At 34.3% G+C, this 278708-nt stretch overlaps 9 protein-coding genes across 10 annotated transcripts; 5 read left to right on the top strand and 4 right to left on the bottom strand.

Moving 5' to 3' along the window:
• The first annotated feature begins 4493 nt into the window (after positions 1-4493).
• Positions 4494-16961, top strand: LOC111511309 (polygalacturonase). Its single transcript, XM_023167325.2, has 4 exons — positions 4494-4826; positions 9735-9937; positions 14291-14624; positions 16667-16961. Exons 1-4 carry the CDS (start codon positions 4523-4525, stop codon positions 16918-16920), a joined length of 1095 nt encoding a protein of 364 aa, XP_023023093.2. The 5' UTR covers positions 4494-4522; the 3' UTR covers positions 16921-16961.
• A 14848-nt stretch (positions 16962-31809) lies between these two features.
• On the bottom strand, positions 31810-174172 carry sbm (L-type amino acid transporter sobremesa). Of its 2 annotated transcripts, none has more exons than XM_074182483.1 (10): positions 174017-174172; positions 110603-110872; positions 106641-106742; positions 61535-61777; positions 60346-60471; positions 52031-52175; positions 45352-45676; positions 39999-40148; positions 39757-39925; positions 31810-32774 (listed from the first exon to the last, which is right to left on the bottom strand). In XM_074182483.1, exons 1-10 carry the CDS (start codon positions 174057-174059, stop codon positions 32710-32712), a joined length of 1638 nt encoding a protein of 545 aa, XP_074038584.1. In that variant the 5' UTR covers positions 174060-174172; the 3' UTR covers positions 31810-32709. The 2 variants fall into 2 exon arrangements, with proteins under 2 accessions (XP_074038584.1, XP_074038586.1); XM_074182485.1 differs by lacking the exon at positions 174017-174172 and adding an exon at positions 118244-118688.
• Positions 124354-143681, top strand: LOC141485579 (uncharacterized). The gene is made up of 3 exons (XM_074182486.1): positions 124354-124541; positions 124601-124692; positions 142332-143681. Exon 3 carries the CDS (start codon positions 142519-142521, stop codon positions 143134-143136), a length of 618 nt encoding a protein of 205 aa, XP_074038587.1. The 5' UTR covers positions 124354-124541; positions 124601-124692; positions 142332-142518; the 3' UTR covers positions 143137-143681.
• Positions 174173-184736: 10564 nt separating the features above from the next.
• LOC111517527 (WD repeat-containing protein wds) lies at positions 184737-192890 on the bottom strand. The gene is made up of 6 exons (XM_023173708.2): positions 192484-192890; positions 192336-192432; positions 192166-192282; positions 188506-188782; positions 186473-186792; positions 184737-185001 (listed from the first exon to the last, which is right to left on the bottom strand). The coding sequence occupies exons 1-6, from the start codon at positions 192601-192603 to the stop codon at positions 184901-184903; spliced, it is 1032 nt and encodes a 343-aa protein (XP_023029476.1). The 5' UTR covers positions 192604-192890; the 3' UTR covers positions 184737-184900.
• Positions 192891-196050: 3160 nt separating this feature from the next.
• Positions 196051-201389, top strand: LOC111517526 (WD repeat-containing protein 5). The gene is made up of 6 exons (XM_023173707.2): positions 196051-196361; positions 196414-196510; positions 198071-198187; positions 198243-198519; positions 199952-200271; positions 201148-201389. The coding sequence occupies exons 1-6, from the start codon at positions 196359-196361 to the stop codon at positions 201246-201248; spliced, it is 915 nt and encodes a 304-aa protein (XP_023029475.2). The 5' UTR covers positions 196051-196358; the 3' UTR covers positions 201249-201389.
• Positions 201390-204983: 3594 nt separating this feature from the next.
• Positions 204984-237639, bottom strand: Gapvd1 (GTPase activating protein and VPS9 domains 1). Its single transcript, XM_023173706.2, has 17 exons — positions 237476-237639; positions 236699-236983; positions 230648-230886; positions 228280-228447; positions 228021-228222; positions 223809-224144; positions 223397-223574; positions 220073-220462; positions 212285-213136; positions 211114-211439; positions 210797-210971; positions 210479-210684; positions 210169-210422; positions 209905-210116; positions 208106-208220; positions 207783-208053; positions 204984-205253 (listed from the first exon to the last, which is right to left on the bottom strand). Exons 2-17 carry the CDS (start codon positions 236969-236971, stop codon positions 205113-205115), a joined length of 4338 nt encoding a protein of 1445 aa, XP_023029474.2. The 5' UTR covers positions 236972-236983; positions 237476-237639; the 3' UTR covers positions 204984-205112.
• A 2928-nt stretch (positions 237640-240567) lies between these two features.
• LOC111517524 (cytochrome b5) lies at positions 240568-269458 on the top strand. The gene is made up of 3 exons (XM_023173705.2): positions 240568-240819; positions 265027-265232; positions 269219-269458. The coding sequence occupies exons 1-3, from the start codon at positions 240709-240711 to the stop codon at positions 269295-269297; spliced, it is 396 nt and encodes a 131-aa protein (XP_023029473.2). The 5' UTR covers positions 240568-240708; the 3' UTR covers positions 269298-269458.
• On the bottom strand, positions 251777-254194 carry LOC141485572 (uncharacterized). Its single transcript, XM_074182442.1, has 2 exons — positions 254115-254194; positions 251777-253888 (listed from the first exon to the last, which is right to left on the bottom strand). Exon 2 carries the CDS (start codon positions 253886-253888, stop codon positions 252014-252016), a length of 1875 nt encoding a protein of 624 aa, XP_074038543.1. The 5' UTR covers positions 254115-254194; the 3' UTR covers positions 251777-252013.
• Positions 269459-273203: 3745 nt separating the features above from the next.
• LOC111517522 (cytochrome b5) lies at positions 273204-277687 on the top strand. The gene is made up of 3 exons (XM_023173702.2): positions 273204-273698; positions 276935-277131; positions 277516-277687. Exons 1-3 carry the CDS (start codon positions 273588-273590, stop codon positions 277592-277594), a joined length of 387 nt encoding a protein of 128 aa, XP_023029470.1. The 5' UTR covers positions 273204-273587; the 3' UTR covers positions 277595-277687.
• Positions 277688-278708: the final 1021 nt, after the last annotated feature.

Genomic DNA, 278708 nt, shown 5'->3' on the forward strand with positions numbered 1-278708 from the left:
TGATATAAATCAAAAGGGAACATTTGTGGACAAAACACTCAAAACACTCCAATCTGCAACAGCACATTGATCAATTTTCTTGTATCAAATAATATACTACTGAAATTTCAGCATGGATTTAGAAGAAATAAATCTACTATCACTGCCCAAAATGGAACTTACGTCTTTTGTTTATGATACGTTGAATAGAAAGGAAACCCCACTTGCGCTCTACTTTGACCTAAGTCGGGCATTTGATACAGTAGACCATGGGCTACTGCTTGATAAATAAGAATATCAGGGTGTGAGAGGAATAGGCAATGACTAGCTGAGATCATATTTGCATGGGAGAAGCCAGTGTATTGTGATAAATAATTGTATATCTGATATACAATATGTTACGCAGGGAGTACCTCAGGGTTTCGTACTTGGACCACTCTTATTCATAGTATTCATGAACGACCTAACTTACTTAGGAAAACAATCAGATTTAGAAATTGTGTTTGCAGATGACACAAATTTCTGCTTAAAAAACCAAACAGCTCAAGAATGTTGTGCGAGAGCAAACATAAGCGCCCAAGCATTTTACGATTACTGTCAAAACAATGGATTATCTGTTAATAATAATGAAAAATTATTTATGACATAACTTGGGAAGGACACATTAATAAACTGGTATCTAAATTGAGCTCTGTTTGTTTCTTATTAAAGCAGTTAAGAAATACAGTTAGCTACGATATTTTAAAAATGGTATATTTCGCCCATGTACAGAGTGCTTATCTTTTGGGGATCATCAAGGTATGCAAAGGATGCATTCATTATACAAAAAAAATACTAAGAAGTATGATGGGAGTTTCGCCTCTGACATCATGTAAAGAATTGGTCTGGAATCTTAACCCTGCCTTGTCTGTATATATTCAAACTTATCATAGATTTTGAACAACAAAATATCCCTAAGAATACAAATAATCACCACCATAAAACAAGAAATAAGAACAAAATATATCAACCATTCTCAAGAATGACTCTTGGACAAAAATCACATAGATATCAACAAATAAAATGTTATAATTAATATTTGGAATTATGCTCTGGCCAAAATAACTTGAATAAATTTAAAAGTGAAGTGCATGAATTTCTTGTTGATCAGGCATTTTATTCCCTGGAAGAATATTTTTCAATATGATAATTTTAATGTGAATCTTATATATTTAATGAATGAATTATTTTTAACCTTTGTTTTATTATATAATTACTTTGATATTGAGATTTTAAACCAGTATGTAAATCCATATTTGACTAGTCTGACAAGCATTTTATGTGTTCAACTGCAATCTGTAGATTGCTTTAATGATGAATAAAGATACTACTACTACTACTACATACGAATACCGACTATAGTCCCATTATGTGCCAATACAATATTATCCCTATGAAGGATTGAAGAACTGTCCACGGATCTCAACATGATTTTCAAGCTGATCAAAGGATTAGTTCACTATCCAGAACTTCATTTCAAAATCGAGTTCAATGTTCAGGGTAAAACGCTAAGGCGTACAAAATTCACCACTTATAATCATCAACAAATTTGGCAACAATATTCAATATTTTGAAACTTCTTTAGACTAAGTCAAAGGCAGGATGAATAAAATCTTCATTGATAAGTTGTGATCATTTCTGTATTCTTTAATACATTTAATAATAATTATGTTATCTTTTGATTGTACAATGTACTTTTTCCAAAGTCCAATTATGAAATGGGTACTCTATTGGATTTGTTAATCTGTTTGTAACCCCAATATTGGTAGATAAATAAATAAACTCTTCAAGAAATAATCACCAATTAATGTTTTTATTCATTTTTTTCCCGTCATGGTACCACACCCTTGATTGTTTTTTAAATTTCTGTATGTTCGCATTCATTATGGAGTGGTGCTTGTTGGTTGAGTTTGAGTAGCTTGAGCTAGACTTCGCCAATGAGTACCAAAATCTTCTGTAATTTTTTTCTCATTTCTCTTTGTGATTTTTTGTATTTTCAATAAATCCGATTTATTATTATTATTATTGTTTCTCTCAAAAATGTTTCTTTGCCTAGTTATCAAGAGTAAATTGCGCTATATCATTACCTCTGTTGCGAAAAATATTTCATTTGGGATGCGTATTTCATTTTCGATTACTCTTTAGTATATTTTGTCATCTCAGTAAAAATTTTACGGAAAATGAATATACAGTATTCCTACCGACGAATTAAATTTGACAGTAATTTTTAATTGAAAATTCATCGAATTCAGTTCACTGGAACGAAATCTAAAATAGGTACAACATTTTTCTTTGACTATTTCAGATTCAATCAACCGACGAAAGGCTTTGAGAATTTGTACATGACGTCTTTCTAATCCTAATGAAATAAACAATCACTTTATTACTTCGGTCAGTCAAATTGCGACTGAACCTCCGGATACTCTTCTTAACTTCTACAAAACAACGCAATTTCAAGAAAATTTAACTTTTAAATTCCATCAAATCAATATGGATGATATTAACATGATAGTCAACTCTATAAAAACGAATTCTACAGGGTCAGATAAGATATCTATCAAAATGATCAAAATATGTGTCCCTTACTTAACTCCAGTTCTAACATATTTAGTCAACAAATGCCTTGAAACCAGTATCTTCCCGGAACTATGGAAACAATCTATCATTTTTACTATAAACATAACATATAAACCTTTGACACCAAATGATTTGAGGCCCATAAATATAGTACCGGCAATATCAAAAATTGTAGAAAAGGCAGCCTATAGTCAGATATACTCTTATGTCTCTGATAATAATATCCTACCTGAACACCAAGTTTTCGGAAAAATCAAAGTACATCTAGTGCTCCGTTGAAAATGACCGAAGATATTTTTTCAGCTACCGATAATGAAAAGGTCACTCTTTTCTTGTCTCTCGATTACAGTAAGGCTTTCGACACCATGAATCACGATCTGATGTGCGCCAAACTTGGTTTTTTTGGTTTCAGTAAGGAGGCATCTGACTTTATTAGTTCATTTAAAAAAAATAGAAAGCAACGTGCTGTGATAAAGGGTAGTCAGTCTGATAATATGAGTGTTTGTCATGGAGCCTCGCAAGGTTCAATTCTCGCCCCGCTACTCTTTATTATCTACACATCTGACTTCTCCAAGGTCCTTAAGTTATTCAACATTCATACATATGCAGACGACACTAACTTGTACTACTCCGATAAAGTAAATCAGCTTATTGATCACGAAACATCGCTCAATAATGATATAAAAAATCTTGTTCAGATTTCGCAGCAACACTGTCTAAACCTTAATCCTAGTAAATCATCTTTAATCATTTTTGGAAAACCCAAAGATCGTGGAAGGGCGGGCCATAGATAATATCGATTTGTATATTGATGGACATTCTGTGGAACTGACTGACAAAATAAAATGTTTAGGACTTCATATAGACTACAACCTCAGATTTGTTCATCAAATCAATACTCTCATTCAAAGGTCGTAAGGTACTCTGAAATATCTGTATTCAAACAGACACTATCTTAGTAGGTCTCTCAAAATTATCCTTTCAGACGTACTGATTCTATCTATGTTTAATTATTGCGATGTCGTCTATGGTCCTTGTATCGATTCCATAACTTCTGCAAGAACTCAGAAAGTACAGAACGCCAGCATTAGAATATTCAGCTTGAATTACAGAGATCATGTGACCCCTTCCATCAATCAACTTGATTGGTTAAAAATGCAAAACAGAAGTGAATTTTATTTCGCTTGTTTCATTACAAACTGATAAATACACAAGAACCCACTTATTTGGTAAATAAACTCCTTCCCAGACATCAGATACACTCAAGAAACTTTAGATTTAACAATAATTTTGATATTCCGAATCATAACAGCACTATTTATGAACGATTTTTCACGTATCATGCTGAAACAACGTATAATTCATTCAGTGAATCTTTGAAAAATTCTTCACTACTGCTATTCAAAAGTAAACTTAAAACTGAATTGCTCAGCCAACAGTGATACAAACATAAACATTTGAATTTAATCTTACTATTGTCCTGAAGTTGCCATTTATTTTTTGTAATGTTTCTTTTTTTTTTTTTCAAACGTGGTTGAGTGGAAGAATAGAGGTTTGCTAAACTCCGCCACGTAAAATAAAGACCATTTATTATTAATATTATTATTATTTTATTTAAAAAATAGAATGATTTTATTAAACACAATGGCAATTTTATCAAGTTGCCCCGCAAAAGTTCAATTTTTTCCACTTTTGGAATCTGGAATAACAGGTATTTTTCCAGATGCAAATTGATAAAAAAATATGGATTGTTATCGATGCGACATTGTTTTTATTTTAATGGAATATTTATCTCCTAACCTGGCATAAGTTTTGAAGTGTTTTATTTTCGATTGTGAATGTGGAAAACACTCCAAAATACTTTTACGTCAATGAATTTCTCTATATAAAGACGAAACGAAGATATTTTCATCACAGTGAAACAAATATGTCTCGTTTGAGCTTACTAGTTGTGTTATCCGCAGCATTTGTAGCAATCACAGCAACTCCTGCTGTGGATCTTGGTGGAGGCTGCACGATCACCAGTTTTAACCAAGTTGACTCCGTAGTGAAGAGTTGCAGTAATATCGTAATTTCAGGTCTCACTGTTCCCGCTGGAAAAACTTTGGAACTCAACCTCAAAGACAACGCCAAACTGACATTCCAGGGTACAACCAAATTCGAACACCATGTATGGAAAGGCCCCCTTGTCATCATCAGTGGTAACAAAATCACTGTAACAGGAGCTTCAGGTTAGTTCAAAACTGAATATTATATCTCTCTCAAAAATTATTTTTCATTCACATTGGTTTATAGTAACAATATTAGAAAAATCTTATTTTCTCTGAAAAAATATCTGTTTTTAAGTCTTTCAAAGAGCGAAGTGAAACATTAATGCCTAGTATGATCATATACGGTCCTTTTTCATTCTTAAAACCAGAAAAATTATCATCGAAAAAATTTACCAGAAGTAACATCTCCAAAAGAGGCATTTTTAATCGTATATTACGTACCAAGTAGGATAAGAAACCTATTACCCACTAGCGAAAAATTGTTAGCACGAGACTTTAGCCGAGTGCGATAATTCGCGAGTTGACGTAATTGGACTTATCCTCGAGGTGCGTACTATACTTTTTCTACGAATGACCGTAGAACGAAATGGTACAATATATTTGTTTGAGATTATGGCTTTGGATAATAAACACTATTAGTCAGTTAGTCAGAACACAATTAAATAATCTTAAAATTGGTGACAATATTTCTTACAAATTACTTTATTAGGGTTCATTTTTGTTATAATTTTTGTACATTTATAGTTATATTATTACAATTATTCAATGATATTCCGTCGTCGATGTGGGAGGAAGACGGTCTTATTTCGTTTTGTTGAGAATTTGAAACAGTGGGAATACAAATGTTTTCAATACTTTTTATGATTACATTTACATTACTCTACCTAACTTTCGGCCACGGTCCGAATTTTCCATTCACCAAGGCGCTTTAATACCTCCATCAACTAGGATAGTTGTAGATGATCTTCCGAAGCAATGTCCAGTATATGTTTCTAGATTTTCCAAATGTGAAAATTTGGCAATAATTTTTGGTTTATTAAGTCAAACAACCTAGCGAGTGCATTTCCCATTTTGATAATTGAAAAAAAATTGGTAGTTGTCAACATTTTTTGGTCTCAGGTTCATGTACTTTTCACAAATATTATAGAAATTGACAGAAATAATGAATGACCCTTCGGTTTTAGTTTTTGTGTCCGGTACGTTGATGTATAGTTCTTGGCCCATATCTTTAATATGATCTATTTGCATATCTTTCAGTTCTTTTTTTCGGCATGCTCCAGAAATAGCAATAATTATTGCTACCTAGAAATAAATTTGAGTTATCATTTCATTTTACCCACTACCTATACCCACTACTATATTATTAAGATATAATTATATCATTCATGTTAAAAATTCTTCCAGCAGTGGGATTTGACTTCAGGTTATAGGAAAAATATGTACATTATATACATGCGAATTATGTATTGGAAATTGAGAACTTAGTTTTTAAAAAGAAAATCGATTTCACATAAGACTCAAAAACCGTTTATTCTCTTCGAGAGCAGTACAAAGAATGAATCTTTATTAAGACAATTATTACAAGATTTGAAATATAATGAGTTTGCAAAGTCTCGGGCTCCTGTAGATAAGGCACATTTCTTGATATCTGTTTCCACGTAACTTGCGTAACCGCTGAGCTACTCTGACGATTATCGATGAGTTCTCTGATAGTTATATCAGTAATAAACATAATCGATTTTCACTTTGTGAGTAAATAAATAAATTTGAAGAGTTTTTAATAATATAATAATGTCAAATACAAATGTGAACAGGTATTCTTTGATCTGTAAAATAATGTCAAATCCTTTTGCTTGGCTGTTAATAGTTCTTAGAATTAACAGAAGTAGGCCTTGCTTCAGAGGCGTCTGGCAAATGAAATATGATTTGCTGTTGGCTGGTGAAGCTGAATAGTTCAGTGTTAACCTTTATACTGTGTCTTAGTATTTCAAAAATTTCATAAAAAATTAAATAGAAGGAAAAAGCGGAGTTGTATTACCTTCGAAAACGAATATTTGCCAATTGGAGCTTCCTTAACGAATTTATTTATTTGTTCACTGGTGAGCGTCGACGATTTTTTCGGTTTGTAACCATCAGAGTTGCGTTCTAGAGAGGCACGTGATTTGGAATATTTGCTCATGTCCACATTTTTCTTGATATTCAGGGTACTCAGCATTGAGTAAATTGTCCATAATGACGATGGTTTCAAAGTTTTTGCTAAATATTCGAAATAAACGAGAAGAAAGTTTTCGGAAAACGAAGTTGTTTTTCTTCTCTCTCCAACTCATAAAATTTTCGAAATGATATTCGTAAATTAATCTTGATTTTTCTGGCAGCAAATAACTTATCGCAATATTTGCTTGCATAGTAATATCTGGTGGGGTAGCACAAATTTCTTGATCGTTATCACTCAATTTCAATTGAGTGATAACGAGAAACTGAATGACAGCTCATAATTTAAAAAAATGGTTCTCTCTCTCTCTCTCTATTTTGGATGGTCGTTGCTTCATATCTTCAGGCGCATATGACTAATGCCTAAAACGAATGGTTGTCGATACACGGATATAACTAGATTCATTACCAACCCACAAACTGTTGAACAATAAATTTACTGAAAATATGATTTTTATTTCGATTCTACAGAGAATTTTGAGAGAAAATTCACTGATTTTGGCTTTTGGACAATTGAAGGTATTCATGAGATCATATTTATCAAAATAAATGTTACATATCTCATAATTTTTTAAAAATTTTTACGGAATACACATGTATTATAAATGAGCCATTACCTACCTGCTGTCAAACGGGTTATGATTAGTTAAAAATGGAGGGAATAGAGAAAAATATTTTTTTCAGGTTTTCAGAACGCCAAAAGGCTATTTTCCGAAACATTTAGCGTTTTAAAAAAACTGGAAACGAATATTTTTTTGAATGCAAAATTCAATAATCATTTGCTGACTAAGTGAACTTTTCAAAGGTTTATATAACACATTAACTTTTCAGAGTAGACTTTTCAGTTTTCTGATCATTTCTATGTTATTGAATTCATTCTTTGAATATTATAAAGACAGAATGAAATGAAATATCATCCGATATATGTCTGTTAGGTGTTTTAAATTACAGTACCTACTTGTTTGAAAAACAAGTCATGTACCGGATTTCTAACGGAAAATACTGTTGTGGTCAAGTAGAGGTAGTTTCCTGAAAATTGTCCAAGAAAAATATAAGCCATGAACATTGTAGGTTCCGCCGATTGATTCAGTTTGTCATATTTCCCAAAAATCGTTTCGTCAGAATGCTACCACACCGCTGTGTACAATTCATTTGCATCTTGGTCCAATTTTTTCATTATTAATTTTGCCAGATTGGTCTAGAAAATTTTGCAAAGATTCATCCATTTCACTTGACTTCATTGCAATTGTCAACTTCACCAAACTCACCAGCAACTGTTTTCTCGAACACAGTCTGTGTGTGCTATGTATTCGGGCAATGCATGTTTCCATAGCGCTTGTCATTTTCCCAGTAACGATTGGTCCTTTCCAATCGTAGACTATCTCAACCTTGGTTTTAATTCGACATCCTAATTCTTGGGAGCCATCGAATAACCAGGGTTAGTTTGCGTGTTTTCAATGGATTCCTCGCTTCTTTAAAATACCGTCTTCGTCCATTTCATCTTCCGTTTTACGAGCTGTCATTAAAACAATTTACATTCGGTACAAATGAAAGAAACTAATACCTATCTTTGAACAGCACTTGAGTCAACAAAGATCGATTTATGTAGTCATCTCTAAACGTTTGGCAGTCCATATTATACGATTTATCATTTCTTGGATATTCATTTGGCATTTTGGAGCTGACAAACATGTGTCAGACGTTTGGCACACATTTGGCACCCGTTTGGCAGTGTCACACATCTGGTGATTAGACGATTTGCAAGTTACGTTACAGATTGTTTGAAAGTTGTTGACTAAAGTTGTTTCATGGTGAATTTCACTAGTTCGGACTTTCATTTTTTATTATGATTCGTAATCTATGAAAGAACAAATGAAGTTAGAATGAATACCTACCTGAAATATCAGTCATATTTTAAGCAATCAAATGTGAAATGAAAATACAATAAAACGAATAAAAGGATACAAATAAAAAATGAAAAGAAATTAAGAAGGAAATAAAAAAATGGACAAGAATTCAAATAGACATTAAAACAATTGAGAAAAACTTCAAACTAAGTAACACGACGTTTGGATTGTTAGTATCAACAATCGTGTTCGGGTGATGACTGGACTATCGCTTCGAGAGATGACTATAGGTCATTCGAGCGCTTTCACTTATACTCTTCCCTCTGTCCGCTTCAACGGTATAGCGAGGGTTGATCGTTTTTCTGCTTGAATACCGGTTACCATATGTTGCGTATCTCTTCGCTAGCTTGGTTGAACAACATATATGCAGCTTCTTTAAACTTTCTCTCAAACCAACGTTTCTCCCTGTGGATGATCTCAGCTTTGGGCCACTTGATGTTATGTTGATGTGCTTTTCCTTATATGTTCTTCCTCATATTCACTGAATGGAGTTCATGAATTGCCAAAACACATTCTCGCAGATTGAAATACGTTCATTTAATCCAATCAAACAAAATCATCTGAGTTTGTGACAGTAGACTGTATCGGATTTTTGCCTTGAAATTTATTCTATTTAACGTGTCTGTGCATTGCTTGAGGTAACAACAAAGCATTATTTCTCATTACAATATTTATAAAACAATTAATTGACGGTTAGTGAATTACCAATTTCAACTCATTAATATAGTTGAAAAGTATCACTTCATATTTCTAGATGGGGCATAACAGCTCTTGACTTCTTATTTTATCTTTTCATTCGATATCTTTGAAAAATATTATCATTAACAATTGATTAACGGAAAAACAGATTTAAAACAGATTTTTTTAAACAGATTGTTTCCAAAACCGTAATATTTTTGAAATATTCATGTGGCAGCTTTCACAGGCACCTGATTGTGAACACTATTTCATTTGAACACTCTTTTTATAGGATCGAAACTTGATGGACAGGGTCCTGCATATTGGGATGGCAAAGGTGAAAAAACCACAAAACCAAAGTTCTTCAAAATTAAAGCTAAAGGAGGCTCTGTATTCAAGAATCTGCAGCTGCTTAACTGTCCAGTTCAATGTGTTTCCATTGACTCCTGTAGTGACTTGACATTGTCTAATTTCAATATCGATAATTCTGCTGGAGTAAGTACCTTGATAGGTGTAATGCCTAAAAAGTCGTTGTCGATCGATTCGGTGCTGTCTAATAACTATCTGATGCAATAAATGATATGACAAAATGCTTTCTGAGAAGTTTCAAATAATAAATTTGAAACTTTACAAAATAATAAAATACACAAGAGAGAACGAAAAACGATTTAATCATTAAATCTTTCACGGATGAAAACGCAAAGAGAAAATATTAAATAACGAGAATTCTACCTCATAGATTATCTACTAATGGTAGTTGTACTAATTGTAGTAGATGATTGTTTCATATTAAACTAGAATATTTCAAGTGAAGTGAATCATCCAAAACAAACGTTTTTCCCATACACCAGAACTGCTCTTCTCGACGCGCGTTCCACCAACCAAGTTGGTGTTGAATAAGATTTTATAACTTTGAAGCTGGTTCATAGGTAACAGTTTTGAAGTAAGGAATAAGTATATTTCACCTTCGAAGATACCAACTTGGTTGGTGAAACACGCGTCGAGAACAGTTTGCAGTTCTGGTGTTTGGGAACAATGCTTGTTTTGCATTTAATCTATGCCAAACATTCCAGTATCACTTTTCAATAAAAATTATATTTGATTATTGTTATGAGCCTTTTGAAACATCAGTAAACGGAAAAAAACTTTATTATCTTTCAGTATCTTCTAAAAGTTTTTGTACCTTCTAGTTGTACCTCTATTCTTGTTATTTGCCGTCATGACAACCACCCTAATACAGGGTAATGAATATACATATAACACGTTTCCCCCTTTTTTTTTAACAAATTTGAAACTAATGACAATAAAAATAATAATCACGAAACAAAACGCAGATTTCAATATCAACAAATCAATCATCATCTCAATATGTATGTTTTTTACGATTTCTCTTCTTATTTGAGCTCAACAGTACAAATTCATTTCCAAATGATTCTTCACATTCTTCAAATGTAATGTTATCATCAATTATATCTTTCACTTGATCTTTCCTCCAAGTTGTATCATTCTGAACCATTACATTATCTCCTGATTTCAATGCAGGTAAATCTTTAGCAGTCTTATCATAGTAATGTTTTTGTTGAGCATATTTGTTTTCTAATTCATTTTGATATTAATTGATATCTATAATGGAAGGCTTAAAAATTTCTTCTGATGTAGAAATTTTTGTTTTCAAAATTCTGTGTAGAAATATTTGGGCAGGGGAATAATTATTTTGAGGTAAAGGAGTGTTGTGATATTCTAGTATGGAGAACGATAAATTATATTATTTTCGTCATTCGGTTTTTTCAACATGTCCTTAACGATACCAACATATCTCTCTGCAAGACCGTTCGAATGATGGTTGTAAGGACTGCTGAAAATTCATTCAAGGGAACATTCTTCAGCGAATCTTTTTAACTTCAACAAGTTAAATGGAACGTTATCTGAATGAAATATATCAGATAAGCCATATCTAGAAAAAAGTTCCTTGCAAAAGTTGATGACATCGTCAGCTGATTTAGACTTCGTTTTTGTTACTTCCGACCAATTGGAATAGAAATCCACTTTGAGAAGATAATTTTTACCATTAAATTCAAAGAAATTGAAGAAATATATTGCCAGATTCGAGTTGGTAAAGTATGACTCACCAGTGTTTCTTTTTGGTTTGCTTTTTTTATATTTTTGACAGGTTTCACAATTTTGAACTACATTTTCTACATCTTTTGTTAATCCTGGCCAGTAAAATACCTGACGTGCTCTTAGTTTCATGAATAAGCTTCAACATTTCTTTTCTCAAAGATAACGGAACTATGATTTTGGTTTCGAGAAACAATAAGTTGTTGGATAAGTAGATATTTTCTTTGAATTTCCAGTAGACTTTTAAGTCTGAGGGAACATTTTTTATATTTTCGGGCCAACCTGATTCGCAAAATTGTTTGACTTTTGACAAAGTGTTATCATTATTCGTTTCTTTTTGAAAAATGAAAAATGATCTTTTTTTCTGGAGACATAGGATTATTATTGTAATGCGTATGTATGATATATTCCATCTCTGGGTCATCCTCGACTTCTGTTGTGATGAATGAACGAGAAAGAATATCAGCTACAGCCATATTTTTTCCTGGTATATAAACTATTTTATTCTTGTATTTCAATAGTTTTAGAAGCATTCTTTGTAATCGAGCAGATACTTAATCTAAATTCTTCGAAAATATGGGAATTAACGGTTCATGATCGCTCGCAACTTTCACTTCAAATCCATAAACAAAAAATGGAATTTTTCGAAAGCAAAATTTAGTCAGAAGTTCCCTCTCAATCTGTGCCCATTTCTTTTCAGAATTTGTAAGGCAAATGGAGACGAAAGCTACAGGATGACCTGATTGTATTAAATAACACCCTAAACCTTCACTTGACGCATCATATTGTATTACAATAGGTAAATTGGGGTCAAAAATTTTCAAAGTGGGTAATTCTGATATAATCTTTTTCAATGTATGCAACTCAAAATCATGTTCGGGTGTCCAAAAAAATTGTCGATTCTTTTTAGTTAAATTTCTCAAAAAAAAATCACGAGTCCCAAAATTCTCAAAACTGCCTTTCTGTTTTCAGGAATTTTGATGGCCAATACTGCTTTAATATTATCTTTATTAGGTGTTACACCTTTTGCGGAAATAATTTGTCATATTTAATGTATATTGTAACTTCTTGAAATTAAATTTGACATTATTTTTCATCGATCTATTCAAAGCTCCTTTGAATGTATCATCATGAGAGTTTTCATCAAAACCTGATATGATTGTATCGTCAAAATATATTTCTAGCCCGAGTATATTGCCAAATATTACGATAACTTTATTTTGAAATATTTCTGGAATAGTACAAATCCCAAAAGGAACTCTATTGAATCTGTGTTTTCCAGAAGGTGTACTAAATGTGCATAGTTCTAGTTGCCAAAATCCGTCTTTCATGTCTATAACAGGAAAAAAACTTTTTCCAGTAAGACTACTAACAAGATCGTTACTTGTGGGGATAATGAAATGTTCTCTTTGAATATATTTGTTGAGTGGTTTTGGATCAATATAAAGCCTGAGGGATGCATCTGGTTTTTCTACGATCATCAAACTATTTACCCATTTGGTAGGATAATCAACTTCACTAATAATATTTTGACTTTGCTGATTTTCAAGAGTATTTTCCAATTTTGAATGTAAAGAAAATGGAATTTTACGTTGGTACTGAATTACCGGCCCAGCATCACTGGTTAAATTAATAGAATATAATCCACAAATCTTACCTATTTCTTCAAAAAATTGTTAATATATTTCATGAATTTTGGTTTTTGACTGAGGCAGAACATTCATTTCATTTAAATTAAATTCAAATCCAGACAATCTTAAAGAACCAAAAGTGGCTCTAAACTGAAGTCAACTACAATGAATTTGATATACTGAACTATGTCTCTGAACTGGCATGTAATGGCACCTGAAGGTTTGAAACGAAAATTACCATAAGATATTGAAGTTGTAAAGCAGGGCTTCATATTTGGATTGGGAATTATTTGTTTGAAATGCATAATAGGTAAAATGCAACTGTCACTACCAGAATCAAGCTTAAATTTCGATTTGCAATTTTCAATCGTGACTATTCCATACCATGAATTATTACTTCCTACACGACAATCATTCAAAAAGAATTCGACAGCAGACTCATCTTGCTCTTCGTCCTGAATGTAGCCCACTGTTTTTTCTTTCTGTAGACTTCATCTGCCAACATTTTCCTTCGACCTTGCCAATTGACCTTTTTCATCTTTCATGTAGTAACACGTTTTTGCAAAATGTCCTTTTCCTTGACAAATTGCACAGGTTTTATTATAAGCAGGACATTTGTTTGGGATATGTTCATAAAGACACTTCTTACACCCGAATTTTAGAATTTTCTTCACAGTGTTAACTTCTTCTTCAGGTTTTTGTGTTTTTAGAGAACTTCACTGAGTTTGATAGATTTACAATACTCTATAATCTTCACTACACTTATACCCTAATCCCTTATTAGCCTGGATTGAATCTATTTGTCTTATATTCCAATTTGATTTGATTTGATCTCCACATACTTTATTCGAAAAATATATCACATGTTTCGCTAGCAAAGTAGCTTTTTCAAGTGATTTATACTTCAAGTTGTTCTTACATTAATATTTATATAGTACAGGTAACCATAATTGTGACTACCTCCAAAAAATTACCTAAACCTCTGTCTAAGGTACCTGTTAAAATTGTTGTTGCTGTTGAAATTACTATGGATCTTGATCATTTGCTTCGTTTTCATCAATGAATCTGTTCAATAATTAAAAACTCATTTTTTTTTCAGAAAAAATTGGGACACAACACTGATGGATTCGACATTTCCTCGTCTAAAAACATCATCATCGACAACGCCCATGTCACGAACCAAGACGACTGTATCGCAGTAAATAAAGGCTCTAATATGATTTTCAGAAATATTCATTGCTCAGGGGGACACGGACTGAGCATTTCAGTGGGTCAGAGTAAAACAGGTTCATTCGAAGATAACACCATCAAAAACGTTACTTTCATCGATAGCTACGTAACAGATTCCGACAATGGAATTCACGTTAAAACGCATTCTGATGCTGGAAAAGGTTCTCTCACAGATATTACCTACCAGAATATTGAAATGTCAGGTAAGATAAATCCCAAACTATTCCCAACTATCTGTAACGATATACAGAGTGGAAAAACAAACAAAAATCCTGATTTCTCCCAGTTATCTTTTGTAAAAATGGTTGCATATTTCAATCAACTTTATAAGTTCCGATACAATGGATATCGATAAATCAAATTATAAATTGGCGACGAATTTACATGGAAAAAATAACTTTCATTGTTGTAATGCCATTTTTGTGAGACATTGTCATTCTTGATTAGCACAAATTCACGGTTTTTCATTACTCTCTACAAAAGATAAGTAATGGAAATGAATATGGCGATACTTTGAATGAAATATGTTTGAAATGAAGCATTGTCAAAACATGTCTGTTCTGTTGAGTTTTATTAAGCAACAGTGGTGCGATTTACACAGTCAAAATTAACTTATGTAGTTGAAATTTGCATAAGAGTTATCAATTTCATTTAGAGAAACTTTATCGATATTTTTGAAAAGTATCTCACTTTCGAAATATTTTTGGAAAAAATTAAATTCAACAGATGATGCAAATCACGAGAGCACCATTATTGGATCGAAGCAGAAATTCTGGACGAAGTTTTTTAATTATCAACCACGAGAGGATATTAGCTACATGTTATTTACAGATTGTTATGGTGGTGACAAATTCATATACATATACATGTTTAACTTTTTCGTCAATTTATATGTTCAATTAATTTGTTTTCACTCATTTTGAATTGTAATGTTATTCACTGGCGAAAAAATTCACAACTCATTAAATTATAGGCCCTGAAGAAGCTTCCCAATAGAAACGAAAGCTTGGCAAAATAGAGCAGAGACCCTGTCAATCCATATACAATATATATATATATATATATATATATATATATATATATATATATATATATATATATATATATATATACAATATATATATATATATATATATGTATATATATATATATATATATATATATATATATATATATATATATATATATATATATATATTTCAATAATAAATTCTACAAAAAGGATTTGAAGCTTTATATCTTCTATAAATTATCTGCGAGCGCTTTCGACAGTTGGTAGTACTGTCATCTTCTAGGCACCCTTCAAACTTTGAAGGGTGCCTGTGTGTTAGTGAAAATTATCCAATACGAAACGACAATTCTTCAGTTCACGCGGACTATTTCGCATCAGGTTCATTTCTATGTATTGGTTTTTTGCCTTCGAGAGGGCCGATAACTTTAAGTGTGCACAATACCATTTACTTCGGCTATACATACTGAGAAAGTAAATTCGAGTATGGTCTGATTTATATTTTGATATAATTGTCGAATTATTTTCTAGATTATGCCAAAGTTCTGTATTGTGGGCACTCGATTAGTGCACATGTAACGCATTGTTTTTTAATTTTCGACAACATCGACCCAATACTTGGTGAGAATCAATAACACTATTCATGATAATAATTTTAACAATATTGTCTCGTTTCACTACATAGTAGCTTCCCCAGTTTTCTCCAGCGATACAAATTCAACGTGAATCGCTACTTTCGCACAAGCACCGCTCTTATAGCGCCTTAAGGATTTTCCTGTGGTGCTTGTGTTTTGTCTTAAAAAAAATGTTGGAAAGTCCAAATGAGGAAACCTCTAGTGTAGTGTATTGGAAGTGAAATCTATACTGTGAAAATTTATGATGATTATCATGTTTTTTATTCACCAGATAGTAGACAACTATGAAATATGTGTGTCCATCGCGTACAAGAGACAAGGGGGATTGTGCTCGTGATTTCAAAGATAGATTTTTCCAAGGTTCAACTCGGGAAAATTTGAATTGAATGCAACACATTTTTGTTGCCGGTATGATGTAAGACACTTTTTCAGCTCTGGTTTCATATTTCAATAAATAGTTTTCGTTATTTGGTGCGTAGATTCACCACAAACTGCTACTCCTCATACTAGTCTAACTGCTCTGTCGTTGTCAAGTCAAAGCTGAATTTCAAATGAAGCTAATGGTCACAATGCATATCATTCGAATGGTGATTTTTTACAGGCATCCGTAAATTTGGAATAAACATCGAACAGGATTACGAAAACGGTAAACCAACAGGAAAACCTAAAAATAACATTCCCATCACCAAGTTCACTGCCAAAGGCATTCGTGGACACATGACTGGATCTAACTCAATGGCCGTGAAAATTTTGTGTGCTCAAGGAGGATGTTCAAACTGGGTATGGTCCGGAGTATCATTATCCGATGCTGCGAAAAAAAGTTCTTGTACTGCATCACCTGTGAAAGCCTGTTAGAAATTGTACAATTTTATCATAAATATACCATCTGAAAAGAATATGTTTTCTTTCAACAATGACAAAATTTGACCAAAAGTATTAACAAAAATTTTAATTTCTTTTCCGTTTCAAAAAAACCTCTCCACCATCACACAAATAGTACAGTGTTCATTCGACACTGATGAGTTACACGAGTTAAAGTATTTTTAAATTTGAAATGGAACATATATTTGGTAATCGAAATAAGCTACGATGATTCACAATATGCCCAGAAAAAAATACGTTTGGTATTTTAATAACTGATTACTAATAACCAACTAATTACTAGAAACAAAGTGTATTCTACTGGATCAAAGTGAATATTTGGGTATCACAAAACGTGAGATTAGTCAACAATAATCTAAAATTAATGTTACCTATCTATGGTTATATCATACAGTTATAGTTATAGGCTCATTTCTCAGCTCAAAAGAAATGATATGGTGTATCCCAAAGATCCATCTTTGTTCCTGTTTTGTTTCTTTATTTTTAATCATTCTCTAGCCAATTTGAAATTTAATAGCAAAATCAAATTACTTGCTGGTGATACTACTATTATATATTTCTCAGACAGTTACGAAAAAATTTAAACATGATATGAAGAATGATTTGGATGGAATTCTCATTTGCTTATTGAATATGAATTGAGACTTAATTTCAATAAATGCTCATATATGAATATTTTCCCGAGACCAATCAATACTTCAAATAATTCATCTGTTTGATTACATATACGGAAACAATAAAATTTTTAGGTTTATACATTGATGAGAAATTGTCATGGAATAAACATATTGAAAAAACTAGAAAGGACATATCTCTTCGTGTCGTACTTTTTTAACAAGTTTAGAAACTTTATACCTTCGAAATTTAAATTGGATATATATATATATATATATATATATATATATATATATATATATATATATATATATATATATATATATATATATATATATATATATATGTATATATATATATATATATATATATATATATATATATATATATATATATATATATATATATATATAGGTTAGCTTCCCAAATTTCTGCTACCGTAGTTGTCGGTTGATTGGTCAAACCACCAACACTGACATAAAAACTTGGCAAGTTGACTTGGGTGTCACACCAACAGGTGGTTCCACTTATGTTTCGCTTGCGTTTACACAGCTATTTTTATCAAGTACTTTCTTGGTTTTTCTCATTTTGTCTTCTTTAGTCAGGGAAGCTATAGATTACGCTGTAGACGACCCCTCCCGATATAGAAGGCCCCGACACTCTGTCGTATGAGGCCCCTATGTCCTCCGTTAACAGATGAATAATATCTTCATCTATCTCACCCCAGCCAGGTAGGGGTATAACGCGAAGGGCGGTATGGATGTCTAAGGACTTCCATGCCACCATCAAACATCAGTTGTGACCCATTTGTCTCTCTGACAAACTTCAGTTAAAAGGGGAAGGGGGCCAGGCTCCAACCTGAATAAAGTCAAGATGGTTAACGTCATTTTGTCTTCAATCGAGGACCGCCTGCCCGGTACTGACGATGCCCAATAGGCTGAAACAGCTGTATACCGGTGGTTCTTAAATTGAAATCAATATGGGAATGATCAAAAAGTACTAATCTATTCATCTATTCATATATATATATATATATATATATATATATATATATATATATATATATATATATATATATATATATATATATATATATATATATATATATATATATATATATAATTGATAGTGTAACGACCGTATGTATGTATAGAATAGTAGTTTTTCGGGGATTCGGTCTGATTAGAATAAATATTTACTGCCCGAGCTTTCGCTAATGTTTATTAGCTAATAAACATTAGCGAAAGCTCGGGCAGCTAAAAAGAGTAAATATTTATTCTAATCAGACCGAATCCCCGAAAAACTACTATTCTATATATATATATATATATATATATATATATATATATATATATATATATACATATATATCAAAGTTTTACATACAGAAAAAAATATTTCCAAACGCCTTTTTCTTGAAATGGTTGAAATTAATAAGTCGTCTGATTGTATGAATAAGTAAACTGACATTGGTAATCTCAGCAGCATATACAGTAACTTACTGAAACTACATCAGAAACATAATAATAATAAAAATTATATCAATTAATAACTATTTCTTTAGAGCTAAAAATTATAAAATCATCATACCCATTGAGAAATGACATTTATGTGAACGTATGACACTTGTCAAACCCACAAAAAAAATCCTATACATGTTTAACTTTTTCGTCAATTTATATGTTCAATCAATTGTTTTTCACTCATTTTTACTGTAAGTATGAATTGTAATGTTATTCACTGGCGAAAAAATTCACAACTCATTAAATTAAAGGCCCTGAAGAAGCTTCCCAATAGAAACGAAAGCTTGGCAAAATAGAGCAGAGACCCTGTCAATCCATTTTATTGTATATATATATATATATATATATATATATATATATATATATATATATATATATTTCAATATTAAATTCTACAAAAAGGATTTGTAGACTGATTAGTTCGAACTCTGTGTCTCAATTTATAGGGATGGATGTTTCCCTTTACCTGCGTTGCTGCCACTACCTGTGTTTGCTCGACTACCAGAGTTCGAACTAATCAGTTTAGTTGAAAAAACCAGACATCACCAGAAGATGGCAAATGAGACTTTGACGAAACGTTGTGAAAATAATCCTTATGGGGAGAAAATACACAGAACACGGAGCGAAACCCGAGAAAACAGCTCATCATACTTTATCCGTGAGAATCTTCGAGTTATCTTCGGTTATCTCCTGTTGGTGACACCGTGCATATGTGAAGTTTTTCATTTTTGGTAACCAGTTGTTATCCATCCTTGCAATTGGCTGCACCGCGCTGATGAGGCCAATAGCCAGAAACATGTGTCCGCGGTTTGCCTCCATTTTTTGAGTGTTCTGTCGACAAATTTTCCCTTTTTTGATTTATATATATATATATATAAATATATATATATATATATATATATATATATATATATATATATATATATATATATATATATATATATATATATATATATATATATATATTTCAATCTCATTTACTCGCATTTGACTATCTTATTTTTGTTTGGGGAACAGCAAGTATATCTATAATCAAACCTCTGGAAACCTTACAAAACAAAATAATTAGAAGCATTTATATTTCATCATATTTGGAACATTGAACTCAAAATTAGCTGCTTTATTCAGTCTGTTGAAAATTATACAAAGAAATCAAAATTTCATTTGAATTGGACATATTCACAACCATGCCACAAGACAAACCAGATTACCGTCTCAAGTATCAATTGAAAAAAATCAGGGGAATTTCATGATTTGCATTTTATTTATAAATAGATAAATGAATAATTCTTTATTTTCCTTTTTGACAAAGATAAAATTTGTATAGGAATCGTCAAAAAAGAGATCGGAGACTAGAAATTCCTCAAGAACTCTTTTGAAGATATTCATGGTTCTGGATTGTTTTATAATATGTAGCAGCAAATTATAGGCACGTGGTATTATCTGATCGGGTGAATCAAAAGCTAATTTGATTTTTGCAAATGGTACAAAAACATTGTTTTTCAGTCTTGTATCCTACTTATTTTCTCGAAAACAGACAAACACAATTTACATTGCACACTCCATATCTCAGCATGGAATAAACCTGAGAATAGTACAGTCTCAGCAGCTGATCAACATTTAAAACCTGTCCAATATTTCGGAACTGATATATACGAAGTAGAGTTAACTGTTTTGATGGCGGGTTGGCTGTCCTTGTTCATCTTTTACTGCCTGAACCACTGTGCATGCTGTTTTCGGCGAGCGCATTGGCTTGGGATGTGGGGGTTGAGCAAACCGGCCATCGGATGCCTGCTTCCGCCCCGCTGGATACGGAAATGACAGAATCACTTGTGGTTCTGTTATTCCCTAACTGACTGGCATCCCAACGATGGCTTAATCCTAAGGTGTGTGTATCCATGCCGAGAGGATGGATGACACTGAGCTTATCAGCTGCCTCTACGGAACCCAGCGTTGCCACATTTATTTTGGCGAATCTACTTTTATTTTTGCTTGAATCTACTAAAATCTACTAAATATTTTTTCAAAAATACCAAAAATCTACTTTTCAAAAAAAGCTTAAAATAAGAACGGATTTGGAGGTTGGGGATTAATGAAATGGTTAATTGGTTTAATTATTTATTTATTTATTGACTAAACCTAAACATATAAATTTCAAAACGAGCACAACAAAGAAAACGGAACTGACTCTCATCTTATTTTTTAAACAAACATTTTGTTCTTAAAACCAGAAATAAAAGAATTAAATTTCGTCATCTTTATACTTCAGATTTTTATATAAAGTTTTATCGTCCATTAACTTTATCATTCTTACATCGGGTTGAAAATTTGGGCAAGACCCAACATCTCTCAGACCCTCTTTGGCATGAATTAACGCAGAAACGTTTTTGTTATGAAATTTGTTTCGATCGTCGGTTTTGATTCGATTGAATTCGGAGAAAATCCTTTCACATTTTACATTCGACACAGGCAAAGAAAGCATTTGTTTTGCGAATTTGGAAATATTTTCGTATTTAAGTTTATTATTGTTGTCCTTTAAACAGCTTATTTTATGCCAAAATTCTTCAACATTGAAGGAATTATTTATATTGCTGCTACCGCTAGAAAGCAAGTTAGATACATCTAAATCTAGTTTCATTTCCCTGTATTCATTATCAATGTCTTGAATAACTTCTTCTGGTACTATATTCGGAAACTTTGAAAGAAGATTTATGAGACTAGAAAACTCTTGGTATACAACTACCTGAGGATCTAAAAATTGTAGTTCTTTAAACAATTCTTTATCTAAGGGCAATCTAGATTTTAATTGATTACTCAAATTAATAAAAAAAAGCTGACATCGTTTAAAAAAGTCATGAGCAATTGTTTGATTTCCCTGTATTTTATACAGATTTTTTGCAACATTCACTCCTAAGTACATCTCGTTAAGAGGTAAGTAGTGCATTGAGGCATCAGGATCCAAATCAGAGAGATTAGTAGCCTTAACATAAGTACTTTTCATAAAGCAACTTAAAATTGACCTAAAGAAACTCGACATGTCTTAAAAAAATGTGTGAGTAACTGGATAGTCTCCTTGAAAAATGATGTTAAATTTATTAACTATAGGTAAAACAAAATCAAGAAAATAGAAATAGAGTAAAATTAAATTATCATTAAATGAATTATATAAAAACTCACAAGAAACATTTTGCTGTTTGTCTGTCAAGTATTGCCCTTGGAAAAACAGTTTCAAGGGTATCCATTGCTCTAGAATTCTATTTACACAATTGTGTAAAGATAGCCACCTTATGTCATAGTGTCTTAAAATTTTATGTTTTTCTGAAGCAGTAAATTCTTGAAATTCTTGAAATTCTCTTTGGCGCTTGCTACTCTGGGAAAAGTAATTATAGACATCTTTAACAAGCTGTTCTAATGATCGTGGAAGAACTTTACAAGCATGGCTTACAGCTAATGCTACCGAATGGCAAACGCATTTAACAAATATGCAGTTGGGATTTATTTCACGTATTTTAGCAACAATGCCATTGTTATCTCCAAACATGACATTTGTGGTGTCAGCTGCAAAACCCAATAGTTGATTTTTCATGTTAAGTCCTTTTTCTTCTAAGGCACTGTTAAGTGCATTAAAAAGGTCTAGGGCAGACTCTCCAGTCCTTGTATATCTACTGTACACAAAAATCTGGTCTTCACACAGGCATTTCTCTCTGAATAAAACTTAATTGCGATGGCAAGAACCTTTTTTGTACTTACGTCGGTACTCTCATCAATGATTACTGAAAAAGTTGAAAGTCCCGACTTCAAATCTTGTATTAATTTTTCTTCAAAGTGTCCTCCTAAAACATTATAGGCTATTGCAGATGATTTTGTTCTTTTACAGGAAAATTTTCTTGCAATCTCTGAGTCAGGAAAAGCATCTTTGATGACATCGCTTAGATGATCCATCACATGAAATGGTACATTATGCTCCACAAGCACAGACACTATTTTAATTTCTGCTTTTTTCATTCCATCCGAAACTGAGCTAGTTTTCAATAATTTATCAATCTAAAAAATAAAACATTATTCTTGCTACTACATATTTTAATTAGACATAAATAAAAACAGACAAACCTTAGAGCTTCCAGTAAATCCAATCATATTCTTCTTATGTTTCGCGGAAGAATTATGTTCTTTTAGAGAAGCCATCCTGGATAAAATTCTAACATTGCATGCTTTGCAATAGGCACTACATCCATCCTGTGCTTTACACAGCCAAGTAGAAAATAATGGGTTCTGTTCCCATTCTGTCCGATAGGATTGCTCATAAGCTCGCTTCATAATTTTCACTTTCACGAAAAAAGCAATTTTACACAGTTGTCACTTGTCGGGGAAATACAACGGTGAAACTATAAAGCATGAGGGGGAATCACCGACAAAAACGCAGGCGAAGCATCCAAATGAATAAAAATATCAAATTAGTTACACGTCTACCAACATAGAAATTAAAGTAAATGCTGGATTCAATTATTTTTTATAGTAATTATATTGTTAATGGCATTTTCACATTATTGAAAGTTATGTATTAAAATCTACCAAAATCTACTGAAGAAAATGTGCCTACTAAAATTTTCTGAAAAAGGGTGCAAATCTACCAAAAAAGTAGAAATCTACTAGATGTGGCAACGCTGACGGAACCTTCGAGATACCGGGCGCCCTCTCGTCGTAGCATCGCCTTGTCAGGGTAATGTGGCGCTCTGCCGTGATTGACCTTCTTTCCCTAGCTACTCGTGGGACTTTCACAGACAGAGTAAGCGTCAGAAAATTCTTTCTGACGCTGAGTCTATAGAGGAGATGGATGTCAAGCTTAGGACTCCAATTGACCATCCTGTAAACTTAGATCAGGAGCGAGTCTACAGAGGAGATGGATGTCGTGTTTACGACTCCAACTGACCTCCCTATAAATTTGATTCAGGAGCGAGTCTACAGTGGAGATGGATGTCGAGTTTACGATTCCAACGGACCTCCCTGTAAATTTAGTTCAGGAGCGAGTCTACAGAGGAGATGGATGTCGTGTTTACGACTACAACTGACCTCCCTATAAATTTGATTCAGGAGCGAGTCTACAGTGGAGATGGATGCCGAGTTTACGATTCCAACGGACCTCCCTATAAATTTAGTTCAGGAGCAAGTCTACAGAGGAGATGGATGTCGAGTTTACGATTCCAACGGACCTCCCTGTAAATTTAGTTCGGGGGCGAGTCCACAGAGGAGATGGATGTCGAGTTTACGATTCCAACTGACCTTCCTGTAAATTTAGTTCAGGAGCGAGTCTACAGAGGAGATGGATGTCGAGTGTACGACTCCAACGGACCTCCCTGTGAATTTAGTTCAGGAACGAGTCTACAGAGGAGATGGATGTCGAGTTTACGACTCCAACGGACCTCCATGTGAATTTAGTTCAGGAGCGAGTCTACAGAGGAAATGGATGTCGAGTTTACGACTCCATGCAACTAACCTCCCTGTAACGGAACGGTAATAGGAACAGTAGGGACTGTATACCGTTATGATACTTAACAAAATGTTAAATTAAATCCCTCAAAGACGACTTACCTTGAGTGGATTGCGGCTGTCTCATCAGAGTCCTGAGATTGGTACCAGTTCTTGTGGTCGAAGCTAATCCGTGTATCAAGAAGCACGATATTATGCGGTGTGATAAACATAAATATTATCAGCAAAAAAAAAAACGAATATTCACAGTTGAACTGGGCAGTCGAGAATGGCGGACAATCAACCACATAGAAAAACAATACAACTACAATATTCGTCCCTTTTCATCGCTCCAACACACCACAGAGGGCGCAATCATAATGAAGTCGTTTTGAGGGTACAGGGTGAGGCAAAATTAAGAAAATAAAAATGAATATGTTAGCCGTTCCGCAACATTTACTGGCCCGCAAAATGCATAAGGCATTTTCTAATATATAACTGAATAAAATTAATAATAAATATTCAAAACATCAAATAAAACAAAAATGCTGAAAAGAAAAGTGAAAAGTCGTGTACTATTCAAGTGGAAGTGGACACAACTTGACCAGGGGGCGCTTCAAGGTACCATGCGTTGTTTTAATTGTTGCTACCCTCGCGACTTGATCATCACCAAAATGCAATTTGGAGATACGACCGAGCGACCACTTGCATGGGGGAAGGTTATCAGTTTTGATAAGTACAAGAGTACCGATGCGAGGGGAAGTACCGCCATTCAACCACCTACCTCTTTGCTGCAAAGTGTGCAAATATTCTTTATGCCACCTATGCCAGAAATCCCGATGTAGGCGTTGTAATAGTTGCCATCTCGTTAAACGATTTAGGGGTACATCAGAATAATCAGGTAGCGGTAGACTGGAGACAGGTTCCATAGTTAAAAAATGGCCGGGAGTGAGAGTGTTGAGATCATCAACATCGGCGCTCATGGGCGTTAAGGGTCGCGAATTCAAGATGGATTCAATTAATGTTAACACGGTATAAAATTCTTCGTAGGTGAGGATTTGTTGGCCGATAACACGAGCCAAATGTGATTTAACGCTCTTTACTCCGGCTTCGCATAACCCATTGAAATGAGGTGCACTTGCCGGAGTAGGATGAAAAACAATATTCTCGTGAGAAGCTGAAGATTCGAGCAAACGGAGTAATTGACGCTGGGCACCTAAGAAATTGGTGCCACAGTCGCTATAAATATGGGATACACGTCCACGACGTGCAATAAACCTTTGCAAAGCTGCTAAAAAACTGTCAGTAGAGAGATCGCTGGCAAGTTCAAGATGAACCGCCTTGGTAGCGAAACAAACAAAAATGCATAAATATGCTTTTATTGTTTTCACACCACGATGGCGACTGAGAGTTATCGAAAAGGGTCCCCCATAATCGACACCTGAGTGAGAAAATGGTTTAACTTGAGAAACTCGAGAAATAGGCAAATTCCCCATGAGGGGTTGAAAAGTCTTAGGATTCTGTTTCCAGCATGGAATACATTGAGAGAGAACTGAATTGATAGCTCTTTTTGGAGATAAAATCCAAAATTGTTGCGACAGAAGGAAATGAGTCGTGCGAAAACCTGCATGAAAAAACTTCTCATGAAAATATTTGATCAAAAGTATAGTCAAACGACTTGAACGTGGAAGCAACATAGGATATTTGGCAGAATGGGAGAGGGAGGCATGTTTCAGACGACCTCCAACACGTAAAATTCCCTCAGAATCCAAAAAAACTTGAAGTTTTCTCAAAGGTTTAGAAAAACGTTTACTTTCGATTTCTACAGAAAAATGGATACTTTGGACATGTCGAACAAGTCTAACAAGAGCGTTGTGGCGCTCGCATGGCACAATTGAGCCTAAGAATTTTTGAGAAGGTTTTTTCGAATTGTTGATGAAACGTAGCAAGTAAACTAGAACATTTTGTAGTGATCTGAAACAAGAATGCGTTTCTAATAAAATATCAATGACATGGTCATTACTAGAGGTTAAAAATACTGGAATTGATTTTTCCTCCTCCACCGGGGGTGCAGGGGGCAGAGAAGGCGAATTAGGCCATTCATCTTGTTTTTTAAGGAAAGGCGGACCGGTGAACCACATAGAATGTGATATCATCTGACGGGGTAACAAACCTCTGGAAGCAGCATCCGCCGGATTATTGGTGGTATCTACGTAATACCAATGTTCAGGAGCGACTTTCTCCCTGATGAATGTCACACGATTTGATACAAATGTCTTCCAACGGTGTGGATGACCCTTAATCCAATATAACACTATTTGGGAGTCGGACCAACAGTAAACACGTTTCAGATTTAATTGGGGTGTAATAAGATAAATGATTGATGAAATTAGCTTCGTTAATAAAACGGCTGCACATAACTCCAAACGCGGAATAGTAATTTTCTTAGTTGGTGCAACTTTGGACTTTCCACATACGAAGCTAACATGATTCAGTCCATTGGCATCAAAAGAACGCAGATAAATAACACAAGCATATCCTTTCTCAGATGCATCGCTAAATCCGTGAATTTCATAAGCGATTGCTTGGGAGTTTGTGAACATCCGCGGAATTTTGAGACTGGATAAAACGGGTAGATCAGTTTGATACTGATTCCAGATACGAATAATTTCATTATTGGGAATATCATCCCAACCAATACCGGACAACCATAGTTGTTGAATGAGATGTTTGCAAAAAAATGTAACTGGAGAAATGAATCCTAAGGGATCATATATGCGAGCTAATTCGGATAAAATTGTTCGTTTAGTACAAGGACGATTTGGAATTGCAGAGACAATAAAAGAAAAACAATCAGCAGAAGGATTCCAACGCAATCCCAAAATTTTCAGACAAGAATCGATATCTTCAGAAAACGTGTGCGGTTCGTTGGACAAATAAGAGGGAGGCAAATCAGAGAGCAAAGAAAGGTCATTGCTAGACCACTTTCGAAGTTCGAAGCCTCCTCTTCGTAATAAGGTAATAATTTCAGTTTTGAGTTGGTGAGCCTTTTCAAAGGTAGGAATAGACATCACGAAGTCGTCAATATAGCAGGTGGAACTGAGTGCGAGTGAAGCGAGCGGAAAAGTACCACCTTCATCTTTAACTAATTGTTCAAGTGTTCTGAGCGCAAGAAAGGGCGAGCAGTTCATACCGTAAGTTACAGTACGAAGACGATAATCTTGTAGCGGTAATTTGGGATCAAATCTCCAAATGATTCTTTGAAAATCTCGATGAGAAGGATTAACAAGAATCATTCTATACATTTTTGTCACATCCATACACAATACGTAAGGATGAATGCGGAAATTGACGATAATATTGAAAAGATTTTGTTGCAATTTTCGACCAGTGTATAAATTATCATTGAGCGATATTTGATTCGAAGACTTTGCTGAAGCATTGAATACCACTCGCAATTTTGTAGTCGTGCTATCGGGTTTCAAAACACAATGGTGTGGAATGTAATAACATGTGGATGGAATGTCCATACTAGAGATCAGCTCCATATGATTAAGGTCTAAATATTCTTTCATAAACGCAGAATATTGCTGGTATAACTCCGAGTTTTTGATTAAGCGGCGTTCTAATGATAAAAACCTAGTGACAGCAAGGTCACGAATACCTTGGTATTGGACCGTTTCATTCTTCAAGGGCAATGCAACTATATATCGACCGGTTTCATCTCGAGTTACGTTGTCGACAAAACTTTTTTCGCAAGCAATATCATCAGAGGTATTGTGTGGGGTATCAGGAACAGACTCTACTTTCCAAAAAGATTTGAGAATTTTTTCTACATTGTTAGGCGCATAAGCCTCACAAAAAAAAGAAGAAGTTATGGCAGGCGGGTGGTTATTGGTCTTTCCTATTAAAATATAACCTAAAACTGTATTCAGAGCATATGGTTCATCACACTTCCCAGATATTTTTCCATTCAATATGATCTGAGAGAAGACGTCTGCCCCGAGAAGAATATCAATATTCCCTGGACAATAAAATTTAGGATCAGCAAGTTGCAAATTCAAAATATGATTCCATGATTTGTATTCAATGCGGAAATTGGGAAGATTGTCACATATTTTATCAAGAATAATAGCATCAGTGTGGAATATCGGTTCATTTTTAAATGAGGGCTTGAACGAAAGAGAAACTTGTCCTTCAGAAGTCGAGGATTTCATCGAACCCAACGCTTTGATTTCAATAGAAAAGGCTTTTTTTGGCAATCCCAATTGCATTACAACTCGTTTCGTGATAAACGAACTCATACTTCCACTATCAATTAAACAGCGAAAGGTTTGATAGTTTCCTGAATTGTCGGAAATATCAATAAGAGCGGTTGCCAATAAAACATTATGAGATTTGGCAGTAACATTCGAAGCAGCGAGAATACTAGTAGCGGTAAGATGAGGAGAATTATCTTGATTGGCATTCATAATTTCCACAGAAGTAGTTGTGGATGAAGTAGCACCACTTCCCCCCACAGCAGGATTTTTATCGAAATGTAGAAGAGTATGATGACTACGCGAAGAACATTTTTTACAACAAGCAGTCGATCGGCATTTATTCAAATCATGTGATCTACTCAAACAATTGAAGCATAGATGTTTGTTTTTACAAAAGTTATAACGCTCAGAAGGTAGTTTATTCGCGAAAGCTGGGCATGTATAAAGTGAATGACTCTCCTGACAGAATAAACAATTTGATGCAGGAGATTTATTCGCAAATAAAGACGTTATTCGAGCTGGAGAATTGTATGTTCTAGTATTGGATATGCCAATAGCTTTTTTCGATTGAGTACGAGAAATTTTCAAAGTATCAAGAGTAACACAGCGGTCATTCAAAAATTCAACTAAAACTGAAAATGTTGGAACTTCGGATGAACAATGTTTCATTTCAAACATGGTGACTGTATTATCGTCTAAACGTTTCAAAAGCATCATAACCAACATAAAATCCCATTCATCTGTGGGAAAATTCATAGATTTGAGAGAAGCTATATTTTCTTCGAATGTATCTAATAATTTTCGGATTGAAGAAGAACAATCACCATTCACTCTTGAAGTTCCATCAATCTCATACCAAAGATCTTGGGCGCACAATCTCCGATTCGAATAACGTTTATTCAATGCATTGTATGCAATTTCATAATTTTCATCTGTTACTTTCAATGTCCTTACAATTCCTGAGGCCGGACCTTGCAAAGCAGAAATCAAATAATCGAATTTGTCCACATTCGATAAGGTATCATTATTGTGAATAACTGAGTTGAAATGATCGATAAAGGATGGAAAATTCTTATATTCACCGTAAAATTTTTTAAGTTCTATTTTTGGAAGCTTAACTTTAGAATAATTCGTACTCGTTTGAAGAAATGAAACAGGTGCCTGTGTGGTATTAATCACGTCATCAATGAATTCCATATAAACAGCCTTTACAGCGTAAAACTCTGCAAGAAACGCTTCTTTTACCGCGTCCTCTGGAGCGGCATCTTCATCTGGAAGTGTAAGCAATGTACTGATAATACAATTATGCTGTTTTGTGAACTCGTCTTTTATCGAGTCCAACTCTTCGCATCTAACTTTAAATAAAGTTCGAATAGACTTATCAGTTTTAACCCTATCTGCAAGGGCTCTCAATACTGTAATTTTGTATCCTGCATCAACAAAACTCAAACGCACCGCCCATGAACGATTAACAAATAAACCATCAACCCGAAATAATAAATGCCATACGTTGCAAGGGAGCCAAGCCTCCGACCGTTTTAAAAACCACAGGCTCCACGAGACCGATCCAACCAGCGACATACGTCCCGATTTGTAATTTCAGTTGCAGAAATTATTGCGTCAGAGGAGGCTAGTCTCCAGTTGGTCTCAGTTAGTGTATGACTGCGTTTGTTTTATATTTTATTATTCAGACGGGATGCCGTGACGGTCCGGGACTGAAAAATATTTCGGTAAATCGTTTTAGTGTTTCTTGATAATATTTGTTATTTGTGTATAAAACAGGTAGTTTTATATTATAGCAGTGCTTTTTTGTAATATTTTTAATGTGTTTTTAAAGTGTTTTCTTTCAATTTCAAGATGTTTTCAGGTTTTCACTTTTCAGTAATTTTTTTTTTCATTTATTATGGATAAGTTGGACGAAATGAAAAAATCTGACGATATAGTCGATTGGTTGCTGACAAATAATTTTAGGTCTTCATCTTATGATGATAAAGTTTACATTATTAAAACTCTGGTAAGGCCTCAACCAAATTTGATTTCAATTAAATCAGTAGATAATCGACAAAGTCGAGGATTTAATATTAGTTGGTACGATAAATGCGATTGGTTAACCGGCTTCAGAAAAAACTTTTTGTTTGCCCTGTGTTTTATTTTCCGTACAAATGGAATACCAAACGTGGTCTAAAATAGGATACTCCGAATTAAAAAATTCACCTCGTATTATGGGGCAAATATGATTCACAATCTGGCACTTTTCTAGGCGATAGTGTTTTTTCGGGCACCTCAAAAACCATCCAAAATGAGCTTACTATAGACAGTGTGGCATACATTATTGAGGAAAATATAAACGAGGAGATTGAAAGTGTTTCTTTTTTTGCATGGGAAATTGATGAAACTACCGATATCACCTGTACATCACAACTTTCAATCGTTTTTAGATATGTCAAAGATGGTAATGTGGTAGAACGTTTTATGGGTTTTCATGATGTTTCATCCGGGCAAACAGCTGACGATTTGTTCAATTTTTTAATTCGTACGTGTACACCTATAATTTTCGGCAAAAATTAATTGCGCAAACCTAAAACAAACTAAAATAAAGTCCATAGCTCCACATGCACTTTTTACGCATTGTCATGCCCATGCCCTAACTTTAGTATTAAGCAAAGCGTGTAACAACATAAAAAATTTCGCGCCTCCGGCGGACTTTTCAGTGTGTATATAGTCTATATGACTTTAGCCCCTGTTCTCCAATGCACGAGCCGTCACTGGATGTAAGGTCTGTTGATGTGTTTCAGGAAGGCGTCTAGTTCAGTATTCCCATGGCAGTTGATTCAATTTCCATGTGGACACAGTAGTTGAGAGAAAACTAGATCAAAATTAAATGACATCGATATAGTTTTGTAATGTTTCTCAATAATCTTCAATAATATGGATGTTATGAAATTTTATAGTTTTTTTAATTCATTTTTCGGCTTTGTATGAAATAAAAACAGCTATCAGCTTCAAATTTTTATTTCAATTAATCTGAGGTATAGATGGAACATTTGGTTTGATAACAATTAAATTCATGTCGAAAAAGTCTAACAAAAATCGAAATCTTTGAAAAAACATAAGCTACACAGAGCATTGAAAACCACAAAAAATCTGATATGTTTGTTCAAAATGCAGACAGAGTGTCAATAAATCATGTTTCAAAACAATTTCAATGTTCAACAGTTATTCAAAATGAACCTGATGAAGCACCTTAAACACTTCAACAATATTTGATCCAGTATATTTCTGGCTACCCCTGCCTTTCCTGAGAGTCACATTAGCGAAATCTAAAACTTTATAGATCCATAGTTTCAGAATTTTTGAATAAATGCATGCTTTTGACATAGTATGATGATTAAATTCAAATTCAAAATCTTATATCAATAAAAATTATTTTAATTCGATGAGATCCAGAAGCGTCTGCCTGGGTGGGTTTATATTTCAAAACTCACATTCAGTCTACATAATAAAAAAATATAAACGTGATTTGAAAATGATAATCAAAATTTACAATGATCTGGGTGAGGAATGGCAACAGCATCATATTTACCACAAACATTTCAAAAGTTTTTCTAATAAATTATATATCATGGTTACTATTATAACAGAGATACGTCGACCACATAGAGAGTTCAACCTTTTTAGATTTTATTGTCGTTATATAATAAATATAATTTGGAATGGTTCAGGCCATCATTCACAATTTCTTGAATTCAATAATAAACATATTTTCTGCGAACTGTCAATGATGGCTTCAAATATCTAAATTTTTTATCGAGATATGAAATCTGTAACCATGATACAACGGATACTAATACTAATCAATTGAGCATTCCAGCTGAATATGTTCTTCCTTAGTATCTTCATTCAAGCATCGTTGATGTAGGAGCTACCTCAAGCAACATCTGAAGAAATACTGTTACGCCCTCTGTGAAAAATAAAAAAGTAGTTAATATACACATTGGAACAACGAAAAAAAATCCACGCACTAAACCGTTATTTTAACACCTCAACACGTGTTTCGATCACCAAGTGATCATCTTCAAGAGGAAAATCAACCTCTTGAAGATGATCACTTGGTGATTGAAACACGTGTCGAAGAGTTAAAATAACGGTTTGGTGTGGAGAAAAAACTTCAGTAATATTCATTACTACACCAAAGGTTCCAAACAATGCATCACAAGTAAAAAACATTGTTGACAGCAACATGAATTTCTAAGTTTTTATGTCATGAAAGTAAAAAAAGTTCTAATCAAGATAGGTCTCAATAGCCACTAAATACTATCACATATTTGAAAAAATAAATCAATATTCCAAAATTGACAGAAGGTTTTCAGACGAAAAAAATTGTAATTTGCCGTAGTTAATCTTTTTTTTCTAGTGTTTTATTCAGTTGACTTGATTTTTTTTATCAGTTGATCTTTATTTCTACTTATGAATACACTGACCGTTACTTGATGAAATGTAAAACAACACAATCCATGTTTAATTATTATTATAGAATGTTCACAATAAATATTATTTCAGACGCGTTTCCCTACACGGTTGCTTCATCAGTTACTGGTACATGACTCTATTCTACAATGTTTTTTATAAAACAGTATAAATTGGAAAATTGGAACTGGTTGAAAACTATTACTTCTTTTCTATTCAAGATTTCGAAGCTTTATTAAGTCTTCGTCCACAAAAGAGAAGTGAGGTTGTATAAAAGAAGCCGTAAAAATATTTGAATTTTACAACAAGACATTACTGACGTTCAATGAAAAAAAAACTTATAGAATTGTCAACAATATAGATGGATTGTTATCACTATATTTAAGCACCATCGGTGTTGTTACATAGATTTTCCGGAAAGTGTATAATATTTAATGAAAATAGTGTAGTTTCCTGTGATTCCTTTCACTAATGCAAATTGGGTGAAAGGAAAGAACAGTCCATGCGTAGACCACAATTAGTTATTTTTGTATGACGTGCGTAAAATATGTGTTTTTTCAATGGCACATGAGAGTGTTAAATTTTAGCATTTTTAGGTCGAGGTCAAAAATTATCTCGAATGTGTTATGAAAACACGAATTCTATACGAATTCTATATGAAAGGCAAACAACATTTTTTTGCACAACTGTGAATGTGAATTTATATTGTGTGAAATATACAGTGCATTCCATTTAAAACGAGCCACCCAGAATAACTTTTGAAACGATGATTTGCAGGAAAAATAAAAAACAGGTCAACATGAAAAATTGATTTTTTATTAATTCTTAAATAGAAATCTGATGACCGGACAATGAGAAGAAAACACATTCTCTATAGTAAATGTTCAAAAACGTTTCCACCAACTTCCATTGCCGCCCCGAGAATTTTGGGGGTTATTTCTCTGCCATGCCTCATGATATTCTCTCTCAAATCTTCTAATGTTGATTCTATCTCATACACTTCAGACTTCAAATGACTCCATAGAAAGAAATCTACAGGAGTGAGACACGGAGACTTCAGATTTCAAATGACTCCATGGAAAGAAAACTACAGGAGTGAGATACGGAGACCTTGGTGGCAATTCTGTAAGACTTCTGCCAATCCAGCGACTAGGAAAACGATCATCCAAAAATTGTCGCACTGGAGCTGCATGTTGAGGAGGTGCACCATCCTGCTGAAAAACTATTTCGTTTTCGAATAAATTGATATCCTCCCCAATTGCCCTATTTATGCACGGTATTATTCGATTCCCCAACATATCCATATATTTATCCCTAGTCAAATTATCATCGATAAAAAAGGTCCTATGATGAGGTCACCTAAAATTGTGTCGTACATTTTTTCCTGGATGATTATCATTGAACATATGGGCAGCAGCTCTAGCACTATTTCCATTCTGTTAGTATACACTCACTATTTCAATCCGTTCTCGAAGCGTATAAACCATTGTAATTGGCGCGGTGGTAGTGCGCCCGACTCACGATCTGAAGGTCGTGGGATCAATTCCTGCCTTGACCAGATATTTTTCTCTAGAGAATTTATCTGGTTGAAGCTGGGATGATTCTGCAACCGTGTTAGGAATCACACGTTAAAAGGCAAGACCTCGTTAGTCCTTAGCTCGCACAAGTTTCTCACCTCTGAGAGTTGTCGTTCGTATGGGGGCGACAGCTGATTAACGGAAAAAAACAGATTTTAAACAGATTTTGAACAGATTGCTTCTCAAGAATCCACAAAAACAAAAACACCAATTGTAACTTCACCTGGTAGGTGAAGTTATTGTAGAATGAGATAAATACAAAACGAAGAGAATATCGAATTCAAACTCAAATAGGCAAAATAAGACTTTTTTGAAGTATACTTCACATAAACACCTATGAAACCTAGGTAACAGAAAGTACAGAAGTTCGTTCAGGGTGGCTAGTTTTCAACTCAAATAAGTTTTAGTTTCCAAACTATGGTCTTCAAACTATAATGTATTCTACTTTGTTAGAATCTATTCATTTGGAACATATGATAATGCAAAACAATTGATCCATTAAAAAATGGTGACATGCTCTGGGGGTGCGATAGGGAAAGTTAGATCAAATGTGAATTTGTCAAAATGTGTCCCCCTATACAGAGTGTAACTAAATAAGTGTAAAACATTTAAGGAGGTGATTTCTCATCGAAAAAATATATGATCTTTCATATAAAGAAAATTCATTGGAGCATCCCTTGTAAAGATACAGTCCCTTAAAGGGGGTACATAAAATTTGTATAACAATTTTTTTCACAAACACTAAAAAAGTTACAATATTGAAATTGACCTGACGTTTTGTACTACCAAAAAGACACTTAGCCAAAAATTGATTTGGTTTACCCCATTGTTGTAAGGGGTGGAAAACGCAACCCCTAAAATTTATTTTCAATGTAACTTTTTGCCTTATTATTTGTTTACCATTTAAAAATTTATTTCCGATAGCCTGTTTAATTTTAAACAAAAAATATCTCCTGGGTTTTCTGCCCAAAATAAACCAGTTCACAGCAAAAAATTATTTAGGAACAACTACAGAGATACATCGTCATAAATGCGAAAATACGAAACTAATCTACTTATCTAGTAGGTCGCTATTAGCGATAGTGACAATTAAATTGGTATGACGCTGTCACTTTGTGAATTTTCGAAATTGAATTAATACTAATTGTGTGTTGTTCTGTTCTTAATTTGTTACTTTAATAATTCACTTGTTATTAAAATGGCATACACAAATGAGGAAATGGCTGGTAAGCATTACGTTTACGGTCTGTCGCAGGGGACTGGGTTAGAAGCTTCTAGAAGATATGCTAAAATGTATCCTCAACGGCAGCATCCTTCATATAGAATATTTGCTCGACTTCATCAACGATTACAAGAATATAATTCATTCAAAAGAACGTAGGATTGTGGTCACCATTGAGAAGTACGAACACCACAGCTTGGGGAAGCAGTACTTAATTTGATTGAAGAACAACCCACTACCAGCACTAGAAAGATTGCTTTCCAGCTAAATGTTGATCATATGACGGTATTTCGAATTTTAAAAGAACAACTCTTATACCCTTACCATCTGCAACGAATACAGGCACTGTAACCGCGAGACTTTCCGAACCGTCTTGAATTTTGCAATTGGATGCTGGAAATGATTAAAAAAAATTGTGACTTTCTGAAGACGATAGAATTCACAGACAAATGTAGTTTTTCTCAGGACAAGATTATTAATTTTCATAATTACCAAATATGGGCTGATGAAAACCCTCACGCTATTGTCGAAACTAACCATCAAGAACAGTTTTCTCTCAACGTGTGGCTCGGAGTTATTGGGGATGATTTAATTGGGCCTCATTTTCTACCTCTTCGATTAAATGGTGAGGCATACGTTCAATTTTTAAGAGAAGTGCATCCAGTACCGCTCGAGGAAGTTCTTTTGGGCGTCAGAAGGGATATATTTTTTATGAATGATGGGGCTCCCGCCCATTTTAGTCAACTAGCAGCATTTAACTGAAACATATGCAAATCAGTGGATAGGTCAAGAAGGACCACAGAACTGGCCCGCTCGATCCCCGGATCTCAATCATCTCGATTTCTCTATTTGGGGCCATTTACAGCATTTGGTTTATCGTACTCCTGTTCGCGATGTAGAGGACTTAAGAAACCGCACCATCGATGCGTGCAAGGTATCAGAGACTCCAGAAATATTTGAGCGAATACGTGGCTCAATGCGCCGACGTCTAGACGCTTGCGTAATGTCTGAAGGTAGACATATTGAACATTTACTATGATTTCTACATGTTGTTTGTTTTGTTTATTACCCTTTAATCGTTTAATGCAGGTACTAACTACAAAATAACAATAAATCCAGTTCGCATTTATAACGATGCATCTCCGTAGTTACTCGTAAAATAATTTTTTGCTGCGAACTGGTTTATTTTGGGAAAAATACCCAAGAGACATTTTTTGTTTAGAATGAAACGGGCCATCGGAAATAAATTTTCAAATGGTAAATAAATAATAAGACAAAAAGTTACATTGGAAATAAATTTTAGGGGTTGCGTTTTCCACCCCTTACAACCATGGGGTAAACCAAATAAATTACTGGCTAAGTGTCTGTTTGGTAGTACAAAACGTCAGGTTAATTTCAATATTGTAACTTTTTCAGTGCTTGTGAAAAAAATTGTTATACAAATTTTATGTACCCCTTTTAACGGGCTGTATCTCAACAAGGGATGCTCCAATGAAGTTTCTTTATATGAAAGATCATATCTTTTTTTCGATAAGGAATCACTTCCTTAAATGTTTCACACTTATTCAGTTACACCCTGTTTACAATGGTTGACGTGTATTTTTATTTTTCCTGCAAATCATTGTTTATTTAGGTTATTTAGGGTGGGTAGTTTTAAATGGAATGCACTGTATTGAAAATGAATACTTCCAATACATTTTGACGTGGTTTTTGGTCCCGATAAGTTCACTTTTAAACGACTGTTGTCTATTATTTCATTTTTCCAGCCTGAAAAAATAAGTCCAAAAGTAACTAAATGAGTTTTCTCTCTTTCATAAATTCTATCCGTAATATTATCAATACTTGCAATACAATTTCACAGCATCCAGTGGTGTCGTTATTGTAGAAACGGTTTATTGGCACGCCGTGTGTTTAACTATTTGACTGTGTTTGCTTGTAGTTGCTTCTATTTCAAGTTATTTACAAAAAGATGGATGTTGATTATAATAGTGGTAGTGATACCGTGATATCCCATTAGATAATATGTTACCGGCCAAATCCAAGTTAGAATATGAGAAAACACATACAGGGTGTTCCATCCCAGACGAGACACCCCGTATATTTCTTGTCCCATAGTGAGTGGAAAAATTTTCCGAAACACGTCGAATGATTTTGTTTGGGGGATATCTTTTGACGTATATTTTAGGCTTGAACGAGCAAGCCGCTAATAGGAGGCTCTTCAACCTTTCAAACTTGAATAGGGGAGAGGGGTTGAGTGATACTTTATTTGAAAGTTCTTGGAAGCCTCTTTACAACGGTGTATGGAAAACGAAAAAAGAAAAATTTCTAAGTCTTTTCAACATAAACTTCGTGTCATGTAACAATAAATCATAAGGATTTTATTACTTGCACTTTTAGTAGTTGTAGGATCATTAACATTCACTTATTGTCATATTTGTATGGAGTTTAAGAAAATTTAATGAAGCAATCAGTCATAAAGAGTCCCCTATTAGGGGGTTGCTCGTTCAAGCTTAAAATATACGTCAAAAGATGTCCCCCAAACAAAATCATTCGACGTGTTTCGTGAAATTCTTCCACTTATTATGAGATGAGAAATATACGGGGTGGCTCGTCTGAGATAGAACACCCAGTATATAACCAATTTCGTGAATGTGAAAATGGTTTCTGAAAATGTGCTTCTATGCTATTTTGAAGAAAAATCAAAAATTATAAAACCTCTTACGTTATGGAGTGTCTATTCAATGTTGAAAAGTACATTGAATGTTAAGGAAGTTTTCAAAATTGGTCCCGCTCATTACGAACAAAAGCGTCGGATACCGAGGAAAGAGATCTAAAGTTTCATCAAGGGATAATATCAATAAATTGATTCAAGATACTGATAACGAAACGAATTTACTTTATCAGGTACATATAATTATAATTTTGTAGGATTAGTAGTAATTTCAATTATTTTTAAGTTGTAGGTTGTTCTAATTTTGTGTATCATCGGGACTTGTCGCCATGAAGAATTATCACATGTAACTATTGATGCTATTGAATATGCTGGAACTATATTGATTGTTAAAATAACTGATAGGAAGCCCTATTGCGCAAGAACGTTTACTGTTTCAAATTCTGATTATATTGAGACAACCGCAAGTATAAACACTACGGCTGCCTCATACAAAAAGTACCAGATTATTTTTGAAATATTCCAGAGAAAAATGAGAGAAATTCTCAGCTTGATTGCAAAAATGCTTGGAAAAGTCATGTATAAGAGCTACTTACACAGGTCACTGTCTACTATGCAAGTTAATCATTAAATTGACCTATTTCATCAGCTACGTACCCATTTCTAAATAACTCAATTTTCTAAGAGCACCATTCAATAATCGTATCTAAGAAAAATTTCTTCCCCTTTATTTTCCAAACATTTCCTTAATTCAAATGAATATTGAAGACTTTATTTTATCTCTTCACATTTCTTTCAACAGATACCTACATTTTTATACCTGGTTGGTAATTATTTCCAAGTTCTATCTGTTGTATTTTTTTAAAGAATAATTAATTTGATTTATAAATTTTGAAATTGACATTCACACAGCAACAACCTCAATGGTGGAGCTTTCTAAATAGCTTTCAAAGTCTGAAGACAAATAATACTGAAATTGAATTGTGAAATAAAATGATATACTCACCCATGAATGGTATTCGCAGCTTGTAGTGGACGAAGGGAAAGTAAAATACCATCCCACCCAGTATGAACAAGGATGCATACAGGTACTCGATTGTTGGTTTATCTACTATAGGGCCTATCACCAGGTACAGAGAAATCACTAATACCAAATACGGAATGATAATTGGCACCTGAAAAACAATTTTGAATTGAACAGTCTTGTAATCAGTAATATAGCAGAATGAAACAAATGGTATATTGTACCTTGTAGGGCCTGGGGTAGTTGGGCTTGGTGTGACGCATCACTATGAGGGCTACCATAGCTCCACCATAGAAAATCCAAGCAGTGAAACTGAAGAAGTCTATCAGCGAATCTATGGTACCATAGAGAACCATGGCACCAGCAATTAGTGACTGCAAAAGAAGTGATCAAATGTTAATATTCAACAGGTAGATATTGATAATAGAGAAAATGGATTCTCCTTCTGTAGGTACAGGAGTATTTTAAGCTCTGCGGCCTCTATGTGGGCGATTTTCTTGGTCAAGTACCCTGATTATAGTCTATTTCAAAAGAGTGTAGAGTAATAAAATCTCATTAAGTATTCAAAAGCGCTACAGGGTGATCCGTCAATAAATTCTGTCACTTCCCTAGTCCCCATTGCAAAATTATGTCGTTTCATAAAGAGCAGGTAGGTATCACCCTGTTTTAAGGGATTTGTCCATTGTTATCGACGGATAAATACTGAGCCAGAGGCGCGCTAGTGGGATAATTGCCAAAAGAATATGCATTCATAAAAATTATATTAAAGGAAATAAAAATTTAATACAGCAGAACAGTGTTATTAAAAAAATATAAAATGTAACAATAAAATATATACGAACCGAAATCGGGAAATACAAACACACACGAACGAACTTTACGTATTGAAACACTTGTGGGGACTTTAAATCAATTTATTCACAAAAACGACAAGAACTTTACTGGATACGTTATTACAATTTGACACTTGAACAATACTAAAACTGTGAACTTCCCTTAATGTTTAACAACACTCTATTTATACCCTAATTGAATGTTCTAGAGATTACTAGGTACAATTTTCGAGAACCTTCCGAGAAAATAATTATTCAGACTACCCTTAATTCTAAACCCTAACCTAAGCCAAAGTGTCACTGTCACTGATACACTGGTCTCTGTCCAGATTGCTTATCCCGCTACAGTATATTTACAATTCAATTAAATTATTCTACATCAGTATAGTCTTCATCCGAAGAACTGTCATCATCCCCTGGTGTTATAATTATAGGGTCAACCACCTGATCGACCAAGTTGTCCAGTTCCCACATTTTATCTTCCTCTTTTAAAACATGCTGGATTGCTTTTTGCCAGTTTTCTGATGTGATTTCCATAATGGCTTGATCAAACAATACCTTGACATCTTTCATTTTAAATGTGGTATTGTGCCTTGCAACATATCCTTTAACTTGTGCCCATATAAGTTCTATAGGATTTAATTCGCAATGATATGGCGGTAGGCGCAGCACAGTTACTTTATACTTTTCTGCTAGATCTTCTACGGCATATTTCATGAAGCGAGATTTATGTTGTTTTACTATGGCTAGTAGTTCCTTCTTTACTGAATTCGTCTCAAACTGAATACCTTTATTTGACAGCCAGTTAATAATTTCTTGCTTTCTCCAAGCTGAAGTTGGTACCTTCTCTAAGCGCCTTGAATGGTAGCTTGCATTATCCATAACCACGACCGAATCAGCTGAAAGAAATTTTAACATTTCCCCGAAGTAGTCTTCGAAGACATCCGAATTCATGTCCTCATGATAATCTCCCGTCCGGCACGACTCAAAGCTTAACAAACCTTCTTTTAAAAATCCGTCTTCGCTTCCAATGTGAGCAATTATAAGCCTCTTCCCTTTTCCCGAAGGCACTTTAATACCCGTCGAAAGGCCTTCTATGAAAGCTTGGCGAGAACTTGTTATATTTTTATCTTGCCACATTTTTTTGACTATATAACCTTCGTTTATCCACGTGTCATCAAGATAAAAAATTTTCTTTTGCTCTCTGCGGTACTGCTTTATAGTTGTCAAATATTTTCGTCTCCAGCAAACAATTTCATCACTTTCCAGTAATAGTGCCTTTCGATTGTGCTTTTCCCAGGCAAAATTCATACTTTTTAAAGTTTTCCATAAAAGTTTTCTGGATATCAAAGGAATATCGTTATCTTGGCTTATCTCGATAAATATTTTTTCAAGAGTGGGTATTTCCTTTTTAAAATAAAACGAATGAACTTTTCTTCGAATGTCACATTTGGTGTCTTCATCTAAGATTTTTATTGGTCTTCCTGATTTTCTCTTGCATGGACTTACCTGGCCTGATATCTTTCTTTCTCGCAATAATTTAAAAATCGTGGACTGTCCAATTCCAGTCATTCGAGCACATCGCTCAACACTTTCTTGCACAGACAAACTAGGGTGATCGTGTTTTATGCAATCATATACATTTAAAATTATAACTTTTTCGCAAACAGATAGCGGAGAATTTTTTACACTTCTTTTCTTTGGAGTAAATGTCCCCATTTTATAACTTTTTCACTATTTCTATATCACAATATCACTGTACGTTTAATTGGTGTAGTAACAATTACTATTATAACTCGAATGTTTAAGACACCATTACAATATATTTAAACCCTTTTTCTTAATTACCTGGGTTTAATAGGTATTGCATGATTGGTGGGCAGGGTCAAAAAGGGATTATTATAATGACATGGCACCTCGGAACTAAGTGTTAACCCTTTTTTGAGAAATCATGCTCAAGTATATGAACCCAAATTGCATATTAAATAAGTTTACAAGAACCACTAAAATTAATCTTAATCTTTTTTTAAGAAATTTTACTTACCTAAATACATGTAGGTACTTAGTTTTAGACCAAATTACTTCCCAAAAATGGCCTTTTATTATTATCTATGTCTGTAATTTTTAATTTACTTTAATTATTAAGTTTAATAATCCTAAGATTTGCCTACGCCCATGGACGACAACGAAATTCAGGCAAATTTTATGACACTTCATGATTTATTACTCTACACTCTTTTGAAATAGACTATAGAGACGATTCAGTTTCACGGTTATATACCATGTGAGAGAAAATATAATTTATATCGCGTTTATAGGCTTCAGCAGAATCATTTTATTTTGTATTCACTCCGGGCCGGAAAGACATATGCCTTCCAGCTGTAAGGGAAGTGGAACGGTGAATTTAGAATGGAGACTTTCATGAAGGGGTAACTTTTTTCAGTTCTTCACTTGGAGTTCGTGAAGCTTCTTCCAGATACATTCATAACTCCTAAAAAGTGGATTGAACTCGGAATGGCAGGCATACTTGTAGAAACAATTTTATTATTTTTTGACCACATCTTCTGGAGTGAATGGCTGACTTTTCATATTCGAAATTGTTTGAATGCACATGTCTTTAAAATGACAGAGATGTATAGTTATCAAAGCTCAAAGTATGGACATCTCAAGTCAAAGTTTATACCACAAGAAGCCTTCTTTACTGGGACTACCTGTAAGTGACCTTTTCCCCCTCAAAAATAGTATAAATCTCTCCGGTATCAGACCGTGTGGGTTGATTTCGTCTATTAACTGCAAATTCTTTCATCATCTTTCTCATATCTTCCTCTCTTGCGATCGACAATGCAAATTTTGCCACTGATGAAGATTATAAATTAGTGACTTTATGTCTCTGTAACCAAATACCTAATCATTCGGACCATAGACAAGTTATGGTTTTTCATTCAATCTGGGTTCAAACAAAATTTTTTGGACCCACAAATGTCCTTCTAGCAGGATTAAATCCGATCAGCGGTTACCGAATTATCCACAAAACGTGGATCCTCTCAATATAACCAAAAAAGGGTCACTCAGATTTTGGTCTATACAGCTTCAGTAGAGAATGTTTGTCCAGCCACTAGTCAAGTCAGAGCTGCTTGGTTCTTGAGTTGAAACCAGAGCCAAAATCATAAAATTTCTGATCATACAACAGACAGCGCTGTTTCGATCCGCCATATGTCTCATTAATGGGACTGAGCTGAATAACGAATGCATTTCTGGACTTAACACTCCTTGAAGAACAAGCTTGAGTAAGAAAAATTGAATCTTTCCTTACAAAGACGCCATCTATGGGATCGACGGAAGATTTAATCCATGAATACAAAAGATAAACAAGGTTCTCAAAGGCGGACCGTGACAAAACCAAGGTAAGAGCAATTCAGAAGAAATTCGTGATTCGGAGCACCAACTCTGCTGTTTGGGATTGGATCAAGCATGCTTTATTTTGGACTCAATTTTCAACTAGTTGTTTAGCTAGGGAAATACAGGGTACAAATTTCTTCCGACAGGACTACTGATTTCTCCTCTGGACAAAAACATATCTAAACATTTCCGATTGCGGAATAGTTCCAACTGAGATGTACTTCAACCAAATAAAGTGCCTCTCTAATGAAGCGTCTAGGAGCATACATGCTAAAAGTTAGTTAGCTCGTTTCCAAAAAAAACTTAAAATCTTTTCGGACTGAATAATAATTTTCTGAAAGTGGTTCGTAAGAAACCGCCTGTTGAAGCCTCTTTAAAATGGCTAGATTTGCTGATTACAATTATTGTCACATCTGAGTAATCGATTTGCTATCGTCAGGATATATTTTGTAAAAAAAGATCAGAACCTCAGGACACGAATCAATTTCGATAGAATAGAAGCCTCAGCCGCTTGAACCACAAATAGATTAGTATTATCCACAAAAAAACTTATGAATCAAGGCGATGAGAAGCTTAAAATTCAAGCTACAGATGACAAGTAACCTAATTGATGAAATTCAGATATTTGGGCCTTTCTACTCACTTCTAAGGCTATCCATACAATCACATGGATATTGATATAGGTGAGACCGTATATCTCTTGATTTGCACATTTGTAGAATCAATAATCCAGACGTCAGGGCAGGTAGGTAGATTGTAAACTCTCAGAATATTACTATATAATATCATCAGAATGGTACAGGTAGCAAAAAATATCCTTTGGGAGGGACGATTATTCCCACTATGAAATGGACGAGCTGTACAAATATAAGAATACAGTGATATGATGCATGTAGTACAAGAAGATGAATCGAGAAAGTAGACCATATTATTATTCACCAAGAGGATCACGATGGAGGGAAATCTGGACGAGATACGTATTATTTGAAAACCAGTATCAAGAAAGAATGAAACGATAAGCGGAGTCTGGTCAGATGCACCCACAGAAAGAAAGAGGGTATGAAATCAGACACGAAAAATTGACTTTAGTTACGGATGGCCAAACCCATTATAAAACAAGCACCTATGTTCTGGTGCCAAAGTCAAAAGGAGAACACCATTACCAAATTAAGCAAGGTGTAGTTTTTTGGGAACAACGGGAGCAATACGACCAACAACAACAGGTCATTGGTCAACTGTCTTCATATCTTATGATTATGGAACAAACAAACAAAAATAGACAAGTCCCAAAAAAAAGTAAACTATAATGGCCAAATTTAGTGTTTTTAGCTATTGATATACTCACATGGAATATTAAACCAGGCGACGGCGTGTATCTCCTGATATGCACGTACGACAAGATGTCCAAAAGATGTCCCTCCCGACTGGCTGCGAAGCAGAGTCGTCCAGCGGCAAACAACGTTCCATTGGCTGAGCCGAAAGTTGAAATGGTGACTGAAAGCGGCATCAACCAGGCCATGACTCCCAACACTCGATTTCCGAAAGTAACTGCCACCGCTTCGCTGGTCATCATTTCCATGGGTGACATCACAGTTAGATAGGACACGTTTATGAGAGCATAGCAAACGGTCACAAGAGGAATTCCTATTATTATGCTACGTGGCAGGTTTCTGAAATTGGTAACAAAAAATATTGAATATGTTAGAAAAACTGTTTAAAAATTTGTTTTTCCGTCAACCAGCTGCTGCCCACATTTTTTTGTTACAAGATGGAGTAGTAGAAAGCCAAAAACATTCTTTCCGAAAAATTAGTCACTCCTAAAAATATAACCCTTTCAATTTAAACAAGATTCCTCTTGGCTAGGATTTAATCAAATAGGTCAATGAATGTCATTACCATGTCATCGATGACATGATGAGTAGATCAAACTTATGCCAAGACATAAAAAATCGTAGTTCATGAATTAATTGTGTTTTTTCTTATAATGTTATCCAGATTGGTACTGAAGAGCCCTAAGGCAAGTGTCTTACGGCGAAACATCGATGTCTACCAGTAAGGATGACAGTGTTCCATGTAAGCGCAAATATTTCCATTCATTTAGTGTAGAACCCCTGTGAACGATATCTGAATTTATTCTAAAACGAATGTTTGGAATACAAACTGAGTAGAGAGTACTGTCTTCTGTATTATTCACTGTTCATATAAAAGTATTTATAATAATAATAATAAATGGTTTTTATTTTACGTGGCGGAGTTTAGGAAAGCACTATTCTTCCACTCAACCACGTTTGGAAGAAAAAAGAAACATTACAAAAAATAAATGGCAACTTCATGACAATAGTAAGATTAATTTCAAATGATTATGTTTGGATCACTGTTGGCTGAGTAATTCAGTTTTGAGTTTACTTTTGAATAGCGGTAGTGATGAATTTTTCAAAGATTCACTGAATGAATTATACATTGTTACAGCATGATACGTGAAGGATCGTTCATAGATAGTGCTGTTATGATTCGGAATGTCAAAATTATTGTTGAATCTAAGGTTTCTTAAGTGTATCTGATGTCTGGGAAGGTGTTTATTTACCAAATAAGTGGGTTGTTGTGTATTTATCAGTTTGTGAATGAAAGAAGCGAAATGAAATTCTCTTCTGTTTTGCATTTTCAACCAATTAAGTTGATTGATGGAAGGGGTCACATGATCTCTGTAATTCAAGCTGAATATTAGTCTAATGCGGGCGTTCTGTACTTTCTGAATTGTTGCAGAAGTTATGGAATCGATACAAGGGCCATAGACGACATCGCAATAATTAAACAGTACGTCTGAAAGGGTAATTTTGAGAGACCTACTAAGAGAGTGTCTGTTTAAATACATATGTTTCAGAGTACCGTACGACCTTTGAATGAGATTATTGACTTGATGAACAAATCTGAGGTTGTAGTCTATATGAAGTCCTTAACATTTTATTTCGTCAGTCAATTCCACAGAATGTCTATCAATATACAAATCGATATTATCTATGGCCCTTCCACGATCTTTGGCTTTTCCAAAAATTATTGAAGATGATTTACTAGGATTAAGGTTTAGACAGTGTTGCTGCGAAATCTGAACAAGATTTTTTATATCATTATTGAGCGATGTTTCGTGATCAATAAGCTGATTTACTTTATCGGAGTAGTACAAGTTAGTGTCGTCTGCATATGTATGAATGTTGAATAACTTAAGGACCTTGGAGAAGTCAGATGTGTAGATAATAAAGAGTAGCGGGGCGAGAATTGAACCTTGCGAGGCTCCATGACATACACTCATATTATCAGACTGACTACCCTTTATCACAGCACGTTGCTTTCTATTTTTTTTAAATGAACTAATAAAGTCAGATGCCTCCTTACTGAAACCAAAAAAACCAAGTTTAGCGCACATCAGATCGTGATTCACGGTGTCGAAAGCCTTACTGTAATCGAGAGACAAGAAAAGAGTGACCTTTTCATTATCGGTGGCTGAAAAAATATCGTCGGTCATTTTCAACAGAGCACTAGATGTACTGTGATTTTTCCGAAAACCAGATTGGTGTTCAGGTAGGATGTTATTATCAGAGACATAAGAGTATATCTGACTATAGGCTGCTTTTTCTACAATTTTTGATATTGCCGGTACTATATTTATGGGCCTCAAATCATTTGGTGCCAAAGGTTTGGAAATTTTGTTTATAGGAAAAATAATAGATTGTTTCCATAGTTCCGGGTAGATACTGGTTTCAAGGCATTTGTTGACTAAATATGTTAGAACTGGAGTTAAGTAAGGGACACATATTTTGATCATTTTGATAGATATTTTATCTGATCCGGTAGCATTCGTTTTTTATGGAGTTGACTAGCATGTTAATATCATCCATATTGATTTGATGGAATTTAAAAGTTAAATTTTCTTGAAATTGCGTTATTTTCAAGAAGTTAAGAAGAGTATCCGGAGGTTCAGTCGCAATTTGAGTGACCGAAGTAATAAAGTGATTGTTTATTTCATTAGGATTAGGAAGATGTTCAGGAATATATTTCCTGTCTTTACGATTGACAATGTCAAATGAGGGTAATGTGTCCCATAGATGTTTAGCGTTTTGTTGATTCTTAATGAAATTCAAGTAGGCTTTTTTTTCTTTCCGTATAGCAGCTGTCACCATGTTTCTCAAACCCTTATAGGTGTTCCAATTATCACTCGTTTTGTACCGTTTATATCTCGCGAAAGCTGAATCTTTTGTCTTAATCATGATCTTCAAAACGTCAGTCAATCAGGGAGCTCTGAGTTTGCTTATTCTCGTCGTTATTATGGGGGCATGAACAGCGAATACGCAAAGTAAATAATCGTTGAAAGTTTTTAAAATTTCAACAACATTTTCTAAAATATATAGATCATGCCATGGCATTTCCATGAGATCATTCAGAAAGTTATCATAGTTGAAATATTTATAATTTCTGAAAGTACGATAAGTATGTTTCATTTTCATTGATTGATAAATTAACTCACAGAATACTAAACTATGATCGGAAATTATATCTGCATTTATTGTCCGCATGCTTGAAATATTTTTCGTATTGGATACAGCAATAATATCAATCAGGGACGCACTTGAATTTGTTACCTACTCTAGTGGGTTCATCATTTACTATTGTGAAACCGTAAGCTTCCAAAAAATCTATAAATTTGCGAGTGTTATTATAAGAGTTATTTAAAATATTCAAATTAATATCTCCTACAAGAATCAGTTCGTCTACAGTAGGTAGTATTTGAGGGATTGTATTGTCAAGCGAAGTAATGAATTCATTCACATTAGTGTGAGGGGGTCTATACATTGTAATTTGTTTCAATGTTTATATGAAAGTAACTGTTTCCTTCCAGTTTTTGTCTGAAAACTACTTCTTTGCATGATCTACACATGTATAGAGTTACTTATTTTAAAATTGATTACTTCCTTCCTTTCTTTGGAGTAGTAGAAAGCCAAGAACTTTCTTTCCCAAACAATAGTCACTCCTAAAAGTATAACCCTTTCAATTTAAACAAGAAGCCGAAACTTGTGCGATTCAAAGATTACCTTGGTTCGAGCCACCGTTCATAAGCCGTCGATTTAACGATCCAGCAAATACAGCAGTATTATACAAGCTTTCGAAGCAGATTACATGATTTATAATTCGAACATAGAGGAAGCCGAAACATGAACATGAGCTATCAAATGATTTTGGTCACTTGAAATCAGAACACATACCAAACCAGCACAATCAAAAATATATTCAGTGCTGAAGCATTTATTTTTTAATTTTAAGTACATACTTACATTCAGTCTCCATCTGTCATTCAGTGACAATCACCCCCATCTTGAATGAACTTCAACAGACTAACAGAGAAGAAAATGTTCTACTTTATACTGTAACAAATATGTCAAAGGCAGAGGTATTCACATAAAAACACAAGTAAATCAAGACTCCCTAAATATTCCAAAAAAAGTTCACAAAATACCATTCTTCAACTGACCCGGAACATTCACATCTTCCGTTAAACCAATAAACCATGTGCTAAAATGGACCACAAAATATACTCTGATAACATTAAACCATTACGACATCAAACCATAGCGACAAAGCCTTTGAAATCAAAGGAAATATAAAGGAGTAGACGCGAAGACATGGTGGTGTTAACACACCGGCAGTTTTCGTTTCATAGTTGGCAGATTGAGACCTTAGCTAGGAACACTTTTTTTCCGGATGAGAAAAATTTGTTATTTTCCTTTTTGGATTGTTGACCAGCATTTTTTTCAAATGAATTTTTTGCTGCCATGAGTGGCAGGCATTTTCAGGAGTACAAAGACAGGTTTTTCCTCTCTTTGATAGTTACTTTCGACTGTTTTTCAGCCAATCATGAAAAATAACCATGGAACCTGATCGTGAGAACTATCATTCACAATAGACTTCGAAGTTTTGGAGTTGAGATACTTGTCTTATTGCCCCATCAGTACCGTTCTGGATAACAATACAAGATAAAGCACTCAATTCATTCATAACATTACAACTGTATGTCACGGAACAGTTGATTTACTAATGTTACTGTGACAATACGTGAAGACATTCATACTCTTATTTAATCAAATCCCAGCCATAGGAATCTTCTTTGAATTGAAAAGGGATATAATTTAATGAGAGATTTGTTTGTGGAAAGGAAGGTTTTTGGCTTTCTACTTCGCCTACTCTATATAAAATATGTGCGAACCTTACGAAAAAATGCAGAAAGCAATCAAGTTCAAAATATTTTTTTACAATTATGTGTAGATCATGCATAGTAGTTACCTTCAGATAGAAACTGGAAAAAAAGCTGTCCCGAAACAACTGCTCACAGTGAATTATACGAAAATCACTTTTTCCTTTTCAGTTGGTACTCCAAACATTCTTTATGGAATGAGTCAGATATTATTCGTACGAATGTAGCATGTTGAATTGAAAAGGGTATATTTTTAGAATAGTTTACTTTTTGATAAGGAATTTTTTTGACTTTTAGGTTTCTTCTTCCTCAAAAACTAATCTCTCCTAAGAGAAGAGGAAATGTTTTTGGTTTTCTTGGTTTCTCCCCCAAAAACTAATATCACCAAAAAATATACCCCTTTATATTCAAATTCTATTGAATAATTTAGGACCGATTATTCCATATAAAAGTGATTCAATTAGCAATTTTTGAAAGGTTTTTTCGAGACTTCTGCAACAACAAAACAGAACCGGAACCTGGCTGATTTGAGTCAATCTCATATGAGGATGCTCCATGTCCAATTTTTTTGATAAATGCCAAAATGTTTAGTTTATATTTTTACATATTTGTATTAACCGTTAATATAATTTATCGCCATCATGATTTATAACTCCACGAGTGACTTCAGGTCACAACTTTCTACCAGGAAATACGAGTTTGTCCACATACGAAGGTGGTCTGCAAAGTTTCCGACCTACCAAAGATACAAGACATTTTTCGGATTTTTTTTAATTTTCAACATAGTCTCCTATGCGATGCTGCAATCCGTCCAAATTATACTCGGCGTTTTCTCTGCAAAAAAATTGTTCGCGAAAGTGATTGCTTCTTCATTTCTGTTTAAAACATATGTTTAAAATCTGTTTTTCCGTTAACCCGTTGTCGCACCTCTACGAACGACAATCTTCAGAAGTCGAAACTTGTGCGAGCTAAGGACTAACGAGGTCTTATCTTTTAACGTGCGATTCCTAACACGGGTTGGACTATAGCAGGTGAAAATCGATCGTTCAGATAAGGAAGCAAAAAAAATCGCTTGGGGCTAGATCTGGTGAGTGAGGCAGATGGTCAAGCAGATTGAAACGTAATTTGTGACTTTCTACATGGTTCGACGGTGCGTTATCTTGGTGAAACAGGATCTTCTTTTTCTGCAAATGTGGGTGTTTTTTCGTAAGTTCTGCCTTCAGCTGGTCGAGTGATGATGCGTAGTATACTCCTGTATGTTTTTTTAAAGATAATTCATTATAATTACTCCATGACTATCCCAAAAAACAGTCGCCATCACTTTCAAAGCTGAAAAAACAGTTTTTTGGAGCCGGTTACTCCTTTGCAGTGCACTGTTTGGACTACTTTGATTTCGGGCGTATAATGGTATATCCAAGTTTCATCTACAGTAATTAATCAGCGCCAAAACTGGGATTTAGTGCACCTAAACTGCGCCAACAGAGGGTTGGAACCAACTCATCTTTGATTTGCATATGCGTATTGCCTTTCAAAAACGAATATTTAATGACAGCTCCATACACGATTTTATCCATTTTCATAAAAACACTCTCATCAACTCACTCAAATGACTGTTACATAACTGCGCGTCCAAAATGGCTGAAACTATGGTGAGTAACTATCAACAGATTAACAAAAAAATTTACCAGCTTTTATTTCCGAGTGTTGCTATCTTCATGTTGAGGTCGGAAACTTTTCAAACAACCCTCGTACAGTGGAAAACAATTCAAACGAAAACAATTACCTTGATGGGTTTTTTATTTCTTCTGTAACGTAATTTAAGTTGTTCCAGCCGTCGTAAGCCCATAGTCCAGTATAGAATGCTGTTGCTATATTCCCCAGAGAATACTGCGTATTCTTGAATGGTTCCATCAAATGTTGGGTATTTCCTGGAATATTATACATTATTATTTTCATTTTACGAGGCACTGAAAATGCAAGAGAGCTGTGTGATTGTTGGAAAAATATTAAGTATTGGTATAAAAGTTACTCCTATTCAGCGAATACTGTCATCGATTACGAATAATATTAATAATATGTATTCATCATTTGGCATAACACAGTGAGTAATATAATGGATAAAATAAAGTATGAATAAATCAGGCCAGACCCACGAAGTGAAGAATTTCACTTGTTTGTGAGCGAGAGAAATAATACAAAAAAAAAACAAAATACAAATAAAAATAAAATACAAGTAACAATACAAATATAAGTATACATATTAGCAATATAAGTGTGTATAATAGTGAAATATATATATATATATATATATATATATTTCACCAAGTGTTGCCTCATCAGATCGGCAACACTTGGACAACACGAACGGAGTTCCTTGATTTCGAAGAGGAGATGCAAAATATTTGTTAGAGAAAAACGAAAATATTTTTTGTACCTGCTCTGTACCACCACTCATCTAAGAGGATCATGATTTGGCGCCCAACGTGGTACAAAAAATAATGTAGAGTAGTGATGAACATTGCTGAATTAATCCATAAAAAACATTCAAAGGGTATATATGAGTATGTATGGATACAGAACAGTAATAGGTCTGAAGTAAAAATCGAAAGTATTGCTTTTTGCATAATTATTTGCGTAGTGCCTGCATAAAAGCTGTAGTTGAAATTAACGGACAATTCAAACCATTTGAATTGAAAAATAGTAGAAATACACGAATGGACCACAAACAAATATGATTGGTCCTTAGAATGTTTCACACTAGGATTTTATTCAACTTGAGTTGAGTAAGAGTTTGAAACTATATGCGGAAAATATGTTTTCATTCAGAGCCAGAATGTCAAAAACAAACCCTATTAGCAATTGAACCTTTTCCTATTTAGATAGATTGCTGATATCGATTCCAGTATATCAATAGAAAGGGAAAGCCATTGCAATACTAATGGTGAAATATGAAGCATTTTTTTTGTCGTTTCAATATAGGCGATAATAAAAATATATAAGAGCTTGAAATCTTTTCCAGAAATCTGGTACAATTTTTTTGGCTCTGGAAGGAAAACATTTCGTCAGATATTTCTATTGGGTGAGGAATTATCATAGACTACTGAAGCACTCAGGTTTAATATTTTCTCAGTGTCAAATTTTTTCTGAATCTCAGTAGCGACTTTTTCAATTGTTATATAATCTTAGCAAGGACCTACTCTTGAGATGGAAGGGAACAATTGGTCATTCAGATACTAACCAATTTGCAAACAAAAAACGATTCTATTGGAACATAACTTGCGAACCTCATTTCTCCAATTCTAATAAACTTCATTTTCTTGGAATTGATTCAATATTACCCGAAACCGGTAACAAAATATACATATATATATGTTTATACTTTATACGTACATTGCATATTAGACTAAAATTAATTTGTATATATTTTGCCGCAAAAATCGAGGAGCTACCTCGACAAATGGCCTTGTAAAATCTGTACATAGTAAAGAATGTCTAATGAAAAATGCAAAGGTGTCTCAGTCTAGTATTTTTTTGTGAAATCGACATCTTCGTGAATGGTGATATTAACTTTACTGAAATTTTTACATTTTATTTTTTCTCTCAAAATATATATTTTCTAAACCACCTGAAATGTTAAACATAAAAGGGAAATATGTCTAATGAATGTTCTATAATTTAAACCATTTCGTTTAGAGCTAACAGCTATTGCAAAATTCCAATGATTTCTTTGTTTTGTTTGTCGAAGAACTTCATCAGTAGTCCAAAACGAGAATTTCATAGGCTCCCAAATGTGTCAGTTATTAGTGAAATAAAACACGAATTGCTATCAATTGAACATATTCGATCATGTAAATATATATGTTGTTCTTTCCTGGCTCTATTTGAATGAGTCAGTTTACAGCGAAATCATTATAATTATACAAAATACTAAGAAGATAATGTAAAACCCAATGTGGTTATCTCTTCCTATAGTGTTTGTGTATTTGTGGGTATTACATCAATCTATCTAACTCGAAATTTAGATGTATATATGGTACGATTTTCGAGAAATTCCTATGAACAAGCTTTCCTATCCTAAGACTTTCTTGAAACGAAGTAAAATAAATCGGAATAGAATTTGTATAGATTAGTTCACGCAGGTTCCCATACCACAAAATACTGACTGGTGCTCTATGATCTAATGATAACAAAACATTACTGTTGCTGTAAAATAAATGAATCGGAATATGAAGGAAGAACAAACCATATTTTTACAAACAACCGACGTGTTTCTTTCATGCATAATATCATGTAAATATTTTATTATTAAACCCACTTAGCAATTCCTCACATGTCCCATTTTACATATTTCAATGAGTTGACGTGGAAGAACCCAATTTGTGTAAAAATATTTAATCGGTCGAAAAATTGTATGTACCTTTTCTGTATATTCGTATACAAATATGGTCCCTCAATAACTAAAACCTTCAAGAATTCAATTGAATCGTGGTTAACTGAAAACATCAAAGAATTAGAGAATTTGATAGATAGAGCCTGGTTGGTTTTTAGGAATATCAATTAAGTGATCATGACTACCATACGCAGTTACGAAATCATATCAATTCAATTTTTAAGTTGGAACAGAACACAAACAATGAGTAATTCCAACAGACCCTAACAAACAATATATCATTACTATGCAGAGATGAAAATCTTCTGAAATATTTTCTGAAATTGTTCTGAAATTGTTCAACAACTATAGAATACAAATTTACCGCTATTATTGACGTAAGACTGATTACCCATTTGAGAAGCATAAAAACCAATGCTACAGAAGTAGATGGTGAATTTCACTAATTTGGACTTCCTTTGTCTAAAGGAAAAAATAAAGAACAAAGAAATACAATGAAAGTAAAATAAAAAGTTAAGAGATTCCAAGCCACGTTAGTTCACGACGTTTCGATTGTTAGTGTCTACAGTCGTCTTCGGGTGGTGACTGGACTGATTCCTCCGAGAGATGACTATGTATGGTTCGAGTACTTTCACTTTCACTTATTCCCGCTTTCCATTTTTTCCGCTTCACTGGTTCAGTGGGAGTTGACGGGAGTTGGCCATTTTTCGCTTGATGATGGGTTTACATATGTTGCGTATCTCTACGCTAGCTTGGCTGAATACATTGTTGGACAGCATGTATGCGGCTTCCTTGAATTTTCTCCTAAACCAATGTTCCTCTCTGTGTATGATCTCAGCTTGGGACCACTCGATGTTGTGTTGATGGGTCCAAACATGGTCTGCTATTCCTGATTTGCTGGTTTCCCCGCGCTGAGTGTGTTTCTTGTGCTCGGCCATGTGAACATTCAATGGTCTCTTAGTTTCACCAATATAGTATTTTCCGCACTCACAGGGTATCCGGTAAATGCAATTCTTGGAATCGCAGTCCGCGTTTGGTGGCCTGGTTTTCTTGAGGCTGCTACGGATACTGTTACCGGATCTGAAACAGGTCCTGATGTTGTACTTGGAACCAATTCTTCTTACCATCAACGATAATCCTCTGATGTAAGGAAGTGCAAGCATTGGTTGTAACGGCATCTCTTCCTTGCGAGGCTCCTGCTGTCTTTTAGCCAAAGTCTTTTCTACCATCGCTTTGGAGTAGCCATTCCGTTGAAGATCATTTTTGATGATGTCTAGTTCCTTCTCGAGACCTTCCTTCGTATTACAGAGCCATTTGACAAGCTGAGTCCAATGGACAGGCTGTAAACTTTGTATAAACGATAAAGAACGCTTTGTTTGAAGTTTTAAACCAAGGAAATTGAAAATATTTTAATTCAGCTTCAAATATTTTTCTTTTTTCCTATAGAAAAACGCCTTATTGCACAACAAGTGGATGTCCAACACAGTTCAAGCTGGATAAAAATTCTAGATCTGTTTTGGATTTTGTACATAAAAATAGATAATGATGTAAAAAATAGGGTAGATAGGAAACAGAAAAATCAAAAACATAATTATAGAGGGGGAAGAAATAGTTAGTGAAATGGAAAGAATAATTAATGGAAGGAATAGTTAATGAAACCCTGACTGTAAGGGATTATAGGAATCAAAATAAACCTAGCTAGATTAAGAATATTATAAAAAAGAAAATTGGTTCAAAAACATATTTTTTTCATATACCTACTTTAGATAAAACTTGGCGCAAGCATGTGAATCAAATTATTGATTACAATTTCTCTATATAAAGTAGTGTTCAGACAGACTTTTGTGAAAGTGAAAGAATGAAGTGCAACTGATATATTTGAAAATGCTGAAGGTAGAGAAGACATAAAGACGATTTAGTTCTAAGGCGGAGTGAAGGCAATGTAAATGAAAATGTTTATATAGTAAGTAGTATAGCAATTATTGGGTATACAAGTATACAATAATTGTGTATAGAAGAATTGAATTTTTCCAAAGGGAGAAAGAGTTCAGTATATTCACCGAAGTTCTGGAAAAATGTGACAACACCGCATGTATTAACACAGTAGAATGCAGTTAACTAAACTGTTGTATTAATAAGTAGGGGAGTGTATGTTGAGTAAAGACGTTTGAATTCGCAATGAACCACTCAATGAATGTTAGTTTTTTTACTCAACTTCCCATTTCCAGACACCACAATAATGTTATTGATTTTCACCAAGAAACGGGTCAGTGTATTCAGAATTATCCAGTGATTGATCTTATTCATTTTAGTTGAATTGTAGTCCTAGCTCTAGTTAAGTTTTATCGTTGTAAACCATGCCCTTAAGAAAATAACGCAGGCCACCACTGGTAACCATGAACTAATTGTGACGTAGCTGAGAGCGCGCCCAGTCCGACCGTCGTTTCGCGAATGTTCGATGTTCGCTGCCGTTCTAGATATGGCGAGAATAATGCTACCGGATTCCATGGAATTCCGATGAATTTTCTACCGCCTTCGATTGCCAAATATAAAAGCGATTCATTCGTCTATCGGGACAGTCAAGTTACGCGGACAGTGCGGTGCAAAGCGATGTTATAGAGCGATAGACATTTGAATAATAGTTGAGTTTCAGATGAAGTGTTTTGTTATACTAATAGTGAAAAAAAAGCTTGATTATTCAAGTCCCCCACGAATATCTCCTCTTAAATTTCAAATCTGGCAACAAAAAGTTCGAATCTCTATTCGAAACTTGTTTTTGCAACGAACCGTCGTTTATTTCTTCGTTTATCATTTATATTCGTAGATTTTTCTGGATTCTAGTTCTTGTTGGTTATTTGCAGTGGAAGTTAAGAGGAAGGCAGGAAGTGAATTTCATTTAGCTAATGAATGCAATAAAATTTGAAAATAATTATCAGAATAATCCTCAGAGAAATTGCTAACGATCATATTTGTGATGCACTTTTTGGAACCTTTGGTGTAGTAATGAATATTACTGGAGTTTTTCTCCAACACCAAAGAGGAAGATCAAACTGATCTTCCTCTTGAAGATGATCACTTGGTGATATTTTAAACAACATATTTAAACAACTTGTCGAGGTGTTAAAATAATGGTTTGGTGTTGGGAAAAAATATTCTACGATCATATTGTAGTGCAACATCCTATATTCAATGAAAGTATATTTCAATTGTGGTGAAAATTATCATCAAGTTACATAATTTATGTTTTTATATCAGTGATGTTATTAAATATTCTAAGAATATCGACATAAAAAAAAGTTTATTCTCTGAATCACCATGATAATATGTGTCACATATTGATCATGTCAACCAAGTTTATTTTCTTAGAAACAGTAATGATCATTTAAAACACGACAGTGATGAAAAGATTACGTTCTCATAATTTCCACTGCAGTTATCAGTCCTGCATACAGTAAAAAAAATAAATATGTATAATAATTTTAAATAATTCAGAGTCGATGTTAGATTGTGATTGTTATACAATTTAGTGGTGGATTATTTTCAGTTTGATAGCATTCGTAAAATTAAGCATGTGGCAACCTTTTTAGAATCAGTAGTAACATATTTATTTGATCTTCTTTTATTCAAGTGTAGGACTTCATTCATAAAATCACATATCCACGATCTTGTAGTGTTTTCTAAAAACAATTCAGATGCCGACTAAATCTAAATTATTATAATTTAAAACCAAAAAACCTTCTGATTTATAATTTGCCAGTTCTGATTCATAATGTTTACTGTCGGAGATTTATTTCACCATAAATCAGAAATGGAGTGGTATTTCGTGTGAGCTGATTTTTTGTACTTTGAAGCGGTAGCTTCAGTTATCGAGACTGTGATTAAGCTACAATGCAGCTGATTAAAGTAACCTAAAGTAATCTCTGAGCTACAATGCAGCTGATTAAAGTAACCTTTTCATTTCTGGGTTTAATATCTTATCACCACAAATGTTTTCTCATGATAATTTCATCGTGAATTTTTATAAATTAAATTTCATTAAAATGAACGCGAGTGACGATTTTAAAAAGAATAAAGAGGTTTTCGATAAAGAGTTCGAAGCGATTAATGGGATATACGATCCGGTATGTACCTATGTAATTACGATGATTCTTCTGCAAGTTCTGGTTTAAATATTACATCATAAAATGGTGAAATGGAGTATGATGTGTTTGCTGAATAGTTCTCGAATCGGCGTCGTAGAACTTGAAAAATCTGTCGTACCTGTACCTGTACCTTTTTCAGCGAATTATTATGAATATACGATTACCAAATAAAGGTGCAATTTTTTTTTCGCAAGTTTGACGAAATTCAAGTGAAAGATCATGTTTTCATGGGCCCGAAACCATTGTTGAGTCAAAACAAATTTTTTGATATACTATGTACCTACCTTTTTTCGGCGAACACCACAATGCGTACTTGCTAGCTTAAAGTAGGGCCCTTTTAGAGCTATATATCAAGGGCTCTATTTCTGATACCCTAATGTCAGGCTACTACTATCAATGACACATACTGTACTTCGATGACCTTGTTATCCAACACCAGACAGCTCTGTTTCGCACCGCCAAGGTTTCATCAGTGGTGCTAGGCTGAACCACTGAACTGTCCTGCATACTTCTCTGAACTATCTATAACTCCATCGATTGTCAAACTATAAGCTTTGCTAAAATAACCTAGATGTGGGATTTTAAACTATATATAAATATGAGAACGCTTGAGAGAGCGTCTTAAAGCGAAACACGTGTTGCAGTTTTGTACACTGCCCAGTGGATTTTCATCAAGTATCGGCTGATTTCATGGCACGTATTTAAAAAAAAATATGATTTCTAAGTAGTCCTGGTATCTGTCTTAAAATAATGTAGTGTGGTAATTTGTGTTTCGGGGGATGTTATGAGATGTAGTAAAATTACGATTTCAATGTTTTCATTACAAGTCAAACAAAAGGAATGAGATCAGGTATAGTAGTAGTTCCAACCAATGCGAATGCTAGTGGGGTGTGGTAGCTGTGGATTTAGAACTGTACACGCGTAAAAAGCTTTTCTACTTCTATCCATCAAGGGTAAGTAAATCATCCCATTCTGCCCTCTACCTCTGTCAGTTCTGCCTTTACTACAAAAGGCAAAAACAGTGAAAAATGAATGAAAATATCACTTTTTCAATTTGAATTTATTTATTCATTTATTCCTTTTTCAGATAGCACAGGTGTTTGAGATCCCAATTTCACCTTTTATCACAAAATCTGTTAGTCTTAATCTCTGCTTCGACTTATCGTTGGCAAGTACTTCTACAGCAGTTACAATTTTTACTCTCAAACCTCTTGGTGAAGAGAGAACAGAACTAATGATTGGAGCTGAGGGGCTTGCCAAACAATTCGAAACATTATCGATGGCTTCGCTTGTAGTGTGGTACAACATTTGGCATAAACTTAACTAATAAGATAATTCAGAGGATTTGCAAAAACAGAAGAATTTCTTGAAAAAATCAAGACGTAATGAAGATTTCAGTAGATGTTGGACCAATAGCAGTTGAATGGTGAATTTCTGTCATCTATGCACCAATCTGTTTTCTTGGTTCAATGTTAATGATGATGGCGACTCAGCTACATATGCCCTACATTCTAACGTTGGAATAAAGCTAAGCTGATTTTTTGTGTCACCAAAACTAAGACTCACCTTCAAACATCTTATAGGCACCTCCGAGTACCACGATGAGTACTGCTACAAGTTTGGCAGCTGTAAAGACATTCTGTACGCTGGTTGCAAGACTGACGCTGTAGCAGTTGATATATAGAATCACGACTGAAAATGAAATGAAAAATATACAGTGTTCAAGAAGAATAATACAGGTTACATACTAGCCATTGTGAGGTTGAATGGAGATAGCTGAAATGGTACTGCACCGATATATCTTAGCGTTTCCCTATCCAAATTACTTCCTTTTAGAAGTAATACTAATACAGAATTCAGAAATCATTCTCACTTTTCATGACTGATAAGAGTATAAGTATCATATGTCTGATTTGATCTCATTGTAAAACGGACAAATACGAGATGTATTATTTATAGATGAAAATGAAATTGGTCTGCTGAAGAGAGATACATACGAGTACTTATTGAGAAAATAATCCTCTCCAAACGTTCCTAGACTGTATGATTTCGTGAATACATTTCTGATGTTGTTAGAGTGTTAATACGTGGGGTGCTTCTCCCCTATTTGGTACTTTGGTCACGAGATGGAACTGTTACTAGTTAACAAATCTTCCTCGCGGAGGAAAGTTTCGTATGTGCAGTCGAGCAAGGTTGAAGTCAGTCGAGTGCTAGCCAAACTGCTGTTGGGATCAGACCGCTCCTGCACCGATGAGGGGTAATTTCCCGAAATCGGTCTGTAAGTATATCCTCAGCGAGAAAACTTGCTTAAATATCTGTAGGATATAATTCAATGTCTATACTGGTATTAGCCATGTAATTAGTTGTTTTCTGGCAAGCGAATGTCAGATTATAAAGTGTGGGAACTTTGGTAGAGGTGAATGTTTCAAAGTATCATTTCGTAATATTTCATTTTTACAGAAGAAATACTACCGGTTTTTTTAGATAAGTACTTTTGATTCTGATGAAAGTCAGAACAATGCCTATTTGTTTTCATAAAAATTTGTTTGGATCTGAGGCTTGTATGTCACGCTCTAAAAGAGTGAATATCAATAATTGCTCAGTGCATTAACTGGAACTAGAAATCGTACGTTAAAAGGTAATTCTTTGGTAATTCTAATCTAGTTTCCGACTCTTGAAACTGAGGTTGTGTATATGCTGTAAATTACATTCATTTGACAAATTTACGACCCCAGGAGGGGCAGAAGATTCTTACCTATTGCTAGTAGGGCCACCATTTTGACAACAATTTCCGGAGGTTCACATTCTGTAACAAACGCTTCGACGGCATATTTCCCGAAACTTAGGCAGATGATAGCCATCTGTGATGGTTTCAGCACCAGAGTACTAGCCCAGGAAAACAAAAATGCCGGTGGAGCTCCAAAAGCGTCCATGAAGTAAGCGTATTCCGCTCCTGAAGAGGTGTTCATCGTACCTAGTTCTGCATAGGCTAGGGCACCTGAAAAAAGATATAGAAGGTTGAAGACTATATTTGAGATAATTCACTATTCATACGAATAAGTTATTTTTAAATTGAAGGGGTTATATTTTTTAGGAGTGATTAATTTTTGGGAAAGAAAGTTTTTGGCTTTCTACTACTCCATCTTGATACAAACCGATTGTCCGGAATAAATAACCCCTTCATTTCAAATAAGATTCCTCTTGGCTGGGATTAAATCAAATAGGTGAATGAATGTCATTACGATGCCATCGATGACATAAGCAGATCACGCTTATTCCGTGACATTAAAAAATCGTAATTCATGAATGAAGTGTGTGTATTTTCTATAATGTTATCCAATTTGGTACTGAAGAGCCTTGGGGCAAGTGTCTTAAGGCAAAACATCGGTGTATACCAGTGAGGATGGCAGTGTTCTATATAAGTGCAATTTGTTACCATTCATTTAAAGTAGAACTCATGTGAATGATATCTGATTTTTATTCCACAACGAATGTTTGAAAAACAAACTGAGTAGAGAAAAGTATCTCCTGTATAATTCAGTGTTCATATAGAAGTATTTGTTTCGAAAGAATTTTTTCTTTCGTATAATTCAATGTTTATATGAAAGTAGCTGTTTCAGGAGGACTTTCTTTCAGTTTGTGTCTGAAAGTTACTTCTTCGCATGATCTACACATCCATGTATAGAGTTACCTCCTTCCTTTCTTTGGAAGACTCCCTCATCCTTCTTTTTTTGTATCAAGATGGAGTAGTAGAAAGCCAAAAACTTTCTTTCCCAGTTATTTTTAGTATAAGACAATAATTATTGGGGTCTGGAGAGAATCCAATTTTTTTCTGAAGTTTTTCATTCATCTGAGCGTTTACGTCAGGACAGTTATGAAAGCACTTTTAATCCTCTGTTGGCAGGTATTACATATTTACGAAAATAAAGGTGATAAAAAATAATATAATCTAAAAGTATAATTAACAGAAACCAGGTCAGCCTGTTGAATTGGATTTGAGAATCCTTCAGAAACCAGTACACTCATTTGTATCTCTCTAACTATTAATACAAAAATAGAATTGAAAGATGGGTTAGGAACCAACGGATAATTATTTTAGATAACTGTTACCATTTTTCAAATTTCAGCAAAGAGAAGTAGGTTTGAAAATATTTCGAGGGGAGTAATGAAACTTCCCGAGAAACTATTGTCTATGAATTGAGACTATATTATTCCGCAATTCATTTTTCAAATACTTTACGTTATCTTAGTTTCAGTACGAATTTTGAGATTGATTGCCAAACATTTAATTTTCTTGTAAATAGGTATAACATACTTTTACTATAGTCTGGGCTATAAGCTTAGATTCGTAAGATTCGTAAAATTCGTAGATTTAGTAAAATTAAGTGGTTAGGCTCATTTGATCCGAAATATTGTCTAGATCATTGTGAAAAAAAAGTAAATTAGTTCATAAAAAATTCTAAAAGTTATAAACAATTACAGACCCTAAAAAGCAGTGTTCGGTTTTGTTGTTTATAGTTCGTGAACTATAAATATTTTCGAATTTTGAAAAAAAGATCCTTGAAGAGGAGGAAATTTACTAAAAAAAAGTTTCGACTCCGGAAACGGTATCTCCATTATTTATAATTTTTATTATTATTTATGATTTTTAACGCTGAAAATAGCCGTCCGCGCGCTATTTTTAGGTTGCGCGCACGGCCTCTAAGCGAGTACGTAACTTGAAAATATTTTTTTAAGGTACTTAAAGTGAATAGAAAAATTTTAAAAAATTATGATATAATCTAGACACCATAGAGAACTGATTTCCATTGGAATTTTCCATTGAAGTTAATTTTTCAATAATCTCGACAATTGTTGATTAACTAAATTTTCTAAAACTTCTTTTATCGTTTAAAGTAAAATAAATATTTAATTAATTACCGTAAAACTGTTTCGTTTCGTGGAGCTTCTTAGATACATACAAAAGAAGATTGCATGATGAAAGTTCTGAAAATTTTATTACTTTGTTTATAATAATTTTTTTAAGTGAACAAAAAACAAAAAACACAAAAATGTTGTAAATTTTTTTTTCTTCATTTATCATTATTTTATCGTTTTTATCTCAATAAAAGACATAACTCTTTTATAAACAGATGGACTATTTCAATATCAAAAAAAAATACAACTTCATAGAGAACTGTCAATTACGATTAAAAAAAATCCCCAATAATATTATTTAATTGTTTATAATCGTTTTTATCATATGTATACTGTTTAAATTATTATTTAAGACATTTTTTCCTTTCTAAAATCATAATTAACAGTTCTCTACAAAATAACAGAAAACTTTATCAACAATGTAATTGTTTATTCACTTAACAATTTGTTATAAACAAATTCTCAACGTATCGTTATATTTTTTTGGAATTTATAAAAATTACAAAAACAACCACGAGCACAAAAATACCGAAAACATTTTTTTTTCCATTGCCAAACTGTTTGTCGTATTTCTAATAGTTTAAAAGTTATATAAGCATTAAAGTCATCAAATGGATCAGCTGCTGCAACTTTTATATATTTTTATACTCGTGGTTGTTTCTGTGAGTTTTATAACTTTCAAGAAAAAAATGAAGTTGAGAATTTGTTTATAACAAATTGTTAAGTTGATAAACAATGAAATTGTTAATAAAATTTATTTATTTTTTTGTAGAGAACTGTAAATTGTGATTTTAGAAAAGAAAAAAATGCCCTAAATAATAATTTAAACAATATATACAGTGTGACCCATTTAAAATGGAACCACCCCTGTAGAATGTGCATTTTTCAATCAATCTCAATTTTTTTTTATTGAAATATTAAGCATGAAAAACTGTATCTTGACACTAACTTTCACAATTTTAGTTTCATTTCCAAGGCACTCTATGGTTTTTTTTGTTTGTCAAAAACGGCAAAAGTTTATTAGGCAATTTTTGTTTTCAAATTTGACTACACCACTGGATTCGTAGTCATTATAAATCAAAACTGTCAAATTTTCATTAAAAAATATTTGTTAACAACGAAGTTACAACAACTTCAATTTTGGAAACAAAGTATTTGTTTGTAATTTTTATTCAGATTATAGACATATTTGAGATCTGACAACACTGTCATCACCAAGTAGAACACCAGTGAATTTGTACAGTGAAAATCCGAAGTCAACAGCTCAATGCGTTCTACAGTTATAACTCCTGAAAATATGGTAATGTGAGAGATTTGTGGTGCAAGCGTTTTGTAATAAAAATCTGACTACGCCACTGGATTTGTGGATAATATTCCCTTAAAATCATTCATTTGAGTGTAGGTTACAAGAAGTGAAAATTAAAATAAAAATTGAATAATTGAATAACAGAAAATTAAAAGTTCATTTTCAAGTTACGCAGTAGTAGACCAAGTTCAGAATCTCATGTCATGGGATCTCCCAATTGCGCTTTTACCAAATCTTGATAGAATCTTGAAGTATTAATGGTCATACTTGTAAGCTTTTTGGAAGTTTCCCAATAATAAATAATAGTACTTTTGTAACAGCGCACCTGGAAAATCACATTTTATGAGATTCTGAACTTACTCTACCTTCTTCTATAGCTGATGAAAACAAAATGTATACAAACAAGTTTCAAAGTATTTATTCAACAATTAATTGCCATTAAGAAAAAACTGATACTAAAATAAACATTGATTCAAAACTAAACATTCAAATTTTTGTGGCTTCTACCAAACCTCCATTAAGTTCAATACATTTATCGTATCTCTTCCGAATATTGTTTACACTATTTCTTATTTGTTGAACTGTAATTTCGGCACAAGCTTGTCGTATCCTTTGCATGAGTTCAGCTCGATTCGTTGGTCTTGTTCTGTATACTTTTTGTGTCAGAATACCCCACAGAAAAAAGTCTAATATTGTTAGATCAGGCGATCTAGGTGGCCATTCAATTAGGTCACTACCTCGTCCTATCCAATGATTTGGAAACTGGTTATTTAGCCACTCTTTAACAATCCTCGAATTGTGCACGGAACAGCCGTCGAGCTGAAAATATAAATTTACTTGTTCCGCAAGAGGCATTTCATCTATTTCGTCCGATAATTGGTTATTTAGAAATTCCAAAAAATTTTGCCCGTTTATGTTTCCATCAAAAACATATGGACCTATTATTCTATTTTGTACTATACCACACCAAACGTTAACTTTTTCGGAATATTGACTTTTACAATTTATGATCCAGTGCGGATTTTCCGTAGCCCAATACCGAGCATTTTGCGATGAAACTACCCCATTGGTGCTGAAAGAAGCTTCATCACTAAACATTATGCAGTTTAAAAAATTTCTTGTATTCAGGTACTCGCCTTGTGCCCACAAACAAAATTCCATACGTTTCACTTCATCACCTGCCTTTAAAGAGTGAAGAAATTCAGGTTTAAATGCTCTCATTTTGTTTTGTTTAAGACATCGTCGAATAGTCTCTCTCGGTAAGTTTAAATCCAAACTGGCGACTCGTAAACTTCTGTTTGGGTGGTTTCTAAAATAATCTAAAACAGCACCTTCGTTTAAATTTCTTCTTCGGTGATTATTTTTTAAAATATGTTTGCTGACTGCACCGGTTTCTTTAAATGTTTTGTTAATTTTACTGACGGTGCTTCTGTCAATGGGAAGTCGATTTGGATGTCTGTGATTAAATATCCTAGCTGCTTCTCTTTCACTATGATAATTGTCCCCAGAAATTCTCACAATTTCAATTCTTTCTTCTAATGATAATTGCAAAGCCATTATTAAATGCACGTAACTAACAACTAATATTTTATTTATGATTAACTGTCAAAATCACAGCCTACTGTTGATTTATTATAAAACCTTTGCATAATGAGTTCAGCTTCCTCAAATTATTGATATCTCCTCTAAAAGATTGTTTTAGCTGAGTTATGAAGAATTTACAGGGAACAATTTTTGTCCTGCTCTCTGTTTTATTATTGAATAAATGATTTCCATGCTTTAAATCAATTTGATTTTTGCGGTTATGCGGAAGAATGTACTAAGTACTGCATAACTTGAAAATGAATTTTTAATTTTCTGTTATTCTAGAATACACTTCTCGTAACCTACACTCAAATGAATGATTTTAAGGGAATATTATCCACAAATCCAGTGGCGTAGTCAGATTTTTATTACAAAACGCTTGCACCACAAATCTCTCACATTACCATATTTTCAGGAGTTATAACTGTAGAACGCATTGAGCTGTTGACTTCGGATTTTCACTGTACAAATTCACTGGTGTTCTACTTGGTGATGACAGTGTTGTCAGATCTCAAATATGTCTATAATCTGAATAAAAATTACAAACAAATACTTTGTTTCCAAAATTGAAGTTGTTGTAACTTCGTTGTTAACAAATATTTTTTAATGAAAATTTGACAGTTTTGATTTATAACGACTACGAATCCAGTGGTGTAGTCAAATTTGAAAACAAAAATTGCCTAATAAACTTTTGCCGTTTTTGACAAACAAAAAAAACCATAGAGTGCCTTGGAAATGAAACTAAAATTGTGAAAGTTAGTGTCAAGATACAGTTTGTCATGCTTAATATTTCAATAAAAAAAATTGAGATTGATTGAAAAATGCACATTCTACAGGGGTGGTTCCATTTTAAATGGGTCACACTGTATATATATATATATATATATATATATATATATATATATATATATATATATATATATATATATAAACAATTAAATGACATTATTTGGATTTCTCTTTAAATCATAATTGACAGTTCACTATGAAGTTGTAAATTTTTTTTAAATATTGAAATAATCCATTTGTTTATAAAAAATGTATTAACAAATGGAGATAAAAATGGAAGGACTCCAATTCAAACATTTATTGCGCCATTAATTTTTTGTGCATATAAATTACTTCATTTCAATTTTCATTACAATTATAGTGTTCGTTTCGAATGTTACTATTGCTAGCATTTCTTTTTCTGTTTATTAAAACACATATAATATATATTTTTGATGTAGATATGTATCAGATAATCATAAAAGGTTATCTTATTCGAAGTTCATTGTAGAAAACGCTCAGAGCAATGGAAATATGAAAAAATATGAATAGGTACCTAAAAATGAAAAAAAACTCTCTAAAAACTCTACGGTACATAGGGAGACGTGAAAGTTGCTATTGTGTTTTTATTTAACTCAGTCAACCAATTTCCAGGGCCGTAATTTGAAAGGGAATAATTCACACAATTATAGTCAAATATTACAGAAACATTCCGAAATATGAGATAAAATTTAATTCCTCAGTATGAAGTGAACGTCTACGATCCAAAAACTAAACAAAAAATACAGGTCCGTATTTAAAAATTCAAAGATGGAGGTTGCCCAAGTCAGATGACACCCTGTATAAAAGATTCATGGACATATTCTGATAGTCCACATCAAGTGCCAATAGCAAAGTGTGAACAGATTTTCAATATGCCTGCAAATAAAGAAAGATATAGGCAAAAAATAATTTGGGATTTTTTTATTTTTTCTGTATATCACCAGAATCGAAAGAGCTGTATTCGATTTTTTCATATCATTGAATAGGTCTTTAAAATACGCAACTTTGCCACAATTTAACCGACACTCTATCTCTTATCGTTTACGAGATCCCCATATACAGAAACGAATTAAAATGGCCCCATATATAGATGAATACTACTCTGATTATTCCCAGTTTTATTTCAATTTAACAGCCACCGGTAGACAGCTGTTTCAGCCTATGGGGCATTGTCAGTATCGGACAGGCGGCCTCGATTGAAGAATAATCAAGAAAAGTACTTGATGAAAATAACTGCGTAAACGCATGCGAGACATAAGTGGAACCACCTATTGGTGTGACACTCAAGTCAACTTGCCAAGTTTTTATGTCAGTGTTGGTGGTTTAAACAATCAACCGTCAACTGCGGTAGCAGAAATTTTTGAAGCTATCCTGGAATGCCATTGGAAAATCCACATGTTTCTAGAAATGATATGAAATCGAGAAAGGTTAATACAGCCAAGCTACCGGAAAATAATCCCTTGAAAATCAATATATAAATAGATAAGAACTATTATGATCATTCCCACAATGATTTCGATATGGCTGAAACAGCTGTCTACCGGTGGCTCTCAAATTGAAATCAATAAGGAAATGATCTGAATAGTACTTATTTATTTGTTCTGATTTTCATGGAATCATTTTCCGGCAGCTTGACTGCGTTTCAAAGTCTACATGAAAAAACCTATAAAAGCTCTGTATTTCAAAGATGACCACAGTAAAACATCAAATGTGCTCCATTTTTGGTAATGTAATGTTAAGCTCTATTGATATATACAGAGTGTGTTATTAAAAAAATAGTTTTCCATCAATAACTATTGATATCTCATTTGAAAAAATAAATATTTTACACTATTGAATTCTACGTAAGAAAGGGCTTTGGAAATGTTTTCATAGAAACAATGATAGATGACAATATGCGGTTTTCACCATTAAGTTTGTCACAGTCACAGACACAGCCATCAGTTTTCATCCATCTAAATTGAAAACAGAAGTTTTCCTTTGAAAGTGTCCAATTTGGCCCACTCTGTACAAGATGGCGTTTCCATATTTTCATTCCGAAGTTTCGTTTTTGAGAAACCATTACCAATTTTAACTTTTATATGGACCGGATCTGAAATGGGCAACTTTTTCCTTATTTCACTGACTTTATATCTCATACAGTTTCCATATTTCCCATGTTTGTCCCCTTGGACACATTGTATCCTATTGGCGGGGCAACATCATAGGTTCAGCTGTTAGAAGAGAAGCGACTCACTCAAGAGTGAACCTGACATCATATTTCTAAAGTTGGCAAATAGTCGGTCGGTAGCCGGTGGGTTCGACGTGGGTTCTTTGTTCACTCACTCAGTCGACCACTGTGTTGGTCGGTGGTTCAATCCCTAGACTGAGCGATCGATTTTCACTTGCTATCGTCCAACCCGTGTTAGGAATCACATGTTAAAAGCTAAGACCTCGTTAGTCCTTAGCTCGCACAAGTTTCGACTTCTGAGGGTTGTCGTCCGTAGGAGTGCGAGAGCTGGTTAACAGACAAACAGATTTTTTTTCAAACAGTCTCGTCTTCAGTTCCAATAGTTCCAGTGCAGTGCAGGAATAAATGCAAATGAACATATTTCCTCTGTATTGCCAAGTTTTTTTGATCCCGTTTTTTTACTAATATCACAAAGAAAAGGATACCGATGAAAATTAACAAAATCAAGTACATGGAACATAACTGAAGAACATAGATATTAAAAATTATTTGATACGGAAATTCATCCACATATTCGTGGACTGTTCAAAATAGATGAATGTTCAAATTTCGCAGGCTACGTACATTCGATTAGCGACTGTTTTTATATTGGCACACTCGTATCGAACATATGTTCACAGTTTCAGCTGTTTAGTTTGTTGGTGAGATGCATAAAAGATAGAAGTGTTTGCGTCTATCAAAAATTTTGCATAAAATTTTATTTAAAAATGGTCGACCATTTTGACGCGGCATATCACGATTCACGAGACGCAGCCGAACTTAGTAGCCACCCACCACAGTATACTTTGGTCATTCAAATGATTGGCATACTTTGTTAAGCCGACACAAACACGCCGCCGCTCGAGGCAAAGCTACCGCTGCATTGGCGAAAGGCGGCGTTCGGCTACTCCAAAGAATCCGTTGCAAACCATTTGGGTGAACGTATCGTTCAATTTTACTATGCCGCTACCGCCGATATCTACTTGTGAGCGCGCAGCCCCTTTGATAAAAGGGACGCCGCGCCGTTTGAGACAAAGTTATCGCTGCATTGCCGGAAGGCGGGGTTCGGCTACTCCAAAGAATCCGATGCAAGCCATTTGGTTGAACGTACCGTACAATTTTACTGCCTCTGAGATTAGACGCTATAGTTGTGAACAGGCGACTTTCGGCTCTAAATTTAAAACAACATTTCAGTTGACACGCCAAGAAGAATACTTCGACCACGCCACTGAAGATGACTGCCGCAGTTGCAGTCGAAACATTTGGAGATTTAAAATTTAAACCAAAGAAGACCACGACAAAATTCGGAAACCAACCTATTTTATTTACGAGTATGACCTATTTCAGCCTGTCTTCAAACTTTAATGTGATTTCGAACAGTTCAGACCATGTGATTGAAGATTATAAAGGCACCCTTCGTTTCGTCCAAAGACTTCTTTAATGAAAAATACTGAAAAATATGTTTGAAAACAAGCTTCCATTAAGTGCTCAAAAGAATAAAATAAATTTTGATCAGAGTCGCTTTCCGCTGTCTGTCCCTGTATGTTGGTATGTTTAGATCTTTGAAACTACGCAACGGAGTTTAATAGAGTAATTCAAGAGGAAGGTTTATATGTATATAACATGCATAATATAGAAGAGAAACACTGTTAATTTTAGAGGTTTCTAATGTGATGCGCTTACATTGCAAACGCGGGCTGAGCTTTATGAGGTAAATAAAAAATGTACTACAGTATTGTAGGTACGCCTTAAAAAGGTCTACAAAAAAGTCCGCGATGGTATTATCTCTCAGGGATAACCCACGTTAACCATTTTTATCCTTTACTTTTCTACGAAGCGATTTTAAGCAATGCAGTGTGCATTTAATTTAGATCAATATAACCTTTCACAGCATATAAATTAAATTAATATTTTCCAAGATATTACGGACTCAAAATGCAGGGACGTAGCGGTTGCGGCGATACCGGTCTGCGGGACGGCGGCGCGTGCCTATAAATAATGCTTCGAAGGCGGCGCTTCGATCTATAGCACTTTTTGATTAGTTGCGATCGCAAGGGTTTAGATGTATATTTAGTATCAGCATTGCACCCATATGGAGCCGGGGCGGCTCGCTAGTTCATTATATTATACTTGAATTCAATGTATAGTTTTTGTAGAAGCTGGTCTAGTTATATGTTCATAGAAGTAGGTAATAGTTAACTTCTCTAATCTCCCCAAAAATGTAAGTATTTATTTTGCTAGCGATTTGCGCGACAAGTTTTCAGCGAAACTATAAATTGAATACGATATGCGATGAGTAAGGACGTTTAACACATTGTATTAACCTCATGCGTTTTAATAAACACCTCTGTTTTCCAAAATATCATAACTTTATTTATTTCACTTCTGCTAATGCTTTATCAAACGATCAATTCCTGCGTCAAAAATATTGGATGTAGGTATTTTACTTATCAATTTCCGCTCATCAAACCTAGACATTTGAAACTCTCATTATAGGGGGTAACTAGATGGAAATGATAAATCACGGAGTCCGCCGTATTATATTTTCAACGGAGAATTTTAATTGATTGTACATTGCCATGAGAACCACAAACGAATGTGGAAAATTTCAGCTCAATCGCTCGGTGTTGAATGAGTCATTAAACTGTTACGTTAATAATATAAATATTTTGAAATAAAATTTGGAAATAGTCATCTCTCTCAACTTACCTACACGGTAGGTTCTGACAAATGTCTACCGGAAAACAACTACTTCCCCAGTTAATACCACGCTGGGTATTGAATCCGACATTTATGAAAGAAACCTCCATAGTTCAGTCTTGAAGATGTTTCTTATTCACCCAGCAGCCGGTGATAGGTAATACTTCGAAATCGGTGATTGATTTCATACATACGTAGGTATGTATCTTCAGAGTTGTTTTGATTTCTATCACGTTAGTCACAAAGGAAGATAGGATTCTTTGTCTTGCTCATGTCTGATAATATAGAGGGTGGTGAGTTTGGATGACAATACGTCAGCAATATTCATTCACTTTCTTTATTTTTTTTTCAGAATTCAGTAGATTCTGACTTGAAAATATATGACGAACCTAATTCTCCTAAAACAATCGACGATTCCTCATTTGCTCAATAAGATTAACCGATATAAGGAAATTCTCGCATAAATATGATGGAAAAATATTTTAAACTGCCTGCAGCTATTAGGTGTGATGAAACAGTAAACGAATTTCGTAAAACATCAAAAGTAAACTGGATTTCTAATGCCTATTAAATTCAAATGAATTTTATGCACCTCAAGCAAAACTGAATTCAAGAATTGAAATTTCTGACTATGTTACAATTGTGACTGCCAATTTAACTTTCATTTCTATGTATACTAGTTGTTGCCCGCGGCTTCGCCCGCGTAGAATTTGGTTTGTCACATTAAGTTTCATGACAGACCATTTTAAACAAACAGTTGCAATATTTTTTTACTAACCCAACACTTTCGGTTTCCATCTTCAGAACTGATGAAATCCATTTCAATCTTTGAACCCCTATTTTTTCCATGGGGATGGAAATTCTTGATTTCCTTTCTTGATCCTTATTTACGCTATACAAAGAACCTACCTGCATATTTCAAGATTCTAGGTTCAATAGCTTCGGCCGAATGTTAATGTAAGAGAGGGCAACAGCTAGTAATTTATATGTTCACTTTACAAATACAGTAACTAAAAAAATATGCCAACTGCACTGAGTAATGAATAGCTTAGAGAATCGAATTATGTAACCTATAAAGAAATTCTCAGAACTAACACAACCGTCAACGACGTCTGCCCTCACGCGTCTGCCCGAGTTCTCGGTGATAGCGCTACATTGCTTAGACCGCCCCTTTATCACCACGCATCGTCCCCCGTCGTCTTACAGTAGATGCGACGTATAATAGCTTACTGCGTTGCGTCAAGTTGGGCTTATCGTGATAACTTTCAAACGATTCGTCCAAATTACTTAGTGTAGAAAACAAAGTTTATCTATATTGAATACTTAAAACGACAATTGTCTTAATTTTTATAAGAATTTGATAGATATTCTAAAACGTACATTGTGAAAAAAATATCCAATTTAATTAATTGTATTTATGGCTCAGTATTTTGCATAGAGTGGCTACCACATAAGAGGTACATATATACTATCGCAGACTGTTATTTAGATAAATAATCTTACGGTACATTATCTGCATGTAACTCCAACGGTATAGGCTCAGAGAGCAACAATTTTTCCGACTTTCTTGATACTTCTCGTTATATTATAACCAAAAATTACATTAAACATCTGTGAATTGTAGCCTATATGTTATTCTGATGTGTAAGCTGTATTCATGTAAAGTTTCATCTAAATCCGTTCAGTCGTTTAGGCGTGAAAGAGCCACAAATATACATACATCCATCCAACTTTCCAACTTTATATTAGTTTATATGTATATATGTACCTTTATATTTATTCATTTTCACAATTCTACTCTACTCGTATATCAATTTGTTTAAGACTTTATTCTTTTGATTTCTTATATTTACATTCACATGTAAGTTTTTTCATCAAGACTTTAATTCTTATAGACATTAACCATATTCTCTCTCTCTATACATTTGTCTGAAAATGTCCAGTTGATATTGTTGTAAATAATTCCCTGAAGAAATAACGCCGGCCGTCGTCACTCGACTGTGACTTGGCCGAGGTCGCGCTCAATTCGACTTGCGCTTCGCCATCGTTTTAGATGTGCCGCTTCGAGACACTTCCAGGGACTTTCCTATAGGCTTCCAGACATTTCCATTACCATATATAAACACTTCCAACACGTAGATCAAAAAGTTTTGTTGAAAGTGCGCTATAAAGTATTCTAATAAGGCGATAGACATTTGAGTATAAGTCCGGAGTTTCAGTTAAAATATAACAGTGAAATAAAGTTGAGTTTAATTGTATAGTATGGTCAATTATTGTCAAACCCATGGGGAAAACGTTACAATATTATACAACCCAACCTATCCATTTCTGATTATGTATATCATAACAAAATCTTTTTCTCACTAGTTCGGACTTCCATTGTCTACTATATAAAATGATTTGAAATCCCTGAAACAAGTAAAAAAGAATAATTAAAAAAGAATAGCTGAAGATAACAATTATATTAAGCAACAATAAACCTGAAATGAAATGATAGTGAAATAACCTACAAGTAAAAATATAATAATTGAATAAATAAAAATTAAAGGAATGAAAAAAGAAAATAATAAAAAAGTGTAGAGATTCCAAGTCACGTTAGTTCACGACGTTTCGATTGTTGGTATCTACAATCGTCTTCGGGTGATGACTGGACTGGACCATGGGAATACTGAACTAGACGCCTTCCTGAAACACATCAACAGCGTGAGACCTTCCATCACTTTCACAATGGAGAAGGAAATCCACAACGAATTGCCATTCTTAGACGTTTTGGTGAAGAGGACCGACACTGAGTGGGAAACATCTGTATACCGAAAACCCACTCATACGGGACAGTATCTGAACCACGAATCCAACCACCATCAATCGACAAAAAGAGGAATCATCAAGACTCTATTAGACCGTGCTTTTGGCCTCTGTAATACAAAGGAAGGTCTCGAGAAGGAACTAGACATCATCAAAAATGATCTTCAGCGGAATGGATACTCCAAAGCGATGGTAGAAAAGACTTTGGCTAAAAGACAGCAGGAGCCTCGCAAGGAAGAGAAGCCGTCACAACCAGTGCTTGCACTTCCCTACATCAGAGGATTATCGGAGAGGATAAGAAGAATTGGTTCCAAGTACAACATCAGAACCTGTTTCAGATCCGGTAACACTATCCGTAGCAGCCTCACGAAAACCAGGCCCCCAAACGCGGACTGCGATTCCAAGAATTGCATTTACCGGATACCCTGTGAGTGCGGAAAATCCTATATTGGTGAAACTAAGAGGCCATTGAATGTTCGCATTGCCGAGCACAAGAAGCACACACAGCGAGGAGAAACCAGCAAATCAGGAATAGCAGACCATGTTTGGACCCATCAACACAACATCGAGTGGTCCCAAGCTGAGATCTTGCACAGAGAGGAACATTGGTTTAAGAGAAAATTTAAGGAAGCCGCATACATGTTGTCCAACAACGTATTCAGCCAGGCCAGCGTAGAAATACGAAACATATGGAAACTCATCATCAAACGAAAAATGTGCAACTCCCGCCAAAACGGTCATCTCTCACGGAATCAGTGAAGAGGAAAATGAAAGCAGAGAAAGTGAAAGTATTTCAACGACCTATAAATAGTCATCTCTCGGAGGAATCAGTCCAGTCATCACCCGAAGACGATTGTAGATACCAACAATCGAAACGTCGTGAACTAACGTGACTTGGAATCTCTACACTTTTTTATTATTTTCTTTTTTCATTCCTTTAATTTTTATTTATTCAATTATTATATTTTTACTTGTAGGTTATTTCACTATCATTTCATTTCAGGTTTATTGTTGCTTAATATAATTGTTATCTTCAGCTATTCTTTTTCAATTATTCTTTTTTACTTGTTTCAGGGATTTCAAATCATTTTATATAGTAGACAATGGAAGTCCGAACTAGTGAAATTCATCACGAAACATTGTCAATCACCTTCAAACAAAATCTTTTTCTCCTCCTTGAGATACTCAATGAGGAAGCTTCAGCCATATTCAATATAGAATGACGCCGCCACTTCGCTCATCGTATTCCGCTCCTCAAATCTTTTGAGTTGATACCGATTTCATAAGGGGTACTATGAAAATGATAAATCGGCATCTTGTGATGTACCTATATCATATAAGTTTTGAAATGGCGGAATTTAATTGATAGTGCAGTGTTACGCAAACTCAATGTGTTTGTGTGAAATTTTAGCTCAATCGGTAAAGGTAACTTGGTTCAAAATTCGGTTTAGAAATTTGTTACACATTGACTAAGTTAGGTTAAGTCCAAAGTGAGTGGGTCTATTCGACCCTCCACCGCAACCCGCAAGGGTTTATTGTGGCCCACAATTATTCAAACTCAGATCAGATGGTAAAAGTACGGCTCTGCCGAACTCTAAAAACCTGATTCGGTCCCCAGCGGGGCAAGCACAAAGTATGTGCTCTGCTGTTTCATCATTTTTCAAACAAAGGCGACACACACTGTCTTCCGACAGTCCGAGTCTCTGCATATGATGATTCAAATGACAGTGACCTGTGAGAAGGCCTGTTAGGCATCATAGTTCATCCCTACTGTAGTCCATGAACTACTTGGTATCAAGCTTCGAAGGGTGAATGAACGCCTTAGAGTGAGTCTATCCTGGAAGATTCTGCCAGAAGTCTTCTCTACCTTACTTATCCATTCGTTGCTTCGTCCTGAGGTTCTAAAACACCTTAAAAAATGAAGAGAACTCTTAACATTGACGAGTCAAATTTTTTGGTGAAATAGTTCTATAAAAAATCTCTAATGAAAACGTTTGAGTTTTAAAAGAACACATATCATAATTCCAACAAATTACAACAAAAAGTGACTGAAAAAAGTTGTACAAAAGTACAATAAATTAAAAAAATAATCACTTTCTCATACGACGACGTGTTGAAAAAAATGGAAAAATCGCTCACGATATGAAATTCTTGATTCAATGCTATACTCATTCGCTACATTATGAATGACTGAAAGATCTTTGGTATATTAGTAATCATCTATTGATTTTGTGATCATGTATGTATTTTTATAGATATGTGGGTAAATACTTCCTTCTTTTTTGATTAACTTTTTGTAATGAAATATATTTTTTGGTACCTTATATCTAGAAGATTGTCCTGGTAAGATTCCATGCTATATATGTATCAATAATATAATAATATATTCACGGCAAATTACATCGAAGCTGTGAAATGAAATTTATTATCTCGTCGGGTGACAGGAAAAACTCACTAAGTACAGAAACTATCATAATCGACATATATTCACTAAGTACATTATCTTTTCTCAAGGTTTCCCTGGAAACATTCACATTCACTGTTGTGACGCGACAACCGCGTCACAACAGTTATCAGAATTGTAAGAATTCATCAATTGCATAGTTGCATGTGATCCCGGCAGGAAAAGTCACTGAAGTTACTCAGTGAGTTTAGCCGCCAACGTTCGCCTCACATCGTCTAATGGGTAAATTTTCGTTATGTGGACACCCGGCGATTTTGAAAAAATTTTTGACTGTACTTACGTATTTTGATGCGTAGATTACGAATCCGAAAGAAAAAAGCGGCGCTCTCCCTTATTTAAAAAGTTACGGCCCTTCAAAGTTCAGAAAAGGGCAACTTTTCAGCCTTCTTTTTCACTAAATAAACTATTTAAAAACACAAGCATTTATTCACTAGGTCACCTTTACACCTTATTCCTCCTTCTTTAACACTTTTCACTTCCATAATCAACATTTCTCTTATAGAAATGTTAAAAAATGTACAGAGTTGCTTTTTGGTTACATATCACTCTATTTGACGTTTTTAAGGTTAATGATATGGTTGGTACGACTGATGCAGTCCATATTCCTGAAGTAATTCAAATGTTTTTTACCTTCATTCTTTAGATCGTAAATTGGTTTTTGGTGGTGTATTACGAATTTGAAATAGTAGGCGACGGCAAATACCAACCGCTTTTTTCTGAAATGTCACTAGTAACTAACCTAAAAATAGAATAATGTCACCAGGAGAAGCATTCGTTTCTGAACTTTGAAGGGCCGTAACTTTTTAAATAAGGGAGAGCGCCGCTTTTTTCTTTCGGATTCGTAATCTACGCTTCAAAATACGTAAGTACAGTCAAAAATTTTTTCAAAATCGCCGGGTGTCGACATAACGAAAATTTACCAAGTTATGAATATGATACACGAACAACAGATTATGAACAGTATATCTTTGGACTGGAATGAAGAACTGGACCTCAGCCATGTAAATTTAACTCATTAAAACAACAAAAACAACAGCGGAATCAACTAAGCTTTGATTTATTCATATAATTACTTAGGTTACAATAATTTTACTGTGGTATTTCAGTCAACTACAACTACCGCTGAAGAGGATCAAAGTATTTTTGAAAAACATGAATTGGAGTCTGAGATAAAAAATAATGGGGGCAAACAGCCTCTACAAGGAACTCCAGATTCACAAGAACAAAATGTTAATGCATAAAGTAAGTGGATGTTTTGAAATTTGAAAATGGTATTTCAGTCAACTACAATTACTGCTGAAGAGGATCAATGTTTTTTTGAAAAACATGGATTTGAGTCTGTAATAAAAAATGATGGGGACAAACAACCTCTACAAGGGACAACTTCTGATCCACAAATACAAAATACTAATGCCAAGGTAAGTAGATGTTTTGAAATTTCAAAATGGTAATAAAAATATAATTTTTTTAATTCGTTAGTGTATTCTTACTTTCAGTTTTTTTTTCAGATGAAGAGGAATGAAAATAAGCTCGTAGATTATGGTTTTGACACAGATGAAGATTTTTCTGAGGTTTCAGACAATGATCCCACCTTCCATTGGTCACCTGCAAATGATTCATCGGACGATATTACTGATTTCTCCGATTACGAAATCGAAAGTAATAACAAGCAGTTGACAAGAAAGAGAAAGAATAATTCTACTGAATGGAAGGTAAACATTACCAAATCTCAAAGATCTCAGTGTCTACCTTACAAAAATAAGACAAAAGAATGTCCAACTAAAAATCCTAAAGCTGTTGACTGTACAAAATGTAAATTCAAATGTAATGGTAATTTCACAGAAGAAGAAAGAATCACAATTTGTAGAACTTGTTGGGGTTTTAAAAATTACAGTAGGCAAAAGGATTATATTCTAAAGCTTGTTCAAGTGGAAGAACCGAAACGTCGGAAGGTTCTTAAAACGAGTAAAACGCCTCGCAGTGTGTCAAAAACCTATTTCTTGATAAATATCAGTGGCAAGCACAGGGTATGTGCTCCGTTTTTCCAGAAAACGTTATGTATTTCAAATGGTCCCATTAATACAGCGATCAAAAATAGTTCTGTTGGCTGCTTCTCAGGAGAAGATAAAAGTGGGAAAAAAACCACCCGGAAATAAAACTAGTGAAGCAGTCATAAAAATGATAAAGCAGCACATTCAGAGTTTTCAAATAATGGAATCCCATTACGTACACCAATCTTCTAAGAAATTGTATTTAGATAGTAACTTGTCGATTTCGAAAATGTATGCATTGTATAAACATGATTTTAGCCAATCGAATAATATTGAGACAATGAGTGAAAAAACTTACCGTCGCATATTTTGCAATAATTATAATTTCTCATTTTTTAAACCAAAAAAAGATCTTTGTGCTACATGTACCAGATACGAGCAAGCCTCTACTACTGATAAAAAAGTTAAGTTGGAAAGTGAATATACCTTCCACTTAATTAGAAAAAAACAATGCAATGAAGCCAAAGAGACTGATAAAATGAGATGCGAAGATGACCCATCTTTTATTACTTGTACTTTTGATTTACGAAGTGTCCTGCAATTGCCGTATTCTGGTGTGTCTTTATTTTATTATTCAAGAAAAATTTGTGTATACAATTTATGTATTTATGTTGGATATGGAGAATCCGCTTACTGTTACACGTGGAATGAATTACATGGCAAAAGGGGTAGTAACGAAATAGGATCCATTTTTTATCATTTTTTGAAATCTCTTCCTTCTACAGTCTCAGAAATTCTCATTTTTCTCTGACACATCTGAAGGACAAAACAGGAACCAACAAGTAGCTAGTATGTTGCTCTATGCAGTACAAAACATAAATGATTTGAAGGCAATAGAGCTTAAATTTTAGAATCGGGGCACTCACACATGGAGTGTGATTCCATGCATTCGGCCGTTGAATCAGCTAAGGAGTATAAATCAGCTTCCTCAATGAAGGATTGGATAGACATTTTTACATCTGCTCGAAGTTCAAGACAACAGAAACATAAAACTAAACGGCCTTACCAGATTCATCTCCTCGAATTCAATTATTTTTATGATTTGCATGACCTGGCCTCAGCTACTATTAAAAACCGAAACAAAGATGAAAATGGTGATACGGTTTCGTGGCTTAAAATTAAAAGTATGAAAGTTGAAAAAGACCACCCTGAAACACTATTTTATAGGAATGACCATACATCAGATTATAAAAAGATTTCTGTCGCTGGTAAGGGGCGCCCAAGAACTCGTCCTGTAGAACTGAAACCCGCTTATAAGACTTAACGCCCTGTTTCTGAACAGAAAAAGGCTGACATAGTCAAGCTAGTGAACGCTGGACATATACCAGAAGGAGTGGCCATGTGGTATAGAAATTTACCCACTAATAAAACTGTTACTGCAGACCGCTTACCAGAACCAAACTATGATGAGGAAAGCGAAGAAGAACAGTGATTAATGGTTTGCTCTATTGTAAACATAAATGATTTATTTACGTTAAGTTTTTTGTCACCACTCTTATTGATAGTTAAAAAATAATAAATATGTTTCATTCGAAAAAGTAATTTTTATTATTTTCCTACATATCTCTTATTTTACGACTGGTAAAACTCACTAAATACTTTTTCGTTAATAACTACCAATTTATAAAAAAAATAATAATAAATTAAATACTCAGATGTAAAGTGAAATATTTTTCATCATTATGTTCGATTTGGGCATGAATTGTTTTTCAAATGGATTTATGTTTCAAAACAAATAAATCTTCAATTATCTCAATTGTCTCATATAGTACTTAATATAGTATAGTATAGTAGTATGTCTCAATATAGTACTTAGTGAGTTCTTCCTGTCACCCGACGATCTGTAAGAAGGACGATTGAAATTTTCAGGCATTCTTAGGTTATTTTTTAACGAAATTCTCAAATTAATCTCTATAATAATTAATCGGTTGTTTACTGATTTCTGTATAATGTTGATGCGTACTCCATGCAATATAATTTCCCACGCCAAAGCCTGGATCACGTCAATGAAACTAATGAATGACTCACATAAAGCAAACATTGTCGGTCTCTATAGAATTGATTATTTTGAAGATCATTTCTCTCAGGAAAAAATTCAATTGCGAAAATTCTAATGACGCAAGAATTGCTTCCCACGCATGCAAGTTTGCCAAAGAAATCACAATTTTTTGCTCCGTATATTCGCGTCTGTCAACCAAAAATAAATACAAATCCTAACTTACGAGTACGTACATTTGTCTGTCACTAAGGTATGCGAAATCTACGTCCTTGATCTTCCACTTTCGTAACATGTCTCCGATTTTGAAATGTTCAAAACTGTACAGTCTTATGACAATGCAGCTCCAAAAGATGTTCATCTTATCAATACTGACGTTTACACGTGCAACTCAGTTATAATTTACAGTGTATTTCTTTAATGCCCCCCTTTTATTTTTTGAACAGGTCAACTCAAAATATTGAAATTTGGGATAATGAAATTAATGCATGAATACTTTATTTTGATGTGAAATTGACATATGAAACTTTCAAGATGGCGACTGGGCGTCATCTGGGAAAAAACATTAAATGGAAAAGGGGATTTTGTGACACACCATTTTGAAGCTCCTGACGAATACTTCACAACCCTATAGTCCGTTCATAATTTGTTGATAGCTCACTGCAAGTTTGACCCTCATTAGAGAACTGAAATACAGAGAGGACAGCTAATATGATATAATAACAAAAACCAAACTAAAACTGGCAGTTTAAGATGTTTTCGACTAACCCACCTTGTATCTGAAGAAATACAATACAGCTATAAAACTTTTAATCCGATTATGTAGGTATTTTGAGTGGAAATGAGTGACCAGTGTCGTAGAGTATATGATTAAAACATTAGTTACTTTAAATGAATAAATATATTAATATTCTTAAACTGTAGGTACTGTAAACTGTATTTTTATTTTAAAAAAATTTCTTTATTTTATTCAAAAATAATAAGTTACTTGCAATTTGTAAAAGATACATTTATTTAATTAATACCTATTTTTAAATGATATAAACTACGATTACTTACAAAACTATTCAAATTCAAAATAAACAGGATCATCTTCGGAATCCGAGTCGTCTTGCAGGTTAATAATTAGCGGTTGTGTCTCTACAGTCGCATCAATTATATTGTCAAGATCCCACATTTTTTGTTCTTCTTCTATTGCATGTCTTACTGCATCTCTCCAATTTTGTTCTGTAATATGTTGTGAAGACTCATATAACAATTCACGTACAGCTTGTATTTTATATGACGTATTTTTTCTAGCCACATAGCTTTTCATTTGTGCCCAAATGAGTTCAATTGGATTCAATTCGCAGTGGTAGGGTGAAAGTCTAAGGACTGTGATGTTTCGTCTTTCCGCCATTTTGTCAACTACGTATTTCTTGAACTTAGATTTGTGTTGCCGGGCAATTTTTAAAAGTTCTGCTTTAACCATTCCATCTTCGTAAGGCAGGGACTTATTCCGCAGCCAGTCAATGATATCCTGTTTCTTCCACGCAGTCGTTGGAAGTCTTTCAACTAGTCGTGAATGATAAGGTGCATTATCTAATACTATAATTGAGTTTGGTGGTATATGTTCAATCATCTGCTCAAAATACTCTTCGAAAACATCAGCTGTCATCTCCTCGTGATAGTCTTTTGTGCTTTTGGATTCAAATTCCAACAAACCATGCTTAGCAAATCCTTTTTCACTGCCAATGTGAGAAACTATTAATCTACTGCCTTTACCAGAGGGTGGGGAAATACCAGTAGACCAACCTTCCATAAAGGCTTGCCTGGAGCTTGATATATTTTTATCTGTCCAAATTTTTGTGAGAGTATGACCTGCGTTTACCCACGTTTCGTCCTGATAGTAAATTGGCCTTCCTTCAGCCCGAAATTTTCGTATAGATCTTAGATACTTTCTTCTCCAACATATTATCTCTTCCCGGTCAATAAAAAGTGATTTTCGGTCTGATTTCTCCCACCGGAAATTTAATTCTTTCAAAACTTGCCACAATTTGGTTCGTCCGACATGAGGCAAATCCGGGTCGTCTCTAACTTCTTGTAAAATTTTGTTTAAGTTGGGTATTTCTTTTTTGTAAAAAAATTCGTGAATTTTCCTTCGAATACCATTTTTGGCAAATTCATCAATTTCAATAGGTTTTCTCCCCCTCTTTAGGTATTCGTTTGTATTTGGGTTAGCTATACCTTTTTTTTTTCTTTCTGATAGGAACCTATATATTGTTGACTCCCCTACGCCCGTCATGTTGGCACAACTGTTGATTATGTTCTGAACAGTGTTTGTGGGATTCTGAGAAACCAGAGCATCGTGAACGTTCAAAACAATAGTCTTCTCTCTTGGTGAATAGACAGACTTACTGACTGTACGCAACAGTACCAGTGTAAAACTTGATGATGTTGATGATGATGACGAAGCCATCGCAAGCAATCAAACAAAACAGGAACGAAAGGTACGTATATGTTTGTAGGAATATGAAAAAAAGTTACTCACGCACTGCACAAAATTCGCAAAATAAATATTAGAGACGTTAATTACTGCCGTAGACGCCGAAACACCAACGAGCCGTAAATTAAATGCGATTAAAAAATGTACTAAACCAAAAATTATTTTCGTTCGTAACAACTTCACCCTTTCAAGGCAAGTTTCGAATATAAACTGAAGCTTTATATTTAATGAATAAACACCTCAGGAACCTCCGCCTATGATTTTACGAGTTTTACGACCGTTTTATGACTTGGGCCCTCATTTTGTGCTATCGACAAATTATGAACGGACTATAGAATATGAAATCAGTATCTTCACCTATTACAAAATGGCGGTACATTTAATAATTTCCTGAAGACAAACAAATTAATATCGATATTTCTAGAAATATTCCTTTTTATCTGCCATATGGCTATTTCAACAACCCGATAAGGTTTGTTGAGTTATTTTTTGTTTATACAAACGACAGAAAATGTCAATACGACAATGAACATCATTGTTCAGTTAGAATATTCTCATTTAGTTTTCGGTTTTGCTAGTAGAAAGGTACCACGTCAACAATTTATTGAATGGTAAATTCTCGTCCATTGAAAGAAAAAATTGAAGCGATTTTTATTTACGATGCGACGCGTAACTTTCACGAGACCGAAAGGATTTTCAGTGAACGTTTTCCGAATCGTCCTATCTGTAGAAAATATTTGAGAGAACAAAAAGCCCCCAGGTCATCCGTCCATTCCGGAAGAACAGCAAGTGCAAATAATTGGTGAGATAGTAAATCTTGGGCAGTCTACTTATTCCGTCGCGAATGTTTGTGAGGTGTCTCCTTCTACTGTGTGAAGACTTTTGATGAGGAATAGGTATCATCCATACAAAATTAGAATGGAATACCCTGATTGAAGAACAGAATTCTGCGAAATAATGACGGATATCATTGCAGGGCATCTCCACAATATTTGTTTTAGTGACGACTGTACATTTTTTTAAACGGCAATGTTCACAGACAAAATTGCCGTTATTGGAGTGACACCAACCCTCACATTTTCCGGGAAACACATACCCAATATCCAGAAAAAAGAATTAAGAATTGATTATTAATTTTTTTTTAATTAATAATTAATTAAGAAACGTAACCATCACAAATCTACTGAAGAAACAGATAACCTGTCAGTTACTTCTAATAGATTTTATTCAGTGTCAGTTTAGAAGTTAAAATCAATCATTAATTGAGCAATCAACTCAATTGATTCAACCAGTGAATTATTGTACAGCAGCAGTTTGTATGTGACATAACTGAATCCACAAAACTAATGAGGTCAAAGAACATAATCCAAATCTGAGAAATATGTTAAGAAAACAGAATTAAAGTTGAATGAAAAATGGTGGAGAAGAAGCAAAAACATTATGAATTATACAAAAAAACAAAATTGGAGTATTTCATGCTGTTTTCAGGTATTCAATCTAAGTACCTAATTAAAAAAAACAAAGCTGAATCAATAGAGAATCTGCTAAAGTGTACTTAATTAAGGGCAAACTGAGAAGTTCATTTCAAAAAGTTACTGCGTAATATAAACCAGTGAAGAGTCCAATTAGTCAGTAACTAATCATATGTATTCACAAAGTTTGCTTACAAATTGAATAATCTATGGAAAAAATGAAATGCATATACTTAAAATTGGCGGCACTCTCAAAGGCCAAAAAAAAACAATAGGTACATAGAAAGCCGAACTAGTCCACATGGACTGTAGACTTGGCAGTTCCTTTTGAATAATTTTTACTAACCGAGTTTTATGATTGGCTGAGGAGTCATAAAATCAAATTTGAAGTCATGTTACGATGACGAATAGAAATCGGGGAAATCGGGGAATGTTATCGCCGTCGTGTTCAGTTCAGGAACTGATCCCGGTTTGAGTGTTGAAATTCGATATTGGTGCAGTTATAATTACTTAAAATGTGTGTTATCTGTTGAAAATGTGGCGTCCTTGAACAAGTCTTAATAATAATAACGAGTGTGATAACAACGCTGACTTTTTCCAGTGTAGTGATTCCAATAGCGATGGTGAATAATGCGAAAAAGAGAAACCAGTGAATAAGATTCGGATGCATTTGAATATTGAAACACAGAATATTGAGTATGTTTCAATGTATTTAAGAATCTACATCTCAAGTTTGGTTTCGAAGGAAACAAACTATTACAAGCACCATCAGATTTGACCGAAATTCCTTTCTCAACTGTACGTAGAATAGTCAAAAACAAACTTTATGAACGCGAGTCGCGATGTGATATATGATTACCAAAACCTTTGGATGTTCATCTAATAAAATCATAAAAAAAAACAATATACGACTGTTACAAAAGCAATGAGATTCCTACAACTGAAATCATAAGAAAGAAATTGAATACTTCCGGCCATAACGTGAGCTGCTGTGACAAAACTCTTCAGAATTGATTGAAAAACTAGGATTTAGATTTAAAATAATAAACAAACGTCAAAAAGTTATGGAAAGCAGAAGAATAGTGGAATTGCGTAACAAATACTCAGAACAAATAACTAAATATAGACAAGAACAACGGCAAATTTTCTATTTGAACGAAGCTTGGTATGACACTCACGACACAGTTACGAAAGGGTGGACTGATGGTTCGAGAATGTGTACGCATAAAATGCCTGCAAACAAAGGATCGTGACTGATCATTGTGCATTGCGGAGGAAGTGAAAGATGGGTTCCGAATTCTTTGAAATTATGTGGAAAAAAACTTGAGGACTGCAATGTTGAGTATCATAAAAACATGGAAGCTAATATTTTTCAGAAATGGTTTTCAAACTCATTGATCCCAAATTTGGATGCGAATAGTATAATAGTTCTTGACAACGCTTCCTATCATTCGCGACAGCTCATCAAAGTACCGAATAAAAATTCGAGGAAAGATGAAATACAAAGTTTCTTAATGGATAACAATTTGCATTCTGAAGTTTACCATACCAAAAGCCAACTATTTGAAGTTTTACAGACAAAAACATTTGAAAATATGTATGCTGAAAAGTATGGACACACCTTACTGAGACTTTCCACCTATTTTTGTGTTTTCAATCCCATCGAGTTGATTTGGAGAAAATTGAAACAAAGCATCAGGTGTAAAAATAATTTTCCATAATTTGATAAGAAGGTAATAGAGCTAATTAAAGATGAAGTATCTAATATTACCGAAGAATACTGGCAGAATAGGATTCAAAAGTAATTTTAGTTAAAAAAGACTAAGTATATGGAGATTGGACACTTCCATATTAATAGTGGAAATAAATTATTATTGATTTAAATGACGAGAGTGATAGTGAGACAGAGAATATGGAAGAGGAATTATCAGAAGCTTTCGTATGGTACAGCCAAGTGTAAGGATGGGCAACACTTTTACCAGAACAAAGAAATACAAATGCACGGAGCCACCAGCAGGAACCAGCCGCACATTTGTGGTTTCAGTTAATAGATCTTGTGTTTACAAGAAAACTATCAAAATCACCACGGAGGCATCTATAGCTACTTACGTGACATCCGGATCCAGGAAATAATACAAATACGAATAATACCGTAGACATGTGTTTCGGTCTTTTTGCCACTTTCTTGAGTGCTATGTCCGATTAATAACTTCTTTATTTATATCAAGACACTCGATGACCTTCGCATTTGTATTATTTCCTGAACTCGGATATCACGTAGGTAGCTATAGCTGCCTGTGTGGTGATTTTGATAGATTTCTTGTAAACACAAGATCTATTAACTGAAACCACAAATGTGCGGCTGGCTCATGCTGGTGGCTCCGTTCATTTGTATTTCTTTCTTCTAGTAACCAAGTGTTGCCCATCCTCACACTTGGCTGCACCATACTGATGATAGGTCAAAAGCCCGAAACACGTTTCTATAGTTTGCCAACTTCTTGAGTGCTATGTCCGATTAATAATGCAGTCAAGCTGCTGGAAAATAATTCCAACAGCTTGACTGCAAATTCCGGTTGATTGGTCAAACCACCAACACTGACATAAAAACTTGGCAAGTTGATTTGAGTGTCACACCAATAGGTGGTTCCACTTATGTTTCGCTTGCGTTTACGCGGCAATTTTTATCAAGTACTTTCTTGGTTTTTCAATCGAGGACCGCCTGCCCGTTACTGACGATGCCCAATAGGCTGAAACAGATGTCTACCGGTGGTTCTTAAATTGAAATTGCTATGTATCATACTGTAAAAGTGTTTGCAAATTGGATTCTTTCCCCTGTTTTGTTTTATGTAGTTTTTTATGGTACTTCCTTTTTTATATTCTATCCTGTACAAAGATAAGAGAAGAATATTCTCGCAGGGAATGTATGAATTTTATTCACATTAGAGTAATAAATAGTTTATGGTAGCGGTTGTTCATATTAACTTCCCTCATCAACCCATAAATAACAGTGGCGACGAGGAAAAAGAGTAATAATGTCGAATCTAGGACATATTAGAGAGTTTGATCCTCAAACTAGCGATTGGACCATTTTCATCAGAAGGATGGAAAACTATTTCATAGTAAATGGAATAACAGATGCTGACAAAAAACGTGCGATTTTATTAAATGCACTCAGTGAAGAAGCCTATAAACTGATATATAACCTATCCTTGCCCAACAAACCTGAAGACAAGGATTATAAGAATTTGATAATCTTGTTCAACGATCATTTTAAGGATAGTGAATCCATTTTTGCTCACCGATACAAATTTTACAATGCAGTAAAGTCAACTCAAGAAAGTTCCGCCGAATGGGCCGCAAGGGTACGAAATCTTGCTTCGAGTTGCGAATTTGAGTCAACAATGTTGGATATGCTTTTGAGGGATCGATTTGTTGTTGGATTTGAGAAGGGTACTGTTCAGGACAGACTTTTTGAAGAGAAGAAGGACTGTAAATTTTCAGATGTTATTCGCATAGCTTCGTCCAAAATGGCAGCTAGGCAGAATACAGTATTGGAAGGGCATGTAGTGAAAGTTGAACCAAGCATTCATCACGTGTCTCATGACCGGAAGAAACGTCACAACGCACTTCCAGCTCAACAGTTCCAGAATCAACCTTCAACAAGTGGTGGTGCTTGTGCGAAAATTAAATGTTCTGTGTGTGGTAGGAGTAATCACTCTACCAATTTGTGTCGATACCGCGATTTTTCATGCAATATATGTAAAATTAAAGGTCATTTAGCGCCTGTTTGTCCGAATAAACAGAAGAAAAAGAAAAATTTTCAAAACTTTCTGGAAGTAAATGATGAAGACTGTTTTACAATTTTTTCATGTAACGTAAGTAATGAACCCTATTTTGTAAAAGTGGTTATAGATGAAAAAGAATACTCTTTTCAACTAGATTCGGGAGCTAGCATTTCAGCAGTTTCAGAAAAGTTTTATTTGAGTAACTTTCATAATTACCCAATGATTTCAACAGACAAAGTTCTGCATTTTTACAATGGAAATGAAATGAGACCATTAGGTATTTTTCAAGTCAAAATAATTTATAATGATATGTGCAATGATATTGATATATTTGTTATAAAAAATGGGGCTACACCAATTTTAGGGCGCGATTTCATGAGTTTATTTAAATTAAAAATTGCATCAGTCAATTATTATTCAACTACTCCCACTAGCGTTGATGAAATTATCAAAAGGTACGATGCATTATTTTCTCCTGGGCTTGGTACTTTTAACAAAGGTACTGTAACTTTAAAATTAAAAGACGAAGAGGTATCTCCTAAATTTTTTCGTGCAAGACCCTTACCTTACGGTTTGCGAGATAAAGTGAACGATGAAATTGATAGATTGGTTGAAATAGGAATTTTGAAACCTGTTGATTTTTCAAAATGGGCAACTCCCATTGTACCAGTCATTAAAAAAGACGGTTCTGTTCGCATATGTGGAGATTTCAAAATTACTATCAATCCTGTTCTTGAAATTGATCAGTTTCCACTTCCTCGGATAGATGATTTATTTTCACGATTACAGGGGGGTGCAATATTTTCTAAAATTGACTTATCGCAGGCCTATGCTCAAATACTTTTAGATGAAAACTCCAAGGAATTAGTCACAATTTCAACCCATAAAGGTTTATTTCAATACCAACGATTACCATACGGTGTTGCATGTGCTTGTGCTAAGTTTCAAAAAATCATGGAATCTTTGTTACAAAACATAGAAGGATCAGTTGTTTTTTTGGACGATATTCTTGTGTGTGGTAAAAATGATTTTGAACATAATAGTAGGCTTGACAAAGTTCTGTCTCGTTTGCAAGAAGTAGGTTTGAAGGTTCGTGTCGATAAATGTGATTTTAATAAAGCAGAAGTTCAATATTTAGGTTACATTATTAATAAAGATGGATTGTCTACTTCTCAAGATAAAATTATTGCCATTGAGAAGGCACCGATTCCAGAAAACATTACCCAATTGAAATCTTTGTTAGGAATGATAAATTACTACGGAAAATTCATTCCCAATCTTGCAACAGTTCTCAGTCCATTATATAATTTATTAAAAAAGGATGTCAAGTTCATTTGGAGTAAAAAATGTGATACTGCATTCAAAAAAATTAAAAATTTGTTAAGTTCTGCTCCAGTATTAACACACTATAATCCAGAATACGAATTGAGACTGACAACTGATGCAAGCCCTTATGGAATAGGGTGTTTAATAAGTCACATTTTACCAAATAATGTCGAAAAACCTATAGCATATGCAAGCCGTACCTTATCTGTAGCTGAAAAAGGGTACAGCCAAATAGAAAGAGAGGGACTGAGTATAATTTTCGGTTTGTGTAAATTCAATCAGTATCTTTACAATAGAGATTTTACATTGGTTACGGATAATAAACCGCTTATGGCAATTTTTAATCCAAAAAAAGGTATTCCTCAATTTTCAGCGAATCGACTACGCCGCTGGGCAGTCATATTATCAAATTATCGTTACAAAATAGAATACGTTAAGTCCGAAAATAATTCCGCAGATTTTCTTTCACGTTTACCCTTGAATATAAATGTGGAAGATGAATGGAAATCTGTTGATATTGATTATTTCAATTATTTTGAAACTGAATTAACTGCAGCGAATTTTGAGCATGTTAAGCAACATATACGTTTTGATGAAACTTTACAAAAGATAATCAAATATGTAAAATACGGTTGGCCGAAAAGCTCAAAGAATACTGCAAGATTCAAACAATTTTATCCAATCAGGCATGAATTATCGATCGAAAACAATATTTTATTATGGAATCATAGAATTGTTATACCGGAAGGTCTTAAGAAACAAATATTATCACAGCTTCATTCCTCGCATATTGGTGTAATGAAAATGAAAAGTATTGCTAGGAATCATTTCTATTGGCCCGGTATAAACGCTGATATTGAAAGATTGTCTAACTCATGTAAAAATTGTTCAGTTAATAAGTCAAGTCCAGTCAAAAATAAATTACTTCCCTGGAAATGGCCCGATGAAATTTTTTATCGAATTCATATAGATTATTTTGGTCCATTTCTGGATAATTATTACTTGATTATATTCGACGCACATACAAAGTGGATTGAAGTGTTTCCCACAAGAACAATGTCTTCAAGTTTCACTGTGAAAGCACTCCATTCAGTATTTTCACGTTTTGGAATACCTAAATATGTAATGTCGGATAACGCAAAAAATTTCACAAGTGGTGAATTTCAAATATTTCTGAAAAGATATAATATTATGCATATTACATCTTCTCCATTCAATCCTCAATCAAATGGTGCCGCAGAAGTAACGGTAAAAACTGTTAAAAAATCTTTACAGAATGCTCTAGGTACAAATAAAAACATCGATATTTCTACAGCACTAAATGATTTTTTGTTCGACTATAGAACCTCTGTTCATTCAACAACTAACGTATCACCTTCAATATTAATGTTTGACCGCGATATACGTACAAAATTCGATTTATTGAAACCTCCTATAGAAGATATCAAAAAAAGAATAGAAAAACAACAGGTAAAACAAATTAAACATTTTGGTGGGAAGGATAGACCAACATTTAATATAAATGAAAATGTTATCGTAAAAGACTATCGTACGATAAACAAGGTAACTTGGATACCCGCTGTGGTTAAAAAAATATTAGGTAAATGTACATATCGTCGTCTTGGAGGAGAAGTGAGCCAAGCCACACAACAGCTGTTTGTAGAAAATGGACTGTAAAGTTTTACTTAACACTTGTTCCTTCGTATTTATTTATTTATTTACCCTAATTTCATGAAAGCTTGCTCTCATATATGAAGGCTGTCTTCTATGAAACTGACAATATGAAAAAATGTAAAAAACTAATTATCACTGGTGATAATAAGATAATTAACACTTAGCTTCTTTCACCACCCTAATATAACTAATATCACATAATATGTTCATGCATGTGAAAAGAGCTAAGTGATAGAATTAAACTATTATTATAATACCAGCCACCCCACCAATTTGGTAGGGCATTAGTATGGTCATTATGGTCTTAAACTCTCAAAAGGCATCAATAATAAACAATTACAACTTGAAACTTTCTTTATTTAAATGATTATCATATTGACATTAAAATGAATTTTTCAAATTTATAATTATATCATGTACAAAAAATATTAAAAAAAAATATATCAAGGAACATGCAAAATGATTATATCTACTCAAATTCATCAGAGTCAGAGTTGGTGCTCCCAGAAGTTTGCAGGTTTTGGTAAAATTTATGGTAGACGGACGGTATTTTATTTGTGTTACAAAGAAATAATAGATCTTTTAATTTTTTTTCATCAATTGAAAGGCGAGAGTGGTATAGTTGGTCAACATTATTTGCAGTAAATTTTTCCCGGGTTGGCCTCCTAATGCATAATTGTTGAAAATCGTTTTCACTTAACTGGTTTTTATAATAAATATACAATGGTGAATCTTTTTTAAACTGTAGCCACTTAACATCCAGCCACCTCATAATATTGCCATCTACATTTTTATTTCTGTTCGTTATTAATTGTTTGCTATATGTTTTAAAATCTAGGAATTTAGTGTAATCCATTTCCTTCACAGTGTACGGAGGATTACTCAGTTTGGCAGTTCTTGCCACTGTATACCACTGGTCTGGAATGAATATATCTATTTTTCTTCCTTTATTTTCAATAGATAAAGCTTTTAGAAACATTGCAGACAAAATCGTATTTCGATTCTGCCCAGAAGCGGTGTCAGAATAAAATGTCACTTCAGTTACTGCAGGAGGTAAATCAGAAAGTAGCTGCCACAAACAGGTAGCTACTTCTGATGCTCCTTTAGTCCCATCCGTTTCGTGCCACATGAAATTTGAGACAGTGCCATCTGCAAGTGTATAGACTTTGAAATTGTATGTTTTCAATTTTTTTTTGTAGTACAATTGCCCAATTCCAAGCTGAGGAGTAAGTAAGATTTTTTCCAAATCCATGGTGTATGACCTGAAGCTTGTATCATTACGAGCCCTTTCTTTGTCTTCTTTTTTGTGATTTCGGGCTTCTTCTTTTCTTAAAATATGTAATTCAAAATCATGTTGACTCTTTAATTTTTCTTCCTCTGATTTATTTTTGAACTGAGTGCAATAATCGCATTGATCTTTCTTGGGTCTGTGGAAACCATAATTATATTCTGTAGTGAAAATATGCTTGTAAAAAGAAGAAGTGACTGGTGTCTCGTTGTGCTCCTCGCAATATTTCAGGTAATCTTGATACAAGCGATTTTCTGATAACCCAGAAGGGAGGTACATCCTTTTAGAATCAGTCCTACAATAGTGTGATTCAATTACTTGAATTGAATTTATGTGACTTCGTACAATCTCTCTTCGGTTTTCTGAAATTTTATTTGGGGCTGGGTTGAAACCTCTTTTGTCTTCTTCTACAACTCCAGTATCTAGGGTTTTTTTCATCACAGTTTCGATTTTTTTCCCAGAAATATCTAAAGTGCCGAGAAAAAAGTTTTTGCAAACTTGTTGTTTTCCTTTTGAAGATGTCAAAGAGTATACCAGGGTATATTTTCTTCGTGAGGAAACATTAGTTTCATCAACTATTGCATACCGCCTCTTCGACACATTCTTTGAAACACACTTGCTGATAAAGCTCCACCTTGATCTTTCATCTTTAAGGGATAAATAGTCATGAAAAATTTGTTCTCTTTCGTGCAAGCTAAATTTTTCATTACAGTTGTAATGACATTTACACATTACTGGTTTAACAGCTTTACCTCTCACAATATTTCCTTTTTGAGATAAGTGTTCTTTACCTTCAAGCCTAAGGTGTCGTTGTTTATTTCTTTTCCAAGTTTGTGTCAAACGTTTCCGCTTTCTTGTTAGTTTATTTTCTTCTACTTCACTTCTTGATCGTTCATTTTCTTCTACTTCACCACTTTGGTTATTTTTCTTCACAATCTTCAGAGCATTGCTTTTTTTCTTTTTTCTTCTATGACGTTCTATAACCTCATTTTCCGAAGAATCGGAAGTTGAGTGTGATTCAATGTAGTTGAGATCTTCATTAGAGTCAGAAGCTGCAAAGGGATCTTCATAACTTGAATCTAAAAAAAATCCTTATCAGAACTTAACAACAGATGGACTGTTTTTACAAAAATGTGGTTCCCTACATATACATACATATGATACAAAGACAAATTTATGACTCAACATTGTTTGAAAATACGTCTTTACATTCTACTAAATTAAATAAGACTACTTTCAGTCCTTGTTGAAGTTGAGTTCAATCCTTTGACCTAGCTGTTTGTCAACCCGAAAAATAATTTTTTCCTGTCTACCAATTGAATTTTCTTAATTATAAGTAAAGATGAAAAATCGAAACTAATCATATTTGATAAAAACATTTAGTAGAACGTAAAGACGTATTTTCATTCTTCAACAACCTATTATTATCATTTTAGGTTATGATACTTCATTATTAACTTATCATCTTGAAAGATGAAAATAATACGAGAAATAATAAATACTTACCGAGGGTATTATTCTCGCTGCTAATAGTACCCTTCAAACACAGTTGAACCAACAATTTGCCACGTGAATTGTATGCCATTGTATTGACAACTCTAAACAAACTGAATATAAAACAACAAACACAAGTGTGGCGTATGTGGGGATCCACGGTGGTCACGGACTGTTACTATGCGGCTTAGCTCTGTTCACCACAAAAGAAAATTCGTAATTGGTTGGGGATTGTATTGGTGAAGAAATGTATGCCGCTTGAGGAAGTTTCACCACTGCAGGAAATATGCGTATTTTCATTTAGCTTCTTTCACACTTTAGTGGAATTCAAGGTTACAACTAAAGTATCCGTTAACTCTCTTCACCACTGTATTTTTCAACGTTTTTCGATTGATGTGTTGTTGTTAACTCAATTTGTCCAAAAATGTGGCTTAGCTCTTTTCACCACCAAGGCGACGATATATAGTTTTTGTTCCCGAAATCAATCGTTTATGGAAACGTCATACAAACCAGATATTAAAATCAAATGTTGTCTCTCGTTTACCAATTCATAACGATTGTGAAGATGCAGAACAAGATCATAAAAAAACTGAAATTTCTGAAAGCGGCTGTTCGACTTTTGTTGATGAATCGAGTACCACTGTAAATATTTCCAACTCTGAAAACCAGGGTTTGACAAGTAGTACTAGCGAAAACTTTGAAAGGCCAAAACGTGTTATTAAACCACCTGATAGATTAACTTATACCTGATGCATGTTTATTATGTATAATATTTATATTTTGTTACTTGCATAATTATAATCGAATTTTTAAAATTATATAACTTGATTAGAGAGGGGAGAGTGCTATGTATCATACTGTAAAAGTGTTTGCAAATTGGATTCTTTCCCCTGTTTTGTTTTATGTAGTTTTTTATGGTACTTCCTTTTTTATATTCTATCCTGTACAAAGATAAGAGAAGAATATTCTCGCAGGGAATGTATGAATTTTATTCACATTAGAGTAATAAATAGTTTATGGTAGCGGTTGTTCATATTAACTTCCCTCATCAACCCATAAATAACAGAAATCAATATGGGAGTGATTAAAAAAAGGACTTATCTATGTATATATATATATATATATATATATATATATATATATATATATATATATATATATATATATAGAAATGGTTACTGAATAACGAAATGAGTTAGCTCCCTAACTATATTATTAAAGGGGAACTGTTTATGTGTCACAAAAAGGATTTGAAGCTTTATATATATTCAGTGTGTCTCACTTCTCACCCCTGTATCTTCCGTAATAATCAAGGTAGGATGATAAAACTCTCCGGACTAATGGAAATGGTCAAAATGCATCTACCACCTGAATGGAGTTGGCCAAAGTAATATACAATGCCCGCCACTCGGGATGGAACAACCCATTTTTACAGTAAAACATACTAGAGGGTAAAATAGGCTCAAAATTCCTTCAGATTCTAGAGTGTGAAATAGGCTTAAAATTCCTTCAGATTCGTGATCAGGACTACCAACTCACTACAAATACACTTTTTCCTGGAACAATTTCAGTCCTGAAAAATCCGAACTTGTCTCACTTCTCATGGAAACACCCCAATATCTTTCGTAATAATCGAGGTAGAATTATTAACCTCTCAGGACTGATGGAAATGCTCAAAATGCACATACCACCTGAATGGAGTTGGCCAAAGTGATATATACTGCCCGCCACTCGCGATGGAACAACCCATTTTTACGGTAAAACATACTAGGGGGGGCAAAATAGTTCGCACCAATACCTGAACCCCTTCATTCTATCTGGAGAGTACCCTCAGGTACTCGTGGATTTTCTCGAAAATGCATTTTCCGATGTGTTGAAAGAACTGCCATTAGATGTGAGACACAACATGATTTTTCAGTTAGATGGTTTACCAATTCACAATAGTGGCATTACAACGGTTAGGTTGAATAGGAACCTACCTATGAAATGGATAGGACCCAATAGCCCTTTCGTAGTATGACTATCACGATCCCCAGATCTTACTCCACCGGTTTTTTATTTATGGGGAACGTTAAAAAATAAAATTTATACAAATAGGCCAACAAATAGGGGAATTCTCCGTGTAAGAATTATACGAGTGTGTAGAGAAATCACACCTAGAGAAGTGAGAAGAGTTCGATGAAATAATAGAAAGCGCATAGAAAAATGTGTTCGCTTGGAAGAAAGTTTGATAGAAGGCACAAAAATATGAAATTGTCAACAATTGAATCATTTGAAATAGATTGTTTTGTTTTTTAATTGAAAACGTGATATTGAAAGTAATACTTCGAGAAAGTTTTGAACTACATAATTTTTTTACCAGAAAAACACTTGGTTTTCTGAAAATGATGGAAAGATGAGAACCTGAATTAACATTAACCACCCTAAAACCTCACTGATATCATGTTTCTATTCCACTTACAGGTGTTATAATAATAACACCTGACACCAAAATAAAAAACAAATCATAAATGTGAGAACAAAAGTCAAGTTTCTCTGAAACAATTGATTTTTCATGTAAAAATTCTGATTTTCTAGGAAGGATCCGTGTTTTGATGTCAAAACCAAAAAAATATACTTCAATAATTACGGAAGATATACTGGGGTGTTTCCATGAAAAGTGAAACAAATTCGGATTTTTCAGGACTGAAATTTTCCTGGGAAAAAGTATGTTCGTAGTAAATTGGTGGTCCTGATCACGAACCTGATAGGAATTTTCAGTTTTATTACGTTAAAGATATTAGGGATTTTGTATTATTGTATGATATAGTGTTTGTTTTTACTTAGTTTTAACATTAAATAGACAAGATTCTCCTCAATCCTAACCTCAAAATAATTTATTGTTTATATGCCTATCGAAAAGGCAAAACGGAACGGGCAAAATGGACCACGTGGTCCATTTTACCTTCAATGCAATTGGTTTGTGATTATACATACATAATTTTATATTAAAAATAGGTATTTCAGATGGTTAACAACAGCAGCGACCACTGATATTGAGATGCCAGAAGCAACGTCAAGAGATAACGAATCAGGACCATTGATGATTCAACCCGAAGAAGCGCTCATCATCGACGAACTGAATCATCAGTAACTGCCGATCATGCAGCTATTCAAATAAATATGACACCACCTCTAGTCACTGATGAGACATTTACAGCGGAACCTGGCACATCTAGCGTTTGAAGGTGTCACTGAACCATCGTTATCAATGACTGATAAAGATTTGAACACCGCTGTACCACCGCCATCAGCATCAAGTGATCAGAAAATTTACCAAAATAAAGATCTAACCAGCAATGATGAGCAACAGCCATCTACGAACACATCCTTTTCTATTGTTCCAAAAGATATCATGGCCATCCCTAAACGGACTAGACCTAATATTAAGCGAGGAAAGACAGTCGAAATAACATCATCACCCTATCACGAAGAATTTGAAGCACAGGAAACGAAAGAAATCGCAAAGAAGGTAAAACAGAATCTTTTTACTGGAAATAAGGGGATAGGCAAACAAACAAACACACAAAAAGAAAAAGGAAAGAAATATACAAAGAAGAACTCTAAAAAGAAAAGCAAAGACTCATCTAGCGAAGATGAAGAAGACGTACGATGTTTCTATTGCTCTCATTTATTTTCTGAATCAACAGAAGACTGGGTACAGTGCCCTGCATGTTCTTTATGGGAACACTGTAGTTGTGCCGGTGTCGAAGATAATGATGAAGATGTTAGATTTGTTTGCAAAAGGTATGCAGTTGAATAAATAGTAGAGATTTTTTTTTCGTTCATAGGTCCATTTTGCCTTCATGACTGGTTCATTTTACCTTCACGTGTAGGCAGAATGGACAAAACCGAGGGTTTTGGAAATCATCCAATATCTTCTATATCTGTGATTTGATTCAAGTGATCCTTAATAATAAGTTTGATTAATAAATGCTCAATTATATAATAACAAAGAAAGAAGAATGAAGATTATATTTTTATGTTTTTTCCTTAACTGGTCCGTTATACCTTCTGTTCCCATAATACCGAAACGATAAGTAACAGAGACTTTTCCTGGCAGTTCCGATAGCCAGATATATCTAAGTTTCTGTCATATGTGACAGATGCACCATACTCGTAGCTAGATAGATCTACAGTATCCACAAGACGCAATTTCAACGGAAGTGGGAAATTCACACTGCGCGGTACGAGAACTATCTTGAGATTAGAATATTGGAAACATTCAAAAAGCAGAATACCATCTTTTTGCAGGTAGTTACTCTCATCCTTCAAATGGCTGAAGATGACTTCCATTGAAGGACTGAATTCTGCTTGTATTTGATGGACCAAAATGATATAGATAACAATTTTCTTGCTAATATTTCATTTACAAAAGTGGCAACGATTTATCTAAATATGTTGGGATTTTAATATACAAAACAATTGTTATTTGTCGAAATATACACGGTTGTGAGAAAAACGTTCAATTTTAAGCTAGAGATTCCAAATATATGTATCACGTATAACATTCCAATTTTTTAAAATATCTTGCCTACCAGAATCACTTTGAAGTATCTTGTGATAACTGAAAAATGAAAAACAAAATGGATGCTCCATTAAAAAGACCGGTGATGACATCATTATTCGAAAATAGCTCACCCCGTATATTAAAGTAGTGTGTGTCCTGTTTCTGTTTACTTAGGTGATAATGAACCTATGTCTCACTTCACTATTTGCTAATCTGAATAGTTCATCTTTACTCCTAGGAATCCGTTAAATTGATTTTCAGATGATGAAAGCTCAACAAAAATTACAATTTTCACTAATACGTTACAATGAGTTTCAATTCATAGTTGATACATTTTTAAGGTGAAAATTGTGACTGAAAATTTCAAAAAGCTAGTTTGAACGTCTTCAAATATTAAATCATCTAAAGGAACAATTTGTTCAGGCCAGTCTCAACTCCCTACACTGTAGGTTAATGGATTGACACCGATTAAAAAACAACTACTCTCCTGGCTTATATTCTATAGGTGTCAGTGCAGGATTCTTCATTGAAGTTATTCCTGCATATGCTGTTGGCGATACAACTGCTGCAATAGATTTTCAATTATTGGAACTCACTTGCAGATCGATTTCGGGCTGTTAAGCCATTTATCAGTGAAAGGTAGTGTCTATCATGAACATAAAGTCAATGATTTCCGATAATTGAAAATCGAATTTCTTCAGAGTATCATTTCTCGAACTAGGCTGAAGCGGACAACAAACAACAGATATGTCATCGCCCCATCTGCCTGTGAACGAGGTAACCAACCGCATATCCGAAATTTGCCCAATTCTTTGTATAACTGACTATATGTTGCAATATAGAGTTTGAAATTTGTGTCCATATGTCCAATCTCGGATTTGCCAAATACAAGTTGTAATTTCCAGAAAAATCTAAATTTCAAGTTTGAAAGTTCTACGACCATTTTCGTGCGAAATGAAATTCGAAGTTTCATAGTTTCATGTTACCGAAATATTCAATTATTCAAACGCTATTACTAGAAGATTTTGCGTAATGTTCTCGATACAATAATGAATTGGCTTGAAAGTAGGCTGCTTAATAGTAACTTAAAAAACATTCACTACTTGCCATCCAGCTGCAATAATTCGAACCGACCATTTTCTCTAAACGTCGGTCGTTAGTTTGCCTGAAAAAAAGTTGTATATGAACATTTCAAAAGGCACGCACAAATTCAAGTGGAGGAAAACAAGTTGGCCCTCTGTCAACTAACCACACACTTGGTATCTTTCAATGACTCTTGCAATGTTCCAAAAAAAGTAGCAATATAAATATTTTCAAAACCCTCGATTTCAACAGAAGTTTTTTGTTGGGGGGTTATGATTTTGCTTTTTGTCCATTCTTTCATTATATAATAGTAACTTACCAAGATATGTTACCACCTACGACAGTTATGACACTGCTCTATCCATTAGCACACTAGCACACTATACCAATTTCATTCAATTAGCTGTTTGTCTTCAGAACTGGTCAGTACTTTTCTTGCTACACTACTTTATTTCATTTCAAAAATATATCAAACTTTTATATCAAAGGAAACGCTCAAAAAAATGAATGGCAAAAATATGTGTGATTGATGACTTGTTTATTTTGTGGTAATTCATGATCACTTTAATGAAATGAATAAAAACACCTTTGTCTAATTACCACTAGTTATCATTATTATCAAGTATAAGGCCAGTTTTGTACTTGACAATGGGGTCAAACCCAAAACCGGTCGTATAAATATAATCAACTAGTGGTAATTAGACAAAGGTGTTTCTATTCATTTCATTAAAGTACTGGCAAAAGATATATCTTTATAAAAAAGTCTTTAAATATTTTACTCACTCATTGAAATATGACAGTTGAAAATGGTTCAAAGACATTTGTTCATGGTTGTCGTTTTTTGTCATTCATTAGTATATTTCAATGGGATATTATTCAATTTATCTACCTCAACTATCACCAGTTATATTCTAGATCATTTGAAATTATTTTCAAGAAAATAGAAGCGACATAAATATATCAAGTGGTATTGACATGAATTTTCGTCAGACTCTAGTTCAAGTTTTCATCAGACTCTAGTTCAATGCACAAGTTCAATGCTGGATATGGATCTTACTGAAAAAATGTTGAGGACGTCATATTATGACAAACGAGAACAACGTTAACATTTAAAATTTTAAAATTCAAATCGTAAATACAGAAGAAAATCCATGTATCAAGTTTGAAACACTGGTTGATATTTTGCTAGCTACAAGACCTCTAGGTATACTTTTCAATGTACAAAAAGTTCACTGGATCTGCCAGTGATTGAAACCAAGTATAATCAACACGCCATCAGTAATTGAAATTTCTGAAGACGTAATGTTTGGACCAATATAAGTGATCAAATATAGTAAGGGGGCATACTTGAAGGCTAGCTATAAATCAAATTATCCATAAGAACAATTCGTTCAGATCAGTCTCAACTAATCTATACTGTAGGTTGATGGACTGACACACTACTCCTCTTGCTAATACTACGAAGGGTGTCAGTGCGGAGTTATTCACAAAAGCAATTCCTGCATATACTGTTTGCGATACAACTGCCAGAATTGATTCTCAATTATTGGAGCTATTGGAAGGGGCACTACGAATAATTGGGTGATTCGGATATGCGATTGGTTAGTACCTAGTTTACGGTAGATGTAGCGATGACATATGTTGTTTGTCTTTCGCTCCAGCCTTGTTCGAGAAGAGATACTCTGAAAGGAATTCGATTTTCAATTATGGGGAATAATCGACTGCATGTTGATGATAAACAGTACCTTACACTGACGAGAGGCCAACTAGCCCGAAACGGGCCTGCAAGTGTGTCTATTTCAATAACTGAAAATCGATTCCGGCACTTGTATCGCCAACAGGGAGTCCCGCGCTGACACCTGTCAGATGTAAACCAACGCTTTTCGTAGTATTAGCCAGGGGAGTAGTTATTTTCTTATAGGTATCAGTCCATAAACCTACAGTTGAGTTGAAACTAGCCCGAACGAATTTTTCTTTTATATAATTTAATATAAGTAAAATGAAATGAATGTATTCTCAAAACTTTTGATTTAACGTGAATCCGAATAATATAATGATAATTAATTCATGATTAAGTTATAAAGCTGAGAATAACAGGTTGATAAAGTGTAAAGCATAATATTCATCTATTATAAATAATAAAAATATCTGGTAAATGGTCAAGTCTGCAGAAACTGGAATAAAAACATACCTAATGCATGAAAGTTAATCATATCTAAAATTTTCAGAATTCGATATTCCCTGAGTAAAAGTTGTACACTTGTTTATGAAACAGTTCCAGATTTCCTTATCTCATTTGTTAGAGTTTCCAACTCTATAAAGTAATTGTATGTATGTTTTCAGATGAATTGTCCTAGTCCTAATTTTCAAAAGTTTTATTTTTGTTTGTATATATTTTCACAAATATTACTCTTCAAAACACCATTACGTAAGTTTAAAAAATTGTATTTATGAAAATAAAACGTCCGAACCATATATGAAATGATGATGTTCTATAAAAAAGCTGGATTACACGAATCGTCTTTCGTATGTCAAGTTTTTTTAAGTCTAGCCAAGAGTAACACTCGATGCATCACCCGAATATACGCCACAATATTAAAATTATCTCAGTTTTAATGAAAGTACTTCTGGAATTCCGTATTGACCGATTCAAAATTAATATGAGTATCGTATAGAACTATCATTTGGATAAAAAATCAAACAAATTTTCAAATCTCATCAGTCAAAATTTCAATCTAGACAATTTTCAATAATTTTTCGAATATCATTTATATGAAGAATAAATAACAATAATTACGATAAACGATAGTATTGATTAACCACTATCATAATGTCCATTTCAAATAATTGCATGGCCTTTCTTCAACCAATGAATTATCCTCTCATATCAATAGCATATAACAAAATTGATTGTTCGCATATAAGTAATATATATTAATATAAAATATTTGGGTTTTTTATACAGTCCCATAAGCGATTTTGTTTTCAGTTTTCAAAACACCCTTTCTTTTTTTTTCCCTTTCTTATATTCCCATCCTGCCACTTTACCACCACTTTAAGCAGTAGTGGAATACTCACCACTATATACCGGGTGTAACTGAAGTTTACCATTTAAAGATTCATTTCCGATAGCCTGTTTCTTTCTAAAAAAAAATGTCTCTTGGGTTTTTTGCCCAAAATAAACCAGTTCGCAGCAAAAAATTATTTTACGAACAACTACAGAGATACATCGTCATAAATGCGAACTGAATTTATTGTTGTTATTAATAACAAAACATGTAGAAATAATAGTAAATGTTCAATATGTCTACCTTCAGACATTACGCATGCGTCTAGAATATTCCTGGAGTCTCTCTGATTACCCTGCACGCATCGATGATGCGGTTTCTTAAGTCCTCTACATTGCGAACAGGAGTACGATAAACCAAATGCTGTAAATGACCCAAATAGAGAAATCGAGAGGATTGAGATCCGGGGATCGAGCGGGCCAGTTCTGTGGTCCTCCTCGACCTATCCACTGATTTGCATATGCTGACGTGCTACTTGACTAAAATGGGCGGGAGCCCCATCATGCATAAAAAACATATCACTTCTGACGCCCAAAGGAACTTCCTCCAGCAGTACTGGATGCACTTCTCTTAAAAATTAAACGTATGCCTCACCATTTAATCCAGGAGGTAGAAAATGAGGCGCAATTAAATCATCCCTTATAACTCTATGTGAATGCAGACACACACATTCCGGAAGCAACTTCGATTAAATATCTAGGTTTGATCATAGATCGGCATATGAGATGGGATTCTCAAATGTCATATCTAACTAGGAAGATACGTGGTCTTCTACCACGTTTTAAGATTTTGAAAGAAAATCTCGATATTCCCCATCTGAAAACACTTTATTCTCGACTGATTCTGTCACAGTTATCATACGGAATCCTAGGATGGGGGGAGTTAACGAGTCAAATATGAATTGCCTAAATATTGTCCAAAAAAAATTCTGAAAATTATTCTAGGGAAGTCACGAAAATTTTCAACTGAAAAATTATATAAAGAAGCAGGAATTATGGATGTGAGACAACTATATTGCTTGAAAATGTTACTGAATGTTAAGAAAAATAAAATATAGAAAAAATCCATGAACCATCCTTATAATACCAGGAAAAAAAATAGTAATGTTTTGATTCCAAAATGCATAAAATTGGTTGGACAGAGACATAGTAGTTTTTTAGGTCCAAAGATCTGGAACTTAGTTCCTGAAAACATAAAAAACGTTGTGAATTTTATTACTTTCAAACAAAAACTAAAATTATTATATATGTTCTCGTCAAATATTATTTCGTTAAATTATTCTGTATGTTGGCTATATCACATATAAGCAATATTTTTTATATTGCTTCAGTGATGCCGTTGTTTATTCAACAATTATCAAATATGCTTATGTACTTCAATTGTAAAATTTTGAACTTTTTTGAATGAACATTATTATTATTATTATTGTTAACTCCGAGCCACACGTTGAGAGAAAACTGTTCTTGATGGTTAGTTTCGACAATAGCGTGAGGGTTTTCATCAGCCCATATGTGGTAATTATGAAAATTAATAATCTTGTCCCGAGAAAAACTACATTCATCTGTGAATTCTATCGTTTTCAGAAAGTCACAATTTCTTCTAATCATTTCCAGCATCCAATTGCAAAATTCAAGACGGTTCGGAAAGTCTCGGGGTAACAGTGCCTGTACTCGTTGCAGATGGTAAGGGTATAAGAGTTGTTCCTTTAAAATTCGGAATACCGTCATATGATCAACATTTAGCTGGAAAGCAATCTTTCTAGTACTGGTAGTAGGGTGTTCTTCAATCAAATTAAGTACTGCTTCCTCAAGCTGTGGTTTTCGTACTTCTCGATGGCGACCACAATCCTGCGTTCTTTTGCTGCGAACTGGTTTATTTTGGGCAAAAAACCCAATAGACATTTTTTGTTTAGAATGAAATAGGCTATCGAAAATTAATTTTTAAATGGTTAACAAATAATAAGACAAAAATAACATTTTAGGGGTTGCGTTTTCCATCCCTTACAACCATGGGGTGAACCAAATAAATGTCTGGCCGAGTGTCTTTTTGATAGTACAAAACGTCAGGTTGATTTCAATATTGTAACTTTTTTAGTGCTTGTGAAAAAAATTGTTATACAAATTTTATGTACCCCCTTTGAGGGGCTGTATCTTAACAAGGGATGCTCCAATGAAATTTCTTTATATGAAAGATCCCATCTTTTTTTTGATGAGGAATCAACTCCTTAAATGTTTTACACTTATTTAGTTACACCCTGTATAAATATATAAATAGCAATACATAAATGAAGGAAAATGTTTGGTTCAATTATCCGAGTAAATGAGATATATCAGGTTGTTTATTTTCAAAACTTTTTCTAATATTGATATTCGTGAAGACCCCTCAATTTCATTTTTAACAATAATGCAATATATAATGTATATATTTTGTGTATATTTTCTTGTATATATTTTCCTTATGTAATGTAAGTTTTTGAATGGAATCTTAAAAAAAAATCATTATTTATAGATTACCTATCCATGAAAAAAACAACATTATATCGGCTTGAAAGAGGGACTATTACCAAAAAAAATAAACACCCAAGTTTGATTGAACTACAATATTATTCCATATCAGTTAACGAAAAATACCATTATTTGAAAAAAATAAAGTGAGAATTATGGAACACGGCATGTCAGAATACATATTCATAAACATATTTCATCCTGTTCATTCTTCGATTGTCTGATAATATCGATCATATCAAGAAAAAATTCATTTATTCACATCACACTAAGATAATATAATCTACTTACCCAATAAGGAAAGCAATCCACATGCCATCCATATCACAAAACTCATCCCGATTGATCCTGTTCTTTCTAGAAGTCCAGACGGGGAAACGAAAATTCCGGATCCTGTAAAAAATTACATAACAATATTCCAAAAATTGAGCTCAACATAATGTGAATCCAATTTAATTATTCGCCTCAAAAACGAGCACAGACTCCATTATTTTGGATATACGTATATAGAATTTCGTCAGATTCAGTATCTTCATTTGAATACAGGGTGTATCAACGATAACGATCCGTGTTTCTTTGTTTCAGATAGAAAAGTACATTTCACAAATGGAAGTTGTGAACATTTATTGAAAAGTTTTTCTCAAAATATAAGGTGGTTATGATGAGATGTATGTCACAAAATAGATTCATTCAACTCCCACTTGTGTCCCACACGATGAAATAGAATGAGAATTTTTGCGAATAGTGTATCCTTATTTCCATTCATAATTTTACTGAGTGATGTCTTTTCCATACAGGGGCATTAAAACTGTGAACAAGGTCATAATTGAATAGTGAACTACCAGCTCGATCAGCTCTCAAAAATTTGTCTAATTATTGAAGAAACTATAAAAAATTTAACGATTTATTTGTTAAAGCCAGAAAAACCAACTGATATATACATATATAGATATATAATATAGTTTTTAAAACTATATTCACAAAAGATGTTCAACCTTCCATTTCGATTTACGCATAAATCAGTCCATCTGTAATCTCTTTTCGAACTTCAATTGATGTCTGTCTTGTAACAAAACGAAAATCTTTCCTGACCATATTTCTCCACTGTCTTTGTGTCCACACAGTAAATTTATCTCTTTACATATGTTTTGATATTTTATTTGATTTACACAAAAATCAGTCCATCTGCAATCTCTTTTCGAACTTCAATTAATGCCTGTCTTGTAATAAAACGAAAATCTCCTCTGATCATATTTTCCAGTACCTTTGTATCCACACACTGAATCCATCTCTTCATATATCTCTAGATAACAGAAATTTGATTGAGTGAGATCTGAGGACATTTGCGGTCCCTCCAAAAATATAGCAACTATAATTCAACTTGTACACGACAAATTTTCGGAAGAAACATCATTTCTCTTTCTTCCACCTCCTCCATCAAAACTGCATCATCATAAAATTCATATAAAATTATTATACCTGACACTCTGTAGCCCAGTCCAAATATTACAAAGCACGATATTCGGGAATGAGGATATACGCACTAAGCAAATCAATATTTGTTTCCCAGCTCGAATTTTCATCCAAATATGATACCTGAAATTTTGCTGTTTCAAATGAACCGACCACATCGTTATTAATTTTCATGTGGATATCATTTATGATAGTCATAGGTCGCTTAAGAATTCTAAAGCTCCTAGCATCTGCATAATTCTTCGGAGGAGTTTCGAACAAAATCCATAATTATATATTTGAAAGCGGATCTAGTGGATCGTGCTTTGAAGCTCTGTGATGCGAAGGAAAGTCTCTGAAAGGAACTAGGCATCATCAAAATAACTTCAGCGGAATGGTTACTCCGAAGTGATGACGGAACAGACTTTAGCTAGAAGAGCCCCACAAAGAAGAGGAACCGTCACAACCAGTGCTTGTACTTCTCTACGCCAGAGGATTATCAGAAAGCATGAGAAGAATTGGGTCCAAGTACAACATCAAAACCTGCTTCAGATCTGAAAACACCACACGTAGCAACCTCACGAAAACCAGGCCATTAGACGATTCCAAGAACTGCATTTACCGGATACCCTGTGAGTGCCGACAAATCTTACATGAGTGAAACAAAGAGGCCATTGAAAGTCAGTATTGTCGAGTACAAGAAAGAAACACAGCGAGGAGAAACAGCAAATCGGGAATAGCAGAGCATGTTTTGACTCATCAACATAATATTTACAAGTGGTCCTAAGCTGAGATCATCCACAGAGAGGAATACTGGTTTGAGAAGAAGTTGAAAGAAGCTGCATATATGTTGTCCAAAAAGGCATTCAGCCAAGCTAGAGTAGATATACGCAACATATGGAAACCTGTAATCAAGCGGAAAACGTCCAAATCCCTCCAAACGGTTAACTCCCGCTAAACCGGTGAAGCGGAGAGACGGAAGAGAGGATAGATGAAAGTACTCGAATGACCTATTAGTCATCTCTCGGAAGAATGATTTCAGTCACCACCCGAAGACGATTGTGGATACTAACAATCGTTATTTTTATTCTTTTTCATTCCTTTTTACTCTGTAGTCAGTTTCATTTTGTACCTGTTTTACTCGTTTTGTACCTTTTTCCTTCGTTTTATTGTATTTTCATTTCAGGTTTTATTGCTTAATATAATTGTTATTTTAGCTATTCATTCTAATTTCATTCGTTTTTTCATAGGTTTCGAATCATAGTGGGATCATACTAGACAATGAAAATCCGAACTGATTGGAATTCACCATTATTGTATCATCGGCATTAATATATTATTTTCAGTATTCAGATATAGCGGTGGATCATTAAAAAATATCAAAACTATGAGAGAAGCGAGAATTGAGTCCTGGGAACTCCTGTGTCTAATTGATCATCATCTATTTTCTCTTTATTTTCTCATGTTATGAGTGAAATACAATCTGTTGTAAAATAGTGCATGTTAAGACCAACGAGTACAGTTTGCTTTGGATGAGTTTTATGGTAATGATATCAAATGATTTGGTCAGATCGTCCACCTGCCACAGAACAATACATGCTATATACACATACTATATCATATTTAATTACTATCGGAACCGAATCAGTCGATAACTCTGGTTTACAGCCAATTTACGACTGTAATGCTGAAGGCAGTTCTTTGTTAATTTTTGGTCCCTAAATGCCAAAAAGATAGTAAAAATTTTGTAACACGTAAGATTTTTGAGTCATGATTTTTTTTCACAAAAATTTAATGAACACGACATTCCAAATTTGCTCTTCCCCTAAATTGAGCAAATTGTTTGAAATCTGGCAACACAGCGGCTCTGCCCAGTATTCGAATCTGCTTCCGCTGAATATGAAACTTGTAACACCGCTTCTCGAACTTCCGATACTCAAAGTTTCCAGAAAATACCAGAAATACGGAACCGCTATAAAAGTAGCAGGTTGACAATCGGATCATCAATATTGTCAAGGCATAGGACTATTACTGGGTCTTCAGGGTGGATTCACGAAGTTTTGCTGTTTTCTTTGCCTTTGGAACACAGAGCCATTACCAAGTAAAAGAATGGCCTCCGAGAGATAAATATATTCCAGTTCAAGCTAACGTGAATAATATACCTCTTGGTAATCCCAAAAACGTTTTGTTACCTCCATTACACATCAAACTGGGGTTAATAAAAAATATTGTAAAAGCATTAGACAAAGAACGTAATGCGTTTAAATATCTTAAACACATTTTTCCAAAATTAAGTGAAGCAAAGCTCAAGGAAGGTATATTTGTTGGACCACGAATGTCAACATTGCACAGAAGATTTCATTTAAATGTTTTTTCATTTGTATTGTGAATGAGGTCTGTTAACCTCGAAATATATTGTTTCTTTCTTATTTTGATCTTGTATTTCCCTATAATATGTAAAAATTTTTGCATAAAATAAAAATAACTATAACTCAAAATCGTTACGTGATGGAAAATGTTTGATGTTGAAGTCGCTGTCAGGATGTTTTAAACTCTCTTGTATAGCCATTATAATATTAGTCGCAATTTTTTTTGTTATTTGTTGGCTAGTGTAATTGTTTATAAGTTTGAGATCATCTTTTTTGTAGATTATTTGGATAATTCTGTTTCTATATTGAATCCTTCATCAAGTTCTCAAGCCAGTATGAGATCTGTAGAGGAAACGGCAATATAAATATGAAAGAAAATGATCGAACCTCCCCATCTGCATATTTATTAGTAGTTCTCGGCAAATAACTTACCAATCATGGTTCCGACAATTAAAGCCACCCCACTGAAGAGTCCCACCCGTCTCTGGAGGTGAATAGTGTCATTCTCAGTTGAGCTCGGCCTCTCCAGCTTGTCCTGCCCTGCTGCGGCTGAGCCTTCAGACCCCGCCGCCGGCCCGCCGCCTTCGCTGTCGCCGGCCCCCCCGTCGAGCCCACACCCGGATAATCCGTTGCATTGCCCGTTGCTGCTCCTGCTGCCGCGCCACTGAACGTGTCCATCTTTTGGGGACGCATTGTTATTTCCTGGAAAATAATGAAAGTATGAGATTTATAATAACAAATTATAGAATATTAAACTATAGACTCCAAAGGTGGGACTGAAACATCTGGCGTAAAATGAATCCAAACAAGCACTGTTCCCAAACACCAGAACTGCAACACTCTTCTCGACGTGTGTTTCACCAATCGAGTTGGCGTCTAAGGTAAATAAAGTGTTTGTCTTCTGAAGAGGCTAACTTATTCGGGCCAATCCCCGTCGAGAAAAGTGCTGCAGGTCTAGTGTTTTTTTAAAACATTGTGATGTATAAGTCACGGAAGAATTACACAGGGTGTTAATTAAGTATGTACCATAAATTTAACAGACGATTCTTTAGGTAATTCATAAATATCTTGAATATCCTTTACCTAATTTTGTTGTAATTTGGCAATGGTATTTATAACATTAAGGAGCTAATTTCGCCAGAACGCAATTCAATTTATTAAATCCAGTGGCATCTCGAGTGGGATTTGAACGAATATTTTTGACCTAAAAATGTACGCCACTGACTTTTGTGCAATTATTATTTCTTTCAATTGAGCAATCAAAAATACAACTTTTTTGTATCTTGAATTTTTTTCGTATCTTTCTTAGTTTTTAAGAAAATAAGTCGACCTAATTGCATATCCCTGGACCTCACAAGGAATGATATGGGGAATTGAATGTTTCTTTTGGAAATTATTATTTTTACGATTTTTCATTACTAATTATGTAACAACAACAACAACAACAACAAATATTAAATAACATCAACATCTAGACTAACGAATTGCACTAAATTAAATGTTGGAAATGGCCTCCTTCGGCTTCAATACAACCGTCTAGCCGACGCATCATTAAATTTCGTACTGAAAATACCTGGCGTATTTTTTATTATGTCACATGAAGTAATGCTTTTATTCCGTAAATAGCAGTTTTGTATATCAACGCTTTAAGGTGTCCCCAGAGAAAATAATCTAAGGGATTAATTTCGGGCGAGTGAGGTGGCCATGGATGTGGGCCTGCTCTTCCAATCCGGCGATTATGGTAATCTTCATCCAAAAATTACCGTGCCACTACACTAAAGTGTGGTGGAGCACCATCGTGCATGTACCACATACGGAAAACGGTAAAACAAATTTTAAAAACCTTCGGTATTCTTCTCCATTAAGTCTAGGTGGAAGAAAGTGAGGCCCAATGAGATGGTCACCGACAATTTCAACCCGAATATTAAAAGAAAACTGTTCTTGAAAATTATTTTCTATCAAGGCGTGTGGATTGTTTTCGGCCCAAATGTGATTGTTGTGGAAGTTATTAATTGAATTCCGAGAAAAGCAAGCTCCATCTGTAAACAATATTCGACTTAGGAAACCTGTATTTCTTCTTATTTTACCGTGTAACCAATTAGAAAAAGCTAGTCTTACAGGCAAGTCTCTGGGCAATAGAGCTTGCACACGTTGCATGTGATAGGGATATAGCTGCTGGGCTCTTAAAATATGCCACAATGTGACATGGGTAATATTCAGTTCTTCAGCTATTTTCCGAGTACTGGTATGAGGATTTACTTCAATCTCATTTAAAACAGCTTCTTCAATTTGAACTGTTCGTACCGTTGCAGGCCTCCCAATGACAACCGTCGATCTTTTAAAGCTGCCTGTTTCAGAAAGTCGTTCATGGAGACGTACAAAAGTTCTTCTATTAGGCACTACACGCTGAGGAAATTTTTCATGATAAATGCGTCTTGCAGCAATCGAGTTTCCGTGAGTCATTCCATAACAGAAATGCATATCTGCCATTTCACTGTTAGTAAATTGAACCATGTATTGCAAAAATGGTTGGAAAAATAACCACTAAACACACTTTTTATAACAATTATAAATTAAAAGCTTATAAAGTTGACAACAACTGTCAAGTTGTTTATTAAATGCTGCAATCGTTTTCCAAGGCAATCCTTGATTATCATTTATGGTATTTTAAGAAGAGTGTCAAATTCAATGATGCGGCGGCTAGACGGTTGTATTGATGCCGAAGGAGGCCATTTCCAACATTTAATTTAGTGCAATTCGTTAGTCTAGATGTTAAAGTTGTTTAATATTTGTTGTTATTGTTACATAATTAGTAATGAAAAATTGTAAAAATAATAATTCCAAGCAAGATACGAAAAAAATCAAGAGACAAAAAAGTTATATTTCCAATTGCTCAATCCAAAGATATAATAAAAATTGCACAAAAGTCAGTGGCGTACATTTTTAAGTCAAAAATATTCGTTCAAATCCCGCTCGAGATGCCACTGGACTTAATAAATTGAATCACGTTCGAACTAAATTAGCTCCTTAATGTTATAAATACCATTGCCTAATTACAACAAAATTAGGTAAAGGATATTCAAGATATTTATGAATAACTTTTTTTTATTTTAACACCCTGTATCTTGAGAACGAAGGATTTGCGGACCCTTGTTTATATGAACATTTCATCTTGAAGTTACTTAAAGAATCGTCTATTAAATTTATGGTACATACTTAATTAACACCCTGTATATGGAGGAAAATATATCTGCTTGTAACTACCGAATTTCTTTAGAAAAATTTCAGCAGTACATGCAAAAATTCAAACCCCTTCAAGTTCTGGATAAAATTTAGATCATTATAAATAGAAATTATTTGGATACAAAATGTCAGAAACTTTTTCGAAAATTTCTCTAGTACCAGATAACTGAAACAAACTACGTCGTTTTCATTCATATTGATTGATGTTATCATTATCACTACTACGTAAGTTCTTGGATCATGAAAAATATTATCGTGATATAAAAATTACGCCATTAAGTGATATAAGTTTTGAACAAAAAATAATTTCCAGATGCACAAAAACAATTATAACTATGAGTATCTGTGGCTGTCAGTAGTGAAAAATCAGTCGATTGATTGGAAGAAGGATTTTCTACAATTCGAATAACCACAATTTAGAAATCGTTCAAATGGTAGGAGGTGCTATTGTGTAATATCACGCAAATGCATTTGAACATAAATCACATTGAGCAAACATAAAATCATTTAACAGCTCCTCGGGAAATTCTATTGAAAAACGGGTTTATTGCCGTAGATAATGATTTCATAGAAAATATCAACCACAATTCTGTTTTAACTAGACGAGTAGTAACAGAACTCATAGCAAGTCTAGCATGTTTTCTTGATGAAAATCAAACATAAATATAATTTAGGTCATTCTTCAGTCATCAATTGATATGTATTTCATCTTAGCCACTCAATGATATCCGCTACCATTAGTTAGCATTCTTTCAACTTTTCTGGGATGATAACTTGCATTATCCATTAGTAGTGCAATACGGTCTGTTATTCATGCAAAATATTCTTCAAAAACATCTCCGTTCATGTTTGTGTGGTAATCGTCAGAATGCTTTGACTCAAACATTAATAAACCGTCCTCAACAAAACCATCAACATTTGTAATGAATTTTTGAATTTATTAATTGAATAAGGATTCCCTAATAGACAGGTTAGCTAACTTAAAATATAATACAATCAACAAAATTTATTTAAATAATACAACTTTATTTACAAACATAATTTGAGCTGACCAAAAAGGAATTTTTCAATTTCCATCATGAATATATTTTAACAGTTCGCTCTTGAAAATCTCCAATGATAGAGTAGTGCCTAGTAGAATGGTGATGAATGTCCTTATCGAAAGTTATTAATGATAGCAAGTATTGTGGGTTCATTTTATTTATTATTTTATAAATGAAAACCATGGAACAATAAAATAATTTATCTGCTCTACAATGACTGAGAGCCATTGTAGAGCAGATTGCTTGGTAGAATTTGGTGTATATCTATTACATTTTTAAATTATTCTCATTCCCCGATTTTGTAGTTTTTATATTTGTTGCACTTTGTTCAAATTGAAAGAGAATAAAATAGATGCACAGTAGTCAAAATTTAGTTGGATTATTGATTTATATACTGTAATTTTTGTATTTATTGATAAGTTATTGGCGATTCTTAGGAAAGAATATAATTTTTTTGCAATCTTTTTTTCAATATACTTGAAGTGGTCGTCGAATGATAAGCAATTATCAAGTTGAAATCCCAAATACTTCACATATGTTACTATTTCTAAACGTTCATCTTCAATCATTATATTCATGTTGTTTGTATTTATTTGATTAAATTTGAATTTAGTAGTGATTATCAATGCTTTGGTTTTTTCAACGTTAAGTTTAATTTTATCGGTTTTCAGTTATTTTTCTGCTTTCTCTAAAACCTTATTCATTCTGCCAACAGTTTCTTCTAAAGTCATTCCAGAACAGGCCAATAAGGTATCATCTGCAAATTAGTTGATGAACTCACAGTTTGTAAATAATTGTATATCATTCAGATACAGAATGAATAATAGGGGACCAAGCACACTACCTTGTGGTACTCTTGTGTGATTTGTTATATATGATGAGAAATAACCGTTCAAACGTACTCTCTGTCTCTTATTTGATAAATAATCACTTATCCATTCATAAACCATCCCCTCAATCCCATATCTTCTCAGCTTCTGAAGCAAAATACTTCTATCAATCATTTCAAAGGCCCTTTTGATATCTAAAAAGACAGCTACAATATATTTACCTTTATCTGTTCCAGTAGTAAATTTAGTTAGCGATAACTGTAGTGATATTTCACAAGAATGTTTTTTTCGAAAACCAGATTGATTGATAAACATGATTTGATTTTTGTCAATAAACTCTAATAATCGATTATATACTGCTATTTCTAAAACCTTCTCTATTGGCGGTAAGGTATTAATAGGACTTAATTCACTTGCTTTTATATTCATATCAAGGCTGCAAAGGCCAAGAAGGCTCCGGGGGTCGACTCAATAACCAACAAGTTGTTGAAGAGACTCCCAGAGAACTGCGTTGAATTTCTTTCAAACTTAATTAACAGTTCGTTGGCCCTCAGACACTTCCCTAGAAGGTGGAAGCATGAGATCGTCGTCATGCTCCCAAAACAGGGTCAGAACAAGCTGTTCCCGCAGAATTATCGCCCGATCAGTCTACTTTCGTCGGCGGCTAAGCTGACTGAAAGAGTTGTACTGCAAAGACTCAACGAAGAAATTGAGGACCGAAATGTTCTGCCTAACGAACAACAACAAAAAAGTGCATATTGTGCTTTTAGACATTTCGAAGGCCTTCAACCGAGTATGGCACGAAGGTCTTCTGCACAAGCTAAACGCGTTCGACCTACCTCGGGGCCTGATCCGGTGGATCGGGTCTTTCCTGAAAGACAGAACTTTTCAGGTCAGAGTAGAGGGCTCTCTGTCTGACAGCAGAGAGATCCTCGCTGGAGTGCCACAGGGGGCCGTGCTCTCTCCGACGCTGTATTCACTCTACACCAGAGACCTGCCTAGGTCTGAGCGAGTGAAGATATCCCTGTACGCCGATGACACGGCTCTTCTCTCATCTTCCATGAGTCGAGAGCTCGGCGTCGTCTACATGCAACGTGCATTGGACGACCTCGAGCGCTGGTACGCTGCGGCAGAATGGACAGATGTGACTGCCAAGTTGTTGAATCTGCCAAAGCCATCACTTCAAATAGAGATAATTGATTTGCGAGAAGATGTGTCTTTGCAAATGTATAAAACGGTATCCACTGAAGAATTTAGGGCCAAACATGAAAATTGCAAGAAACTAGCTATGAATTTGGCCACTATGTTTGGCTAAACATACGTATGTGAAATATCTTTCTCAAAATTGAATTTTTTGAAAAACATATATCGTTCGAGTTTAACGGACGCCCACGTAGAAGATACACTTGAATTTGCTGTTCCTATCGAGAACCAAACTATAAAAAACTGACTCAAGACCGTCAGTGTAGTTTCTCACATTAATTTCAGGTCTTGTGTTTTATAATTCGGAATTTGATTTGAGATCAAAATAATACATAGGTAGCACCTAATTATTATCAACTGTTTTTTCTGAATCTCGTTGAAATTTTCCCATAGTATCCGGACCCCATTCAAAACTACTTGCCGACCCCTGCCATTACCTTTCTAGACGAATGTTGTGCTTTCGTGCACTTTGGACGAGGTTCAACAGTTGCTCTCTACTCAGATGATTCCGGAGCGAAATAATGGATCCATGTTTCATTTAGTGTCACATATCGATGCAAATATTTCTGTTTATTATGTGGCCAATCACTGCTCAGAATCATCAAGACGTTCTTGTTTTTGGTCAACAGGGAGCTCTCGCGGCTCCCACTTTGAATAGAGCTTTCTCATAATCAAATATTCATGCAATATGAAGCTAACCCGTTCTTTTGATATCTTTACAATGTCAGTTAACTCACGCAATTTCACTCAGCAATTTTACGAAAAAAAATCCCTCTGCCAGAAAGTCACTGACAGGGAAATCTTAAAAATTCGTTAAAAAATATGTAAACAGTCGATTGGTAAAGACTATGATATTCTGAAGATCCAACATAAAATTTGCCAATTTCACCCCGAAATATGATGGAATCGGCCGATACTTGATGAAAATCCTTAACTAACGTATTCCAAAAACACTTTATTGTGAGATTTTCACTAAATTGTTTTACAAAAACGCAACACGTGTTTCGCCATACAATGGCTTCATCTGGCGTGTTGAAAGACACGCCAGATGAAGCCATTGTATGGCGAAACACGTGTTGCGTTTTTGTAAAACAATTTAGTGAAAATCTCACAATAAAGTGTTTTTGGAATACGTTCACCCCGAAAACTCATTCCATAATGTACACCTATGAAAATTCTAATTAATCGGTATATTGTTCATGAATTTTGTTTAGAATGAAAAAAAATTATTGGAAAAATAAAATTTCAATATTCAGTTATCGTGGAATAAACCAATTATAAACATTTTATTGCTCCAACCTCTTATTTTATTTTTAGTCAAAATTTATAAATACAATATGTTACTAACTAATCAGACTCTTCACACATATACCTGAGAAGAGTCTCTGTTGATCTTGAAATACTTATTTTCCAGGTTGTGCAAGGTTAAGAACCATAAAAACAAGAACTTTTTTATAGTCAAAAAGAAGTGAATTTGTCTCGTTATTTTTCGTAATATTTTTTTTAGATTTGCTTCACTTCACGTATTAAGTGTATACCAAAAATGTTTTGGAATTTTAATGAAGATCAGTTAAAGATAATTTTTCTTGATTTATCAAAAATTGATGGGAGATATCTATTTGTATAAACGACAACATTTTCTATTTGTCGGGAGCACAATTTTTCGCATCAACATTGACTTGTTTACCTGACGATTGGGCAACATAGATAGTACCATCATGTACAGGTTGTGAAACATCATGAAAACCAGTTACCTTCAATATTTCCAGCAAATATTTCCATTGATCATATTCCGTAAACACTCAAGATAGAAATAACAGTCTTCACAAAGCTCACTTTCCAAATTTCTTATGCGATAGTATCGCATAAGTGGCGGGAAACCTTGACTCGATTGAATTGACCTAACTTTAAGGCGCTTTGCCAAAATCTAGCATTATTTTTGAGGTTCACTGAAGCAAAACAAATCCCGCACAACCAAACCGTATCCAGCTTGGATTAGACAAGTTTAGATATCAGCAGAGTCTACGTGAATGAATTGAAAACTAAAATAACTCGGAGATCACAAAATGATTTATCAATAGATATAAGCTCATTGGGTTTAAGCATTTAACGGCGGAAAATCCGACTTTCCTGTGAACAACGATAACGTACGAATAAGATAATGTTTTCATGTGTCGGCGCTTTGAGTATGTAGGTATAGATTAACTGCATTTTTGCGTTTCGTTTACAGAGAGGCGTACATTTCATTTCCCCTCCAAGTTTACGGTCTGGGCGGACGTTTCGCTCATTCACAGAAACTATACTTATTTTCCCTTAAAATAGTACATAACATACGAAGTAGGATAAGAAGCCTATTACCCACGAGTGAAAAATCGTAAGCACGAGGCGTCAGCCGAGTGCGATAACTCGCGAGAGGACGTAATTGGGCTTATCCTCGAGGTGCGTACCATACTTTTTCTACGACTAACCGTACAAATAAAAAGTACAATAAATTTGTTTGAGATTATGGCTTTGGATAATAAACTCATTCAGTCAGTCAGTCAGAACACAATTAAATGTTTTAAAAATTGGTAACAGTATTTCCCACAAATTACTTTATAAGGATTCATTTTTTTATACTTATGCACATTTATAGTTAGATTATTACAATTATTCAGAGATTTTTCGCCGTCGATGTGGGAGGAAGACGGTCTTATTCCGTTTTGTTGAGAATTTGTAACTGTGGGGATACGAATGTTTTCAATACTATTTATGATTACTTTTGATGTGTTTCTCATGGATGCCATAGAATTATCTACATAACTTTCGGCTGCAGTCTGACTTTTCCAGCCACCATGGCGCTTTAATGCCATTAGGTCACTTCCTCCATCAACTAGGATGGTTACAGATATGCTGAAGCAGTGTCCAGTATATGTTTCTGGATTTTCCAATTGTAAAAATTTGGCAATAATTTTTGGTAGTTCACCCAACTTATTAGGTCCAACATTCTGACGAGTGCATTTCCCATTTTGATAATCAAAAGAAAATTGTTAGTTGTCAACATTTTTTGGTCTCAGGTTCATGTACTTTATACAAATATTATAGAAATTGCCAGAACATAAATGACCTTTTGGTTTCATTTGATGTGTAGTTCTTGACTCATCTTCAATACGATCTATTTGCATATCTTTCAGTTCTTTTTTTCGGCATGCTCCAGAAATAGCAATAGAAATACATTTAAATTATTATATCATTTAAATTATTATATCATTTAATTTCACCACTACCCTCCAAGAAATATTACTGATATATAATTATATCATTCACGTAAAAAACTTCCAGCAGTGGAATTTGACCGCGGGTTATAAGAAAAATATATGCTGAGCTATTCTGGCGATTACCGATGTGTTTTCTGATAGTGATATGAGTACTAAACATAATTGATATTTACTTTATGAGTGAATAAATACATTTTAAGAGTTTTAAATAATATAATAATGTCAAACACGAATGCTAACAGGTATTTTTTGGTCTGTAAAATATTTTCAATTTCTTTTGCTTGGCTGTTATAGTTCATAGAATTGACGGAAGTAGACTTTGCTTTAGAGGCGTCTGGCAAATGAAATATGATTGACTTTTGGCTGGTGAGGTTGAATAATTCAGTTTTAACCTTTATGTTGTGTCTTGGTATTTCAAAAATTGTTGCAAAAATTTCATAAAAAATTATTAGAAAGAAAAAGCGGAGTTGTGTTACCTTCGAAAACAAATATTTGCCATCTGGAGCTTCCTTAATGAATTGATTCAATTGTTCACTGGTGAGCGTTTTAGAGAGGCCGAAGTCCACATTTTTCTTGATATTCAGGGTACTTCTCAGCATTGAGTAAATTACCCATAATGACGATGGTTTCAAAGTTTTTGCTAAATCTTCGAAACGAGAAAAACGTTTTCGGAAAACGAAGTTATGTTTTTCTTCTCTCTCCAACTCATGAAATTTTCAAAATTATATTCGTATTTTTTTATAGATTTTGCTGGCAGCAAATTATTCATCGCAATATTTGTTTGCTCGATAATATCTGGTGGGGTAGCACAAATTTTTTGATCACTCATTTTTACGAGATACTGAATGACAGCTTATAATTAAAACAAATGGTTGTTGACAGACGGATATAACTAGATTCATTACCAACCTATAAACTGTTGAACAATAAATTCACTGAAAATATGATTTTATTTCGATTTTACAGAGAATTTGGAGAGGAAATTCACTGATTTTGGCTTTTGGACAATTGAATGACACTGACAAAGGTCCTATTCTGAACGACTAATTGATTATATTTGTACGACTCCGCCCTGTTGAAATTTGCGGGAACTTTCACGAGAAAATTTCCCGTGAATGTCTACCCAAAAACGATTTTATACGTGTCTAAAAGTGAGAGTGTACTGTAAGATATAAATAGAGGCCAGGTTTGGAGTTAGTCTGCTTCATCTACTGAAGACGCCAACTTGGTTGGTGAAACGCGCGTCAAGAACAGTGTTGCAGTTCTGGTGTTTATGAACAGTTCTTGTTTTGGATTCATTCTATGTTAGAGATTCAAACTACCATACTCATTCTCTGGATAAATATCCTCTCTCCGTTTTTCCCACATGAGTTTCTGATGAACAGTACAAAAATGTATGAACTGGAAGAAACTGGAAGAAACAGTACTAGTTTGTACATCAGGACCTTTGATGTATTTATCTCACTCTCCTGGATATAACTCGAATTGTCTTCAAATCACTTGCCTGAACCAGTGTCTCAATTCGGTTCCCTACAGCTAAGGTTATGCAGCAATATTTTGTTCATGTATCATGTGTCCAGTGAAGAACTATGTTGTCATTCAGAGTTGATCCCTGCTGTGCTGAAGTTTTTTCTCAGGTGATCCCTTATGTGTCCCCAGGTGTTTTCCCAGCATCCTTTATGTTCTTTATCCACCCAGTTCTTTGCCAGTATCATAGATTTTGGTAGCCCAAGGTTCGGAGCCCATATAAGAGCTGATGATCCGTGTCTTGCACGTGTATGATTATCCAGGCACCTAGTATAGAATAATATTTTTCTGATTAGCCTGTTTCTCCTATTCATCACGGCATTTCCAGTCTCGTTGTTACTCGTTGTTTCATATATTATTCGAATGCAGATTGAAAGTCTGTATTGAGACTATTCGTTGAGGTATCAAATACGTATTCTTCGCACATAGTGAGGTTGCATGCAATTCCACATGAAACACGGATGTTTATGTCTATCCGAGCGGATAGTTGTAATGATGTTAGAGGCTCAGAGAAGGTTTTGATTATATGCCTACAGCACCTTCATATTCAAGAGATTTTCAATGGGGTAACATTCTAGAAGGTAATTCATTCAGATACTCATATCACTTTATCACTGTACGAAATATTCTAGAAAAAATATATAAAATAGATGTTATTGATACAGAAACATTATAATTTTTACCTACGGTCATATATTTTGAAAAACATATCGTGGGGTAAATAGTAGTATACCATACTTCAAGAACATCGCAAAAATGAAGTGAAGACAATCGTTAGATTGGTACAGGATCAAAGAAATACAGACTATACTTGTAAATATACGTCAGATCTAGAGCAACGCACGTTGTACTTAACAAATCAACATAATTAGAAAATTAGTAAAACTTAATCCTTACAACTTATTTACAGCATTTATATACTTCCATATGAATCATTAAGAATAAATGGGTTCTTAGTTGTTATTTTTGAGTTTGTTATTGCTTATTATTAGGTATTTCTTATGCTATGATATGATAATTTCCTTGCAATCATAACAATTATTGTATCAAGACGACCTTACTCAAAAATTAGTACTGAAAACTCTTTCAATGGCCCTCATTATCGGAGATAGTCATATGTTCAAAATTATATAAAATGCTGCATTAACTCAGTCCATCTTCTGGTGAAGCTAACTTAGCGAAACGCTCGTCGAGAGACAGTCATTATCACCGTAATTTCCATTATAAATATGTACTTTTTTCTCTGATGGAAATTTTACATTTTCATTTGCAATTCTACATTTTCATCTTGAATCATTTTCTATTTTTGTCATTTTTCTACAACTTTCTGTGATTCGTTTCGGTTAAAATAGTTCAGATCATTTCAACGAGCGGTTTTCAGAATTCAAGTAACTCGCCATAATCCTAAGCCATAATCCTAAACTTTCCAATTTTCATTATGGAATTCTTAGTTATTATCCATCAAAACAAAATTATTTATTACTTTTAACTCAAAATTTGTTTTGTGTGTTTTTCTGTTTTTGTGGAAATGTCATATCGGCAGCTTTTCTGTTATGAGTACATTATTAACGATTTGATAAGAACATTAATTAATGTTAATAAATGCACACCAACCTTAATATAATTATTTTCAAAACTGAATTAATGGAATGTCAGTCAATATAATATATATATATATATATATATATATATATATATATATATATATATATATATATATATATAACCTTTGTATGCCTTGCTTGATGAAAGTTGCACCGATACCAATTTTTGTGGTCTGTGGATAAATACGTCGGCTAAGACTCATACACTGAAAGGTAAAACCTCATTGATTCTTCAATCGCACAAGTTTCAATTCTTGTATAGTTAACGCTTAATAACGTACTTAAAACTTGTATACCCATATCATAGTCAATTGATATAGTTGATGAAACAAAACTTTCAACTTCTTCTAACCTACTGATGTGTCACGAGTAAGTTTGAAAAACGAAAAAAAGATTGTTTTCACCAAATATCAATCATTTTTATCACAGCTAAATATCAATATTATTCTTCATTTATATCATTTTCTTTTAGAAGGAAGGTTCATGAGTATAAATTGGTGACTTATGCAGTTTCCGTCGGCTTTGCAATTTCTTAGATTGTTAAAGTTAAAAAATTTTCATTCATTATCCATTACTCCATCATTGGGAACTATTTTTTATTTGTTTCTCTGATTGGCATTCCATTTTCAATTCAACATATTTTCAAGATACTCCACCACTCTGCTGAATGTCCATTGTTTCCATTTTCTGAAAAATTCTCTCAAAATACTATCTTGTTGTCTTTGTTCTGTGTTTGGTGAAGATTTCTTGATAGTCTTCGTTTTTATCTTCTTCATTCGTTTGCGACATTTTTACCATATCTGATCTATATGTATATCATTCATAACTGTCTTAATCTCTAGTATGATCACCGCTTATTTGTAACGGTTGAATCTCAGATCATCCCCAATTCTATTGATCTCTTCACTTTTATGTTTTTCCTTATCCATCTTGATGAGTAGTATCTATTTCACCATTGATTTTCACAAAAATATTATCAAGTTCATTTTCTGTTTTGAACATGAAATAAATCCAAGAACTTTCTTATCGAACTTATCACACCAAATATTTCTCAAAATCACAGAATGTCTTCAAATCACACTCACACTTGAATTCCAAAGATGGAATCGATATAGTAAGATGGTGGAACACGAGTCACTCTCTAGTTCATTCAGATTCTCCTAACCTCTTTCAATCATCTCCACCTGTTTCAAAATCGAAATCGAATAATTAGAGCATAAACCTTCATGTGGCATATGGCATATGAAGTCATATGAGAAAATGTAATGTCTCACGAACCATCATTATCTAGGACAACATTGTCAAAATTCAAACAAATCTGGTAGTTAAATATTTCACTCAAAAGTTGTGCAGGCTAATGCCGCCCCTGTAATAAGAGTATTGAATTACTGAATAAAAATACGTTTCAGCAGCTGCAACTATAATGCATGAGCTTCTGTACGTTTGCCAAATATTTGGCACCTTAAAATATTCGAATTCAGATCAACACTCTGAATTTCATCGTCCCACGAGGGCGAATTTAGAATAATCAACCCAAAACATGTGAATGTGAGAGCAGAATGTTTTCGGTTCAGTGACTAATTTTATAAATTTTGCTTCAGTGCCGAATACAAAGTGAATCTCAAACAAGTGGGCAAGATCTGACGGCATTTCACCGGTTTTGCGTAAGTCGTTCAACCTTTCATATTGAACAATATTATTTATTATATTTGTTTGCCCTAAGGTTGCGCTTGTCGGGCCCCGTCTCCAAAACCTCGGCACACTCGGGCGGGCATACCAGCATTATCAACCAATGACCACTTCCCACGCCGTGGGGTAAGTAATCATCATAGTGAGCGAATAATGACAGTCTTCCATATTTGTCCGGTTAAGATTTCTGCCTTGGTGCGGCAAGCCGGCATGATTTTGAGATTCGAGAGTAGAGAGGGCATCATTCCACTAAGGACTCCAATAATCAGAACAACCATCTTGACACAGTGGTCTTGATAGAATCTGCGGACTTCGAGAAGAAAATCTCGATATTTCCACTGTTTTTCTTTTCTTCTCGAAAGATATGCATCTCACCGGGAACTGAAAACTCCACGACGAATATCCTCCTGCTCTGATGATCGAGAAAAACTAACATCAACCTTATTAGCTTGTATGACCAAGAGGGTGGAGAATCAATAGTTTCAATAAATTCAGCACTTCTCATTCCACATGACGGATTCACTATATCCCGAAGTGTAGGGCAACACCGGTATCTCGTCAATACCGTGAAAATGCTGAAGGTGGTGATAAATCACTCTTAGGGTTACGTTTTGTCGGTGGATATAGGCTAAAACCGCATATGCTGGGCATGCTGACAGCAAGTGCATTAGGGTCTAAGACGCCTCGCAGTAGGCCCTTCAGATTCTGTCAGGAACCTTTCAGGCAGACTATGATAAATTTCTGAGTCTTTGACTTCAGCTTACTCAACCTGAGAAACAACTGTCAGATGCTTTCATCAGCCGAGGTCTTCGATGTTGTTGAAAAAAAAAACCTTTGCAAAGTGTTATCCTTTTGTATCCCCAATGTCGAAGACTAAACCAAGTTCATCGGCCTCGGAAAACTGTCTATGGAAAAAAAACTACCAAGTACAGAATTCATATCATTCCATTTCGTTATATACTCCAAACTCAAAAGTCAATGGTCTCGATTTGAAAGGGTTATATTTTTTGGGTCTCCTTTTTTGTCGGGGGAAGTATAACCGTGGAACGGTCGATTTGGGGTCTCCCCATCGAAATGATACAGCTCCTTCCCAACCAACTTCACTACTCCAAAGAAGTAGAGTAAGATCGGAGTTTTATAACTGCATCGTCCTCTTTTTAGATGGAGAGTTGCAATTTGTCTATCCCACATTTCAAACGAATAACATACTACCTGGGCTGAAAACTCTTGGTCCTATTACATATATGACGCTAGTCGTCTTGCATTCACTGCTTTTTCAAATAGTACTAACCTTCTAAAGAGAACTGTTGAAATTAAAAAAGTATGTAAAATATATTTGTCAAAATAAAAACAAAACCTTGCATGTTCATTATAAATGCAATTGTATCACAATTTAATTTTCACATACGAGTACGCACATATTAATGTGATATAAAACAAGAACATATGTATAATAATAATAATAGTGATAAAAACCTGATCGTTAATACATAATATTGTTGAGTTTATCTTTGCAGAATACTGAGAATATTTACAATTTGTCATCATAATATTCCTGCAGGCTATAATAAGCTTTCATGAGCCGTATATTTTTGACCGACTCCCTGAAACGTCTCTGCTCTATTATATCCCTAACTACCTCTGGTAAATGGTTGAACATTTTTCCCTTCGTACATGTTAGAGTGTTTTGTTAGTCAATCTGGGTATTGGCAGATGGATATTATTACTACTGTTCTGTCTTGTGTTGTGGATTCTATGTGTATCTGTAGAATCAGTGTTATATCTTTCATGAATCAGGCAAACAACTTCGAGAATGAAGATGCTGAATAGAGTGAGGTTTCGGTATTTAACGAAAAGTTGTCTACAACTATCCCTATGGTTTGCCCCACATAAAAACCGCAAAGATCTCTTTTGCAACACGAAGACCTGATTCAATAGTTGCTTACTGCAGAATTCCCAAAGTGCAATACCATACCTTAGATGAGACTCTACTAGGGCAAAGTAAGTCGATCTAGCAGTGAATATATCAAGTTCATTGGAGACAATTCTGATCCTGAAGCCAATTTTGTGCATAAAGATGTGATATGTTCTTTAAATTTTAACTTATTGTCAATATGCAGACCAAGAAATTTAGTGCAAGTCGTTTCTTCTATCTTCCTACCATCTAATAGCAAGTTGTCATAGCTAAATTTGAAGTTTACAATTTTGGTCTTGTCCACGTTGAAGGAGAGTGAATTAGAATCACCCCACTGTTTGACATTTGCTTCAAATTGTTAGTATTTTTTCATGCAATAACAATGTGGTATCATCCGCAAAAATTGTGAATGACCCTTCAATATCGACTATAACAAGATCGTTGATGTATAATAGGAATAAAATAGGCCCTACAACATATCCCTGAGGCACCCCGCAATCTATAGCCGAAATGTCCGAATACACATTATTGACTTTCGTCAGCTGGGATCTACCTTTTAGGTATGATTGGAACCATTCAAGAGTTGTCCCTCTTATGCCATAACAGTACATTTTTTTATGAGTATATCATGATTGACACAGTCGAAGGCTTTCGAAAAATCGCAGAAAAAGGCCAAAATTGCTTCCCCCTCATTCATATTCAAGTATATTTTTTCAAAAATGAAAAGATTTCATCATTAGTGTTTTCAGAGCTTTGGAAGCCAAATTGACATTCATTCAATATTTTTCCATTTGATAAAAATTTCAACAATCTTTTCTATTGCTAAAACTGAGGCGTATTTTGAGGCAAAGAATAAATCGATCTACAAAAGTGATATTGAAATATTAGAGTAGCTCTGGAATGATTGTATGGCTCTTGATGAAGAGTACGTTGATGAGTAAAGCCAATTTTGAACAAAAAAAACGCGTTTTCTTTATTAGACTCGGGACTTTTCAGCCCATTCTGGAGATCTTTTCTGTAGAGACCTGAAGATCTTCCATATAAAACAAATGAGTGCAGTATCAATGATAATTATTATCAAGTATATTCCTCCGAGTGCTTGTCATCATTGTTATTAGCATGGACCTTCTATTATTATCATTGTAGGTACTAATTCGAAAACCCATCCTATTTTGCATAATGTTTTGACAATTGAGAGTCACAAGAATGTTGAATCATCCGGTTATAAGATACTAGTTTCACATGTTCAGATACGCAACCAACTTGCAAACAAATTATGTTGCATACGTGACAATTGTCGGGTAAATCTCAAGACAGTCACATGCTAACAGAATAACGTACAATTAGTTTATTTATAATCTTCGTTTGCGATTTCCAACAACACGCTATTTCGGAGAGGCGCCGCAAAGTGAAAATACAGATTTCAAAATACTAAAATAATAAATAGTTGACAGGTGAGCATTTCACGAGTTCCTGACAAAGCGGCCAACTATTCTAAAATATATTTTTAAATAAATCAGCGACTACTTCATACAGTATGAGTCTCTAACTTGGAATAAATTTGATACACCAAAAACAAGTTATTTGTTGGAAAACAAGATCTTGTAAATCGATTATTAATTTCCAACTTCAAGCTAAACGTAAGTCTGAAATTTTAGTTATGACGATGATTGATGAAGATGTTTCTTTAAGAGCATTTTCAAGGTTTCAAAGTTATACATAGCTACCCAATTTTCCTACCTCATCGTTTGCGTGATATCAAACGAACATTTTACTTAGCTCAAGCTCAAGCTCAAGGGACGTCTTTTCCCTTCCACTTTGGCAGTAACTAACAAACTAACTATGGAGCTATTCTTGAAACGATATACCTTGTAATGAAAGTTAAAACGACAACCTCTGTCGTAGAATAAATCTAAGACAAGTACTCTTCCCAATCACCCTCAACAAATGTTGAGTTGTCCTAAAGAGAAGATGTTGAAGAATGAAAAGGCGGGGATATATGGAATAAGCTGTGAGCTGTGACAAAAAATATATCGGTCAGACTGAGAAAGCCATTGTAACTCGTTTCAAAGAACGCGCAGCACATATCCGATTTCGAAGACTATAAAAATCTAGTGTCGCCCAAAATGCCTTGGAGAACGGCCATAGAATGAATGAAATATGTCTGAAATTGTTAAAAGAATTAAAGCATCCTGTTTTATACCCATTGTATTTGTAATTAACGTTACTGCAATAAACTGAAATAATTCACCCTTATTTACCTATACAACCACTGTCTGTTATTACTGACAGTGGTATACATAAGTGGTATACCATTTTTGATGAAAATGAGAAATCAATTTATTGACATCGTTGAGATCGACATATGACTTTTTGGATGCATTTGAAAGTCTAGAACATCAAAGTGTGACAAACTTTCACGAGAAAATTTTCCGCCAAATTTCTACCCGCAGTCATTGATGTGTATACTCGAAGTAAATGATATTGTGTACATTTAAAGGTGGCGGCACTCTCAAAGGCCAAAATACCAATACATAGAAATGAACCGGCGGCGAACTAGTTCACGTGGACTGTAGACTTGGCGGTTCGTATTGGATAATTTTTACTAACCGAGTTTTGTCTGAAGAGTCATAAAATTGAATTTGAAGTCATGTTACGGTGACGAATAGAAATCGGGGAATGCGGGGATGGTTATCGCCGTCGTGTTCAGTTCAGGAACTGATCGTGATTTGAGTGTTGCAATTCGATATTGGTGCAGTTATAATTACTTAAAATTTTTGTTATTTGTTGAAAATGTGGCGTCCTTGGACAAGTACTTATAGTAATAACGAGTGTGATAACAACGCAGACTTTTTCCTGTGTATTGATTCCAATAGCGATGGTGAACAATGCGAAAAAGAGATGCCGGTGAATAAGATTGAGATGCATTTGAATATTGTTTGCAGAAAATGTTTCAATGTATATGAGTATCTACATCTCAAGTTTGGTTTCGAGGGAAACAAACTATTACAAGCAACATCAGATTTGACCGAAATTCCTTTCTCAACTGTACGTAAAATAGAAGTCCATCTAATAAAATCATTGAAAAAACCAATATACGACTATTACAAATGCAATGAGATGCCTACAAGTGAAATCATAAGGAAGAAATTGAATACTTTCGGTCATAACGTGAGATGCTGTGAAACATCTCTTCAGAATTGGATAAAGAAACTAGGATTTAGATTTAAAATAATAAACAAACGTCAAACAGTTATGAAAAGCAGAAGAATAGTGGAATTGCGTAACAAATACTTAGAACAAATAACTGAATATAGACAAGAACAACGGCAAATTTTCTATTTGGACGAAACTTGGTATGACACTCACGACACAGTTACGAAAGGGTGGACTGATGGTTCGAGAATGTGTACGCCTAACATGCCTGCAAACAAAGGATCGCGAATAATCATTGTGCATTGCTGAGGAAGTAAAGGGTTCCGAATTCTTTGAAATTATGTGGAATAAAACTTCAGGACTATAATGTTGACTATCATAAGAACATGGAAGCTAATATTTTCGAGAAATGGTTTGAAAACACATCGATCCCAAATTTGGATGCGAATAGTGTAATAGTTCTTGACAACGTTTTCTATCCCTCACGACAGCTCATCAAAGTACCGATTAAAAATTCGAGGAAAGATGAAATCAAAGTTTTTTAATAAATAACAATTTGTATTTTGAGTATTACTATACCAAAAACCAACTACTTGAAGTTTTACAGACAGATACATTTGAAAAAGTGTATACCCTTGAGAGTATTGCTGACAAGTCTATAGACACACCATACTGAGACTTTCCCCTATTTTTGTGTTTTAATCCCATCGAGTTGATTTGGGGAAAATTGAAACAAAGCATCAGGAGTAAAAATAATTTTCCAAAATTTGATAAGAAGGTAATAGAGCTAATTAAAGAAGAAATATCTAATATTACCGAAGAAGACTGGCAGAAAAGGATTAAAAAAGTAATTTTATTTGAAAAAGACTATATGGAGATTGGACACTTCCATATTAAAAGTGGAAATAAATTCATTATTGATTCAAATGACAACGGTGTTAGTGAAACAGAGAATATGGAAGAGGAATAATCAGAAGCTTTCGAATATGTGAATAAGTAGTATTCAGAAGTATTTTCAATTATCATCCTGTTATTTGAATCCCTACTTTCCCACTCATCTATAGGAAGAGATGAAGAATTTGGTATATATATTATTATATATTTTTTTATTTAATATATATTATATAGTTAATGTGATTTTTATATAATCAGAAATGACGATTGAATAACGAAATCAGTTGTTAGCTCCCTAACTATATTTTTAAAGGGGAGCTGTTGGAAGGTAGGTTGGTATCGTATATTTGAACTATACCATGTTAGATATACATAGGGACCGTGTTTAACAGTTAGGTTAAGCTTCTCAATGATATTTAATTGTTTTATTTTCCTTGGCATTGAATCGAACATTAACACATCTTTTATTACAAATTTTACTTGAGGTGAGATTTTTTTCATAATAAAATCAAACTTTTTTTTTTCATTTCTATTCAAATGAATAAAAAATACAATATAAACTTTCCTTCAAACAGTTGCTGAAACTGGTGGAATTTCTGTCACATTTATGATTTCAAAATGAGTTGGTACAAGTAATCCGTCTGTGACATCTACTCAAAGTTTAGTTCTGTGTCCATGAACACTGATCCACAACAGTTATCTATTTTTTTAATTTTTGACATGACAGACGACAGTGACAATTATCGATGTTACACAACATAACCAGTGTTTGTTGAAATTTTAACCTTTCCTGCATGTTCTTTGAAAAGTATACAAGTGTTTTTTTATCGTCGATCAGAATTTTTTTCATAAATGCAAATTTTGTATTTGGACGAAACTTAGTATGACACTCACGACACAGTTACGAAAGGGTGGACTGATGGTTCGAGAATGTGTACGCCTAACATGCCTGCAAACAAAATTTGATACCTGCTCCAAAAAATTACAATTTTAAAACTAGTTTGCATAAGCAGTTTTCTTGTATGGCTTGAAAGGTAATTATGGATCAAAGTAACGATCAGGGACCACAGTACCAGAGAAATATGATTGTGATTGAAACCTAAAATTTTCCGTACAAATTGTATGGACATTCTAAATGAAATAGCCCAAATAACTTGACCTTTTATGCACCGTTGTCATACATAGAAAAACGATGACAACGAAGAAATGAAACAAGCATCCATTCTCGGTTTACTGATCTGGTATAACACTAAATCTCAAGTAATCCAGATGCTGGGTATAAAATAAATTGGCCTGCACATATAGTGCCTTTGCTGAGACCTAAAAAGGTCTAATCATACATTATGCGAAATAACGAAAAACGACAGGTAACAATCTATTAGAAAGACTAATGATAACTCCACGATAAATCTGTGGAGGTATCAGTGGATGAGACACCAAGGCCAGATATAGAACTAATCTAATGCGATTATTTCAGATATGTCTGTTTCTGTTTAAAATCTGTTTTCCGTTAACCAGCTGTCGCACCCCTATACAACCGACAACTCTCAAAAGTCGAAAATTGTGCGAGCTAAGAACTAACGAGGTCTCACCTTTCAACGTGTGATTCCTTCAAATAATTTTGAAATATCTGAATGGTCATGCATTTGAATCAAAGTGATGATAGGAATCAACCAATAATAGACAATAAGCCAGAAATTCCGGAAATAAATTCAGTTTTCAAACCAGATACATTCGTCTGTTTACACCCAGTAACATCACGATTTCAATTTCGAAATGAAATATATATGTTGATGAATTTTTTAAAAAGTTTTGTGCTGAGAAACATTTTAGCTTTCCCGCTGTTTTTTGTCCCATGACTCATGCCATACTGATAGTTCGAAGGTCTCCAATAGTTATTGCGCAAATTGGCCTTTTGACGAAACTAATGAGTATAAATACTGCGAAGTCAAAGCCACATACTGATTGTATTTTATGATAATATCGATTCATTCGTTTTTGAGGTTAATACAAATTCCGTCTTTTTTGTATTCATAAATTGCTGGTATCTAATGTTTCACAAAACAAATTTTTGTTGGATGATTTTTACGATTTTTGATGTAGAGTATTATATGCTCGGAACAGCTCCATCTGCTTGCAAGTAATGAATTATCATCACAGTGAATTATGTACTAAAATACTTCATAATTACAACTTAGATACACAAATAATAACATGTAATTTTCTGAAGGATGTGAAGCAGATTGGCATGTGACCATCTTAAGATATGTTTTTATAAACATTATCACACTAAATTCAGTGGAAAGGTTTGTGATAATTCTTGAGAATGAAATCTCAACAAAATTCATCTCAGGGTTACAAATTGGAAGACCGTTTTTCACATATTTTTCTAATCGAACTCACAATCTAATTTGGAACTCCCATAATCTGCTTGCTTAATGATTTTGAATATCGATAGATTTTCACTTGCTATCGTTCAACCCGTGTTAGGAATCACACGTTGAAAGGTAAGACCTCGTTAGTGCTTAGCTCCCACAATTTTCGACTTCTGAGGGTTATCGTTCGTAGGGGTGCGACAGCTGGTTAACGGAAAAACAGATTTTAAACAGATTTTTTTAAAACAGATCTGGTAAATCCAAAAGCGACTAGAAAACGATATGAATAATATCTGGTAAACCCAAGAGTGACTAAAAATGATCCAACTGCGTTATTCTCTTCTCAAGTGAACTGAAGTTTTGACCTGAACTGAATTGAACCTGAACAAAAAAAAATTAAGAAAATAAAGTAGAAAGGATTCATAATTTAAAAATTGTTTTTATTAGCTTTCTGAGCATTGTTTTCTCTTATATTTCTTTGTTTTTTTTCATATATTCCGTTCTTTCGTTTTCGATTCTTTTTTTTTCCACCCATATTCCAACTTTCCCATTACCACTATCTTCCTCTATATCTTCGAATCAAGTCTTTCATCTTTGATACGCTTGGTGCTTTTCCAAAATATATCCGTAGCAGTTCAATTTAGTGTTTTCTAATGTATTAATTCTTTATTTCATTCCTATTTTCATTCCGTTTAGTATACTTGTATGTTTCTTTTGTATAACTGAATTTTTGAAAAAGGTTATCCAACATATTTCTACGAGAACCTTCTCTGAATCTATTCAGTTTCATTACATTTCTCCTCATTTTCAAGGTGCATTCTCAAAATGTATCTTTGGTATTTGAGTTATCTCTTCTTCATCTCATAAGTTTCTATTTCATGTCTCCTTATCTTTTGATTTCTCATCGTATTTTATTTTTTGTTGTACGTTACGTTCATGAGATGTTTTTATATAATTTACTTTACGTATTTACGAGCTATGCATTTGTTGACATACTCGAATTACCTGGAATGTAGTTGACGAAAACATAGTATCGAATCTATTCTACGACCTACTGAGAGTGGTTAAACAAGCGGGAGGAATCGTGTTAGGAAGCGTGTTAGGAATCACACGTTGAAAGGTAAGACCTCGTTAGTCTTTAGTTCGCACAAGTTTCTCAACTTCTCAGAGTTGTCGTTCGTATAGGGGTGACAGCTGATTAACGGAAAAACAGATTTTAAACAGTTTTTAAACATATTGTAACGAATCTGAAGCCGATATCTCTGACCGATATCTCAGACAGCGTATAAATACATGACATCACCGCAAAAGGAATGCAGTCGACAAACCACCGGTTAAATTCTAGTTGAGTACCGAAATCGCTAGAGAAATCTTGAACGATCGCTATAGATATATAAGGCCCGCTTCTCGTCCAGAGAAAGTGAATCGAGCGGTTAAACAAGGAATTCAAATAGTGGAAATAAATTAAGCGTTAGTTGCTAAGTGTTGTAAATAAATTAGTTTGTGATAGTGAAATATTGTTGGACATAAATTTGTTTAAGACAGTTAATTCTTTAATTTGTTATAGTATGCTTAGGACATTTTAATATCGGTACACATGAGGTTTATCGAACAGGTATACCACACCCCTATGGCATTATTAGAAGATAGACAAAAACAAACGCCAGTTCTTATCAGGAAGTTCAGACTCTTGTTATGCTATACGAGTGGTCTGAACAGTTTCCAACCTCAACATGAAGATAGCAGCACTCGTAAATAAAAGCTAGTGAATTTTGTTGTTCAACTGTTGACAGTTACTCACCAAAGTTTCAGCCATTTTGGACGCGCAGTTGTTATGTAACAGTCGTGTATGTGAGGTGATGTGAGTGTTTTCATGAAAATGGACAAAATAGAGTATCAAGCTGTCATTTAATATTTATTTTTGAAAGGCAACACTCCTACGTAAATCAAAGATGAGTTGTATTCTGTGTATGGGGACTCTGCACCACTATTTACCACAGTGAAATTTTGGGAAGCTAAATTTCAAAATGACCGAAAGAGCTTCGGAAACGATGAACGTTCGGCACATACAAAACTGCAACTACGGACGAAAACATTCATCCAATGGCCAACCAAAATTCATCAAATGGTGCTAGATGACCGCCGAATTAAAGTGAGAGAGATAGCAGAAGTTATGAACATGTCAAAAGTTAGGTATGTGAAAGCTGTCTACGCGTTTGGTGCCGCGTTTGCACGCATTAGATCAAAAACGTATTCGAATGAACATTTACAACGCTCTGGTAGCGCAGTTTAGGCGCAATGAATCCAAGTTTTGGCGCCGATTAATAACTGAAGATGAAACTTGGATACACCATTATACGCCCGAAACAAAAATACACTCCAAACGGTGAACTGCAAAGGAAAAACCGGACCCAAAAAAAGCAAAAAACTGTTTTTTCGGCTGGGAAAGTTATAGGAGCACACTACGCATAATTACTTGACAAGCTGAAGGCCAGAAGTTGCGGAAAAACGGTCACATTTGCAGAAAAAAAATTCTGTTTCATCAAAACAACGCACCGTCTCACACCTCAGCGGTTTCCGTGGCGAAAATCCACGAACTACGGTTTCAACTGTTTGACCATCCGCCTCACTCACCAGATCTAGCCCCAAACGACATCATATCGTTTCTACATCTAAAAACTGCGCTCGGAGGACAGAGACTCGTCACATTATTCGGCAGAGGAAAACGCTGAGTACTGTTAAGACGGGTTACAGAGATAAGAGCACCACTGGGAGAAGTGTGTTGAGTTAAAAAGGAGACTGTATTGAAAAATAAATAAAATCTAAAAAAATGTATCTTTGTTGGGTAGGAAACTTTTTAGATCCACCCTCGTATAAGGAGAAATACTGATACGGGACTAAGGAGTGATAACCGAAAATGGTAATTGTGAGACATGCGACATACTATCATTAATTTCTAGTTGGAACGAGACGATATTAAAGTTGACGCTAACAAAAGACTAGCTGAAAATTTTTCGGATAACCTATCGCTCGTTTTCATGAAAGTTATATGCTGTAGTTTTCTGCCTCTTTTTTGAACCTCAGAGCACCGTTGAACAAAAAGTGCCAAAATTCAACATGTATGGAATAATTATTCTCCTCTCTTCTTTAGACAGATCATATTTATCAATAATTCATGTATTAGTCTAAATGTAAATCCAAAAAACTTAAGAATTGTGTTCGGATGTTTTCCATTATACTTCGAGTACATTCAAGTGTGTATATAAACTTGATGATAATGATCAAAGATGCATAGAAGTATTTATTGGCAGAAGCCATCAATTTTTCATTCACGAGCGGAATATTTCCAAAATGTTTGAAGTTCGCAATCATTAACCCCTTATCTAAAAGAGGAGATTGTGAGTTGGTTACAAACCTTAGACCCATTTCACTTTTGCCAACTCTTGCAAAGCTTATAGAAAAATTGGTGAAGAAAAGAATGATCTCATTTCTCAATACTAACCACTCACTTAGTAATCGCCAATTTTGTTTTCAAGAATCAAGGAGCACCAATGATGCTATGTTCTCAGTTCTAGAAAAAGTATATTTCAGTATCAATGAGGGTGAAGTAGTTGCTGCTGTGTTTTGTGACCTTGCTAAAGCATTCGACTGCGTAAATCACAAAATTCTCTTGAATACATTGGAAATGTATGGTTTCAGAAATGGTTGAAATGGTTTGAAATGGTTTCATTCTTATTTGTCAGATCACACCCAGTCTGTATTAGTTAATAATAAGAGATCTGAACCTCTGTTGGTATCTTGTGGGGTTCCGCAAGGTTCAGTACTCGGTCCTCTACTGTTCCTGCTCTTCATAAATGACCTATCTCTCATCAATACGAAAGGAAAAATAACTCTATTTGCTGATGACACTACTATTGTTTGGCACTCAAAAGACAATACTGAACTATATAATAATATATCGGTTGATCTAGACATCGTTAAAAAGTGGTGTGATGCTAACAGACTGGCATTCAATACCACAAAAACCTGCATACTAACCTTTAAATGTATATTAAATGAAATTTTTCTAGGGAATACTTTAATTAGCTCCGTCTCATCAAGTAAATTCTTGGGTTTGCATGTAGATAATAATCTATCCTTTGATATCCACATATCTAATCTATGTAATAGGATGGCTTCGGGATGCTATGTTTTAAGGGTTATTACCAGAGAACTCAACTTGCAAGCTGCAAGAACAGTCTATTTTGCGGTAATAGAATCCCGCCTAAGATATGGAATTTGCTTCTGCGGTAATGCTTCTCAGTTCTTGTTACAGTCTGTGTTTATCTTACAAAAGAGAGCGGTTAGATATATTTGTAAGGCAAAACCGAGAGATTGCTGTAAACCCCTGTTTATTGATCAAAAATCTTGACTCTGACATGCATTTTTATCCTTGAAAGTGTGTGTATGATGCACAAAAAATTTAATACTACCAGTGATTCAACAAACTCTTATAATACTAGGCATAATAGCCACTTAATAGCACTACCCATTCCTGAAAGCGTATTAATAAAAAAAAAATGCATAATATACAATGCAAGGAAAATGTTCAATCATTTGCCAGTATATCTTCGCTCCACTTCTTCATATAAAAATTTTCGAAGTGCTGTAAAATGTTTTTTGCTAAATAAAGCTTTTTATACTTTAGACGAATATTATAATGAAGATTTTGACTAACATTGCAATCACTTGTATACGCACTTTATATTATTTTACTTGGTTTTATTATTTTAAGGTGTTTATTTAATTTTGAATTGATCCCTTTGTGTTACATATGTATACAGGCTGATTCACGGTGGATGGCACATTAGACGTTTCTGGTGAACCAGACAACGGATCACTTTGAAAATTTAATGGATGGCATATTCGGACATTCTCTAGCCAACTGAAATATTTTCGACAATGCGGTGTTGCCGCTTCTATTAGAAAGCAGTAGCAACTTTGATTTTTCAAATGGAACACTCTGTATATAATATTATTTTTGGAATCTCCAACAATTGCCCGTCAACTTTTCTTGATATTTCCCTATACCTATCTGTTAACGTTTTCGAAATAAAAATTAATTTCAATTTTTTTCTTCGAAAATCATGACTTCTAAAAATGCCGATATCTTTTAGTTAAGAAGTACTATGATATCGAAATTTGGTTTGGAGTTAGGTGATACTTGGATACTTCCCACACGTCAGCCTAATCTCCGTTACTTCAATACAGGATGGTAAAAAAATACAGTTTTTTCGTTTGCTTGAAAAAGTTGCTGAAATTTGATTATTTTAAATGGAACACCCTGTATATTATTGAAAATTCGGAAAGCTGCTGAAATTTGCTTCCTTTCTATGTATATCATACCTATACCTAACTAGTCAAGTTTCGGACTTATGAACATTTATTTGTGAAAATGTCCCTTCAGAATGGTATTTCCATTCGGTATTTGGTAAGCAGGCCATGATTACCATTTGACAGTAGCGTTTGGACATTCTCCTAATAATATCGACATTTTCGTCACTTCAGAAGTTACAAATACCTTCAAAACGATGGAACAAAACTATTCAAACGAAGTTCTTATGAATTTGTTTATTATTTTTGGACAGTGTGACAAAATTATCAGCAGAACATTTAGAAAGTTCAATGAAATGTATCCGAATCTACCGCCAATGAACCTCAAGAAATTTATACGAATTCAGAACAATTTCAATGCATTTGGATCAACTTTAAAAGCACCTAGAAACTTGCCTCGACCCGTAACTTTCGAAGACAGCCCGATTAATGTCTTAGCATATTTTCACGCATTTACCGAGTCATCGATAAGAAGTGCTGAAGAAGATTTGGGTATAAAATATTCATCGGTTCAAAGAATCTTGCGAAGACATAAAATGCATGATTATACATTCACCAAAATTCAAGCAATGAAGCCTCAAGATCCTCAACAGAGAGTAGAATTTTGTGAAATGTTGTTGACACGCATTCAAGAAGATCCACTTTTTTTAAATAAAATTATTTGGACTGATGAATCGAAATTTTCGAGAGAAGGGATTTTCAATAGAAAAAATCGTCATTATTGGTCCAGTGAAAATCCTCACGTCACAAAAGAAGCCGGATTTCAAGAAAAATTTAGTTTTAATGTCTTCTGCATGTTGATGGACAACAAATTGAGGTACGTGATATACGAGGAGTCATTAACATCCAGAAGCTCCCTGAATATTTTTGAGAATACTGTAGACAGTTTCGTGGATAATCTGCCACTCGAAGATTATCGAAACTGTTGGTACCAACTAGACGGAGCTCCTGCACATTGCACAAGAGAAATGAGCGCAGAACTGGATAGACTATTTGACGATCGGTGGATGAGGCGCTTGGGACCATGGAATTGGCCAGCGGGATCACCCGATCTTAATCCATTAGATTTTTATTTGTGAGGAATGTTTAAAGAAAGAGTTTACAAAATACCCGTGCGTTCGAGAGATGAATTGTTAGAAAGGATTGCCCAAACATTTGAAGATTTGGATCCCAATGAAATCAGATCTGCCACCACGAAAGCAGTCAACACCCGCATTTTAAAGTGCTTGGAAGTGAACGGCCAGCGATTCGAACATATTTTGAAATATTCCACATGATTGTTTTACTTTTTTATAATTATTCATATCAATATTTCCAATTTCAAGTTTCTTGGTGCTTTTTTAAAGTTTATCCAAACATATTGAAATTGTTCTGAATTCGTATAAATTTCTTGAGGTTCATTGGCGGTAGATTCGGATACATTTCATTGAACTTTCTACATGTTCTGCTGATAATTTTGTCACACTGTCCAAAAATAATAAACGAATTCATAAGAACTTCGTTTGAATAGTTTTGTTCCATCGTTTTGAAGGTATTTGCAACTTCTGAAGTGACGAAAATGTCGATATTATTAGGAGAATGTCACAACGCTACTGTCAAATAGTAATCATGGCCTGCTTACCAAATACCGAATGGAAATACCATTCTGAAGGGACATTTTCACAAATAAATGTTCATAAGTCCGAAACTTGACTAGTTAGGTATAGGTATGATATACATAGAAAAAAAGCAAATTTCAGCAGCTTTCCGAATTTTCAATAATATACAGGGTGTTCCATTTAAAATAATCAAATTTCAGCAACTTTTTTAAGCAAACGAAAAAACTGTATTTTTTTACCATCCTGTATTGAAGTAACGGAGATTAGGCTGACGTGTGGGAAGTGTCCAAGTATCACCTAACTCCAAACCAAATTTCGATATCATAGTACTTCTTAACTAAAAGATATCGGCATTTTTAGAAGTCATGATTTTCGAAGAAAAAAATTGAAATTAATGTTTATTTCGAAAACGGTAACAGATAGGTATAGGAAAATATCAAGAAAAGTTGTCGGGCAATTGTTGGAGATTCCAAAAATAATATTATATACAGAGTGTTTCATTTGAAAAATCAAAGTTGCTACTGCTTTCTAATAGAAGCGGCAACACCGCATTGTCGAAAATATTTTAGTTGGCTAGAGAATGTCCGAATATGCCATCCATTAAATTTTCAAAGTGATCCGTTGTCTGGTTCACCAGAAACGTCTAATGTGCCATCCACCGTGAATCAGCCTGTATGTGTGTGTGTGTGTGTGTGTGTGTATATATAGATATATGTGTACATACATAAATGTATTTCTAAACTTTGTTAACAAGAATTCTGTTCTTTGGACAATAAAGTTCTTTCTCTCTCTCTCTCTCTCTCTCTCTCTCTCTCTCTCTCTCTCTCTCTCTCTCTCTCTCTCTCTCTCTCTATTAGTATATGATCGATTTTATGGTTATTTTGAGATCTAACCTGTTGACGAGAATACAGCAAAACTGTCTTATCTGGTTATGATGTTGAAAGTATCAAAGATAATTATTTTTCTACACTGAAAAACAACATATCAGACATTCAGATTATTAACGTCTCCTCCTAGATTCATTCATTTTCCGATTGTAATTTCGAAACATAGAAATGTTCATTATTTTGTCTCTATTGCTCAGTCACTACGTAATAGTACACTTTATTGCATGTAGCCACTGTTATTTATTCAAGTTCCATTGTGTAGATATTTTATATTATATATTCTCTATCAAAAAAGTTTCTCGTTTTTTTTTTCGGTAGCATGTTTTGTTTTGATTTTCAATTTTTTATTTTTGATTTTGTCACGAATTTCAAAACACTCTTGCATCATACTTTTAGATAGAATAATTGTTTCTTACGGGAAGCATTGAAAGGTTTTTTCCGATCACCATATCTGACACCACTCGATATTTTCTAGCGGTCAAAGAACTCGTTGGGTAAACTGGAAGATTTAAAAACATAATTAATTAAAGAAGTTTTTAATGGATATCAAGAAAAATGTATTAGCCGTCTAGTCCATTTCCAAATTGACAATGGTATCAATTCTTAACTATTATTATCATTACATATTACATAATTGACATTTTATATCACACATCTCATGAATAGTCAAACAATACTCAGAGTGGTATACTCATGTATATAAAACCTCATAAATTCATATAGTGCATTTCTTTAATATCCTCTTTTATTTTTTGAACTCAAAAACTTGAAATTTGGGATAATGAAATTAATGCATGAATACTTTATTTTGAAGTGAAATTGACAGATGAAACTTTCAAGATGGCGACTGGGTACCATCTGGGAAAAAAATTGAATGGAAAGGGGGATCTTGTACATATCATTTCGAAGCTCCCGATGAATACTTCACAACCCTAGAATATGAAGTCAATATCTTCACCTACTACAAAATGGCGGAACATTTAATAATTTCCTGAAGACAAACACATTAATATCGGTATTTCTTGAAATATTCCTTTCTATCTGCCATATCGTCGGCCTAAGATGCAAATGTCCTAACTCCACTTTATGTCGAAATCGAGCTTTCACTGCCCTCTGGTAGTCAAACGACCACCTCATCTATTGACAGTCGTTCTATCATCAAAATACCACTCTTCGCGCTCAAATATATACGAAACACGTTTGGCGAATCTCCACTGCATTCAAATTCAATAAGCAAATTGCCGAACTCCCAGTTTCAACACAGAGAGCAAAGTGTGTGGCATGTCTTCTCTTGTTATGTGTTAAAATGTACGTTCAAAAATGAATCTTGGTGATTTATGAAGCATAAAAATAATAGTTTCAGTTGAAATATCTGGTAATTCTTCATTCAATTCCACCACAAGTTGGTTGGTGAGGAGTTAGGCCATTTCCGATCTTCTGTAGACAGGAGTTTGGTCATCTGCTCTCTAAATTGAATTCAATGTTGCTGGCTATTTCTGGAATCTATTTTATTTTCAGTAAAAATTTACCCAGGATTGTTCATAATTATTGAATGTATCTTTTACAGAATGAACACACAATCAAGATCATAAAGAATGCTCACCATGGCGGGTGTCGATTTACAAAATTAATTTAATATAGAAAATAACATAAACCGAGCTAACATTCAAACCCCGTTTAGTTCCGCAACAGATACACGGTCTTCGGAAAAAATATCATTTATCAAACCGACAACATCTACTTGCACTAATATAATGAATTTGGATTCTTTACCTCCTGAATTAACTACTGAAAATGTAGTATTCATTGAGGCATGCGACATTCAAGTAGATAAAATGGTTGAAAATAATGATCTTGATGCAATATTTACATCTGCAGCTTCAATTTCTGATGATTTAATATTGCAAGCAGCTGATGAAAAAATAAATCTACTGAATTGTATTTATGAACAAGAAATCATTTTTCGAGATCTGAATGCTATTCAAGAACCTGATACTCATCAAGAACTTGCCATTGTAGAAGCTAATACTCGACAACCTGCTACTCATGAACCTACCCAAGAACCTACTAATATTCAAGTACCTGATACGTTAGTTCCTGACACTTTAGTACCTGATACTCTGGAAACTGAGACTCACGAATATTATGAACACAATAATCAAGAGCATGGAAATGATAACCAAGAGCCTAATTCTCATTCTGATTCTAACGACGAGACATACGAACAAAGAGAGAGTGACATGAAAACCGATTCCAGTGGCAAAAAAGATCGAGAAAAAATGCCAAGAAATGAAGGAGCAGCTGAAATTTCTCTGAGAAAGCGCAGAAAAAGAAGACATGTAGATCGAGCAACCTGGAAAAAACAAGAATAAATTGAATAGACAATCTAGAAAGGAATATTGTGGAAAAAAGAAGCAGGAGGAGGAATGGGATTTTAATGTAATGAAAGGAGCCAAAGTGATGGGAGCAAGGTGCAACTGTGGGGAAAAATCAACCTTGAAATGTAAAGGAATATCAGATCAACAGAGGATACAAATTTTCGAAACATTTTGGAAACTTTCGTGGAGTGAGAAGAGAATTTTTCTCTTAGCACTAGTTGGAAAACTGACAATCAAGAGAGCTAGAGATCAAAAAGTTGAGAACGAATCAAGAAGAGAATTTTCATACGTGTATCATCTAGAAACAACTACTAGAATCAGGGTATGCAAAATCATGTTCTGCAACACTTTCTCTATTCCTGTCAGAACTGTAGGGCGTTGGATGATTGATAAGCATAAAAATAGCAGTGTATGTGAAGATACCAATGAAACTGAATTACCAATGAATCGAAGAAAGGTTGAAGAAGATGCGAAGAAAGACAATCTCAGGAGTTTCTTCAACAGTTTACCGAAACTAGAATCGCATTACTGTCGTAAATCAACCAGTAAGCTATATCTCGAACCGAATTGGAAATCGAAAATGGAACTTTATAGATTTTACAAGGATAATTGGTGTAAGGTAACAGTTTCATCACCTATATCCATTGCGACCTTCTCTAATACATTCGATGATTTGAATTTGTCTCTATTCTCACCCAAGAAAGACGAGTGTGATATTTGCGTCAGTTATAAAACAAAAAACATCGATGAAAATACCTTCCAGCAACATTCAAAGAAAAAAGAGGTGGCTGGACAAGAAAAAAATTCTGACAAAACGGCTGAGAACACGGAGGTTTTTACAATGGATCTGCAGTCATTTCTTTTGAGCCCTAAATCCAACGTTTCCTCTTCATATTATTAAATGAAATTGATAGTACATAATTTCACAATTTTCAATTCGAAAACTGAAGATGGGTTCTGCTTTCTATGGAAAGAGATCGCTTTGATAAAATAATTATGTACAGCGACGGGTGTACATGCCAGAACCGAAATGCTCTTCTTTCTAGTGCTCTTTTTAACCTCGCCAAACAAACAAAAGTAATTATAGAACAAAAATATTTTGAAAAAGGGCATACACAAATGGAGTGCGATTCAATGCATTCCACTTTCGAGAGAAAACTTAAGAGAAAAATTATTAACGTTCCCGCGGATTATGTCGAAGTATGTGAAACTGCCCGTATCAATTCAAAACGCTACACAATAAAGTACCTGGATCACACTTTTTCAAAAATTTTCAACATGTTCAGATTATCAAGTCCATTCGATCAGGAAGAGCAACAGGCGATCCCACTGTGACTGATATAAGAGCACTTCAGTATAACGAAAATGGAATCTTGTATAAAATATGTCATCCTGAGACCTGGAAACAATTACCATGCAGATTCAACAAGAAAGATAAGAAAATTTGGAATTATAATGACTTGCCACTGATATACCCCAATCCTATACCCATAAAAAATGAGAAATTTCAGGATCTCATGAGCCTCAAAGTATCCCTAAAGAAGGACTATTATGCTTTCTATGATAGTTTACCACATTTGTAGAAGTTCACTATTCTTCAATTTCAGTTTCAGATTGTATAAATAAAGATAATATTCTTGTATATAATTTTCCATTATTATTTCCTTCACAGATATGAAGTAACCTAACTCCACAATAGTGCCTACACAGCTCTTGAATATGGCCTATCTCCTGTATTTAATGGAAAACCTTCACTTTATCATGAGAAAAGTCATAACCCTAATAATATCATAGTATTAATCATCACTTGACAGAAAAAAAAAACAAGTTTCACCTTATTGAGGAAATGAGAAGTTTTTTGTGTCTCCTGTAAAATTTATATTCTTTTTATTTTTTTTTTGTGAAGGTATTCAATTAAGAATGTGATAATCTAAAAATATGTTTTCTTACTCTTTGTTTCAGTTACGACACCTTCACAGTACTTCAACAAAGGCTGATATTTTTTAATCATTATGTACATTCCATTCCAATTTATGATCAGTATAAACGCCAAGGTATAGTATTTCCAATACCAATTGGAACAGCACAGAGAAGGAATTCCCGCCTCGACATAATAGTCGGGGCACAAAGCGTGGGCGCTTTGTGCCATATTTTTTGTATATCAAGCGCCACTCGCTTTTTTCACAATAATACTAGTATTTTTCATTCGTTATTGTTTTAAGCTTATTAAAAAAATATATTTTTAAATTTTTAGTACGATGTTCTTTAAAGGCGTGTTTTTTAGTTTTTCAAACTATATTTATTTTTCATTTTTTAGTTTCATATGTTATAAAAGCGTGTTTTTTCGTCTTTTCAAACCATATTTATTTTATTTAAACTTTGGGATCAATCAGCCGTATATTGTTTAGAAAAATGACCATTGATATTTTCGGTTACGTACAGCGCCATCTGCCCGCCAACAGATCAAGCAATAATGTCGATATATCAAGGAGATTACGTACAGCGCCATCTGCCCGCGAATAGATCAAGCAATAATGTCGATGATTCTTTCAAATACAGATCCCGAGCTTGAGAGTTACAAGCAAACTGGCGAACAAACAAACATACATACAGGTGAAGCTAATATAAAGCATCTAAAAAAGCATCCAAGAATGACTCAGATTTGTCCCTCTTCTATAAATACTTTCATAGGCAAAATACACTTCCTTCCTACTTCACTATTATTCGGAGAACATCATTTTTTTCGTGGTATATCCTTCTGTATCTGTAGAGTAGGGAGGGTGAGTGTAAGCCCACGCACTTAGGCCACATGTGACCCATTGTACATCCTCCCGAGGAGTTGTCCTCCTAGGTCATCGTCCATCCTGTCCTTTCCAGGAAGGTGGACAGGTCGCTGGGAGACATCTCCTTTATATCGGCAGGTGTAGGCCAAGACTCGCCGAACACACACTCTCTTATTGACGATAACTCCGGGCACTCGCACAGGACATGCCTGACAGTCTCATCTTCCTGTTCACACATCCTGCATAGAGGTGTGTGTCCACTAGCCCCATATTATGTAGGTGTTTCCTTAGCTGACAGTAGCCAGTCAGAAATCCTACTGTAAGGCGTAGATTTTTCCTGGTCATCGCCAGATATTTTTTCGGCGCCAGTTTCCCAGGGTCGCCCAAGGTGATCCTGGCAAGATTACATCCTTTGATTTCATCCCATCTCTTTAAAGATTGAGCATGGGTGTAACATTTGACTAGTTCCGCAATTGTCGAAGTCATCAGGCCGTGGGTGCCACTTGGTCCTAAAATTCTTAGTCCAGCCGCTTCCTTGGCTAAAGAGTCGGCAATGCGATTACCTTTACTCTTGTCGTGCCCTTTAACCCACCTCAGGATAATGTTATTATCTACCGAGGCTTTGGCTAAGTCTTGGTGGCACTCTAGTGCTAGCCCTGAAGTAACACGGTGTCTGTTCAAGGCTAATAGTGCTTGTCTGCTATCAGTGCAGATTGTTATGTTTTTGCCAGAAATTCTTTTCTTGGTTATTTCTTTTGTGGCGATTGAGGTACCAGCCAGTTCTGTTTGGACCACGCTGGTATTTCTTCCCATTCCCCATTTAATCCTTAGGCTTAGTGATCTGGAGTACACTCCACATCCTGAACCTTCTTTGGTTTTTGAGCCATCTGTATAAATCCGTATTGCATTTGTAGCATCTGACTCTGTGTTCTGCTTAATTTGTATTTTGTAGGGTTTATTAAACACAAACCTGGGTTCAATTGCATCACTTGTTGCCTGCAGCAGAGGTTGCGCAGTAAGCGCTTCCCGCCATAGGCCCATTCCTACTTCTAGGTTTACACCAGCCGTGTGCAATCGTACCATGGCCATTAACGCAACCTCCTTAATGTACAGATCCAGAGGGGTCAGACCCGTGATTAATTCCATTGCCGCGGTTGGTGTTGTTCTCATGGCTCCTGTGATGTTTAAACAATCCAGTCGCTGTATTTGATATAATTTTTGGATGGCCGTTGCTTGTAGTACTTTCGGTCCCCATGCAATGGCTCCATACGTTAACATAGGTCTTATTATTGCAGTGTAGATCCAGGCGACTACACGGGGTGAAAGGCCCCATGCGCGTCCCACTGTCCTCCGACATTGCTCATAAGCTACGTATGCTCTTTTTGCTCTACTCTGTAGATGAGAGTTCCATGTTAGCTTCTTGTCGAGGTATTTCACCTCTTCAGAGAAGTTTAGTTGGCTTTTGAAGATTTCGGGAGGTTTTAAGCCCGTTAAACTTCTTTTCCTGGTGAAAAGGACCATCTCAGTTTTCTTGGGATTGATCGACAGTGAGTGTTCCTTACACCATGTTTCTATCAATTTGAGCCCATCCTGCGCTCTATCGCACAGTGTGTTTACAAATTTGCCGGTCTGCAAGATAACTATGTCATCTGCGTATGCAATTGTGTAGAATCCATTTTTGTTAAGGTGATTAATTAGGGTATCCAAAACTATGTTCCAGAGAAGGGGTGATAAGACCCCTCCCTGTGGACATCCCCTCATGACCAGTCCTTTAACTGTGATGTCTTCTACATTAATACTTATTGCTCTGCTAGAGAGCATCTGGAGTATCCATTCTCCTACTACCAATAATGTCGATATATCAAGGAGATTACGTACAGCGCCATCTGCCCGCGAATAGATCAAGCAATAATGTCGATGATTCTCTCAAATACAGATCCCGAGCTTGAGAGTTACAAGCAAACTGACGAACAAACAAACATACATACAGGTGAAGCTAATATAAAGCATCCAAAAAAGCATCCAAGAATGACTCAGATTTGTCCCTCTTCTATAAATACTTTCAAAGGCAAAATACACTTCCTTCCTACTTCACTATTATTCGGAGAACATCATTTTTTTCGTGGTATATCCTTAAAAAATACCTACTGCTTTCTGTTGATGCATTTTGAAACACTCTGTGTACAGAAAAATTATGAGTACTTAAAAAACGATACAGAAAATTAATCCTCAATTACGACCAGCGTAGCATAAACCATTATTCACGGTAGCTCCATGTCGTGACAACAAATCGAAAGAATTCAACAGATCGATTGAACACATTAGACGGGGTTCAAGAGATCATCTCAATTTACATTTATTAGTACTGTTCGTGAATTGTGTCAACTTACTAACGAATGCACGCAATTGAGTGGGCAATAGCTTACAACTCCCGTCAGTCTACAGTGAGGTTTATCCCGTATGAACACGATGCTCCAAATCATGCGATGGGACTTGAAAATGAAATGGTACAATTTGTTGCATTACATTGCTGAGTATTTTTGAATTTCGTTTTTTTTTACGAAGCCCATTGAGTTTCACTCAGTTTTATTCACGATGACTTATAAAATTTATTGAAAACACGTTTCCTACAACAGAATAAAAGTACTGTCTCCCGACGCGTGTTTCGCTAAGCAACTTAATTCCATCAAGATATGACAAAAACTAAACCTTAAACTAGCACATGTTCTAGTTTTAAGAAACGCCGATAAGTTTGATATAATATTTGAAATACGTTATGTTTGAAATATGTTTTTTCCGTTAACCAGCTATCGCACCCCTACGAACGACAACCCTTAGAAGTCGAAACTTGTGTGAGCTAAGGACTAATGAGGTCTCACCTTTCAACGTGTGATTCCTAACACGTGTTGGACGATAGCAAGTGAAAATCGAGCATTCAGCCTGAGGCTTGAACCACCGACTCACACATCGGCCGATTGACTGAGTGAACAAAGCACCCACGTCGAACCGCCCGGCTACCGATCGACCAATGTACGAGTATATAGAAAAAATACCAGCAGTATCAGATATATTCCTGATAACTGTCTTTATTTTCCACAACAAGAAATGGTGGGGATAAATTCATCTTGTCCATAGACTTGAACAAGGAGAGCAATGTTAACAATAAAATAAGTGAAAGTGACGGGTATCTTTCAAACATAGCCGATAATTTATTTGGGAAACGAAAATATAGAGAGTGTCTTTGAGAATCCGCGTCTTTTCAGAAAAACGAAAACTCGAAGTTTATAGTTCTTTCATATAAACTGATTTACGGCAATGGATTGACCTCAATTTTCGAAAAAGTAAACATATAGGTGGGTTTCAAAATTGCTCGTAGAGTTCATCAAGCAGTGAGCTTCGTGACAAGTGTATGTTGGTCAAACTGAGCAGATTATAAGGAGTTGTTGCAAGAAACATTCGATTTCAAAGTACAGATAAGTCTAATGTCGCCCAACGTATATTTGAAAACAGTCGTGTTACACATGAGAAAAGATATAAATTGTTGAGACCAGTAAATAACAACAGGCTTTTATGAAGTTTGAAAAAAGTTTGAAAATCTCAATATAACTTCACCAACAATTACTCTGATTGAAATAAGTTTTTTCAAGGACAAAACACAAGCAATACAGGAAAATCCTTAAAGCGCTCTTAGAGCGGTGCCTGTGCGATAGTAGCGATTCACGTTGGATTTAAATCGCTGGAGATTCAATCCATTTGGAAATACGTTCTCAGAAAGTTTATTCTACATAAACGCAGTTCTCCAGATGACACAGCTCTTAAACAGTGAAGTTCCAGGTGTACTGAGTTGAACCTCAAAACGATGAGCAGTCGCAGTTCGTCTCGTATTTCTGATATGTACCGCTCTTGGTGGAATCAAATGTGCTAAGTCACTTGAACACTTCCCGTGAAAGTATCTATAGAAGAGAGACAAATCTCCAACTTTTCTTCGATGTTCCAGGCTATCAAGGTTGCACGTAATGTTCGCGTCTGGATGGAATCCAGCAACTTCAGGGTGTGTTTGGGGGCGGAGCTCCATACATGAGAACAATACTCCAAAGAAGGTCTGATCTGAGCCTAATAAAGCATCAAAAGTTGCTGAGGTGTGTACAGGTTTCTGCTTCGTAACAGTGTTCCGAGCTTTTGAGAGGCAGCTTTTGCAATTCCAGCGACATGATTGTGCCAAGACATATTGGTGTCCATTTTAACCCCCAAAAAACTTATCGAATCAGAAAGCGGAATTATCTGACTTGACAATATTATATTCTGTTCGGAGACATTCATCTTCTTGGCTAAAACCGATGCCTGGGTTTTTGCGGCATTGAATTGAACCTGGTTACTTTCACCCCACTTCGAAATCACTTCTAGATCCTCATTAGGATATGGAACCTCCTACTGCCGGTGAAGATGTGCCTTCGTAGCCGATGTCGTGGAATCCAAATGGAATGTGTGCTGTCGTCAGCAAAGCAATATATTGAATTCTTGTTTTTTTGCAATAAGTAGTTATTATACAATAAAAAGAGGGTTGGAGACAATATGGATATCTGGGGAACACCAGCAAAGATGGTAAAAGTATTCGAGAGATATCCATCGACGGCCACTTGCAGGGAACGTTCTTTCAGGAAGCTGAAAAGCCATACACAAAAATGATCCGACAGACCGCCCCCGTTAGTCGCCGTCAGGTGACTTAGGTAAGTATAACACTAACCAGATACACTCTCTTCCAGGTAGGTTCAGCGAAGAACACTTAGACCGCGATCGCGACTCTAAAAATTTTTTCTTGGATGCACTGAGAAACGCTCGATGCATTAACACAAAGCCGCCGGTTAGTTTTTGGGGCCCCCATGCTTAAATTCAGTTAGGAATAGTCAGATAGAACAACGATTCGATAATAAAGTAAAAGCACCTAAAGGCTGACTTTCGACCAAAAGAGGTCAGATGTCAATCTTGCTGAAGTGCCCATCAGCAAGTTGAGGACCGCTCGGAGAGCGGGGGTGGATGGAGTGGGGTAGTAAGTTCTCCTCGCTAAATAGCTGGGGGAAGCTTCTACTTCAGGGCACTCAACCCGGGAGGGGGCATGGGGGGACAGACCATAGCAACGAATTTTGGCCAGCAAACCCTTATGCCACACACAGTCAAAGGCTTTAGAAATATCAAGCGCAACAGCTCTTGATTCTCCATGTTTCTCGATTCCGTTATTCCAAATATGGGTGACATACGACGTCATACGATAGAAGGACGCCTGTTGATCTTTATTACCGAAAGCCATATTGACGATCGCTGAAGAATATTTGAGGATATCGTGGTTTATGACTTTCTCCATGATTTTTGATAAAGCGACTGGTCTATAGTTATTTGGGAGATTTTTCTTGTCCTTTTTGGGAAAAGGCTGAGCGCGAGCAATCTTCCAACAAGAAGGAAAAACCCCTTTCTTATAAGACAGGTTGAAAAGTCTGCAAAACTAAACTAAAACTAAAAACAGTTATTTGTGGTCTTTCAGCTCTTTGGAATCATTTCGTAGCATATATCACTATTTTTTCAAACCCACTTCAATTGAGGTATCAAAGATGATCACTTCTAATTAAAGTTTATGATAGTATTACTTGCTAATGAAATACGTGTTAAATCCAACTTTCGGAATCATGTCGGCAATTCTGATTTTTAGTGCAATTGGATTTTACAATTGTCATCGCGAATACAAATAATCTGATGATTCTTTTTGAGTTAGATTAGATTACATGAATCACGTATTTTAAATATCATATGTCCCAGAAGTGAGAAAACAGTGGAATAGCTCTCAAATAATGCTGTTCATGAATATTAATGGAGTTTTTTCCCAACACCAAACTGTTATTTTAACACCTCGACACGTGTTCCGATCACCAAGTGATCATCTTCAAGAGGAAGATCAAAGTGTTTGATAAATTTTTCGTATATTTGTGAAATGCATTTTTCATCTTCCATGCGTCATCTTGGATATTAGTTTTAGAAATTTCACTTTGCCAATTTGAATTACAAGATTGACATCCTCTTCTCAAGAAAAACGAATTTGATGTGCCCTTAAGATTTTTATACAAATATAACATGTATAGAATTACTCCAAAAGTGACTTGTTTGTATTTTTATTAAGCCATCCTATATATTCAAAGACCGAGGGAACTAAATTATTGAAAATATCGCTACTACCTAAAATTTGGCTACTACCAATTCATTTTCGAAATTCCAACGCGAAAGGAAATGTGAGTTTTTTCATTTTTTATCAACCCAATACCTGTGTATGGATCTGAGAAACAATTTCGAATATTGAATAATTTGAATTGCATATAGACAGAACGCAGGATAAAAGAATTTGTTTACTTTACATATTTATAGATAAGGACAAGAATATTACCCTTTTCAGTGGGCTGGTAAGAAAGCATCGAAAAATTCGGTCAAGGAACAGTTTGCACACCACAACCAAATACTTATTTGCAAGCGAAGCTAGCAAGTCAACTGCTGCTGTTGATCTTGTTCTTTCCTTTATAGCGAATGGAAGTGTCTTCGTGAAAATAGTGTAATTTCAAAGATGACATACTAATGGATCAATTAATTAATTGATGATAACACAATGAAGGCTCCTTTGTTAATATGACTTTGCTGATGATCATACGTTACCAAAACGATTACCTTACTACCAATTAATGAAGCATTTATCGAAACAAGAATCAAGAATGCAATATTACCATAGTCTGGTGGACAATAACAATTATATTATATATTAGTCAAAAAAAAACTGAAATGAAATTACAGTGAAATTAAATACAAGTAAAAAATAGAACAATTCAACAAAAAATAAAAAGATTCCAAGCCAAGTTACTTCACGACGTTTCGATTGTTAGTGATGACTGAACTGATTCCTGCAAGATATGACTATTTATGGGATATTCGAGTACTTCCACTTATCTCCTCTTTCCGCTTCAGCGGTTTAGCGGGAGATGACCGTTTGGCAGGAGTTGGCTATTTTTCGCTCGATTATGGGTTTCCATATGTTGCATACCTCTACGCTAGCTTGACTCAATACATTGTTGGACAACATATATGCGGCTTCTTTGAATTTCCTCTTAAACCATCGTTCCTCCCTGTGTATGATCTCATCTTGGTTCCATATTATAAAAGTGTTGTGAACGTATCTCAACCAGACTCAGGGTTTCTTGTGGGCTTCTTCAATGCTCAAAGTTTCAAACCACTCCATATATATGTTGACTATAACTGATGAAAGTGGCGATCCCTAATCTTGTGTAAAGAATTCGACCTTCAGTTCCAAATAACAGTTTTGTATACAACATCCTAGTAATTCCATAATTACTTTTATGGGTAAGTTCGTTGTATCTTCCATGGCCCCGTCTTCGAATAGCTTCCTCTGTATGATTTGGAGTACTTCTTCGACCAGAACGTTGGTTTAAAGGCTTTCCACGTCGAAAGTGATTAGTTGATCTCGCCCCTAGTAGTTCGACAAAATGCCTTGAATTCTTCACAAAAGATGATATTTTTCCTTATAATGTTTGTATTATTGGGAGTAAGAATAATCTTCAACGGAATGGATATTCCAAAGCGATGGTGAAACAGGCTTTAGGTAAAAGACAACAAGAACCTCGCAAGGAAGAAAAGCCTTCGCAACCAGTGCTTGCACTACCACACATCAGAGAATTATCGAAAAGGATAAGAAAAATTGGGTCCAAATACAACATCAGAACCTGCTTCAGATCCGGAAACACAATCCGTAGCAGTCTCACGAAAATCAGGCCACCGAACACGGACTGCGATTCCAAGAATTGCATTTACCGGATACCTTGCGAGTGCGGAAAATCCTATATCGGTGAAACTAAGAGGTCATTAAAAGTTAGCATTGTCGAGCACAAGAAACACACACAGAGAGGGGGAACTAGCAAATCAGGAATAGCAGAGCATGTGTGAACTCAGCAACAGAACAAGTGGTCACAAGCTGAGATCATACACAGGAATGAACGCTGGAGGAACAAAGAAGTCGCATACATGTTGTCCAACAATGTATTCAGCCAAGATATACGCAACATATGAAAACCCACAATCGAGGGAAAAATGGCTAACTCCTTCCAAACGGTCATCTCCCGCTAAACCGGTGTAGCGGAAAGAAGAGATAAGTGAAAGAACTCGAATGAACCATAAATAGTCATCTCTCAGAGGAATTAGTCCAGTCAGGCGGTTGAGTTGAAAAACAACTTTTGCTGATACTTCACCGATTCATCACTCATCACTATGTTGTAAGTTTGTTTTTGGTTATGATGTGATGAATAAAGGCCATTTATTATTTATTATTATTATTTTATTTTTCACTTATATTACATGTCATTATACACCCTAATTTTTTTTTATCCCCTGATGATGATGATGTATATATTTATTTTCCACGTGATTATTCTAATGATTTTTATCTCATTCACCATTTCAATGGCTCTGTCATCGCAAAAATGTAAATACTTACCATTTGCTTTTTTTATACAACACAGTAAACTTATATTTCCATGTAACACAAATATTATTTTGTAAATGTTAAATATTCTATATGTACCTATTTTAGAAACCTTTTTTCCATTTTAGTGTTCCAATAAGAAGAAAGTGTTAAATCAAATTGTGTTTCGCCATGTACAAACAGCTTTTGCTATTTCTATGGCTTTTTTAATGCATATTTTCTGAATGTATACTCTTGTTTTTTGTAATTGTTTATTATATAAGTGTGTATGTGAGTAGACGTATGCGCATATCACTAAATTAGATATTCATATTTGGAGTTATTTTATCTACTTACATCGCCTCAATCATATACAGTATTTTTTACTTTTTTTCTTAGTGAATGAACATGATTATTATTATTTTGAGTTAAAAATTAAGTGCATTCTTATTTACATCCAAATTTATTGATTCAAATATAATTTCAACATGACAACCAGACTATCAATATTTCCATATTATTCAATGATATTTTCAATGAGTCGTTTGGGGCAACCAAATGTGATCCAAATGAATTCTCCATTATACGGTTTACAGATGAACTTTAATTTCCTTTAAGATTGATGATTTATTTATGAAATCAATAATCGAAAATATGTGAAATTATATGTCAAGAACAGTGTCAATGAATCGATTAACAATTCTCCTTCAATTCGATCGTATTTATTTTTTGATTCCTTTATGAACTTTACAAACAAAGTAGTTCACAATAATTTTATGTTCAGTCAATTTTCTTCAATTTGCATCAAATAATGAGATTTCATGGTTCAAGACGTCCTAAAAAAATATGCAGCGATAATTTACATATCTATAGTGTGTTAATTGAAAAATTTACCACCCTCTACATTTTGTCTCCTATAGAAAAATTAAAAAGCACCTTGAATGAAAAGGGGAGTTGAGTAATACCTCATTTCAAAGTTCCTTCAGCTACCTTTTTATATATAACACATACTTGACATTTATTGAGGAATGTAAACTTTCACGACAGGAGATAACTGTACGAAGGCTATTTTCCAGGTTTTCTGGCATTGGTCTGCAGGTATTTATGCCTGACGTTTCGTCTACTGCTGCGGTAGACATTTTCAAAGGCGATGTGTTAACGGTCGCAATACCCGAGCTGGTGCTTTGGTTCTTGTTCCTATTGTATCTAACTACGTTGCAATTGACGACAAATCTGGTGAAAATTGTAAAAAAGTTAAGGTATAAAAAACACTTCGTGATATTATTTTCATGAATTAAAACTGAAGAAACTGAAGTCGTATCACATAATGGTAGGTACATGTTGAAGTATATCCAAGAAAATGATGAAGACACAAAATATTCCATTAAAAATTATTATCAGAAATAATGTAATTTACCTAAATTAGTACTTGTTTGTTAGTCAGGAATGACTAATTTGATCGTTCTATTTATTTTATCACATTTCACATAACATAGAAAAAAAGGGCCTAGTTTTCTGTTGATATATCCTTTATTTATTATTTCTGAGTCCATTCACACTTGCCATAATTACGTTATTGTAAAATTAATTTTGCGAATTAAAGTTTGTAAGTTTAATACATAAATTTTAACAGTGGTTTTTTCACTTGAACAAAGAACTGACTTATCGCCTCCACATTTTTTTCTATTTGGGCATATGAAATGAAACACTTGAGAAATGGAAGATTTGAAGATAAGAATAACAGCTGCGCGTAGAAAACGTCAGGCAGAAGTTTTTCGGAATGTTAGAGAGGTCTTTGAGAGCAGATTTTATCACTATTTTCAAAATAATGGATAACATTACCAACATTTAATAAGATGAATTACTTAGTATCATTTTTTTATTGCAAAACACTTGATACTTGAAAATCTTCACGTTTCACTTGATTTCTGCAGAAGTTCTGAAAAGCAGGGTCACGTATGTAGTATTTTTGAAAAACTAATTGAATGACCTCATGAGGTATCACCCAACCCCACTTTAGGTGATGTGTCCGACCCTGCTATAGAGGGTTCAATTGGAAACTGGTCCACAAGTTTTTGCATATTTTTAGACACCCTGTATTCTGATATAATAAAGCTGGAGATTTTGTGTTTGCCTGAACGCACTTATCTCTGGAACTACCAGTCAGATTTGAAAAATTATTTTTGTGTATTATAGCCACATTCATAAAGAAAGCTATATGCTATTAGGTATTACAATATTGCTTAGTAAGCTTCAGATATTGATATTTGTAAAGTAAGTAGCAAGAAAGACGAAATGGAACTGCTTTATACGAGTGCGTATAAAGTAATGTACTGGTTTCTAGTAGATCTAAAAAAAAGGTCGTGACACTCCACTGTGTGCGAACCGAAGTCATGTTCGCCCCTATATCTATTTGTTAATATCTGGTATATCAGAAGTAATGATTTAATTTCCACATAGATCGCGAATTAGACAAAATTTGATAAAAAAATACTTCGTAGTATTTTCCCATCAAAATGAGATGTTAAGTGAACTACACAGTATAAACATACTGTGTCTGAAATTCCAGAGGTAAAGTAATTTTCTGTATAACTGGTGAAGTTTAGAGTCAATGATGTTGTGGGAAAAATATATCAAAGCGCGAGATAAGATCTCCAGCTCAAAAAAATTATATTTTTCAACATGAAAAAGTTTCAGAATATTTTTCAATTGTGTTTGGGGGAATCAATTATCTGAAGGTTCTCAGGGCAAAAAAATCCTAGTGGTGTGATCTAAAGTTATCAAAAACATATAAAAGTTTTAGATATTGCATTGATCTGTTTTGAGCTATTCCCCAATATACACTATCTAGTAGAGGCATAGTGTAACGAAGTTTTCATACTCCTCTCCTCGCATGACTCAGTGTTCAGTGTGCGATCGACATATATTGTTGACTATGCGCATATTACATAAAACTATCACCGCTTTTGAAAGTGATTATAAAAATTTGATGAAACAAGCAGAAGATGATCGGAACATTACAGAATCTCCCAACGAAAGGTGAGTTCAATAATATAATATAATACGATTTATCAATAACAAGCATGAAACAAGTCTACTAATGTAATGACATATAATGCTTTCCATATTTGGATTCCATCAGAGAAGCAATTTGAAAAAATATTAGACTGAATAATATATATATATATATATATATATATATATATATATATATATATATATATATATATATATATATATATATATATATATATATATATATATATATATATATATATATATATATTATATATACCGAGCAATTCAGAAGTTATTCCGAAAATGAAGATGAGAATGACTCTATTCATTCTTCCTCAATATCAGTAAATAAGGTCATTTGAAAAGTAATTTCTGTTATGAAGATATTATAAAAACGTAGTTATTTCTTCATCAAATAATAAACTGACCAAAAACTTTTTTCCTGATACTGGGTTGATCAAAATTGGAAAATATTTTTTTCTTGACTTTTCTGAATGGGACACCCTATATTTCATCTTCACCCTGAAGAAAAGCTTTCTGAAAATATGGAATTTCATAAGTAGGTATATACCTAACGATGCGAGTGAGTAACATCATAACAACAGACAAAATTATTATAGTAAAGAAGAAAGTAATACAAATCATGAAATTATGAAACAACAACAAAAATTAATTGGTGCTACGAACCGACTTCATTGATTCCAGTAGCGTAGTTGCTTTTTCAGCTGCAGGAAAACCCGGAAAAACCTGCAGAAGATCTTGATATGCTATATCAATCCAATAAATTCAAGATATCGCCAGAACACTTGGTGACACCAGTCCGTTTCGTCTTTGACCAATGCGTAATAATGACCAGATTCAGAGCCAGAACCACAGTGAATAAAAACTGCATGAAGATTATAATAGAGGTCTGCTATATTGAAGTGTTCATCTATTTCGAACCTTCGTAAGAGTTTGGTACTTCCGTCAGAGGTCAAGTACAGACAAAATAAATTTCAAACAAAATTTCATTCATAAAGGAATTATTCCCAGAAGATTTTGAATGCTAATGTGTTTTTAATTTTGAAAAGTAACTTGACTGAAATACTGGGGAATTTAAAATGTTAAAGCAATATATTTTCCATCTACTATTTTTAAAGAAACTTTGTTATTTCATAGATTTTCTCTTGTGATTTTTTGTTGTTATAAATCCCGAATAAACACTTGATGATGTTTATTGTTTTGTACATTATTTCCCTATGAAGAAGATATTTAAGATTTTCGTTTGTAACTTGTTTGATTTATTTATATCGTGGAAATTCATATAGAACAGGGGTCTCCAAACTACGGCCCGCGGGCCAAATCCGGCCCGCCAGTGTCATCAATCCGGCCCGCGACAGCCAATGATTTACTGTCATCAATCTGGCCCGCGACAGCCAATGATTACATAATTGTTGTTACTATTGCTGTGATAAGTTGAAGAAGAAAACACAGAATGATAATTACTCTATTTTATTTACTTGCAAGGTAAAACTTAACGACAGAAATGATGACAAAGAAAACTTAACTTGAGTATCTAAGTTTGAGCATATTAATAACTAACAGATTTTTCAAACCAATGGGTATTTACCTATTCAAACCAATTGTGAAAAGGTCTTTGTAAATGAAATCACATTACAGGGTATCATTTGAAAAAATCAATGGAAATTATTTTATAGTTATTCCTCAAATATCAAACAAAAATATTGTGGTTATTCGGTAATAATAAAACTACATTTTCAAATAGGTTCTGAACGATAGAGTATCTTCAGAGGGGTATTGATTGAAAATGAGGACGGCTGAAGAGATCAACTTTTTGACTTTTTTGTCATAATTTCTGGACTGGTCGAAATATACACCTATACAATGTTGTATTTTTGAAAGTACCCAATATATCGCATTACATTCAGAATAAGATACATTAGGAAATATTTCAAAAAAGCCCAATGCATTGATATCTAAAATTTTTTTATAAAATATTTTTCATAACTCCACTTCTTCATCTCAAAATTCTAATGGAAGTTCGATATGACATATATTATGTATCGAAAATATTTCACTAATCTATCAGGTTGTTCCAAAGTTTTGTCCGTTTTTATGTCGTGTTTTTGAAGCCTCATATCTCAATAAATATTTATTCTACTGTTTCGTTATATGTATATACTGATCGATAGACAATTTTGTACTCTATATATTGATGCAGGTCATTTTTCCCTGTTTTTAGGTCATGACTATATGATGTCGTTTAGCGATTTTTAGTCAATTTTTTTACGAGTTCAAATCGAACCAAAGAGCTGGCAGAACAGTCCGAAAAATTAACTAAGCATTTGGCACTGATAGTGTTAATGAACGCACTGTTCGATGTTGGTTTGCGAAATTCCGTTCCGGAAATTTTAGCCTTGAAAATGAGCCCCGAAGTGGTCGGCCTACAGTAATCCAGGACGAGAATTTGAGGATCCTGGTGGAGACTGACCCAGCACAAAAGGTGCGTGGGATGGCGGAAGAAGTGGGCGTCAGCTCCCATGCGGTTTTTGATGGTTTAAAACGTATTGAAGAGGTCAAGAAGCTCGAAAACTGGGTGGCCAATGGTTTGAAGGATCGACAGAAATTGCACATTTCGAAATCTGTTCTTTTTTGTTTTTGCGCAACCAAAACGATCCTTTGTTGGATCGGATCGTCTCGTGTGATAAAAAGTGGATCTTGTACGACAACAGGAAACGTTCAGGACAGTGGTTGAACACCGATGAGCCACCCAGGCACTTCCCAATGGCGATAACCTACCAAAGAGACATTGGTTACTACATGATGGATAGCGGCACATATCCGATTTCGGAGACCAGAAAAATCTAGTGTAGCTCAACACACCTTTGATTATGGCCATAGAAGAAATGAAATTTGAGTTAGGTATAAGACACTAGATTTTTGAATACTTTTCAACGTCTGGAAAAGCAAAGTGTGGTATGAGAACTATAGGGTCTTTCAACCGGGACTTCCGAACTTTGACAGTTGATAACAGCCAACTTGTTGAAGCTAAATCTGTCAAATTAGTTGTCATTTATTCAGTCCGTTTTGCCAAATCACCATGGACGGATAAAGCATTCACCAACTGGTGCAAATAATAAAATTGTTTCATCAAAATGATTGTACCATCGAGATCGTGCGATTTGACCCCGTTAGGTTAGGTCCAAAGTGAGTGGGTCTATTCGACCCTCCACCGCAACCTGCAAGGGTTCATTGTGGTTCACACCCATTCACACTCGACCAAATAAACCCAGCTTCTCAACGAAGCCGATTAGTTTGTATGGTGAGTGGTCTTTCAGGTCAGATGATAAGAGTACGACTCTGCCAAACTCTAAAAACCTGATTCGGACCCCAGCGGGGCAGGCACAAAGTATGTGCTCTGCTGTTTCATCATTTTCCAAACAGAGGCAACAAACACTGTCTTCCGACAGTCCGAGTCTCTGCATATGATGATTCAAATAACAGTAACCTTGTTAGACGTCGTAGTTCATCCCTACTGTAGTCCAACAACTGTTTGGTATCAAACTTCGAAGGGTGAATAAACGCCTTGGAGTGAGCCAATCCTGGAAGATTCCGCCAGAAGTCCATCCAGGTGTTCAATCTTTGTTTGGCAAATCCTAAATCGATGCCAATGACACGTTCTGGTCCGATAAAGCTGCTTACAGCACCCTCCTTTTCAAGACAGTTAGCAGCATCATTGCCTTCCAGGCCAGTATAGCCAGAAATCCAGACTAGAGATAATCTGTTAAGTCTTCCTATCGAGGAGAGTCGTTTTTGGCAATTTGCTACCAATTTAGACGTTGCTCGGTAGGAGCCAAGAGCTTCCAACGCCGCTTGACTGTTCGAGAATATTTTTATTTACCTGTTTATGAGGTTGGATTCTTCCAATCACTCCGCACACATTTCAATAGCGTAAATTTCCGCTTGAATTACAGTCGCATATGTTCTTAGGCAGGTTGATATCTCTGTCCTGGGTCTGCGACTGAAAACACCTGCACCAGAATCGGAAGGTGTTTTTGATCCATCTGTGAACCGACAACTATCTGCTCTTAGAATTTCCTTCTCCCGGAGGATCCAGCCTCTCTACTTAATAAGGCAGTTCATAGTTGTCAGTTGGGGGCATAAAGTCAGAGATCGTTTTCAGAATGTTGTGACTTCCAGTGTCAAGCAACAGTCTGTTGCACTCTGCATTAAATTGATTTATGACAATGTGCAATTGGCAATATGCACAAGTTAGACTTTTCCTTGTGGGGTTTTTCAAGTTGCAGGTGTATGCGAATAAGCCACAAACAGCGGTCCTCAAAGCCAACATAACACATGCCATCGGCCAAACTCAGATTGATTTATGCGCCAGGGTCATGGAAAATTGGCCGTTTCGGATGAGCTCCACCCAGAGAAGCAGTGGCGGACATTTGAACAATGTTATATTCCACACACAATGGGATCAGTAGGTCTTTCAAACGAATAAAAAATTTCGATGATATCTCACACACACTTTGTTTTATTTAAATTGAAAGATAGGAAGCGGTTGATGAAAGACCCATTATGAACAGCGACAAAGGTCCCAGTCCAAACAGTCCATTGTTTACCTTTTTATGAATCACTAGAAGAACTATTTTAACGCAGAAAGGATCAGCTCAGGAACTTGTGCGGGCTAAGAATTAACGAGGTATTACCTCTCATCGCACAATTCCTAAAAATATTCACTAATATATCAAAAAACTCAATGGATCAATGGAGTATTTTTTCAATCTAAATAATAACTCAACTTCTCCAGAGTCGCAATAGTTTGTCTCTATTACCTAATGTTGTTATTCAGATGGAAACTTTTGAGAGCATTTTAATCTTCAATAATCGCTACTTCGACAAATTGAATTTCAGTAGAAAATTGAATGAGAAAAACACATTTCTATTCAACGTAGAATATGTTGACATTCAAAACTTTCAAGGAGATTTCGTTAGTCGAGTTGGAAGCACACCCACACGTCTATTTAGAGAATGGAAGAAATAGAGGGAACGTTTTATCGATTTTGTGTTTCCGCCTCCAACATGAATTCTCAAAGTTATCTTAAAGATGTTTTCAATTCAGAAATGAGTTTGTCGGTGAGGTAGCGGGGCATGAGTTAATTTGAACAACCACCAAATTCAAGTGATGCTTACTAGATAAAGTCTGACGAGAGTAAATTTGATCAGGATTATAAGAAAATACAAATTTTTATATTAAGAATTTTATGGTTCGCAGTTATATTGATAACAGATGAAAATTATATCGAGATAAAAATGACTGAACCTTTATTTAGACAATAAAACCAATAAATATATACGGAAAAATAGTTAGATGTATTTTTATCAGCAGATAAAAAATACTGAGTGCAATCAATTAAGATGTTAGTCAAGTATCTATCAAACACTTGCTGAAATATGGGGTGGTTTCAAAAGTTTTGTCTGTTTATATGCATCTACTTCAAACTGTAATATTTCAGTGGATACTCATTCAATTCAATCGAAATAAGCACCATTTGAATCAGTGCACTTTTGTCAACGTAATACATGTTGATCAATTCCTTCAGCATACAAATTGTGTGCTCGGGATTCGACGAAGTCGACAAAGGCCATTTTTGCCTGGTCCTGATTGGCGGAGGTTCTCCCGGTGAGAAAGTAATCGAAGTGCTTGAAAAGATGGTAGTCGGTTGGTGAGAGGTCTGCAGAGTATGGTGGGTGAGACAGAACTTCGACTCTCAATTAATTTTCTGAAGGTATTATTTGTAACAAACGTTACTGCAGTTTCGTCCAACTGTCACACCCCTACGAACGACAACCCTCAGAAGTGGAAGATTGTGCTAGCTAAGGACTAACGAGGTCTTACCTCTCAACGTGTGATTCCTAACACCAGTTAGACGATAGCAAGTGAAAATTGATCGTGCAGCTTGGGGCTTGAACCACCGACCAACGCGGCGGTCGATTTGAGTGAGTGAACAAAGCACCCACGTCGAACCGACCGGCTACCGATCGATGATTGATTACATTAGCCCTTATATAACACCACTGTAAGTTATAATAGAGGTACTTAGCTTGATTGAGTATACCGGAATTTTGTTTGCTAGTGACACTGTGGATATGCTAATTTGAAAACCGGTGAATAAACTAAATCGATTTGATCATTTAACAGGTTACACCCGTAATGTTTATGCTTGTGAATTTCCAAAGATTCCAAATAATTGAGTTTGCAACCCTTTCTTGCATGGTGCAAAATTTCCGTATCGTTTAGATTCGGGAACTTGTGGTTGCATGCCAAGGAATGGTTTGAAAACGTCGAATCATTTTTACCTAGTCTGAAGGACCTTTCATATTCAGCATACTGTTTTTGGAAATTTCGACCACATTATCCCACATAAACACTGAATACCAATTCCACATCGTTTTTTCTGAAGAAACCCGCAATTATCTCTGTTTTTTACCAAAATATATTACCCATTCTTTGATTTCTAATTGTTTGGCTTTGTTTTCTAACTTCTGGATTGTATCTGCGTTGAAACCATTAGTATGGCCTGTTTGTGTAATTATATCAATTTCCCTAGCTAGATTGTTAGCAGACAAAGGCAGTGGCGATGCTCTGTACAACATTGAATTGTAGGCTGCTCATTTATGACTGTCTGGATGGAAAGAATCATTTGTGTTTCAGAAAACCTAGCTATACAGACATTACCATCCCAAGTTGTTCTTTCCATCCAGACAGTCATAAATTAGTAGCCTACAATTCAATGTTGCACAGAACATTCTCACTGCGTTTCTCTGCGTTTCTAGCTAGGGAAATTGATATAATTGCACAGATAGGTCATAATAATGGTTTCAACGCAGAAGTTAGTCAGGAAACAAAGCCGTAAATTCACTTACAGATTAATATACCCTCAGGTCAAACAATCAGAAACCAAGAAATGGGTAGCTCTAACATATTTTGGTAAAAGAACAGAGATAATTGGGGGTTTCTTCAGAAAAAGCGGAGGTGGCATTCAGACCACATGCGGTTGTCTGATTTCCTTTTCAGTGCCAAAGATAAAGTGGACAAGTTGTAAGCTTAAGTGTCCGGAGTGTAATAATAGTGTTTAGGTGGGACAATGTGGTCGAAATTTTCAAAAACAGTATGCTGAACATGAAAGGTCCTTCAGACTAGGCAAAAATGATTCGACGTCTTCAAACAATTCTTTGACATGCAACCACTTTAGTTTAGATTCCCGAATCTAAACGATACGGAAATTTTGCACTATGTAATCAATCATCGGTCGGTAGCCGGTCGGTTCGACGTGGGTGCTTTGTTCACTCACTGAAATCGACCGCCGTGTTGGTCGGTGGTTCAAGCCCCAGGCTTAACGATCGATTTTCACTTTTTATCGTCCAACCCGTGTTAGGAATCACACGTTAAAAGCTAAGACCTCGTTATTTCTTAGCTCGCACAAGTTTCGACTTCTGAGGGTTGTCGTTCGTAGGGTTGTGACAGCTGGTTAACGGAAAAACAGATTTAAAAAAAATTTGTTAGTTCAATGTATAAGTTTAAAAATGTCCTTGTAGGACGAAACTGCAGTGAAAAACACAGAAAGTTCCAATTCTCTTTTCTTCATATGTTATAAAAGTTGACGGACACTTTCACGAGGAAATTTCCCGCAAATTTCCCCCCGAAATCATTGATATGTGTCGGAAGGTGAAAGTATACCCTGTTAGATATAAAAAAGACCCGTTTTAGAGTTAGGAATTTGTTTATGTACTTCATCTCCTGAAGACGTCATCTTTGGAAAAAGTGCTTGTTTTGGACCGTAGTCTACTTGAATTTTTTTTTCAAAAAGTAGTGCGAGCCTACTAAACGAATATTAGCCACGAATCAAAATTATTCCAGAAGGTTTGGTAAGCTTTTCAAATTGAGTGTCTTTCTCAGGGGAGAGAAACGATAAATTGAACGTCGTTTTTCTTAAAAATAGCAATGATTATGTGAACCGGTATATAAATCAGAGTTGAATACAAACAATAATTCTTGCATTCGGTAGAAAAAAACAAAAATTTGGAATAATGCCACCAAATTAAGTTATTCAATTCAATCCACGAGTTTATTTCGTTACTCATGAGTCATTACTATCATTACAAAATTAGATCATCCCCAGCAACCACCTGTCAGAAATATGTGCAACCTATGCTTTGAGAGTCGCGAATTGTCATGAAAACAATCAAAAACAGGGTATTGTTACGTTTTTCCCCGTGGGTTGACCAATAATTGACTACACTGAATAATCAAACTTAACTTTATTTCACTTTAAATACAACAAACACACTTCTACTAAAAATGTAACTACTATTTGAATGTGTATCGCCTTACTAGATCACTTCGCGTACCGCACTTTAGCTTCCATTTGACTGTATCGATATGCTCGTGGCTAGCGTTTGAATCTCGTAATCGAATGCCGTAGAAATTTCACCGAAGTCCCGTCGAAATCGGTTGCATTATTCTCGCTGATTCTAGAGCGGCGGGGAACATTATGCATTCGCGCGCTCTTAGCTACGTCATTTTCGAGCATGATTTACAACAGTATTATCATTATTAAGAACAATTATATTTTGTAAAAGAAATTTTTTGGCTTTCTAATACTCCATCTTGATACAGAAAAATGTAGGAATCTTTCGAAAAAAGGAAGGAAGTAATCAATTTTAAAAGAAGTAACTTAATACATAGATGTGTAGATCATGCAGAGAAGTAACTTTCAGATACAAATTGGAATTTGGATTAAATCCCAGTCAAAAGATTCCTTTTGGCTGGGATTTAATCAAATAGGTGAATGAATGTCATTACGATGTCATCGATGACATAAGTGGATCAAACTTATTCTGTGACATAAAAAAATCGTAATTTATGAATGAATCGTGTGTTTTTTCTTATAATGTCATCCAGATTGGTAATGAAGAGTCCTAAGGCAAGTGTCTTACGGCGAAACATCGATGTTTACCAGTGAGCATGACAGAGTTCCATGTAAGTGAAATTTTTACGTTTCATTTAGTATATTGTGTAGAAATCCTGTGAATGAAACCTGATTCAATTCCATAACGAATGTTTGGAATACAAACTTAGTAGAGAAAAGTGTTTTCTGTATAATTCAGTGTTCATATAAAAGTTTTTGTTTCAAAAGAATTTTTCTTTCGTGTAATTTCATGTTTATATGAAAGTAGCTGTTTCAGGAGGGCTTTTTCTTCCAGTTTGTGTCTGAAATTTACTTCTTTGCGTGATCTACACATCTATGTATTAGGTTACTTCTTGTAAAATTGATTACTTCCTTCCTTTTTTTGGAAGATTCCTACATTTTTCTGTATCAAGATAGAGTAGTAGAAAGCCAAAAACTTTTTTTCCCAAAAAATTAGTCTTTCATAATCTTTCATAAAAATATAACCTTTCAAATTAATTATATTTTCTGCTTGAAAAGAAATAGATCAGTTAAGTACCCAGAACAATGTTTTTTAGTCAGGAGCTATTACTCTTTTTGCTTCCATTTTACTGTATAATCGTCTCATTTAATTAGTGCCAAAAATTGTGTTTTTATAAATTAACTCTATAGCACTGATAATCTGTACATCGTTCAGAGAGCGATCAATTATATTCGATGGAAAAAACAGTTACCGAAAATTAATTCCACAGTGATACCGTTCTCCATATAAAAAATGTCGAAAGCTTGTAGTCCGGGGTGTATTGAGTTGAACCTCTAAAAAAGCAATTACTGTAGTTAGCAGCGAACAATTTTTGACTTACAAATCTCGTAGGAGTTAGTTGAAAACAAGTAAGGTGTTCTAGACTATCCAACAGTCCCAGTGTATACTTGGGAGGAACGCTCAATAAACGGAACGAGAGAAATATGAAAACCTCTAGAAATCTTATGGGTCTAGTAAGAAAAAAAGCACTTAAGGTCACGCCCTATTTTCAAAGACAACATTGTTTCTTAATGAAAATTTGAATGTTTGATAGTTAACCGAGCTGTTAGGAGTCAAATAAGGATTAAAAAACAACTTCGTAAAGTGAGGGACCTCGGCAACTCCCTCTAAAAAAGCATCACGAAAAAAAGGCGCGGGGAACTCACTCCAAAACAATACGCCGAAGTGAGCAGCCATAGAACTGACTCTCCAAAACTCACAATGATGTGGATGTAGTTGTTTCTGGGTTACGGTAAAAGTAAGATTAAGGGTCACGTTGCCTCTAGATCTAAAACATATTGAATCGTAAAATGTTTTAATATCTTCGATTTCCGTTTAAAAAATAAGGGTAGCTGACTTTGATACTCAAGCAAACTACATATCGTACGTACGTAAATTAATATTTGCCAAACGTATCACATTTTTGAAAAGTCCAATTTTTTAATTCAATATATTAGTGATGACGTTAGTTAATTTTTTTTAAACGATATACTCACTAATAAGTGGATAGGTTTCAAATTCATACAGGGAGAAAAAAATCAAAAACAAATCGATGCGTACGTAAATTACTAAATTCGTGTTTGTCAACAATAGCCGACCTACTTGACGCGACTAGATGCACTACCAATATACGTCGCGTATTCTTTTCGATGTCATTGAAATTGCTATTCAGAATACGGTTTCCATTCGAATTGGAAAATGTTTCATCACAGAATTAAGTTCGATTATGATCTTGAGAATTCTTGATATCATATATGAATTGTTGGTATCCAAGGAGTATTGTCTTATTTTCGTGAGGTTATATGAATCAGTGAAGGTGATTCGTTTTTCATTTTGGTCTCTCATATTCGGTCATTGCATCGGTGAGTCTTTTTTCATTTACATACTTATTTAAGTTGTCTCAGTAGAGGTAGATCTACTTACCGTTATCAAATTGTCATATCAAACTAAACCTGCGAATGTTTGGAGAAGCAATCATAATTATATTTGAATCTATTTTTTCAATTTGTTTCGGACAGTGACTGTGATTGAAATTGTGAGGATGATTCATAACTAGACCCTGAGAGTTTTGTATGATTCAAGAATAATTACACTTAAATGTTAATTTCTTGGCTATTGTGGTGGCCTAGCTGTCAATTTTTTTGCCATTTTATCGGTTTGAAAGAAAACAAATTCAAACCTTTTTGCAATTTCCATTTGACAATATCCGAAATATTAGTAAAAATCTCGCAGAACGTTAGAGATTATTTCTGATATAGGTTACCTCATTTTATCACCTACTTTCTTCAATATTTATCGGTCTACTGAAATAGCCTTTGCACTTGAAAATGCCCTCAAATAAAACCCGAAGGTTCTGCAAGTCATTCTATTGTTCCGCCAATAAACCATAAGGAAATATTTTTGCTAAATAATTATTACGCATTATTGTGCCGCGACGCGTTATTTATCTTGAAACCATACAAGCGGCCAATCTTTCACATCCTTCGTCATATAACCAATTCGCTATTTATCACTTGTACCATAACGAGTATTACAACCATATTCTATTTTTGAGACAATTTGTTAGACAAAACGAATCAGTAAGTGTAAGCGAATAAAAAAAACTTGGTATCATTGCAATGAACCTTTTCACTTGGAGAATATTTTAATAAAATTCTGAGATTTTTAGGTCAAATTTCATAATTCATATTTGGATATTCGTTTGTTTAGAGGGGAGGTACAGATACAGAGCACAAAGGCATGGGATATTGAGATATAGACCTTATTTATGATACACTGATTATAGTGTAAATATAAAAATTAGTGTTTTAAAGTGACAGTGACTGAAATAACGAAAAAAGGAGCCCTAAGATCAATGAAAAGCAGAAAAAATTAAATATTAAGCTTCATAATGTACAATTAAACTTCGTTTCTACCCAAAAGTATAAAGAAAATGATACTTTTTAACTATATTGCTTAGGTATTCTATGAATGACTAGTTGATTCCCGCAGCTTCACCCGCGTAGAATTTGGTTTGTCACGTTAAGTTTCGTGAGGACTGTTTTAAAAAAATAATTACAATATTTTTTTATTAACCCAACACTTCAGATTTCCAACTTCAAAACTGAAGAAATTCAATATAATCTTCAAACCCCTATTTTCCTCCCTTGGGGGTGGAAATTCCTGATTCCGTTTCTCAATGCTTATTTACGCTATAAAAAGAACCTACCTACCTGCATATTTCAATTTATTTGTATTTGTGGCTCAGTATTTTGCATATAGACAACGTATAGGCAGCGCACGTCAGGAAGCAACTTAATACTTATCGTTATATTATGACCAAAATTACAAGAAACCTTTGTAAATTGTAGCCTATATGTTATTCAGATATATAAGGTGTATTTATGTAAAGTTTCATCTAAATCCGTTCAGTCGTTTAGGCGTGAAAGAGCCACAAACATACATACATACATTTATCCATCCTCATAAATGTTTCCATTTATATTAGTATAGATTAGTATAGAAGTTTAGATAGATATAGATAGATTTCTCAGTCAGATACTTTTCTACATTTTCTCACTGAAGGACAGGTGTTGATTATTTTACAACAAAGTACAAGATCATAATGCAGAATCCCGTGTTTCAATAATCTAAATCTTAATTTCAATACTCTGTTGAATCATTAATTGTTTAGACAGGTTACTTTCTGCATCATTTGTACTCCCCCGAGTATCTCTCATTTGCACTGAGAATTTTCAGTTCTACTTATACATCTGAAATAAATGAACTCAATATGAAATAAATCTTCAAATCCTTTTTCAAGTGGATCAAAGCTGTCAAGGTGTAGTTTGTTTTGGCACTCTTCGAAATGTATTTTTACTATTAGTAACTATATGATGAAATTTGGTGCATTGTATCTATGAATTTTAGATAAACATATTACCAACTGAGAGTTTATTGAATGACAATTATTGTGATTGACATATTAGTTGTAGGAATTTTAGGATCTATCAAAGGTGAATGCATTGCTCGCATTCAGCCTATTCCCAAAAGGGCAATAAAAATCTCCCAATCAACTATAAACCAGTCGCTTTGCTATCAGTGGTATCAAAAATCATAGAGAAAGCCGTAAACCACCATATCCTTGAATATTTGAAAGGCTTCAACGTCATCATCAGCGATCATCAATGTGGCTTCCGGAAACAAAGGTCTTCTATGTCACCCATATTTGGAATAACGCAATCGAGAAACATGAAGTATCGAAAGCTGTTGCGCTTGGCCTTTGACCGTGTGCGGCATGAGGGTTTGCTGGCCAAACTTCGCTGCTATGGCTTGTCAGATCATTTTTGTGTATGGCTCTCCAGCTTCCTGAAAGAACGTTCCATGCATGTGATCGTCGATGGATATATCTCGAATACTTTCACTATCAACGCTGGTGTTTCACAGGGATTCATATTGTATCCAACCCTCTTTCTATTGTATATCAACCACTTATTGGAAAAAAAAACAAGAATCCAATATATTGCTTTGCTGACGACAGCACACTTGTCTCGTCATTTCATTTGGATTCCAGGGCATCTGCTGCGGATGCACATCTTCATCGGCTGTGGATGCACATCTTCACCGGCAGCAGGAGGTTGCATACCTTGATGAGGATTTAGAGGTTATTTCGAATTGGGATGAAAATAAACAGGTTCAATTCAATACAACCAAAACTCAGGCATATGTTTTCTCCAGAAAGATAAGTGTCTCCGAACCGGATATAATAATGTCAGAACAGACAATTCCGCTTTCTGCTTCGATACCTTTATTGGAGGTTGAAATGGACACCAATATGTCTTGGCACAATCATGTCGCTAGAATTGCAAAGGCTGCTACTCAAAAGCTTGAAACACTGTTCTGAACCAGAAAACTGTGCAAACTCCAGCAGCTTTATAAAGCTCAGATCGGACCTTTTTTGAAGTACTGCTCACACGCATGGAGCTCCGCTCCTAAACATACCTTGACGCTGCTGGATTCCATCCGCCTAATTGAAATCACGAACATCACTTGCAAACTTGATAGTCTGGAACATCGAAGAAAGGTTGGAAATTCATCTGTCTTTTATAGATACTTTCACGGGAGGTGTTCAAGTGACTTGGCAAATTTGATTTCACCAGTACATATCAGAAATACGCGACGAACGGTGGCTGCTCTGCTCATCGTTTTGAGGTTCAACTCAGTACATCTTGAACTTCACTGTTTAAGAACTCTTTCATCTGGAGAACTGTGTTTATGTGGAATAAACTTCCCGAGAACGTTTTTCCAAATGGATTTAATCTCCAGCGATCCAAATCCAACGTAAATCGCTACTTTCGCACAGGCACCGCTCTTAGAGCACCTTAAGGATTTTCCTGTACTGCTGGTGTTTTGTCCTTAAAAAAAAGCAACGTGTGTGCAATCATTACAACATATTACACCTAGAAATTTGTGTTCCTCATGAAATCTGAAAACAGTATTCGAAATTAAACACTGAAGAATCTCACCTTCGTCAAAATTTAGCTACTCCATGGATCAATATAATTCGGGCATGACACCCAGTTATTTAGTATAGCTAGGTTGTTGATAATGATTGTAGAGAATGTACGGAAGACGCTGAAGTAGAGAAAGATACAGCAGCTACTTGTATGACAAGCAAAGACATGTAAAGTAAATTAGTTAAATAATAATAGAGTATTTCAAGTATAAGAGGTATTTTTTTCAAATTGCATTTTTGCGTTGTGTGTGACTACGCAAAATATAGAATAAAATGTCATGGCCAATTTAAAATAAAAATGAGCAAATGGATAATATGTATTTATAGAGAATATCGACGAATTAAAGGGACAAGTGCAACCGTCGCAGTTAATTGGAAAGTAATTTATTTGACTCATAAACACTTTCGAACGACAGTCAAGAGTGATACGAACAATATTTTTTTGGGTGATTAAAACAAGTTTCAGTGTACTTTTTTACAAAAATACCAAACTATAAAAATTTGTCGATCTATTTTCTAATAGTGAATAAGTATGGATCATACTAATACATCATTGTGTTTTAATTGCTACGTTACCAGCTACATAATGGTGTACCTACTTTATGCCCGATTGGGCATGAAAAGCATTTTTTGAATAACTCATCATTTATAACGTTCATTAATTAAATTACAAAATATGAAATTAAAGTACCTACTTAACTATAAAATAAATATATCTGTCAGTCAATAACTTCTTTTCCTCGGCTTTTGCTTGAATGTATGTACCATTGAAAATTTATTCAAACTTCCTAATTAGTAACTTGCTTTAATTTAATTTTTGAGTATTTGATATTACTCTAGAAATACTTTTATTTTTAGTTCATTCTACACAAAAACAATTACAATGTTATAGTCGTCAATTTAAATAAAAAACTGATCATAATTTTCATAACAATAAAATATTTAAATTATTTTTTTTTTAATTTTAAAGGAGAACATCAATATTATTAGGAGCTTTATATGCAGCTAAACATATTTAACGGGAACATTAAAAATTGTCTTTATTCCTACTGTTCTGGTCATACTTAATAAAAATATAGATACAATTTCAAGTATGAGAAAACCACCCAATTTCAAACCACTGTGTTCTTTGAAGAGGTTCGTACGATTGTAAGTACTTCGATAGTTGAATATTGTTCTAATTAATTAGTTTCTGAGCAATGAATGAGTTAAGACAAACCCCCATGTCCACATGGATGAGAAAAAGTATCAATCCCAGGATAGAGCATTGTGGCACACAATAAAATATATCCATAATGAATACTTGTTTTATCAAGAATTGTTTCTATCAGTATTGATTAGACCCTCGAATTGTTTTCTTTTGAGGATTCAAATGAGGGTAGCAAGAAATGGCATAGGTTTTAGATAATTTTATCAATGTGGATTTGATTATCAACACAGTTGAACGACCTGCTGAGATCGTGTAAAACGCCAACAGAACACCGGTGTCAATATTCCTGGCATGAACGTAATATTTTTCGAAAGAATTCAAAATTTCATTGTGATACTCCATTTTCATATTTTATGAGGGTCATCTCAAACAATTAGTTATTTCATTCCACGAGAAAACGATACAAAAGAAAAAAATTTAATCTGTCTTGAAAAAATTGTCGTTTCCATTATTTGGAAACTTATTTTTTCACCTCGCTTTTGTATATTTGTCATGCGCCATATGAAAAACACGATAGTTTTTCAAAAAATACACAATTTGTTTACTACCCACAAATTTCAAGAGTACCTAATGAATAATGAGTTTCGTATCTCCAAATTGTTCTATATTTATGAATTGGTAGTATTCTGCAGGTTACGTCAAGTATTGTCAATCAAAAAAAGATAAATTTATCAGTATTATTGTTTTTGGAATGGATCGCAGTGACATATTTTATCATGGAATATCCCTGTGTTCGACCTTCCTACAAATGCGTCTCGCACTAGAGATGGGAGCTTATGAGGACGAGGACCATTGCATCATCGAAGGACCTATATTTGCGATGGAATCGTTATCGAGCATTCTATCAAATGTGAATTCGGTGAATCTTATGTAATCCAAGTGCTTACCACAAATAATCTGTCTGCTGCGTGCAAATTCATCGCTATACATGTCTCTCTGCGAGAATGGCTTGTGTCACGACTCTGTTCGGTTGATATCATGTCACTAACTGAACTTGCCGGGTCGCGACACTCTGAAAGCCTGCGCTTCGACCACTTTTCAGGATCGGTGGAGCGTCGCGACGCTCGGTGCACGACGTTGCCAAATGAGGATCGCCTTACATGCGACTACGGCTGGTTAAAGAGCAGAACTTTTTCGACTCTTTCAGGGCAGAGGCCAAATAATAATTATTACAAGCACTACGTAGTAGTTTAATAGTGTAGTCACCATTTATGTGAATACTATGACCAATTGTAGACCGGATAATAGTTTCAACTCGTACTGGATACGAATAATGTGAATACTATGACCATCCTTGAAATTTAAAAAAAAACAGCATCAAAGAAGGTTCTTTTTTCGATTTCATCAGCACTTTTGTAAAACTTATAGGATCGCTTCACAATTTCTTTATCAAGAGTACCGTAGGTCGGGAAGAGGTCCAAGTACGGAAGCACAGAAGGGCCATTTATTTTTAATATTCGTTTCTTAGAAATCCCGACTTTAATTTCGAGATTAAAGTCGAAATTCCGAGTTTAAGTTCGTAATTTCGAATGAGAGCGATGACATCTCCCCTTACGAAGATGTCATCTATGGGATCGACAGGGAACTAATCCTCGAAGCGAAGCTTCGACATAGATCACCAACGCGATTCATGCTTTTTTGCACAACCTGGACCATCTTCATCAAACTCTTATTAAATGCTACCAAAAATCAATTTATACAGGTAATAGAGGAGCAAGTTACTCTTGTCCATAATGCATAATTCGGCAGGAGTTATTTTTTTACAGATAGGTGCAGTATGACGTACGTAATGAACCTAAAAACACAAGGCGAACGGAAGTGCCTCCAGTTTGCGAAAAACCGTTTGGGCCTGTATCTCCGTAACTGCGCACTTGAGGCCCACAATTATAAAGACCTTTATTATAGATAATTGAATTTCCTATCTTTTTTGTTCAATATTTATTTTCATATCACTTATCTTTCACGATTTATAAGATTATTACTGTTTGTTTATTGGCTTTTTACCGATACCTCTTCTGATAATTGTATAAATAATGAATTGCTTATAATCAATCTTTTAAATCGATAAATTTTCTACAACTTTTGATTCAAACTTTTTTTTACTAAAATTAATATTATCAAAGTTACAACGCGTTTAAAGTTGTACTACCGAGTACAAGGTTAATAAGAACGAAGTTCGATAATTATTTAAAAAATATGAATTAGGTATAGTATTTTCTTGACTTAATAAATAATTAAGTAATTTACGTTCTTACTTGCAAAAAACAGCGATTACCCATTGAAATTTGTATTTTCTTTTATACAATTAACTATTATTTTACCTCGAATCACTCCTCCATTATTATCAAATCATTAATTCATAATAAATGGCATAATAAAACAAACAAATGAGAAAACGTGAAATTTATTCAAAAATACATGAGAATCATACCTATATCTTCTTTGACTCTTTTGCCGAATTATGCAATAAAAAATCGTCTATTTCCTGTACTAATTGCACAACCTAGGTATATGTGGTTTAATGAATGCATGGTAAGCAGATTTTGTAGCTGCAAAACCTATGACCCTAATGGCATAGCATCCAGAAGATATTTTTTGAGAAAGTTTTTTAACATGTTCATTGGATAATTTGAATAATTTGGGGCCGCTGTCATTTTTACGTTGTATAGATTTTTGCTGATTTTTGCTGATGATTTGAAGCTTTTCAGAGAAATACGAGATTCATCTGATTGTATGTTGCTCCATAGGGATTTGAACTCACTCCAAAAGTGGGTAGTGACAAGAAACTTTTTCTCAATGTTGAAAAATGTAAAATTATGACTTATACTCGTATATCAAATCCATACCAGTTTAGTTATACAATTGATAATATCAACTTACCAAAAGTTAATGATACTCTTGACTTAAGAACCTTATTCGACAGTAAACTTACATTTAATGCGCACATTGAAAATATTGTTCAGAGAACTTTCAAGTCGCTGGGATTTGCTATAAGAAACTGCAGAGTTTCGATCATTTGAATATATTCGGTCGGTTTACTATAGTTTGGTACGTAGTAAACTAGAGTATTGTAGTTCTGTCTGGATTCCTAATCAAACAAAATACATTAATGTTTTGGAAGGTGTTCAGAAGAAATTCCTCAAGTTTGCGTATTATAAGAAACATGGAGACTATCCGGTTAGAAATTATGAATACATTTGTCTTCGGAATGAATTTGATTTTATAACATTGAGAAAAAGACGAGAAATTGCATATCTCATTTTCATCTATACACTGGTCAATGATACCATGGACTCACCAACTCTACTGTCTCAAATTAATTTTAATGTACCTCGATATACGTCCAAATCAAATCTTACATTGCGCATTAATGTACCTAATTCTCAGCACTATTTCTATAGTCCAGTAACCCCTATGTGCCAAAGTGTCAATAAATATTTTATAGATTTATTTTTTTGTACCCTGAATCAATTCAGAAATAGTTTGTATATCAAAATGTTCATATATACTTACATTTATCTAGAAATAGTTACCTACTCTATTAACGTATACTCCTTTAATTAGGCCTTAGCCTGTTGGATGTAGGTTAGATTAGGTCCCAAGTGAGTGGGTTTATTCAACCCTCCACCGCAAGGATTTATTGTGGCTCAGATCTATTTACATTCGACCAAATAAACCTAGCTTCTTAACGTAGCCGATTACTTTGTATGGTGAGTGGTCTTTCAGGTCAGATGGTAAAAGTACAGCTCTGCCAAACTCTAAAAAACCTGATTCGGTCCCCAGAGGGGCAAGCACAAAGAATGTGCTCTGCTGTTTCGTCATTTTCCAAACAAAGGCAACACACACTGTCTTCCGACAGTCCTAGTCTCTGCGTGTGATGATTCAAATGACAGTGACATCTGAGAAGGCATGTTAGATATCGTAGTTCATGCCTACTATTAGTCCAACAACTGTTTGGTATCAAGCTTCGAAGGGTGAATAAACGTCTTGGAGTGAGCCAATCCTGGAAGATTTTGCCAGAATTCCATAAATCTTCTTGCCATCCAGGCAGTTCAATCTTTGTTTGACAAAGACAGGTTCTCGTCCGATGAAGCTGCTAGCAGCACCATCCTTCGCAAAGGAGTCAGCAGCCTCATTGCCTTCTAGACCAGTATTGGCAGGAATCCAGACCAGAGACAATATGTTAAGTCTTCCTATCGAGGAGAGTCGTTTTTGGCAATTTGCTACCAATTTAGACGTTGCTCGGTAGGTGCTGAACCCGGAGCCGCACTGCAGGATGCTAGGTGGTCGCTTGGAGGACCAAGAATTATAGTGGCAGATAGTGTTATAAAAAAACCGTCGGTGCATACTTACAATTTGAGGCGTCAACAGGGCGAAAAATTCGTGAGAGTGTACAAAAAGTTACGGCAACACCCTGACAAATTTTATTTGTATTTAAGGATGTCATTTGAGGCATTCGACCTACGTTTGAAGTTGACTGAATGCAAATTGCAAAGAACTTCAAAGAACTTCAGAGAAGCTATATCAGCAGTGTCGTCAAAATTTTTTAATTTTTCCTCGATGGGTCTGCTGGGTCCCAAATTGCCCTTCTTTTGTACACAGAACTTATTACGCTTTCCTCCCTAGCTAGGCTACCCGGCTGGAATATCAAACACGACTGATTAGGTTGGATATACGCCTGGCGTACCTTCGGATGGTTTCTGGAGGTTAGATGGTAGTGGGTGGCCACTGCGGCTACCGTCGTTCTGTTACTCACATTTATAAACAGCAGGATGTTCGCCAGGCAGCTATCTACCATCCACCATCCTACCAATCTTTCTGCAGTGCGGCCCTATCCTGAAAGCTTCCAACGCCGCTTGACTGTCCGAGAATATTTTTGTTGGCTTGTGTATGAGGTTGGATTCTTCCAATCTCTCCGCACACAATTCAATAGCGTAAATTTCCGCTTGAATACAGTCGCATAGGTTCCTAGGCAGGTTGATATATCTGTCCTGGGTCTGCGACTGAAAACACCTGCACCAGAACCTGAAGGTGTTTTTGATCCATGTGTTAACCAACAACTATCTGCTCTTAATATTTCCTTCTCCCGGAGGAACCAGGAGTAGTAATTTTTTTTGTTTTACAAATATCATACCTTCACTTAGGACGATTCCGTTGAGAGCTGCAAAAAATCAAGATCCCAAATAATTGTATCTTTGTATAATATATTTTATAATATTTTTAGTAAAATTGCCTCCTCATGTCAAACTTCACATTTTGTCACGTGAATACCAGATCTTTGTCTAGTGTTTTTCAAGAATTAAAGCAAAAGGTGTTCAATATATACGATATTGTTACCATATCAGAAACATTACTGTCTGCTACAGTAACCGATGAGTCTATCTCATTACCCGGATACCAGTTATTCCGACGCGATCGAGATACCCGCGGTGGGGGTGTTGCCATTTTTGTGAAGCAGTTCCTAAACGCTAACGTATTAAACTTTAATATTGCTCTCAACTCTGAGCAGGTATGGATATCTTTCATATTCAACAAAGAAAAATATGTTATTAGCTCTCTCTACAGGGCCCCAAGTTTCCCTGCGCACGATTTTTTTGCTGATCTGGAAGAGGTGCTATCAGCACTAGTTCCCACCCATGAATACATCCTGGTCGGGGGTGACCTCAACATTGATCTTCTGAATCCATCATCTCAGGTATGTAAGAACCTGAATGGGATTTTAGAATCCTATGGATTGTCTCATGTTGTTGATGAACCTACTCGTTACAGTGCGACACGAAGTTCTTTGATTGATCTTATAATGTGTTCCGAAGTTTTAGATATAACCGACCGTGCTGTAGTTAATGCAAAATTGGTACTGGACAGTCCAAAATTCTTGCCTCCGTGCATACATACAGGAACTTCAAAAACTTCGATAATGATCCTTTTTTGATGGATCTTACGAATGCCAATTTAGACACAATTTATCAAATGAGAAATATAGATGAAAAAACTTCGACACTCAATTCGATTATCCTAAAAACTTTCGATTCCCATGCTCCTCTGAGAACTGTTCGAATTTCGAAAGAAAGCAAACTTGAAATTCATGATGAAACTGCGTGATAGAGCTTTTACCAGATTCAAAAGAAGCAAGCTCCCCCACCACTGGGATTATTACAAGCAAATGAGAAACCTCACAAACCGCACAATCAAGTTGGAAAAGAAGGCCTACCTGGAGTTCTGCCTCAAAGGTAATAGAAATAAATTTTGGAAGGATTTAGCTTCCTTGGGCATGCATAAAAAATCCAATAGAACCATCCCTGAAGAGCTCACTAATGCCAATGATCTCAATACCTTCTTTTGTAATAGCTCTTCACTTATCTCGAATCCAGGTAATGATATCTTATCATTTCTTTCCAACAACTATTCCTTTGATGATCACAGTTTTTCTTTCCATGGTATAACGGAGAATGAGGTGTATAAAACACTTCTCTCAATAAAATCCAATGCGGTTGGTGCCGATATCAGCATCAAAATGTTATTTCTTTGTTGTCCTATTATCATTCCTCATGTCACACATAAATTCAATATATGCATCCAACAATCAGCATATCCCTCATTATGGAAAAAATCTCAAATCATCCCGTTACCAAAAATCGCAAATCCCCAGAGTATCAATGACCTTCGCCCAATTAGCATCTTCTGTGCAATCTCAAAAACGCTGGAAAAAATCATTAACTTTCAAATGCGCGATTATTTTGATACATTTAATATACTGCCTCCTACTCAGTCAGGTTTTCGAGCTGAACATAGCTGTTCAACTGCACTGTTGAAAGTTATGGACGATATTCATGTTTCGGTTGATAGTAATAATTTGTGTTTACTTGTTTTGTTAGATTATTCAAAAGCTTTCGACACGATTAGCCATCAGCTTTTATTAGTTTTGTTAAAATATCTCAGATTTCCAACCAACTCAGTTGAACTCATGAAAAACTATCTTAGTGATCGCTCTCAGTGTATTATATTTAACAAAATCAAATCAGATTTTCTTGCTACTCGGAATGGTGTCCCGCAAGGTCCATCCTAGGGCCACTTTTGTTTACGTAACTATGTATGTTACACAAACATACATAGTTACGCTGATGATACGCAGATATACATGCATTTCGAAGAATCTTCTGTAGATGATAGTTGCCGAAAAATTAATATAGATTTGAAAAGTCTGACTGAACTTTCGGAAAAATACTGTCTTTCTGTGAATGTCAACAAATCGTTTGTCATGCTTTTTGGGAGGTCAGCAACTAGGAAAAAGTGCTTGAATAATATAAGCATCATTATCGATAACGTGTCGTTACCAATAAAAGGCGAAGATGACAATATAAAAAACCTTGGTTTGCTGATAAATCCGTCGCTAAGATTTTTATCTCATGTCTCACTGAAATTGAAAAGAGGGTATTGTAACCTCAAAACAATCTACCGTAACCGTCAAATACTGAATCGCCAATCTAAACAAATTCTTTGCGATGCACTTCTTTTATCCCATGCGAACTATGCTGATGTGGTGTACGGTCCTTATCTGTTACAAACCGATAAGAGAAGACTGCAAGTATTACAGAACTCATGCGTCAGATTGATCACCGGTTCGCGGAGACGAGATCATGTGACACATCACTTACCAAAACTGGGTTGGTTGAATATGGAAAATCGGCGTATCTTACATGCATGTACATTATTTCACAAAATAATAAATCATATGAAGCCTGCTTATCTCTACAACAAACTCAGGTATCAGACCGACGTTCATAATCCTAATTTGAGATTCATGAACTTGCTCACGCCCCCTCACCACAAAACTTCCCATTATCGTGGATCGTTTTCTTATTACATAACCTGGCTTTTTAACAAGTTACCTAACAAACTAAAGAATTCAAATTGTATTATATTCAAGAAGAAAATTAAACATCTTTTGCTTGTGAATGAAATTCCTAGCATGCTGAATTTCAAGTGCTAGTATCTATTTTCGTTTTTTTTTTCTTACATCGACTTCTTTCCAAAAGCCCTGCAAAACATGCCACCGCGGACCAGCCTACCCGAGCTAAGATGTAAGGAATCGTGTCGATAGCTGAATGGCCGCAGGGTTATATGCGGTTACGAACGATCCCCTTGAGGAACCGGGCGAAACCTCATTGTAACTAGCCTTCCTCTGGTAATGCGGGGCTCTGCTAGAGGTGACCAACCCTTCCCTTGCTACTCGTGGGAACATACATGGACACTAAAGAAAAGAACAAAAAACCAACCAATCCCGAGGCTGGACAGCAATGCTCACCTCAATTCAGGGCGGGGGCTGGGGATGAACAGAAATGCTAACCACAAGCTACCGCTCAGAAAGAGGCTGGTCATAGCAGACTACCTCGCGATGCAACGGTAGCGTTGACAAATAAAATCTTTAATATTTTAGAAATTATTTTTTTTGTGGTTTCTAAAAAAATATGCATATTGAATTTCATTCAATAAACCGTTCATGTTCAAATGTATATGGATCATTTTTATTCAACTCAGATCATTACAGTTTCCATCTTGCCCTCCTCTCCCCCACATATTACCTGCTGATTTTTTTTCTAGTGAGGTATCATTCGCTCAACACTTCGATTTAATGTAATTCAGGGGATGATACCCCCTTATAGAGCTGAAAGAGTTGCAATGGTTTTTAGGTAAAAATGTATTCCCTTTACAAAAACCGTATGTGCTTATTTTTGTGAATAGGAAGTTCTGCTTCAGTACATTTTCGATAAACCCCTCTTTATTTTGAGACAAAATTAAAAACATATTAATTGACACAGTCAAAATAATATTTTTTAATAACTTATGGAAATTTTTAATCCTAATTCCAAAAATTTGGCTTAGCAGTTGTCTCAGTATTGTGCATTACTCGTAATTCTAATGGTTCGTAATTTGAAAATTGAAATATCGTTGTACCAGTGTTTCTTTAACATGTATCGAGTGGAGATTTTGTTATCAAGGCTTTTTTGGCCACTTCACACAAAAATTTTAGGTTTGTTGCCAGGTGTAATGCTAATGAGAACGATTTGAATGATTTGGTTTCATTATCAAAACCATTTATAATTTTCGATGCAGCCACAATGTGTTAATACAGTTCAGGTTTTAGAACGTCGATGAGATTATCAATGGTTGTAGATTTCTTAAATACTTTCAGTCTTGCCATTTCCCGAATTTTCTTGGAGGTTACAGTATGCATTTGTTTTTTTCTTATACTGAGGTATGATTCGCCATAAAGGCAAATTAGCGGGTCAGTTTTTGCAATGAGACTAATTTCATCCGGTCTCTGATACAAAATACTTCGTTTTTCAATCGACTTCAGGAGGTACATGAGAAATAATTTATATCATTAACATTGTCTGACAACTTGAACTTGTGTTTTTTTGTGGGTTCAATTCTTTATTTTTCGGAATCCAAAATGAAATTACCCTTCTTTCTCAAACCGATTATTGCCTCCTTTCTTTACCCTTATTAGGCATTTTTGAAATATTTTTAATGCTTTCTCAATATGTGTGATTGATGACTTGTGTATTTTGTGGTAATTCATGATCACATTAATGAAATGAATAAAAACACCTTTGTCTAATTACCACTAGTTGATTTTATTCATACGACCGGTTTCGGGTTTGACCCGTAACCGGTGTTACCTGCTAAGCTGGAGGCGATCCAAAAGGACTCTCCGGGTCGTTTCTTCCTTCGAGAGGGACTGTTATTTACCCAGAATCAGGAGAGTAATTTGTTATGCCTTCACTTGGCCAAGCTAACTGACTTCGTCAATTATTATCACGAATATTATGGTCATTTTGGAGTGTACAAAACTTGGTGCTCTTTGAAAGCAGACGTTTGAAAAACCCAACCTTCATGCTCACGTTAAACGTATTATAAAAGGCTTCGAAGTATGCCAAAAAGCCAAGTATTGCCCAGATCCGCTTTAGAGGCGATATTTTCGGAAAAGCCAAATGACCTTATTTCGGTCGACCTTTTCGGTCCTCTCCCAAAATCCACAGGTGGTGTGATTTTCGTTTGTTATTGTAGACATATTCTCTAAGCTGGTGCTTGAAACGGGCTACAACGGCCAACATGTTGAATCGGCTAACCATGCACTATTTTGAAGAGGTGGGTAAACCGTCTCGAATTTTGAGTGACCAAGGAACACAAATGAGTTCGCAAAGATGGAAGAACACTTTACAGGACCATGGTTTGAAAGTAATTTATTCGTTCGTACCGCACCCCCAGGGTAACCCTGTGGAAAGGACTATGCGAGAATTGGGAAAATTTTTGGGAACTTATTGTTACTACCAGCATTCTCGATAGGCGTTCGAGATCCCAAATGTAATTAGGTCCCGTGGAACTTTACTTCGGGACTCGAGCTGTTTCTCCACTCGGAGAATTTTTGACAGGTGAAGAGATACCTTGTAACTCTCATGTTAAATTATTCTTTGCCAGGGAAAATTTGCAGAAACGGGTAGAGAGACGTGCAGCTCGTTTTCCCTCGAGGCCTTACCAGCCGTTCACACAAGGTGAATTAGTGCTTCTTAAGGCTAACCCAATTTCGTCCACGGTCCTTCAGGAGACCAAAAAGCTCATGTTGCTATTTGAAGAAAATGAAGAAAGTTTTGAGTTCTAAGACATACGTACTAGCCCATTGCGACTCTGAGGTGAAAAGAGGCACATTTCATATTTGTCACTTAAAAAATTTATTATCTCTGTGTCCCCGAGCACCGTTTCGAAAAACGACCGTCTTCGACCTTTGAATGGGGGGCAGATGTGATAATATGCCCCAGGTCCGGTACCTTTGGTTTAGGCATCGCACTGCTGACCCTATCGAGGTAGTCGTGCATAGCACAGCTGCGAGAGAGTAGTATTCGTGGGTATTTGGGAGACATTTCTCGCATTTGAAGTTGTCGGTAAACTCAATGTGACACCCGTGCTTTCTGGTGATAAAGAACGTAGATATTTTCTACTCTTTACCTGCAGGTATGTAATGGACAATTATTATTAGTTTGGCTGCTTAATTGGTAGCTGGGTACTGCTAGGTATGCTAAATTTATATCTCTTTTCAGGTTGTCACTTGTTGATGTACCTACACACTCTAAAATAAATTGTGAAAACGTTTGCTCCGTTGGTTTTTGTTGCTGACTACGTCCCAGCCGAACCTATTTGTTTCCCCTGAGTCCCCTAGAGTCTATTTTGTTACAATCCCAACTCCAAACCGTTATTTCAACACCTCGACACGTGTTTCGATCACCAAGTGATCATCTTCAAGAGGAAGAATAAACTTTAATCTTCCTCCTAATACAAAACGTCTTTATTAAAAGGAAAAAAAATTATTCAACAAGACTCAAAACCCCAAGAAACCTATATAATAGATAGTATTTTCCTGTGATGGAGCTATTTGGAATTTGACTCATTTTCAGCTGAGTTCGACCAGAGCAGTTTATTATATATCAATGACTGATTTTGTTTCATTCATTGTACATTATCTCTAACAAAGGTTCCCCACTAATCATGTTACACTTTTTAAATATCGGTACCCAAAAGTGTCCACTTTCTCAATACTAATACTAAAAAAACAAGAAACTGAGCTTTATTTATTAGGAAGTAATACTTTTTTATTATAAATAAAAATGTCCACACCGGGATGCAGCTTCGTTTGCAAACTGTTTTATAAATCTACAAAAATAATCGAATTTATATTAACATAAACAATATGAAAAATAAGAACTGTAATGAATTTAATTATCGCTTTTCCATAGTTTGATTGTCTTGTCATTTTCCAAAGCAGCAGAAGCCACAATGTTTTCTGTTGGATGGCATGAAGTACACAAGACAACATCTGAAAAATAGGTTCAATTAAAAATTGTCTGGAAAAATATCACAGTTATATTTATTATATTTTGTCATTCATAGAGTATTACTTTCAAGCAAGTCACTATATCATTAAACACCTTTTTATTCATATGGCATGTAATAAAATAATGAATGACGTTAAACAATGGATTAATGCGCCTCAATGGAAGCAAAAGCCATTATCATAGAGAGAGAGAGAGAGAGAGAGAGAGAGAGAGAATGACGTTAAACAGGGAAGAAAGCTGAGAACTTGACAACAGACGATTTGAACAGATCTTCATTTGTTTTATTAGTTATGTAAAGAATTTCAAATTGTATTTTTGACAAGTATAAAAACATAACATAACACAGATATCTAATAAACTTCATTCAGCACTCAGTAGTACTGAACAAGTTGAAAATGAAATTGATAGAAATAATATTTTGGAAAATACAAAACACAAATTCAGGCAAAAATAAATTGAAATCAGATTATCCAAATTGAATAGAAAAAAGAAATAGTGGTACAATTAAGAAGTAAAAATTAAAGTTATAATTTAAAGAGTAGTAAATTCAAGATTACAAAATTTTTAAAGATTGTGAAGAGTACTCGTGATGTACTGTTTGGAGCCTTTGGTGTAATAATGAATATTACTGGAGTTTTATCATTACACCAAACTGTTATTTATCACCACGAAACGTGTTTAGATCTCCAAGAGGAAGATTAAACTAAATATACATACAATCTTATCCTTATTTATACCATAGATAACTCTTCTAGGTAAACACTTAAAGGTGTGTCTTGAGTGTCTTAAATTTAAGACATTTAAGACGCAGGTACCTAGAAGAGGTATCTATGGTATGAATTAGGATAACATTGTACGTAACATTTTGTTTAATGTTTGTCTTGAAGATGATCACTTGGTGATCGAAACACGTGTCGAGTTGTTAAAATGACGGTTTGGTGTTGGGATAAAACTCCAGTAATATTCATTGTGAAAAATTACAAATAAAAAAAAACAAAAAGAATTTGAGAGATATTCACTATCTTGAAAAAACTCGAATATTCCATCCACTATCTTGTAATTATGACAATATTAATTGTTATGTTTTTTATTGCGGCAACCACGCTCTGCTACCAAATTATGTTAATGAAACTAAAGTCTGAACCGCTTACGTTTTTCTACTAAGAAACTGGGCTGCTTATAGCTTCTAAAACTGTTTTTTATTTCGTAAATGTTGTACAATTTGAAATCATTTGTTTGACAATTATGTAACATTTTTCAATCATATAAAAAAAAACATTAGCGTAACAAAAAATAATAAAAAAGGAAACAAAATAAATATTAATTTCTTCAAATTATCAAACAGTAATTGATACTCAGTGTGATCAAATTTCCAATCCATTCTTCAGAATCCTGACGATTACATTTACTCACAAGTAGAAAACCTTATACCTGTGAAACAAATGTTCTCACCTGTGTGTCCTTGGAGTTTTTGAACAATTTCTTTTGTTTGCAAATTCCATATGTATACCATGTTGTCTTCTGAGCCACTGACTATCCACTTGCCACCAGTAACTGAAAAATTTGCGAAAATGCAATATTTCTCATTCTTGTGTCCGGAGTAGGTCTTCAGACATTTGCCTTTGGCATAGTCCCACAATTTCAATGTGTTATCCAATGTGGCGGCTAGAATGTATTTTCCGTTGGGAGAGAACTTAACGAAAGATACCGGAGGATTATCATCATCTATTAGAGTTTTCAGACACTGACCCGAAGCTGTATCCCAAATTCGACTGAAAAAAAATGTATCATCAAAAAACTTTGCTCTAATGACCAAACAATATTCTTTGAACAATCTTATTTTTTAATTAATTGATCAGTTCTTCATTGGTGTTACTATGCAAAGGTCTTCATACAATTCAAGAATCGAAATTACAATTAAATATACTTTGACAGAACATTTATTAATAGAATTTTACTAATTCTCACATGAATAATACAAGGTGATACTCGTATACACATCAAAAGTCATAATTTGTTTAAGCATGCTCAAGATACAATGACAATTTAAAAACTTGCTAAAGGCTATATATCACAAACAAGATATACTCAAAACCGTCTTCAGGATAGAAAGGGGAAATTGAAATGACATTTAAAGAACCCATCCCCTACAAATCCCCAACAAAAAAGCACACTCTCACTTGTGATACATACAAAAAAATCTATTAAAAATAAAATCCAACGGTATAAATAATTATTTTACAGAGTGAAACTATAATTGTGAAACTTTACCTAGAGACCAAAATTTAATCAAGATTTTGTTGAAGTAGAAATTTAATAAAAATGTTGATTCAAAAAATGTTCAATATGAGTTCCGATGTTTTGTGGGTTTCAAGCGGAAAAAGATACAAATGATGCTATCTTCTCTATTTTATATGAAATTTATTCTAAATTTAATGCTGGTGAAATAGCCGCCGCAATTTTCTGCGATATTTCAAAGGCGTTTGATTGCGTCAATCATAAAATTTTATTGAAAAAACTTCACAAATATGGATGTAGAGATGTAACGAACACTTGGTTCGAATCATACCTTTCAGGTCGGAGTCAAATGGTGAGGACAACGGAACTCTCGGAGAACAGGGCCATTGAATCTGGTGTACCACAGGGTACAGGTGTTAGGCCCCATTCTGTTTCTGCTATATATGAATGACATATCTATGATTAACATATCTGGTAGTTTCACTCTATTCACGGATGATACTACGATAATGTTGAAAGAAAAAAACTCAATGGAGCTAAATAAAATAATATCATCCGACTTAAATCTATCTGAGGAAAGGTTGGCTGGGTAACAGGATAATTTTTTTCTTAAAAGAAAACAATTGTTTTTTTGCCGGCGTTTTGAATTCAATTAAATTCTTCTTCAGGGCTCAAAAATTAGTTTCTTGATGCTAATATTACTATTTCAAAAACCATTAGACATATTAGATACATTTGTTTCATGTCGTTTATGGTTGGTGTTTTCTCGAAAATTTGGTTGTTGCAATGTTTTTTATTTTTTTTTAAATGTATCAAATATGTATAATGGTTTTTAAAATAGTCATATTAATACGAAGAAACTACTTTTTGAGCCCTGAAGAAAAATTCAATTAAATTCGAAACGTCAGCAAGAAAACAATTGTTTTTTAAAAAAAATTGATCCTGTTACCGAACCAACCTTACTTCAGAAAAATTATTGGATCACCAAACTAATCTAAGTGGCTAAGTTCCAAAATTTTGCAAGAGCCAGGAACATTTTGACATGTGAAAGAGTCGTTTCATAGAAAGAAAATGGCTTTCCCTTCACTGTCAAGGACAACTTGTTTTTCAAAAACTGAAAATGTTCTTAAAATTCATTTCTCATCAAGAAGAAATTGAATCCATCTTAAAATGAAATTCAATAATTTTTAGCCAATGGCATTCCTTAAAACATCCATTCTGGAACACACTGCTTATATATCACTTACCATAGACCATCATAGCTGCTGCTCACAATAAGAGATCCATCTCTGTTAAAGTGGACAGCGCTGACGGGGTCTGAATGGGCAGGTAGGGTCTTTAAACATTTGCCTGTTCTAACATCCCATATTCTGACTGACTCATCAAAAGATCCTGATACGATAAGGTTTGATTGGGGATTGAAATTGCAACAAAATACGTAGTTACTATGCCCTTTCAGAGTTTTTAGGCATTTTCCTGATGAAAGTTCCCAAATCTTTAGAGTTTTGTCATCACTTCCAGAGACTATAAAAATAGAAGAGAAATATTTAAAAAATGGTCATTTTTCATTATCAGGGATCACACAGGGTCTCAAAAATTATATCTTAAACTATTATATACTAAAGCGTTTGCAAAATTATGAGACTGTAAACACTTGCATCGAAGGATAATTTCCAGAGAAAGGAAGCGAATAATCTTAAAAATATATTGTACTGACTGTACTTGTCATAAACAAGGTGCATGATCTACATATTTTTGCAAAGAGCTTATTTTGAAATTAATTTCTTTCTTCCTCTCTTCAGAAATGACCCGCACTTTTATTTGGAGAAGTAGAAAGCCAAAATGTTTTTTTAACTAATCTCTTCTTAAAGTTCATTTTTCAATTCAAACATCAATTCAAGTTCATTTCAATCAGGTTGAAGAAGTCTAATGCATTTATTCACTATAAAACTCTGTGTAAGCTGCTTAGGCTTCAACTATTTCATCGTTTTCATGCTTTGAGGGAAATACGTCATTTATAATTTAATGCCAGTTGACAAATATAAGATAAGAAAAAAATTTGAATTTCATGCGAGACCAGGTACCGTGATCTGGGGTGATTTAGGACACTTTTTGAGGGTTTTGAATTGTAACAAATTCCCCCCAAAATATATACATAAATTACTCCTACTTTACATTAACCAAAACTTTCTGAAAAAAAATTATAGTTGGTTAGTTTTTTAGCCAAAGAATGTCCAAACTCGGCATTATGTGTTTTACAAGTTCAGACATAGAAATACGCTCAAATCTTACAGAAAAGACTAGTTCGGACATATTTTGAATAAAAATACATATATTACGCATAGTTTAGTACAAAATGGGAAGATAGGAAGGAGACAGTGAACAGGTAAGGATAGAAAATATATCAAATGAGAATTCAAATCAAGCAAAAGTTTCAATTTGTTTTCTTTGCTTCTATTTTCGTCTCCCATCTGCATTCTTTCAAATATTCTATAAAAGTTTTGGTACACTCCTTGTTTGTTTCTTGCATATTCTCATCAGTATCATTTGGCAATCAAAATAAAATTATATCAGTGTTCACTATGTTAATGATACACGTTTGAAAACCTGATGGATTATTTTGGTTCATATTTTATTCCATCTGAGTCTTTGTTAGAGCGATGGAACAGTAAAAAATGTCGAGCTGAAAACTTGCTGAATTGCATTTGACACACATGTTATGCAGAGGTGAACGTTTCAGAATATTTGTACGTGGTGTTGGTAGATGAAAAGGATTGTCTACTCTAGAGGTTGATCTAGGTACACTGAAATTGAGTTTTTTCAGAATAAGTGGGCCAATAACTAAATTATCAATCAGTTTTTTAAAAAATTGTGGCGTGACAACTGTGGCAACTGAAGCTATTCTAGCTGATAATACATCATGGGGAAATCCAATTAGTGAATAGATGTTGTCTGATCTATAGGGGAGAAGTTTTAGGAAACGACGTAGTAACAATTCAACTTTCTCTGTATACAACTGATGATGTGGACTCCTCATTATGTATGGATATTCTAATTTTGATCTAACGAAAGTTTTTGATGTACATGGATCCAAGAAATCTCTTGAAATTCGCGCATTGAGTCCATACATCCTGTTTGCAGCAGACATTGTGCCTTCAATATGGAGGAGGTAAAAGGCTTTCTGTGGCAGTAGCTCTCATAGATATATCAGCCACAATCACCCTCTTTGCTGACGACACCATCTTTTTATGGCACAACAAGAATAATGCCGTTCTGCATGAGATCATCTCTGAAGACATCAAAAAAATCATTCAATGCACCTTACCTGAGATCTGCCTGGGTAATGAAATTTTAAAAAGCACTTCTAAATTTCTTGGGCTGAATATAGATGATAAATTGAAGTTCAAAGACCATACAATGAATTTAAACAAGAAACTTGCCTCAGGCTGCTACGCGCTGAGAGTCATCTCTACAGAATTAGGCTATGCCCATTCAAGAGCAATCTATTTTGCTCTCATAGATTTGACATATTAGATACAGAATTGCCTTATGGGAGGTCTGTTCCAGAGACTTATTTCAAAAATTTTTGTTCTTCAAAAAAGCGCTGTCGTTACATGTACAAAGCTGCTTCTCGGGTTGCATGAAAACATCTTTTCAAAGCTCATGGTTTTTCAACAGTAGCCTACCTATACATTTTGGATACAATCTCTTTAATAAAGAAATACAATTTGTCTAGTATGAGCCACACTCCTCCTCCTCCTCCTTAATACTCAGTCACATTAGTAATATTGAACTGCCTATTCCCACGAGCTCATTAGTTAGAGACTCAATTTCATGGCATTGAACTGTTCAATCGCCTGCCAGTATAAATAAAAGAATTCAATGTTTACAATACATTCAGAAGAGGTGAAAATGCTTCTGATTGATGGGGTCTATTACTCAGTTCAGGAGTATTTTGATGATACTTTCGTCTCCTGATACACTCAAGAACTAATATTTTCTTGTATATGTATATTTTTATGTGTTCTATTTTATTTGTATATTTTAGCTCGTAATGTTTTTGATATTTACAGACTTTGACTATAAGATGTATTTTCCTCTGACAATTATTTGATTTGAATTATTTTAATATCTAATCCTGATAACAAAAACCCCTAGTCCACAGCAGACTTACATTTGTTTCCTCTTCAATATTCAAGATAGTTTTCTCACCACTTTTTTATGTTTTCCTTAAACTGTCATTAATTTTCGATTTTGGCACCCTGTAAATAATAGTCAGTGCTTTCCTAATAGTTTTTCTTTTGAGTTAAGCATCCTCTACAGCCTTATTAAGTTAAATATAGAGTAATGAAAATAACTTTTGTCTAATTTCTAGTAGAAATTATTCTTTATTCTATATTCAATATGAATTTCTACAGAATCAAACAATTCTTATTAAGTTAGTTTTGACATAATTACCCTTTTGTGCGATGCCCAGAGGACAATGATATATTTGGACCATTTTATCTGAACTCACACAAGGCAAAAAAGACTTTCCCTTTTTAAAAAAATACCAAAATTTTTAAAAAATTGTGGGAAAAAAATTGTTTGATAACAATTCAATAGATAAGGCAACAAGCAACATATTAATACTGTCATTACTGCAATACTTCTTGTACTGTTAGCTCATCAGGAAATATTATCAAACAATTGTCAAAAATGTGTTTTTTTTTATGAAAGAAAATATCTTTTTGATGCAAACTATCACACTCTATGTAAAGTTGCACATAGACTGAACTTTTTGGGGTATTTACCAAGCATATATATAGAGTGAAACTGAACACTTTAGTGGTTGCGCTGAACTTGGAAGAGGTGTCTAAACTCACCCCAGATGACAGTAACAATTTATAAATTTTTAAAATTATTACCCAATAGCCTGCTGTCACTAGACCATGCTACATCACTTATCCCTAGTTTATGACCAGATATTGTTTTTTCGAATTTGCCATCATATGCTCCCCAAATTTTTATCAACTTATCAGCCGCTGAAATAAAATTAAGTAAACATGTGTCTAAGAAGATAATATATATTACCTACCAGAACTTGCTAACCATTCTCCATTTGGGCTGAACTTCACAGATGAAACTGCTTTTGTATGTCCAGCTAAAGTGAATTTAAGGGTGTAGTTTGGTTTCTAGAACAGATATCTTAGTAAACAATCTCTTCAAATATTATGACTCTTTACCACACTACTTGATTTACTGGATCCACCTGTAGGGGTTAGAGAACTGGCACTTTGTATATTATTGCTCTGAGATAAATTGCCAGTACCATGCATTGGAGGAGCACTTCCTATTGGCATCATGGTTGTGCTGGTCCTTCAGTAGGTTGACGATTAATTGAATTTTTTGGAAGTATCTGTTCCTAACCTATATCTTCGACTTACATTTAAATTCCCGTTATTTGATTATACTTATACAGTTGATTTCTATGAATCGAAATTGATGAAATTTTCCGTTTTTTCAACCCTTTTTTGAAATATTTCAATGGAACAACATCCTGGGAAACTGAAAGGAATTAACGTAAGTAACAAAAATACTGTAAACACTTAATTCCGCCATTTACACAGTGACCAGTGACATCATAATATGTAATATTCTGCGAAATGTATAGGTTAGTTAGTGTGGTACAGTGTACGCCACAGCACAGTAGTAGCACAGTATTTTGTATACAGTAATTTCATAAAGGCTGATTTGTGGTTTGAATTTTCCTACGCGCAGACCCACGCGTCGATGTCTTAGGTCTGCGCAAACGACGAGTTTAAGACAGGCATGCAATCAAAGCGTTTAAACACTGCTCAACATAACAAATATTCATATAAACTGCTCAAAAAAAATACAGTCGATGAAAACCATGTTGGGCACCTAAGAAAATTGTACAAATGATAATTTTGCATTTGTGTAATATTCAAGTAACCCAGATCATTTCGACAATGATGAACTATGTTTCAAGTAGATTTTAAAAATTCATGGGATCGGATGTGACAAAATATACTTTAATTTCAACAAGAAAAAAGACAAGATGAAGAACGAGTTTTGTTATTCATGAACCATGGTACTGTGCAAGAGTTCTCTAGGAGGAATAACGAGTCCCTGTGTGTATACAACCGTGATAGCATGGTCTGCACTGATGAGAAACACTTCAAAACGGTTCGCAGTTGGTTCCTTGTTCGAATCAGGCGAAGTCCCACTATTTGTCCTAGAGAGCTCTTGCAGAGTTGTTTCTTCAAAGTGAGAATCTTTGCAATTATGTCTGAGGCGATTTGGATTCCGAAAGGTTAACAGTCGTAAGGTATTTTTGATAGTCAAATTTACATTATATAAGAAGTTGCTGACTAATAGGACATGTTTCATTTAGAATAACTGTTTTTAATCTACGCAGCAACTTTTCGGGGTTGATTAGACATCTAGACTTGTATAGATTCAAATATCAACATTTGTCAATATATGTCGAGTTATTAGCTAAAGAAGTAGTTGTTTTCTGTCGGAAAACATATATAATGGTATAGCCAAAATGCATTTGGACTTGTCAGTGATTTTATTATCAATTTTTACTTGGATAAAAGCTGGAAGCAGCAAAACAACCTATTATCTTACAGTGTAAATAATTCATAACTTCCGACTCCGAAAACTCTCACATACATTAATAGTTAGTACATACATACAAAAAAAATTATTTTTGTATGATTGAACACTACATACTTAATTACTTTTTTACTTCTTCAAGTCCTGAATAGTAACTACATAATTCAGAAAGAATAGGCTCTACAGATTCCTTAATCTTGAGTGATGAATTCGATTAGGAATATTTTTAATAATTGGTCCTTAATATAATCGAATCGGCAAACTCGTCCGCCATCTTTAATTCTCCAATCAATAAATGAATATGCTATATTTAGCCCCAAAAATCACTACAAAGAAATTTCGCATGGATTCGTACCATGGTTCATGAATAACAAAACACGTTCTTTATCTTGTCTTTTTTCTTGTTGAAATGAAAATATATTTTGTCACATTCGAATATGAACATCTGCCGATTCCATGAATTTTTAAAATCTACTTGAAACTTAGTTCATCATTGCCCAAATGATCTGGGTTACTTCAATATTACACAAATGCAAAATCATCATTTGTACAATTTTCTTAGGTGCCCAACATGGTTTTCATAGACTGTTTTTTTTTGAGCAGTTTATATGAATAGTTGTTATGTTGAGCAGTGTATACACGCTTTGGTTGAGATTGTAGTAGGGAGAAATGTCATTAGTGTCAAATACGTCATCATTATAAAAAATGAAACTCCTGGACACCGACATCAAAGGGACCGACGCTGAGTGAAACTACTGTATACAGAAATACTGTGGTAGTAGAATGCAGAAGGACCCAGTAGTAGTCCTACTATCCCCATTTTTTGGTAATAAATCACAACGCGCATGGTCGAATCGTGGCAAATAGTTTTTGTATGCGCCGTGAATTATCTTAATAATCAGCAATATTGTCGTACTCTATTTTTTATAAATTACCCGCTTTTGGCCTGTTACACTGAGGATGTTTCGCTTGTGTGATGAAGATAAAGAGAACTTTTGTTGTGGCTACTATTACTTCGCAAGGCCGTGCGTTCCACTAAGCGTTGGAGCTGCGCTCCAACCTGTCTGAACTCAAGATGGCTATCGTGTGAAGAAGAAGTTTTAATAAGGTTATCTAAATCTTTGAATTCGTATTTTGAAAGATATGAAAATAACGTTTAGATAAATGAGAGTCTTAAAAGAAAACAATGAAGAATGTTACCATTAGGATAAAGTTTGCAACTATGTCAATTTATTGTATATAAAAATGTAACATTTTGTACTTATATTCCAGTAGTATTTAATTGATTAATGGTATGGTATATTGACATCATCAAAATTATAATTATTATTATATTCATGAACTGGCACCAAGCTATCTTTCAGGAAATTGTTTAGAAACGATAGTTATTGCCGGCCAATGTTTCCCCCATTTTTAGTCCCCTTGTAGGGTGTTATGGCAAATACCTATCAGATCAACTACTCCCCTTTCGAGTTCCATGACGGATATTGAATTATATTAAAAAAAAATCTTGTGCAATATTCCCAAGAGAACAGGAATCAAGTTACAAGGGCATCATAGCTAATATCAACTGCAGAATTTCAAAAAACTAATCAATAGAGTTTATTCTATGATTTTCACTATAAGGGTTTTACAAAAACCGCGACACGTGTTTCGCTATACAATAGCTTCTTCAAGCTATTGTATAGCTCGAAGAAGCTATACAATAGCTGTTTCGCGGTTTTTGTAAAACCCTTATAGTGAAAATCATAGAATAAATAACTCTATTGATTAGTTTTTTAAATATGGATTTTCATCAAGTATCGGCCAGTTCTATTCAATTATTGCAGAATTTTGTTTCGATAACAAATCCACTCGTGACGGGTAATTGTTCCGACAAAAGTTTTATCTATACGCTAAACTGTGTCTGAGGACTATATCGAGAAGGGATATATACGTACACGAAAAAAAATTTCGAAATAATATTCCTCATAATTTCAAATCCAGTATTGAAAAAGCATGGGATTAATATACTCTAATCATCAAGCATATTTCCTAAAATATAAGAAGTTTGAAACTTATTAGAAGTGCATGGCGACGTGAAATAAATATTTTTACAATGTTTGATTTCGATTAGTGACATAATTCAAATTTTCCTCCTACCTAACCACAGAATATTATTTAATATACTGTGTTCTGTGACCTAACTAACCTAACCTCTCCATAAATGGCGAATGTTGTGGTAATAATGATACAAAAATGTTTTATATTCTCCTCTATAGTGAATGATTAGGTCGACAGTTACATATTCTTACCTTATAATTATTGTATTTATCTAAAAAAAAAATACGAGTTTTATTCACTTTACCACAGAAACAATACGACCGTGATAAAAAGTGGATCCCAACACATGATACCGACAATATATTTATTGTAAGTGGTTTTGAGGGAATTGCTAGTTTTAAGCAACTGCTTGTGGATCTAGTAATTTGAAATCATGGTAAGTAAAATAATTTTGTCTGAAGAGCCTGCTATTATTGTATCTATTTTAGAAACCCAACTATACCCTTAAGTTTACTTTGGCGGGTCACACAGATGCTGTATCATCTGTAAAATTTAGTCCGAATGGAAAGTGGTTAGCAAGTTCTGGTAAGTGAAGTTAAATTTCCAGGGAAGCTCCAAAACACAAATGAAAACATCAAAATATTCAACAATAAAAATTTTCATGAAATACGACATAAAAAGTGTAGTAACATAGTTATCTCCATGTAAATTTATATAAATTATGACTAAGATGCATAGAAACCTCTGGTGTCTGTTTTGATTAACTTTTGTTTTGTCAAAAGCTCTTTATGCGAGAAATGAGATTGCGATAAGTTTGTACACATGGTGATAGATATAACAAAATCATTCCCAGGTGTAAACATTGGTGTGTGCTGAATGCTTTTGTCAATGTAAAGCCGAAGTATGTTTGATCTCTTCATTTTTATGAATAATCAAGAGTGTCATAGATCTAGTTAGGAGTCCAAGCGATTACACCATGGTATTTTTATGCATCTCGATTATGAGATTAGGTGAAGCTGGAGCTTGACAGTATTTTCCACATAAAACACAATTTGACTCCAACATATACAGGGTGGAGCACCCTGTACGACATGGTCCCTGTAAACCAAATCATTTAATTTTTTCGAGAATTTCTCCATTTCATATATGTATATTGATTAAGGCTGCAGAAGGAAATTATTTTTGATCCTACAGTGTGGCTCAAAAAATTGTGACATATCAAAGTGTTTTTTTTTTAATGAAATACCCTGTCTTTCGTTACACTTTTGAATAGGTAAGGAAAAATAATATGATTTCATACAGGGTACTATGTACCTAACTATAACCGTTCTCAATCACACGATAGAAAAATGCTTTTGAAACAAATACTTTTGTATGAACACTGAATTATACAAAAAAACACTTTTCTCTATTCAGTTTGTATTCCAAACATTTGTTATGGAATTGAATCAGATATCATTCACAGGATTGCTACACAATATAGTAAATGAAAGAGGTAAAATTTCACTTACATGGAACAGTGTCATCCTTACTGGTTCCGCCGTAAGAAACTTGCCTTATCAGCTCTTCAACACCAAATCTGGATAACATTATAAGAAAAAACTCTCAGTTTATTCATAAAATTAAGATGTTATGTCATGAATGACTTTAATCTACTCATGTTGTCGATGGCAATATGTAGTGACATTCATTCGTTTGTTTGATTGATCCCAGCCAATAATTATTATTACTATCAGAATCGTCAAACTTGAGGGCTACGCCCTCGACCAAATTGGAAAGCGCAGTAAGATAAAGACAAACGCTAATCTCTAAGGTGTACTACCAATATGAAGAGAAGCCAAAAAAATTAAGTAACATTTCAGTGAAAAAATGTATTAGTGAATAAGTATGAAGTGGTAAATTATATTCTTTCGTGTCACATTTGAGGCTTTTGTAATGAAAATGAATATTCAACTACCATTTATTTTGAACTGAACCAAAATATGTTTCAAATTAAGTTGAAATGATGATTCAAACTTCAACAAGTCATTTTGGATGTGTAAATATACCCAGAACCTGGCAACAATGCTTCTTACCATCATCATATTCTATACTAGTAACAGTGTTCATTCATCACGAACAAATATTCAGAAAATTTCATTTCAGCTGCTGACAATTTGATAAAAATTTGGGGAGCATATAATGGCAAATTCGGAAAAACCATATCTGGTCATGACAGAGGAATAAGTGATGTGGCCTGGTCCAGCGACAGCACATTGTTAGGTAATTCATTTTCAATACTTTAGAATCTTCCAGCACTAACACTTTTTTACTACAGTATCCGGTAGTGATGATAAAACTTTGAAAATTTGGGAGTTTGCCTCTGGGAAATGCTTAAAAACTTTAAAAGGACATAACCATTATGTCTATTGTTGCAATTTCAACCCCGAATCGAACCTCATTGTGTCGGGATCTTTTGATAAGACAGTCAGAATATGGGATGTAAAAACTGGCAAATGTTTGAGAACGTTACCGGCTCATTTAGATAAAGTCAGTGCCGTGCACTTCAACAGAGATGGATCCCTAATTGTTAGTAGCAGTTTGGACGGAGCGTAGTAAGTTTTACTGAAGAGTATAGTAATGAATGATATACTTTATTAGGTGTTGTTTCGGTCTGAAACCAATAAAGTAGCATTGAATCTCAGCTAATACTGAAAAAAATATCAACTGTTTTTTGAATCGTTGCTCGTTTTCAATGTTGCTTTGACAAATAATAATTTTTCTAAGAATGGAAACTATTAGGAATGCATCTTGTTTTCAAATCTGACAAAGCAACATTTGTTCAACAGTACAGAGCATTTCTTTCTAATTTAACTTTTTTCAAAATTAATTTTTTAATGCCGTAAATAAAGTTTTCTTACAAGTTATGTATGTGATATTTGAATAGAGTTCATCTATTTCGCACCACACCGAAAAAAATGTCAAGCTTTGTCGTTTCAATCAATATTCAATTATTACTCGAGTTGCATATAATATTCGACAGAAAACTTTCCTGTTTTGTTGTATTATCTCATGACATCAAGTGCAATTCCAGAAACAAATGCAGTATTCTTTATAACAAACTGATCCCAAGAGTATCAAAATTCTCAAGGGTTATATCCAGAGGACACCAAGTTTGGTCCAGTAAAATGTGTGCAAATCCATAATTTTCGTGATTTTGACCAGCAAGTGACTTGAGTGTACATCTTGATAAAATCAAACCTTGACTTACAGTCTTGGAACTTTACCTTAAATTATTAGACATGAAACCATTTGCTCCAAATTTTTTAAAATTATGGCATTGTACACATTTCAATTACTCCAAAATGAATGTAACAGATATCTAGGAGATTCAAAATATAAGGTTATATAGGGCACATTCTGAGCATCCACCTAACCAAATGCAACTTCAATATCAGTTACTAATATTTCAAGTGTCATCTCATTATTTGTACTTATATGCAAGTCAGGAATAAATTGAAATAATGAGGTGTTGTTCTCCACTCATACTATTTGAAATATATATCTGTTCTGGAAAATGGTTACAAGAAATTCTTTATTCTAATATTTCAATTAAATTAATCATTTGCTGTTTGAGCAATTCAAAAAGATTATCACTCAATTAGTCATGTAATCATTAATTAATCATGATTGAAAATAATTGTTCAATATATATTCCCATTTCAATAAATAGGTTAACCCAATTTCAATTTTTTTCACCCGACTAACATTTCTTTTTAAATTATGTGATTTCGTAAGATTGATAGTTCAGAAATATTAAGATAAATAATACTTATATCATGAACTGACAGCATAAAACTTTTGTATGAATGATTCAAGAAATTTGAGGGTACATAATAACTTGAGAGAGAAACTATTCACAAATATTATTTCATTGCTATTCGATCATAAGCATTTGAACCAATTTGAGATTATGTTCTCACCCATTATAATTGTTCTTTTGTACATGCTGGATGCATCAAATGAATATATGATTTTTTTTTTCAGTAAAATTTGGGACACAAAGTCAGGCGAGTGTCTGAAATCTCTGGGAAATGAAGACAATTCCGCAGTAGCTTTCGCTAAATTTTCTCCGAACGGAAAGTATTTATTAGTTGCCTACCAGGATAACACATTAAAATTATTCGACTATGCTATAGATAGATGTCTGAAAACCTATGTCGGCCATAAGAATGAAAAGTATTGTATTTTTGCAAATTTCTCAATAACTAAAGGCAAATGGATAGTTAGTGGTTCTGAAGACAACATGGTGTACATTTGGAATTTGCAAACAAAAGAAATCGTTCAGAAGCTGCAAGGACACACTGGTAAGCATCTTGGAAAACTTCTTTGAATGTTGTTTTTTGTCAGCTATTTTACGTATGCTAGCCTTGTAGGGTATGGAAAAACAGTATGAAAATGAATAAAGTAGAGAACAAGTCTACCACATTTATTTATTACAGGGTGGAACTTCCATTGTCTAAAAAAGTATTTACAGATTTGAAACCTACGAAAGAAAAAAAATGTTGAAATACTTGAAGAATTGATACTTGAACAATTTTTCAATTGTTAATATCCCAAAAACATGAAGTAGCTTGGTTTGAAATATTTTTTCTAATTTTCAATTTTCCATCATTTATCTTCATTATTTTCATCCATATATTTATTTTATTTTTGTTTGCATTTAATTGAGATTTCAGTTATTGTTTTACTGTTCTTCTTTTTTTATTTAATTGTTTGAAATGTTTTCTCATTTTTGACATTATCTTTGTTTCGACAACTCATCCGAAAATCTGGTTCCTATTTTTTTTATAATTTTAATATTCCATTCATTTTAACTTCATTTTTCTTCCATAGATTTCATATAGTTCAATATATTTTTAGACAATGGAGGTCCAAACCTTCAACATTCAAGTCTACAACACTCAAGTCATATCTTTCTACGCAATGTATCTGCAATCTTTTAAATTTATTTCGATTCATATATGTTGATATGTACTCATATATTTCAAATGTAATATTTGAAATAATCCTTTAATATTTCTATATCCTAAGTATCTGATCAATAATTACTAAGGAAAAATAGGTAGGAAATCGAAGGTAACTCTTTTACATCCCCTTGAACATCAGCAAAATCCTCATTTCAAAAGCAAAACTATCAGTGTTCATAATATTTGATATAAATTTTATTTTTTTATTTTCAGATGTTGTTGTATGTACTTCGTGTCATCCAACAGAAAACATTATTGCATCTGCTGCTTTGGAAAATGATAAGATGATAAAACTGTGGAAAAGTGATTTTTGAATCATGTGTATATTGTTTCTGTGATTTTTTTAAAATTTTGATTATATTTGTAAGTTTGTAAGATAACATACAGAGGCATGCAGCATATGTTTGCAAGTGATTGTATTTATTTTAAATAATCAATAAATATAATTTGTGATATTAATGACTTATTTATTTTGTAGAAATTCATCTTCAATTAAATAAATAAATATTGATTTTTTTCCCCGCTTATTTTCAGTACTCCCCATGAACGAGGATGCATGAAGGTGAAACAAAAACTTATTTGATATTCTTGTACATGGAATGATCAGAATTATGAGCAATATATATCAACATTTTGAAAAGTTCTGAAGAAAATGCTCTCATCATGATTTATGTAATTCTCATAATTTTTTTGTGCAGTGATTCGATTTCTATACTCAGTTTATATGAATTTATAATGATTCCAAGTAGATGTTTGACAGAAGTTTGAAAATGCAATTACAGACAAAAAAAGTTTAGGAAAGTAATCAGCCTATATCAAACAACTCAATTTAAAAAAAAGGCACGATTGGCCAACCTTGAAATTATATGAAAAATTACTATCTCTCAAATTTCAATTATTTCGCATGGTTCAAATAGACCATGACATAATTTATATATGTGACAATAGTTTTTTTTCCAATAATTTCACTTTAATAAGTAATTGTATGAAAATTGGGAACACTTTTTTTTTCTGAGTAGGTTACTCTATTTGTCTTTAGTGTCGGTTGTCGTTAATTATTCGTACCGTTACCTCAACTAAATATTGAGATTAATAATGGAAAATGGATACAATGAAAGCAACTATCAAACAGCATTTTTTTTCTATTAATGTTTTTGGCATTCCTTTCATTGACCACAAATAAAACTCATATTTTGGACAATAAAAAAATATACAGAGTAGCCAACATAGATAAAATACAGGTGCTCCATATTTGATAAAGTCTATTTTATTATGAATAAAATAGAAAAAAAACAGCCTGATGAATTGAAACCTAACAAGCATAAACTACCTGTAACTGTAAACTGTCGAATTGAAATGAGAAGTTTGAGAGACAAAAATGTCTGCATTAGCTTCGGAGAGATTCAATTTTGAACTCACTGCGGCTGAGGAATCTTCCTAATAAGTTAACTGGAATCATATAAAGCATGAGGCATTGATGATATTGACATTGAAACTGATAAGATGGTACCTACATTCAAATCAGGAGAAAAAAGACGATTGCAATAACTATGGAAGCATCAACTGTTATGGATCTACTGTCTGACATATAATTAAATATTGGCAATGTTCTAAAAAGTCACCTCAATTATGCAAAGTATGTGACACTGTCGAAAACAAAATTCTTTAAAAGTTGGTACTTGTAGTGTAAAATTCTCTCATGGAGTCCAACAATTCCCAATTTTAGGTCCTACTCCTTTTGCTATTTATCAACACAATATTCGATATAGATCTTACTGGTTCAATTCGAATTTATGTTGATAATATTTTGCACCTTTCCATATCACAAGAAATATTAAAATGAATAATGAAAACGTGACTCAGTAAATAGATGAAACCAGATAGTACCATCAAATGCTCTCAAGTCAAAAATGATCATATTGGCAAAATTCTGGAGAAACAACATGAAATCGACATTTAGCCAACAAAAACTATCAGAGAGAATCTACACACATCGGAAAAGTCTAGGGATATTTTTATAACATACTAAATTTCATAAAAATAAATGCATGGGGTCGTTTAATTTCGATTAAATTGGTACACTCGACCACCCTGTAGATTTCTATGGGTTGAACAAAGCCTGCAAAAACGGTAATTAATCTTTTATCAAGTTTTTTACAAACTGTAGGTTTTCGGCTAAAATGAATAATCTGAAAGTATCGAGTTTGTACATTCTATGCAGTTCTTGCTCAGCAATTAAACTGAAAATATTGTGCTTTAACATGGAACGCCATCACTTACCATTGGCTGAGATGAATAGAGCTGTAGGGCTTCGTTAGGGGGTCTCCCAAAGTGTTATCAGTCGATTGTGGCGGCGTTTCCGTGAAACTGGCAGTCCAGCCGAACAACATCCAGGGCGAGGACCCGCTACAACTGCAGTTCAAGACCGATTTTTGGTCTTAACCGCAAGAAGATAACCGACAATCACAGCACCTGAGTTGGTTAACGTGTTGCAGCAGACGCACCAGGTAACCATTGGTCGTGATACTGTCAGAAATCGACTACATGAAGCAGATCTCCACAACAGAAGGCCACTTAGATGTCCACCTTGCCTCTTGTCGAGAGGCAATCGCGGTAGAAGATTAGAGTGGTGTCAAAAACATCAAACTGGGATGCAAATGATTGGGCCACAGTTTTGTTTACAGACGAATCCAGATTTGGATTTCATCCAGATTCTCGTCGAGTAAGACTGTGGAAACGACCTGGAAATAATGAACGTTTGAGACACGTCCAGGAAGTCCACACATACAGAGGTGGTACAGTAATGCTATGGGGCGGAATCATGATCGGCAGCAGAACCAATCTCGTTTTTCCAAATCGCTCCCTCACAGCTCGACAGTACCTCGACACCATTTTTCTACCTATCGTCCGTCCGTTTGCTGGTGCTGTTGGTGAAAACTTCCACCTAATGCACGATAATGCTCGTCCACATGTCGCGCGTCTAGTGACTGTCTGGCTCACCAATGAAGGAGTTAATGTATTGCCATGGCCAGCACAATCACCGGACCTGAATCCCATCGAGCATGTGTGGGACATGCTTCAACAACGTTTCAATTGAGAGAGCTTTTAATAGCTGAATGGGCAAATGTACCTCAACAAGACATTGACAATCTCATTTTGTCGATGCACGATAGATGTAGGGCCGTAATAAACCAGCGTGTACTTTGTACTGATCCCAATTTTTTTTTTTATTATGATTTTTTTTTGGGGGTGCCAAAGAAGAGCCATATTTTTTTTTAGTTTTGCTTATATGCGCACTCAGTATTTTTGACCATTTAATACATTTTGTTGTAAGTTACATTCGTTTAATAATCACTCGTCAACTTTTTTTTCCCTAAAGCGATCTAAAAAAAATTATTGCCATTTTTAAAAATATCCCTAGAGTTTTCTGGTGTGTGTAGTTAAGTCCCCAGAGGGCCTTTAGCAACACCGAGAGTATATCCAACCCCTTGTTGCCACTGATCAGTCTACATTATAACCACAGAGAGAAATGAAGTACCCAACTCTAACAAAAATTGTCACCTCTGAGCATACAGACATATTACCAGTAGCTAAAAATGCACTAAGAGCAGGCACTCACATGATTACATATAGGGAGGCGATTAAAATTCTAGAACAGAGACAATTTCAAACAAAAAGAAGAGGCTAATTAACCCCAATAATAAGAAAGAAACCACCCCCACCACTGGAACTAGAGACATGAACAATGTAGTATATGCTGTAAAAATAATAATATACAGCACTGCATCTACTGCCTCAATGTCTTTGATAAAGTTTACTGCAGTTGGATGGAACTATAGGCATAAAAGCCTGTAGACATTGGACAGCAAACCCAGAAAATAGCTTTGACACAGTTTATGTAGTAATCTGTCTCCATGAATTTCTTACAAAATATACATTTTATATTTATAAATATAAAAATACAATACGTAGATAGCTCTAGAGTAATGCTCGGTTTTGAGCTGCAATACCCAATGTATGTACTGCTTTATGAAAGAAATAAGCGAATCTCTAAAATATAAACACTTTTATTAAAAATATAATTGCTCTATAACCTAACAGATTAATATAAATCATAAATAATATTTTTTGCTAATAGGTACAAGTAAAATGGTGTAGAGATTATTTTACAACTAATATCAATCAGAATAGTCCATCGTTTTAATATATTCAACAGCTGCGCAGAACTGAGTCCACCAGTATTCATCTTCTCCAAACAGCTGATGGTGGAAGAAGCTATTCACGTACTGAACAGTTGACAACAGAGCTTCTGGATTAACCTGCGAAATATTAAGTGAAATTAAAATCCATTCACATGTTCCTGGAGTACCCTTTATTCTTTTATACCAAAAATACAATTCTGTGAAATTTTTACTTGTTTTTGAGGAAATATCTTAAGTAAAAATAGTTATAGATATCTTTCTGAAAGTAAATGATACTGAAGCTAAATGACAAAAGGCATATATAAGGTATATACAATAAAATATTTGTTATGTCAGAAAACGTTTGAGTTTAATGCTAAATGACATGTTAGATATATTAAACAAATTACAGGTATCTCGTTTAAGCTCACAGATACATTTAAATTTATTATACAATTTAACTCCTATATAGTCAGGCAAATTCTGGCAGATTTGTAATTGTGAGTAACTCTGGTGTGGAATGTGAGTGCAAGTCCTCATTTTTCTTGAACCTGTTTTCATTTTCTTTAATATATGTTATTATTTGAAATACGTATAAACTGGGAAAAGTTTTTATTTGCGATTTTTTAAATAGGTCTTCACATGTTGACAGTGGATGAACATTGAATATAGCTCTAAAATTTTTTTTCTGTGCTCTGAATTCCTTATAACTGACACCTTTCGTAAAACAATTACTTCCCTAGCTAATTCCAAGAAGGGCGTTGGATTACATAGGAACGGGCACACTTGCAGACCGGTTTCAGGCTATTTGTATCATGAGTAATTTAAATTTTTTAGATGAAATTTTTATTCAAAAACAAGCAATATTTTGTGGCTCTCGAAGCAACACACTCATGTGGTACAAGCCATGTATCTAGTTATAATGTATCTTTTCACCATCAATGTAGCACTTTGCAGCACAAGAGAAATTAGCGTTTGTAATATAATACCAAATATTAAATTTGCGGTATGCAGACATAAATGAAAGAAAAACTAAATTGAAAAAATATGACGAAAGAGATTCGAGTCGGATCACATTTTTTTTCAATTGTTTTTTTTTTTTCATTCATGTCTTCATACAGCAAATTTAATCTTTCGTAAAACTCAGACTTCAAGCCATATACTATTAATGATTATCTAAAATTTATATTTTATAATTAATGATTGAGTTCAGGTTTGGTATTTGGCATACTTGTTTTTTTTTTTTGTTCACTGGCTTGTACATCTTTTCATGTATTTTTGTGCAATTGTGTTTATTATCATTATATTAACTTTATGTATCTATGGCAGATTAAAATGGGACTGTCTAGTATTAGGTTAGATCAAAAGTGAGTGGGTCTATTAGACCCTCTACCGCAACAAGCAAGGGTTCATTGTGGCTCACACCTATTCACACTCAACCAAATAAACCCAGCCTCTTAACGAATCCAATTAGTTTGTATGGTGAGTGGTCTTTTACGTCAAACTCTGAAAAACTGATTCGGTCCCCAGCAGGGCAGAAACAAAGTATGTGCTCTGCTGTATCATCATTTTCCAAACATAGGCGACACACACTGTCTTCCGAGTCTCTGCATATGATGATTCAAATGACAGTGACCTGTGAGAAGGACTGTTAGACATCGTAGTTCATCCTTAATGTAGTTCAACAACTGTTTGGTATCAAGCTTCGAAGGGCGAATAAACGCCTTGGAGTGAGCCAATCTTGGAAGAATCTGCCAGAAGTCCATAAATCTTTTGCCATCTAGCTGTTCAATGTTTGTTTGGCAAAGCCTAAAGCGATGTCAATGACAGGTTTTGGTCCGATGAAGCTGCTTGCAGCACCCTCCTTTGCAAAGGAGTCAGCAGCTTCATTGCCTTCCAGGCCAGTATGGCCAGGAATCCAGACCAGAGACAATCTATTAAGTCTTCTTATCGAGGAGAGTCGTTTTTGGCAACTTGCTACCAAATTAGACGTTGCTTAGTAGGAACCAAGAGCTTCCAACGCCGCTTGACTGTCGGAGAATATTTTTAATGACTTGTGTATGAGGTTGGATTCTTCCAATATTTCCGCACACAATTCAATAGCGTAAATTTCCGCTTGAAATACAATCGCATGGGTTCCTAGGCAGGCTGATATATCTGTCCTGAGTCTGCAACTGAAAACACCTGCACCAGAACCTGAAGATGTTTTTGATCCATCTGTGAACCAACAACTATCTGCTCTTAATATTTCCTTCTCCCGGAGTCCTCTCTACTCAGGAACTGTACTTTATAAGGCAGTTCGTAGTTGACAGTTGGAGGCATAAAGTCAGAGGTCATTTCCAGAATGTTGCGACTTCCAGTGTCAACCAGCAGTCTGTTGCACTCTGCCTTAAATTGATTTGTACAGAAATGTTGAAGATTTCAGTCGGCTACAAAAAAATTGTCATTCGATAACTTCAACTTACCTAAAATATTTTCTCAAATGGGTAATATTCTAAATTAAGTTTAGTCCAATCATAGCGGAATCTAATCTTCATGGTAGAAAGTTTAAGAAATACTTCAATCAAAATATTTTAAAACAATACAACAAACTCCATACTATCATAGATTATATTCTTTGTCTGGCGAGAGCCAGAGAAAATGTATTGAGGAAAGAATAATTTTTACCTTGATTATCACATAAACTAAAACAGGCATGAAATCGTCAGCAGTAGCAGAACCATTACTCTGGGAAAGGGCCAGGAGATCCATGATACACTTGGCACAGTTGACGATACATTTAACTTTATCCCTTGGGGTCTTGTAAATATTCAAAGTTCGAAGAGCATCTTGAGCAGGAAGCCAGGGACTCTCTCTGAGATACACTTTTTCTATCAGGAGATCTTTGTGGTTTGGGGTGATGATTTTGGACAGTTTTTCAATATGATTTTGTAATACTCTAGAACAGAAGAAATGAATAATTTATCAAGTAGAATGATTTAACATCATACCGGTCCCTGTCCCTGTCCCCATCTCCATTAGGATAAATGGAGTTTTTGTATATCTTAGTCATGATATACCTTTCCAAAGTTATTTTCAACAGGGTCTCCCTATTCCGGACAAAATCTGCAAAGTAGGTAAACATTAAAACAATGCAAGACTAAAACATTTTGGAAAAAACAGAAACCGGAAGATACTTCATCACATAAAAATTTTGAGATACCCTAACTCAATTTTTTTATATATCCAAGGTTACGGCTTAGCTTTTAGACTGACTTTATCATCTGGGATAATATGGCAATAGAAAAATGGTGAAAACCATGGGTTATCAAATTTGGAGTTTTCTATGCCTTTCTGAAAATACAACTCTTTCCCTTTAAATCCCATTTTGAATTTTTCAAAGGAAAATTTTCGTTTTTTTCGGCTTCCGCTAGCTTTTGAAAAACTTTTGATCAAACATACATATTTGAATTCCCCCTCTCGAAAGTCAAAAATGTTGAAAAATCGACTATTTTTGGAACTCTACTAATAATAAAATCTCGTAAAATTACATCTTCTTACGATCATATGCAGCGGACTTGCATAAAACCATTTCAAATGGTTTCATAGATTAAAAACTTCTATTTCACCAGAATGACCCTTTTTTGAATGCTTTGTTTCATGGTTCTGGTTTCAACCATTGAGAAATATGAAAAAAATACAATAAGAAAAATAAACTGATGTTAATTCCGTCTGTAAATAAATTTATCTTTCTTAATTTGAAGCTTATCCAAAGTTTTTCAGAAATTTTGAATGTAATTCAGGAAATTCAACAGAATAAAAGATACTAGCAAAATATATTTAAATTTATTTCTCTATTACCTTTGAAATTTAGAATTTATCATTATTGGTTTCTGGAACATGCAACTTCTTTTAGGAACTCCATGAAGGTTTTGAATTAGGAAAGATAAATTGATTTTCAGTTTGAGGTCACTATCAGCTCATTTCACTTACAAAAAACTTGTATTTTTCAGTACTTATTGACTTTCAACACCAGGAGAGCCAAAATTTGGGCTGGATATAAAATTTTACGTTTTTCTTGATTTTCTGGAAGTTGTACAATGTGAAAACATCTCAATAGATATATTAGATTCATGATTCAACATATTTCAGGAACTTGGCGAATTTTTTAGAAACAACTGTGATAAATAAAAAATCAACAATTGCTTCCATTTCAGCAATTATCAGGGCAGTAAAAAAAAGTTATCATTCATTTGACGATCATCAAATTACCGAAATATCGAAAAAAAACTTCCTAGGATATTTCATGAACATTACTGCTTAAAAAATCATCAAAAAACAGAAGCCCATATTTAAAATTTGTAAGATCAATTCTGATAGTCCAACACTATGGCAAAACGAGAAATATTTACCATATTTCTGCAAATAAAGAACATACAACAGTTTTAAAATTTTCGTTTTTTCTTGTTATATAAGAAACTGAAAAATGTAGAGTCAATATTGTCAAACTGCCATCAGAACCAATGAAAAAGTCCTTGGTGAAATTTTTATTTATTGGTTTTTATAACAGTATGTAGTTTGTTAAAAATAAATATATAATGAAGATGATTATCAGATTAGAGTTTTCATTGCTTTATATAAAATCCAAAATGAATTAATCCTGTTATCTGACACATTCATTATGTGTTTTATTCTAAGAGCCCCAAAAAATTATATATTTGATCTCAAATATGGCAAAAAAACTATTTTGGAAAAATATTGAAAGGTGTGACCTCTAGTTCTAAAAAAGTCAACTGTGAATTCTAATCACCTTTCCAAATACTGCTTGATTTCATGATGCAATACAGTTTCATATAAAACTTTTGTAAAATATCACACTTTTCATCAGCCAGGTTCAACTGTTTAAATTCCTCGCAGAATTCTAGTAAAACAGTCTCCTGCGCCAACAAAAATTCTTTGACGCAAACCGTTACCAAATACTTTTCACACTGCTGCTTATCGTGGGATATTTGATCTTGCAGGCTAAAATGAAATATAATTACAAACAAGCACTATCAATTACTACTACTCTCACCTCTTCAAATAACTATCGCAAAATAGCAGTTCTTGCTTTGAAGTAACCAGGTACTTTATGTAAGTTGAGCGCAGAATCAAATCGTCCTTCATGGAATGAATCAACTTGAGGCATGTATCATCTGTAATGAGATTGATGCACCTGATAGCTTCCGAGATTCTCGCTACATGAGACCATTCCCTTAGTCTTCTGGCTTTTCCCATTTCCAGGCGCAATATCATCTCCATTTTATTCTTAACGCTAATGGGATTGTTCTACAATATATAAGTATGAGGTAAATGTGCAGTTGAAAATGAATATTGAAAGGTACCTTAACGTAGTGCGGAATTTCTGATATATTACTTAAGACTAAACGTAGTTTGTTCTTAATATCATTAAAGCTATTAATTTCTTCACTATTGCTGCTATATACACTTTTTTCCTTAGAACACTTTTTTGAATCGCTGTTTTCTTTAACAGCCGAATTTTCCACAAAGGGTTTCGTTCTGTACTTTGCTAAAATATCGTCAGAGGCTTCTGAAAATACAAAAGATATTTGATATGCCTACATGCCTAATAATAATAAATAATGAATACAAACAAATGTTATTGAATTATAAAATCAAATTCATAGTATTGGCAACCTCACCTGTAGTGTTGCTCACTTTTCCTATGTCTGATTGTCTCTTCGAACCAAAAAATTCATCATTCTCCAACCTGAACTCATCCTGATTTCTGAAACTTTTTCCCCGTCTACTCCTGAATCCCATGCGAAGCTTTCCAAAAAAGCTTCCTCTCTTTGACCTTCCTTCCTCTTCCAATCCCTGAACAAACAGAATTTTCAAATTGTAGAGCATCTTACCAAACTAGAATAGACACTGTATACAATCTTGTGAAAGGTTCAATTTTTAACGGAGAACATAACATACATGCAAAATAAATAATAGCATTAATAAAGATAACTACCTTATCTGCACTCATATCGAAGCTGATGCTCTTCGGGATAGCCCCCGTAGAGACGGACGGTTTTACGACCCTATTCGTTACAGTTTTCTTGCTGATACTAAGCACCGATAGCTCACTGGTACTTTCTGACGGAGTCAAAGTAACATTGAGACTACTTCCGGAACTGTTGAGCCATTGTTTGTTTTCCCACTGCTCCGAAGCATTCTTGTTTTCAAAACTGTGACTACTTGAACCACTTGAGCTTGAATTCAGACTGCAGTTGCTCAACAATATTTCATTGGGGCGGTTTTGTGGATTTTTCTCATTTTCCACCATTCCACTAGTACCTGAGAAATTCATTATTGAGTTTAAAGCACATTCTAGGACATAATGAATCTCAAGAATTTATTTGGAGAGTTCAAAGAACACTATACGAAAGAATTAAAACTGATGAAAAATGTTTTTCAGTGGATAGGGAAAGAAAGCTCAAATAGTTGTTGAGTCTTATTAAATTACAGAACATTTAAATAAAGGCAATGTGATGTTACAAAATCAATATAGAGAATTCTTTCAAATACTAGTCTATGCATAATATATTAATATGATTAATTTATTATCGGTGGCTTGAAGCTCAATAGCACAAATAGAGTTATAAACCTATACACTAGTTTATCAATGATAAGTACAATCCTGCAGACATTCTAAATGTTTTTAGCAGAAGTTGTTCTCATAACAGAGTATCTTAAGGCTCAGTACTTGGCCCTACCCTATTTCTCCTATATACCAACGACTTGACAACTATTGATATAGACGGTAAACTTATTTTGATCATGTACTTTACTAAAATATTTAATTTATGAGCTCACACATACGCACTCATGCACACACACATTAACAACAAATCCTACATATTTAACTTTGTATACAATTTCAATAATTTTACCACGAATATAAATTGTTGAAAAATTTCATCAATCAGGTTATATCTGAAGAGTGTTGTGATAATCATAGCTCTGATCTTATTATTATTCAACTAGAGTTCAAGGAAATAATAAATATTTGAGTGCTATCAATTTTTTCAAAGCTTCTTTGCAAACTCATATCATCAGCAAAGAGATTCGCAAATAAATTCACAATAATCATGAGATAGTAAAAGAGCATATTTTCAAACTGATGGTAAAGACAAACTCACCTGCAATGTTACTCAGTTCCACTTCTTTGCACAGTACACCATTCTTGACTGAAGACGGTTTGAATATTGCAGTTTTGCTTTCGCTTGTCTCAGTCGACAAGGGAGAGTGCCCCAAAGTTAACGACTTGAAAACTCTATTGGCGTTGTTGTCTACCTGCTCCGTTCGGTAAATTTTTCCAATAACTCTATCATTTTTTATATCAACTTTCCCGTATTCCATAAATTTCGAAGAGTTGACATACTTCTTGGTATTAGTGGCTGTACTCGGACCGTTAGTAGGCAAGTAGCTCATATTATGAACAGTAACACTTGAAACATAGTTCTGACTGCCTGGAACTGGAACAAATGAATTTGATGACGACGAAAGTCTTCTTACTCCACAGACGTCGTCTGTCTCGGATCTTGTGTCATCTGACTGGGCCACGCTTACAGAATCATCGTTATCGACTTCGGTTAACCTATCTGTGTCTGAAGTCATAACATCTGTAGACCAAGCGCTTTCACTTTGGGTCTCAGAAAGAGACAAGTCCAAGATGCTTGGCACTTCCTGTATGGCCTCGACCAGCTGGATTTGTTGCCTGGATTCGGACAGGTCCACTGTTTCATTATCAGAAGCCAAAACGTCTGTACTCCACGTTTCCGAGATGATGGATATCGTCTCGTCTCCTTCCAATAACTTTTTTATTTCAAATTTGCAGAATTTATCATCAATTTCCGATCGGATTTGTTTGTTGAGTTTAGGTTGAGGCTGGGCGACATCAGCTTGGCGTGGTTCAACTAAAACGCGGTCATCATTTTCACAGACTTGAGAACTGGGGGTGTCACGACCTGAGATGTTTGGTGTTCCTCTACCTGATAAATAATAGTTACTCTTCAGTTATGTAGATATATAGATTCATAAATAAGTTAATGAAGCGGAAGCTTTAACCATTTCTTTTGTTTCTATTTCTAAACAATTCAAATGAAAAAACAATGACATACACATGTAAATTCAAGACAATGAAAAAAAAAAGAAAAAAAAAGAAAAATTGTATCCAAATATTATACTCAAATAATAATAATGAGAATAGTAGTGAGAGGGGAATGCAGATAGAATTTTGGCATTACTGCCAAAATTCACAGTTTTTTCAACATATTGTTCATGTGGTTATTCCATGTCAGAAGTTTATCAATCATTATTTCCAAATATATCAACACTCAACTGGTTCAATTTTTACATCAATAAAAATTTTGAGGGTTCCTAAATTCAACGAATAAATTCGACCAAAGAATGGGATATATATTGTTTTATGTTCCCATCTTTTTCGTAACACCGATTCTAACAATTTTGTGTCCTGTTCTAGTTTCTATAGGTCCCTTGCTGGATGCATGTCATACTCTTCTGGAGATAATTTAGGTTGTCCATGAATTGTTTGCCACCTGTTATCCAATGCTTCACATTCATATTAAATATGACGAGCTGTCACTGTCCTTTTGTTGCATTGCGACAGAGTGATTTTTCCGAATTCATAATTTAGACTGTGCATAAATTGTTTGCCTACTGTGATCCAACGCCTCACATTGACATTAAATATAATGGGCTGTCTCTGCCCCTTTGTTGCATTGCTGCAGTTAAGGTCGCCATTGTACAGCCTTATTTCGTTCAGGTTTTCTCTCAATGGACAGTGACCAGTGTGTAGTCCTGTGATTATTCTGAGCCGATCCCTGCTTTATCGAAGCAGTTCTTCAATTCACTTCTCGGACGTCCCTTTATAAAGTATATGTTTATTGTATTCGTTTGAAAATGTCCTGCAGTAACGTTAGATACAAATACAATTGGTAAAAAAAAACAAGAAGTTTTATTTCTCATTTTTTTATGATGATATCCCCCAACTAGTAACGGCTACATCCATCAATTTATAAAGGTTTTCTCATGTTTCCTGGTAGTTATTCCCAGTACTATCTATGTACTTTATTAGAGACCCACTTTCCGATATTGTTCCATACCATATGGTCTTTGGTACCCCCACAGCTGGTTCAGAGCCTATATATGGAGTTGATGAATTCGTGTCTGGCACTCAAGAGCTCTTCTGTTGCCTGCGATGCCTGAGTGTTCTGGCATCCAGTCTATAGTCAATCTATTCCTGTCCGTCAGTTCTGCATGGCAATGTCTCAATGTGACTTTTGGGTTGTCAGAGATCCAACTATAGCCTCACTGTCTGTGGGGCCTCAAATTAATGTTCCTTGCACATTGCAAGTTTGCATAAACTTCAGTCTGGAAAACTGATGTGTTCTCATCAAGTAACTGAAATGTAGATTTCTACCCGCAAAATTCAAATGAAACTTTTTCAGAGTAACATTAAAAAACGAATCAATTTTCATGAGGATGTAAGAACTAACCTTCAACAAAACAAACCACCGATAATATAACATTTTATTTATTTTTCTTTTGAATAAGTAGGGCAGTTTCAATAATGATACATTCTAGATATGTATTGTACTGCACAACCAAGACACAATCAATTAATCAAACAAACATTCATTGAATCAGTTTTCTTTCACAATCACATTAGACAAAAAAAAAACATAACATCATCATAAAATACTGGCTGATTCAACAGGTCAAACATAAAAAAGTCAATATAAAACATACATTAAAAAAAAAGTTGAAAAGCTACAATCAAATTAGGATTCAAGGAGAAACTCATCCACAGAGTAGTATGTTTTTTCCAATAGAAAATTCTTGGGTCGCTTTTTAAAGACATTGATATTTGAGGATTCAATGTCCTCACTAAGTTTATTTTATAGCTTAACCCCACATCACATTGGGTGATTCTTTGACACTGTCAATCTACTATGAAGTTGATGTAGTTGAGAGTTATTTCTAGTGAAATGTTCATGGATTTGCTCATTTCTAGGAATAATTGAGATATTGTTTTTTATATAAATCAGAGTTTGGTAGATATACTAGGCATTGTTAATAAACTACAATGAATGAATAATGGCCTGCAGTGTTCACTTGAAGATGCATCAGCCAGAATTCTGATTACCTTTTTCTGAATAACAAAAACTTCATCAGCTTAATTTGATAAGCCCCACTGTTCAAGACCATAGGAAATTACTGACCGAATTAAACTGTGGTATAAAAGCTTGAGAACATCAAGAGAGACTGTTTTTTTAACTGACGAAGTAAATATATGTGTTTACTGAGCTTCAGTTTGACACTATCAACATGGAACTTCCAGGTAAGAATTCAGTACAATTAACTTGATGTAAAGTTTCATTATTTAATCTGACCAAATAGCTTTTATCAATTGTTGTATTTTTAGTAACAAAGTTGAGCATTTGAGATTTTGCAGAATTTAGCAGCAGGCCATTTATAGAACACCTCGCAGAAATTTGATCAGTTACTTCATTAGCTTTGACAATTAATTCAGACATAGTTCCCGCAGATACCAAGATGTTAGTATCGTCCGCAAAAATAACAGTAATGGACGCTTTTGAACAAAATTTCGGAAGATCATTTGTAAAAACCAAAAATAAAAGGGGTCCCAAAACAGAGCCTTGAGATACCCCTCTTGATATACATTTTCTTTCAGAATTCATTCCATTCACGCAGACTAGCTGACTATGATCAGTCAGGTAAGATCCAACCCAATTCAATGCAGAGCCACGTATACCATAAAACTGCAATTTGTGTAACAGTATGTCATGGTCAACGAGGTTAAAGGCTTTGCTCAAATCAAAAAATAATCGTAGAGCCTGCTGAGTTGATCAATTGCACCAACTGTAGATTTATTTCTTCTATAAGCATTCTGACTAGAAGAAAATAATCTGAATGATTCAAAGTAGTCATATATCCTTTGATAGAAACAGTATTCAATAATGTTAGAAAACTGACTAAGTAGCGATATAGGCATGTAAGATGCACAGTCAGATCGAGATCCCTTATTTTTATACATTGGCAAAACTTTTGGCATTTTCAGTATATCAGGAAACCTCCCCTCAATGAAAGTGGAGTTAACCATATGAGTCAAAGGCTCAGAAATCACATTGGCAACCTTTTTAATAACATGATCAGGAATTTCATCAATACCGGACGATTGTTTCTTCAAAATTTATTTGATAACTTGTTCAATTTCCATTATTTTAGTTGCTGGATATAAATAAATACTTTGATGAGCAGATTTCATATAATTGATATTTTTAGTGTCTGGTTTACATATGCTACTACAGACAGTTGAGAAATAATCACTGAAAAGGTTGCATATAGCAAAATTATCAGAAAGAATGTCACCATCTTCAGCACTTTGTAGACAAGGTATGGTATTGCCAGTATAACCATTATGAGCTTCCTTGATGATTTTCCAGGATTGTTTCACCTTATTACCACAAAAAATTTAATTACAGGGGTAGTATGTAGTTTGGGCCAGCGGCGTCATCGGTCCATATTTCTTTGAGAACGACGTTGGCCAGGCCATCACTGTCAACTGCGAGCTCTATAGGTCGATGATTACCAACTTCTTTTGGTCTGAATTAATAATAATAATAATATTTATTCATCCTCAAAGACGTTGCCAAACGTATAGGATAGGTCAGTATTAAGCACATAAAAATCACATCAAATGATAAAATTGTAGATCAGTAGATAAAAATTAAAACAATTGTAGTTATAAAAATTGAATATGTCATGCCAAAGCCGCATGAACCCATTCAGTCGAGATGGTCCGAGAGAAATTCGCCAATACTATAGTAGGCCTTAGAAAGAAGCAATGTTTTAACTGCTTTTTTAAATGCTACAGTGTTCATCTGTTTGAAATGGTCTGGTAACCGAATGAATAATTTTATTCCCATATATTTGGGAGAATGTTCGAATTTTATGGTTTTATGTTTAGGAATGCTCAACTCCTCTGCATATCGAGTTGGGTAGCTATGATAGAATGAGTTCTTAGTACAGTCTGTTATACATTCGCGAACATATAAAAGTATTTTAAAGATATAGATGCAGGGAAAGGTTAAAATTTGATGACTAATAAAAAATGTCTTGCATGATTCCCTCCAAGGGATGCCTAGTAATTTCCTAACAACTTCTTTTTGAGCAATGAAAACCCTATCTTTGTCAACACTATTTCCCCGTAGGATCACATTATAACTTAGATGGCTATAGACCAGACTGTAATATACATCTAAAATGGCGCGTAAAGGCATACAATTCTTAATTCTTGAGATTGCATAATACCCTAGATTGATTTTTTTACAAACAACTGTGATATGGTCAGACCACTTCAAATAGTTGTCTACATGAACGCCAAGGAATTTTGTACAACTTGTGCATGCCAGTGCCATTCCATTGATTAGTAAGGCAAGCGATTGCTTTTTCAGATCGTTTTTTAAATTAAAATAGATGATTGGATGATCTGGTCACCAATGACATGTGGTTTCAACAGGATGGCGCTATGTGCCACATAGCTCATGCCAAATTGGATATTCTGCACGAGCGATTTGAGTGCATGGTCATCTCACGTGCAGGTGATGTGAACCGGCCACCGAGATCGTGCGATTTGACCCCGTTAGACTTTTTCTTGGGAGGTTTTATCAAGTCACAGTTGTATGCGAATAAGCCACAAACCACAGCGATCCTCAAAGCCAACATAACCCACGCAGTTGGTCAAATTTAGCCTGATTTATCCGCCAGAGTCATTGAATATTGGACGTTTTGAATGCGCTCCACCCAAAGAAGCCGTTACGAACATTTGAACGATGTTACATTATTTATTGTATTTATTTATTAAGTAGGCAAGCCTAATATACAAAAAAAAAAAGAAAAAATACAAATTCAAAAATATCTCACGACCTTAACTATTTAAATATAGTAACATTTTAAAGTACCTTTCAAGGAAAACCAAATATACATACATATCTATAGATTATTAGGTTATTAGGTTAGTTCACATAAAAAAATAAAAAAAAAATTACAAATATCATAATGAGCTGTCACTAATATACTTCTTTAATGATGACTTAAATTGGTTTATTGAATTAGATTCTTTTACAAATTGTGGTAGTTTATTAAATCCGTTTAAGCCTTTATGAAATATACTATTCATTCCAAATTTAGTGTTAGTTTTATTAATGTAAAAATTGTTATTTCTTCTCGTATTGTAATCATGAACTTCATTATTTCTCAATAAGAATTTTTGAAAGTAATTGGGTAGCAATCCTTTATGCAGCTTAAATATAAAGATCATAGTCATATATAATATACGTTCTTCAACTGAAAACCAGTTTAGACACTGTAACATCGATTTAATTGCTGAGTAACGGCTACATCCCAATATTAATCGCATGCCCCGATTTTGAAGCTTTTGCAATTGCGCTATTTTATTTTTACCAAGTAGAAAAAGTAATGTAGTACAATAATCAAAATGAGGTTGTATTAGGCTTTTAAAAATAGTCAACCTAGCATACATAGACACTTTTTTACATATACGAGAGAGAAAAAAAAGTTTCTTAGATATTTTTTTACAAATAAAATCAGCATGACTATTTAGTTTTAAATTTTTATCAATTATGAAACCCAAATATTTTATTTCAGTCACAATTTCAATGCTAACATTATTAATATTTATAACAGCATTTGCCCAAACAATTTGATCATACTTATAAGATGATGTCAAAATCATACTTTTTGTTTTATTGACATTTAGTTTCAGTTTATTAATAAATAAATATGTTTCAATGCTATTTAAAGACCTATTCATTTCAACAATTGCCTGATCCAAATTTTCATGTATACAATAAACCAATGTATCATCTGCAAAAAGATTTATACAGTGTGATCCAGATATGTGATTAATATCATTTAGGTAAATAATAAAAAGCAATGGACCTAACACACTACCCTGGGGTATGCCACTCTCAATTATAAGTTCATCTGACAATTCTTTTCCAAATTTAGTTTTTTGTCTTCTGTTGAATAAGTAACTTTGAATCCAATCGAAAACAATCCCTGATATCCCATAATATTTTAATTTATCAAGTAGAATATTTCGATCAATTGTTTCAAATGCCCTTTTAAGGTCGAGAAATGTCGCAACAATGTACTGATTTCTATCAATTGTATTTTTCCATTCAGTTATTAAAAATTGTAGAGACGTTTCACATGAGTGTCTAGCTCTAAAACCTGATTGGTTGCCTATAAACAATTTATTGGTATTAAAGTACTGAATTAATTGGTTATATACAGACATTTCTAACACTTTTTCAAGAGTTGGTAGTATATTTAATGGTCTAAAATGTTCAGCTTTAATTGAGTTAATTTTCGGTACAGGAACAACAGTGGAAATCTTAAATTGATCTGGAAACACACCGGTTCTAAGTGATGTGTTAATTAAATTTAATATTGCGTACCCAGCCACATCAAAGCTTTTTTTTAAGAAATTATCATTTAAAATTTCTGCTTTGTTAGTTTTGTCAAGCGAGAATATAATATTTCTTAGTTCATTAATTGTTAAAGGCGAGAATTCAGTGAAATTAGCTGATATAACAGGGTAGTCATGGGTCCATTGCTGTACATTTTGAAAAACTGAAGTTATTTCATTTACACTATATATGAAATATGAATTGAAATTATTCCACACATAATGGCATCAGTAGGTCTTTCAAACAAATAAAAAATGTCGATGATAGCTCACAAACACTTTGTTCTATTTAAATTTAAAAATAGGAAACGCTTGAAGAAAGACCCTATATTATTAAATTAGATTTCACTAGAAATTAAAAAATGAATTTTCAAAAACTATCCGTTACCTGAGACATTTGCCGAAACCATATCAGACAAATTATCATTCTGATCCTCGTTTTCCAATTCTATGCTACTGTCCACTGAATGATTGCTAGCTGCTTCCGAGATCGCTTCCAAATTATCCGAAGTGTTACCAATAGACCCTTCATCAGGATATGCAAAGGACTGTTTCATATCTCCATTCTGAGGAGAAGTATCAGGCATATTGGTCGGCCCTTTGGCTGGAGTGATCTGAAATATCTCGTCATTCTTGAGGGGTATGGCGTCAATTATTTTCCCCTCGGGGATGAGTCCTACAGGATCAGAGGCAACTTGATCTACTGGGAATATGAGAATAACGTTGTTGGAGTTTTTGGCATCGTCGGTGTTTGCTGGTACTACATGGTTTTTCGTACCTACATAAGATATCCATTTAAAAGACAATTCAAGTATAAATAGAAAAAGAGAAAAACATAGAATAAGGGTTCAGAAGACCAGTTAATGATTGAAAATATAATCTATTATGAAATACTAACAACATAAATTATCGGTCAAACAACAGAGTCTTAATGACATCTTCAAATCTTCAAGGGGTGGCTCTGCAAACACGTCAACAGATCTCAGTAACTGAGAATACATTTTACTCATTCTGTAGATTGGTGACCTTTTATGTATTTTAATATTTGCCTTAACTGAGTAGAATAAAGCGTTAGAGTTGTGGAATGCAAGTACTCAGATTTAAATGAATTTTTTTTGTAAATATTTTCCAGAATTATTGGAATTGGTGTCTTTTTATACAAAACTGTAGCATTTTCAAACTATTAGGTTATTTCAAAAGTTTTGTCCGTTTTTATGAGTGTAATTAATTGTAATATATCAGTGAATACTCATTCAATTTAATCGAAATAAGCGCCATTTCAATCAGTGTACTTTTGCCACTGTAACACAATCTGATTAATCAACTCGGCATAAAAATTGTGTGCTCAAGATTTGATGAAATCGACGAAGGTTGTTTTTGCAATGTCTTGATTGGCGAAAGTTCTAGTAGAAAGTTATAGAAATGCTTGAAAAGATGATAGTCGGTTGGCGAGAGGTCTGGGTGCATATGGTGGGTGAGAAAAATCTTTGACTATTAATCCATTTAATTTTCGAACGGTGGCTCGTGAAAGGGTGGACAGGAGTTGTCGTAGAGCAGATTCGGCCTTCTTTTATTGGCTTATTGGCTTGAACGTCTCCTGTTATTGTAGAGGATCCACTTTTCATCACACAGGACGATTTGATCACAAAAAAAAGGATCGTCTTGGTTGCGCAAAAGCAAAAAAGAAGAGACCCCAAAACATGACAATTTCTGTTGATCGTTCAAATCGTGGAGCACCCATTTTTTCCAGTTCATAACCTTCGGCTGGCACCGAAGAAATATCTGGCGATGACCAGGAAAAATCTAAGCTTAACAGTAAGATTTCTGACCGGCCACTGTCAACTAAGTAAACACCTCCATAATATTATTATTATTATTAATATGTGGCTAGTGGACACCCCTCTATGCAGAATGTGTGAACAGGAAGATTAAACTGTCAGGCATGTCCTATGCGAGTGTCCAGAGTTATCGTCAATAAGAGAGTGTGTGTTCGATAAGTCTCGGTCTATAATAGAGGAGCCCAAGCGGGCTAAAGCACGGCAGATTAATATACAGGGGGATACCTTGTACCCGGTTAAGTAACTCCACCAAATATGAGCCCCATATATAAGGCCGCCTGTGAGGGATAAAGGATCAGATTAGTAAAAGAAAATTGATCATCAGAAATTCTCGAGTGTGTCAGATTAAGGTAAGGTGAGTTAATTACATGCTAAAAAGTGTATATTCCAGTAATCTGACAATTTGAGAGTAACGTAAAGAAAGGGAAAGGCAGCAAAGTTGTAGAAAAATAACTTCATTTGGACATTCTCGAGCGTAGCTATTTTTTTTATTTTGAACTGAATAATTAAAATTCGTTGATAAAGTTTAATACGTGCAGCTGTGTGATATCTATATTTCCCTCTCCAAGTTTCTATTCCTCTATTTTCTATTCACTTTTTCTCTACCTATTACTCTCTCACTCCATCCCCACTCTGAATTCTGTTGCCATGACGCCATCACAGCTGATCACAGAGACTTGTTCGTGATGAAGATGAAGATGATGATTAATTAATCAATTAATTGATCGATGTAGCCGTTACTACGTGATAGGAAATCATAATGAAGAAAAGAGAAATTAAACTTTCTAAGTTTTTTACCACTTTTATTTGTAACTAACGTTACTGCAGTTTCGTCCTATAAGGACATTTTCAAATGCATATATTGTATAAGTTTGAAAATGTCCTTATATATTGTAACGTTAGTTACAAATAAAAGTGGTAAAAATATAGAAAGTTTCATTTCTCTTTTCTTCATTAATTAATCAATTTATTGTAAAAAATTAATTTTTTTGAGCAATTTTTCAAAATAATTTTCTTATAAATACAAGTATTCTACTTGAAAAACATAGACTTATTTATTTGCATGCTATTTCCTGAGCTTTTCAATTAATTAAGTTCAATGAATTGAAAAAAATAAAAAAATATATATAATTTTTTTTTCTATAATGTTATCCAATTTGGTACTGAAGAGCCTCAAGGCAAGTGTCTTACTGCGAAACATCGATGTCTACCAGTGAGGATGACAGTGTTCCATGTAAGTGCAATCTGTTACCATTCATTTAAAGTAGAACTCCTGTGAATGATATCTGATTTTATTTCATAACGAATGTTTGGAATACACACTGAGTAGAGGAAAGTATCTCCTGTGAATGATATCTGATTTTATTCCATAACGAATGTTTGGAATACACACTGAGTAGAGGAAAGTATCTTCAGTGTTCATATAAAAGTATTTGTTTCGAAAGATTTTTTTCTTTCGTGTAATTCAATGTTTATATGAAAGAAGCTGTTTCAGGAGGGCTTTCTTTCAGTTTGTGTCTGAAAGTTATTTATTTGCATGATCTACACATCCATGTATAGAGTTACTTATTTTCAAATTGATTACTTCCTTCCTTTCTTTGGAAGATTCCCACATTTTTTGTATCAAGATGGAGTAGTAGAAAGCCAAAAACTTTCTTTCCCAAAAATTAATCACTCCTAAAAATATAACCCCTTCAATTCAAATATCAACCATTATTTTGCAATTTTTTTTATACTGCATATCTTCATGATTGTCAATTAGAACTATGCTAATAAGTGAATAAAGGATTCTACAAATTATCATTAGGTGGTAACCTAAAACTTATTATTTTTGACAGTTTAAGACATGATAGTTTAATCATTTCCACTCTTACCTGATATGAAGAAATTAGATAGTTTCAAGTTATCCTCATTATTTACTGAACGGCTTGACTTTGGAGAATTATCCGTGGATGGTATGGTTAAAGAAGTTAAATGTTCTTCGATTGTAGTATCTTTCGAAAAGTTTTCATTATGATTGCTCTTCACATGTACTCTCTGCATGAAAGAAACCTAAAAAGAATACTCAATTACAATAGTAAGGCACTTTGAAATTGTATATAAATATTACATTTTCCATTCAAATAATTACAGAATGTTTTGAACCAAAAATAATTGTAAAAATATTTCATCTCATAATTACCCTTTCTTATTACCAAAATTTACATTTTCATCACTAGAAACTAGTTCATATTCCCTCTCTCATTCATTTTTCTTAGAGTTGGTAATTTTATGAAAAAAACTCACCAGATTGTCGAGTTCAACCTCGGTAAAAAGCATAATGTCCCTTGAAATAGCAGGTGAAGATTCAATGGGGGGTTCTTCTGTATCCATATCAAAAAATAACAAATCAATGAAATTGTTCATCCTGTTTTTATCCAACAAATTGAAAATATCAGAGAATCGTGGATCGATCGGCTCGAATTTGCTCAAAGCCAGTGACTGAAGTATCTGGCAAACTTGAATGAGGTTATGTCTGTTGATATCGGTCACTTGAGAAGTACAAATACCATACTGCTCTGGATCCACAATCACAGGACATACATACAGAGTGAAGATCAACTCACTGGTAACAGCATTGGCCTAGAATTAGTTTCACTTGATCTCTAATGATATAACTATTCCGTGATAAATATACTTAAATATTGTTCGGTTATATGAGACCCATACTATAATGTAAATATCGATTTGATTGAGAATGTTCAAAAGAAATTCTTAAAGAATTGTGCTTTTCACTTTGGAATTCAACGAAATGAATATGAGTACAGTCAACTCTTAACCAAGTTAAATATAAAATCATTGGAAGATAGGAGAATTTCTATGATGATCTATACGGATGATCTATTGTCGCCAAAATGGTCTGCTAAGCTATTTTCTACCACTGAAGAGAAATAGTCCCCAAATATGTTCGCAACATGATCTCTATCTGTGATTACTTTATTATTATAGTTGCGAGTAATATCTCTTTGAATTTTTTTCTGTTCGTTTCTTTGTTGACTAGGTTCCAAACAGTTCTATTTTTATTGTTGGAATTCTTAATTACATTTTCGAAAAAATTCAACTTTGAAGCTTGATTCATAGTCTTTCTTCGCTTTTTTGTATGCAGCACGTTGCCTGTATTTTTACATAACCAATGCATACTTTTCAAATCAAGACTGGCCTGTTTCACTTCAGGAGTTATCCAGTTATGTTTGTTACTAGTGGACGATTTGTGTTTTTTGGTCGGACAACATTTATCGCTAGCATCACTTATAATATTCATGAAGGCCAGAAAGCTCTCATCTATATCAGTTTTGTTATATATTACATCAAAACTGGTTTTGGACAATGTCGAAGAGAGTTGTTTCAAGTTATGCTCTGATACATCTCTATACATAAGATTATTCAACAATTTTAGATTTTTCTAATGGCATATTATAAGAAACTGTGAATACTTTGTGATCACTGAAACTACCTTCATAAACATTAGATTAGCAAAACATGTTCTCAACGTTTGTTAGTATGTAATCGACTTCAGTAGATGAAGTTTTCCCTGACTGTTTGGTAAAAACTCTAGTAGGAGTCAAAGATGTCACTTGTAAATTGAAATTGAGTAGTAGTTCATCTAATTGGATCTTTTCAGTAGTATTTTCTAGGTAATTGACATTCAAGTCACCACATACAAAGATATCATCAGCATAGCCTAGACTATTCTCTAATATGCAAAATAATTTATGCAAAAATGTATCAAAGTTACCGTTTGGAGATCTATAAATACTAAGTATACAAATCTTTCTGTCCTCTATAACTAATTTTATCCCACTGCATTCACAATGGATTTCTTCGGACCATCTCTCAAAAATTAGGCTCCGCGATACATTGGATGATTTAACATAAATTGCCGTTCCCCCACGTATATGAGTTGAGCGACAAAATTTGGATACAATTTCATAACCAGGTATAGACATGAACTCAATATTTTCAATATCACACCAGTGTTCAACAATACTAATAATGTCCGGTATCTCTTCTGATGCGAGAACTTCCAATTTGTTAATTTTATTAGTCACTGACTGTGCATTCAATTGAAGTATTTTTAATGAATAGTTATTACTTTGTTTTTAATCGGATAAAACCCCTGAGTTACCATCAGCAGAGATTTTGGATGTGATATATGTAGCATATTGTTGATCACTGATCATGAAAGGGACGTATAGATAAATTAGAGGGCCAGTTATCAGGATCCAGAAGTTCATCCAAAGGTAAATCGAAACTTCCTATTTTAAAGCACTTCTTTTTGATTTCAGGTCAAAAGTCAATGCTTTTATCTGGAAAAGCTTCCTCAAATATCGTTCAACATTTTCAAGGGTGGTGCACTGATCAAGACCACCAATCCAAATCCAATTTCTTTTTGGTGCAACTGGGAGTAGGTTGTTCGGTTGCCCTGTGCCATACGATTTAGGAGGAAATGGTGACCCATCAATTTTTTTTATTTATGTGTTTCTTGTAAGAGACTGATTTCCAATCGTTATCATTGGAGATGCTGTCATGGTTAACTTCAAGATCGTCATTCAGGTGAATAATTCCACTGCACTTCTTTAATGTTTTTTCTTGCAGCAGTTGAAATTCTTTGTTTACTGTCTTGCTTGGGACATCCTGTATTTCCAAAGAGACAACTGTGTCCGCCCAATTGCTATCTTTGGATGTCTTTTTGCTACTTTTGTTTGTCTGCTGAGATACGTTTTTATTCTCAGCTTTTTTTGTCCCACCAGTGGAATTAAATGAGTTAATTTCAAGAGATGCCTTGTCATATACTGGATTTACCAATAAGCGAAGTGAAATGCTTTCTAACAAAGTTATTTTTTCTTTGAGAAGTGTTATGAGAGTTTCTTCATCACTGATAATTGTGTCCTTGTCCAAAATTATCTGCCTCAGGAGCTTGTTCTCCTCTTTCAAGTAATCCACTTCAGATAGAACCTCTGTATTTTGATCTGCTGTCTGGTATATTATGTTAGGAAACACATCACAAAATACTTTAACTCGTTTTGCACAACTGTTGTGGTAGGTAGAATCACAGGTGACACAGTATAACCCCGAATTGATGTATTTTTTACAATAATTGCAACATTTTTTTGACCCATCTAAACCAACACTTTTGTCGGCTGCCATCTTGGTATACCTACTTATTTAGCTATAAGATGGAAAAACCCCATTTTGAAGTACATAAAAAAAGTAAAATAGGTAGAATAGTAAATAATACATCCGCACCCATCAGATCATAAAGAATATATTTGGAAATTCTGTTTTTGAAATTAGTGAAAATTGAAACAAAATACTTGAAATGAAGACAGTTGGCACTGTATCTTCAAAGAAAAATTGAACCATAATTTCAACTGTGATACCTCCCTGTGATACTTGAAATGTGTCAGCAGATCTGGTACTAACCAAACCGGCCATCATATGCCTGCTTCCACGTATCCCCGCTGGATACGGGAATGACAGAATCACTTACGGTTCTGTTATTCCCTAACTGAATGGCATTCCAACGATGGCTTAATCCTAAGGTGTGTGTATCCGTGCCGAGAGGATGAATGACACTGAGCCTATCAGCTGTCTCTACGGAACCTTTGAGATACCGGACGCCCTCTTGTTGTAGCATCGCCTTGTCACGGTAATGCGGGGTTCTGCCGTGATTAACCTTCTTTCCCTAGCTACTCGTGGGAATTTTATGGACAGAGTAAACTTAAAAATTATTTCTGACGCTGAGTCTACAGAGGAAATGGATGTAGAGCTTACGACTCCAACTGACCTCCCTGTAAATTTAGATCAGGAGCGAGAGCTTCTCAACTCTCCAACTCCTGATCCAATAACTGAACCTAAAAAAAGCTGTGGTGGTGCAGCCAGGAAACGACTGAGTCGTCTCCTCAAAACTGCCTGGCAAATTCTTGAGCGGCGTACGCAGAATCTGTCTCAGATGGAGGAACAAACCCCCCAAGAACAGGTTAGCAAACGTTTGCCCTCAGGTGATGATTCACCAAAACCAGATGCGAAAAAGCCCTGCTATAAGTTTATAGTGAAAATCATACAATAAACTATATTGATTAGTTTTTTAAAATCGATTTTCATCAAGTATCGGCCAGTTCTATTCAATTCTGGTTTTTAGAGTTCGGCAGAACCGTACTCTTACCATCTGACCTGAAAGACCACTCAGCATACAAACTAATCGGCTTCGTTAAAAAGCTTGGTTTATTTGGTCGAGTGTGAATAGGTGTGGGCCACAATAAAACCTTGCGGGTTGCGATGTAGGGTCGAATAGACCCACTCACTTTGGACCTAACCTAACCTACATTCTCAAATCAGGTCAAAATTTGATACTATTTGTTTAAAAGACTATCTTGGAAAATCTTTTTTTTTTTCTTATTTTGACAACCCCCCAACTCTTGAGTAAACAGAGATATTGATGAAATTATTGGTTCATACCTGTTTGCCGCTGAAAGATTTCTCAATGATTTTTGCTATTTGGGACACAATCCAAGCAACAGACTTTGGAAAGCTGTACACATTCTCTAAAAGTGATGTTATAAAATGATTGGTGAACTCAACCAGTTTTATTATAACATCTCTCCTGTACTCCTCCACATCTTGAAATAAACTGGCAACTTCATTTTCATCTTGTTTGAACCTAGAATCATAAACTCGATTTCAAACTGAATGTTTCATTCATAATAAATTGTTTTACCTCATGGCCGTTTTTTCAGGGTCCACATCTAAGTGATAATCTGTGCAAGACATCATTTGTATGATAGGAATCTCCATGGCGGCACTCAGGAAGAATTTGGCAGATTGCAACACTTCGTGGAATAGAAAATATAAATGTTTGAAGGAGCAAGTTCTTTGTTTAATAATTCTGAAAATCGAAATAGAATAATATAAAATAGTGTTGCATAATTTTGGAACAGTTGATGGCAAATTTCTAGATCCAGATGCAAATGAAGATTTCCACAAACAATTGAAGTGTGTAGAAATATAAGGCAGATACGGGGTTATACCTAGAAACTTTCCTAGGATGTTTCTTAGGAAGTGTATTGAATATTATCCTCGTGATATTAGGCATAGAACACAATACATTCAACTGGGTAAGTGCTTATTTAGAAAATACAATTAGTTTCTGTATTTTTATCTATGAAAATAGATTCCAGTGGACCTCCAGTGTAGATTGAAATAGCTAAAGTCTTTCACAATATTGATTGTACCAAGGTGATTGAAGAGAACAAATTCCGGGCTAGTAGGCTGAGGTCGAATGGAATCTAGAGTACCAAGTCGCTGTTCTTGACGGATCGAGTCCGATGGACTCGAGTCTAGAAATTCGAGTCTGTATTTGTATTATAATGTCGTAACATAACCTCGAAGTAAGAGTTAAATTGCGTGGGGAACCCCGGTATCATCGATAAGCTATGGAGTTTTAAAAATATTGGATGCATTCTCAAAAATACGAAAAAAAAGTTTAAAGCTTGTTCAAGTTTAAAAATGGTTGGATGAGTTCATTATGAACAATAAAAAAACAATACTGTAGGTTGTTATTGATTTTTTATATCGACAAATAAAATTAATCGGATTTTGTTTTCTCATTTTATTCTAATATTTGAAAAGACTATATTTTGCGTACGATTAGGAATAGACGATCGTACGGTGGGCAGCCCATCAAGTTACCACAAACTGTCAAATTTTCCCAAACGGAAACCAACCTTATTATTTCGCTATAAAGTTCAAAATCGATTACAGAAATTTGACAGATTTGTATAGCTTGACGTGCTGGCGACTTTACATCGTACCAAAGCCAACTGACTCGAGTCAGTTGGACTCGCATAAATAGAATCGAGTTAGCGAGTATGAATCGATTCTTCCTGACTCAAGTACCAGGATCGAATCCGGCGTACTTGAATCAAAATAAATTGCTATTCAAGTAGGCTAGTTCTAAAGCAGGAGTCGAGTCAAACCGTACTCGGCACATCACTAGTATGTGAGTTTACTGCGAGTATGAAAGTTGTATCTCGAAGTCTCAGCTTCTATATGAATAATTCCTATTATGCCTGTTTTCAACGGGCTCCAAAAAGTGATAAGGATAGGAAAGTAACTGTTTTACCCAAATTCTCAAATTCCAGTTTGAGATCAAAAGAGAATCTTGTAGGTAGATTTTGACTAAAATAATCTTGAATAATGATCTTGTGTATCTTTTCACATGAATAAAATCTTTCTTATTAGTCAGTGGGCATAGCCCACTAATAAGAAAGTTTTTCTTCCTTATTCAGAGGAATCGGGCAAATTACGGATATGCAGTTGGTCTCTAAAAGAAAGTTTATTTTTTTCCTTGCCTTCTCTGGAAGTTTCCCTTATTTTTTGATTAATTATTAAGAAGCAGAAAGCTGAAAAAATGTAATCCCAAAAACTAATCTCTCTTTAAAATATTTTCCTTTTCACACATTATTAAGCAATTCTAACATAATACATTAAAATGAAAAAGGTATGTGGCATGAATAACTATGACCCAGTGATTTATTTTATCAATTGATTAAAGATAATTCATATGACATCACCATTAAAAGAATTTTCGAGTAATATGACTTGGATATTGCATTGAAATATTCAGAATTAGTTGTTTGGTTTATCTGTAATTCAAACAGAGCAAGACTGATAGTTGAAATACTAGAAATACGAATTAATTAAACAATTAGAACAGTTTATATCACCTGGTCTATAACCGTGTGGAGAAAAACAAAATCATTTTTAAACCCGCATTCCTCTATTTCAGTGGATTCAAAGATTGTATTATATTAATATGTCTCCCACAAAAATCCTATTTTATATGCACTAGGCTATAATCAAATGTTACTTCATACATAGATGATTTTAAAATTTATGACTTATATAATTTTTTCTTTGGAAACATTTTCAAAGATGAAAGAGCAGAGTCATCATCAAAGAAGTAAACAATTCGTCATTCAACACTTTTTTAAAGAATTTAGCATTCCTAATTGCAACTGAACTCGAATGAAATATATTTATTTTTGCAATTCTACAACAAATCTCTTTAGTTTTCATTACCTTACCTTCTTGGATCTTCGCAGTTCAGCAGTTGTACCTTAGCAAGCTCATACAGCAAAGTAAGCATGTACCTTGCATCTTCTGGAAAAATGAAGCAACCATACAGGCCAACAACAATGTTTTCTAAAAGAAACAGATAATTTTGTGAATCCTCCGCTAATTGTTCTCCCGCAATTAACCATTTTGCTAGCTCTTTCGGTTGGGTACGAAGTGCTTGAAGCAAGTTGGAAATCTTTACAGAATTCTGAAATAAATCCAGTTGATGATTTCTTTATATGATCAGTAAATATTTATTTTAATGGATTCCATTAGTTTTTCAGAAAATTTCAATTGCCTAATTTTTCTTGTCTGTCAATCACGAATCTGAAGTCAAAAATTAACATTTCTATCTACTTCCACAGACAGCGAATCAAATTCCAAAAAATTAATGATTTTTGGAATTCACTTTTAGTCATAATAACTTTTAAAATAACACTTCTTCCATAATCGTAAGCTGCAGATGTTTGATCACTTGCAAGTTCCATCTTTTTGTATAAAAATATTTTAATCTTCTCAACCTGTTTATGATGTAATGATGTCAAAATATAATTTTACAAGGAATTTTTCGTTAGTTTTGTTGGAAGTTTTTTATTGCTTCCGACTGCCCTAAGGGCTTATTGTTTTCCCCCATTTTTTTCAAATCAAATCAAATTTATTCGTCACCAAAGTCCATACAAATGTATAAAAGACACATATCATATATATAAACTTATTGGACTAGTAATAACAGAACCTGCAGGCTACAGATAAAACCATCAGGTCGTAAGTGAAAGAACAAAGCTATAATAATACAAACATGAAATAAGTATGTATTAAAAGAATTATAATCTGTTCATTAATAAAAAAAAACAATCATACAACCAAAAAATATTTAGACATCGGTATGTTAATAATAATATAATATAATAATGAACATAATTTGACATATATATATATATATATATATATATATATATATATATATATATATATATATATATATTGATATATATATTGATTTCAAAATGAGACTGTTTTTGTTTTGTTTGTTTTCAATCGAGGACCGCCTGCCCGGTACTGACGATGCCCAATAGGCTGAAACAGCTGTCTACCGGTGGCTCTTAAATTGAAATCAATATGGGAATGATCAAAAAGTACTTATCTATTTGTTTTTTGATTTTCATGAAATTATTTTCCAGCAGTTTGACTGCATTAACCTTTCTAGATTTCATATCATTTCTAGAAACACGTAGATTCTTTTTCCGATGGCATTTCAGGTTAGCTTCCCAAATTTCTGCTACCGCAGTTGTCGGTTGATTGGTCAAACCACCAACACTGACATGAAAACTTGGCAAGTTGACTTGGGTGTCACACCAATAGGTGGTTCCACTTATGTTTCGCTTGCGTTTTCGCAGCTATTTTTATCAAGTACTTTCTTGGTTTTTTCTCATTTTGTCTTTCAACGTGAATGAACTCAATATGCATTACGTCTCATTTTGTCTTCAATCGACGACCGCCTGCCCGGTACTGACGATGCCCAATAGGCTGAAACAGCTGTCTACCGGTGGCTCTTTAATTGAAATCAATATGGGAATTATCAAAAAGTACTTACCAATTTATTTATTTTATATATATATATATATATATATATATATATATATATATATATATATATATATATATATATATATATACATACAGGGCTTTTCATGATGAGCGTTAATTAGCCGTTGAATAGGGATCAACCTGAAAAGTCCACAGTATGCATAAGTCAATATGACCTACCGGCTTCTTTGATTTTTCAAATGGAACGTCCCGTATATAATATCATATTATCATTCATTATCACTTTGTCAACAAATTCATATACTATTTCCCTATACCTATCTATTACCGTTTAGATGATATAAATTAATTTCGATATTTTTTTTACCAAACATGAACTTTTATAAATGCTGATAATCTTGAACTCTCTTGCACTAAAACGATCAAATTTGAAATGGAATGGGGTGATACTATGAGGATCTGCACTCCGAGTCATATTTTCATTTGCCTCATACAGAGCCTTCAAAAAATGCAGATACTTTGATCTCATGAAAAAATGAGTGGAACTCAATTTTTTCAAATGGAACACCCTGTATATTTCAACATTTTTGAGCTCTACATCCAATTTTAGATTAACTTTGTTCAGATAATACTATTTCTATTTTTAACCGTTTTCGAGATAAACTGTTTCAAACGGAAATTGACATGGTTTCCTTGTTCATCACTCATTTCTGTAAAACAGATATCGTTTGATGTTTCTCAATTAGTCACAGATAATACAATGAATAGATAATTATTAAAATACTCCTCTACCATCGAATGAAACATCTCTTCAAACAATAGTTTTATTAACGCTGAAACACGAATTGAAAATAATAAACCCATAAATTAATGAGTTAATTTAATCGTCAGTGTATTTCAGAATATGTTCAAATACATCTCCACCTCTACTTAAACAAACATGTAATCTCTTCAAAAGATTGTCATGTGTAGCGCTTCTGATCAAGTCTGGAGTCAAACTATTGAAAGCAGTTGTAACTCTCGATTTCATATCTTCCATTGTCGTTATTGGAGTAGAGTAAACCATATTTTTAATGAAACCCCACACGAAATAATCTAATGGATTGCCAACGAAAAGGTCCATTATTACCAATCCATCTGTCTTCGAAGATTTCGGTTAAAGCTTCGCTGACTGAATGAGAATTATGGGGTGGAGCACCATCCATTTGGTACCATACACGTTCTCTTCCTGGTCTATTATTTAAAATCATTTGAATTCCATTCCTCAGTAAATCTTCATATTTTGATGCATTCAAATTATCATCATAAAACTCGATATAAAAAATTGACTCATTCTTTATGGCACAAAATACATTGAATTGCCATCTTTCTTGAAAACCCCTTTGGCGGACAACATGGGGATTTTCTGGCGCCCAATAATGACTGTTGTGTCTATTGAAAACTCCATTTTTTGTGAACTTGGCCTCATCTGTCCATATGATATTGTCAAGGAAATGTTCATCCTCTTGAGTCTTGACAAGTAACCATTCAAAGAATTCCACTCTACGAGGTAAATCAGTCTCTTTCAAATGTTGGACACAGTAGAACTTATAGGGATGCCATTTATGCTTATTAAGAATTCGACAAATTGTCACGTAGGGTATACCTATCTCCCTTTCAGCCTCGTGCAGAGAAGCATTTGGAAATGCATGAAAGTATCCCAAAACTGTTATACCATTGTCATCATCATCCACTTTAGTCTTCTTACGAATGATTTTTGGACGGAAGGTTCCATTCAACCTACAGTTTTTTAGTAGTCGATTTATCACATTATTATTTGGCTTCGGAAGTTGTGGATATCTTTCATGAAATACTCGGCATGTTCTACTTGCAATTCTATTGCACTCACCATAAATTATTAATAAATTCAAGAAATCTTCATTACTGTAACCTAATCTTGACATTATTCTATTATAATTGGTAGCTATCACAATCAGCAGTCAAAACCACCAACGAAAGTCTGACGTTAAATAATTGGTTTATTTATTTTTCCAAAGCACACTATTAAAAAATATTAATGTGTACTGTTGTACGTTAGAGACCAATACCTCAATGTATACAAATTGTAACTTTTTCTAAGGTAGGTACATACCAATTTCGAATTGAATGATCTGAGACAGTTAAAAAACTAGACAAAAAGAAATATTACTAAGTATAAAAAAAAATGTTGAATATCCAAAATAAGTGATGAATTCAAAAAAACGAGCAAGAATACCACGTCAGTTTCCGTTTGAAACAGTTTATCTCGAAAACGGTTCAAAATAGAAATAGTATTATCTGAACAAAGTTAATTTTAAATTGGATGTAGAGCTCAAAAATGTTGAAATATACAAGGTGTTTCATTTGAAAAAATTGAATTCCACTCATTTTTTCATGAGATCAAAGTATCTGCATTTTTTGAAGACCCTGTATGGGACAAATGAAAATATGACTCGGAGTGAAGATCCTCATAGTATCACTCCACTCCATTTCAAATTTGATCGTTTTAGTGAAAGAGAGTTCAAGATTATCAGCATTTATGAAAGTTCATGTTTGGTAAAAAAAATATCGAAATTAATTTATATCTTCTAAACGGTAATAGATAGGTATAGGGAAATAGTATATGAATTTGTTGACAAAGTGATAATGAATCATAATATGATATTATATACGGGGTGTTTCATTTGGAAAATTAAAGAAGCCGCTACTTTATAGTAGAAGCGACAAAGTCGCTTCGTCTGAAATATTTTAGGCGTGTAGGTCATATTGATTTATGCATACTGTGAAATTGTCAGGTTGATCCGTTAAATAGTTTGTCAGAAACGACTTATTAACGCTCATCATGAAAAGCCCTGTATATATATATATATATATATATATATATATATATATATATATATATATATATATATATATATATATATATATATATATATATATATATATATGTATATATAATCAAGAAAGGTTATTGCAGTCAAACTGCTGGAAAATAATTCCATAAAAATCAAAAGATAAATAGATAAGTACTATACCGATCATTCCCATATTGATTTTAATCTAAAAACCACTGATAGATAGCTGTTTCAGCCTGTAGGGCATCCTCACTACTGGGAAGGCGGCCTCGACTGAAGACAAAATGTGAATAAGTAAGAAAAGTACTGCGTAACAAGCGAGACATAAGTAGAACCACCTATTGGCTTGCCAAGTTTTCATTTCAGTGTTAGTGGTTTGACTAATCAACCGACAACTGCGGTAGCAGAAATTTTGAAAGCTATCCTGGAATTCCATCGGAAAATGAATCCACATGTTTCAAGAAATGATATGAAATTGAGAAATGTTAATGCCGTCAAGCTGCTGGAAAATAATTCCATGAAAATCAAAAGATAAATAGATAAGTACTCTTCTGATAAGTGCCATATTGATTTCAATTTAGGAGCCACCGGGAGACAACTGTTTCAGCCTGTTGAGTATCGTCAGTACCAGGCAGGCGGTCCTCGATTAAAGACAAAATACGCATTATCAAAAAAAGTACATTTTCATGTAAAGCCACACTCATTTTGAGATATTTTATCATGGTATATATTTTGACACTATTGTGTAATAGCATGAAGAAAATATCTACCTATTTATCTATACACTAATTTCGACTGAAGCCAAATTCCAATAATTTTTTGTTTCAACTTTGACCCAAAGTCAAATGCTGACAAATCTGCCTTCCTTTCACGTTATATTTCTATTTTGATTGTTTTTTTATTAATTATAAAAAAATATCAATAGTTGACACTACTAAAACTAACACCTTTGTTATATCTAAGAGGTCAGTTGGAGAAAACATATAGGTGAAAAGAGGGTGTAATTCTTTCTTTTAATTACAACTATAGCTCAATGCTAACAATTCTGCCTTTTTTCCCACTATACACCAATTTTGACATGAGTCAAATTCCGACAATTCCATCATTTTTTACACTATATTTTTATTGTATTAATGAATTTTCAGTAATTATCAAAAAAATTGAAATCACAAAAACATATCACTGTCAGCGTTGACAAAATTCACGCTATGATTTGCAGTGAGGTGATGATAACCTTTCGACACCAATCGAAAAAAAATACGTTTTTCCATGGAAAAAATAAATTTTTGCATAAACTTTTGAAGCATGGTAAAAAAATGAGTAAAGGTGAAGTGGTGAATAAAATCATGAGTATCTTGATCGTTTTTTGGTGTAAAAAAAGATGGAATGTTACCTTCTTTTGACCTTCGGGGGACCATTATTTTGAAATGAAGGGAGAGCACTGCATTTTGACTTCAGAATCGTGTTTTTCCGCTCAACATTTCACAAAAATGTTTTCAAAATCTTCTGCTGGCAACAATCAAAATATTTACTAATGTTTCATATATCTAATCTACTACTTTTCATTTCTCAAATTATTCCTTAAATGAAAAATTTTACCTGGAATCCTAAAATTTGTTTGGCTTCCACAAATTCTGAATTGAGCAAATAATGAATTTTTTTTAAATTTTGGGATGTGCTTTCCCGTTGATATAACAACAAACGTTGCTTTGTTGTAATCCAAGAATCTCTTATTATGTCATGGGTTTTGCTAGTTATCAATTTATTCAACTCTTGTATCTTATGTTTTTCTGTTTTAATGAGTAATTTTTCGTGTTGTAACTGTAGAATAAGCTTATACACATCTACTTCTTCCTCCTCCTCATTCTTCATTGTGAATTGAACCTGGAAAAAAATAATGCATTTCAAGCAATATAGAAGAGTATTCAAAATGAAATAGGAACTTGATTCTAATAATGAATATTTCTGTATATTTTTTGGATTTATAGGAATGAAAAACCTGAGGATTCTAATGTATTTTTAAAGAATTCATATCAAAGTAAGACTTTGTCAAAGTAACATAAAATTATATTGCAATGGTCTTTGGTAACAATGCTAGAATACTGCGTCAAGTATGGCAATGAGAGTGGCTTTGTGTTTAGATTTGTTTTCTCTCCCAAAATTGGAGAACCACATTCTATATATCAATAAAAAATTAAAGGTTCAATCCAAATTTTAACAGATAATCAAAGATGGGAAATGTTAGTTACAAGAGGTAACAATTTCTATAAAAATGTTGCGAAAGTACCCACAGAGTTTTGTCCCATATAGCAGCATTTTTTATTTTGATTTATATTGCTGAGAACAGACATAATTGTCATGAAAATTTCTTCCTACCTTTTATTTATTTACACAAATTTACGTTGTTTAAAAACACATCGGTTGTGTTTCAGATTTCTAATTTACAAATAATATATATCAATATTTTCAATACTAGGATGAAAAATAATTTTGATAGGAGGATACACAGATCACAGATGGTTTATGGAAGATGGAAGAATTAGCAACATTGTCATTTGTCATTTAAAATCCCATTGACAATAACACTAATATTCTGTGGTCGAGATGAATCAGTCAGTTTATAGGGGGGTTATTGAGTGTCTAAAATTTTGGCCGTCATGTTTTGACGTCATTGGAAAGAGAAATAACTACATTTGAACTGATATAGAATGTATACCGGAAAATCCATAATATAATCTATTTTTTCTTAGTAAACCGTTATAATACTGCAGAACTATTGATCAAATTAGGCATTCCTAATTTACATACAAAGTCAACATGATAGTAATTATTATAATAAATCATTCTAGTTTCGTGTTTGATTTGATTTTAAAGGTTATAAAATATATTCAATAATAAGTGAGCAATCAAGTCACCTCAAGATTCTATTGATTTAATTTAATCACTTGACTGTAGTCAACCAATCATTCCTCAAAAACTTCATATATAGAAGCTACTCTTTCAAATTTGTCTGAAAATCACTGTTTTCAAAGTGAGCAGAGCAAGTGTACTTCTCGAACGTGATTTCGCAATTTTTCACCCGTCAGATGTTCAGTCATTGTTTTCGAACTGAACGCCGAATAAATATTAAGAATAATAAAGGCACAATATATACAAGATTACAAAATATTCATCATAGATGAAAATAATATGATAAATAAATCATTCAAAATTCACAAATCATTCTATTACTCTAGAATAACTATTCAGAACTGTCAATGCTCTCAGAATGCAGAATGGCCAAATACCTTTTCCTTCAATGACGTTACGAAATTTCCCTCACCTCAGCACTCCTTTGACAAAAACGACTCTATTTCCTAACTCCTCATATAAACTTTCTCTGGAGCCCTGGAGATAAAATTTAAAATATTTTTGTGCTCGATCAGCAACTGCTTTTAAGTTCGAATGTTTAAACTTTATGTCATATTTGTCAAATCAAAATAGAGGTCACATCTGACCACAGTTTATTTTTATATTCTCAGAGACTTTTTTCAGATGATAGAAGTTACGACATCAATAATGAATTAGAAAAATAATTGATGCAACTTCAAGAAATTCCACATATTTAAAACAATACTGTTATCTCTCTTACTAAATCATGCTTATTTTTGAAAAGGAAAGCCATATTATATAACTGTCTGTTTTTGAGTGGAGATCAGATACAACTTCTAAGTTATATTTGGACATAATAATGATGAAAAGAAAAGAAACAAAAGCTTGCAACATGTAAACTATCGTAAACTTATTGCAATAACAATAGATAAATTGAAATTCACTGCTTCCGCCGTTTTCATGACCATGAAAATTCTGGTGCACGTGCAACAAAACCTCATCATAAGCATGATGATCATTTTTCTTTTACTACAGAACCGATAAAAATTCACTCTTCATGAAAAGGTACAGTTTGGCCACAGAATAGTGTTTGGAGGAAGAACGCAGGGTGCCTGTTCATATATATGAACCCTGAATAACGGACTAGCTAGTATTGAGACTTCTGACAACCTCAAAAGCTTCAGATATTTTTCTTAAATCGAAAACAATGGTCATAGGGAATACTTAATGATCATAGGAAATACTTCCTTCTTGTGAAATATAGTTTTTCTGTTTGGTGAATCAAGATGCATGAAATGTTCCTGGTGTGATGATTTGGACCCCTTTTTGTCAAAAAGACTCCCAATATACGTCCTATCAGTCTTCTCTCCTCGATGACTAAGCTGGGTGAAAGAGTCGTTCTGCAAAGGCTCGAAGAAGAAGTCAAGGACTGAAATGTTATGACTGACGATTAATTCGGTTACCGGATGGAACACTCCACTGAGTTACAGGCTCTGAAACTGGTCGAAAATACCATCAAGGAGCTGAACTCCAACAAAAAAGTTAATTCAGTCGTATTTGAATTTTGAAGGCATTCGATCGTGTATGACACGAAGACATGACTCGCGGCTTGATCCGGTGGATTATATCCTTTCTAAAGAGCAGGACCTTTCAGGTCAGAATAGAGGGCTCCCTGTCTGACAACAGAGAGATCATCGCTGGAGTGCGTGACGTGCTCTCTCCTACGCTCTACTCCTTATATACCAGCGACCTTTCGAGGTCTGAGCGTGTGAAGGTATCTTTACACAAGACTCGGGAAGAACGACATTTGCTCCGGCCATGGAAGTGAAAGTCTCCGGAAGGGAAATAGCCTGCAAGCGCGGTTAAAGTACCTCGGTCTTCTAATAGACCGTAGGCTCACCTGAACACTGCACTTCGAAAATGTGAAGGCAAAGATCGAGGGACGGATTGAAAGTCTGTACTCTATAACACGATGTTCAAGTCTGTCATCATCTACTCTTGAGGCGTTTGGGGTCAAGTGGCTCCGACGAGTCTCTCCATTTAGGAAGGGCGGTATGGATGTCTCTGGACCTTCATACCATCTCGTTCGTCCTCCTGATGAACACACGTCGTAACAGTAACGGAGCTAGGCTCCAACCTGTTAAAATAAAAACTAATTAATACAATTTATAGAGGGTTTTACAAAAACCGCGGCACTTGTTTTGCTATACAATAGCTTCCTCATGCTTGAGGAAGCTATTGAGGAGAATTTTTCATAAAATCAACTTTTCAGTAGTTAGTTACATCGAATGATTCCTAAGCTAGGGTAATGATTTTATATTGAAACAATGAAATGACTTTATTTTTTTAGTCTTCATTAACCTGAACTTGGATCGGGCACAAAGGAATTCTTGATTAAAACTTTATGAAAATACACGTCAACATAATAGTTAATATTCGTTCGCATCCACGTGCGTTTTTTAACTGCATAATCTGATCATGTGAAGAGAATTTGGCTAGCCTTGCGACTTGTATAATCATTATTGCAAACCACCGATAAGTTCGATGATATGGCAACAAGGCGACACTTCCCACCATATAAGGCTTTTTGTTTGTGGATTGTCATTATTCCTTATCACGAAGTAGATTTCGTTCAAAGATCAAGGATAATCTCGAATATCAATTAGAAAATAAAACTTTTGTGCTCACGCGTAATATCTCTGCTTTCGTCGGTATAGTTATATCGAAGAAACGACAAAATGTCTCTTAAACAATTTTCTACTAAAGAAATCGAAGAACACAATGATAATAAAAGTACCTGGGTTGTGATACATAACAAAGTATATGATTTAACTACGTTTTTGAACGAGGTAAGTTTTTAAAAGTAGTTCCCGAAACGTGTACTGTAGGTATTGTCTCGATTTCTCGATAAACGTATTAACCTACACTTGATATTGGTTACCAAGCCTTGATTAGCAATTTGTGAGAATGATTATATATTTTTTAGTCCTAGTCTAATACAGGGAACTGTTCCAATTTTTCTCTTATTTTTGATAATGCGAATTAGGCCAGTTCTTTTTAAAATCAACTTTTCAGAAGTTAATTACATCAAATAATTCCTGAACCAGGGTAATGATTTTGTATTGAAACAATGAAATGACGTTGAGTGCCTACCTATGTTACAACTTTTGGAGACCAATAATAAATAGGTAATGGTAATGAACAGGAAGTGAATAACAACTAATCAAGCCTGATCCACAAGAGAAGGGTATTCATTTGTATTGAATGTATAAGTAAAGTTTACTTTTTAGAGTGAAGTTATCCCTGGTTCTCTCGCTATGGTTTTATCAAGAAAGTTGGAATAGGGTAGGATTTTCGGGCGATATTGCCAAATCTTCTGAACAGTTGCTGAAAATTCATCAAGAATTTTCTACTTATATACTGGATGATCCTTATGATGCTTAATGGTTTTTTTTCAGTGAGAAGTTTCAAATTACATATAAAACTATTTTCATCTTCAAATCAATTTGTGGTGCCGTCGGGGAAAAACATTTTTGACACGCTTTTACAAAATCCTATATCTCGGTTCATATTGTATAATCAGTGATGTATTTGGAGTACCCTAAGGAAAGTTGAAAAAAAATGGAATTTTTGACACTTTGTTGGTGGTTTTTCAATGAAATGTTTCAAATTCAATATAGAACCTATTTCCTTCTTCAAATCAAGAAAAAGCACGTCGAGAAAAAGCACTTTCTCGCCACGCATTAAGAAAAACGCATATTTTGGTTAACACTGTATGAAAGTTGATACATTTTTTACTGAAATATCAAAAATAACCAAGAGAATACCATCACCTTTACTCTTAGGCTTGTTCTTTTTTCGACAGTTCAACTGAGCACCACTGATGAGACCTGGTGGGTCGAAACAGCGCTGTGTTTGATCACAAATCCGTCTCCACACTCATTGTTGATTTGTAGTTTCCTTTTTTTTACATTTTTTCATTAAAATTATTTTCTTCTCAGATAAATTTCATTGCCAACTGGTAATCAATTGGAGTGAAATGTTTCTTGCTGATAAGCCATTTGACAAGATTTGTCATTTGGAAATTTGTGAATAGAGCTACTCACAGATGGAAGACGCCCTGAGCAATTAGAAGGCATGTAATAACACCTAATTTATATGCCAAAACCTTGCAAAACGAACTTGAAATTCCTACAACATGCCATAATCAAACATCCATATCTCAAGCACTTCAATTGATGAATACTTCTGAAAATTTAACTCGTTCAATCATCAGTGAGTTAATCTTTGTTTTCTATTGGTTATTTTTAATATTTTGGTGAAAATTTCATTAACAATCATAGTGTTAACCGAGATATATGAGTTTTTGTAAAAGCGTGGCGAAAAAGCTATTTTTGCCGACGGCACTCCAAATTCATTTCAAAATGAAAATAGGTTCTATATGTTATTTAAACTTTCCACTAAAAAAAACATCAACGATTATCCAGTATAAATTGACAAAGTGCTTGATAAATATTCAGAAATGTCCATAAGACTTGGCAACGCCATTGCCAAAATTCGATAAAATGCACTTCAATAGGTTCATATGCAACACACTAACTATTTATTCTATCAGCTCGCGGTATATTATTTTTTTTTTAGTTGAACCTAGTTTTGTTTATCTGTTTATCACAAATTAGAAGTCAAAACTTGTACCTCCGCCCAACTTTTGGAAATATGACTAGTTGTATCTGAAGTGTAACAAAACGTGTAAAAAGTTGCACTCTTAAGAGATGTGTGCATTTTGAGAAATGCAATGATTTCACTTACATTCCACATTTCGAGCAAGTTAAGTAAGACACTTCTATATTGAATTTGCACATGACAACACCGACCAGAATTGGTAACCCAATCATTAATGTCTTTGAAAACTTGTTTTCTGAATTTGGCATATTTTATCATTACATATGACGTCAGTGCAAACTTTTCTTGAAAATACTATAGGGATATATGGCAAGTAAAATTTGCAAAGAAATCAATATTTTCCAAATCTTGGTCTAAATTTCCACTATCTTGAAGAAACAGCTTGGTATTCATGAGGTTATAAAACTCTTAAGGTGTTATCTAGAGCAAATTTTATAATATTGTATATCAGTGTCTTCTAATTATTTTTCAGTTGTATTTATAAACAAATATGTGCAAAATTATATTATCTACCTTATACTCGTTTGGCATTTTTCATAATACCGTTTTATGAAATTAGGTTGTTACTATCTTTCTTCATTTAGTGTCACTGATGACATTCCATCAATTCCATCAGATCATATCAATTCATAAAAAAAGGAATAATTTTGGGTAAACATTGAAACTTTCAAACATCCTGGCAAAACAATAATGTTTAGCTCGTAAAATTTTGATTTATCTGAACATTAACTAACTGTATGAACATTTCGATTACCTTGAACCTATATTGAATGCACAAGTTAGTAAAGAATTTGAGAGTTGAAACATTTTTCTAGGAAGGTTTTATGAAATGAATTTTACCTTGAAGTAATGAAATAATCAGTTAACCTTATTTCAAGGGGGATATATAATTACAGTGAAGTCTCTAATGAAAAAAATATTATATCTTATCATTTTATCAATATGTTCAAGTCACAGTGACAATACAAATTGTTCAACCTTCAATTGAAGTGTTAGAGATATCACCATTTATTCAATCTAGATACTCAAGACTCGATCACAAGTATCCGTGATAATAATAATAATGGAGTTATTAATTTTCAAGCAACGGATCAGTCCATTCATTATTTGCGCACCAGTCGCTGAAAAAAATACAGTGTAATGTGAATACTTCAAGGAATGAGATTCCATTGGAGAAAAAATGTTATATTGTTCTTTCAATTTGTATAAATTAGGTTAGGTCCAAAGTGAGTGGATCTATTCGACCCTCCACCGCAACCCGCAAGGGTTTATTGTGGATCACACCTATTCACACACTATTCACACTTGAGAGTTGAAACATTTTTCTGGGAAGGTTTTATGAAATGAATTTTACCTTGAAGTAATGAAATAATCAGATAACTTTATCTCAAGGGGGACATATAATTACAATGAAGTATCTAATGAAAAAAATATATCCTATCATTTTATCAATATGTTCAAGTCACAGTGACAATACAAATTGTTCAACCTTCAATTGAAGTGTTAGAGATATCGATTCACGAATGATTCACGAAATATGGAGTATTCGTTTGGTCGATCCGACCAACCGATAGACTGGTTTCGGGGTGATTGACCCATCATCAGTACCGGGCATGGTCTCTTCAGAACGGTGTGAACCGTGAGTATCACGACCAAATGAAAATAATTCCAGCTAGTCATAGAATCTCTCTGCAGTTGAAGACGTTGTACAAGTACCTGATGGTTTTACTTCAACTCTCTGCGCGGCATTAGCTGGGTGGGTTGTTGTTTTTCCGTATCTGCCACACGTACCTACAAAGTCGTAGGTTTGCATGAGAGGAAAGGGGCAACCCTGAGCATGTTACAATGCACCTCTCCGGAATATTAATCATATATATATATATATCATATATATATATATATATATATATATATATATATATATATATATATATATATATATATATATATATATATATATATACAAATATGAAAGTTATTGAGTGTTTTGATATATAAACATAAGTTAATATTGGACATAGCACTCATGAAAGTGGCAAACCATAGACACGTGTTTCGGGCTTTTGGCCCATCATCAGTATGGTGCAGCCAAGTATTGATAGTTTTAGTTTTAAACGAAATAGTAAATGTCCTTTTTTTCATTTCCATTTTTCAGTGGCAATTGCAATTTTTTGAGAGCCGTAAAATCAGCAAAGTTTATTTTTCTACACTTCATTCTGAACCCAATGATCTGTCGCTCATATTTTTAGTAGCTTTAAGTCTGTTAAACTGGACTAGTTGCCTCGCAGTTAGTATTATAATTATAGGTTACAGCTGTTTTGCAAACATACAAATGGCAGCAATGGAAGCAAAATGGCAGACATAATCCCAAAAAAATTAGATGGTTTTTAAAATTTATATTTATCGTCCATTTAGTAACATTTGACAGTCAGAGTAGCCAATGAAACAATATGAAATGGTCAATAAGGAAAGCTTCATTAACTTGGAAAATTAGGGTTATTATTATTGATACTGTAGTTTTCATATTTCCAACATCGAATAGATTAACCATAATATTCACTGCTCACAATATTTGGACTTCTGTGGGAAAATTAATTTTTTTTGCTTCTCTATGCCCCCACCCATGTATTTTGAATAGATCTGTCTGCTTGTATCTTGAGAATATTTCAAAATGAATTTTTTTCAGATTAATATTATAGATTATAGGCTTGTCAGAGAAACCATGTGAAAAAAGGAATCTGCACCCTTCACCTTTGTGGTTGAAAAATTGAATACAACTGGCCGATACTTGATGAAAATCCATATTAAAACTAATTAATACACTTTACTAAATGATTTTTGCTATAAAGGGTTTTACAAAAACCGTGACACGTGTTTCGCTATACAATAGCTTTATCAAGCGTAATTTTTTTTTGTTTAATTTTCCATGAAAAAATTCATTATTATGGAATGTATCACTATTTATAAACTGAGAACCGAATTTTTTGAAAATATTTACGTTTCCGGACAAAAAGTTGAGACCGTTTTGGTAGAGAAAATTTAATCGGTTACATAAAATTTTATACCTTTCATTTTTTCAATAATCTATTCATACTATTACTTGTATGCACAACTTTTCAAAGTCGGTAACTTCTATGAAATAAAAATCTTGGAACGTAATTTGTAATACATTCGGATTTGGTGAGATCATTCAAAGATAAGTGAAAAAATGAACCAAGCCAATGAGAGCACATGATCAATCAAATTTTACTCATATCAGAATTCAAACAATACTAATCTCGAATGGCTTTCAGATAAGTGACTAGCTTAAAACGAATAATGTAAATAACATTTAACAGCCTCGTCCGCACAATCTGACGAATTCTTCTAATAGGTATTTATTAGTATCAGTGCTGATAATTGATAAATGATATGGAATGGACTAAATATGGTTGCTGGTTATCCACATCTACAAAGAATTCTGAGAAACATATCTAAAGCTCAAGTTTATCCCTATTATGTTGTTTAAAATATGTTTTCCGTTAACCAGCTATCGCACCCCTACGAACGACAACCCTCAGAAGTCGAAACATGTGCGAGCTAAGGACTAACGAGGTCTTACCTTTTTAACGTGTGATTCCCAACACGGATTGGACCATAGCCAGTGAAAATCGAGCGTTCAGCCTGGGGCTTGAACCATCGACTCACACATCGGCCGGATTGACTGAGTGAACAAAGCACCTACGTCGAACCGCCCGGCTAATAATATTTACTAAAGTAATTTATTGTGATTTTCACTGACAGTTAGTTTTGATTTGTTTTCAGTGATAATATTAAATTAAGCAACATTTCGAGTATCCTTTTCCAAAGGAGTATATTTTTAACTATTAACACGTGTTTATTTGCTATATTTCTACGATTGCTCTTTTTGATCACTTCAACCGACGCTTAATTCGAATTTATTTAGTTTTTCCATTTCTCCACCTTCTTTGATAATCTGGACAAAAAAATTTGTTAATAGAGGAAAAATTTGATGAATTGATATTCTTAATACTTCAAGGTAAAAATCGCATTCAAAAACGGCAAGTGATGTGACGAAATATTATCAAGTCAGATTTAATAGGTATATACACACACGCAATCAATTGCTGTCATTATTTGTTATAATGGTTCATTACAAAAGAAAATTTCTAAGAATAACTTGAATTAGCCTTGACGGAAGAGAGAACTGTTTTATATTTAATATAAATTCATCCATATTTTATACTAGTCTGTCCAGAAATGAGAGAAACTTCAGCAGTATATCTATATATATTAGTGCCATAGGCGTACCGCATTCAAATCATTTACTCTCGACGAATTGAATAAATGAATATACAAAATTCATTCTTGAATACGACAAATGTGAAAATATGTCCAGTAGTAACCAAAGACATTCTCCAACAAATAAGTATTTAGTTGAAAGGGATTGAAAAAACATTGTTTTTTGAAGGCGGTATAAATATATATTCCTTTCAATTACACCGTCAACAGACACACTGCACCCATCAATAGGATCGACTTGAGTTGAGTTTCCATAGGGAGTTTAAGGGCCATGGTAGAAGGGTTAGTCGTGATATTCTTCAGTTTACTTCGAGAGCGCGTTGAATAAAAGGCTATACCTACAACATGGAAGCTAGTTGTTCGGGAACCGTGAAGCGTCCGAAACTATCAGCTTCAAATATAAATGAAAAAGCAACTGTTATGAATGTTTATAATTCTTTAAGAATACAATATTCGCCAGAAATAAAAAGTAAGGAGGAAGTAGCGCAAAAAAACGCGAATATGACCGGTGTCAATAGAAAACAACATATTTTTGGAGCCGAAAGTATCCACTGGCAGAAAGAGTTTGGTTATCGATGAAGAAGTCAAGAATTCTATTAGGAAAACAGTACACTATTTGTTTTGTCAGTTATTCATGAAGATAGTTTTTTTCCAGATATAAGAACTAGATTATGGAAGATATTACAAGAGCTGAACTTCACTTTTAGAAAACAAGATAGAAAGAGCATGTTGATAGAAAAATGAGTCAATGAGGGTCATACCGTCTCGAAAGTTTGGCCAGACCAGAACATCAAAACCCTGAAGTGTGTCTCTCAGTACAGCCACACTTTTCTACTTCTTGAAAATGGCTTCAAAGTGGAAGCCGAAACGTTGAACAATGCGAAACTTTGAGCGCGGTTCAACCCGAAATTCCGATATTACTGGAGTTTAAATTCCAACACCAAACCGTTATTTTAACACCTCGACACGTGTTTCGATCACCAAGTGATCGATCATCTTCAGATGTTCAAATTTCTAACTTATCTGGTGACGTTTCGAAGACTTTACCACTTATGAATAGTTTTAAAAACGTCACTAGATGATACATATTTATTTTTGTATGCAAAATGTTATAAATTCAGGTTATTGACAAATTAGTTTTTTTTTTTTCAAAAAGCTAATTTATCAAATGCAGTAATTTTTTGTCCTTTCTACATTTGTATTTATTTTTAAATTTAATATTCTGATTATTTTATAGATCTGTGGAAGGTAACAATCCTAAATAAAAAACTATTTCAAATATAAAGTGTCCTTCTCAAAATAAAATATTTAAGCAAAATTAGTTTTCACGAAATTTAAATTACCTACGCATATATCATTGGAAAATTTATATTAATACCCCCAGTCCGACGTATATTAATACTTTAACTTTAATGGCTCCTTAGGCTAATTGCACACACACCGATTGTGGACGGCCGATTTTATAACGGTCGTCCAAATTCCAATAGTGAACCACATGTGAGAACGGGACCTGGCACACACGCCTACCGGTGATTGAAGCCGGAGCTATTGATCAGAGGCTACAGACTTGTGATCCGACCCTTGATCGTTGTTTTGACGGATTCAATGTGCGGATTCCAGGTGAGCCTACGGTTTATTAGAAGGCCGAGGTACTTTAACCGCGCTTGCCAGTTGATTTCCCTTCTAGGAACCCTCACATTCCTAGCCGGAGAAGATATGATTCTTCCCATGGTTATCGCTTTAGTCTTTTCCGGGTTCACTCAGAACTTCCATTTGAGGTACCAGCGCTTGAGGTCGTCCAATGCACGTTGCATATAGACTATCCGGAGCTCCCGACCTATGTAAGATGAGAGGAGAGCCCGTATCATCGGCGTAAAAAGACATCTTCACACACTCGGACCTCCGAAGGTCGCTGGTGTAAAGCAAGTCTAACGTGGACAAGAGCACAGCTCCCTGTGGCACTCCAGCGAGGATATCCCTGTGGTCAGACAGGGAGCCCTCTACGCTAATCTGAAAAATTGATTCCAACTAGTCATAAGCTATATCTGCAGTTAATTCAGTAGGATATCCACTGCGCCACCTGCAGACAAAGTCCGGAAATAACTTTACAAACGCATACTCGAGGGTGGGACTCAGAATAATAATTAAATATCTTCCAGAGAGGTGAAAACACAATTCCTTTGTCTCCCATGTGAACCTACGACTTTGTAAGTATGTGTGGCAGATACCCGGTCCTCTTCGTGTGGAATAATCTGAAAAATATTTGTCATTTGTCAATATCTGACAATGTCAGAACCCAGATTAATGGCTACGGGGCGCGGTTGGGGTCTGTTACGTTTTTCCTTCAACTTTTTCATGAAACCCATTCCAACCATTTTGTTCACTGTATTAATTTGTACAGGTCTTTTTTTTGACGTTTTTCATACTCTTCTGTGCTCAACTTTGATTGTTCATAAATATTGCTGGTTTTCTATGATCCTGTGACTCACATTCACATGCAATATGGCGGCATTTCCGTTCCCTACACAGTTCCTCACGTTGGTGACTTATCGCTATTCAAGTTTTACATTCATATTTGTTAAAGGTTGGATAAAATGGTAATTGCCTATTATCTAAAGCCAATTTAAAAATAAGGACGGTTACAGTTATGAATATAATGAGAAAAATATATTGCTTATCAGAAATTTAAAAAAATCATTTAACATGCAAAACCGTTGGCCTAATAATAATAATAATATAGAACAACTACTACTTATCAAACCTTTTTATGAATTTAGGCATAAGATTATCGAATGTAATGGGTAGATTTTTCAATCACAAAAGTTATTTAAACTTTGAAATGAAAATACTAAATAAAGCACAAATAAATGATCATATAAAGTAAATCCTTCATCGGGGTATTGTCCAAAAATATTCGTGCATGTCGAATAGTTAAAAAAAATTAACACCGGAGAAACTCGTTCCGCATGATATTATAAAGTGATATGAGTGGAAATGGATATTTTTGAACTATTTAAGGAATCATAATTGTTATTGAAAATATATCGAGGTAGTGCATCTAAATCATAATGTGACTTCAGATAATAAGGTTAAATCAATATTTGCATTAGGTACACGGATTTCTGTGAATCGTGACGTCGAACTGTGGCTCACAATTCTCTAGTGGTGTGGTGCAAAGGTATTTGATATCTCACATCAGAGTTTCTTTCACACTGCCAATAATTTTTTGATGTTAAATTGAAAGTTGCATTGAAATTATTCACAAAAAATTGTCAATTATGTGACTCTTTTCTGCTGGGTAAGTAGGCAAAATGATGCATAACTCATACCTTCGGACCAGTCACAGTTGACCAGATTACGTACATATCTAGAGTAGCCAAACTATTTTGAATAGTTGGAAATGTTTATGACATATAAAATGGAGTTGTTACTTTTTTTAGACAACGATGCTTTTTCTTTCGGAGTACGGCTGGTACCAAGCCGTGTGAAATGATTTGCGGAGATATTTTTCGCGGTTTTATGTTGCAATTCAATTCTTTCAGTTCCGATTGTGAATTCTACATGAATTACTAATTTCACTGTGATCGCTGTGAGCTAATTCCTCTTCTAAATTTATGCATTTGTCTTGCAGTGTTTCCTCTCATTCCCTCTGATGGAACCCAGTTGGTTTCTCTTGTCATTGCTTAAAATGATTCTTCAATGGGGAGCTTATTATCCGGACATATCTGTTGGGTACCTTAAATGCCACCCAATGAGTCCGTAATTATAAAGAATTTTTTATATTATGCTTGAGGGATAGTAAATTAGCGGATTTTTCCTTATTGTAAGTGGTTCCAAACTTGCTAACTGTTTGTCAAGCCGGTTGTCACAAAGGTTGGGGCTACCCGGCTACCCTTTCTTCTGATTTTGTCACAACGGCGGAAATTTGAGTGTATGCTTGATATTAGTTACATTTCACATTAAATCACCTTGATGGATATCAAAGCGAGTGAGGTTAAGGCGGTGGTGTCGTTGGAAGGTTGATATGATAGAAGAGAAAAAATTGGAGTTTAGTTTGGACCGTTCTTGTTGCTATATTGTGCCGTATCTGAAAATTGATACAGTCTTTGACGTTTTTCCATATTAGGTATATTACCAAGACTTTGATTGTACTTCCGCCTGCAACGTATACAGGCTGATTCACGGTGGATGGCAAATTAGACATTTCAGGTGAACCAGACAACTGATCGCTTTTATTTGGACATTCTCTACCCAACTAAAATATTTTCAACGATGCGGTGTTGCCACTTTCATTAGAAAGTGGTAGCAACTTTGATTTTTTACAAATGCAACACCCTATATATAATATTATTTTTGGAATCTACAACAATTAGCTGAAAACTTTTTTTAATATTTCCTTATACCTATCTGTTACCGTTTTCGAAATGTGAATTAATTTCAATTTTTTTTCGAAAATCGTGACCTCTAAAAATGCTGATATCTTTAATCAAGGAATACTATGGCACCGAAATTTGGTTTGGAGTTAGGTGATACTTGGAGGCTTCCCACACTTCTGCGTAATCTCCGTTACTTCAATACAGGATGGTAAAAAATTACAGTTTTCTCGTTTTCTTGAAAAAGAGACCGAAAGTTGATTATTTCGAATGAAACACCCTCTGTATTATTACAAATTCAGAAAGCTGTTAAAATTTGCCTTCTTTCTATATATATCATGTGTATACCCAACTAGTCAAGCTTCGGACTTGAAACATTTATTTGTGAAAATGTCTCTTCAGAACGATATTTCCATTCGGTATTTTGTAAGCAGGCCATGATTAGGGTAAGATGGGGTAATGCCGGTCAGTTAACGATATTTGAGCATTAAAGTGAAAATACAAAACCTATAATTATTATAATGAAAGCAAAAGATAAAGTAACATTTATTCTATGTAATTGAACACAATTGAAAAGAAAAAACTGACATTTTGTAATATAAAACACTCAATTTGAAAAACTTGTCATTGACCGGAATTGTCCTGACCTGTGGGTATTACCGGTCATGGGCATGGGCAATACCGGTCATACACAAAAATCACAAATATATCCCCTCGGTGTATCCTTCCCGGAACATAACTGATGTGCCCATTGTCCACATGTTGTACATCTATACCAAACTTCACTATTTGGTCCATAATCATTGCACACAAGGCAAACATTTAAATCTGTTTCATAATTTTCGTTATCACTACAGATTTCCATATCAATATCAGATTCCGGGGACGACTCTGTTTGTTTTTTGCTTAATTTTGTTCGAAGTTTTTTCCGGGTAGTGATGTCTGCTATCTTTGGTTCTTCAATACTACTTTTATCAAGCGAGTCTATTATGTTTCTCTTAGCGTCCTTCAAACCTTTTCTTTTATTCGTCTTACCTTTATTCTTCTCCAGTTTTTCATTCTTCTTAAATTCTTTTTCTTGCAATAGGTCCTTAAGAGGTGTAGAAGTTAGAATGGTCGAGTGCTGTTTAGGTCTCCGATTTGGTTTTTCAACTCTCGTAGTCTTTTTTGGTTTCGGAAGGAGATCTTCAACAGTGCAATTGAGTGAGGACAGAGGTTTTGAAGTAGAAGGTGTTGCAGAGACTATATTTTCTGAAGAGTAATGTTGTTTCGAGCATCCTGTCACTTCTTGGCCCGGCCCTATATCTTGAGCAATATCATCGTCAAGTTTAGTATCATTTTCATTGATGAAAACAGTTATTTCTTTTGGCTCATTTAAAGCTTCAGCAGCCAAGTAGTCTTCATCTTTGAAGACATGCGGGTTAATGGGGTAGATTCCGGTTGCTTTGAACCGTGCCTCTCCTTTACCTACCGATGCAGCGTTAGCAAAAGCTTTTCGAAACAATGAGGCAACTTCATAAGGTGATATTTTTTCTCCTGCATGGGATTTCATGTAGAGATTGCACTCATTCCTATAATAGGACTTGAGTGGTCCGTAAAACGAAACGTCTAATGGTTGAGTCCTGTGAGAGGTATGGGGTGGTATGGATAACATGGTAATATTATTTCCTCTGCAAAAGTCATAGGCTACCAGTGAAACGTGACTTGAATGGTTATCTAATATTAATAAGACTTTGTCAGATTCGGATGGTTTTGCATGAACCACAAAATGTTTTAGCCATTTAACGAATAGTTCTTCTGTTATCCAACCATTCTTAGAACATTCATATGCAGCTGCAATAGGACCATCTTTTTCCAATAGGGATGAATGCCGTTGGCGAGGAAAAATAAACATTGGAGGTATAAAACCTCCAGCAGCACTCATTGCACAAACAACTGTTATGTTGCGACCTCTTTCCCAGCTTGTCATCGAACCAACCCTCTTTTGACCTTTTGCCGGATCCTGGACCGTGGAAATTCCGGTCTCGTCGACATTGTAGATGTTTCTCGGTGAAAAGTTGTGCTTCTCATTAACTTGTTGTAAAAGTTCGTAGAACCGGTTGACTTCTTCTTTATTGAAGGCAGTAGCCCTGTTTAAACTAGTTGCTTCTGCTTTTCGTATTGAAATTTGATTTCTCTTTTGAAAGGCTATCAGCATATCGCGACCTGCTAGTTTTAATTCGGTATTAAAATTATGGGTTATGCCATTTTTTTCAGCATACTGAAATGCCATGCGTCGGACTTCCTTATTGGTACAGCCATAAAATATGGATGCTAGATATTTTATTTGGTTTGCCATTTCTTCCTCCTGCTCCCCGGTGAAAACAGTGTTTCTGCCCATAGTAGGAGTAACCATTTTTTTCTTTTTAATTCTTTGTTGCAAGGTGGAAAATGGAATTTCAAATCGTTTAGCAGCAGCTCGCATAGAAATCTCACCTTGTTCATATAATCGTTTGGCAGCATTAAGATGTTCAACAGACCACTTTGCCCTCTCAGTATTTCTGATACGTGGCTTCGGCATCTGTAATAAAAAAATTTAAAAAAAACATTAAATAATACGTTTTTTATGTGGGCAATGCCGGTCACTTGACTGGTTTTACCCTCACATGCATGCCCTTATTCAAAAATCATTTGAAGTCTTAAGGGTTTTAATAGTATTCATATTGAAGCGTAAGAGGATTATACGGTGAGGTAACCTACTCTTGAAATAGGTATAGTTCTAAAAAATAGTAAATATAAGTACTTACAACTTATTTTCAGAGTTGGTGGAACTACAAGAAACACCATGAAAACAAAACCGCCAATCGTGTTACTTCAGCGCTTGTCTCTGACTGAATCTACTCAAGGCGGTCGGTACGACAATACTAAAATCCGCCACTAGAGCGATTCGCTGTTGCCAGATTCAACTCCTTTCAAGGTAATATTGGTATGACCGGTATTGCCCACTGACCGGCATTGCCCTATTTTCCCCTACTATCTGACAGTAATAACGTTGTAAACTAACATTCTTTCTGACGCTGAGTCTACAGAGGAGATGGATGTCGAGCTTACGACTCCAACTGATCTCCCTGTAATTTAGATCAGGAGCGAGAGCTTCTCAACTCTCCAACTCCTGATCCAATAACTGAACTTAAAAAAAAGGTTTGGTGGTGCAGCCAGGAAACGATTGAGTCGTCTCCTCAAGAGCGGGGTACCTTATTAAACCGTCTTGAACCAAATTATTGAGCGGCGTACGCAAAATCTGTCTCAAGTGGAGGAACAAATCCCCCCATGAGCAGGTTAGCAAACGTTTGCATTCAAGTTTAGCTGACGTGCAAAAACCCTTATATGGGAAGATTGTCGCGGGTATCAAGATGGGAAACTTGCACCTTTACTATCCGACCACCTCATTAACGATGAAACAGTAGAGCATATACTTTGTGCCTGCCTCGCTGGGGAGCGAATCAGGTATTTAGAGTTCGGAAGAGCCGTACTATCTGACCTGAAAGACCACTCAACATACAAACTAATCGGCTTCGTTAAGAAGCTGGGTTTATTTGGTTGAGTGTGAATAGGTGTGAGCCACAATAAACCCTTATGGGTTGCGGTGGAGGGTCGAATAGACCTACTCACTTTGGACCTAACCTAATAACGTTGTGACATTCTCCTAATAATATTGACATTTTCGTCACCTCAGAAGTTTCAAATACCTCCAAAACGATAGGACGAAACTATTCAAAATAAGTTTTTATGAATTTGTTTATTATTTTGGCTCAGTGTGATAAAATTATCAACAGAACATGTAGAAAGTTCAACGAAAGGTATCCGAATCTATCGCTAACGAACCTCAAGAAATTTATGTCGCTTTGCCGATAATATTTTTGTTGGATATAGAATATCCGAATATGCTCCATTAAATTTTCTAAGTGGTCCGATGTCTGGTTCACCAGAAACGTCTAATGAGCCATCCACCGTGAATCAGCCTGTATAATTTAGATTTGACAGGACTATTGAAGTGACGTCATTGGTTGATATCTCAGAGACGATCATTGGTCACTGAAATTACCTATTAGAAATTCAATTTCTTTTTTAGTGGTGATTATAGGAAATATACAGGGTGTTAGAAGAGCTCAGTTTTGGTTAAAAGAACCGTAACTTTCATTGTTTAAGTTCATTGTCACTTATTTTTGAATAGAAAGGCTTTAAAAAAATTGTCACAAGCACGCTTTAAAATATCATTCTTTTAAATCTTCATTCTTTATTTTAGGTAACCACCCGGTTCTTATACATTATTCTTGCCTCTGAGGGGAACCTCAGACTATATTTTTGTGCTCATTGCAGTGCGGACAAATACTGTTTTTACAATCGTTACTTACAGTTGTGATCCCCAGTACGAGCTACGTGGAACTGCACTGAAATTTCGTTAATGTGCGTATTCGACAGTTTTTTTGAAGAAATCAACAGTCTGATCAAACCCTATTTGAGGAACAAAAAATCCTCACGTATTCAAGAATCGAAGATTATCATTAAAACATGTCGACGCTGCGACAAGTTTTGGTTTTATTTTCTCAAAGGTTCACAATTGAACTATTTATAAACAAAAATTATGATTTGAATACCATACTAGTTTTCATGCTTACAAGTATCATAAATTTGATTTTATGGAAAGTCAGTTCATTTTAATATACTTCATATACTATTATTATTGGCATTATCATTACTATTATTTTGACTTGTTCGTTTAGGTGATTAAGAAAATAATTAAGGTCATCAAAATTATAATCTAGAAGTCTGATGGAGATACTACTGGGTACCTAGATACTACATCGAATAATCATGATCATTATTTGCTCTTGTACAAAATATTGACATCATAAGAAATATAGTACAAATAAATATTGAACAACCTACGGAAGCAACAATTGTTGCTTGTATGTAGGATCAGAACACAAAGTATAGTAGTAGTAGTAAAGTAGTTAATCAGCTGTCGCCCCCATACGAGAACTTGTGCGAGCTAAGGACTAACGAGGTCTTACCTTTTAACGTGTGATTCCTAACACGGTTGCAGAATCATTCCAGCTTCAACCAGATAAATTCTCTAGAGAAAAATATCTGGTCGAGGCGGGAATCGAACCCACGATCTTCCGATCGTAAGTCGGGCGCACTACCACCGCGGCCAATTCCACAACTAAAATATATACATTTCAAGTTTATGCTTTACTAGGCATTAATAAGAAACAAATTAGTACTATGATTACAGGATAAACAATTTGTAAACAACCATTCACTATAGTTTTTGTTTAATTGTATCCATTTGATAGACTCATAGAATGGAATCCGGGCTGTTAGGCCGTGGTCGAATGACACCTGAAGTAACAAACGTTTCGTCTGCTACTGCGGCTAATCTCATCAGTGGTATGTGCGTTGACTGCGAGGACCAATATTATGTCTCGGCAACACTGCATCGACTTTAGTCGACAAAATACTGATAGGCAGTACATTTTTCTTCGAGAAAGATGTATTGAATTTTCGCAGTAACTCATCAAGGTGAACTATGCCCCGTACACATATGTATAAAGTTCTTCATTATAACTTTTTCTCAGATCGTGGAAGATGAAAATTCCCAAAAAAGGTAGATTTCTTTTCCTCCACAAAAATTACTTAATTTATATCAGGGAATTTTGTGTTCATTTTTTATCTAAAATGTGGTACTCGTTTGTAGTTGATAGTTCATTGAAATCATGGTATATTCCTTCAGATACTTTTCATGTAAACAAACTGAGTATTTCAGTAGGCTCAGTTGAATTTAAAAAAAATGGTGAACTGAAATAGTTTAATATTTACTGAAATTTTGGTACCCAAATAATATATCAAACATACTGTGATTTTGAGAGCGTGTCGATCATTGAAAATTGACCTGTTGAACTCTGCTCCCTAACAATTCTCTAAATAATACTCATTATGCATAACCTTGGTTCTATTGACAGAACAATTATTATGACATGGATTTTAGCAGGCGCACGTTCATAAAAAACGTGTTGAACGAATAACATTCTTAAAAATCCTGTATTTGTAGATTGTGTTTTAAATAATTGCAATAACTGGATCTTTATTTGCCAGTTAACCTGAATACCGTATTGAAAGAGCCCTATATCAAAGTTCAACAACAATTGCGAAAAAAGTGTTATTCTGCTTATCGTACATACCTACTCATTCTTTTGCGATGACACAAAGGTGTATCACACAATATCTCATTGATACAGTTGACGATCGACATTACTGTTTCTGATACCAGAGGTCAAAATAGTGACCTGTTTGTTTCGTCTCGTTTATAAGAAAACATTTAATGAAATCCGTGAATCTAAATCATATTTTAACCGCCAGATCTTCATTCAGAAAATCAAATGAGAAGGGTTAATTGAAAATCTGCTCATTTGGGTTAGGGAATAGTCATAATAATTCCATTATATAACTCCAGACTGATTCTGTCAATGATTTTTGACGTATCCTAAAAGTTTGAACATCATTGAAGATATCCTAAATATATAATGGAGAATATATGGAGAAAGATACCATTTCTTTACATAGAAAAGACGCGGAAATGACAAATGTCTTTGGTCATGTCATGAATCAAACGTTGTCTATTTGTGACCAACATAACGATTTGTAAATATTTTTAATCACTCTTATTTAACTCCTTAAAATCAAGGGTATAGAAAATACATTGAAACTATTTGGAAAAATATTGATAGTGTATTATATATTATATTAATTGAATTTTATCACAATACGCAATGGTTTGAGCCATACAGGGTGGGACACCGAAAACAAAACAGATCGAATATCTTCGAAACACATGTTCGATTTGTAATCCAATCATAACCTCAACTGTCATACCTCTCCCCCCATCCCTCGGTCACTATCACCCAAACAATTTGAATAGGGAAAGTAGTAAGTGTGACACATCGTTAAAAAAGTAATTTCATAGGGAATTCGGCCGTGTCAATTTTCGCTACCTAACTTTCTATTTTGGCGCCCTCTTGCGGAAAAAACTGTTCCGTATTCCAAATTATGATACTAATTTGACATAAATTCGGTGACAATGCGTTATAAGATAAGTGGTGGTTCGGAAAGTATGATTTGTTTGTCAATGCAAAAAAAATATGGTGGCTCCAAGACGGACGAAATTTGTGATTTGGGTTCGATTCGAATCAAAATTAGTATGTGGGGATATTCAGAGTAGGAAATTATGATTATTTTATATATGCAAAAAACAAGATGTCGGACGATATTTGTAGTTGTAGTTCGGTTCGATTCAAAATTGGCATATGGAGATTTTACAAGTTTCCAGTATGACTAAAAAGAATTAATTAAATTAATAAAAAAAGATTCTATGCAAATGCGCAGATTTATTCTGTGCGTAACAGAATTAAAATTTTACCGACCCAGAATTCGTTTTGAAGATATGAAACAAAGGAATATGTAGTGTGTCTGTGGTGATATTGAAAAAATACATTGGTGTGGAATGTACAGTGTTGGCACACTGTACATTCTACATTCTGTAGAGATTTGATTTTTGGTTCAGGCGTAGACCTTCATGGCCTGCACTTTTCGCAATACTTAATCTGAGTAACAAGTCAAACCCAGCCTACTGCAATTCCGCGAAAAAGGCAAATTTTCTAAAGTTTCCTTCGCGTTGGAGATACCTAAATAAGTTATTCAAAAAAGTTGCTTAGAAATCGATTTTGACCTTACTAAACACCGAATTTCAACCCAAAATTCGAAATTTGATTTTTTTGTCCGATTTTCAACTAATGGTTTCGAATAAAAAGCTACAGAAATTATAAAATTATCAAAATCAATGAAACAAATGTATTCATAATGAATATATTAGGTTTTTGATTCTTTTTCCTTCGTTAAAACGAATTATTTTCGTTGTTTCTCAGAACCACTAATTGAAAATCGGACTTGAATATGAAATTCGAATTTTGCCTTGAAATTTGGTATACAGGGTCAAAATCGATTTCTGGTCAACTTTTTCAAATAATTTATTTCAATATCATCAACGCGAAGCGAAATATCGAGAGTTTTAGGACTGTCTTTAGGGGAGTCACTCATGAAGGTCTACTCCAGTACATACTGAAAATCAAATATCTGCTTTCAAAAATGACTGAAATACAGGGGTGTCTTTATCTTAAGTGTGTCATGCTGTATCAATATTTATGAACTGAGAACCAAATTTTTTGAAAAAGGTTACCTTCTGGTTTCCAGACTAAAAGTAGAGAACGTTTTGGTAGAGAAATTCAAGATAAATCCAATCGGTTACATAAAATGTCATAATACCTTTCATTGTTTCAGTATAATATATCCATACATTGTATGCCAAATTTTTCAAAATCGGTAACTTCTATGAAATAAAAATATTGGAACGTTTTTTCGGTTTTGGCGAGAGCATTCAAAGAAAAGTTTAAAAAATTAACCAAGTCAATGAGGACACGTGTTTCAGTCAAATTTTACTCATATCAAAATTCAAACAACACTAATCTCGAAAGGCTTTCAGATAGGTGACTACCTTAAAACGGATAATGTAAATGACATTCAACAGCCTCGTTCGCACAATCTGACGAATTCTTCTAAGAATTCTGAGAAACATATCTAAAGCTCAAGTTCATCCCTATTAATATTTACGAATGTACTTTACTGTGATTTTCACTATGACAATAAGTTTTGATTTGGATTTTCATAAAGTATTGACCAATCCTATTCATTTCTTCCCCTTATTGACTATTTACAACTCCTTTTTTTAATATGTGTGTGGCGTGATCAATATTAAATTAGGCAACATTTCGAGTATCCATTTCCAAAGGAGATTTACTGAGCCAAATCGAAGTTGCCAGAGTGCTGAAAAGGTAAAAATAAACCAAAATTTGAGTAACATATCTAATGCTCAATCTTCTCCCTATTGAAACTTACTAATATGTATAAACTAGTGAACCGCTCTGACTTCGCACGGGTGCAATGTTGATACTAAATATAAATTCACCCACCGGAAATTAAGGGGAATGAAAACAGTGATGAAAAGGTAATTTTATTTTATGAATGCTCCTTTTCCTCCGGGGCTAGCTGGAATATTTGAAAATCCTTTCTTATTGCACATCTACAACCTGAAACGAATCTACATACAAAATTTCATCCTCCGAAAATATAGCGATAAGGAGAAACAGTGATGAAACAAATATTTATTATTATCTGCCGTATATCCAATATTGAAGCAGGTTCAGTTTCGTACACTCTTTGTTTCAAATATCCCCATAAAAAAGGTCCAAATGTGTCAAATCAGGCGAGCGGGCTGGCCATTCTGTAGGACCTCGACGACCAGGAAAATTATTATCCAAATAGTTTTTCACGTGTCTGGAGTAATGTGGTGGTGCTCCATCTTGTTGGAATACAAAATCCATATCGAATTCATTAGGATTCGCTTCGACGATTTCAGTGATGAGAGGGTCAACAGTAGTTTCTAGCATGTTCAAAAACAGTTCCCCTGTTGAATTTGGATCAATAAATAGAGGTCCTACAATATGGTTTTCAAAAATTCCTGCCCAAACGTTAATTTTTTCTGTCGTACTGACATTTTTTTGGTCGTTTTTATTAACAAAAAATAACTTAACAAAGCTTATCGGGTTGTTGAAATTGCCATATGCGGATAAAAAGGAATATTTCTAGAAATATCGATATTAATGTGTTTGTCTTCAGGAAATTATTAGGTGGAGATATTGACTTCATATTCTAGGGTTGTGAAGTATTCGTCAGAAGCTTTAAAATGATTTAATTTTTTCCCCAGATGGCACCAAATCGCCATCTTGAAAGTTTCATCTGTCAATTTCACTTCAAAATAAAGTATTCATGCATTTATTTCATTATCCCAAATTTCAATTTTTTGAGTTGACCCGTTCAAAAAATAAAAGGGAGGGGGGAAATTAAAGAAATGCACTGTATAATATAGCAGCGGTACGGAGACACGGTGATGAAAATTCAATTTTCGTATGTAAAAGCGCCCCTTTTATCCCCAGTGGGAATATTTGAAAATCCTTTAATGCTCATCTAAGACCTAAGAAGCATCTGTATACCAAATTTTAGCTTCCTTAGCCAGTATGGAAAAACAAAGATGAATGAGTGTAGAATGAGTAACTTTCGCATGTATGAGTTGCGTTCCAATGAAAACTTGACCTCCCCTGTAAGTCAGAAACGAACATGTAATCGAACATTTCAAAGAACACGTCAATTTTTATTTCTTGGGGGACTAATTCTGATATGAAAATCATACCCGAAACTTCACCCCCCTGCGGTCAGCAACTACCCCCTCTATTTTTTCAATGGCATGGGGGGTCGAGTGATACCTCATTTGAAAGATATTGTGTCCCTCTATTACCTCTGTAATTTTTTTCGAAATTGGTTCGTTCGTTATTGAGAAATTAGAAGTTGAACGTTTTATTTAAAAAAAATTCGCTGTCGTTCATTTTAATAAGGAAATCAACAACAAATATTATCAGTGGAAACAAAATCAAAGGACGAATTGTTCAAAATGACCTCCACCCAGTTCCATACAATAATACAGTCTACTCTCGAAAGCGTTCCGTACATTATTCATAGATAGATAGATATATTTATTTGATCATGTTATGTATAAAATACATTTATGACAAGTCTATAAAATAAACAGTAAAAATTTGTAACAAGTTTACAGGGTATATTAACATATTTAAATTAAATGTGGAGGTTCGGCGAGCATCTTCCTTGCGTCAAAAGTGTGTCTACGCACATGTTTCAAATATTCTAAAGTGGAATTAATATCGGCAGGAAGTGCATTATACAATTTGAAATCATAGGAGTATTTTTGTGATTTTATCAGCCTGAAACGTTGAGGTCTAATAAAATTGCTGTTACGTGTATCATGATCTTGTAAACTGTTGGGAAACAAGGGGGATCTTTTGTGAATATCTAATACAAAGAAGGCACCGACATAATTTCATGAATGATGAATGATTCACGGCAAGAATCCCTAAAACCGATTCCAGCAAGAATTCTCAGAGCTTTTTTCTGTAATATAAAAATGCATTGGGCATCACTAGAATTTCCCCAAAGTAGAATACCGTAAGAAAAGCGAGACTGTATGAGCGAGCAGAATACTATTTTCAACGTAGTGAAATTTGTTATTGGTTTCAGCTGTCTAAGAAAAAATAAATCACTCGATAGCTTACTTTTCAAACTTGAAATATGGCTTGACCAATTTAGCCTATTCTCCAGAGTAAAACCCAATAATTTGACACACTGGAATTCAGGTAATGGCAGAGCCATAGAAACAATCATCTTTTGCACTTTTTCCTTATTCATCATGAGTTTGTTGACACTGAACCAGTGCTCCGCTTTTTCTTGTATTTCCATGAACTTATCAACAAGAGCTGAATAATTCATAGAAGAGTATATCAAGGATGTATCGTCAGCAAATAGTACACTGTGACATGGCTTCATATAGTTGTAAAAATCATTGATGTAAATAACGAACAAAAGCGGGCCCAAAACCGATCCCAGCGGTACACCTAGGTCAATCGGCCTCAGCTCAGAAAATGTATTGTTATAAAAAACTCTCTGGAAAGATATCCGGAGTCAGCAATCGGCATTCCCGAATAATTCTCTGTCGTAGGTGTTCTAGATTTGTAGGCTTAGTAGAGTACACTTTCGACTTCAGGTGTCCCCACAGAAAGAAGTCCATCTGTGTGAGATCAGGTGATCTAACTGGCCAATTCACTGGACCCCTTCTGCCGATCCAACGCATTGGAAATCGTTCGTCCAAAAACTGTCTCACCCAAACATCAAAATGTCGGAGGATCACCTTCCTGATGGAATGTTATTTCATTTTCTACTTGAATTATCATCATTTTCTAAAATTTGTGTAATCATAGGATCTAAACAGTCTTGTAATAGATGTAAGTATGAGATTACCTTCAATGAAGAATGGTCCAACAATATGATTACCAAGAGAGCCGGCCCAGATATTAAATTTTTGTGGAGTTTGTGAATGTGTTTCCATCACCAAATGAGGATTCACATCATTCCATTAACGGCAATTATGTCTATTCATTTCAGCATTCAACATGAAAGAACTTTCGCCTGAAAACATGTATTGTATAAGAGGGTTGGGTTATTGGTCAATTTCTCGCTGAACACCTCACAAAACTAAAGTCGACGATCAGGACCTTCTTCGTTTAATTCTTGAACTAGCCTTATTTTGAAAGAATGAAATTTGTGGGCTTTCAAAATCCGAAAAACAGTATCTAATAGCTGATTTATCAAACGCTCTAGCTACTTGTCTGATAGGTTGTCAATTATCCATTTGTACATGTCCTTAAACTGCAACTTTAACTTCGTCATTTTTGACAGGACGGGATACTTCATGTTTTCTGTTGTGAACAGAACCTGAAGTTCGAAACTTTCATTAACTGTTTAACGTATTGTAGAATAAACCATGTTGGAACACAGTGAACAAGGATGACTGAATAATAATTCGTGTAGAAGTGACAGTGGCCAACTATCTCCTTTTTGTTCTGCGACAACTAGATTCAACAAAAACAACCAGTGCAGAAAAAACTAGCAGTGTCGTCCAGTTCAAAACGTTTACCACTAATTAAATAAATTCTACAAATCTAGAAGACCTGCGACAGAGAATTGTTCGGGAATGCCGATTTCTGACTCCGGACATCTTCAATAATGTAAGGAACGCTTTCTAAAGTAGACTGTACTAGACGGGTGTCATTTTGGACACTTTATCCGTTGATTGTGTTGCCATTGATATTACTTTTGTTGATTTCCTCAATAAAATGAGCGACAGCGAATTTTTGTTTTTTCTTAAATAAAACGTTCAACATTTAATTTCTTAATAACGATTGAACCAATTTCGAAAAAAATTACAGAAGTCATAGAGGGACAAAAGACCTTTCAAATGATGTATCACTCGACTCCCCATGCCATTGAAAGAAATAGGGGGGTAATTGCTGACCGCAGAGGGGTGGAGTTCCGGGTATAATTCCCATATCAGAATTAGTCCCCTTAGAAATAAAAATTGACGTGTTCTTCGGAATTTTCGATTACACGTAAGTTTCTGACTCACAGGGAGTCAAGTTTTCGTTGGAACGCCCTGTATACTACGACACAGTAGAATCGACATTTATTGAGATAATGCAGCTACAAAAACACAAACGTCACTTATTTATCTCAAAATTCTAATGAAAGTTTGATGTGACATACATTGTATATCGAACATATTCAGTATGTATATTTGATTTATTTAGTGATTTTATGGAATCCTTTCGGCTTGTCTCTATATTCATCTCATTTTTCGCATGACATTTTTACAGAATTTGTCATGAAAAAATGTTCCAAAATAGTGTTTCTGTTAAGATCTATTTTTCCCCTGATTTTCTATTCAACATACAGGTATAAAATTCTCCATCAATCACGGCACAGTAGAATAAATATTTATTGAGATATGGAGCTACAAAAACACATGACATTAAAATTGACAAAACTTTTGAAACAACTTAATTCTTTAACATTTTCACGGATACTTGTAATCGTTCCGAAAATAGCTAACTGAAAATTGATGAACTTTGTTTTACATTTCAGCATCCAGGTGGAGAAGAAGTTCTTCTGGAGCAAGCCGGAAAAAATGCCAGCGAGGCTTTCGAAGACGTCGGTCACTCCAGTGATGCCAGGGAACTCATGAACAAATACCAAATTGGTGAACTGATTGAGTCTGAACGTAAAGAGGTCCATTCGAAAAATGTAGATTGGGGAACACCGTCTGATGAATCAGAATCAACTAATCAGAGGTGAGAATCTTCATAAGGATTCGTTTAGGAAAATTGATAATCTACCAATGGTTCTGAAAGAATAGAACGTATATTTGAAAGTATTGTAACGAAATAAAGAATTTACTGTCTTAAACAGATTTATTTCTAACAATATTTCACTTTCGCAAACTAATTTATTTACAACACTTAGCACTTAATTTATTTTCACTATTTCTTAAACAGATTTATTTCTAACAATATTTCACTTTCGCAAACTAATTTATTTACAACACTTAGCACTTAATTTATTTTCATTATTTGAATTATTTATTTAACCGCTCGCTTCGCTTCACTTTCTGAATTCATACTGCCATCTCTGGACGAGAAGTCGGCCTTTTATATCGGTAACGATAGCTCTGGATTTCTCTAGTGGTTTCGGTACTCATCTATACTTTTCGCGCTGGTTCGCGGTGAGTCATGTGTTTATTCGCTGACTGAGATATCGATCAGAGTCGGCTTCAGATTCGTTACAGTATTCTAGTTGATGATCCAGTACACTATGCAAAATATGAAATATTCACAATCTACCCGTTTTAGCAGATTTTCATTTATCTAATTAGTTTTGTTATTACCTACTGTTAAGTAAAAGATTTTGCAGAATAGTTTGATGTAACTGATGAAGCTACCATGTAGCGAAATGCGTTTTAAATAAAATATTATATAGAAAGGGGTGAATTTTTGGAACAGATCAATTTTTGGAAAAGAAAGGTTTTGGATTTCTTGTTTGAGATAGTCAAGTTTCAAGGAGACAGATCTTGTGCTCTAGTATCATCAAATCGTCTTTTAGTGAAAGTTTCTGAGACTAATCTCATTCGATAGTGGATGTCGAAGCTTGGCTTTGCAATGAACCGCCTTTGGGAGCTTCGTTTTTTATTGATATTCATGTCTTGAGTCTTCTGACGATCCCTCATAGATGGCGTTTTCGTAAGGGAACCTTAGTTGTTTTTCTTGAAAACAGAAGAGTTCAAAATTTGCATCCATGGCCCTGCCAGTACTATCGGCTCAAAATGGCTGTGCCCCTTGCCAGTTGCAGTGGAGGGTGGAATAAACCCACCCACTTTGGACCTAATCTAACCAAACCTACAACGTAATAACGGCTACATTCATCAATTTATTTAATACACTGCCTTACATACATATAGTCATTATGAAGAGCTGAATTTGCATTTGTCTAAACAATAATTACGATAGATTAATGAAACAACTAATTTTGAATGTTATGAGTACATTGAATCATGACAAAAACCATTGTTTTTGTCAATCGAATTATATAACCTAGGTATTGTCCACTCCTACTCCGTGGGTCTTTCCGAATATGCTATACTCGCTACAGAAGTTTCAATATTTATAGAATCGGTTCTGTAAAAAAGTTTCAAAATGCCAAAAATGTGCAATAATATGCTCTCAAACTGCTAGCACTATACAGTGCGTACGTGAATAGTCCCCCCTCTTATCTTTTGAACGAAACAAGATATCAAGGTCGGACAAAATGTACGTAAAATAGGTATCATTTTCAGTATTTTTGATAAGAAAGACAATTGTTGCATCACCCGTCGTTGAGAGGGCAACACCAACTTTTTTTCAAATAGAAAAAGGGGTCTTATGATAGCTTGTTTGACGGGTGTTTAATAATAATAAGAATGTTTATTCACCATATTGATCACATGTATATAACAGAGATTGGGTAATCAAAAGTAGGCATCACAGAAGCAACATTTTCGAAAAAAGGTTCTTTGTGCGTGATATTGCCAAATTCTAAACTATAACTAAACTAAAAAATATTTATATATATGTAAGAGTATTCTATATAATGAATAGGTATAAACTATTAACTATAAATTAGCATAATGAATTGAAAATAAACTATATACAATAATATTCATAATATGGACATGATGGAATTGAAATCAAGTACTTTTTATTGAGTGCATTCTATAGGGGGTTTTATTCTCACTTATATAAGTCATATTGTATTTTGGTAAGGTAGGCATCACAATTAATTTTTTTTAGAAAGTGTGATGATTAATAATTTGATGAAACAGAGTTTGATCAGAATTTCTGAGCCAATTTAGTTCTTTCTTGAATTTGAATTTATTTTGTTTATTAATTAGTTGTATTTTTCCGGTACTATGCTCCAGATTTTTGGACCAAGATAACTACAGAGTCTTTGACGTACCAATTTTTGGCATCTTGGAGCGAAAAATGTATTTTCTTTTCTTTTGGGTATTATACATGTGTTCCACGTTTTATTTGTATTTTGTTCTCAACGACTTTCAGAATAATCTTCTGGCAGTATTGCTGCCGCGTATCTAGGACATCACTTTCTTTAAATAAGAGGTCACTGGAGAACGTTCTACCTTTGCCTAACAAAATTTTTAGAGTATCCAGACAACTCAAGTGGGTATTCATAATACCTCCCCAACCTATAATACCATAAGAGAGTTGCGATTGAACCAAACCATAATATATAGGGAATTTCGAGCCATTGTTTCAATAGTTTGAAGCAAAACAAAGTTAGATATAATACATGTGAATCCCTTTTCATGTGTTATTTCAATTCTCTCTCCAAAATTTTTTAATTTTTGAGAATTTGGATCTGAGTTATTAGCAGTTTCATATTAGTTTTAGGGATTTACAAACAAACGATATCATAATTTTAAGAAAAAAATTATTCTAAACTCGCTTCAGTTCATTCCAATAAATGTTAAAATTAGTAATCACTCACTTCCTGACAATAATAAAGTTTGTATTAAAATTCATTATTTAATGTTTCTGGGGTAATTTGGTTAGGAGCACCTATTATTCTAACCATGAGCTCTGGAGTAAACTGCAGTTGTGTAATGTAAACTTTAATTTTCACCAATCCCCAAAAAAATCTAGGGGTCACATCAGCGGGGTTATGTATAATGCAGCGGGTCATTCTAAGTGACCACTTTTACCTATCTGCTGTTTTGGATAATTGTCATCTAGCCACTTTCAAAACAGCTCGACGTAAAAAAGAGGGACTTGGTCTTGTTGAAACCTAATATTAGTCGAAAACTCATTCAAATTTGACAATTTTCAAAACCGGTGGACAGGCAAAAGTGATCCCTTGGGAGAGCCCACTGGATCACTTGATATGACGCCTCTAGATGTTTTTCAGGGAAAACGTACATCTGAAGTGTAGATATACAGCCGCAGTTCATTTCAGAACTCGTGGATAAAAAAGAGTGCTTGCAATGGTATTACCCCAGCAACAGGAAAAAAATTGTATACAGACTTTGTTATGAATATTTGTTTTTTCTTAAAATTATGATGTTCATAATTTGTTTTCAGATTCTCAAAAATAATATAAAACTGCTAATTACTCTGGAAAGGCTAATTCGATTTCCGTTAATAAAAGGGTATTGAATAGAAAATTGAAAAACCTGCCACCCTATACCATTTTTATTAAAAAAAAATGGTAGCGTCTTCTCGGCGACATATTATTGAGTATTATTGTTTATGTTGATGTTGAAAACTCACAATTTCGTAGGTACTATCCTGACTTTTCATGATAAAATTTTTGTGGTTCATATCTATGACTGTGTAATCTCGGAAGATTATTCTGATATAATACATTCAATATGAAAATGTATATTTTCCTAGCTTTATCTCACCTATTGAACAGATAACCTTTGAAATTCGATTACATGATTATATATTATTTGAGGATTCAAAAAGAGATTGTTTGGAATGAAACTTATGGAGATATGCCTGAAATAAATGAATCAAGCAGTGAGATAAGGCAGTTATTTTTCAACGTTATATTTGAATTATATTTATTTAGAACTATTTTAATTATTGTCTGCCCCTTAAAATCAGGCACATATAGTATAGTGAATGCAAATGAAAACAAATTCGTCTACAGTAATGTTATTATTGCTGAAAAAATAGTCGGTCCATCTATTTTCATGTAATATTCTAATTTCGTTTTTTTTTTTCAGCTCGTTCAAGTCATGGGCTGTTCCAGTAATTCTGGGAATTTTGGCAACTATTTTGTACCGTACATACTTTCAATCTTGAGAAGTATTGGATTGATTGATTTAAAGCATTTACATTTCTAGAAAATTTATTCCATTGATCTTATATAACTTCATATGTAAATTTTATTAATACAGGATGTATTAAGTCTTTCTGTTCTTGTTTTACACTAAGGGAAAATTATAAAATTAGTTTTATAATTATATGTGCTTTTTATTTATATTCTACTTTTGAAATAACAAAATAGGTTTTAATGTTTTTTATTTTTCAGCGTAAAATTCCAAAACGCAAAATTTTTTGGCAACAAAAATAATGAACATACCTAAAACACCTTAAATGAACCTTGGCATGTGAACTTATGATATGAAACAGATATGAATTGAGAACATGGAGAAAAAAAATTAAAATTGAAACAAAAAAAATTGTTCTCCTTTCCTGTTAACCAGCCCCATTACCAAAAACAGCTCTCTCAGTGAAAACACCCTAACATCGGTGATGCCAATTTGCGAGAAATTACTGCATTTGCAATTATTTTCATTATCTTGAAGTAAAAGTGCATTAATGGCATTTTGTGAGGATTTTGCATTTACCAGTTTTTGTACGAAAGCGTACAAGGGCTAAGCAAATCTATATTATTTTACCACAATATGGCTTTCGAAACAAAAATGAACAGGCGACCTTCTATTGTATGTCACCCATATTTGGAATACCGCAATCGAGAAACATGAAGAGTTAAGAGCTATTGCGCTTAATATTTCTGAGCCGTTGGCCATGTGTGGCATGAGGGTTGCTGAGCAAACTTTGATGCTATGAATTGTCGGATCATTTTTGTGTATGGCTCTCCAGCTTCCTGAAAGAATATTTCCTGCAAGTGCCTGTCGATGGATATCTCTCGAGTACTTTTACCATCAACGCCGATGTTCCTCAGAGATCCATATTGTCTCAAACCCACTTGTCTCGTCATTCCATTTGGATTCCAGGACATCGGCTCTGCAGATGCACATTTTCACTGGCCGCAGAAGGTTGCATATTCTAATGAGGACTTAGAGGTGATTTCGAATTGGAGTGAAAGTAACCAGGTTCAATCAAATGACACAAAAACCCATGCATCGGTTTTTTCAAAAAAGATAAATGTCTCCGAACCGCATATAATGTCAGGACCCACAATTATGTTTTGATAAGTTTGTTGAAGGTTGAAATAGTCACCAATATGTCTTGGCAAAATCATGTTTCTCTTTTATAGATATTTTCACGGGAGGTGTTCAAGTGACTTGGGACATTTGATTACACCAAGAGCGGTACATATCAGAAATACGCGACGGGCTGTGGCTGCTCATATTTTGAGGTTCAACTCGGTACACCTGGAACTTTGATTTGGAGAACTACGTTTTTGTGGAATAAACTTCCTGAGCACGTTTTTCCCAATGAATTTAATCGTCAGCGATTCAAATCCAATGTGAATCGCTACTTTCGCACAGGCACCGTTTTTAAAGCGCCTTAAAGATTTTCCTGTAGTGCTTCTGTTGTTCTTAAAAAAACTATTTACATTCAAAACTGTGAATTCACACTGATATGTGTTGTCATATATTGTGCTGACTACAAATTGTACATTTATAGTGTTTGTGATTTCGTCAATTCACAGTTGTAAATGTGAATTCACTCTAATAACTAAAATTCACAGTTACAACTGTGATTTGATTTGTGGAAAAGTAATATTGATTTTTGTGGCGCTTCTATACGAAAGCGTAGCATATAAATTCTGATGTTTTTACCAGAATTCCTATTTATTGAATGTTTTTTCAATCATAGTAAATATTTCTAAATTGTGGTATCATTTTTTTCTTTGGTTATTTTATAATGTTATTCGATAAATTATATGTTTATCATCAGTCCAATCACCTAACATCGCTGTTTTCCAAGGTCACTGGATCAGAGCTGTGCGAAGATTTTGTGAGGATTTTCATTATTTTGAGAGTAAAATACGAATACTTTGTCATATTTTTGTAATTTCCAATGGCAACACTGCCCACCACATTCTTTTAGTTCCTTTCAATTTTTTTTTAATTTCTTATTTAAATATACCACCTATAACTATAATAGTTTAGACCGGCCGTGACGTCACTTTTACATATATTCCACCTGCGGATTACACAACGTCGTAGCCACTGTGTACACCACCACGTGACAAAATCCCACAATTTTCACAATGGAAATACGCAACATATACAACGTCGTGACATTGTACCTGACTTTAAATGTATGAGTGACGCAATGCCAAAACGTAAATATCTTCATCTTTCTATAGTTGTTGGAGTCAAAATGTTCTCTTCAAAGGCCAGTCCATATTAGGTTCGTTCCAACCTTGAGTCACAAACAGATTTCCAACTGTTTGTAAATCGTTGACAACGCGCATGTCTGGTAAATATTGGTTTCTGATTAATTTGAAATTTCTGATTGGAACAGCTGATAGTTCAATTGAAGTTTGGCATGAAATTTCTTCATAACCTTTAAAAATAATTTGGGAAAGAAAGTTTTTGGCTTTCTACTACTCCATCTCAATACAAAAAAAGGGATGAGGGAATCTTCCAAAGAAAGGAAGGAAGTAATCAATTCGAAAATAAGTAACTAGGTATACATAGATGTGTAGATCATGCAAAGAAGTAACTTTCAGACACAAACTGAAAGAATGTCCTCCTGAAACAGCTACTTTCATATAAACATTGAATTACACGAAAGAAAAAAAATTCTTTCGAAACAAATATTTCTATATGAACAATGAATTATACAGAAGATACTTTTCTCTACTCAGTTTGTATTTCAAACATTTCACAACGAATGTCACTCCTAAAAATATAACCCCTTCAATTCTTTAAAATAAATCTAATCAAGTGTATTTCTGGAGAGTAAAAGAAGGTTGCAGTATTTTATATCTCTATTCTATTTACTTATCAACATGGAACTGGGAGGTCACCGCAATAATTAATTTGTGTAATTAAAGATGTTCATATTATAGGTTCACTTAAAGAATTCCCAATTTTTCCTGCGCCAGCAAATATATAATTTATTTTATAACAATTTTTGCAGGTTATGTTGTTTGTAAGTTGCATGAACATAAAACAGAAACAGTAATGCGGAATAAGCATGCGTCAGATTGATGGTTAGAAGATAATCCTCAAACCATTCTGATAGATTTCGAACAGGTTTGAATCTTGGATGGAACAGAAAACTGATAGTTTACTAATGGTTAGAAACTCACGTTGGAACGCAATCACATTACTGCGCAGAATCCTGACTGTCAGAAACTGTTTCTGACGCTGGTTGGAACGAACCTATTATGAATTCACTGCTTATTTCTCCAGTGACGTACCGGTGCGTTCCACTAAGCGCTCACAACGATCAAAATACTCCTATAACCGTTCCACATAATGACCGCGGTCTCAATCTCATAAGTAATCAATGGAATAATTACTTACACATAATGAAGTAAATTTAAGAGTAGCATAAATTCCGAGTATAATCTAAGTGTGCAATTAGACATGATATTTCCAAAATTCACCGTGTAATATGTGATTGAAAATCATGCATCTGAAATGACTTTTGAATTCTTCATCTGAATAACGATGAAATACATTCTCATAATCAATAATACGTGGCCTAAGTTTTTCAGTTTTCGCGATTATAATTTTGTAAAGTTGCATTACACTCTCCAATACTGCGACGCATCTACAAATATCCAGTTGCCGTATAAGATATTTTGAATATATTCAAACTCAATTTGTTTAATAATTCATACTAATTCATACTTCTTTTTTGATAAAGTTAGCTTGCAATTATTGAAACATATTGTTAAGGTTTACATAACCCACTGCCCATCGACATAACCTAAAACGTTATGTCGATGACGTAACCTCATTAAAACTTCTCTATCACAGACCATGGTCTGTGTTCTGTATTCTCTAGTGGAAAGGGGAAAACTGCGGTCGAGAGCGTGGTCGTTTTGTTTTGAGCGCTTAGTTACAGAAATACTGTGGCTTAGTAGTGGCTAGTGGAACGCACATTGGAAAGTAACCACATATTGTTTTAAGCAAAATGAAATCCATATTATAAAGAAAACCTTGAATGGAATTCTGATGTTTAATCATTAATTAAATCCTGATAAACATAAATATACAATCAAGTTCTAGGGGACACACAGTTTTGGGAAAAATTTACCTGTCTAACAAAATCAACTACTTATTATAGGCATTCCATTCGGTATTCATTCATTTTTATCGCCCTAAAGAAAGCTATTGATTCATAGTTTTCTCTAAAAACTGTAACAACTGTAATAAAATGACCTTGATACAGCTGTCTACAAAAGAAATCGAAGAACATAATGATGACAAAAGTACATGGATTGTGATAAACAATAAAGTATATGATGTAACAGCCTATTTAAAAGAAGTAAGTACATTCTATTATTTTTCGAAAAATTTAATCGAAGTTATTTTGTCAAACTAGGATGTTGGTTGACCAAGAATTTTTTTTAAATTCATGAAACTGATCATAGAAATAAAAATATATTTTAATGACTGATTTTATCTTTGGAACTGTTATAGGAAACTTTTCTGTTCCTAGATATAATCAACGTAAAGAAACTGTTCTGTTATGAGTACCAGAACTATTGAACTTTCATAGTCATGAATATTATAGGGGGCTCCCAACGAAGTCAAGCAGTTAAATAATACAATATAACAACAGTGTAGGGAACCGGATAATAAATTATGAAAAAACAGTAAGATTAATCGATATTAAAAATGATAGATGTAATGAAAACATGATTTTATCATGAGGTTTTCTTTATCAATTATCACTTCTTTCCTCCATAATACTTCCTATAAAAATTATTAATTTCATTTATATAATTAATATTAGAAATTTGCAATAATGTCGAATGATTCAAATTTGATGCAGAAGGTCTGCAATGGTTGTGATGTTGAGATTTACCTGATTTCTTTCTATCTAATATAAACATTTGGTTTCATGGTGTTTGAAATATGTTTTACTTAGTGATGGGGTGATTTGAATAAAAAATAATCGGTCATTCGATTATTGTAATAATTCGAGACATCTTGGGAACTTGAAAGCAATCATTGGAATGGAGAGATATTTGAATTACGATATATTGCTGGATCCAAGTAATTATTTTTCCATGCATTTCTTTTGGGCCTTAAATTTCATCGATTTTCAAACATATTTTTAAAGTTTAAAGTAAATTCCTTATGATTCACATAGCCTGACTTGGCTTCCATGGTCGTTTAACTATCCATTAGGTTCAAAATCAATTAATAAAATTATATATTTTTCTCCTAAGTGGGAAAAATAAAGTTGAGTGTAAAATTCTTTGAACATATGTCGTCATAAATTCATATGTATTGGTGTAAATTCAAAATGATAATGTATTTCTGTTACATGAAACAAAACACATGACAGTGAAAAGGCCTCAGGTTGAAATCACAAGAATTGGAGGTGAGCCTATCCATTAGGAACTAAGCATGCATGGTTTGTAATGAACGTTTTTACAAGAAGTAAAATATAGTTCTTCATACATATATTATCGTAATTTATTTTTTTCAGACTTTTCAGAGTAGTAAACCTGCTGACCAAGTTTGTAGTTGCCAATTCAAAGTATAAAAAAAGGACTTACCAAAATTTTCAAATGTTCAAAATTAAAGGGGTATATTTTATATAAAAAATGTGGGGAACTTTCGAAGGAAGCAATTGAGTTCAAAATAAACCCTTTATAAATATTTTTAGATCATGCATATAAATTACTTTCAAATACAAACTGGAAGAAAAAGCCCTCAACATATCTTTGTAAAAAGTTTATTTTCAACTCAATCTTCTTGTATAAAGAGACAAATAATAAAAAACCTTTCTCACTTTCACATGATAAAAAACGGAATATCTTTAAAATTGAAAGTGAAATTTCCATACATGAGAATATAAAGTTACAATCTTTGTATCAGTCATCAACTTCCATGATTATTAATTCTTTTCCCAATCGTGATCATCACTATATAATGTTTCCGTTTATTTAGTATTTACTTGAACATTATTGAAAAAAAGCATCAACTATGTTACCGTTTCTTGTTTGGTAATCAGGTAATGTTCCCATATCTCACACCTTTCGAGTCAACTACAGATGAGCAATTTCATAACTTTACAATAATTGTGTTTCAATTATTCTTGATCTCAAATAGGCCTTGAGAATTTACCTACTTCAATTTGTAATGTGTCAAAGAAAATGATATTTTTCAATAGAGTTCGACATTTGATAATATAATGAGAGTAGTCAGGAACTTCAAAGCAAAAATGAGTGTGCCCCACCAAAAATTTGTAATGTAGGTAGGAAATTTAATATTTTTCTTCTCTCATTTATGATATCCTTCACAAATGAATCTCAATTTGAAATATTTCTGTTATAACTCATAGAAAAAGTATAGTTATAAGCGAGTAATAGAGATGAATAATAGACTTGTTATTTTGTATTGCAGAATTCATCCCCGTTTCATTGTGATATATGTAGGTTATTTTGCGTTTTAGAGTTCATTATCATTTTGTTATTAATCGTTCGTTGGAAGTCAGTAATGCCAGTCTTTTTAAAAGCAGCTTCAATTGTTTAACAGGCTAGATAATATATGTCCCGGGTGATGACATCATTGTATACGGGGTCATTCTGTTGTTTGGGGTGTTAGATATTTAAATTTGGAAAGGAACGTCTAGTTCCTAAGAATCAATATTTGTAATGGGACAACAATTGAAAATTTACTTCGGTTCAACCGGTAATGAACTCAAGTCAATAATTCTAAATAAAACCCTGACGAGTTTTAAATCAAATGGTCAGTGACCATTTTCTTTCAAAATGGTGTCATTTGAGCAATTTTCTACAAATTTAATATTAAAATTGTAGAAATACTGTCAAAACAACTTAATATTGTCATTGTGATGAACAAAAAAGAGCAATGGTTGCTCAATTCTCAAAAGAAAAAAAATAGGAATTGACATTTTTCTCCATTCACGTACTTTTCATTATTTTTTCAAATGCCATTTTTACTTAATTTATCTCAAAATTTTTAATAGGAAGTGATATTTATACTTTTGACATACAAGGCGGTTCATTTTTCTATACAAGTGAAAAAGTGATGGTTTCAAAGCTTAGTACATACTTAGTTATTGTCCAAAATACATTTAGTGGGAGGTAATTAAGGTTATGTAATTTAAAACAAGGTTTGAGTTTTTATCTTTTGGGGGAATTTTGGCAGTATTAATCTATGACAGGCAAAAAATTATAAAACATCACTTTTTTTCATTACAATTTTTAATTACATACTCACATATACTGATACTCATGGACAAAATATGATGAGCTGTTTTCTCGGGTTTAGCTCCATGTTCTGTGTTGTTAATCCTCATAAGGATTGTTTTCACAACGTTTCGACAAAGTCCCATTTGCATTCTTCTGGTGGTGTCTGGAGTTTTTCAACTAGACTGTCACCTAGTCTTGTGAAAATAATCTTTATGAGGATAAAAAATACAGAACACAGTTATAAGGATAAAAAATACAGAACACGGTTATGAGGATAAAAAATACAGAAAACGGAGGGAAACCCGAAAAAACAGCTTGTCATGAATTCTAGCATCCTGGGGGAGAAGAGGTGTTGTTAGAACATGCCGGAAAAGATGGCAGTGAGGCATTTGAAGAGGCTGACCACTCCAGTGATGCCAGGGAGTTGATGACTAAATATCAAATTGGCGAGTTGAATGAAGCAGAGCGTAAACCAATTATAAAGAGAAAAACGATTTCTTTTGATTCTGAGGAGTCATCTCTCAAAATGTGAGTGCATGTTGTCACCCCGAATGTTGAATTAGCTAGCCTTACTTTGGTTCATAAGGAAGCAAACAATTTATTTAATAACAAATCGTCATGAAATTAAAAAGTAGGTGCCCCAACAATTGTGACTACAAAGTCTGTTGATTTTTCTTTCATTCAATTAATGAAAATCCTTTTTTTTTATTTTGACAACCTTAGTGAAAGTGATTTTTGTTTTCTCAGATTCATCAATATTATTTTCTGTTTTGGCCACTAAATGACAAAACTTGTGCTTTGATATGCTTTTATTGATTTCTTATTTTTCAATATTCCTTCAATATTATCTATAATGTCCTTATGTCCACTGAAAGTAAACAAGCTGAGAATTTAATTCCTTTTCTTTTTCAGAAAAATTATTTCGGTGGCAGTACCAATTTCATTGGGAATATTGGCAGCTATTTTATACCGTAAATATTTTCATTCTTGAGAAAGCCTGACTTGATAATCGAACGAATTATTCCAAATATTTACATTCATGTATTTTTTATTGTTAATAAATAAATGTAATTTTATTATCTAACGTACTTTTATTCATATTGTTTTCTTGAAATGTTACTGAGAAAAAATGAAGAGTAGATTCTAAAACAGTCGATGTCATTCGCATCACGATATGTAGTCTTTTTTGCTTATTTCTATTCTGTCAGAAGCTTGGGATGCTAAGAAAGCGTAGAAGGGCCACACCACTTCAAAATTTTATAGTGGGTGCCCTACGATTTGAACGATCGACAGAAATTGTCACGTTTCAAGGTATTTTCTTCTTTGCTTTTGAGCAATCAAAACGATCCTTTTTTGTATTGGATCGTCACGTGTGATGAAAAGTGGATCCTCTACGACAACAAAAGACATTCAGGACAGTGGTTGGATACCAATAAGCCACCCTGGCACTTTCCAAAGGTGAAAACTCACCATGAAAAGACCATGGTTACTGTATGGTGGTCAGCGGCTGGTGTGAGGTAAAAAACGGCCTTCGTCGACTTCATCTAATCCCGAGCACATAATTATTATGCTGACGGAATTATTTGACTTGTGACAAAAGTGTATTGATTCAAATGGTGGTCATTTCCATTTAAGTATTCACTGAAATATTACGGTTTAAAGTACTCATAAAAACGGATAAAACTTTTGAAACAACCTAATAGTTTGGAAATACTTGAGTTTTGTATAAAATGAAACCAATTGAAATAATTCTGAAAAATATTTACAAAAATAATCATTTAAATCTGAATCCTGAAGTACGAAAAATCACTCGCTACCAGCGCTAGTAGTTCGGTAGGGACAAACAATGCCTAATCCTCATATAAACATATGGTAAAGTACAATTAAAAAGAATGTTTCTAACAGAAGAAGATGTTTCTGGAACAAAACTAAAATTTGCAACTGTAAAGGAGAACAATATTGTAACATTAAAACGTTGGCTTGCATGCTGTAATTTAAAAGTAACTGGAAAAAAAATGAATTAATAGACAGTTTAGTATACAGACTCTAGTAAAAAAGTAGCGGTAGATTCAAACTGTAATAAAAGCAATTTAAAATAATTATGA

This window comes from Leptinotarsa decemlineata, unplaced genomic scaffold, assembly GCF_025532065.1.
Source record: "Leptinotarsa decemlineata unplaced genomic scaffold, Ldec_3_MD MMD2_tig00026328_RagTag_RagTag, whole genome shotgun sequence".
NCBI classification, from domain to species: Eukaryota; Metazoa; Arthropoda; class Insecta; order Coleoptera; family Chrysomelidae; genus Leptinotarsa; species Leptinotarsa decemlineata.

Coding starts and splice junctions, on each gene's coding strand:
- LOC111517526 (XM_023173707.2), top strand. Junction 198,188..198,242: donor CAGCGACAGCACATTGTTAG/GTAATTCATTTT, acceptor TTTTTACTACAG/TATCCGGTAGTGATGATAAA. Junction 200,272..201,147: donor GAAGCTGCAAGGACACACTG/GTAAGCATCTTG, acceptor TTTTATTTTCAG/ATGTTGTTGTATGTACTTCG.
- LOC141485579 (XM_074182486.1), top strand. CDS start 142,519: ATGAATTTGGATTCTTTACCTCCTGAATTAACTACTGAAAATGTAGTA.
- sbm (XM_074182483.1), bottom strand. CDS start 174,059: ATGTATAGCGATGAATTTGCACGCAGCAGACAGATTATTTGTG. Junction 39,926..39,998: donor ACTACCCCAGGCCCTACAAG/GTACAATATACC, acceptor ATTGTTTTTCAG/GTGCCAATTATCATTCCGTA. Junction 32,775..39,756: donor GCTGCGAATACCATTCATGG/GTGAGTATATCA, acceptor TATTTTTCACAG/AGGGCGTAACAGTATTTCTT.
- LOC111517527 (XM_023173708.2), bottom strand. CDS start 192,603: ATGATGCCAATAGGAAGTGCTCCTCCAATGCATGGTACTGGCAATTTA. Junction 192,433..192,483: donor CCAGTAAATCAAGTAGTGTG/GTAAAGAGTCAT, acceptor TATCTGTTCTAG/AAACCAAACTACACCCTTAA. Junction 186,793..188,505: donor AGCAGCTATGATGGTCTATG/GTAAGTGATATA, acceptor ATTTTTTTTCAG/TCGAATTTGGGATACAGCTT.
- LOC111517522 (XM_023173702.2), top strand. CDS start 273,588: ATGACCTTGATACAGCTGTCTACAAAAGAAATCGAAGAACATAATGAT. Junction 273,699..276,934: donor TAACAGCCTATTTAAAAGAA/GTAAGTACATTC, acceptor CATGAATTCTAG/CATCCTGGGGGAGAAGAGGT. Junction 277,132..277,515: donor GAGGAGTCATCTCTCAAAAT/GTGAGTGCATGT, acceptor TTTCTTTTTCAG/AAAAATTATTTCGGTGGCAG.
- LOC111511309 (XM_023167325.2), top strand. CDS start 4,523: ATGTCTCGTTTGAGCTTACTAGTTGTGTTATCCGCAGCATTTGTAGCA. Junction 4,827..9,734: donor CACTGTAACAGGAGCTTCAG/GTTAGTTCAAAA, acceptor CTCTTTTTATAG/GATCGAAACTTGATGGACAG. Junction 14,625..16,666: donor CCAGAATATTGAAATGTCAG/GTAAGATAAATC, acceptor GATTTTTTACAG/GCATCCGTAAATTTGGAATA.
- LOC111517524 (XM_023173705.2), top strand. CDS start 240,709: ATGTCTCTTAAACAATTTTCTACTAAAGAAATCGAAGAACACAATGAT. Junction 240,820..265,026: donor TAACTACGTTTTTGAACGAG/GTAAGTTTTTAA, acceptor TTTACATTTCAG/CATCCAGGTGGAGAAGAAGT. Junction 265,233..269,218: donor TCAGAATCAACTAATCAGAG/GTGAGAATCTTC, acceptor TTTTTTTTTCAG/CTCGTTCAAGTCATGGGCTG.
- Gapvd1 (XM_023173706.2), bottom strand. CDS start 236,971: ATGAAGAATGAGGAGGAGGAAGAAGTAGATGTGTATAAGCTTATTCTA. Junction 210,423..210,478: donor AAATTCCGCACTACGTTAAG/GTACCTTTCAAT, acceptor TATATATTGTAG/AACAATCCCATTAGCGTTAA. Junction 208,221..209,904: donor ATCAAGCAGTATTTGGAAAG/GTGATTAGAATT, acceptor CCTACTTTGCAG/ATTTTGTCCGGAATAGGGAG.
- LOC141485572 (XM_074182442.1), bottom strand. CDS start 253,888: ATGCCGAAGCCACGTATCAGAAATACTGAGAGGGCAAAGTGGTCTGTT.